Raw genomic sequence first — 253,192 nt, 5'->3', positions numbered from 1 at the left:
TCACCAGGATTCAAGCCCTGGTCTTCTATATCAAAGGCGATGTAATATACTGAGTATTCGTATTGTTCACAATATTTTGTTAAAGAGACTCTGAAGTCTCCCTAAAATGAGGTTTTTATTTTAAAAACCTCATTAACATTATAGTCTCTCTTAAAACGCAGCAGAACCGCGGCTGAAAACTCCCTCAATCACCTCAAACTTTTAGTTTACAAACCTCATTTCAGGGAGACTTCAGAGTCTCTTTAAATGGCTGTACTACAGGAAATCAGCATCAATGGGAATGGGTTCAACATCTGCTGTTAGTTGAGGGTGATAGAAAATTTGTTGAAAGGCAAACAAACCTATAGAACACATGTGCCAAGCTCAAGGCCCTGGGGCTGAATGCGGGCCTCGTTGCCATTTTGTGTGGCCTTCAAGAGCTTCAAATGTGCATCATTGTAAGCAGTAAAAAAGCACAGCACACAGCTCATCCAGAGGAACACACAAGTGACAGAGTTTATGGTTGAAACATTATCAGTTTGAGCCCAGGTACAGCAACACAACACAGGACCCCTCAACAAGGCCCCTTTCTGAGATTCATACCAGCAGTCAACAAATCATAGTATATCTGTATCAGGTACTTTCTGATGTTAAAGTGGTTCTGGACGCTTGCACGGGACAGAAGGAAAACAGAGAGAAAGACACTAAGTATTTAGGGAGTTTAGCCTTTGTAATTAACTCTCATCCATGAATAATCACAACTGTAATTTGATCTCTCAGCTGTGTTAGCTCAGGAATCTCAGCAGCCTTGGCAGAGCAGCTTATTAGTAAACACGGGATGTTAACCCTTTGTCTGCTTCCATGAAAGCAAGACAGACACACTGCAGATGTATTGAAGGATTTGTATCAGCTGTAACAAAGAAATGTTTTGCTTTAAAGGTTATTATGCTGTTGTGTATCTTTAAAGGTAGCCATACACTGGTCGATTTGCCATCAGATTCGACCAACAGATAGATCCCTCTCTGCTCGAATCTGATCAGAGAGGGATCGTATGGCTCCTTTACTGCAAACAGATTGTGAATCGATTTCAGCCTGAAACCGATCACAATCTGTGGTGGTGCTGCAGCTGCCTTCCCCCCGCCTGCTCCGGCCGGCGCAAGTCCCCGCTGTCACAGATGTCTTCTTCTCCGCTGGGTTCCGCGTTCCGGTCCGGCTGCCTTCACTTCTTTCTGTCCGGGGAAGTTTAAACAGTAGAGGGCGCTCTACTGTTTAAACTTCCTGCCAGGACAGGAAGTGAAGGCATCCGGAACAGAACACGGAACCCAGCGGAGAATAAGACATCGTGACAGCGGGGATAGGCGCCGCCTGGAGCAGGTAATGTATTGCCGCCAGGGCTGTGGAGTCGGTCCAAAAATCCACCGACTCCTCAGTTTAGGATTCCACCGACTCCGACTCCACGACTCAGACTCCTCTAATTTGCATATTCCAATTTTGTTGATTAAAAGTATGTAACATGAAATTCGTCTCTTAACTGCCAACGCTTAGGAATTTTACAAGACAACTGAAGTGAGAAGGATATCTAGACTGCTATATTTATTCCCTTTAGACTAAAACTAGTCCTTGGTAAGAGTACTTGTAAAAGGTACAAACCGGAACAAAGAACATCTATCAGGCCCTAGGCAATGTAAGTGTGGGTACATGTAAGAGTGATGTGCAGGTACTCTGCAGGGGAATGAGGAGATTGTAAACAGACAACACCTCTGTGTTCAATGTGCACAGCATTCTCAGTGGATTCCCTGCAGCTCTGTGGGGAGTGCATATGTAGCGTATAGTACTACTGTGTAACAAAGTAAACCTGAGACAGATGAAATTAAAGTTTTATACATACCTGGGGCTTCCTCCAGCCGCCTTCAGGATAATCAGTCCCTCGTTGTCCTCCTCCACCACCTGGATCTTCTGCTATGAGTCCAGGTACTTGAGCCAGTCAGGCGTAGTGCGCATGCACACACTCCGCCGCCAGGATCATACTACACCTGTGCAGCACTATTGCGCAGGTGCAGAATGTTCCTGGCTGTGGGAGCGGCATGCGGCCGGACTGCGCTGACTGACTGAATTACCAGGACTCATAGCAGAAGATCCGGGTGGTGGAGGACAGCAAGAGACTGATTAGCCTGAAGGGGGCTGGAGGAAGCCCCAGGTATGTATAAAACTTTACTTTTCATCCGTCTCAGTTACCCTTTAATTTGTAGTCACCAAACCAAATTTTAACAACATATCAAATTATTTGACTTGATCAGCAAAGGGAGTGCATACATTTGCATAAATCAGCATCAATGCGGAATTATTTCCATCTCGTTGACCATCTCTATTAGTGACACAGCTACACATCAGGCTTTATTCTTACAGCATAGATGTTATTTAGTATATATAAGAGATTCCTGTGTACACATCATATATACAGTCACAATCAGATATGTATATCTGACCTTAAAAATACGGGGACTGCTTTATTGAAGCAGCACAAGTAACTAATTTTGATTGGTTTATTTCATTTTTGTGGACTAAGCACAGCTATTACTGTTTATATACTGTATATATACATTATTTTTAATGACTATTATGTGAGAAATAGAACATTTTATCATATTTTCTATTTTAATTACAGTTAAAAATTCATTAGGAATCGGAGTCGGTGCATTTTTTCCCGACTCCAGGCACCCAAAATTGCCAGACTCCACGACTCCGACTCCACAGCCCTGATTGCCGCTAGCGTTAGTCGGCGGGCATTCGAACACCGCTATCGACACTCCCGACCCGCCGGCAATCGAGAAAAATCTTCCGCACGGACGCATCGACGGGAATAATTGATTTCGGACGGAAGTCGATCGTTCTGTCAGCATTTGCGCAATGATTTCACAGCAGATTCAATCACAGTGATCGAATCTGCTGTATATCAGCAGGAAAATCTTTAGGTGTATGGGCCCCTTTAGAGCAGAGAGGAAGTTCTGAGTTCAGGTTCGCTTTAAATGTTATCAGTTATTGCTTATCTGATAGCAAAATAAGAAACATAACTCAGGCATTCAGTAGCTATAATCTCCTTCTCTGCCTCTAATGAGGTAATGCTGTTTACTCTAGTATTTGTTTTTACCAGGCCTACAATTTTCTCAGCCCAATTCATTCTCTTATCATGAGTGAACTCTCTACGTGGCTGGGATGTTTAACCGGACCTGACTGAGCTGAAGGTGCCAATTCTCTGATCAAAGTCCTCCTACAACATGATATCATCAGCTCGTCCTTGATGAATGGCAAGCAGGAGTCACAGCTTTGGATTACATATCCCTCACTGTAGGATAGAATTAGATGATTTAATAGGTAGCTGCCTTGCACTGAGCTCCCAGCTTCTTACATCTTCTAAAGTTACAGGCAATTCTTGTCACCCAGGAAAATAGAGCCTCTAAAGTTGTTCACACTGATATTTAAAAGAGTCATTCCTATTTATGACAATCATCACATAATTTTCTGATTACCAGAGGTTTACGTTTGCCACAAAGAATAAATTGTTCCTCTCATAAAAATAATCTTTGTGTAATATTTATATGGCTGTGGGCTCAATTTCCTCTGCAGATTCACTAGAAGCAAGTTCACATCAAATTGTAAAGGCTGGTTTGGTAATAAAAGTATTTGAGGATTCCATATAACAAATCCTGATTTTACAGCTCACACACAAGGGACATTGTATTTGTCAGTGTATTCTAGAGCAGTCAAGTGGAAATGCATCTACTTATATTTATATAACCTTTTATAAAAGACATTGGGGTTGATTCACTATAACAAATAGTATGTCTTATCAGAGTTAACGTGCCTTATCAGAGTTAACATGTCTTATCAGAGTAACATAGTGAGTGCTACGAGACTTATGCCTGCTAATTGGCAATGACGAGATCTCCACTTGTCCTGCCCTGAGCCCCTGCAGGTCCAATCACTTTAAGGGACATTATCCCCGCACTTTGATAGGCCCAATAGGCTGCCTGTCAAGTCAAGTGACAGGCAGCCTATTGGGCCAATCAAAGTGCGGTGTGAAAAGCCCCATGGACTGCATAACCCTGCCAGTGCGAAAGGGCCCTGAAGGATCTAGGATGTGTGGAAAGAATTTAAGATTTATAATTAATCTCATGATATATCTTTTATATTCTCAGGTGGCTATAAGAGCCACATTCATGTAATCAGAAGTGTGTTAGAGTGACACTTTAAGAATATGATCATAGTATTGTTTTAGGAATCACACAATGTAACCAAAATTAATGTGTATGAAGAATACAGTTACTGTTTTAAAGCCTCTCTATTCCAGAACGACAGGGAGGTGTCTGTCGTACCAGGCACAGAGAAGGAATTCTTTGCGAAGGGCAGTTTGAGGCCTCTTGCACACTGCAAGCGATTCAGATTCAGATTCCGCTTTTTAATCAGTTTTTACATCCGATTCAGATTCCGATTTGCAGTTTGCTCCCTGCACACTGCAAATCGGAATCTGAATCGGATGTAAAAACTGATTAAAAAGCGGAAACTGAATCGGAATCACTTGCAGTGTGCAAGAGGCCTGAACCAGATTTCCATGGGCGGATTTGTCTTTGCTGATCACTGACTAGAGGTCATAACGAAACTCCACCACAGTTCCATTTCCAGTGAAACGAAAGTCAGCCTGAAAGTGAAAGCTAAAATACAGGAAGTTTCTTGAAAGACACAGGGAAAACCCGCCCAAAGAAGAAGTCCAGTCTCCTTTGGACATTGCTCATTGGACTTATGGGATGACAGACTGTTTGGAGGGAGGAATATATTAGCATGTTAACTGGGGTATAAAGACCAACAGAGGAAGGAAAGCTGCACCCTTTTTGTAACTGGCCAGGCTGCAGCTAGCCTGTTTTTGCTTTAATAAATGCTGGTATATAAAAGGGTCCTCAGCTGAGTAAATAAAGATTTCATTTTCATTGGCAAGAATTGGAGAAGCCTCATTGAGTAAGTTATTTCCTTCAACAGATGCCGGAATTTTAAACAAGAGTGACCCCCAAGCACATTGCTTAGCTCCTTACCCTAGAACCCCTTCCATCATGCACCTGCCATTGCCCATCCTCCTCTCCCAATAGCATCAGAAAGTGACGCTTGCCTGTAGCCTAAGAGCACACTATATGAGATTGAAGACAGAACGGCTGACCTATGGATTGAGCCCTGATGGGAATAGCGTGTGTGCACCCGCCTTAAAAATTACCATATACAGTGGGTTGCAAAAGTATTCGGCCTCCTTGAAGTTTTCCACATTTTGTCACATTACTGCCACAAACATGCATCAATTTTATTGGAATTCCATGTGAAAGACCAATACAAAGTGGTGTACATGTGAGAAGTGGATCGAAAATCATACATCATTCCAAGCATTTTTTACAAATAAATAACTGCAAAGTGAGGTGTGCGTAATTATTCAGCCCCCTGAGTCAATACTTTGTAGAACCACCTTTTGCTGCAATTACAGCTGCCAGTCTTTTAGGGTATGTCTCTACCAGCTTTGCACATCTAGAGACTGAAATCCTTGCCCATTCTTCTTTGCAAAACAGCTCCAGCTCAGTCAGATTAGATGGACAGCGTTTGTGAACAGCAGTTTTCAGATCTTGCCCGAGCATGATGCTGCCACCACCATATTTGACAGTGGGGATGGTGTGTTCAGAGTGATGTGCAGTGTTAGTTTTCTGCCACACATAGCGTTTTGCATTTTGGACAAAAAGTTCCATTTTGGTCTCATCTGACCAGAGCACCTTCTTCCACATGGTTGATGTGTCCCCCACATGGCTTGTGGCAAACTGCAAACAGGACTTCTTATGCTTTCTGTTAACCATGCCTTTCTTCTTGCCACTCTTCCATAAAGGCCAACTTTGTACAGTGCATGACTAATAGTTGTCCTATGGACAGAGTCTCCCACCTGAGCTGTAGATCTCTGCAGCTCGTTCAGAGTCACCATGGGCCTCTTGACTGCATTTCTGATCAGCGCTTTCCTTGTTCGGCCTGTGAGTTTAGATGGATGGCCTTGTCTTGGTAGGTTTACAGTTGTGCCATACTCCTTCCATTTCTGAATGATCGCTTGAACAGTGCTTCTTGGGATGTTCAAGGCTTTGGAAATCTTTTTGTAGCCTAAGCCTGCTTTAAATTTCTCAATAACTTGATCCCTGACCTGTCTTGGACCTGTCTTGTGTGTTCTTTGGACTTCATGGTGTTGTTGCTCCCAATATTCTCTTAGACAACCTCTGAGGCCCTCGCAGAGCAGCTGTATTTGTACTGACATTAGATTACACACAGGTGCACTCTATTTAGTCATTAGCACTCATCAGGCAATGTCTATAGGCAACTGACTGCACTCAAATCAAAGGGGGCCGAATAATTACGCACACCCCACTTTGCAGTTATTTATTTGTAAAAAATGTTTGGAATGATGTATGATTTTCGATCCACCTCTCACATGTACACCACTTTGTATTGGTCTTTCACATGGAATCCTCCCCCCCCCCCCTCCCAAAAAAAAGTCTTTCTTTTGCAGCCCAATGGGGATCCCCATGTTACATCCCTGTATACAGGGAGAGAGCAGGGGTGATTGGTGTAGCCTGGGGCAGATGCAGACGCATCCGCCTGCTCGGGATTATTGCGAACTGCACAGACGTGGGGTCCGCTTAGTGCAACGGATCTCATGATTCAAATGCAGAGTAACAAGTGTGAACTGTTCCTATTTATAAAAATAGGACCTGTTCAATGTCCATTTAGCGATGAGCGGAGAATGGACAATAAGGCCTGGAACCCACTAGGAGCGCTTTTCTGTACTAGTGATAGAGCGTGGCTACGCTCTATCTCTCCCTTGCTCCACCTCTGGATGCCTCTGGAGCAGGGTTCTCTTCCTCCTTGGCCTCCGCTTGTTTACCTCCTGGAGTCGGCGGCCCATCCTGCACCGAAGTCCGCTCCCCTGATCCTCTTCGCCATCGGGCATGCAGCACAGGATTCAGCTGTGACGGGAAGACAGCAGAGCGGCTCCAATTTAATAGGCGCGTATACAGGAAGTACTTACTTCCTGTATAGGCAACATTATCTGTGGAGCCGCTCTTCTGTCTTCGCGTTACTACTGATGCCTGTGCTGCATGCCCGATGGCGAAGAGGATCAGGGGAGCGGACTTCAGTGCAGGATGGGCCGCCGACTCCAGGAGGTAAAGGAGCGGGGGCTGGAAAAGGAGGGGGAGGCTAAGGCTGGCTACCTACTGGGGGCATTTACCTAACCTATACTGGGCACCTACCTAGCTAACCTATACTGGGGGTATTAGCTAACCTATACTGGGGGCATTTACCTAGCTAACATACTGTATACTGGGTCACCAATGCCTGACTAACCTATACTGGGAGGACCTACCTAGCTAACCTATACCTTGCTACCTATACTCGGGGCACCTATACCTGCCTACCTACTTACCTATACTAGGGGTTTTTTTTCCACCGCGGCTATAGCATGCGGTGCAAATTGTCAGGTGCTGTGTGATCATTCTAAATGGGGAGGGGAGGGTTAAATATGACTGTTGGCCCTCGACCTGGTCTAAATTTTTTCAATTTCGGCCCTCCGTCTATTTGAGTTTGACAACCCTGCACTTGAGCGATGTGATTTTATAAAAATCCCTCATAGCGTTGCATTAGCAAGAGCTTTTTCAAATCACTAGCGATTAGAAAATGCTGCTAGTGGGTTTGAGCCCAGAATGTCCATTCTCTGCTCTAGTGGGAACACAGCCTGTGGGCCCATTCACACCTGAATGTGGCAAAACGTCTTAGGTGGGTGATTTGACTGCGATTAGCGCGGTAAAAGCACTGCACACTCTCGCGATTTACAACCATCGCGATCAGCGCTTTCATAAGCACTGTATTGCGATCGCTTCAGAATCACGAAAAAATACTGCAGGCAGCACGTTTTACGATTGCCGTTAATCATGAAATGCCCGTGATTGGCGACAATCGTGGCAGTGAGTACACTGCCACAGGGTTACAATTGCGCTAGCGCTTTAAAAAGTGCTAGTGCTTCGGCGATTAGCAGGAATCACTCGTTAATCGCCCCAGTGTGAATGGGCCCTAAAGGTGCCCATACTTTACATGAATATCCCGCAGATTCGATCATAATGAGTGAATGTGGCAGAGATCGATGCTGATATGCTGCCGTCTGATTGTCATTTCAAAACAAGGAATCTTCTCTTTAAAAATGACATAGGTTTGCAAACAGGCATCTAAACAATCCACAAGGTGCCCGGAACAATGTTCTTCAGACAGATGAGACCAAGGTGGAGATGAACACCTCATAGCAACTGACAAGCAAGGTGGTGGAAGGGTGATGATTTGGGCTGGTTCTGGAGTGAAAGGACCTGGACACCTTGCAGTTTTTGAGTAGAGTGTGAACTACACTGAATACCAAAGTATCTAGAGTCAACTCTCAGGCCATCTGTGTGACAGCTAAAGCTTAGTTGAAACTAGGTCATATAACAGGCCACCATGCACAACGGCAAATCTACAACATAATGGCTGTAAAATAAAAGATGTAAAGCATACATGTGACTTTAAACAGAGAAAAAAAAAAGTTAGATATTTACCTTGCTAGAGGGAGGCCTCTGGATAGTCTAGGGGTGTCCCCCGATCGCCCTGTGATCCACCGTTCTAGCGCAGGGTCCCTCTAAGCGTATTTGACAAAGGCATGTCGTATATGATTTTGAGGCCCTGCACCCTCCTATGTATGAGCGTGACCATATTGTGCTCACTGGTTAGGTACTGGTTTATAGTCAGGATTCAAGCTCAGGTCTTCTATATCAAAAGGTAATGATAACCAGTAGAGTATTCTTATTGTTCTCAACATGTAGTTAAATGGCTGTACTACAGGAGCTCAGCATTAAGAATGGGAATTGGGTTCCAGTCAACATCTGCTCCTTACTGGAGAATAATTGGAGACGTGCAGAAAGGCAATCAACCCTATAGAAAGTATCCTCTGGGGATATTTGGAGAGCTTTTTCTCCAAATTGAATTGTGTTTTACAACTGAAAATATACTACTAACAGTGCCTGCTGCACCTGTTCTGCCATAGCAGCCATAATAAAGAGAAGCAATACAACTTGCAAAGCAAATGAAGCCCCTTAAACCAAGATCCGACAGAGGATTACTGCAGCCAAAGCCAGGAAACCAGAGGGGAGAAGAAAATAGAGTTTGCTTTAGGGTCACTCTGGAAACTGGTATTTCCATGTATCTTGCAGTATTAACTATAGTCATTATAATAGTTTACAGCTTAGGTACGCATACACTAGGGCAGTGATGGTGCCAGTAGCGAAACTGCAACCCAAAACCCACTGAATTTTCGCAAAGTGCACACACAGCAATTTAAACTGAATACTGAAGAAACGCAATAACAGAGCTTTCAATCAAACAACCAACTTTTGAGTTGCACAACATCACTCATGCATAGCTTTTTCCTCTGTGCATGAGTGGCTTTGTGCTACTGCGCAGGTACTGCCTGTACTCGCACATGTGCAACACAGCCTCTCTCGTATGGGAAGGAAGCACAGCCTCAAAGAACAAGAGGATCCCGGGCAGCAGTGGTGGGGTTGAGAATGATCAGTAAGGCCTCTATCCAGAGGCTACCCACTACTTAGGTAAGAGTTAAACCTTCTTTTTTAATGTCACAAATATGCATTAAGGTATTGCGATTGCTTAGTCTAAGTCCAAACCTCTATCTGATCAACATTCTGTGTCAAGACCTTAAAATTGTAGCAATGTTGTAAAGAAGAATTAATAGACGTATAAGCAAAAGTACATTTGCACAAGTAAAATCAACAAAGACAAGTGCCCCATAAACTGTAAAGGTAGCCATACACTGGTCGATTTGCCATCAGATTCGACCAACAGATAGATCCCTCTCTGATCGAATCTGATCAGAGAGGGATCGTATGGCTACCTTTACTGCAAACAGATTGTGAACCGATTTCAGCCTGAAACCGTTCACAATCTGTTGTGGTGGTGGTGCTGCCGCCGCTCCCCCCCCTCGCATACATTACCTGCTCCACCGGCACGACTGTCCCTGGTCACCGCTGCTCTGTCTCCGCTCTGGTCTCCAGGTCCGGCATGCTTTACTTCTTCCTGCCCGGCAGGAAGTTTAAACAGTAGAGCGCCCTCTACTGTTTAAACTTCCTGCCGGGCTAGAAGAAGTGAAGTATGCCGGACCGGAGAACAGACCAGAGCGGAGACGTAGCAGCGGCGACCGGGGACAGTCGTGCCGGCGGAGCAGGTAATGTATGCGGGCTCTATTGCGTCGGTCGTCGGGCACTCGAACGCCGCTAGCGACGCGCTCCCTACCCGCGGGCGATCGGCGGTAATTTTCCGCACGGAGCGATCGACGGGATCGGACGAAATGGATCGAAATTCAGCGTGCAGCGGGAACGATGTGACAGCAGATTCGATCCCAGTGATCGAATCTGCTGTCGATCTGGCGGGAATCGGCCTAGTGTATGGCCAGCTTAAGGACCTCATAAGGTTTGAAATGCGTTAGCCTTTTGTGGGAGGCTCATTTCTCTTTTACTGCATTTCAGTAACAGAGATTTTTGATCTTACTTATCTTGGAGGTGCTTGTATTGTTTTACTAGAAGCCACATAACACTTTTTTGTGGATGCCATTGAAGCAGGTAAACCCCACAAAACGCGTTGCCATTTCTGTGCAATAATAAGTAATTAAAGAAAGAGAATGTCACACCTCCTGTTTATACATAAAGGAAAATTTGCTTTTAATATCGGATATAACATCCTCCAGCTCACTACTCTCCATTCTGCCCCAAGCTGAAGCGTGTCTGATGCACTGTATCTGACAAGGCAAAACAAGAAAAATAACATTTATATTGTGCTTTTCTCATGGTGGACTCAAAATGCTTAAAGGGGTTCTGTGTGGAGGTGCTGCGAGTAAAAACAGACACTTACCTGGGGCTTCTATCAGCCCCCTGAAGCAGTAATGTCCGACGCTGTCCTCCTCAGATCCACCGTTCTCCGCCGCTGGCTCCAGTCTAGCGCAGCATGCTTTCTAACTGCGGCTGCACGGCCATGGCCGCGCGCCTGCTAGCTCTCGCTCACGTTATCGTAAGCATACTGCGCAGGTGCAGTACAAGCAATCCTTCATACTGTGCCTGCGCAGTAAGCTTCTGATGACGCGAACGGGAGCACGCATTGTTCATCTGCGTTAGACGAACAATTGCCCGGTGCCGGCGGCGGGGAATGACAGATCGGAGGAGGACGGCGTGGGACATGACTGCTACAGGGGGCTGATAGAAGCCCGAGGTAAGTTTCTGTTTTTACCCGCAGCACCCCCACACAGAACTCCTTTAAGCTGCAGCCACTAGGGTGCATTCAGTAAGCAGTAGCAGTGTTAGGGAAACTAGCCCAACAACTCCTTACTGAATAGGTGCTAGCTTCTGAATAGGAAGACTCGAACCCTAGTCTCCTGTGTCAGAGGCAGAGCCCTTAACCAGTACACTATCCAGCCACAGTCTGGTATTTTGTACACTGTCCAGCCACGGTATCAGGTATTGCCTGATGATAAAAGAATTCTGGGTTAAGGTAGCCATACACTAGTCGATTTGCCATTACCGACCAGCTGACAGATCCCTATCTGATCGAATCTGATCAGAGAGGGATCGTATGGCTGCCTTTACTGCAAACAGATTGTGAATCGATTTCAGCCTGAAACCGATCACAATCTGTTGAGCTGCTCCTGCCGCCTGTGACACCCCCCCCCCCCCCCCCCCGTATACATTACCTGAAGCTGGCTCCCGGGCGTCTTCTCCGCGCTGCACCGCACCGCTCTGTTCTTGCTCCATCCCGGCGCTTCCTGTGTCACTCCGTGACCAGGAAGTTCAAATAGAGCGCCCTTTATTTGAACTTCTTGGTCACTGCAGTGACACGGGAAGCGCCGGGATGGAGCCGGAACAGAGCGGTGCAGCGTGGAGAAGACGCCCGGGAGCCAGCGTCAGGTAATGTATACCTGATCGGATCGGCCGCCGCTAGCGACGCGCACCCTACCCGCGGGCGTTTGAGGGTAATTTCCCGCACGGCGCGATCGACGGACCGATCCGATTTCGGGAGGAAATCGGATCGGCGGGTGCATTTAGCGCGAACGATTGGCAGCAGATTCGATCCCAGGATCGAATCTGCTGTCGAAACGGCCGCAAATCGGGCCAGTGTATGGCCACCTTTAGAGTGATTGTTATAGCAATGTACTATGTGGAAAGCAGATAATGAGACAAAAGTATTTATGCCTGTTTCATTACTCTGTCCCACAAAACATTGATTATACAAAGCAGCAATCCCCCTATAACATAATCTTGTTCACAGTGAGAAGGGTTATTTTTAGTCAATGGCTCAGATCCAAGCCACCATCCTTCCACTCCCTCAAGGAACTAGAAGTGTAGTTCAAAATGGAACCACTCTACACTTTGCAATCAAAGGAGGAAAGGTCTAGAAAGTTATTCAATGTGCGGAAGAAATGTATCCCTCTGGAGACATAAGACAGAAGAAATTCAATATTTTATGGGAGACTTTGTTCTCACCTCAGAGTACATTTGAAATCAGCGCCGGTAGACTTGGGCACAGGATTCAGCTGGTATATGGCTGATCCTGCTTCTGCACAAGTCCGGGCTGATTTAATTACTATTCCCCCTCCAGGCCGCCATGGATAGTGGGAGAATGAAATAATTCGGCTTCCAGCGATTGCTGGAGGCCGAATTATTATGTTTGTAAGCAACCTCGGCTCCGTCTTCTGACGAAGCCGACGTTACTCACTGAGCGCTTCAATAAGAGTGATTCCTATTGAAGTCTATGGAGGCGCCAGCTGCACCCAAATCTAGCAGTGCTGAAAAGCACTGCTCCGTCACCTCATGTATGGTGGTGAGCAAAAGGCAGGTTTTGCCCTTAGAGATGGGTGAGATGACAGTTTTGGAGTCATCCCAGCACAAAAAGCTTCTTACTGGAGCTGTATGGATCTGCTTTTGCTTATATTACTGGAGAGTGTGGCTATTCTGCCCAGCACCCCCATCTTACTGCTGCTATATTGGAGGGGTTTGACCAGAAGCTTTTGAGATGTGAAGACTATACATAATGTTAAAAAAGGCCAAAACCAAACAAAGATAACACCGTTTTTTGGGACAGAGGATACCTAAACTAAACAGAGGAATATAGATTAGCAGGATATGGTCTAAAACTATTATCTAGTTAGCAGAAAAATGGCTTTAGATAGAAAAAAGCATAATTAGGGTAGAGGTACACTTCAAATACACATATTTTGCACAGCTTGTAGTACAATGAAATCTAAGTAACCACCTACATCAGGGATAGACACATTAAAATGGAATTCAGGAGTCAGTCTCTCAAATCCAGAAGCCAGGACAGGAATTCTTAAGGCACCATCCATACTGAATTAGGTGCAGGCAATACATTTTAATGCCCATCGGGCGCCTGTCTGCTGAGATTTGCAGGCATGTGATTACATGGGAAACTTAGTTCACATATTCCACACTGTGAGTGCATCTGTCCATACCCTTGATTAGTTTAGAACCTTTATGCTGGGAATACACGTTCGTTTTTGAGGTGATTAGTGTAAGGATCCCTCCTGTAGCGTATACTGTCCGTTGCAGTAGTGCAGCAAACGGACAGTTCTGTCTTATCTGCTTGCATTCGGTTGTGCATTTGCAATGGGTCTCATTGTCATTTGTAATTGCTCTGCAGTTCTGGGCAGCTCAGGATGCTGTCATCATTCCACCAATGGCTTACTAAAGCTGAGCTGCGGCCAGATAGCCCTGGATTTCCTGCATGCATGTTGTTACATAATACTGCATGTATTTCTTATGGGAGTCCTTTGCATTCACAGCCAACTAGCAAATGGTAATCAAGCCAGCTCAGGATTGAGTGATTACCATTCAGCTGTGTGGAGATTTGCATACCTGCATCCATTGGCTGATGCCAGCATAAAAGTCTGCCTCCCATTTCATACTTCGCCCGTCATAGTGGTCAGTACGCTGATCTGCTGGGCACCTTGTTACTCTGTATAGTTCCGTTTTTGTAGTTCTATCCAACCTTATTACTTGTGCTTTAGCTAGTTCTTGATAAATATATATGCAGACTTGCTAATATATATTTATCCGTTAGTTGAGCCGTTTGTTATTTTTCTTATTATCGTGTATTGCCTAGTTCCATGCTTGATGGACGTTCGCTGCATTCGCGGTGGATCAGTGAAGTCTATTATCCAGATAGCTTGGATTCTGCCATCACCACGTTGGTGACTGGTAGTATTCCTGCTACTCTAGTTTCTGGGAACGTAACTATAGGCCGCAGTTGCTATTAGTTATGTTCTATCCTGTAGTCTTGCCTGGGTGGATGCTTTCTGGTGACTGTTGTTAGCCAGCTTGCTCTGCTTCTGTGGACGTGACTGTGAGCTGCGGTTTCTACTAGTTACGCTCCAATCTATAGTCCTGTCTTGTACCTGTCTGAATGCTTGCTATCGCTAAGGCAGTACTGTGTGAACTAAGGCAGCGCAACATCGCACTGCGCTGCCATTGTGTTTTATTTGTAGCGATATCGGAAGCCCAGAGCTGCAGTGTGTAACCTCTTCCATTATCCAGCTCTTAGCCTTGTTGTGCTGGGTGGTCAGAAAGTATGACCCCCCAGCATTACAATTAGATGGTTCAATAGATAATTTCCGACATGTCCGATCTCCCTTTCGATCCTTTCATCGCTTGATTTCTGATAGAAGTGAATGGAAAAAGATAAGAAAAACGAGTGGAAGATAAGAGAATCGACTGCAGAATCGAGCGCCAGAAACGAACCGTGTATTCCCAGCATAAGAAGGCTTTTGGACCTTTCTCAGCCTGAGTAACAAGTAACACATCAGATCTCTCCTCAGGATTCTACATACAGCTCTACATACACTTTTTAGGAACGATTCAGATTTTTGCTCATCACCAGCAATAAACAAAGGACTGTAACAATGTATCCCTCTGAGATCATTCTCACTGCAGCATTTACGATTTGTATGAATCACAATCACACCACATGCAGCATTTTGGCCACAATTGCAATGCGATTCTTGTTCCCCTCAATGAGAATCACTCTGCCTGAGACAGGAGACCAGGGCCCATATGCAGTCCACTTTCTTCACCTGGATTTTCTCCTAGGTGAAATTTTCAAACTTGCCAATAAAATGCCTTTTAAATCATCAGCAAGAAAACAAATACTCAAAATAAATTTTTATGGTACTTTTTCACCAACGGTTTGGTACCTTTTGCATTGCAAAGTGCTAAAAAGTTAATATAAATTGAAGATGGAAATGTATCCCCAAGGAGGAAACCCAGGAGAAAAAAGTAATAGGCTTATGGCCCCAGGGCTCAAATCTCAGCTCTTCCTGCTCAGTAAGCCAGCACCTATTCAGTGAGGAGACCTTGGGCAAGACTCCCTAACACTGCTACGGCCTTGTGTCTGGAGCTCTAGTGCTTTTAGTCCATCAGGAGAAGATATAAATGTTCTGTGTCTTGTCTTGACTCTCCAACGTTAACATAACAAAAAGACTATAGAGGAAGTGAAGGCTAGTACTTTGCCTTGGGTCCCATTTCACCTTAACCCTTTTCTGGGTACTCTGCAGGAGGAAGAGCCATGTAAGATATTTATCAAATCTGTCACAAAAGATCACTAAATGTCAAGGAACAGGTTTACTGTTGATTTTTTTTTTGCCTGTGAAAGTGGTAAATAATAATCTCAAACAATGCAAATCTAGCATGTGCACGTAGAATAAGCACATAAATCAATTTGCAGTGTAATTATCAGTCTGCTTTTGGAAGTATTAATGCACTGCAAGTCCTGAGAGATAATTACACATCACAGTTTTGTTAGTAATATGATCTAAATGAAATCATACTTGCAGTGAAATTCCACCTGTGTATACGTGGACCTGAACTCTTGCACAGGACAGAAGGAAAACAGAGAATTCACCCTGTATGTATTTAGAGAGTTTAGCCTGTCCAATTCCCCCTCATCTGTGACTAATCACAAATGCAATTTCATCTCTCAGCTGTGTCAGCTGACTGCCTCAGCAGAGCAGATACAGTGGCTTGCAAAAGTATTCGGCCCCCTTGAAGTTTTACACATTTTGTCACATTACTGCCACAAACATGAATCAATTTGATTGGAATTCCACATGAAAGACCAATACAAAGTGGTGTACACATGAGAAGTGGAACGAAAATCATACATGATTCCAAACATTGTGGGGTGTGCGTAATTATTCGGCCCCCTTTGATCTGAGTGAAGTAAGTTGCCTATAGACATTGCCTGATGACTGCTAATGACTAAATAGATGACTGCTAATGACTAAATAGAGTGCACCTGTGTGTAATCTAATGTCAGTACAAATACAGCAGCTCTGTGAGGGCCTCAGAGGTTGTCTAAGAGAATATTGGGAGCAACAACACCATGAAGTCCAAAGAACACACAAGACAGGTCAGAGATAAAGTTATTGAGAAATTTAAAGCAGGCTTAGGCTACAAAAAGATTTCCAAAGCCTTGAACATCCCACAGAGCACTGTTCAAGCGATCATTCAGAAATGGAGGGAGTATGGCACAACTGTAAACCTACCAAGACAAGGCCGTCCACCTAAACTCACAGGCCGAACAAGGAAAGCGATGATCAGAAATGCAGTCAAGAGGCCCATGGTGACTCTGAACGAACTGCAGAAGTCTACAGCTCAGGTGGGGGAATCTGTCCATAAGACAACTATTAGTCATGCACTGTACAAAGTTGGCCTTTATGGAAGAGTGGCAAGAAGAAAGCCATTGTTAACAGAAAAGCATAAGAAGTCCCATTTGCAGTTTACCACAAGTCATGTGGGGGACACAGCAAACATGTGGAAGAAGGTGCTCTGGTCAGATGAGACCAAAATGGAACTTTTTGGCCAAAATGCAAAACGCTATGTGTGGTGGAAAACTAACACTGCACATCACTCTGAACACACCATCCCCACTGTCAAATATGGTGGTGGCAGCATCATGCTCTGGGGTGCATCTCTTCAGCAGGGACAGGGAAGCTGGTCAGAGTTGATGGGAAGATGGATGGAGCCAAATACAGGGCAAACTTGGAAGAAAACCTCTTGGAGACCTCAAAAGACTTGACTGGGGCAGAGGTTCACCTTCCAGCAGGACAATGACTCTAAACATAAAGCCTGGGCAACAATGGAATGGTTTGAAACAAAACATATCCATGTGTTAGAATGGCCCAGTCATACTCCAGATCTAAATCCAATCGAAAATCTGTGGCAAGATCTGAAAACTGCTGTTCACAAACGCTGTCCATCTAATCTGACTGAGCTGGAGCTGTTTTGAAAAGAAGAATGGGCAAGGATTTCAGTTTCTAGATGTGCAAAGCTGGTAGAGACACACCCTAAAAGACTGGCAGCTGTAATTGCAACAAAAGGTGATTCTCAAAGTGTTGACTCAGGGGGCCGAATAATTACGCACACCCCACTTTGTAGTTTATTTGTAAAAAATGTTTGAAATCATGTACGATTTTTAATCCACTTCTCACGTGTACACCACTTTGTATTGGTCTTTCAGGTGGAATTCCAATACAATTGATTCATGTTTGTGGCAGTAATGTGACAAAATATGGAAAACTTTAAGGGGGCCAAATACTTTTGCAAGCCACTGTATTTGTAAACACAGGATGTTAACCCCATGTCTGCTTCCATGAAAGCAGGAAGTAGATCCACTGCTTTATTGCAGGAGAAAGGCGATTTTGCTGTTGTCTATCTTATAGCGTTATAGAGCAGAGAGGAAGTTCTGAGTTCAGATCTGTTTTAAGAGAAAAATGAATCCACAACAACAACAAAATGCAGCCATTCCATATGGTTCCAAACATAAAATGCTTAATAGGTGTGTCACAGGCTGCTGCAATAACTAGTTTAAATAAATGTGGAAATAGAATATAAAGAGCACCTGTATGGTGAAAATAACTTCAAATGCAGGAAGGCGAGAATTGTGTGAGCTGTCTGTATTGTTGCCATGGATGCAAAGAAGTGCTGTTTGAGCTTACAAACAAACAATTTTGATTTTTGATTTTTTTTTTAAAGTCTTGATGTACGTACAGCCATCCTGTCCCACAAGCTGATGCTGCAACACTGTACTAATATGAAGACCAGCAATCTAGGAGAACCTGAATGTATTGCAGGATGAGTGCGGCTAAGCAGCTGCTACTCTACTAACTTTTTAACAACCCCACTACATTCTGATATAGCCCAACCATCCAAACTTTTACCAAAGTACCAGTTTAAACACCATGTTTTAAAAACAAAATCTAGTCCAAGTTTGCTGTATTTTATATGCTCTCTGGATTTTTTCAGCCTTAGTAAACCAACCCAAGTGACATACATTCCTATATTTTGACACTTTTTAGACTACTGATATTATGCCAGTGTCTTCAGAGCTGCTGTTTTAGCATTTTTAGCCAGTCTCTGATATTATAGAGGTGATGCATAGATTTCATTATTATCATCTATATGCTGCAGAGAGAAGTTTATTGTTCAATGCATAATACATTAAACATAGAAGAAGCACACTAATCAGAGGAAGAATCGTTTTTTCTCATATACTGAATTACCTTCCTGTTTGTCTTACGGAAAGGGGCAGGATTTGGATTTAGAGATCTGGAATGGCTCTATTTGCAGATCAGAGGCCCTTCAATCCTCAGCCTGATAATATCAAGGCTACGTAACCAGAGATTATAAATACACTTGAATGACAGTAAGGATTTGAGAGGAGTGGCCTCCCTTCCTACAGATGATGAGATGCAGTTTAAAAGAAACAACTTGTAAAACAGGTGGAATTGCATTGCACACAATGCAATTTACCAATTATATCACTATGAGCAATTACCTTCAAATGCTATAGATAGCCTGCTCAACTGTGATATGCTGGGCATACAAGGCGAGTTTCTTGTTATCAATCGAGCCGCTGATGGCTCGATTGATAATTTCCGACGTGTCCAATGACCGCGGCGGATCGATTCCGCGCTCGATCCCCCGCGGGCAGACAATGCAAAAAACGAAGCGCTGATAAGGAAGTGCCCGCGGGGACGAGCGGGAATCAATCCGGGCGGCCGCCGGGCTGCGCTGGCTCGATTCTGGCGCATTATCTAACCGTGTATTCCCAGCATTACTTTCTAAAGAGAACAAACACCCCAGCAGCTACGGTATCTACGCATCGTGAGTAGAAAAATTATGCCCTTGACCAGAGTTTATTTCAGATAAATAAAACAAAAAAAAACCAACAACCAACCAAGGCTGTGGAGTTGGAGTTGATGAGTCGGAGCAATTTTGGGTACCTGGAGTCGGAGTTGGAGTCGGTGCTTTTATAAACTGAGGAGTCGGAGTCGGGAGTCAGATGATTTTTATACAAAATCCACAGCCCTGGTAAGTATAAGACTAAGTAGTCGGAGTCGAGGAGTCAGAGCTATTTTGGGTACCTGGAGTCGGAGGTTTCATAAACTGAGGATTCGGAGTCGGTTGATTTTTGTACCGACTCCACAGCCCTGCAAACAAAAAAACAAAACAAAACAAAAAAAAAAGCCCACAGCACTGGGTTAGTGCATATTTTGGTGGTAGCTTTTGCACCACTGCAGAGGCCTTTGGCGACAGAGCTAGAACCAAGTCAGCTGTTTCAATTTCTGGAAGTCCTAGCTCCCATGCATGTCTCACATGTACACAACACCACCTCTTAAAGGACACCTGAAGAAAAAGAAAAGGTCCCAGTTTGGGAACTTATCTTTGGAAAGAAAAGCATTTGGATGCTCCAGAGATTAACCCCTTCGCCCTCCTCCTTGCTGTTCCAGCAATGAGACATTGAGAAGCCCTTCAACAAAGGCTTGTCAAAGGATCCCACCCGGACTGATCAAGCACAGACAGCTCACATCTATGCACTATTATAGAGCAAAAGGTGCTCTGCTTTTTCCGCAAAGTCCAAGCGGTGGCTCTGTGCTCTTGCACAGGCGCAAGCCATCTGCACCTGCGCAGTGTGGGCGAGCTCTGTGGAACTTCGGGGGTTCCACCGCTGAAACGGTTGGGCAGAGAGGGACAGGGGAAGCCTCTGGAGAAGGGGTGACAAACTACTAATAATCATGAAATAACTGAAAAGAGAAGTGTTGACCTGAATTCACTTGAAAATGAGGCCTAGAACCTTTAAGGAATATGAATAAAGAGAATCAATTGGACAGCACAGTCTAATGAGAAGCACACAATTTCTCTGGTTCACACGGACACATGCACGTAGTTTACCTTTGGCTGCGGCGCTTCCACAAAAGCCACATTTTGATCCCTATTTTTCAAGTCTTGTGAGGTGACAGCTTGCTTTCAGGGTTGTTTAGCACCTTAATCCCTTGTTCCCTTACAAGGGAGAAAAATGATAATCGCTGGGAAGCGCTACCGAAAGGCAACAAATGCTTTTCTGCACCCCTGCAGAAAAGCAATTTGGACAAGACAAAACACCAGCCCTTACTGTGGCCTAACTTTCGGCAACAGACCCATAACTCCATTTATAAAAAAAAAAAATCAGGAATAAAAACAGATTTAAAGTGAACCTGTGATAGTATGGCCCTTATTTATACTTACCTGGGGCTTCCTCCAGCCCCGTGAGCTGTAAGGCTACCCTCGCTGTCCTCTTTGGTCCCGCTGCCCTTGTGCTACAATTCCCTGTAATCCGGTCAGTCGCCGGCAGTTGTTGGCTTCTGTGCTTGCACAGCACGGCTGCATGTGCGCCCCTGCTGCGCTCTCGTCCCCTGGAGGGTTCTGCGCGCAGGTGCAGAACGCTCCAGGAGATGGGAGTGTGATGAGTGGTGCGCGGCAGTGCGCATGTGCAGAAGCCCACCACTGACCAGATTATCCGCAGTTATTGCGGGAGAATGGAGGGACTGAAGAGGATGGCGAGGGAGGCCACAGTGCTCATGGGGCTGGAGGAAGTCCCAGGTAAGTATAAATACGGGCAAGTGAGCCACCTCAGGTTCACTTTAAAGGGACTCTGACGAGCACCTCTCATGGGCATGCCTTTCAGACTCCGACCAGAACTGCAAAGTACTTAAAGATGCATACCTTTCTGTAGCTTGTGCTCTCCTCTTTCATTTGATGGTGTTCTACACCAAATAATTTTCATTTGATTTCAATTTAAAAATCGCAGCTGCCATCTTGGCTATGTTATAACTTCCAGGTCACCCCGTCTTCTCTGTTAGAGAAGTGCATCAATGAATGAAGCGGGAAGAGGAGATGACACACTAGGCCATTGCAAGAGGCTCCTCCAGAGGGGTCATAGCACGACTTTGCTGGAAGTCGTCTGACTTTAAGGCATGCCCATGAGAGGTGCTTGGAGTCCCTTTAAGGCCCGGTTCACACTTACAATTAAGTGGCAAACGGATCTGTGAAAACGGATCTGATCACCGGCCATTTTCACTTTGTTGCCGTTCTGCTGCTTCCATTCTGTTTCCCCACATCCTCCCCAGACTCCCACCCCCAAAGTGGGCTTTGCACCTTAGAATGGTCAGTTTCTTCACTAGTGTGAAGAAACGTTCCGTTTTATCAGTTCCCCCAATGCACTGCAGCACTTCAGCTTCTGTTTCTGATCCGCTAGGCTCAGCGGTCCGGAAAAATTACTGCAGAAGGAAAGTTGCGGACCGTGCGGGACAGATCCGTTCGAACGGACGGATGTGAACGATCCATAGGTTAACATTGGATCCATTCGCATCCGTTCCCTTCTGATCCAGGAACAGACCGTTTTTTAGCGCTAACATAAACTGGGTCTAAATGTGGCGAAGTTTGAAATAAAGCTGATCAAATGAGGATATGAGATATATATCCACAGCTAACACTCAGTGAACAGACCCGTATGTGCAGCACGGGTACACAGAGAGAGAGGAAAAAACGAACAAACTAGAAACTGGTAAAAAACAAAATAATATATTAGCATACCTCCCCACTTTTAAAGGAAAGTAGGACAATAAAACATACCATTGCCATACCTTCAGCCATGGCTTAATTTTACATGCAGCACAGAAAAACAAGAAACTTTTCCTTGAAGTAAAAATAAGGCCCCAAATACCTAGCACATATCAAGGTAGATATTTTCCACAGTAACCACTTCTTAGATTATATTTAAGCAGAAATATTCACCACACAATTATGCAGCTTTCCCCCCACCCCAACAACAGCATATCATTCAGCAGCATATGCACCAAACAACTAAATTCTCAGCATATCTTCACATCAATAAGCAGGGGTCCCCCCCCTTAAATCCTCTAACATAACAGCCTCCGGTCGGCAGGCCAGTCTCGTAGTGAACTTTGTGCTGTGCTCCCTAAAGCAATCCATCAAAACCGAAATTCTCAGGATCCTATTGGGGTTTCCCCCGCTACTCAGATTTCCCCCTTCGCTGAGTGTGGCTTCCTTCCAGATCCGGGGCAGCGCTCCTTCCAGTCTTGCAGCATCGCCGCACAGTAGACACACGAGCAAGGCCGCGCATGCGCAATCACAATGTGATCAGCAACACTGCATTGCCAATAATCAGCGGGGGGGGGGGGGGGGGGGGGGTAGGGTCAGTCAGTGATGGGGGACATTAGAATACAGAGGGAAGCCTCAATAGGATCCTGAGGCTGCCCTCTCTTTAGGTAAGTATCTAATTTTGTACTTCGACTAAGGTACACTTTTAAGGGCCCATTCACACAAGAAGTGCTTTTCTGAGCGTTTTGCGATTGATTAGCTTTTTTAAAATCGCTCCCATTCACTTTCATTAAAATCGCTGAAAAAAAAATCGCAGTGATTTTCGTATAAGCGATTGTGAAATTGCAGTGATTTTTCCACGATTTTTTCTGCGATTTTAATAAAAGTGAATGGGAGCAATTTTAAAAAATACTAATCAATCGCAAAACGCTCAGAAAAGCGCTTCAAGTGTGAATGGGCCCTCAAGGACTGAAAAGAAAAAGCAATTTTTACTTACCTGGAGCTTCTTTCAGCTCCAGATGTCTTCTGAGGCTCTCGCCATAGCTCCAGTGCTCCCCACTGTCCTGCTGACCGCCCATAAACGGGTCGGTGCTTCTTCACATGCAGCACTGTCATCGGGTGCGTACTGCACCTGCGCAGTTAGTCTGCACAGACGCAGTGTGCGCCTGATGACATGGGCACGATTGCAAGCCTGCGCACGTGCAGAAGCGGGTGGCCAGCGGGACAGTGGGGAGCACCTGAGCTGCGGCGAGACTCAGAAGACATGTATGGGCTGGAAGAAGCCCCAGGTAAGTAAAGATTGCCTTTTCTTTTCCCCTCGGGAGTCCTTTAAAGTTTTTCCTGGTGTTCTAGCAGTCCCCCCTTCCCAATTATAGTATTCCCTGGTAGTCTAGTGGCAGCTTCATTATAAAGTTTTTCCTGGTAGTCTAGTGGCAGCCCCCTTATAAACTTCTTCCTGGTAGTCTAGTGGTTTTCTCCTACCACTTACAGTAGTCTCTGGTAGTCTACTGATCCCCCTTATCCCCATGTAGTTTTCCCAGGTGATCTAGGGGTTCACTCTCCCTCATATAGTGTAGGGGTCTAGTGGTCTCTCCTGCCCTATACAGTGCTCCCTGGTAGTCTAATGGTCTCCTCCTTCTCTATACAGTTTACCATGGCAGCCTAGTGTCCACCCCCCATGCAGAGATTGGCACAGGGAGCACCTCTCTTTAGTTCGAGTACCGCTCTATCAGCTGCATGCCAAGCTGAATGCAATGAGTCCCAGGTGATATGGCTCAAGTACGGATCATGCTGCATAACCCCAGCCAGTCATTACATCTAGCTTGGCATTTGGCTAGGATCACTACACTGCCACTCTGCACCCAGATCCTTCCGCTTGCCGCTGTGCATGAGATCGCTGGACATTGGAAGGGGCACCACGGACAGTGCCATCCTAGCCAGGACATTCGTATAAAAACCAATACAGCTGGGACGTATGCAACAGTGTGGGCCTGATGTTCACAGATAACTCCAATTTTATTTTTATTTTATTTTTATTTATTTTTTTTACATTTTTAGATACTAACATGGTTACTGCTACTAATCACAGTGGCAGCTGCTAATAAATAACAATAAAAGACAAATAACATTTATACAGTGCTTTTCTCCAGGTAGACTCAAAGCGCTTGAGCTGCAGCCACTAGGGCACACTCAGTAGGCAGTAGCAGTGTTAAGAAGTCTAGCCCAGGGACTCCTTGCTGAATAGGTTACTGAACAGGAAGAGAGGAGATTTGAACCGAGGTCTCCTATGTCCGAGGCAAAACCATTAACCACCGCATTTGCTGCACTATCCAGCAAATGCGGTGGCTGCTAATCAGAAGTGGCTTCTGCTAACACAGTGATGGCTGCTGCTGGCACAGCGATGGCTGCTAATCAGCAGTGGCTGCTGCTGGCACAGCGATGGCTGCTAAACAGCAGTGGCTGCTGCTGGCACAGCGATGGCTGCTAATCAGCAGTGGCTGCTGCTGGCACAGCGATGGCTGCTAATCAGCAGTGGCTGCTGCTGGCACAGCGATGGCTGCTAATCAGCAGTGGCTGCTGCTGGCACAGCGATGGCTGCTAATCAGCAGTGGCTGCTGCTGGCACAGCGATGGCTGCTAATCAGCAGTGGCTGCTGCTGGCACAGCGATGGCTGCTAATCAGCAGTGGCTGCTGCTGGCACAGCGATGGCTGCTAATCAGCAGTGGCTGCTGCTGGCACAGCGATGGCTGCTAATCAGCAGTGGCTGCTGCTGGCACAGCGATGGCTGCTAATCAGCAGTGGCTGCTGCTGGCACAGCGATGGCTGCTAATCAGCAGTGGCTGCTGCTGGCACAGCGATGGCTGCTAATCAGCAGTGGCTGCTGCTGGCACAGCGATGGCTGCTAATCAGCAGTGGCTGCTGCTGGCACAGCGATGGCTGCTAATCAGCAGTGGCTGCTGCTGGCACAGCGATGGCTGCTAATCAGCAGTGGCTACTGCTGGCACAGCGATGGCTGTTAATCAGCAGTGGCTGCTGCTGGCACAGCGATGGCTGTTAATCAGCAGTGGCTGCTGCTGGCACAGCGATGGCTGTTAATCAGCAGTGGCTGCTGCTGGCACAGCGATGGCTGTTAATCAGCAGTGGCTGCTGCTGGCACAGCAGTGGCTGCTGCTGGCACAGCGATGGCTGTTAATCAGCAGTGGCTGCTGCTGGCACAGCGATGGCTGCTAATCAGCAGGGGCTGTTACTAATAGCTACCAGAGACGCGTTCAAAAAAGGTGGAGAGGTGTGATGAGGAGGGGGAGACAGATCAGTGGCAACACATACATTTGTCGTGGCACACATGCTGGGAAACACTGCTCTTGATGGTTTGGTTTCAGTACAAAAAACACCAGAACTCCTACTTCCCCCTTCCTGCTGAATGGCTTGAGTCACTGAGGTGCCCATCTGACATAATGGGGCAAGGTTCCAACTGACTGTTGGGAGCTGGGAGTAAGCAGTCTGCTGACTGTCCCATAAGGACATGTGATTTTTGTGCATAAAGATGAACTTTCAAATTCCAAATTCAACTTCCCATTAATGTTTTGTCTTATGCTGGGCATACACGGTTCGTTTCTCCCATTTGATTCTCCCGTTCGATCGTTTCACCGCTTGATTCTGCAGTCAATTCTCTTATCTTCCGCTCATTTTTCTTATCTTTTTCCATTCACTTCTATCACAAATCGAGCAGCAAAATGATCGATCCGAAATTATCTATCGGGCCATCTGGCTCAAAAAAGAACCATGTATTCCCAGCATTGGGAGGGATAAATTATAGCAAGTACAATACTGACTGGCTGGCTAGCTAGCTAGCTAACTAACTATCTGACATCTTGTTTGACCTGTCAGGCAAATTCATCACTATCTTTCTGAATCTGATTAGCTCTATGCAAAATGTTGGTTTAGCCTTCACTAAATGAGCTAATTGTAGTGTAGGAAAATACTGTAGAGTGAAAGGCAGATTACAATTTAAAGGTGAGACTATATAAAATATCCACACCACAAGGTCGGTCCATTCACAAACAACAAAAGGCTTACATAGAATGTTTTACAACCAGCAAATGTTTTGCACGGCTCTTCAGATCTGACATATGTACAGTGAATGTTCTTATAATATGAATCATAAAAGTCATGAAAACCCCAGTGATTACGAAAACCCCAGTGATTACTCACCAGCCTTTTTAAAGTTGTAGCTGGCTCAGTTAATTATCAGCAAGAGTGGTCATCGTTATCTTTCTAGTTAAATTAAATGAAATCATTTCTTCTTAGCAGAGTGGCTGTTTATTTTCTTCCATGCACTGCAGTTTTCTTTCTGCTTCCTACTTCCTGGTCACCAAATGTCACGTGCTAAGCACCACATGGCCAGTTGCTAGGGAACAGAGCATCTTACACTTGAACAGGAAACTTTATTAATGCAAGCATGACAAACAGCCAAAGGGCTCACATCGAAAAATGCTGCACAAACAAAACTGTTCAGCCTAAAAGTGAACCACGTTGGATTTAGAGAATTATTTAGAAACAGCTAAACTAAATATTTTATTCAACAGTTTCCAAAATAAATGTCCAGCCCTTTAGGGATAATCTTGAAGTGTATGTAATGTACTGATATGCTAGGGTGACCATATTTTGATTTCCAAAAAAGAGGACGATCACAACAGCATGTGAGCGTGGTCATGGGTGGGGCCGAATATACAAGACCTTAGCAGTGTGCTGTCCAACTTCGCGGGCATGGAGGCGGGCCGTTTTTTTTTTCTAGACCACATGATGGTGGAGGGCCGGCCGACCACAAAATGCAATCAGATTTGCAGATTTCCCCACAAAATGCAATGAGAATGGCAACAGATTTCCCCACAAACAGAATCAGATTGGCAGCATATTTCTCTACAAATGCAATGAGATTGGCAGCATATTTCCCCACAAATGGAATCAGATTGGCAGCATATTTCCCCACAAATGCTATGAGATTGGCAGCACATTTCCCTGCAAATGCAATGAGATTGGCAGCAGATTTCCCCACAAATGCAATTAGATTGGCAGCAGATTTCCCCACAAATGCTATGAGATTGGCAGTAGATTTCCCCACAAATGCTATGAGATTGGCAGCACATTTCCCCACAAATGCTATGAGATTGGCAGCACATTTCCCCACAAATGCTATGAGATTGGCAGTAGATTTCCCCACAAATGCAATGAGATTGGCAGCAGATTTCCCCACAAATGCAATGAGATTGGCAGCACATTTCCCCACACATGCTATGAGATTGGCAGCACATTTCCCCACACATGCTATGAGATTGGCAGCACATTTCCCCACAAATGCTATGAGATTGTCAGCACATTTCCCCACAAATGCTATGAGATTGGCAGCAGATTTCCCCACAAATGCAATGAGATTGGCAGCAGATTTCCCCACAAATGCTATGAGATTGGCAGCACATTTCCCCACAAATGCTATGAGATTGGCAGCAGATTTCCCCACAAATGCAATGAGATTGGCAGCAGATTTCCCCACAAATGCTATGAGATTGGCAGCACATTTCCCCACAAATGCTATGAGATTGGCAGCACATTTCCCCACAAATGCTATGAGATTGGCAGCAGATTTCCCCAAAAATGCAATGAGATTGGCAGCAGATTTCCCCACAAATGCAATGAGATTGGCAGCACATTTCCCCACACATGCTATGAGATTGGCAGCAGATTTCCCCACAAATGCTATGAGATTGGCAGCAGATTTCCCCACAAATGCTATGAGATTGGCAGCACATTTCCCCACAAATGCTATGAGATTGGCAGCACATTTCCCCACAAATGCAATCTTATTGGCAGCATATTTCCCCACAAATGCTATGAGATTGGCAGCAGATTTCCCCGCAAATGCTATGAGATTGGCAGCACATTTCCCTACTAGACTGAGATGATATGACAGTTGTGTGAGCGATCGCGGCTCACCGGCAAAATGTAAACATGCGGGGAAGAAATCCCTGCTGTTTACATCATACGGCGCTGCTCTGATTGCCCGGGGATCACCGGAATATGATAGGCTGAAGCCTATCCTGCCGCTCAGAGGGGAAGGGAGAGTGAGGGAGAGGGAGGGAGCGCCGAAAACGCTGCGGAGGGGGGCTTTGAACCCCCCCGCAAAGCGCAGCAAGCCGGCAGCGATCAGACCCCCCCAGCAGGACATCCCCCTAGTGGGGAAAAAAGGGGGTAAGTCTGATCGCCCTGGCATAATCCTGATCTGTGCTGTGGGCTGGAGAGCCCACGCAGCACAGATCAGACAGAAATCCCCTGGTCGTCAAGTGGTTAAACTTCCCCCAAACAGGAAGAAGTGAAGCCTGCCGGACCCGGAGACCAGACCAGAGCAGAGAAGTAGACAGCGGAGGCCTGGAGAGTCGTGCCGGCGGAGCAGGTCATGTATGCATGGGGGGGGGGGGAGCGGCAGCAGCACCACCACCACCACAGATTGTGAACGGTTTCAGGCTGAAATCGATTCACAATCTGTTTGCAGTAAAGGCAGCCATACGATCCCTCTCTGATCAGATTCGATCAGAGAGGGATCTATCTGTTGGTCGAATCTGATGGCAAATTGACCAGTGTATGGCTACCTTTAAAGGACAATTGTAACAAGAGAGATATGGAGGCTGCCTCTAAAGCTGGCCACTAACGGTCCAATTTCTAGCAAAAATCGTTCGAGCGATCAGAAATTCTGATCGGACGAAAAATCGTTCACTACACCATCAACTAACCAATCATTGCTTCCTATCTATCACGACCTTCATTCGGGCGACATTTTTTTCACTCGTTCATAATCGATTGTGTCCACCAATGGAGATTATTTACAACCAATCCGATCAGAATTTCTGATCACTCGAACGATTTTTCGCTAGAAATTGGACTGTTAGTGGCCAGCTTAATGCTTTTAGCCACAGACCCTGACATTATTGTCAGATCTGACAAGGTTAACTGCATGCTTGTTTTTGGTGTTATTCAAATACTACAGCAGCCAAAAAGATAAGCAGGGCTGCCAGGCAACTGGTATTGTTTTAAAGGAAATAAATATGGCAACCTCTATATACCTCTTGTTACAGTTGTCCTTTAAAAGGCATAGATGCAACTGACTCATAGGGAAACATGGACATTTCCTTCATCTGGGCTGCACATCAGTTGTCCATTCAGTTATCACTGACAGCAAATTAACCAGCTTTCCTAAGGCCTCTTTCACACGATGCACTGAAAACCTGTCGAATTTTACCTGTTCAGTTATTCCATAGCAGTGCATTGTTAAAAAGCTTTCAGTTATAACTGACAGCAACTTATTCCCGGGTAGGAACACACTAGGCAGAATCGCATATGTGTTTTCCATAGCACACAGTAGAAAACGCATATGTGATTCTGCCTAGTGTGTTCCTACCCTCAGTGTGAAAGGGTCCTTTTACACTAAGGCCCGGTTCACATCTGCGTTTGGAGCCAAAAGGATCTGGTGAGCGGATCCTGTCTCCGCTTCACCGGATCCGGATGGCTCTGTCCGCGGCCCGGTTCACATAGTGAAAACGGATCTGATCAATGATTGATTGGATCTGTTTTCACTCAGCAAATACATACCTAATCTTCAGTAGCAGCCAGCAGTAGATGTTTCCTCTTCTTCCGATGTGACTACGCAGCGCGTCATGTGACTAGTCACATGATGCGTCATGTGGTCACATGACGCCGAAGAAGACGGAAGCCTCTACTGCCAGCTGCTACAGAAGATTAGGTATGTATAAACCCTCCCTCACCCATCCGCACGGCTGCTGCACACTCCCTTATCCTCCCGTCGCTTAGGTTCGCGTCGGCCCATGTCCCCATTCCCCGAGGAACAGTCTGTTTCTTCACTAGTGTGAAGAATAGTTCCGTTTTCTATTGCCCCCAATGCTGCTGCATTTTTTTGTCCGGATCTGTTCCGCTGAGCAGAACGCTCCGGAAAATTAGGGCCTGCAGCAATTTTTAGATCAGGGGACCCGGATGGGTACGTATCCGTACCAACGGATGCATGTGAATGGATCCATAGGTTAACACTGGATCCTTTCACATCCGTTCCATTTGTACAGTATACGTTCCGGTTACGTTCTGGAAAAAACGCTAATGTGAACCGGGCCTTAATTAGTTCCTGTTAGTTATAACAGACTGGACATGTAAGGTAATTATGTTTCCTAATGGCTCAGTTCACATTATACATGTTTTAAAGGGCACCGAAGTGAAAATAAACTCATTAAATAAACAATTGTATGTATCTTTCTTCTTCTAAAAATGACTTTTTAAGATATTGCACAGTTTTATTTTATGTTTAAATCTAATTTTTAAGTTTTAACTGTTTTATTGTTTTTGCTCAATAAAATCTATGAACTTTTGACCCTTCTTATCTCTTTCCTGCTCTCAGAAGCCATTTTCTGTTAGGAAAGTGTTTTATAGTTGTAATTTCTTATCAGTAAAGGTCACACTGTAGTCACTTCCTGTCTGAGTCAGGACTGAGTCAGCCACTTACATACCTGATATTTAACTCTTTCAGGCAGAGAAAGAAAAAAAGGAACACAGCACAGTTATTTGTGTGCTAGGCACTATACATACCCACGTCTATCTCATCATGTCACATGTAACTTCGGGTATCCTTTAACTGAAAGCATCTTTACAATGCAATGCTATGGAAAGTTAAAACACATCAGTTTTTCAACCTATAGTATAAGGACTCTTTCACATTCTGAAAAACTAATGTGTTTTAACTGATCAGTTCTGATTAGTGCATTGTGAAAAAGCTTTCAGGTAAAATCCATATAATGTGAGGGCGTGGCTTACTCATGGTGTGGGAGAGCTCCTGAGAGCCGGACGCCCTAAGAAATGCATTAGTATTCACAAACTACCTGACCAGGCTTGTGTGTGGGGTAAAAAGAAGGACAAAGTCCTTGGATAGAGCAAGAGCTCGATCCAGCAGACCGCGCAGTCTAACCTTCCCATCCGGATTGGAGTCCTATATAGAGGTCGACCTCCACGAGTATATCCGTACACTGCCCACTAAAGACATTCTTGGGCAGTACGTGAGGCATATCTAAGCGACCTACTGCAGAGGTGAAGCTGGAGATCAAGCAAGTGGGGCATAGGGTGGAGGAGACTGAGAGGAGCCTAGAGTGGCTGGAGCAGGCCCAACAAGCACAGCAATGCACCCTAGACACGCATACTCTGCAGATAGACAATCTCTTCATGAAGTTAGATGACCAAGAGAACTGCTAATGCTATAACTGCAGCATCCTAGAGGCTCAGTGGTGGCCCACGTGATTGCCGGAGTAACGTAGGCACATATGTGACGTTACACACGTGCCCACATGTACGCCGGCATCCACAAAGGGTGCGAGTATGGAGGGAGGGCAGCGCCCAGAGCCAGGGGTGGCCGTGGACAGGTAATGTATGTATAGTGCACTGGGCACTGGGGAAGCACATTCACCATTGGGGGGGGGGCGTCAGCATTGGGGGTTTAGTTGTGTTTGTCGCTCATCCTGATATCGCTCGCCGTTACAGCCGCGCACCCGACTGACCACGACGGCCCAACATCGGAAATTCCAGAAGTGAACTGAAGGCAGGGCCCGGAGCTTCGGTGAGTGGCTGCACTGGCACAGGATGTCTGCGGGGGACCATTAGAACCCCCGGGTAAGTTCAACTCATTTTCCCCCGACCCCCTACAGTAGTCCTTTAACCTTACCGTGGAGTAGACTTTCCTCTTATCGTATCAGTTCTATAGCCACCTTTAGGCCTGAGACACACCGACATTTGAGTTTTGAAAAACTCATTCCCATTACTAACAAGGCAAAGAATCCAGAGAGCACAACACTATATGTATGGAATACTTATTAACCCTCACTGTGTGTATCTAGAGATATGAAGTAATTGCATACCAAAAAGAAAAAGGACCTCACAACACACCAGTGGGTCAAAATACAAATTTATCATCTTTATTACATGCTTATAATGGTGATAAAGAAAATCACAAACAACAATAACAAAGGACACAACAAGGGGAACAAGATACAAATGGGGCAGGCTGCTTAGAATGTAAGGGCGGTTGGAGCCAGCAAAAAATCAGGGGGTAAATATAGTCTATGAATATAAATAAATAAATACAATAATCAAAGCAATTATCTGTAGCAGGTGTATACGGCTTTAAATGCAGGAACATGCTGTGAAAAAACTATGAATACACTTAGGAAGTGACAGTCAATACCAAAATCAATACAAAAAAGTGGTATGTGCAAAATCCACACAATTCATATATGTCAGATCCTCTATAATACATTCCAGGAAATTCATACAAGATATACAGTGTGTGCAACATCCTAGAGAAAATTAGCATAGGCAAGATCAAATGGACACTTTACACACCACCTACGCGTTTTACTTCTTGCCGACCACTCCACACCAGTTGGCGTGAATGAGGCAGCCGCAGGACCACTCAATGCCCATTGGCGTGAAGTCCTGGGGGCGTGGTTTGCAGAAAGCTCTGTTGGTGAGCAGAAAAGGGGGGAGGAGGGAATCACTTGTGTGCTGAGTTGTACGACCCTGCAGCATGCCCTGAAAGCTGCAGTGGCCTAATTTGTAAAAAAAAATTGCCTGGTTACCAGGGGGTAAAACCTGGGATCCTTAAAGGGGCACTATGGCTAAAAATTATAAAATTTAAATTATGTGCAAACATAAACAAATAAGAAGTACGTTTTTTTCCAGAGTAAAATGATCCATAAATTACTTTTCTCCTATTTTTCTGTCACTTACAGTAGGTAGTAGAAATCTGACAGAAGCGACAGGTTGTGGACTAGCCCATCTCTTCATGGGGGATTCTCAGAGATTTATTTATTTTCAAAAGCACTTAGTGAATGGCAGTTGCTCTGTCCAATTGCCAAAACACTGCACAGCGAGCATGGAAGCCGGCCAGCATCATTGTTTAAATCCTTTTAGGGAATATCTTTATGAAAAATAAAAGCTTTGCTGAGAATCCCCTATGAAGAGATGGACTAGTCCAAAACCTGTCACTTCTGTCAGATTTCTACTACCTACTGTCAGTGACAGAAAAACAGGAGAAAAGTAATTTATGGATCATTTTACTCTGGAAAAAACATACTTCTTATTTGTCTATGTTAACACATATTTTAAATTTTACAATTTTTCGCCATAGTGCCCCTTTAACCTCCTTAGCGGTAACCCCGAGTCAGGCTCGGGATGGAAATCCGCAGTTCAGAGCAGTAATACTGAGTTGGTTCCATCGGAGGAGTGGAATGTGCAGGGCTTCCGCAAATCTTTCAAGCGGTATAAATTAGGGTCTTAAAGCTTGTGAAAAAATTGAAATGCTTTTGGGAAAAAAAATTGGAAATAATCATACCGCCAGAGAGGTTAAGTGGGTAATCTATCAGAACCAGTACTGTAGAGATCTGAGCACCGAGTCACAGGAAAAGGGATATGTGCAAAAACGCCATATTACCTACTCCGCCACCTTCTGGGCTGGCTGCGGCGGTTTAGAGCAAGGCGGGGGAGTAGGTAAGTAGGGAGTAGGGTCTGGACCCGCTGGTGATGAGAGCGGGAGGAGTGGAGCCGCATTAGTTATTAGTAGTCACTATCCTACAATCCAGCAGCATAGTGTGCACAGAGTGCCAGCTCCCAGATTAAGCATGCCATGCTGCCGATAGCGCTCGTAGCGTGCAAAGACATTAATTAAGGCATTTAAGTTTTATAGCCCGCATAACAGCTGATAACTCTCACTGTTACGCAGAACTAACTTTAATGAATTAACTCCAATGTGTGCGATAACAGCTGCAGTGAAGCAAACTTTGTATATACTGGACGTTTTACTATGCGTGCAAAGCGACTTTTCCCCTCCGTTGCATCTTTGTTTTTACAGGAAAAGCATTGCAATGCCCCAGTGTAAAAGAAGCCTTAGGGCCCATTCACACTTGATGATCGCAAAACGCTAACAATTTTGTTAGCGTTTTGCTCTGGCGTTTTTTGGCGATTAACGCCCAAAAAAATCACCATTCACACCAGGCGATTTTTTAGCGATCGCGTTTTGCGCTTCTATAGCACTAAAACGCGATCGCCGGGAAATCGCCTGAAAGGGGTGCACGCTACGCTTTTGCATTTAGCGTTTTTGGGCGATTTGCGGCAATTAGCGCAAATTGCCCAAATGAGAACGGGACCATAGACTTTCATTACCCTAGCACTTTGAAAAGCGCTAGCGTTTGAGCGTTTTGCCAAAATTGCCGGCAAAACGATCAAGTGTGAATGGGCCCTGAGTTACAATACTTTTTGTTCAATAAAATTCTGAATAATGTTTTTAGAAATGTACTGTCATGCAAGAAGCTTTGGTTTCACATCCTTATCCTGAACTAAACTACGTGAAGTGTGTGACAGGATATGTATGCCTGGAAATTAGTGCAGAAAGTAGAGGGGAACTGAAATGTCTGTTGTTAGTATGCCCTTATTATAAACTTCCTCTGACCCCTCCATACACTTATTTTTAAGTTCTTGAACAACTAATATGACCCTGACGTGCATATACCTTACTTAAAGGAATACTATCAATTCACATATTTTTCCAATTGACACAGGAATTGTTTGGGAAGTGCTGCTAAGTACTGGTGTATACATTTTAGTAGCAACTTCTTTGTTTACTGTTAGCAAAATACTTTCAAACTTTACTGACGCCAAAACTGATGGCAGACTGAGCCATGAGGAGAGGGGAAATTCCCCTCACACTTGATCAGTTAAAGGAATACTATCGATACCCAAGTGTTCTAAAATGACAATGTGCAAATATTGTCTAAGTAGCTGTGTAAACATTTTCCTACTTTTCATGTTAAATAGAGGCAAAAACTGTAATTTATTAAGGGTAGGATTTAGCTATATTGGGACAAATCAATTGCAGAAGGGGTGTCTGCTTCAATGCACAACCAGAGTTGCATATCAGACTACAGAAAGAAAATATCAAACATATCAAACTTTGAACGCAAAAACAGTATGAAAAGCTGTGACAATTAGTTACATTTCCTCTGCTCTCTTCAGACACTTCAGTCAAGCTGGGCACTAACGGTCCAATTTCTAGCAAAAAATCGTTCGAGCGATCAGAAATTCTGATCGGATTGGTTGTAAATAATCTCCATTGGTGGACACAATCGATTATGAACGAGTAAAAAATGTCGTCCGAATGAATTTTCGTCGAACCAAAATTTGGATTTTCTTGTTGGTTGTGATAGATAGGAAGCAAAGATTGGTTTGTTGATGGTGTAGTGAACGATGTATTACAATATTTCACTTCCGATCAGAATTTCTGATCGCTTGAACAATTTTTCGATAGAAATTGGACAGTTAGTGGCCAGCTATAGAAACACAGGACACAGAAGCTGCAGCTGTTGGGAGCTCTCTCTCTCTGTCACACACAGAGCTGCACATAGGGCCTGATTCACAAAGCGGTGCTAACAGTTAGCACGCTGGTGAAAAGCCCTTTATCATGCCTAAACTCAGTTTAGGCATGATAAGTTTAGGTGTGATAAGTTTAGGTGTGATAAGGTTAGGCATGATAAGTTTAGGTGTGATAAGTTTAGGCGTGATAAGTTTAAGCACCAACTGGGTTAGCACCGCAGTGCACAGCTGATCAAAAGTTTTGCGCTAGCAAAGTCTGGTGCACTTCGCATAGAGTTTAATGGCGCTGCTTTGCGTGCGGGACTTTGCACGCGATCTAAACGTATCTAAACTTATCATGCCTAAACTTATCGTGCCTAAACTTATCACGCCTAAACTGGTTTTTCACCAGCGCGGTGCAATGGTTATCACGCCTAAAGTGTCTAACTGGGTTAGCACCGCTTTGTGAATCGAGCCCATAGAGTTAACTAATCAAGTGTGAGGGGAATTTCCCCTCTCCTCATGGCTCAGTCAGCGGTCAGTTTTGGCGTCAGTAAAGTTTGAAAGTATTTTGCTAACAGTAAACAAAGAGATTGCTACTAAAATGTATACACCAGTACTTAGCAGCACTTCCCAAACAATTCCTGTGTCAATTGAAAAAAATATGTGAATCGATAGTATTCCTTTAAGGAATACAATCGATACCCAAGTGTTCTAAAATGACAGTGTGCAAATAATGTCTAAGTAGCTGTGTAAACATTTTCCTACTTTTCATGTTAAATATCAGAGGCAAAATGTAACGATTGTGGAATCGTCTCCGTGGTCAGCGCACCAGACGTGCGCTGACGCGGCGGATTTCCTCCACAAGCGTATTATTGCGGACACCCAGGCTAGGTGCTATGCACCCGCAGAGGGCAATTCCCACCGGCAGATGGCGCTGTGGAGTGCAGGCGAACACAGCCGCTGCACAGCCACAGATGCCAAATGGGAATTGTACAGATCCAGGACAAGGTACAATCAGGCAGGGCTGGATAGCCCACATGGAACAGAGCAAAGGGACAGAACCAATGTGTGCCCACCAAATTAGTCGCCACCCAGCGACGGCGAACACACAACGGCGGAAACGAAGTAGGAAACGCAATCGCAAGAATGGCGATTTCCTATAGCGACACAAGACTGAGCAGGACAGAGCACAAGGGTAGCAAAGGCACAGCAAATCATACAAAGAGAAAGATAAAGAAAATAACAAACGCTAGCTGAACGCGAACACCGCACTTATTCGCAACAGTGCACGCGTTCGTGCGCGGTCTCCGCGTGTTACGCACAACAGAGACAAGCACGCCTAACTAACCAAAGACAGACAAACACGAAACAGAGAACACGAGCGCTTGCTTAACGGTTACCTCACCGAGCCTACAGCAAGCGTTTCGAAGCAGACAAGACAGACAAACGTGAAACAGGAACTAGGCAGAAAGGATCCACCGCTCTTCCGTCAGAGCAAGTGTGATCCAAGCAGAAACACAGATCAGAACGATCCACAGCCGCTACCGCTAGCGGTTAGTGCGATACAGGAAGACAGATCAGAAGGATCCACAGCACTAGCGAAAAGTGGCTAGCGCGATCCAGGTACAGAGTAGCAGAACAGAAGGATCCCCAGCGCTAGCGAAAAGTGGCTAGCGCGATCCCAGAAGACAGAACAGAAGGATCCCCAGCGCTAGCAAAAAGTAGCTAGTGCGATCCCAGGAGACAGAACAGAAGGATCCCCAGCGCTAGCGAAAAGTGGCTAGCGCGATCCCAGAAGACAGAACAGAAGGATCCACAGCACTAGTGCAAAGAGACTAGTGCGATCCAGAGAAGATAATAACAGAACAGAAGGGCCTACCAGTAGCAACCGCTGCTCTGGTTAGCACCCCACAGACAGACAGAACAGGCAATACAAATAATACAATCCTAACTAGACTAGGGAATCTGCCTAGCGCAGTCCCACGAATAACTCTAAACTAATCTTCAACGAGAAGTAGCATGACTGACACTCACTAGGAGTGTATACTACATAGCAATGGCTGACACTCCAGCAGTGTCCATCAGGAACAGACCATGGAAGGGAAATGTCCAGCCAAGCATTCTGGGAGCAGAATGCTTTTATAGTGCCAGTCATCAAAAGAAGGCAGGTAACGGATTTGCATGACTAATGTATGCAAATCCCTCAGCAACACAAGCTGCACAACTGACAGAAGGTCTCCTTTCCAGAGTCCTGCAGCAAGCAAACCTAAACAATGGTCAAAAGGATGCCTGCCTGCGCAGGCAGCTGAGCGGATTCTCACACAAAAACTGTAATTTATTGAGGGTAGGATTTAGCTATATTGGGACAAATCAATTGCAGAAGGGGTGTCTGCTTCAATGCACAGTCAGAGTTGCATATCAGACTACAGAAAGCAAATATCAAACATATCAAACACTGAAAGCAAAAACAGTATGAAAAGCTGTGACAATTAGTTACATTTCCTCTGCTCTCTTCAGACACTTCAGTCAGAAACACAGGGCACAGGAGCTGCAGCTGTTGGGAGCTCTCTTCTCTGTCACACACAGAGCTACACATAGAGTTAAGGTACGCTCCTTCTCTGTGCGTGGACTTTATATAGAACAATGTCTTCTTGGAGTACTAATGATGGAGGACATAATGATTTATTGGGGTTTTCAGTTAATAGAAAATACATATACAATGTTTCAAATCTTCTAAGGGTTTATAAAACAGGAGCTGACATTACTTCCTACATTATTTTATCAGTTGACATATTGTTTAAATCATTTACCAGCACTAGTTTTGCAATCCAAAGCCACTACTCACAGCATAACATTAATTAAAAAAAACTATGCCCACTATGCAGAAAAGTGAATTTCATCCTTTATGCACCCTTGCATATGGTTGGGATTAATGAAACATACAGTATTATGTCAATTTGCTTACATTTAAAGGACCACTATCACAAAAAATGTAAAATGTAAAATACATACTTATAAAAAGTTAATGTCTTCCAGAAAAATATGCACCGTAAATCTCTTTTCACCTATGTCACTTTCAGATACAGTAGGCAGACAAGCATTTTTGTTCTGCTAACTGGGTCCAAAAGGACATATATAAAGCAGTGATCCCCAACCCTGTCCTCAAGGCCCACCAGCAGTGCATGTTTTGTGGCAATCCACAGAGGTAGTTAATCAGCTCTGCTGCAGCACTAATTATCCCACCTGTGGATGTTTGTGGTTTTCTGCAAAACATGTACTGTTGGTGGGCCTTGAGGACAGGGTTGGGGAACTCTGCCCTATAGAACTGCTAAAAATGATAACTCTATTGAATATCATAAAAGGAAACTCTGGGATCCTTAACATATCAAAAATAGGTTCACGCCATAAAAACTGGCCTGTCTGTATCACTTATGTCAATACGGGGTAATTACAGGGAGGTCATGGTCGACTCTCCACCACCACTGCTCGCACTATACTGGGGTGGGGTGCCGATAGTACCCAATCCCCAGTGACTTGCAGCCACACTGTTTACAGAGGCACTATCAAAGAAACTGTCCTTCTGTAAATACCACATACCTATAGGGCTTTTAGCCAGCAACAATAGAAAGCTTTTCAGAAGTCTCTGATCACAGCCTGTGTGAAAAAAGGTGCTTTGTTTATCAGCTTTTGTCACAGCTTGTGTCAGCGTGGAGGCGAGAGCTGTACCATGTAGGTAGGTTCCAGTTCTCTGTAACCATTCACAGAGGAATGATTTACTATTTGTTTCTGCCCTGCTTAGACACTCTACCTTCTCACAGATCATATGAGAACAGCTGAGGGTTTTTTTTATCTACAGAGAAGGAGCTTAAGAGAAGGACCTGTACTTTATTCCTGTACCTGCATGGTTCCCCCCTCTCCATTCAGAATGAGCTCTCCCTGGCTGTGAACTCGTTTACTTTAGACTACATGAGGCGGAGAGACACAGAAACACACGAAGCTGCAGCTGATGAGTTATTTACACGCTATTTGAAGCTATATTTCTGTTTCTATCATTCTGAAGGGATTCCAGTGACACGATTACAGTCAGTGAAGATTGTTTCTGTATGCTGGAATGTTCTGGACACAGTCCTCCATAGTAATGCCCAAGGTGAAAACTGTTCTCTTTAAATTTTATATTTTCTTCACATAAAAAAAGATGAAAAAAGCCTTTTGTATTGCTATTTGCTAGTAATTGCTGGAAATATACGTGACATTTAGAATTTCAATTAACTCTGGTAGTTGTCCTTCAATGATCTGGAGAGGTACTGGTATGCTGGCATGGGCTATTTTACTTGGGAAACATTATGTTTTGATTTGGTGTAGGTCTTCTTGGTATATGTGTTTTGTTATCACTTCACTGTATTCTATACACTCCCGATGAAGCCCTTCGGAGTGAAAAATGTTGAGTTTGGTGTTAGTGGCACTGTACGTATGAGCACTTAATTACTTTTGTCTGGAGGTCTGGAGATAGGGTCTGCTACTAGCCTACAGCATAGTAGTACCCCTCCAGATCATTATACACTGTGGCTGAGAGTCAATGGGTATTGGGGTCTAGTGACAACCGCCCCTGATAGTGCAAACAGGGGTGGTGGGGGATCGACCATGACCTCCCTGTACTTACTCCTCATTGACAGATATGTGACACAGCCAGACCAATTTTTAGGCTGCCAAGCATTAGCCTTTTGAGTCCCCCAGCCTTCAATGTACATTATTATATGCTCTACCATCGGGCATGTACTGAAGTTTGTAATAAGTGCATGGAAACTATTGCCTAGATTTGCCTTTGTTTTTATTGCGTTTTTTAATAAATCAAATATATTTTTACGTTATGAGAGCGTCTTTTGCTTTTATTCTAAGCTTGGATTCACCATAACCCTAAGGGCCCTTTTACACTTAATCAGTTGGTACGCGTTAGTACGCATTTTTTCCATAGCAGTGCAAAAGATTTCAGTTAAAACGTGTTAAGTGTGATAGGTGCCATAGGAAAACATGGGCATTACTTTGAAAATCTTTCTTCCAGTTATAACTGAGAGCAACTGATTAAGTGGAAATGGGCCCTAAGACGTGGCGTTTAGCTAGCGGGATTTGCCTTAGAGGCTTTGAGGTGGCCAATATCCCAGAAGCAAGCACGGGCCAGGTTCTGGCTGCTATACCTGGTGAGTCTGGATATAAAGGTTGGTGCGCTGCAGGCCACCCATATGCTGTGTTTTGTGTACCATCCAGAGCAACTATTTGGGAACAGGAACCTCTATGGACTGTTTAAGCCAGTTGGTGTGAACTAGTCCATAAATATTGCATGTAGTGCTTTATCCATTCCTAACTGCTTTCATTATATAAGGATGCCGGCTAGCCTACCTACTCACTTGCATGCTATTTTGGCAGTTGAACTAAGCAACTTCTGTTCAGTAAGTACTTTCGAAAATAATGACAAAACAAGGATGAACACCACTCACCACATCACCTGTCCAACCAGGAGCAGGACCAGAGGCTGCCAAACCGAGCAGACATCAGAGGAAGAAGGGAGAGATCTGCTCAACCGGTGTATAAAAAGTCTGATCTTTATTCACAAATATGCACACTGCACACTGCAAAAAGTTAGCTCACGCATATCGGAGCTCCACACTTGCTTAGTCATAGCTATGACTAAGGGGCAAGTGTGAAGCTCCAATATGCATGAGCTAACTTTTTGCTGTGTCCAGTGTGCATATTTTTGAATAAAGATCTGACTTTTTATACACTGGTTAAGCGGATCTCTCCCTTCTTCTTTTGAAAATAAAAAAAAATCTGCATTAAGGAAATGGACTACGGTACTTTTTAGATTTTTACTGCCGACTTTAGGTCTCGGCAACATAGGAAAAAAGTACCATAATTTATAGTGCATTGTATTCTAGAACAAGCTCACATCTTATACATACATTTAAAATTTAGCAATTTTTTTTGCGATGGTGGTCCTTTAACTGAATTCAAAAGCTCAGCTACTTGATATTGATCATAACCTAGTCCGTCAATACTGGGTGTCAAAGATTCCTACCACTCACGTGATTGGTACAGGTGTGGAAAATAGACAGGAAAGGTCATCACTGCTCTCGTCATTGCAATAAAAATTGGATGTGTGTACACACTCTTAAGCTAGGTTTACAGTAATCAGTTGCATAACAAACGCATTATAATGAGGGCTCTTTTCCACTAGCAGTCGCTAGCGTTCACGCTGAACGCTAGCGATTGCTGAATCGCAAAAGTACAAAAATTTGCGGCGATTTCCCGACGTTTGCGGTCGCGATTTTGCTATGCTATGCACTGCATAGCAAAATCGCGGCAATAATCGTTCCGCCGCGCGTTCGCGTTCCTGTAAAAAAACGAATCGCGGTAGTGGAAATGACCTACCGCGATTCCTATGTTAAAAAGCAAACCGTAGCGATTGTAAAATCGCTAGCGGTTTGCGACTTTCCGATTCAGCCAGCGCAAGATCCACCGACTCCGACTGCACAGTTTAGGATTCCAACGACTCCGACTCTTCAGTTTAGGATTCCACCGACTCCGACTCCTCAGTTTAGGATTCCACCGACTCCAACTCCTCAGTTTAGGATTCCACCGACTCCGACTCCTCTGATTTGCATATTACAATCTTGCTAAAACGCCGCTATCCCGCGACTAAACGGGGGTCCCTTCACCCCCAAACCCACCCCCGCAAACCTTGGTCGTAAATCTTCTTTTCCTGGAGGCAGGGCTAACGGCTGCAGCCCTGCCTCTAGTCGTGTCTATCAGACGCGCATCGCCGCCTCTCCCCCACCCCTCTCAGTGAAGGAAGACTGAGAGGGGCGGGGGAGAGGCGGAGATACGCGTCTGACGGACACGCGTGGGGCAGGGCTGCGGCGGTTAGCCCTGCCCCAATGCGGAAGCGCTCCCCCGCTGTACGGAGGGGATTTGGGAGTGAAGGGACCCCCGTTAAGCCGCGGGATAGCGGCGTTTTAGCAGGGGCACACATGCCCCTGCCATCTATGAGGTCTGAAGCGAGATTTAAGGTCCGTACACACGCCGGACTGGAGGCAACGACGGGTCCGTCGTCACCTCCCGCTGGGTGGGCGTTCCAACGACAGTCCGGCGTGTGTACGCGCTGTCGGCGCCTGTTTCTGTCTGAGCGATCCGCCCGCAACAGGCGTATCAGTCCGCCGACAGCGCGTACACACGCCGGACTGTCGTTGGAACGCCCACCCAGCGGGAGGTGACGACGGACCCGTCGTTGCCTCCAGTCCGGCGTGTGTACGGACCTTTATTCTCGCTTCAGACTCTCTTTAAAAATACATTTAGAATAAAAAAATCTTAGCAAAATGTACCACTCAAGCAAAGCCTAATTGGTGGAGGAAAAAACAAGATATAGATCATTTGGTTGTGATAAGTAGTGATAAAGTTATTGGCAAATAAATGGGAGGAGCGCTGAAATGATGCATAAGGTGAAAAACACTGAAGGCTGAAGTAGTTAAATATAAGTTTGATCACAAAAACAAATTTTGTTTTAGTTATTCACACAGGTCTGTACATCAGTTCTGAAAGCACATTTGGAAGGAAGAATGAGGGGCAATTTCTCTGAAGAAGGGACAATTGTGATATGGTTTGACGTGCGGGCAGCACAGGAGGCTGCCTGTCAGCTCCAGACATCAACATGTGGGAAGAGGAAGAGCGCTGCACCATGTGGGAAGAGAGTCAGCGCTGCACACGGGATGCAATTCATCCTGTAGGAATCCTGGCATTCTCTGCAGCCATTCCCAGGTCTCACTGATCTGTCACTGCTCTGCCCTTCCCCTAATAAGCTCCCCTGCGGCTGACCCTCACTCATCATCACTAATGACAGCAGAGCCACCACTGGGGGCACGTATACTGGCAGCGCTTCCTGCTTCCACACAAGCTCCCTTCATGCGAATGGTACCGCCCACCATTCGGGACAAACCAATGCTCTATGAGACGGTAGGGGAGGACGTGGAGGTTGGCCTGTGATTTGCCATCGCTCTTCCTACTGACGCGTCTGCTTCCACCTCAGCGGCCGTGCTGTGGAGGTGCTCGTAGGGTAACGGCCGCGCTGGCCGTGTGTTCGCGTGGTAAGCGCTGGGAAGGGCGGAGTCACCGCTCGTGGGATTTGCTGGACGGCGGCCTCCCAAGCTTTATTCCTGACACAGTACCGGAGATGCCGGGGAGGATGCCGGGAGACGCAGCCGGGGAAAGATGACGAAGCGGCTGATTCTGATAGGCTGCCTCCTCCTCGTCTTCTTATGGTGAGAGCTGGTGCCCTGGCCATGACATGGGGTGATGTGGCTGTGTGCTGGGCTGCTGATGCTTCTTCTGATTAGACCTATAGGATATACTAAACAGGAATAAAGTGGCATTACAACTCTATACTTCTACCCAAGTGTGGTTCAAATATTTTTGGAAGAGTCTGAGCAATAATCCAATGTACTTGTGTTGCTGATTTTAGCTTGGTTATAAAATACAAGCATTTCACTTCTGTTGTTTACATTAACCGGATAACTCCTCACTAGCTCTTTTACTCACTTATATTATTGTTTACTGATGTGCTGATGGTGTGATGAAAAAAGGGCTGAGAGGAGTACGTTAGGACCCCCTTACATTGGTTAGCTGTGTGATTTGGAAGAATTGCACCACAGCCGAAAAGTCGCATCACGTGGTGCGACCAATGAAGGAAAAAAAAAATTAGCAGGTGACTTACGGTGCCCTTCCAGGAGTCGCAGGGTAATGTGCTGCAGCTTGCGCGTTTCTTCTGCGGTGCACGACACTCTTACGGCAGTGTGTTGTCTCATTGTCTTTAATGGCCACGGCGATGAGCTGTGGCGGGGGAGAGTACCGCTATATGGTAAGTGTAGGGCCTAAATGTAAGAAAAGTCAGTACTTCTAGAACAGTGATCAGCCCTCACTATAGTATTGGCATAGAATAGCAGTTTACATTTTGTGTGTAACTGTAATGATATGAGTACCTGCATTTTCAAACTTATTATATTTGTATGGTACTTATATTTAATTGCATGAAAAGTTCAAGATTACTGCTAATGTGTCTACTCCCCATTTGATTTTTTTTTCTTTTGTACCAAAGAAGCAAAATCTAAATGTGTGATATGCCTATGTAAAGGCCATACATAGCACTTTCGTCATGTTCAAGAGTATCCGTTCAGAATAATATATTTGGTTTCCATGGTTATGCTATTATATTTATTGCTACACACTGGCAATATTATCTCAGTACACATTCTTTAACTTGTAAAGCGCTTATGCATTTAGCTGATAGTTGTTTAATTTGTATATGGACGGTACTGTGAATTTTCCATAATTTATGTTGTAGTAGGTTGTTTCCCAAACTTTTACGCATGCCTGAAGTGTGTTGAAACTTTAAAATACAGTGGGGTGCAGGAGCACTTCTTAAGTCTGGTACACACCTTCAATTTTGATTACCCAATTTCACTATCGCCATACAATATGAGGGTCAACCGATTTTTGAATACTATGAACAGATTGCATAGGTAAACTTTCAATTCTACATGGAGCTGGTAAAATTGGTCAGTTGGTCAATCATAATTGAAGGTGTGTACCAGGCTTACCACGCTTCCTGCTGCTTGTCGTCTTTGGGGTCCACCCTCCTTCTCTATTCTCCCTCCTCCCCGAACAAGTGCTTCTTAAATGGCCATGCCCAAGGTCCAAAATGCTCATGTAGTTTGGAACTTGGGCTCATCCTCTTTCTTTCGAACACTAGCATTCCTTTTACGTAGCATGTGTATTTTGTGCAGACAGCGCATGGCAATATTACTGTAATTACTGCCAGCTGGTTACTGCGATTTGGGCTATTCTGGTGACCTGCGGTACTTGATTAATGCGAGCATTGCTATGGTAATAGCATTATTATTGTGCGTTACTGTGGCAACACTCATGGTACTCTAGTACCGCGGGTCAGTAGTTATGTAAATCAACCCCAATGTATGTATTGGCATCTGTTTGCTGTGGCAAAGTAAATCCTGTCATTACCAGTAAATGTAGTAAACAAAACACAGTTCATGTATTAGAAAGATGTCATTATACCTGATGTCATTCTCATCACCTGACAGAATGCCTCACCTGGCCAAGTTCCTTATTTGTTTTTCCTTGCTCTATTATTCTCCAAATAGACAAAAAACAAGTTGTGGAATTTTATCCAAGAGCCTATTTATTTAACTTTTTTTTTTTTCTCTAGTAACGAGCATAAAACTTTTTTTAACTGGTAAAGCTCCAATGAATGCTATTATTAACTTGCCAAACTTTAACCCTGTCCTTTAGTGCCATGTCACATTATGGGCTCTGTAAAACCCTTCAAGGAGTCTGACCTTTGAGCTCTTTTTTTGCTCCACAGAACCTTGCAATTCTAATGAGCCCCATGCAGAGTTCCAGCTCTCAAGGGAATTTATACTCCTTGGGCTCTATTCACAAAACTTCTCATTAATGACTTATCACCTGATTGATAAAAATAACCTTTCAGCACATTTACAAGCAAAATAATCACTCAAAGTAGTTTCTGATTAACCTCATTTCAACATTACTGTATATACTCGAGTATAAGTCTAGAAATTTAGGTCCGATTCACTTAACCCTTTTGGCGGTTCATTTTTTTTCTGCCAATTGGGCAGAAATCCATTTTTAAAAAAAAAAAATTTTTGTTTCATGTAAAGCTACCAGAGTGGTAGCTACATGAAACACCACTAGAGGGCGCATGTGTCCCTCTAGTGCGATCATCGCCGGCATCAATAGCAAACGGGAGCGCGTATATAACACGTTCCCCTGTTTGGCTTCTCCTGTCGCCATGGCGACGATCGGAATGACGTCATGGATGTCAGCCGACGTCCTGACATCAGACGCCTCCGATCCAGCCCATAGCGCTGCCTGGAACTCATTGGTCTGGGCAGCGCAGGGCTCTTGCGGGTGGGGGCCCTATTCCGCCGCTGTGTGCGGGCGATCGCCGCAGAGCGGCGGCGATCAAGCTGTGCGTGCGGCTAGCAAAGTGCTAGATGCGCGTACAGCACTTTGGGGCGAATCGCCCCACCAGAAGCTGAGATAGCCTCTTGCGCGGCATAGCCTGAGCTCAGCTCGGGCTTACCGCTAGGAAGGTTAATAAAGGTATGGGGGTCGACTTATACACAAGTCACAGGGAACAATGAGAACACTGAGTAATGTGTGTACTAATAGTAACATTCCCATTTGCAGCAATTTACCCTGTGGTAAGTGATACTTTGAGGAAGGGAAATGCCAAAAAACACAAGTTTCAAAGTCCTGGCCACAACAATTAACATGGAAAGGGGCAGGGGGGAAATATTGGGCTGCATAAAAGGGAGAAATTGCAGCACTTGGGGGGCCTGGAGGAGGTATTGGCTGCACTTAAAACGGAACTGTAAATTGCTGTAAATCAAACCGTTTCACTTACCTGGGGCTTTCCCTATCCCCCAGCAGCCGTCCTGTTGCGCGCAGTTCCTGCATGTGTTTGCCGTTTAATTACAAGTCAACGGCAACTGCGCTGGAGGGGGGGGGGGGCTACGCATAGCATTGTTTGCATTCCTGCCCACTAAAGCGTCCTGCGCTGTTAGTGCAGGACGCTATTGCGGGCTGGAACACGAAGAAAGCTTCACCAAGCCCGGTAACAAAACTGCAACCCGGTGGGAGAACGGAGGAACGTGCGGACAGGATGGCTGCTGGGGACTTGGGGAAGCCCTAGGTAAGTGAAACTGTTTGATTTACAGTTCTGCTTTAAAGAGACACTAAAGCCAGTTTAAAAACTGCTTTTTACCTTTTATTTATGTGAGGCATGTTTACCCCTGTTAAAACGCCTCTATCCTGTGGCAGAACGAGGGGTCTTTACCCCCCAAATCCCCTGGCGCACACTGCGGGGAGCGCTTCTGTGAGAGGCCGAGCTTTCAGCTGTAGCTCTGCCTCTACACGCGTCTATCAGCGCTGATCGCCACCTCTCCTTGCCCCTCTGTCTTCCTTCACTGGAAGGGGGGGGGGGGGGGTGTTGGAATCCGCAGCTGATTGACGCGCATGGAGGAAGAGCTGCAGCCGAAAGCTCTGCCTCCAGGAGCAGCAAATTCCACGACCAAGAAAGTCATGGATTTTGCACAGGGTATTTGAGGGGTAAAGACCCCTCGTTCTGCCGCAAGATAGCGGCATTTTAACGGGGCAAACATGCCTCACTTAAATAGGTAAAAAGCCTTTATTAAACTGGCTTCAGTGTCTCTTTAAGGGACAGGAGGAGTTAATGGCTGCAATACTGTATGCAATGCAGTCAGTAACCTTTCCTGGTCCCCGATTGCAGTCATTAACTTTGCTGGGTAGACTTATACTTGAGTCAAGAAAAAATTCCAGCTTAAGAGGGTTGAATATTGGAGTTGACTTGTACATGAGGTTGACTTGTATTCAAGTATATAGGGTACTTTTACTTAAATTAATTGTATTATCTTTTTGCTCTTTGGAAGGTTAAAAATGTAACATAAGGTGAAAACAGGTTAAAAAGCTTTGTGAATCATGCCCATTGCAGAGCGAGTGAAACTGCCAAGTTGAAATTAGCATAAAATCATCACTACTTGCAGCTGACTAAGTAGTAAACCATACCAGCGCATAATACCAATTTATGGGCAATCCATCCACATATCAGTATTTTCTTAGCATGTGGGAGGAAATTGGAGCACCCAAAAGAAACTCTTGTTAACAGTGAGAAAAGATTTAACCTCCATGTAGATTGTCTTGGCCAGGAATCCAACTGTCAGTCTTTGCCACTTGTAGTATTAAAATGATCCCTTGTACCTCACGCTTGCACTACCAAACACCTAACTGGAACATTGCCTTCTGTAAAATGTCCAACCATACACCTACAAACTCAAACAGTACTGCCATACTTTTTGTTGTGTTTTCTGCACGTAGCTGCCACTAGGGTTAGCTTATTTAAGTACAAAGTGGTTGTAAGTCCTGCAGTGTCCCAGACACATACCGTATAATAAATATACTGTAAGAAAGATAAAATCATCTATACTTGCAGCTGACTGGAAATCTGTTTATACAGCTATGGGTCGCTGCTAGGGAGACTGTAATCGGAAACTGCACTGATTAGGCCGCAGCTGCATCTAAAAATGTATAGATTACGCCTGTTGTCCATATGTCTTTTGAATTGTAGATGTCGCAATTTTTTTTTTTTATTATTTTTTTTTATGCAACAGGTTAGAAGCATGTGGTTCATGTGCATTACGTGTTTTTTTTTTTCCCCTAGAGTTATGCATTTGTTTGTTCTTGCGTACGTTAAGTATCTGAGAGGCTTAGTTCACTGCCCTATATTTTTGATGGAATAGGTAGCAGGCAAAAAAGGGGCAGATCCTGCAATGATTTTCTGCGGGACGACTTATGCCAATAAGTTTTTGATAAACAGTCTGTATTTTTGTTTTTATGACAGTGGAGGCATTACCATTGATCTGATAAAATGGCATACAACCATTTCACAATGACAAGCAATCTCGCAATGGACGGTGCTGCCCATTGTAATGTGGACTTATCTTAAAGTGAACCTGAACTGAGTAAAATTATTCAAAATAAACACATGATGTACCTGCCAATGAATATTACACACTTACCTCGCCGTCCGTTCCTCTCCGATCTCACCATTTTCTTCTTATGATTCCTTCCATTTCTGACAAGATTTTGTCAGAACTTAAATATCAGTTGCTGTCAGTTAGAACTGAAAGGACAACTGATGTGCAAGGTAATGTCCATGTTTCCCTACGGCTCAAGTGGGCACTATTCCAGTTTAGCAGTGTGCTGACCAGTAAGCTGGTATGGGTTAATGGCCATTTTCAAAATGGAGGATGGAGAATTCTATTGATCACAGTGGATAAACAGTACGCAGGAGAGAAGAAAGATAATGTGTAGACTACACAGGAGGTAAGTATGACGTGTGTTTGTTTTAATCTTACTTTACATTTTCTGTTCAGATTTACTTTAAACATATGTCAGATAATGTTATCAAACCTAGGAATCAGCCTGTCCAGCATTCATATTGAAATGTCCACACTATAAATGCATGCATATACAGTATTTATGCTGTTGTTCAGTTAAGATACCAAGCCTCTGATATTTCTTGAAGTATTCATAAAGGTGACTATTAACAGTACAATATTTTCCTGATATGCAATCATTCATGATATGTTGCAGCGATGTGTAATATGTTGGCGCTTTATAAATACAATAAATACATTTTCTTTGATTCTAAGTGATCGGAAGGCGATTATCGGTTGCTCCCATGAATGGGTTGATTAGGGTGCTTTTTGTCTTTAGATATGGTAGTGAAATGCAATATTCCAGTTGACAAAATTGTGGATTCCAATTGGCCATAGAATAATTTCACTTCAGTTTCCTCCACATACTGCATGGTTTTCTCCTGTATTAAAGATGGCAACTTTTTAAAGTGTACTTGTTAATAAGAACAATGTGTCCAGGGTAGATACTCTCCTTAGTAGAGGAAAGCCTCTGAATAATCCAGAGTCTTCCCCTGTCCTTCTTGTCCTTACTGATCCAACGCTAGCACCGTCCGATCCTATTTGACAATGGCTTGTCAAGTAGGTTCCGTGCGCCCTGGCTTTTGTTCACGTTTGGCCACACTGTGCAAGGCAGCTCATGCTTGCAGAGCTGCTAATGCTTAGTTTTTATCGCTGTGCACGTGCGGCTTTGTGCTATTGTTAGAATGTCCGTACGCTAGCGTAGTGTGGCCACACTTGCACATGGAGGGAGCATGGCCGCAAACTTTGAGGGTCCTGGGTAGTGCTGGAAGTCTGGAGGAGGACATTAGAAGCCTCTGAAGGATCCAGAGACTTCCATCTACCGAGGTAGGTATCTGCCTACACCTACAAATTTCAGATGCCTTAAAATGCCTTCAGGCAGTGATTATATATTTCACATTTTATGCATAGATGTTTGTTATTTTTTTCTTTAGTTATCTTAATTTTCACCTTTTTTAATATTGGGAGTTGGGCAGATTTTAGATTAAACCCGGCAGAAGCAGCCATTAACCCCCTTGCCGGTCCAATTCCTGCAGCAAGGGGGCACCGCAGCACTTTTTAAAAATTATTTATTTATTTTTTTAAATCATGTAGTGAGCCCAGGGCTCGCTACATGATAGCCGCTGAGCAGCGGCATCTCCCCACCCACTCCGATCGCCTCAGGCGATCAGAGTAAGCAGGAAATCCCGTTCAGAACGGGATTTCCTGCTGGGCTTCCCCGGTCGCCATGGCGACGGGGCGGGATTACATCATGGACGTCAGAGGGAATCCCGATCCACCCCTCAGTGCTGCCTGGCACTTATTGGCCAGGCTGCGCAAGGGGTCTGGAGGGGGGGGGGGGGGGCGGCGGGTAGCGGCGAACCGGCGGCGATCGTACTATGCACGCAGCTAGCAAAGTGCTAGCTGCGTGCAATTAAAAAAAAAATATGCAAATTGGCCCAGCGGGGCCTGAAAAATCCTCCTACGCAGGTTACCCCGAGCTGAGCTCAGGATAACCGGCAAGGAGGTTAAAGACTGACTGTCTTGGGCGAGAATCTAGATTAGGGGTGCCCAATAGATAGATCATGAAGGTCTACATGGTAGATCGTGACCGAACTACATTTTCCATTCTGTATATACAATTGTGCTCCTAAAATTGTACATGGGTAGATAACTTTGACTTGCTAATTTTTAAAAGTAGCTCACAGGCCGAAAAAGCGTGGGCACCTCTGATTTAGATTGTGTTTAGCTGTCCGATACGTAGTCGAGATATCCAGTGTGCCAGGTCATTTCACCCAACGATATTGTTCTCTCCTTCGCTTCTCCCCTGTCCCATGCCACACATCTCTCTGCCACGCTTCATAGTTGACAAAAGCATAACTCTAGCGTGTAGGTTATCAACGTGTCTGTACAGCCTTGGCTAAGAACTGGTGCCCAGGGGATTGTGTCACAACCACTGCCGGGTGACATTAGTCTTAGAGAAGCTCCAGTGAAAATAATGTAATAAAGTGCTTAATGTTTACAATTATGCATAAATGATTTAGTCAGTGTTTGCTCATTGTAAAATATTTCCTCTCCCTGATTTACATTCTGACATGGATCATATGGTGAAATTTTTACTGCTGGCAGGTGATGTCACTGGAAGGAGATGCTGCTTGCTTTTTTCGACAATTCTTTCCCACAATGCAACAAGGCTCCCACAGTGTGATGTCAGGACCTAAGAGCTGTGAGGCGCTGTCATCACACTGTGGGAGGGGTTTCACCACAAAATCAGCCATACAGAGCCCCCTGATGATCCGTGTGAGAAAAGAAATAGATTTCTCATGGGAAAGGGGGTATCAGCTACCAGGACTGTGGAGTCGGAGTCGGGGCAATTTTGGGTGCCTGGAGTCGGAGTCGGGAAAAAATGCACCGACTTTGACTCCTAATGAATTTAAACTGTAATTAAAATAGAAAATATTATAAAATGTTCTATTTCTCAGATAATAGTCATCATAAATAATTTATACATACAGTAATAGCTGTGCTTAGTCCACAAAAATGAAATAAACCAATCAAAATGAGTTACTTGTGCTGCTTCAATAAAGCAGTCCCCGTATTTTTAAAGTCAGATATACACATCTGATTGTGACTGTATATATGATGTGTCCACAGGAATCTCTTATATATATATATACACGACATAACATCTATGCTGTAAGTATAAAGCCTGATGTTTAGCCGTGTCACTAATAGAGATGGTCAATGAGGTGGAAATAATTCTGCGTTGATTCTGATTTATGCAAATGTACGCACTCTTTGCTCATGAAATCAAATAATTCGATATGTTGTTAAAAGTTGGTTTGGTGACTACGGATTAAATGGTACCTGAGAAGGATGAAAAGAAAAGTTTTATACATACCTGGGGCTTCTTCCAGCCCCCTTCAGGCTAATCAGTCTCTTGCTCTCCACCTCCACCACCTGGATCTTCTGCTATGAGTCCTGGTAATTCAGCCAGTCAGCGCAGTCCGGCCGCATGCCGCTTCCACAGCCAAGAGCGTTCTGCACCTGCGCAACAGTGCTGCGCAGGTGTAGTACGCTCCCGGCAGCGGAGTGTGTGCATGCGCACTACGCCAGACTGGCTCAAGTACCTGGACTCATAGCAGAAGATCCAGGTGGCGCAGGAGGACAGCGAGGGACTGATTAGCCTGAAGGGGGCTGGCGGAAGCCCCAGGTATGTATAAAACTTTAATTTCATCTGGTTTACTTTGTTACACAGTAGTACTATACTCTACATATGCACTCTCCACAGAGCTGCAAGGAATCCACTGAGAATGTTGTGCACATTGAACACAGAGGTGTTGTCTATTACCCATAAACCCGGATCAGATTGTGCATGAAGAATGTGTAAGAGGAAGAATCTCCTTATTCCGCTGCAGAGTACCTGCACATCAATCTTATATGTACCCACAGTTACATTGCCTAGGGCCTTATAGATGTTCTTTGTTCTGGTCTGTACCTTTTTACAAGTACTCTTACCAAGGACTAGTTTTAGTTTATGACTAAAGGGAATAAATATGGCAGTCTCCATATCCTTCTCACTTCAGTTGTCTTTTAAAATTCCTAAGCGTTGGCAGTTAAGAGACGAATTTCATGTTACATACTTTCAATCAACAAGATTGTAATATGCAAATTAGAGGAATCGGAGGAATCCTAAACTGAGGAGTCAGTCGGTGGATTTTTGTACCGACTCCACAGCCCTGTCAGCTACTGATTGTGATGAAGTTCAATTCTTGGTTACGGTTTCTCTAAGTGTACGCTTGATTATCCAGTATGTGTGTGAAGTGTAAGGTGTAGGCTATTAGAAGAGTTGCATCCTGTATGATAATACAGAATTATTTTAAAGTGACAAATATTTTAGAGTTGTGTATAGTGTAGGCTTTAGCTGTTTTAACAGTACTGTACTTGCTGTATCCACTCCAAGCTGGCTGTCATTTTCTAATTTTGTGTCTTTGAAATCTTATCCAGTGCAACTGCCAATAACTGTGGCACACTAGCAGTAACTTGTCACTGCGGAGAAATGCATTGTGGCCAATAGGAATGCATAATGAGATGCAAATAATTGTGAGTTGATTCAAGTTTATGCTTGAGATGAAATTTGATTTTGCACATTCTTGTTGACCTTGAGTGACCCTCTAAAAGGATATCCGAGCCAAAAGGCTCTGGTAAAAAATGTAAAATGCTGGGCTTAGGGGGTTAAATATATCTATATTCACCATGCCTCTCGTTTCCTGCAGTCAGCCGCCGGTCTTCTCCTATACCTCCCGGTGTCCTGGCCACTTAGCTGACCTTTAACCAGGATAGTCTTCACTTCTTTCCGGCGCAGAAGTACGCACACTCCCCCGCCTCCTAATTTCTAGCGTCTGCGCTCCACTGAAAAGCAAGCGTCAAATGCTAAATCATTAGCATCTGACACTTGCTTTTTAGTGGAGCGCAGACGATAGGACGGAGGAGGCGGGGGAGTGTGTGTACTTCTTGCCGTAATTATGTGCCGGGTAGAAGCGAAGACCATCCGGGTTAAAGGTCAGCCAAGTCGCCAGGACAACGGGAGGTATAAAAGACCTGCAGCTAACTGCGGGGAACGAAAGGCGCGGTAAGTATCGATATTTTTTAACCCCCTAAGCTGTGCATTTTCCTTTTTTTTTTATTATTTTTTTTTATTTTTTACTAGAGCCTTTCAGCGCTGGTATCCTTAAAGCTGGATTTTATTACCTGCTGTATATCCAGCAAAGCTAATGGCTGCTCTTGGGGACCAGGAGAGGTTAATGGCTGAACTGAATACTATTAAAAAAAAGTTTCACTTACCTGGGGCTTCTGCCAACCCCTTGCAGCCTTCCTATCCCGCGCTGGTCCTCTACCATCCTCCGTTCTCCCGCCGCCAGCTATTTTAGTTACCGTCGACTTGTAAGTGGACGGCGCCTGTGAGCCCCGCGTATCTTTCTCATCATTCCTGCCCGCAATATCATTCTGCACTAATAGCGCAGGGTGATATTGCAGAGGGGAATGCAAAGAAAGATGCGTGTGGCTAGGGGTGCGCAGGCGCAGTTGCCGCGTTGACTGTAACGAAACTAGCTGGCAGCGGGAGAATGGAGGACCAGCGCAGAGGAGGTCACCGATATTGGAACACCTGTGTGCATTCATTCGTTTCAGGCTTTGAGAATCTGTGTATGTAGCATAACTTCCCTAGGAATAATTGATTAATTTAGTATGAAAAGTTGCCTGTTGAATCTGAGAGGAGAGTTCTATGCATAAGCTAATGTCTGACAAGCTACATGTAAGTTCCAGAAGAGCATTCAGCTTCCTGTATACTACATGAGTGCAGTTTTTCAGCTTTAATATGAAAGTGGTTATTACATTGAAACTGATGTATAGTGTGTGAGTCAGAGAATGGCAGCCACCATATGACAGGTATCAACTTGGTGAGAGATTCCTGAACATGAATCAGACTGGCAACACAACAAGAACTGACTAATTTGAAGTGCAACAGGTGCCATGTGCTTATGAAAGTACCATTTGCTGTAATAGGCACGTGGTTGTAAATTAAATACTACTAAAAATGATTTGCACATTATCCTTGCATAACTTCCTGTTCTTTATTATATGGCTGTAGTGTAGTATCTCCTCATCCTACATGTGAACCAGTTCTTCGAGATTGTATAGGAATGTGTAATGATCCTAGTCGGAATGGCTTGTGCAGTTTGTCTTTTTGTTACATATGGTACTTTGTGCTGTCCTTTTAAATCCTCTCCCCAACTTCAGATTCTTGCTTCCTGACAATAATGCAGTGCAGCCCTGCCAGAGGAGGAGAAGATGATTGACAGCAGCAGCAAAGGTTTCAAGACTTTTCTGCAGCTTCATAAAATCTATGCATTTTTCTATTTAATACCTTATAGTTATTGCATTATGGTGATAGTTATGACATATAGGGCAAAGCATTTCAGGGTAGAGGAGCTTAAAAAGTGGTGCTGTGTTTAGTAGATTTTGTGCTCTTTTCTATCTGATGGCACACAGTAGGTTTAAAAAATGTGGGCTGCTTTAACAAAGATGTAATCACTATGAAATCTTCCAGGGATGTATTAACACCTGCAAGCCAGCTGATAAATGTGATTGATTTTTGGATAGCTTACCAATTATTGTAAAACTGCAATCAAGTATGGCAATAACTCGGGCTGGTTTTCGAGAATGGCAGAAGCTTATAAATTTGGATGTCTCAAATGCCAAGCCATAGATATCTATGCATACCTCTGACAATGTGAGAGGATGCAGAGATTCCAGAGGAAAAGCTATGGTTAGCTTAGGCAGGCAATGATGGGGAGAGAATCTTGCCTGTGTACAGTTGTTGCTCAAACAATTCCCCCTCGATTGCCCCCCCTCCCCCAGCTCCTCCTTCTCCATGTCACTCTGTCCAGCGCAATGTGTTGCTGCCCTCTCTACCCTCTCCATAGCAACAAATGCGCCGCTAGTCTGCAAGTTAGTGATGCGTATCTACTGCATCAGGCCCTGAACTGTAGCCTGAATGATCAGTGCAATCTATAGTGTGTACTTAGCCAAAGGCATTGTTCTCCACCTACCCTGCCTGCACACGCGCACACACACGCATCTGTACAGTCTTGGCCTCACACTGTTGTCCGCAAGCTTGAGTCTCAATCCCTCTCTGGCAAGTTTATGGGAAGTTGCACAGTGAAAAGGCAAAGAAACTGTCATTGGTACTGTATATACTTGTGTTTTTCTCATCATGCTATATGCCACTTCAAGTACACGTTAAGGACATGCCTGTAATGCTTTGTAATGTACCTGTGCTTTTCATAATTATGAGACTATATTTTGAACGTTCCTTTAGATTTTTCAGTTAATGTGTTTCTAATCTTTGTAAAAGATTCCCAGGTAGGGCAGTGTGGTGCTGTCAGATAATTATGCACCTCTTCATTAGCCGGCAGAGGATGGCCTGACACTTGGCTTCAGACACGTAACATTCCTACAGAGCAGCAGGCTGACAGAAATGTTGCCAGCAAGTAGTTCCAGCTCTATATTCTGCGTCACTGTTTATACAACTACAGTGATGAGCACAAGAGTGGTGTTTTTGTAATCCAGATATCACACCTGGACCCATATGCCATTAAAGGAAAACTGTGGTGAGAAGAATATGGAGTCTGCCATGTTTATTTCCTTTTAAATAATACCAATTGCCTGGCAGCCCTTCTGATCTGTTTGGCTCAGTAGTGTCTGGATAACCCCAGAAACAAGCATGCAGCTAATCTTTTCAGATCGGACAATGTCAGAAAGTATTAAGAGTCAGAAGATAAACAGGACAGCCAGGCAACTGGTATTGTTTTAGGCTGCTTTCACAGTGGGACGTTAAAGTCCCACGTTACAGCAGCCAGTAACGCAGCCTAACTCACAGCACTGTAAAATGAATTGTGCTGTTCACAGTGCCCACATTGCGTTACATAGTAACGCAGCACGTTTTAACAAAGTGCTGCATGCTGTACTGTATACTGGGCTAAGCAGCGTTAGACTGCACATGCTCAGTAATGTTGGAGAAGGAGGTCTCCCCTCCTCCTCTGCGGCCAGCCACATGGCTAATTAATATTCACTGCACGGCAGAGACTCATGGTAGGACTGTAGTGTTGTCCGGATCATGAACGAATCATTCATTTGATCCGGATCTTTTTTGTGAGTCGAATCATCCGGATCATCACAATGAAAGATTCGGTTCACAGTGGATGTCTGTCTGGAAGAAACAGGAACATACAGAATGTACAGTGCAGGGAAAGTCCTGTCCTGCTAGTCATTTCACCCAGTCTGCTTCCCTAGTAAAATGATTCAAATGATTCGGTTCAAAGATCCGGATCTTTTCAATGATCTGATTCAAATGATCCGAATCCTTAAAAAGATCCGGACTTCCTATCACTAACCTGGAGCGGCTGCTTTGAGAGCTGCATAACGCAGCTCAATCTGACGTCCAAATTCAACACCACCATACGTTGCGTTGGGGCACGTTATGCGACCATAAAGTCCTCTAAAACGCAACATCTTGGTGTGTAAGTAGCCTTAAAGGAAATATGGCAGCCCCCATATCCTCTCGCTTCAGTTGTCCTTTACCTTTTTTTTTCTCCTGAGCCTTCTGAAAGTAGATAATTTTTCAACTTTTTTTTAATATACCTATCAACAGTTTGCAATTGAAAAAGTACCAAAAAGAAGTCAAAGTATTTTCTTTCTTGCTAGTGGTTTGAAAGCCATTTTATTGACAAAGGGAGAAAATCACCTAGAAGAAAAAGTGAATTACATATGGGCTCTTGTAGGGAAAATCCTATGGCTTGGAGTTCTACTGTAAATGGAATTTGGTAATTTTATATTGTTCAGCTCTCCTAAAACTCTGCCTACGTTTGTTTAGGTTATGTCTTAAATCCACGCATGAACGAGCACCATAAACCTTTTAAATGTAATATAAACTGTTATTACAAAAATAAGGCATGCCCCCTGCTGACTACTAGGAAAGCCGCTAACAAAGAGACTGTCAGCTCTTGGGTGCGCGTCAGTTACAAAACAAATCGGCTTTATTAAATCACAAAGGACTGAAAAGCTGATTTGTTTTGTATTTGAAGCGCACCCAAGAGCTGACAGTCACTTTATTGTTAGCAGTTATGCTGAATAAAACATTCTTTCACTCTTCAGCAAGTTCTTGGAAGTTTTATGAAATGTAATAGAGACTGTGAGTTGTTTATCCACAGCTGCACTGAATGTTATTTTGTCATCTCCTGATAAAAACTGCTTAGTCAGCAATGTGTCCAGGTAAATCACTCTAGACTTAAAATAATGAAAGCAAGCACAGTGCTTGTAGAGCCTGTGGCCATGTTCAGGTGTATTGTGCATGTCATGACTAGATCTTTATACGCTTTTCCTATCTCTTTAAAGTGTTGTGGTATTCATTACGCCAGGCCAAACAGTTCCTTAACTACTTGAAGACCCAGCCTTTACCCCCCCCCCCCCCCCCCCTTAAGGACCAGCGTGTTTTTTTATGATCTGTGCTGGGTGGGCTCTGCAGCCCCCAGCACAGATCAGGTTGCAGGCAGAGCGATCAGATCACCCCCCTTTTTTCCCCCTATGGGGATGATGTGCAGGGGGGGGGGTCTGATCGCTCCTGCCTGCCCGGGTGTTGCATGGGGGGGGGCACCTCAAAGCCTCCCTCCGTGGCGAAATCCCCCCCCCCCCCCCCTCCCTCCCTCTCCTCCCTCTCCCCCCTGGTGATCGGCGCTGCACAGGACGCTATCCGTCCTGTGACAGGCTGTCCTCTGTCACATGGCGGCGATCCCCGGCGTTTACATTTAGTCTCCTGCGTTTACATTTAGTCTGCGAGCCGCAATCAGCGGCTCGCAAGCTATTCACGGAGGCCCGCTCCGTGATCTAACAGGAAACGGCCGCTCGCGCGAGCGGCCTCTCCTGATTAATTGGGGAGGCACCTGGCGACGCAGATGTGCGTCGCTGGTCCTCCAGCTACCACTTTGCCACCGCACGGTATGAGTGTGCAGTCGGAAAGTGGTTAAAGGGACACTGAAGCGAAAAACCTTAAGAAATAAGTAGCTCTTTTGCATAGATAACTGAAGTTTCTTAACTCTTCCTGTACTGGAAACAACATGACTCATATCTGTGCTACTAATGTTCTATTTCTTAGCTGTACTGCACATACAATTCATTATATAAGTTTATTTTTACTTGATTCTTTTAAGTAACTCTGTAGTGGAACCATGCATATTAATCCACAATTATATCTTGAACCAGATGCATTTAAAGAGGAACTGTAGTGAAAATAACCATTTATTTATTTTTTTGTCACTTTTTTTTTTTATTGATTTTCAATACAACACAAACAGTACAGTTGTATAAAATGTCTTATAAAATAGCAAGATGAAAGTTATTATACGAGGTACAGAAAGGTCTGCAAAAGCAGTAACATTTACACATAAGCAACTTTTTTCCACAATATTCATTTATAAATTACGGTAGTCAGTTTACATTGTGAAATTTATCACAGATGGCCACATCCTTAGTGCTGGCAAGGTGCACCGCTGAGGAATGGTTGTGTGGTGGGGCAACACATCAATATATAGATATACGAAGAGTTTCTGATGCTGAAACCAGGACAATTACAGTAAAAGTGCGTATCCTGCTGAGGGATGCATGCATACGAGCTTGTAGCCAGATCGCGTCCTCTAGGGATCAAGTCCCATGGACAACGCCTTGTTGTCCTATGTCATGGACAAGAAGCTCACCCGGGATCATGGAAGTCATCTCTAATGTGACTTCCCAATATCAAAATTGCTGTGCCACCCACTTGCACATTTTCACTCACAGGGAAAGAATTTATAGTAATAAATGTCATAGATAGTCCCTTTACTGTTTCAAGCTATTCTGTTGAGTGTCATTGGCCCACATCAGTAAGTCAATGGGGAGCTCCGTAGCCAGGTATGCTGTACCTTGCAGGCTTGGTACTGTATGTGACTTCCTGTCATCTCGGCCAGTCATTCTGATCAAAGTAAAAAACTTCTTAGCAAATGAAGCCTTTTTCTTTGTCAATGAAATTTATGTTGGTGAAGGCAGTTTCCTCCACATTTCTCTTTTTGATATAATTTTTAGGAGTGCACATGATTTGCAAATCGCAGTGTTTTAACACAAATCCTTGTGCTCCCTTTACAGTACTGTGTTGGGTGGGATGCAGTTCTTGTGGGATCACAACACTGCCTTATGCATTTTTGGTGTGATTGCCAATCAGTCCAACTGAATGGGGACTTTCAGATGCACGAGACTCGGACCATAGATGGCAGACCAAGTCAGACAGCAAGTCTGTGATGTCCTGCGACTTTCCCTATATGCTGTGTAGATGCTTGCATATAGCAGAAGTGTCAGAACAAATTACTGCTAAATGGCCGCATAGTGTGATTTTTGTACCATACTCAGCCAGCACAACGTGGCTGATATCTGAAAACTCGCATCACAAAATAAATCTGGTGAGCGTCCTATGTTATCACAGTGATTGGAGGATTCATTTTGTTTGCATAAACCTTGTTGAAGTAATTGTGCTGAGCTCATCAGTTCTTCCATTTAATACGGTTACTGAGCTCTAATCTATGGAGGTTTGCCAGAATGACAAATGCTCTGTATATAGTGATGCGGGGGGAACAGACTATGAACTGATTGAATGAACACTGAGAAGGTAATTTTCTGAAATGAAAAGCTGATCCTATCCATGGATATTCTTCTAACAATCCAAATCCAGACATTTTTGCCAAGATAGCTTGGCAGGAGTTAAGCCACGTACAGACTTTTTAATTGTTGCCTAATACTATTGTTGGTTATTTCAGGTGGTAATTTTAAATAAGTAGACCAGCAGTGTATTGTGCTCTATGGAGAGGTGAGGATGAGCAAATGACTCCCTTCTGTGGAAATTACATCGGAGGTTCCTGCAACTACATCAGCAGTCAGGCAAAAGCAATCCACCCATTGGTGAAGGGGGAAAACTGTTATGGAAGGGGTCACCTCTACACACTATAGATTTGCATCCAAAACACTCACAAACAAAAGTTTTGGGACATAAGTATGTGAAGGGAACACTTATCTTGGTAACAAAAGTTTAACCGAACTGCATTGTAGGCCCCAAGGTATCTCAATAGCACATTAAAAATGCATGCTAACAATGTTGCTCATTACTAAAAATCCATTCTACATCTTTTTTACATTTTAAATGTTTTAGATGGTTTTACTGCCCTACTTCCATGACCTGCCTTCCACAAAAAGAGCAGGTAGATAAGGATTGCTGTACTTAGCAGTAGCAATGAGCAGACAAAAGCTTTTTTGCTATTGGTTCTTGGGAGGACAGTCAAAAAGAGCACACTCAGAATGTTTGTATAAGAAATCGGCCGAAGATAGATCTCACCTTTTAGGATCTGCTGGAATTGCCCTTATGGGTATGCCAGGGCTTGGGCTTGCGTCCCTTTTTGCCACGGACCAGGCTTGGCCCCACTCTTTGGCCTTTCTCCCCTGCCTGAATCAGTTACGAGCTGACTACAATCCGTAGCCGCTCAGTGAAGGAGTCTGAGGATGTGGTGATGTGCTCTCCCATGTGTAAGCAGGGGTATGTAGCGATGTGCTATACACTAGTCAGCAGCGAGCGGAGCCTGCACTCTGCAGGTGTTAGCTGGCAATGTCGGGTAGTGGGAGGGAGACTAGCGGTTAGGCAGGGCACTGAGTCTATGTAGGTTTAAATGGGTCATTAGTAACTATGGCAACGCGTTTCAAAGGGGAAAGTATACACCCCTTTCTTAATTTTTTGCCTGATGAAGGGGTGTATACTTCCTCTTCAAAATGCATTGCCATAATTACAATTGCAAATAAACCGTTCAACCCTACAAGGCCTTCGTGTCCTACCTAACTGCTAATCTCCCTCCCCACTACCAGACATTGCTGCTGAATAGTGTACAGCCGTAGCTACCGATGTTTGAAGTGCCTGCGGTTTTAGCTTCGGCCCTGCCCACTGCAATGCATGCTAGGAGATGTAGTCCCATCAATGTGACATCTCCCACTCTGTGGTTTTAATGTTGTGGCTGGTCTGTACTTTGCAGTCACAAAGTCATCTATTGCTGCAAGAAAAAGTTATGAAACATTTTTTTTACAAATGTCTCCTGCATAATTTGCGTTTTGGTAAACCAAGTCACACTATTTGGTTGTATTTCCTTTTCTTCAGTCAACCATTTTCTGTTATCCGCACTGATGCCTATAATTATTCGGTGCGACTGTTGTGCTGACCTTTACTATTCAGCTTTGACTAATGTCTTCAAATGTCACTCCATTTAGATCCTAGTAACCTCAAAAGCTTGTGTGCTATCCTCTGTTTCAGAGGCTCTAAAACTGGTACACATGAGCAAATATCTCCTTGTTAGTGATCCTTATGGTACCCATACACAATACAATAAAAACATTCGATTTTCCCATTTATTCAACCAAAATGATCGAATGGATAAAAGTAAAAAATCTTTTTTTTTCGATCAAGATAATCGAATGATTATCCCGTTTTTATTTGAGAAAAATCTGATCTGACATGTTGAAAGAATGTTTATATTGGATCTAACGGAATAATCGAACGAAATTAATCGCAAAAATTGTACCATGTATGGGCACCTTATGGGTTTTCTTTTCAAAACCACTTACTGAATTGCAGTTGCTAAGTTCAACTGCCAAAATGGTGTGCAAGCGAGTAGACCAGCCAGTCAACACTTCTGTTTAGATCCTATTTAGGGGGGGGGGGGGGGGGGGGGGTAGTGAATAAAAAAAAAAAAAAAGGAAATGCTGAGAATCCCTCCTGAGTTGGACTAGTCCAAGACTTGTCACCTGTAAGACTCTGCTTATACTTGAAGAGGATTATTATTTATTATGGCCTGTTATAGAAGGCTGGCTTAATGCTGCCAGGATCGGGAGAGGTGTCTCTGGGTTCTCACTTGCTTGACCGTAATTAATTTGACAGGGCATGCTCTGCCCACCCACCCACTGTGGAAAAGCTGCCCTAGGGCTTTTTTTCTAGAGTCTGCAGAAGCTCTGGCCACGCCACATTTGTTGCCATGGCTGGGCCCCCAGCTTGGCATCCATAGACTAATTGGGGACAGGCTGTGGCAACGCAGGTGAAGTGGCCATAAAGCAGCAGAAAAATTACTGCAGCTGACTTGCCGCTGGAGGGGGCGGAGCTTCACCTGTCTAATGCATTACATTAGACAAAGCATTACATGACGTGCTCTAGTCATTTACATTGGAAATACTCTTCAGTGTATGAGTAAATGTGATCTTTTCCCCCTCGTTTCTGTCTTGACTAAATTTAGACTAGAAGTTATCAGCATGTGTTATGGTGTTTCACAGCAAGCAGCTGTTGTGCTTTCATGTTTTCGCACACTTCTTGCATATGCTGTGGGGGCTGGTTTCTTTTAAGCTTTTAGGTGCTACACGCTAAAGACTCCTTACTACAGACGTTTCTGAATGTGTTTTTTGCTCTGGAATTCTTGAAACCATCTATTTCTTTACTTATGAACACATTTCCTTTCTTTGGAAAGTATTACGTTATGATGACATAGTCTCTGAAGAATATTGCTTGCTAATGCTGTGAAATTCAGATCACGTATTATCGATAGAAATGCAGTTTCTCTTTACATGGAGATGTGGCTTGCAGACTTCAGATTGTGGGCTTATAGTTGTAGTTTTGCCTGGCATTTATGGAGTTGAGCAGCCATAGACATAGGACGGCCCCTGGCACAGGCTTTCCTGCCAGCAGACTGACACATCAGCACAAACATTCTGCTCATGAAGCCAGCGAGTGGGCAACAGACCTTGCTGTCACCACTTACTGCAGAGCGTTGTTTCTTGGCTGTAAAATAATTTCTCAGTCCCTTGGATGCTGTAGTTTAGGAAGATTAAAAACAGGATTTTTTCACGGCTTACAGCAAAAGTTTTTTCAAATCCAAATTATTTTCTCCCTTTTTATTGAATTCCAAGAGGTTTAGCATGATGATTTCTGTTGGATAGCAGGTCCAGGGATATACTGAATCTGTAAGATTAATATTTCCTAGCCTGCCTTTATGGTATTCATGGCTAGTAATGAGCAGAAAGTGCTCCTAAAATGCAAATTTCTCAACCCTTGGAGGAAATGTTACTAGCAACTGATAGGTCACCTTGTCAGTGGGTTACTGCTTCCTTATGTGGCAGTGAGGGCTCGTTCCCACTATCGCGAATCTGCATGCGTCCAACGCATGCAGATCCGCACATGTAATGCAAGTGGATGGGCCTGTTTCCACTGTAGCGTTGTTGAGGTGGGTTTTTTTCAGCGGTAAAAAAACGCACAAAAGAGCCAACGATTTCGCCTGCGTCGGGAATCCGTGCGAATCGCCGCTAATGTATTTAATAGTAAAAACGCATGCGTTTGTTACATGCGTTTTTACCCGCGATTTCGCGTGCGATTTCGCACCTTTTTCAATTTTATTTAGCCCTGGCAATGTCATGGTTAATTTCGCATGGCACCCTGCCATGCGAAATCGCATGCGAAATCGCGGGTAAAAACGCATGCGGAAACGCATCCGCATGCGTTTTTACAAGCGTCGGAATGCGGCCGAAATCGCGTCGCAACAGTGGGAACGAGCCCTAAGGGTTGGAACCCACTAGGAAATGCTGCAGCACTTATAAACAGTGGAGTCTGTACAAAAATCATCCAACTCTAAGGGCCCGTTTCCACTATCGCGAATCCGCATGCGTTGTCCGCATGCGGATTCGCACAGCCAGTACAAGTGGATGGCCCTATTTCCACTTGTCCGTTTTGCTGTGCGTGTTTCTGTGCAGGATTTTTCTGCACGGCAGAGCCCTCAGAATTCGCCTGCGTGTGGAATGCAGGCGATTCGCACACAATGTATTTAATAGGGAAATCGCATGCGTTTTCCCCATGCGTTTTTGCCGCGAATTCGCATAGGTACCAATGTAAATTCACACAGGCAGTGACATGGGTAAAATCGCATATACACTCACCTATGCGAATTCGCGGCAAAAAACGCATGCGGAATCGCATCCGCATGCAATTTCATCAGCGGTGGAATCCAGGCGATTCCGCACCGCAATAGTGGAAACGAGCCCTAACTCATCAGTTTATGAAACCACCGACTCCAGGTACCCAAAATTGCTCCAACTTCACAGCCCTGCTTATAAAATGTGCAAGTGCTGTGTGCAGTGATTCCTAGTCCGATTGCACTCATCTTATGATCCGTTTTAGAAGCACTTTACAGTAAACTGTACAGCGCTTCCGATTAGCGTTTTGGTTTTTTTTTTAAATAAACTTTATGCCTGCCAGGTGTTCCGATGTCCGGCTTATGTCTGTAGCCCAGCCCCCTAATGGAGGTTATGCTCTTGGACCAATCAGAGAAGCTCTTGTGACCCCCCCCTTCTGCTAGGGCTGGGGCTACGGGTAGAAGCCAGATATTGGGACACTCGGTAAGTATAAATAACGATATTTCAAATTCTAAATGCTCAGCCCCCAAATCTCTGCAATATTGCCGTGATTTGGGGTCGAACAGTGCAGCGATTTTGCAGTGCTTTTATACACCGCATTGAGCGCAAACGCGCTAATTTCTACATGTCTTATAATAATCCGAACATTTATATAGCGCTTTTCTCCTGTCGGACTCAAAGCGCTCAAGAGCTGCAGCCACTGGGACGCGCTCAGGAGGCAACCCTGCAGTGTTAGGGAGTCTTGCCTTGAACTCCTTACTGAATAGGTACTGACCCTAGCCAGGATTCGAACCCTTGTGATTAACCCTACTGCATTAGTTGATACCCGAAGATTATCTACTAGTGGGGCGGGGGAATTGGCGTCGATTGTCGCCGATCCTAAAACATTGCCAAAATCACCCTAGTGGATCCCAGCCCTAAGGCTGTATAGTGTGTCATCTCAGCAGCACAGTCTGCACTCGTAAACCAGGCTCAGTGAGTCCTTAAAGCCCCATCTACACGATACGATTCTTTGTACGATTCAATTACGATTCTATTTACGATCCGATTAAATCCGACATGTCCGATCATGATTCGATTCAATTTGATCTGCCTTTGCAAAACAATGGCAAATCGAATTGAATCGAATCGAATCATGATCGGACATGTCGGATTTAATCGGATCGTAAATAGAATCTTAATTGAATCGTACAAAGAATCGTATCGTGTAGATGGGGCTTTAGAGTTTGCCTGGACTTCTTGGCTTGGAAGCCCTGACATGCTCTCTCCCAACCTTGCTCCTCCGCCCATCCTAAACTGGCAACAGGCCTTCTGCTTCCTGGGTGATGTCATTGCCTGACCTCTGTAGGAACACAGAGGCCAGGCAGATGTCAAGCATGCAGGAAAATAATAGTCATGTTATAGGCGGTAATTGACTTGCTAGTTTTCAGAGTTGGTAAAACTTTGGTTTGTTTGCAGATTAAACCTGGACCAATCAAAATTGACTGCATCTGCATTTTATCTGTCCAGTTTTTTAATCTGCATACAAAATGCAGCCAAAGTTGCATCAGCTTGGATCTCGCTGATGTTCTCTGATTTTTCATCAGTGTGGGGACTTGTAGGGACTCAGTAGATCCCTGTTTTTAAATCTAGTAAATGCTGATAAGATATTGAGGTTGTGTACAATACAGCCTTGGTGCTGAATCGGGTGATTAGTAACCCACTACAGGGTCCCACTACAGGGTCACAGGTGCATAAATATATTGTTACCCATCCAGGACTTTTTTTTTTTGCGTATGTTCACTACAGGGTCTGTTTAATTAGCTGCCAGCTGATAGCAGCAGCTGTTGGCTTTTTTTCTCTTCTTGGTCAATGAGATGCAAATTATGGCTTGCATGTAAATTTAAAGAGGACCTGAACTCAGAACTTCCTCTTTGCTCTAAAAGATACACAACAGCATAATAACCTTTAAAGAAAAACATTTCTTTGTTAGGCCTGGGGCACACCAGAGGAGTTTTTCTGAGCGTTTTGAGTTTTTAAATCTGCTGCTAATGTTATCCTATGTGTCTGTGCACACTGGAACAATGAGGTTTTGTAAAAAACCCCATAGCATTACATTGGGAAGAGCTTTTGAAACCTCTAAAAACTCTTCCCAATGTAATGCTATGGGGTTTTTTACAAAACCTCATTGCTCCAGTGTGCACAGACACATAGGATAACATTAGCAGCAGATTTAAAAACTCAAAACGCTCAGAAAAACTCCTCTGGTGTGCACCAGGCCTTAGAGCTGATGCAAATCTTGCAATAAATCTGCAATGTGTCTACTTCCTGCTTTCATGGAAGCAGACCTATTAACATCCTGAGTTTACCAATTCGCTTCTCTGCCCTGGCAGTCAGCTCACACAGGTGAGAGATTGAATTACAATTTGGGATTAGTAAGAGATGAGGGGGATTAGAAGGCTAAATTCTCTAAGGGCTCCTTCACACCAGAGCCCTTTCCCTGCGTTTCAACGCAAAGTTGATACTTTGTGTTAACCAAGGTAAAATGAGTCCATAGACTTTCATTTTACCTTTCACACCCGACGCTGCGTTTCAGTGCGTTGCAGTTCAGTGCACCCAGGTGCATTGAACCGCCGGGAGTCGGCGTTTTCCCGTCGAGCTAATTGCTACCGCCGCTGTTTGCGTCGCACCACAGGCCATCAAGTGCAGGAGAACGGTTCCTGCATACATTGGCTAATGTGAAAGAGCCCTAAATACACACAGAGTGCATGTCTCTGTTTTGCTTCTGGCCAGTGCAAGAGCTCAGGTCCACTTTAAAGCAAATTGTATGCAGCTTATAATTGGGCCAGTTTGCATTAAATTTGCATAAAAGTTGGAATTATTTGTAGAATGTTGACCATCTCTTGACTTGCTGGAAATGTTCATGTTTTGAGAATTTGCGCCACCAACTGGTCAGGGTTTTTTTTTTTTTCCTTTTTTTTTTTTTTTTTTTTTTTTAAAGAGACTCTGTAACTTTAAAAAGATCCCCTGGGGGGTACTCACCTCGGGTGGGGGAAGCCTCTGGATCCTAATGAGGCTTCCCACGCCGTCCTGCGTCCCACGGGGATCTCGCTGCAGCCCTCTGAACAGCCGGCGACAGGCCCGACTGTAATTTCAATATTTACCTTTGCTGGCTCCAGCGGGGGCGCTGTGGCTGCATTCGGCTCGGAAATAGACGGAAATACCCGATCTCCGTCGGGTCCGCTGTACTGCGCAGGCGCCGGAGACTTGCGCCTGCGCAGTAGAGCGGACCCGACGGCGATCGGGTATTTCCGCCTACTTCGGACCCCATAGCCGTCAGAGCGCCTGCGCAGGAGCCAGGAAGGTAAATATTACGTCACCGCTGCACGGTGGGCTGCAGCGAGACCCCCGAGGGACGCAGGACGGCGTGGGAAACCTCATTAGGATCCGGAGGCTTCCCCCACCCGAGGTGAGTACCCCCCAGGGGACGTTTTGCCGTTACAGTTCCTCTTTAAATGCTGTGGGAAACTGCAGAAATCTTTTCCTAAAAATGGTTTCCTCAATATGATGCATTGGAGTTATGATTTAAGGAAATCTTTCCAATATACAGTGATGTGAAAAACTATTTGCCCCCTTCCTGATTTCTTATTCTTTTGCATGTTTGTCACACTTAAATGTTTCTGCTCATCAAAAACTGTTAACTATTAGTCAAAGATAACATAATTGAACAAAAAATGCAGTTTTAAATGATGGTTTTTATTAAGTGAGAAAAAAACTCAAAACCTACATGGCCCTGTGTGAAAAAGTGATTGCCCCCTGAACCTAATAACTGGTTGGGCCACCCTTAGCAGCAATAACTGCAATCAAGCGTTTGCGATAACTTGCAACGAGTCTTTTACAGCGCCCTGGAGGAATTTTGGCTCACTCATCTTTGCAGAATTGTTGTAATTCAGCTTTATTTGAGGGGTTTCTAGCATGAACTAACCTCATGCCACAACATCTCAATAGGATTCAGGTCAGGACTTTGACTAGGCCACTCCAAAGTCTTCATTTTGTTTTTCTTCAGCCATTCAGAGGTGGATTTGCTGGTGTGTTTTGGGTCATTGTCCTGCTGCAGCACCCAAGATCGCTTCAGCTTGAGTTGACGAACAGATGGCCGGACATTCACCTTCAGGATTTTTTGGTAGACAGTAGAATTCATGGTTCCATCTATTACAGCAAGCCTTCCAGGTCCTGAAGCAGCAAAACAACCCCAGACCATCACACTACCATAACCATATTTTACTGTTGGTATGATGTTCTTTTGCTGAAATGCTGTGTTACTGTTCTACGCCAGATGTAACGGGACACGCACCTTCCAAAAAGTTCAACTTTTGTCTCGTCGGTCCACAAGGTATTTTCCCAAAAGTCTTGGCAATCATTGAGATTTTTTTTTTAGCAAAATTGAGACAAGCCTTAATGTTGTTTTTGCTTAAAAGTGGTTTGCGCATTGGATATCTGCCATGCAGCCCGTTTTTGTCCAGTCTTTCTTATGGTGGAGTCATGAACACTGACCTTAATTGAGGCAAGTGAGGCCTGCAGTTCTTTAGATGTTGTCCTAGGGTCTTTTGTGGCCTCTCAGATGAGTTTTCTCTGCGCTCTTGGGGTAATTTTTGGTCGGCCGGCCACTCCTGGGAAGGTTCATCACTGTTCCATGTTTTTGCCATTTGTGGATAATGGCTCTCACTGTGGTTCGCTGGAGTCCCAAAGCTTTAGAAATGGCTTTATAACCTTTACCAGACTGATAGATCTCAATTACTTTTGTTCTCATTTATTCCTGAATTTCTTTGGATTTTGGCATGATGTCTAGCTTTTGAGGTGCTTTTGGTCTACTTCTCTGTGTCAGCTCCTATTTAAGTGATTACTTGATTGAAACAGGTGTGGCAGTAATCAGGCCTGTGGGTGACTACAGAAATTGAACTCAGGTGTGATAAACCTCAGATAACTTATTTTTTAACAAGGGGGGCAATCACTTTTTCACACAGGGCCATGTAGATTTGGAGTTTTTTTTTCCTCACTAAATAATAAAAACCATCATTTAAAACTGCATTTTTTGTTCAATTATGTTATCTTTGACTAATAGTTAACAGTTTTTGATGAGCAGAAACATTTAAGTGTGACAAACATGCAAAAGAATAAGAAATCAGGAAGGGGGCAAATAGTTTTTCACATCACTGTATGTAAAAGGTGATCAACAAAAGGTATAGTCGGTCCTTGAGGGCTTGTTCACACTAGAGGGTTTTTTTTTGAATTTTTTTTCTTCAAAATTGCCCTGAAAGTGCTTACACCATTATGGTCTATGAGACAGTTCACATCTGAGCGGTTTGTTTCCAATCCGCTCAGAATAGCGGTGCATGGGCCATTTTTGAGGCAATGTTGCCTCATTGGAAGGTATAGGAAAACCGCAAAAGCTCACAAAATCGCTTTGTGCAGCAATTGCGTTGGCATTTTTAATAATAAATACATTGTATTCTTTTCCGGATCAAAGAGTTCACTTCCTGACTGACGTCAAAGAAAACACGCAATTGTTTGGCAAAACCACTTAGAAAAGCGGTTCCCACAAAAAAAAAGTGTGCAGGTAATCGCTGGGAATCGGAAATAAAAATTGTCAAATGCTGAAGGGAAGCAATGTGAACAATGCCTGAGGGTCTCAATGTGAACATGGCCTCTCGAACGCTCACTTTTGCTGCCTGGCAACTGCTCCCTGCTGCTTGGTAACTGCTCCCTGAGCATGCAGTTCAGCCTCCCATGGATGCTGAACTGCACGCTCTCCTTTAAAGCATACCTGAACTCAGAACTCCTTCTCGGCTCTGAAAGATAAGCAAGTAAAGCAACAGCATACTATTTAAAGAAAAATATTTGTTCCAGCCGATGCAAATCCGGCAATATGATACCAATACTAATCTGCAATGTGTCTATTTACTGCTTTCATGGAAGCAGACATAGGGTTAACAATCTGTATTTACTTTTCTGTGTATGAGAGCATCCCTGTTGGTGTTTGTGCATTGGTTCACAACATGGGATGGAAGTCCTCTGCCCAGCTAGACTGGAATCTGTTAATATTGTGCATTGCAAGCTCTTAACAAGCATTCTGAGCAGCTGCTCTGAGGCCTGGTGCACACCGAGCGGTTTTTGCAGCGATCCACAAACCGCTTCTGCCAGGGAAAACGCTTGGCTAATGTATTTCAATGAGATGGTGCAAACCAGCGGTTTGAGGTTTTTTAGCAAGCCGCAAACGTGCCTCCTGCAGCACTTTTGCGCTTTGCAGAAGAGTTTCTGCCTCAATGTAAAGTATTGGAAAACCGCAAATCGCTCTGGAAAACGCTACATCAGAGCGGGTTTCCAGGCGTTTTTGTTACAGAAGCTGTTCAGTAACAGCTTTTGCTGTAACAATATTTGTAATCTGCTACACAAAAATGCTCCCAAAAACGCTAGGCATGTTTAGAAAACGTCTCTAAACATGCCTAGAATTGCTCTGAAATTAGCTCCAAAAACTGCTAGCGTTTTGAGGATCTGCGTGTTTTTTTTTTGTTTTTTTTTGTTTTTGTTTGTTTGTGTACTGGGCCTGAATGTGAGCTAAACCTGGCAGCATCTGGCACAGTAAAGAGGCAGCGAAGCCACCACCTGTTACCAGTCCACGTGTATTTGGCCACAGCCTGAACTTGGCAATCTGCCTTGTTGTCGGTATGCCTCCACTACCTTCCAGTTGGCCCTTGACATCTGAAACTATAAGTGTTGCATCTCTCATGACAGACTTGGCTGTAAAGTAGTGTGTGTGATCCAATATGACGAATCCCTAGTGTCCTGATCTGGAGATGGTGAGTGAGATGCTGATACATTTTGAGTTGATTTTATGCAGATTCTGACTGGACCAATTCGAATTGACTGCTGTTTCATTGGGCTGGTTCCCAGTTGCATATAATTGCATAACGTTAATGTATGCAAAGGATCCAAATGTCCTTTCTGTTTACATTTTTGTAACTTTTGTATGACAGTATGTTTTTATGTATGGTTGCATATTATTGCATTGCACCAGCATCTCCCCTGTATGTGTTCCTTTAAGAGCTACACCACACTTATTTTAGGTGTGCTGAGATAGGCTAGTGTTTCTGGTCAATATATAAAATGTTTGTACAGAAGTTGTCACTAAGGACCCAGGAGGGTCAGAAACGCGTCGGCTTTTGCGCTGCCATGTACAACTGTTGTACCTTTTTAATAGTGAGAATAGAGATATGGATTTTTAATATGATGAATATGATGGCGTGCGGACAACTTTGCTTCATATTGCCAGCTATAGGTGCCTTCAGTATAGGAAGGCAGGTCTAGGTGATCGGCGTAGGTGCCTTGAAGGTAACCTGTTTGTAAGTAGGGGACTGTCTATAATTGGATCAGGTCCACAGGCAGCTTATCCTCTATACCTCCATCTCACAGCTCCGTGAAGCTGGTCCCCCTGCAATCAGCACAAATAAAAATTCCATCATGTTTGGTTAGTGCTATGTTTGTGCTGCAATAATTAAGATTTGTGCTGCTTTCACTTTGAAGATAATAGCAATTCATTTTTCCAAATAGTAACATCACTCAGCACCCAAAAATCACCATTCTATCTTTTATAGGTTTTGAGATATTGAAGTTTCTATAAAGGTTAAAAGTTTAACCCCCCCCCCCCCTTCCTTTCATCATTGCAAAGGCTGAGTGAACTTTTCACCTTTATAAAAACTAAAATATCTCAAAAACTACTACATAATTTTTGCAGCACAGAGCACTACCCAACTATAACAGTTTCATGCCTGGGGGCTGGATGATGGGGCCCTTTCACGGAGCTCCATCCCACCCTTATATTCCAAGATTACCTGAATGTAGAATATTGTATTTTCATTTTTTATTCTAATTTCTTCTTTTAGAGATCCCCACAATAGATAAGCTAGGATCAAATGACAATCCTAGCTTATCTATTGACAGTCTAAATCTGCATACTCACTGTCCGGCGGCTTCTGCTACGTACTCTTGAAGACTGTTGTCAGCTATGCCTCTTCCTGTTAGCGGGTTAAAGCGTGAGGTCACGCGACGTACACGGCGGCGCAAGCGAGACTTCCGCAATCTCGGTACTTTGCACGGTGTCGTCAAGGATCTCAAAGATTTGATCCGCCGTGTTGGTAAGGTGTCATCGGCGCAATGCTAGGCGTCGGTCGCAATCATGCGCCTGTACCCACCTCGCAGCGTTGTTTGAAAGTCATCGGGAAAATCGCAGCTTTAATGTAATTTGAGATTTCGGAAATCTTATTATTTGTAAAATTAGACTTCTCTTTAAAATTTTAGTTCCTCTGAACTCATAAGGCAGTTGCCAACTTTGCCTAATACTGTTTGAAAAGTGTATTTTTTTATTTTATGTACAGAATATTTATGTTTTTGCCTATAGCAGCAAATGATGCTTTTGAGGAACAGTCATTATGAGCATCTCTCAGCATTGGACATCATAGAATAAAGAGTCCCATTATTAGACTGTTGAGTAAAAATAAAATGGTGTGGGTCAGGAAAGTGTGCAATATGCCAGCACAGAAAGCATGACTCCCACTAGAATGTTGCAGTGCAAAGCAGTATTGTCTTATGCTCTGTCCTATTCTCTGTAGTGAATCAGCATTATAGCTCTCATCACTAAAACGTCTTTTATCTACTTTGATTTTATAGGTTACCACCTCGTCATGTGTTCTGCAATGAAGACGCTGCACTTCCTGCAACACAATCTGCACATACAGAGGACCTTCCCATAAAGGAGGATGATCATGAGAAGAAAAAGGTTGGTTAAAACAATTTTGGTTTGTTGAGTAAGGCATGCTTCCCACTTGTTGCAGAAAGGGACTCATTGGGTACGCCATTGCAAGCTCCGTTCAGCGCAGGAAGTGGATCCTATTGTTAAAAAGAGGATCCGCAAAAGTATGCGGCAAGCGGAAGGCAGACTCCGAACTTGCTGCATTTTTTCCAGACGAGTGGATTTGTTGCCCATTGCCACCTATAGCGCAATGCATCTATCCCTAGACTCCAATGTGACAGTAAAATGGAGCGGGCCCAGAACTGTTCTCTCTGCGAAACTGATCCATCATAAATGGGAACCAAGCCTAAAAAGAGTAAAGCAAGTCATTATACAGCCCTGAGATTTTCTTTATAAAATTAATAATGGCAGTATTTGTATAGAGCCTTTCTCTTGTCGGACTCAAAGCTCTTGCGAGGCAGCCTCTAGAGCGCACTCAGTAGGCAGCAGCAGTGTTAAGGAGACTTGCCCAAGAAACTCCTTACTGAATAGGTGCTGGCTTACTAAACAGGCAGAGCCGAGATTTGAACCCAGGTCTCCTTAACCATCCACAATTGAAGTGATTTTAAAGGGTCTTGCAAGTGTCAAATACTGTGTGTTCTAATAATGCTGGCTGCTCACTTAGATTTTACCGCAGTCTTTTAAAATGTCAATCTTAACCCTTTCCACACGTATGTCCCGCATAGCGGGACATTGCAAATTCCGCGTTGCACTCGTATTTCCCGCTGTGCGGGACATCCCGGCGGCGGTTTGCGGCGCATCGGGACTGCCGCAAACCGCCGATCCCTGTGCGCCGGTTTGTGGGCATGTAGTACTACATGCCCACACACATAGTGCCCCCTAGCCCCATACCGGAATTCCGCGATCCCGGCTGGAAGTGACATGGTAATTTAAATGTCAGTACTTTTTTTTTTTTTTTTTTTTTCCCTATTTTTATAAGGGAAAAAAAAATGCTGATTTAAATCAGCAGATTCCTCTCTACAGATTCCAAGCAGATTTCTTGCAGATTGCCTGCAAGGCTGCACATAGAATCAATGGAATCCTATGGAAGGGACTGGGGGAGGGTGTAAATAGTAGCCAGTATTTTATTGCTAATCTGCCCAATCGAAATACCAACGATTGCATTGTGTAGGGACAGTAAGACCCCGGGTGGCGGGCATAAAACAACCTATTATTGCGAAACTTGCTCACGCAGGCCCGGATTACACCCAGGAAACTGTTTTTCAATTTACCATACCTTGGCTTTCTCCTCTGCTACCAGCCAATAGAAGACTCCAAACTGTCCAAATAAGGTATCAAATTAAACGTTATATGTTCTTTAAAATAAGCTATACCATGTTATGGTGTTATGTTCCATGTTAAAATGAGAGAGAGTAAGAGGGAGAGCGCATTTCTTTAAAAAAAAAAAAACTCAGAGTAAAAACTACTTCCTTTAGGAAAGCACTCCCGAGTGGAAAGGGTTAAAGGAGTTATCAGGCTTTTTAAATGAAAATAAGTGCTACTTACCCAGGGCTTCATCAGCCCCAATCTCCCAACATGTCCCTCGCCGCAGCTCCGCCGTCAGCCACCGCTGCCTCCTGGTCCCCGGCGATGACTTCAGACCGACCTCCAGTACGCAGGCCGACCTGCGCAGTACGCTCCGATCCACATAGCAGTGATTGACATCGCCACTCGCGCAGTACAGGCCGACCTGGAGGTCGGCCTGATCAGGTCGGCCTGATGTCATTTACAGGGACCGGGAGGCAGCGGTGGCTGACGGCAGAGCTGCGGCGAGGGACATGCTGGGAGATTGGGGCTGGACGAAGCCCCGGGTAAGTAGCACTTATTTTAATTTAAAAAGCCTGATAACTCCTTTAACGGAATGCGTCAAACTTTTAACAGTTTAAGCTGTTCTATTTCCTTCTGCTGATAATTCATCATTCCCCAATTGCTTTACCTGAATGTCCCTGGTATCTGTGTGTAGTCCAGCATGCATATGTAGGTCTTCATATGTGGCATGTAGCACTGTTTACCGTATTTTTCAGACTATTAGACGCTCCTGACCATAAGACACACCTAGGTTTAGAGGAAAAAAACCAAGGGGAAAAAATATTAACTAAACCGGGTGCATTTATAGTGAGGGGGCATCTTGTGGAATATGCCCCTTTTGTGCCGTATTGCCCCTTTGCACTTCCTGTGTCCTCCCCTGCCCACCTTGTGTCCTCTGTATGTCCCCGTGTCCTCCTCTGCATGGTGGGCACAGTACAGGGTGTCCCCGACATTGCAGTGGGTTGGAGGTTTGTATTGGCAGGCGTTCACAAGTCAGGAACTCCCTGCCTTTGGACTATAAGACACACTCGCACACACTTTTGGGGGAGAAAAAGTGAGTTTTATAGTCCAAAAAATAAAGTATATAAGAGTGGCCATGCCCACTAGTGACCATAACTAGGCACTTGTTGGGCATTTCATTGTCCCGTCTTCTTACCACAAGCGCCATTCAAGTGCAATTAAACTGTAACTGAATGGCAGCATTTGTAACACCACGTGTGTCCGTGCTCAGCATGGGGTGGCGTTACTAGGTGGCAGAGAACCACCGCAAACCAAATCTGAGCATCGCTGTGACCTAGCTCAGATGTAACGCCATGGGTGGGGTGGCTTGCTTTTGGTGTGGGGGGGTCCTCCCGGCCTTCTAGAGGACTTTCTAGTTTATGTCAACAGTAACAAACTCAATTTGACATTTACCATGAGTCATCACAATACACACATCGACTACCTGGACTTGACTTTGACTGGGGATACTTCACTGCATCGAGTTTCCACTAAAACCTATCGTAAGCCCACAGCAGGCAACTCCATACTCCTTGCAAGTTCCTGTCACCCAAGACACACCATTAATGCTATCCCCACAGGGGAATTTACTCGGGCAGCTCGCAACTGCTCTAACCCTGCAGAACTAGAACAGGAATGCCTTTTGGTCGAAGATAGATTAAAACAAAGAGGCTACACAAAAAAAACAGCTAACTTGGGGACGACTTAGAGGTACCAGAAAACCACGAAGTGAACTTTTACATACTAGAGACCGGGATGGGGGCCGAGACGATAGGGTGACATTTGTTACGGAGTACAGCCTCGAGTATAATAAAATCACGAATATTGTGAGAAAATATCTCCCGGTGCTGCACTCCGACTCCAAATTCAAATCTATTCTAAAGAAGGGGTGCCGCTTCTCTGCCAGAAGGGCACGCACCCTTGGGTCCATTCTTTCCCCTAGCTGCTTCCAGTCCACCCTCCCGTCTCGTCCCCCTATCTGGCTTGCAACAGTGGGATCCTATCCCTGTGGGTTCACAACCTGTCACTATTGTCACTGCCACAAAAAGTGATCGTCCATTGTTTCCTTTGCCACTGGTAACAGTCTCCCCATCAAACAGTATGTGAATTGCGATACCAAGTACGTCATTTATGTTATTTCTTGCACCTTGTGCCACCTACAATATGTGGGGTGCACCACCCGCAATTTGAGAGCCCTCATTGCTGAACATTGCGGCACCAGTTGGAACACCTTCAAAAAGTCGGTGGTTTCCAAACATTTTCAAAACGTACACAAAGGTGATCTTTCCTTTTTTGTTTTTCAAGCGGTGGAGCGGGTGGTGAGTCCCATGGGGAGGCGGTGATACTTACAAATTGCTTTTGAGGCGAGAGGCATATTTGATCCACAAGATGGACACTCGTATCCCGAAGGGTCTCAACACATGTTGGGATCTGAGTTTAGTTTATGACTACTAATTTTGCTTCCTCCCCCCTTTTTTCACCCTCCAATGGGACCCAGGTTTTCTCTCCCCTCCGATCTATAGTATGTTGTGAGTTATTTGAGGCACTATGTTCCTTCCAGCGGTGATTTTTTTTTATACAGATAACTTTTTAATCTTAGGATACTTAACATTTTCTTATGTATTTATGTACAATGCATCTTTGTAATGTCTCCTTTAAGGTGAAGGCTGGTTGAGGTATGGGGTGGAGCATGTCCTTCTCCCACCTACATAAAGCCTTCCCCTTGCAGGTTCATTTTTAACTATGACTAAGGGCAGATTGTAACCCTGACACACGTCAGTTGAACCTTGTGATTTTATTGCTATTGCCATGTGGAATTTTTGAAAAAAGAACATCAGCGTTTTTCTACCAGTATTTGGTCTGCGGATCCTTGGGTATATCTGTGGACTGGCTTGGCTTTCCTGATCCTGCACCTACCGGTTGGAATTGAGGGGGTTGAGCGTCTTGAACTTTTCAACTGGCTTATCTAACGCTGGTACAAGAGAGCAGCAGACAGGTGGTGAATTCACCACCATCAGCTGCCTGTTTAAAAGAGCCCTTAGAAATATAACCTGGTGCGCACCTACAATGGAGTACCGTATTTTTCGGACTGTAAGATGCACTTTTTTCTCCCTCAAAAGTAGGGGGAAAAGTTGGTACGCCTTATAGTCCGAATAATACATTTTGTGACTGGCACTTTCCTTCTACTTGTCCCCTCTGGTGTCTGCTGTCCTTTTGCCCATCACATCCTCTGGTGTCTGGTCCCTCTGTCCTTAGCCCCCCTGGTGTCATTGCCCCCCATCCCCAGTGACCCCCCCCCCTGCCCCTTTAACATAGATACGGAGACCGCTGCAGATTACCAGCAAGTATCATATATACATACACCGAGGGAAGCGGCCACACAGTTTTACATATGCCACCTCCGCTCTGGTGTCCTTTGCCCCCGACGGTCACCTCTGCAGGTTAACGGCAAGTGTTTTCATAGCACGGGAAGGAGCCACATAGCTTCAAAACGCAATGCCCAATCAGGCGGGGAGCGCTGCGCGAGACAGCCAATCACAGCCCTCTCTGCTTCCTCCCAATCACCAGCCCCAATGATAGAGCCTTTGTCCTGCCTTCCAGACTATCGGGAAGGCTGTGATTGGCTGTCTCGCGCAGCGCTCCCCGCCTGATTGGGCATTGCGTTTTGAAGCAGTGTGGCTCCTTCCCGTGATATGAAAACACTTGCCGGTGACAGTCGGGGGCAGAGGACACCGGAGTGGAGGTGGGATATGTGAATCTGTGTGGCAGCTTCCCTCGGTGTATGTATATACGATATTTGCTGGTAATCTGCAGTGGTCTCCGTATCTATGTTAAAGGGGCAGAGAGGTCACTGGGGATGGGAGACAGCGATACCAGAGGGGGCAAAGGACAGAGGGGCGGGACACCAGAGGACATAAGGTCCATGTGAATCTTCCTCTGCATGAGTTGCAATGCTGCTGCCCAAGTTTTGATCACAATGCTCGAAGCAACATTTGGACTTTTGTAATGAAAGCAGCATCGCTTCAGCCAGGCACCCTCCTGCTAGCACTCACTGTCTTCCCTCTCCAGATTAGGATGTGATCATCTTAGTGGCCAGTCAGCTGAGAGGCTGATTTCTCTGCAATCTGTTGCTATAGACAGGACTCAGCTGAAGAGCTGCTAAAGAAGCTAGTTAGTGAGTGGTAATAGTTTGCAGTGATTTTATCAGTGAAGCCACTGGAGGAAAAGGTACACATGGACAGAGGGGCAGAGAAGCACACGGGGGACATAAGGGGATACAGGAGGAAATGAGGACACCAGAGATACAAGGAAGGCACAAGGGGGACAATAATTGGGGAGAACATGTATACAGAATGCTCCTGGACTATGGACACACCAGGTTTAGTATAATTTTTTTCCCATGATTTTTATGCTCTAAGCCTGGGTGCGTCTTATAGAAAAATACGGTACATAGTTTATATTTTGTTTTCCATTTTGGCTCCGCTTTGTCTGATTTCATTTTGCATGGATGCAATGGCTCGATCCAGTAAAACTATCTTGGTGGAAATACTGCTTGCATAGCTGCTTTGAGTTCAAACTGTTTTTCACTTTAGTTCACCCTTCACATTGGACTTGTAGTCAGTGAACTTTGAACCTGCAAGTCACTGTGACCTATGTAAGCCTGCCAGAGCTTGCTGACCTGTGTGTAAACACTGACTGATCTGACCTGCAATGTTGTTGCACAGGATTTTGGAAGTCTGTGTGAGCTCCTGAGGCATGGTTCTCCCAGGACTCTCAGTAAATATAATTCCCTCGTGGACTGCCTGAGGGCATTCTCTTGAGTGTAGTTTAGAGGGGAAGAGTCTGTTTGCTTTTGTGTCACCTTCTCTGCAAACTTTCAGCAATGTGTTAATGTTCTGCTGATTGCTCTCTGATGTTAGTGTATGTATGACAACAGTGACATGGCAATTCACAAAGTGTCATAGTGTAAACAGCTTTCTGGATCATTTTGAGACTTGTATATGCTTCACACCAGCCAACTATGTAATCATTCTTCACTTACTTACATAGGTTGGATAAAGATCCCACTGTGTGAAAATGTGGTGGAAACTGGCTGATGTGGAACACTTTTCACTCCCAGTTTTTTGTTTTTATTTTTTTTACTATTGTCGGTGCCTAATCTTTTTGTAATCTTTTTGTACTGTCAGAAAAATATTTGTTTTGTTGCCAAAAAGCATAACATTGTGTGTAAGGCAGTCTGGATTGGATAATGACTCTGTGTATAAAATTATTGGGCCAATCACTGCACTCACTGTGAAGCAGTGATTGGCCCAATGATGGAGCCATGGTCCCACTCTAGAGACCATGGGCTCCAGTATTAACACAAGTTGCCATACTTTTTTTTTTCCTTATTGCTGCTAGGGCTTACTTTCGGGGTAGGGCCTACATTTTGAACAATTACTTTCTGGGCTGTCTTCATTTTTGGGGAAATGGGGTATTTAGATATAAACTTTCTGGGAAAATGTAAACGCACTAATCTCTTATCCCTCTATACAGGAGGAAAAGGAGCAGCTGAAGACTTCAGAAGTGGTAGATTCCTCTTCACATGGGCAAGTGGGAGAAGATGATGCGTTTTTAGAAGACTGCACAAAAGATGGAAAGGTCTCTTTGCCTTGAGTCTTTTTCAGCTGATAAAAATATTATGCATTTGTTATTTCCAGGTTCTAATTCAATGGAAGCACACTCTGTTCAGTTACACTCTTATCGCCATGTCACCTGATCTATTGACTAGCAGCTTGACTAATTGTAAGGCCTGGTGCACACCAGAGGAGTTTTTCTGAGCGTTTTGAGTTTTTAAATCTGCTGATAATGTTATCCTATGTGTCTTTTTGTAAAAAAAAAACATCGCATTACATTGTGAAGAGCTTTTAGAGGTTTCAAAAGCTCTTCCCAATGTAATGCTATGGTTTTTTTTTACAAAACCTCATTGCTCCAGTGTGCACAGACACATAGGATAACATTAGCAGCAGATTTAAAAACTCAAAACGCTCAGAAAAACTCCTCTATTGTGCACCAGGCCTAATGGAGTGCACAGCAATTTTATCTGTACTTACACAGCTGTTTTGGTGCGTAGTTACTACAACCTGTGTTACCTAGGTAACGATGGCGTTGCTAATGTTACACGCATTTATTGTGCAATACATGAGCATCATTGGCGTTAACTAGGTAACGGGCTTTGTGCAATGCATGCTTACATCATTGACGCAAGTACCGGTAAAATAGCAGTGGATTTTTAAAGTGCCCACTAATAATACAATATTGGTTGCTCAACTTTACTATTTTTGCGTTTTTATATGAGCGACTACCTAAAGCATGTATGCAAAGTATATTCACAGTTTACCCTTTTATCCTTCTTCGACCTATATATGGTACACACCATGCAATTTCCCATCAGATTGACGGGCTAAATAAATCATTTCCGACACTTCTGGTCAGATTTACGAATGTTTTTCTGATCGATTTTGTATCGGAAAATCGATCAGTAAATGATTGGAAATCCGATCGGACCTTTGATTTGACCCGTCTGACAGTAAATTGTATGATGTCCCAGGCATGAGATGTGGTAAAATTGTACAATCAAGATTGTATCATTAGTGGGCACCTTTGGACAAACTTTATTGAATATATTTGCTTATTTAATTTTTTTTTTTTTTTTACAATATTTGTTTATAAACGTTTTAGTCAATATTTGCCCATTTTAAAATCTTAAATCACCCTGATTTACATCTTAGGGCCCGTTTCCACTAGAGTGAATCCGCATGCGTTGTCTGCATGCGGATTCGCATAACAAATACAAGTGGATGAGACTGTTTCCACTTGTCAGTTTTTTGGTGCGTTTTTCTGTGCAGGATTTTTCTGCACGGTAGGGCCTGCAGAATTCGCCTGCGTGTGGAATGCAGGCGATTCGCAGGCAATGTATTTAATAGGGGAAATCGCACATGCGTTTTTTGCCGCGATTTCGCGTGCGAATTCGCACTAAAACTAATGTACATTGAGCCAGGCAGTGACATGGTTAAAATCGCTGATAGCCTGCCTATGCGAAATCGCATGCGAAATCGCGGCAAAAATCGCATGCGGAATCGCATCCGCATGCGATTTTGTCAGCGGTGGAATCCCAGCGATTCGCACCGCACTAGTGGAAACGGGCCCTTAGGCAAAACGGGAGACAGAAAACATTATACATGCTTGGGACATCCTCCAGCCCTCTTCAGGCTGATCGCTCCCTCTCCATCCTCCTGTACCGCCTAGCTCCTCCGCTAATTGGCCCATTCATTCTTCTAGTCAGGGCGTACTTTGCATCATGCCTACCTGCATGCGCCTCCATCACGCTTTTGTTGCCAGGAGCATTCTGTGCACAGTGATAGGAGTGCAGCCGGACTGCACATGCTCCAACTGAAGGAATTACTGGCCTGAACAGCGTAGAATCTAGGTGGCGTGGGAGAATAGGGAGGGAGCAATCAAGAGGAAGTCCCTCGTATCATTTCTTTTTTTTTAATTTATTTTTTTATCCCCTGTCTCAGGTACACTTTAAATGCAATTGCTGTGATTTTATTTTTATTTTTTTCTGTTTCAAGCTTGTGAGTGCAAATACTGTCTCTGTTGGGTTTGGACTCTTTATCTGTTAGTCCCATGCCACAGTTGCTAACCACTTAGCTGCCATGCTGCCCATCTATCTTGTCTACTTGCTACACTGCAACCTGGAAATGTGATGTGGATAAGTACAAGGCAGCTTAACTTGCGCTTAAAGTGGACCTGAACTCTTGCACAGGACTGAAGAAATACATAGAGAAATGCACCCTGTGGCCTGGTGCACACCAAAAAAACGCTAGCAGATCCGCAAAATGCTAGCAGATTTTGAAACGCTTTTTCTTATTTTTCTGTAGCGTTTCAGCTAGCATTTTGCGGTTTTGTGAAGCGGTTTTGGTGTAGTAGATTTCATGTTTTGGTACAGTAAAGCTGTTACTGAACAGCTACTGTACCAAAAAACGCCTGGCAAACCGCTCTGAAGTGCCGTTTTTCAGAGCGGTTTGCGTTTTTCCTATACTTAACATTGAGGCAGAAACGCATCCGCAATCCAAAATCTGCAGCAGCCCGGGAGTATGCGTTTCTGCAAAACGCCTCCCGCTCTGGTGTGCACCAGCCCATTGAAATACATTACCCTAGCGGATCCGCACCGGCAAGCGGATCGCAAACCGCAGCCGAACCGCTCTGGTGTGCACTAGGCCTGTGTGTGCTTAGAGAGTTTAGCCTGTTTAACCACTTCTGTACCACGTGTTTTTTTGCTGATCGATGCTGCGTGGGCTCTCCAGCCCGCAGCACCGATCAGATAGCAGCCAGGCCGATCAGACTTCCCCCCCCCCCCCCCCTTTTTTTTCCCCACTAGGGGGATGTCCTGCTGGGGGGGTCTGATCGCCGCCGGCTGCTTGCGCTTGCGGGGGGGGGGGCCTCTTCAAAGCCCCCATCCGCAGCGCTTTCTGGCCTCCGTTCCCCTTCCCTCCCTCTCCCTCCCCCTGTGAGCGGCGCAGGACGGATTTCCGTCCTGCGCCTGATGGGATAATCTTTAGCCTATCAGATGCCGGCGATCCCTGGCCAATCAGAGGCCGGGGATCGCCGATCTCCTCTACGGCGCTGCTGCGCAGCAGTGCCTTATATATGTAAACACCGGGGAAGATCTTCCCCGTGTGTTTACATTTACCCTGCGAGCCGCGATCGAGACACCCTCCGTGAACTGACATGGAACGGCCGCTCATACGAGCGGCCGTTTCCATGGAATCCACTTCAGGATTCAGGGGCGTACTTAAGCGTACGCAGAATCCTGAAGTGGTTAATTATCCCTCATTTGTGTCTAATCACTAGTTGTAATTTGATCCCTCCCCTGTGTCACATGAATGCTTATGGCGGATAAGGCCATTTGAAAGCACAGGAGGTAAACAATACGTCTGCTTCCATGAATCGGGAAGAACCACCAGTGCAGATTTATTTTAGGATTTGTATCAGGTGTAACAGATGTTTATTGTTTAAAGGTTATTATATGCTGTTTCTTATCTTTTAGAGCAGAGAGGACATTCTGAGTTCAGGTTTGTTTTAACCTCCTTGGCGGTAATCCCGAGCTAGGGTCGGGGGCGGAAAACCGCAGCTAAGAGCGGTAATCCTGACCTCTGCTCCGAGTAGCCACCTGAGGCTCTATGCAGAGCAATGCGCGCAGCGGCAGCGTTGCTACATACCTCCCAGGGGTCCCGACGTCGGCTGCCATTCTTCTTCCTCTCCTCCGGGGCTCTTCTTCCTCCTGGTGAGATCGCCCGCTGTCGTCCTGACGACAGCTGGCAATCTCACTTTAGAGTTTCAGCGCCACCCGGAGGATGAAGACATAACTGCAGCGCTGGAGCCAGGGAGGTGAGTGATTGCTGGGGCTGTGCAGATCTCCCTGGCAGCATGATTTGTTTCCAGGTTTTAGGGTCTGAAAGGGTGCAAAAAAATTGCACGGCTCCTAGACCCTAAAATCTGGAAAGAATCATACCGGCAAGGGGGTTAAAGGACAACTGACTTGTGAGGAATATGAAGGCTGACTTATTTATTTGCAAATGCTAATTGCCTGGCTGTCCTGCTAATACTTTAATGCTGGGAATACACCATGAGGTTTTTTTTTGGCAGATGGTTGAATGGATAATTTCCGACCTGTCCGATCTGATTTTTGATCTTTTTTTTTTTTTTTTTTTTTTTTAATCGATATCTCATAGAAGTGAATGGAAATCAGTTGGAAAATCGATCGGACAGTAAATCTGCTGAAAAATGTCATTGTGTATTCCCAGCATAAGCCTCAGAGCATGCAGCTCAGATGTTTGACAGCATTTGCCACATGCATGTTTCAGGACATGAAGGATCAGGACTACCAGGCAACTAGTATTGTTTAAAAGGAAATAAATCTGGCAGCCTCCATATCCCTTTAAGGTCAGATGTCCTTTGATGTTTACACCCTGGGAGCTACAGGGACAGTTTTTATATGAGAAACCAGTGAAGCCTAAGCTCTAAATGTTTGTCTTCTTGCTGTAGTGCAGGAAGATTATTATTCTGTTTCCTTTGAAAAGCAAAAACTATTACGGTACTGGCAGAACTGAAAAATATTCATAACAATAGGATCCTATGTTCTTCATGCACTAGGATTTGAGCCAGGCTGCCTGTATGCCTCCTTCAGTCAGATTTATGGACAGCCGGGAGGAATGGTTACATGATTGTCATATGGTAGAAAGATATTTCAGTAGTCAGTTTCCTAATGTCTAACTGACCTTGACAAACTATGGCAACGGATTATTTTTGGAATTGCTGATTGATGTGCTAGATGTAGTCAGTAAGCATGAGAAGTTCGAGCAGAACTGGAAACAAAAGTGCATTATGTTCAGTGATTGCAAAGGAGGAGCTCACAAAAGAACATACACTAGTATTCATACTTGTATCTGCTCTTTTTTGCCTACAGGGTCAGCCATCCATAGTTAGCAAGCAAATGATTCTATGTATATTTATTCTTTTTGTTTTGCTTTTAACCCTAAGCCAAACTGGCTGTTCAGTTCTGTAAAGCAGATGGGTGGCAAATGTGAAAGAAGGTTTGACCTTAAAATCTAGAATCTTGTGGGGTTTTTTTTGTTTGTTTTACATTGCAGTTTGTGCGAACTCTTGTTCCGTTTGCTGTATGAATGTTTTAGTGTTCAGTTTTGGGTTTACTTGAGTGTGGAGAATGGTGGGCGGAGTCACCTTTTCGGGTGAAAATCGCTGTACCATAGCTTCTGTTTTGGCACACCATGAAGAAGTTATACATATTCCTGCCCACCTGAGTTTTTCCTCAGTCTTAAGGTTTCCCCATATCCCCACTGCATAATAGAAAACCTAAAGGATGTCCCTTGAAACTGTCTTGGCACCAGAATCGCTGAGATGCATGGACTCATTGGACGACATGGTGACCTAATGCTCTTGTATATACCAAAAACTGGGAAAAAAGAAACATTAGTTTTATATGGGCTGATCCATAAACTGGGGAAAAAAACATTAGTTTTATATGGGCTGATCTTTTATAAATGCTTCATATTAACACTTGTGTCCCTGCACAGGACAAAAAAACAGAACCAGTACTAGATGTACCTCCTGACAGCATAGACCCTAAAGATGCTGAGAAAGAAGCTGTGAACCTGGCTACAAGTGTTGAAAACATTTCCAGTTCAACTACCTCAGAGATCCCTCCTGTCCCCCTGTCTGAGTAAGTATGAGGTTCATGTAATGTGAGACATTTTTCAAATTTATGTTTACCGTCTGTCATGTCTTAACTTTATCAAAGCCTTAGGCCACTTAGTTCCTAGTAGTAAAAAATGAAACCTGCAAAAATGGTTTATGTTCTATGCACACAATTTTATACATTCTACACTAGAAACTGAAATTCTGGAAGGGCGCTCCAATTCTGCTATTCTTAGGGGCGTCTGCCCTATATGCACTTAAATGTTAATGTCAACCTGGTTTTATTGTGCGTTTCATGCTGAAGGAAGGTCTCAACATGTCCAAAACGTTTTTGTCTCAGCAAGTAAACAGTAGGATTTCGGGTAATTGCTGGTATAGAAGCTTAGCTTTGGATACTTTGTATGCATACATAATGCGAAAAGGCTGACTTTCATATACAGGTAGTCCCTGGTTAAAGAACGAGATAGGGACTGTAGGTTTGTTCTCAACCTGAATTTGTTCTTAATTCGGAACACTGTGCCATCTCTGCCCCCTGTACCTCTTCTGTGCCCCCCCCTGTGCCTCCATTGTCCCCCTCTGTGTCACATCTGCCCTCTGTACCTGCTTATAGAAGTTTGGAAGCAGCAGCAGCGCTGTACTGGGGACAGCCTTGTGACACTGCGGTCCTCAAGTGGTTAAATGCATACTGTAGGGGGGTTTGGGGAAAATTAGTTGAACTTACCCGGGGCTTCTGATGGTCCCCCGCAGACAGCCACTCGCCGATGCTCCGGCCCCGCCTCCGGTTCACTTCTGGAATTTCAGACTTTAAAGTCTGAAAACCACTGCCCCTGCGTTGCCGTGTCCTCGCTCCCGCTGATGTCACTAGGAGCGTACTGTGCAGGCCCAGTACGGTCTGCGCCTGCAGAGTACGCTCCTGTGAAGTCAGCGAGAGCGAGGACACGGCAACGCAGACGCGGCGGTTTTCAGACTTTAAAGTCTGAAATTCCAGAAGTGAACTGGAGGCGGGGCCGGAGAATCGGTGAGTGGCTGCGCGGGCACAGGATGTCTGCGGGGGACCATTAGAAGCCCCAGGTAAATTCAACTCTTTGTCCCCCGACCAAACCCCCCCCCCCCCTACAGTATTCCTTTAAGGATGAAAAGCCTTATTTTCTGCTTACTTATGGGTACATTGATTTGCTTACAGGAAGCTATACATCCTGGGAGAAAATTATTTACTTATCGGATGGTGAAGTTCTCTCCCAGCACTTATCTGAGTTGGCAGCTTCCTATAGGCATAATCATGTGACCATAGCCTAAAGAAAATTTGAAGTAATGCGTTTGAACCTAAACAAATATTTAGTGTTAGCAGTGTTGTATGCTTTTTTGCTAAACGAGTACAGGACATTTATTTAAGGCTCATTGCATTTGGTGACTGTGGTTCCACTTTCAGGAAATTCTCAGATTAACTCTGCTATAAAGCTGCTTGATCGGCAGCTAGCATCTTTGAAATGCTGCTACATGTTCCATTTCTGTATGAGTGTAGATTATGTATGTATGTATATATATATATATATATATATATATATATATATATATATATATATATATATATATATATATATATATATATATATATATATATATATATATATATATATATATATATATATATATATATATATATATATTTTTTTATTATTATTATTGTGTGTGTAATAATCCCCTCAACACTATACCCTTATAATGTGCATCGGGCTGATAGCTGTAATACATTTTTCTGGGCTAGGGATTCTGGGGACATTTTTGATGTGAAACATAAGCCAGGCAAGTGGCACTTGTGCAAGGAATCGAGCAGTGGCACTTCATAATTCTCCACTTGAAGTTTTCTTTAAGCACAGTAGGAGCTGTCTAAAATGTGTCATGATCCAGAATTTCTCCATCATGACAAACTAGCGAATTAAAACCTCCTGCTTATTAAAGGGAACCAGAGAGGAACGAGGGGTAAAAAAAGGCAAAGCTTTTATACATACCTGGGGCTTCCTCCAGCCCCATAATTTTGGATCGCTCCCACGCCGCCGTCCTCAGCTTCTTGGATCCGCCGGTACCGGGCCCGTCACTTCCGGCGGACGCGGGCAATTGTCCGCATCACAGGGGCTCCCAGCATACATGTACGCATGCAGCTGCGCAGTAGGCAGCCACATGCGTATGTGTATGGAGAGAGCACCCTGTGATGCGGAGAATTGGCCGTGGCCGACTTGCGGCAATGACGGGACCCGGTGGCGGCGGATCCAGGCAGCGGAGGACGGCAGCGTGGGAGCGATCCAGGCGTATGGGGCTGGAGGAAGCCCCAGGTATGTATAGTTCATCCTCTCTGGTTCCCTTTAAGCCCCATACACAGTTTAAAGATTTGTTGTCTGAAACTATCTTTACAGCTCTTATTTTAGCGGCAGCTGTTACCGTACTACTGTATGAAACTGGGAAAGAGGCTGGTGGATGCTTTTGATGGTCCTTCTGGACACCAAGCAATTGGGTGAGAGAGTTCCTTTCTACCGGACCTGTAAAGAGGCCAGTGACGTCTGTACACATTTCAGATTTTCCTTGACTGAAACAATCCTTAACTGGTCACTGTGGCCTAGAAGCCAAAGTGTCTAAGTAGCTTAGTAGGTAGTTTTTCTTTTGTGTTTCTGATTCCATCTTATGAATGACTTAGTAAGTAGGTCCCCGTGAGTAGGAAGACTTTCCACTCCCTTCCCACAGTATATCAGACCCATTGCGCAGTCCTACCTGGTTTTAGTGACTAGATGAGTTGCGTTATGTGCACACACCAAGGTTTCATTGGGTAAGATGATTTCTTGTAATAATGTAAAATAAAAATCTAGAGTGAGTGCAGGTCTCCTTTGATGTCATAGAAACCGATTTGATTGATACCCAACGACCATCACTATTCTGTTCCTGCAACGGAGCACCTCATGCATGATGTCTTCCGACCAGTGGCCCTAACTTCCAACATCATGAAGCTCCTTGAGCGGCTGGTCCTTGCCCACCTGAAGAGGTACACGGACGCTCACCTCGACCAGCTCCAATTTGCTTACAGGGCAAACAGATCCGTTGAGGACGCCATCAACGCCTGCCTGGCATACATCACTGTGCACCTAGAAAACCCTGCCTCCTACGCAAGGATCCTGTTCCTGGATTTTAGCTCAGCGTTCAACACGATCTGCCCAGACATCCTGCTCTCCAATCTGGTGCAGCTCGGAGTAGACCCCACCCTTCGAGCATGGATCAAGGACTTCCTGACAAACAGAACGCAACAGGTGAAGCTCGGCAACTGCTACTCCAGCATTAGAACCACCAATACAGGGGCTCCACAAGGCTGTGTACTGTCACCACTACTGTTCTCCCTCTATACCAACAATTGCATATCTTCCGTGGACTCTGTGAAGGTCATCAAATTTGCAGATGACACCACTATCATCGGCCTAATTGGTAGCAACGGAGAGCAGGAGTACCGCAGCGAAGTCGAGAGAATCTGTAACTGGTGCAGAGACAACAACCTAGTACTCAACGCTGCAAAGACTGTGGAACTAGTTGTAGACTTCAGGAGGAACCCTCCCCCTCCCTCCCACCGGTCCTCATTGGGGGTACCGAAGTCTCGAGGGTGACATCCGTGCGGTTCCTCGGCACGACTCTCACCAACAACCTGAAGTGGGGGCAGAACACCTCCAAAATTCAGAAGAAATCTCAGCAGAGATTGTTCTTCCTGCGTCAACTGAAGAGATTTGGCATGCCCAGGGAACTACTGACCAGCTTCTATACTGACACTATAGAATCCATCCTCTGCTCCTCAGTCATTGTCTGGTACGCGGGCGCAACGGCCAGGGATAAACACAAACTGCAGAGAGTCATAGCTGATGCAGAGAGAATCATCGGGTCTCCTCTTCCACCTCTTGATCTTCTCCACTCCGCTAGGATGATGAAGAGGGCCTCTGTGATATCTCGTGATCCCTCCCACCCAGGCAATCGCTACTTCAAGCTCCTCCCACTGGGCCGACGCTACAAGACTATAGCATGCAAAACCACTAGACGGAAGAACACCTTCTTCCCCCAAGCGGTTCGGCTGCTGAACACCAACCTCCCCCTGCCAGGCCCGCCTACCGGCATGCCCTAGCGGAGGGCCACCACCACCATCATTATTATTATTAACAATTTATTTGGTCTGCTCCTGCACGGCTGACCCAGGACTGTCATGTATACCATTACTGCTGTTCTAAAATTTGTCTGTGTTGTGCGTCTTGTTCTCCTTTACTATGTCTATGCCATGTGTACAACAAATCATTCCGAATACTGTCATTGCTGTACTTGGCGAAATAAATATGATTCTGATTCCTCACTCCAGAAAATAGAAAAAACTGCTTGTTGATCATTCCTAAATAAACTCATAGCATGATCAGGAAAAGTAGATTTCAGGTTACTGTCATTACCTGCATTTGTAGCCCAAAACCAATGCCAACTCCTCATATGTAGACTTGGGAGTCAAATCCAGAAAGCCCTGTCATGGGGGTCACAGTCCAATCAAGCACGCAAAGATCTGCGACTCCAGATGGATTTCATGCAGCAAGCTGCTAATTTACTGTGCAAATACCAGATTTTGCATGCTTATGTAGCTAAAGTCCAATTCCAGAGAAGAAATGTTTTATTGTGGATAATATAGTGAGGGATTTGAACCACTTCTGGGCTTTTATGGCTTTTCTGTGTCCCCATTTGTGAGAATTTCCATCACTTCCTGAAGAAGAGAAATCTAAAAGAGATGGCAATAATTTGGTAGAGTAAGTGAAGTTAGAATCCCTGACTAGTGAAATCGGATGTTGCATATCTTCATTCTTCTTATACCCGTAACTGCCAGCTGGTAGAACCAGTGATGAACCTGTGATGATTCTTAGTGGAAGGGCTTGACTTCTGGATGTGTGTAATGCTGGGGGGTCATACTTTCTGACCACCCAGCGCAACTAGGCTAAGAGCAGGATAATGGAAGAGGCTACACAGGCTGCCCAGAGCAACTGCAGCTCTGGGCTTCCGATAATACGCAATGGCAGCGCAGTGCGATGTTGCGCTACTTTTGCGATAGCAAACATTCAGACAGATACAAGACAGACTGGAGAGAGGTAGCCAATAGCAACCGCAGCAATGGCTACCTCGCAAGGACTGGAATGGAGCAGCCAATCGCGACCGCAGCAATGGCTTACTTCGCAAGGACAGGACTGGGAGGATTCGCCGCTCCTACGCAGGAGATTGGCGCAACCCACAAGGCAGAGTACAAGAGCACAGATAAATCACACAAGAGTATCTCAAAGAATTTATAATTACAGCTATCAATGTGATACAATAATCCGCGAACGCAATATGGAAAATAACAAACGCGCTAGTATGCGTATATATTGGCAATGAACCAACATGACGCAAGACTAGCAAAATAACAAACGCTGACTAGAATATGTATATATTGGCGATAAACCAATATATAACATAAATCAGGAAGACTAGCTAAATCTGGAGCAATACAGCAAACTGAGCTAGGCAATACAACACTACAATACTCTACACTAAAAGGAATACGTATATATGTCCCTGTGGGAAATATATAACGTAACTCCACAAGAAACTGAACTACAAAGTAGCAATACAAGGAACTTTGGCCTCGATTCATCATTGTCTTTGAGATAACTTTTTCCAGTTTGTTAAATTACCGAATTCGAAGTTTATCAATTTCTAGTTGTATTCATCAAGGTTTTTCCGCATTAGGTGTGAATTCGGTAACGTGTCGATATTTCCATTTTACAGCGGTAATTTAACACAAGGCCATAAGATTCCCATGGAATTGTGGGTAAAAGGCAGTCCTTAAAACACTACGTAGCAACATTCTGAATAGGGCTTAACACCTGGACCAGGATTCTGGCTTGGGGCAATCCCACAATTTCGACAGCTGCGGCTTGATAGGAGCCTTTTCTTTCAAATAAATTTTATTCAAGTTTGATAACATATGACAAGACAGAAAACAGAGCATCAATATCTCAATACTGACAGTAATGTGACATGAACATGGGAACTTGCATCTATAAAGGAAATTAGGAGATGACAGATTTCCTCTTGCAGTAACGATCAAGTTAAGGGTGACCCTGCGTAGGCAGTCTTTCAAAGAGAGGCTGAAAGAAATATAGTCCAGAAAACTGAGGTCGGCGGGTCATAGAGAACTGACCCCATGTGAATTACCACGTTTTATGGTATTTGCAACAAAATATGAGATGCACAATATGATCATCTACAAGAGCAGATGCCCAAGGAAAAAAAAAATATGAGGATAGAGAAAGAGGATAGATAAAGGAAAGGGGGATGGGTCCAGGAGAAAAAGGATGGGGGGCGGGGGGGGGGGGGGGGAAGCGCCCTGAAACCTATTGTCTGACATGAGGGTATCTCTTATCTACATAACTTAGAGCCAGGTATCATTGCAGTAGTTCAGTTAAGAGGAAATGAAGGCCCTACCTCTATTAGAGTCCCTGAAATCCACCCATACTGCCCACCTCCTGACAAAGGCCTCAGCGTTATTCTGTACAGGCGTATATAGGTCTTCCATACGCATTGTATTAGTAAGTTCCTTGAACAGCTCTGTCATAGTCGGAATTGTAGTTGATTTCCAATATCTGGCTATTAAAAGTCGGGCTGATATCAGTAATTGAGGAGTTATAGATTTTTTTGATGGCAAAAGATCTACCAGGGAGTAGGTTAAGCAATGCTGTTGAAGCCTGTAGGGGCAGAGGCGTGCAGTATAGAGATTGGTGGATCTCAAAGACCTTTACCCAAAATGCCTGTATCAAGGGACACGCCCACCACATGTGATAGTATGTGCCAACTGTCTGTGAGCATCTCCAGCAGAGGTCGGAGGTATCTTTGTTGAATTTGGCTACCTGTAGTGGAGTCCGATAACCTCGTGTGTAAATTTTAAAATTTCTTTCCTGGAAATTCAGGGAGACTGAGGTTTTATGCGTTAATTCAAATATTTTTTCCCAATCCTCTGCGAGGAGGGGCTGGCCCATGTCCCTGTCCCATGCATCAGTCAGTTTCAGGAGATCTTTTTCACTGTTGGCACATACAAGATGAGTGTATATAAGCGAGACTTTATGGTCCACTGAGGTGAGTGTGGCACAGAGGCCTTTTAAAAGGAGTTAAATTTCTGTGGATGTTGGCTTTAGCTGTCAGGGATTTATAGAACCAGGTGAGTTGAGACCAGAGCAGCCAATCTATTCGTGGAGGGGCAGCTGGGTTACCCATATTCTCTTTAGAGATGAGTCTGCCTCTAGCTATAATGTCTGATTTGGGGCCAGAAGTCCCTATTCCATCCCAATATGTAGCGCTCCCTGACACCAATAGCAAGAAGAGGGTTGTCTAATAGGGACATGAGTGGGCTACAGGCAGTGGACAATTTCAGGCCCTCCCTGAGGTCATTCCATCTTTTAATAACGATTAGAGACCAGTAGGCCAGGCTATCCACGCCCAGGTTTGTATTGCGGGGCGTCCACAACAAGGCTCTAGGGTCAAGATGAGATAATGTCGTTTCGAGGGAAACCCATTGTTTGTTTTCCCTGTCTTGGAACCAGTTTAAAATGTGGGTGAGTATGACCGCATTGTAGTAAGCTTTGATATCTGGCAGGTCCATGCCACCTTCAGATTTAGGTCTGGTAAGAATTTTGAATTTCGTCCTGTGCGTTTTCCGCTGCCAGATAAAGTTTAGCATTAAAGATAGGAGTTTTTTAGGTATATAGCAGGTAGCCTGATGGGTAGGGCCTGTAGGTTGTATAGGATTTTGGGTAGGGTGTCCATTTTAATTATATTATTTCGGCTGGACTAGGTTAGTTTTGAGGTTAGACCAATTATCCAGTTCCTGCTGAAGTTTAGTTAGCAGTTTGGGGTAATTAAGGTGGAAAAGATGTGTTGTGTCGTTAGGCATGAGCACTCCTAGATATTTAATGTGTTGGAGTTGCCAACGGAAAGTAAAGGAGCTCTGGAGATTTTTTACGGTGTGCTCGGGTAAATTAATGTTGAGTACTTCTGTTTTACTAATGTTTATTTTGAAGTTGCTGACGTTCCCAAACTTTTCAAGTTCTTTCAAGACATTGGGGAATGCAATGTGAGGGTTAGAGATATAGATTAAGAGATCGTCGGCGAATAAGGAGAGTTTGTACGGTTGGTTCTTTGTGTGTATACCTTGAATTGAAGGGTTTTGTCTAAGTGCAATAGCTAAATGCTCCATGCAGATAACGTAAAGTAGTGGGGAGAGGGGGCACCCCTGTCTGGTTCCTATGTTGAAGGCATTCGATAGGGTCCCATTTATTTTAATGTGTGCACTGGGGTTCTTATATAAGGACATTATGTTGCTTTTGCAGTTCATGCCCAGTCCCAACTGTTCCAATGAAAGCTCAAGGAAGAGCCAATGAACCCTATCAAATGCCTTCTCAGCATCAACTGACATGACGCACAGGGGGGAGTTTGCTTTTTTTGGCGTAGTGGATTAATGAGACTGTTTTTAGGGTGTGGTCCCTGGCTTCCCTTCCCATGACAAATCCCGATTGGTCTGTGTGGATGACATCTGACAGCAGGGGTTTTAGCCTTTCAGCCAAAAGTTTGGCAAAGAGCTTTAGGTCAATGTTGATCAGCGATATGGGCCTGTAATTAGTGCAGCTGCTAGGGTCCTTACCGGGTTTGGGTATGACTGTGATATGGGCTGTTGATGTTTGTGGTGTGAACCTGTGTGTGTCTATGGAGTTGAAGGTTTTAAGTAAGATTGGGGATAGTAGGGAGCAATATTGTTTGTAGAAGGGGCCCGTAAGGCCGTCTGGGCCGGGGGTTTTCCCTTTTTTTAGGGCCCTGATGCCGGATATTAACTCCTCTTCTGTGAAATCCTCGTCAAGTGCCTGTAGGGTTTCTGTGGATAATGATGGGAGGGGAGTCTTCTTAATGTAATCAGTTATTTTTTTCTTTTAGGCGGGCTGGGTCCATATCATGGTATCTGCCTTTGATATTGTATAAGGAAGAGTAATAGGTGTGGAATTCCCTGGCTATTTCAGAAGTCTTGTGTCTAGTTTGGCCCTTGGAATCTTTGATGGAGAATATGTTTGTGGATGAGGGGTTAGGGTGCAAGTATTTAGCCAAGAGGGTGCCACATTTTCCTCCTTGGTGGAATAAGGTACTGCGGAGTCTCTCTCTAGCAGATAGGGTCTTTTGATCTAGGATAGATAAAAGGGAATTCCTAGTATTGGACAGTAAGAGGTCTCTTTCGGGAGTGTAGTTGTCTTTAAGTTCTTGTTCTAGTGTGTTTATTTCTTGAAGGAGTTGGGAAATCTGGGCAGAACGATCTCTTTTGAGTCTGGAACCGTGGGAGATAAATACTCCTCTGAGGACGCATTTTAAGGTTTCCCATTTAATAGTGTCCGAGGTGTCGTCAGAGGAATGGTCATTGCAGAAATTTTCAATGGATCTTTTGACGTCTGTGGCACACGCAGGATCTTAAATAAATTGTCATTTAATCTCCATTGGTTTTGGAAGCTATTTTGCTTGCCTATGGAGAATGAACAATAGATGGGGGAGTCGTCAGACCAGATTCTGTTGCCTATAGACGCCTGGACATCGTTCTCCAGAAGTCTTTGGGAAATAAAGATATAGTCTATTCGACTGTGAGAATGGTGCACTGAGGAGAAAAATGAATAATCCCTTTCTGTAGGATGAAGGATCCTCCAGGCGTCCACCAGGCAAAGAGAGCTTAGTTTCGTTTTTAAATCTGAGATAGTAGATTTGGGAAGGGAAGAACGTTGTGAGGAGGAATCAATCAGGGGATTGAAACAAAGGTTAAAGTCACCACCTAGTATGATGATGCCTTCGGCAAAGGTGGCCAGCTTAGATAAATATGATGAGTGTGCGTCCTTGATTGGAATTAGGAAGGTAAAGGTTTGCTAGTGTGTATTTGGTTTCATGTATTTGGACTATGAGGAAGAGATATCTTCCCTGTGCGTCGGCGAGATCCTTTAGGATTGTAATATAATAGGATTAGGATTATATAATATAATCCTAATATAATAGTAATAATAATAATATAATAGTAATAGGATTGTGAAATCCTATTGATACCCCTTTAGATTTATTGAGGGGGCTAGTGCTGTGGTGCCACCTATTATAGTATCGTGATTTGATTGGGGGGACCCCTCCTTCTTTAAAGTGTGTTTCTTGTAAGAACAAGATGGAAGCTTTGAGTTTGTGCATGTGGTGTAGGACTTGTGATCTTTTGGTCAGGGAATTGAAACCTTTGACATTATAGGAAGCTACCTGGCATCTAGTGCCCTGTAAGGGCGTGTTGGTGTTGCAATTCAGGGGGGTCTGTAAATTATTCCTCTGAGGGAAGACCCTATTTGGTTGTTAGTGTTTTAAGTTAAGCCCGGGACAGGGACATACCAAGGCTCTGCTTCAGAGCAGAATGGCTACTGTAATTGTAGGAGAGAGTGGGGGTCTTGTCCCTGTCTGAGAATCCCAGGATTGCATGAAGACTGGATAAGAAGTAAGGAAGGGGAGGGAAATGCGTAGTGGTAGTGGCTTATGGGTTAGTAGATAAAGTATCCAAGGGATTTATAGTAATATCCTTCAAGATCCCTCCCCCCAGGCAACCACCAAAGCATATTAAGAGGGCCAGGTCAGCAGCCCGCATAGCAAAATGCCAAGGCGTGCTACGGACCTGAGTTAACATCCCCGCGACCCGAGGAGGTCGTAAGGGATGGTGTTCTATGCAATCAAAGATTAATATAACATTTGGCAGAACAGTAAAATGCACAATAAATGACCGTGCATCAATAAAATGCGGAAGGGTAATTGCTAATTAGCGATTTGTGTTGGATTTTTGGTAGGACTCTCTTCCACCTCTCTCTTTGTGGCATGGCCAGGGTTGTAGTTTGGATTGGCCACTCGTCGAGCTCAATTACTGGTAGATCAAAAGTATCTCTAACTTTTTGTAGGTCCTGGGGAGAACTGAAGGTGATGGATTTGCCATCCTTGGTGATGTGTACTGAAAAGGGGTAGCCCCATCGATACAAGATGTCACGCTCCCTGAGGGCTTCAAGCAGAGGTTTAATGGCTTTACGCATCTGTAAGCTTAGACTTGAGAGACCAGGTAGTGGGTGTATTTTCGCACCGTCAAAGTCTATTTCTCCTTTTGTGCGTGCGGCTTGCATGATTGCGGCTTTTTCTTTGAAAAAATGGACTCTGCAGACAATATCGCGTGGTCTGGTCGGATCAGTGCTTGTAGGCCCTGCCGTCCTGTGAGCTCTGTCTATCTCTATTTTATTCCCGGTCGGCGCATTTAGGAACATGTTAAAGATAGCTTCAGCCGTGGCCATTATGTCGGGAGCTCTGGTAGATTCAGGCACACCTCTAATACGGATGTTGTTCCGTCTTTGACGGTTTTCTAGATCGCCTATTTTCATATACAGGGAAGAGATGTGGCCTGAGTGAGCATTTATCGTGGCTTGCTGGGTTTTCAAGGTGGTGTTTATGACCTCTTGTTGCTTTTCTACGTCTTCTACCCTTTTTGTTACATGGCTGAAATCCTGGCGAAATTCGGCCATCTCCTGTTTATAGTTATCCATAATACGCATTACACAGTTCTCTAGATCTTGTTTGGTCGGCAGGGATCTAATGTATTCGTGAAGGTCAACTTCTATATAGTATTCAGCTTCTTCAGAGGTAGGAGAGAAAGAGGAAGGCAAGGTATGGCTGGTAGCTTGTGGGGAGTTGCGAGGGGTGGAAGCACCAGATGTCGCAATGCTGGGAGAGTTTTGTATGTGTTGTGGGTGGGTAGGGCTCGTACCTTGCTTTTGGGATCCCTCTGCTTTCTGTAGCCGGTTACCTTTTGCATTGCCCGGAGATGGGGTCGGGTTGCGGATGTCCGGACCCGGTCTTTCAGCGACCGGTGTCTGCGCACCTTTTGGAGAGCTCTGCGGGGTGAGTTTCGGCAACCTTCTTTCTCCGCGACCATTTTGGGTGGGTTTTATAGGTCGGGTTATCATGCTGGGAGATGTCTCTGCAGGGCCCGGACTGCTCTGTGATTGATCTCCGTCACCCGGGGAGGGGGAGATGCAGTGAGAGGGTGCCTCGGAGCCGTGGGGAGGTGTGCGGGTTTTTGTACCTGCACTGCCGCTTGGTGTCTCTGTCATGGCGTCGGCCTCTCTTTCTTGTAGTCTCCTCTCGAGCGGGCGTAGGAACCGTCTGATCTGCGAGTGGCACGGTTTGATCTTGGCTTTGCTTCCCTTCTTTTTGCTGCTGCCCATTTGCGGTTTTGGCTTAGTATTGAGCTGTGTCAAGCCGTTATTGAGTCGAGGCTGCGGGAGCTCAAGGAGGAAGCGTCTTCACGCGTCCATTAGCAAGCCTTTTCTAAAAAAAAAAAAAATATATAGTGCAGCTAGCAAATTAGTTAACCCTGACACTGCCTGTGTTCTCTTACAAGATGATTGAAGAGAAATGCAGATGTCCTGTTATAGCAAATAAATCTATTCTCTTGCAAATTAATATGGTTCTAGACCTTATTCTTGCCCTTCTGCGCCTTTGAATCACTCTCAGCTGATACATATTCACTCAAATGGCTCCATCTTCTCTGTCAGCAATGATCTGGCAGGAATAACGACAGAGAAGTGAAGGAGATAACTAATCCTAAATGTATAGCTAAACCACGCCCACTTTCATTTTTATGAATTGCACTTTCTTCCGTTTTAACGCATCACTAACGAATGATTACCGAATTATTACCGAATTCTCGCTAACAGCTGTAGATAATTTTTGATGAATCCTGATATCAACTTAACGAATTCGGTATTTTACCGAACTGTCGTTAACCAATTTGATAAGTCTTGATGAATCGAGGCCTATATTTCACAATGTTCAGAGACCCAGTAACAGCCTAGTGTAAGCTGAAACTATGATGGGCGGAGCGTGCTTGCAGGAAGCAAACCTTTATACTGAAGTCATCCAATGAGAGCAGAGATGCAAATCTCCACACAGGTGAATGGTAATCGGTCACAAGCAGGCTGGCTTGATTACCATTCCCTAGCTGACAGACTATCACAAGCAATGCATGCAGAACTATGCTAGCAACTGCACGCAAAGGAACCAGAACTGCTTGGCTGCAGAGGTACTGCAACCAGCAGTACATGCTGCAGAAGCGATCATGACAATGTGTATCTCCTGTGTTTTTTTTTGTTTTGTTTTTTTTTACCTGTTTAGCGTGCTCACATTCGTAAGCAATATTAATTTACAACCACCTATTTGTGTAATAAACCAGTGTGAGAGTAAAGGCATTTTGTCAGTTGTGTTATTGCCGAATATATATTTTGCTGTAAGCTGATAAGATTTACAGCAGCTTATCTAAACTGTTAAATGTTACATTTAGTGTTGAAATATGGAGCTATGGCATAGTTTGAAGCAGCATTATTTCTCAGGATGAAAATGGTTATACACAACTGATTGCACCATTCATTCTTCATGTACATTAGAAAAGAATGAAGATTACGATTTCTAGTAGGGATCTAATTTTTGAGCTTTTTTTTTTTTTTTTTTTTGGATCAAACAATGCAACATATACACCTTAAAGCAGTAGGATCAGCCATACTATTCCAGGAAAAAAAAAACATATATAAGTAGATAAATACTTGATCTACTTACATAACACATGTATTGTACTGTCCACGTTTTGATTTCAGTAAATGTTATATAGTAAATGACGAGAATTCTGTTCCTGGTGGGGGCCATGTCTTTTGCCCACAGTTAAGGCTAACTCGTGATGTCATTTCTGCCCTTTACTTTTTTTCTTGTCTCCTCCAATCGCTGAGTCACCTCAGCCTTGCTTGTACACACAAGTAGGGGATCAGGTTTCAGATAAGCAGCAGACAGGGAAATAAAGGGAAGAGGAGGAATATATTAGAGATAAAAAGAACCCCCAGCATGCAATTCTTTGGCACCGACTACTAAAGAGCCAGTGCTCCTAAAGTATATGATAACTTCAAATCATAACAGCAGAAAAAGTTTTGAATGCAGGATTAGCATCTTTATCACTTAATACACTCAGACCAGTTGCTGTTGAAATTTGATTTTTATGGTGACGATACCACTTTAAGGCCTGGATCCCACTAGCAGTGATTTTCTAAGCCCTTGTGATTTGAGAAGCTCTTGCTAATGCAATGCTATGGTTGGTTTAAAAAAAAAAAAAAAAAAAAATCACATCCCTCAAGTGGGATCACACATATGGCATTACATTAGCAAGGCCTTTTTAAATCACAAGTGCTGCTAGTGGGTACCAGGCTATAGAAACAATGCCTAAACCATGGAGCTTGTCCAAGAGTGCTGTAGTTCTCAGAATCAGTTTTCTTGCAGCAGTATGGACAAAAGACAGAATGAACTTTTTCGTCTTTTTTTTTTTTTCCTATTCTTCCAGTGAACTTTTCACATCAAAGAGAGTTAGAAAAGCATTATGTATTCAGAACAGAGCTAGTACCCATTTTAAGAATCGATTTGTTTCTTCTTCATGGTACTTAAGGTTGTACAGAGACCTATTTGATGGCCGAAATAGTAATTTGAGATCACTTCAGCCTATAGTCTGGTGTGTGTATTGTGCAAAGACATCCTGTCTTCTGTGACCATCAAAGCACAGGTAACAAGCAATCAGTGGCTGATTGTTTTACCCCTTTGTGGCAGGAAGCTTCTCCACATCCTCCCAACTCCCTAAGGCTCAGTGCACACCAAAACCGCTAGCAGATCCGCAATACGCTAGCGGTTTTGGGAGCTGATTTCAGAGCGATTCTAGGTATGTTTAGAGAGGTTTTCTAAACATACATAGCGGTTTTGCGTGCGTTTTTGTGTAGCAGATTACACATATTGTTACAGTAAAAGCTGTTACTGAACAGCTACTGTAACAAAAATGCCTGGCAAACCGCTCTGAACTAGCGTTTTTCAGAGCGGTTTGCGTTTTTCCTATACTTTACATTGAGGATGAAACGCTTCCGAAAACCGCAAACGCGCAGCAGGAGGCGCGTTTGCGGCTTGGCAAAAACCGCAAACCGCCGGTGTGCACCATCCCATTGCAATACATTAGACAAGCGTTTTTAGAGGCAGATGCGGCCGGCGGATCGCTCCAAAGGCCGCTCGGTGTGCACTGGGCCTTACACAGTATCTGCAGGAATTTACAGTTGGCTTCTCAGGAAGGGATGGTTAGGGGTCAAGAAGAAGACACTTGTTCCAAGGATCAGTTATGCTTAAAGAGATACTGAAGCGAAAAAATTTTGAAATTTTTACCTTATAATTGGCTTCAGTACTCTCATCAGAAGTAAACCACCGCAAAACGTTTGCTTTAGACCCCCCCAAATCCCCGGGGGGGGCAATCCGGCCGGCACTTTTTGGAAGGGGCAAAGCTTTTAGCTCTGCCTCTACTGCTGTCAATCCCAATCTTCCTTCACAGATAGATGCGGCGATTCACGTCAGGAGAGGCAGAGCTGAAGCTGAAAGCTCTGCCTCTCAGCGCAGCGAAATCCACGACCAAGTTTCGTAGTGGATTTTTGCCCGGGGATTAGGGGGGTCTAAACCCCTCGTCTTGCAGTGGGGATGCGGCGGTTTACTTCTGATGAGACTACTGAAGTGAATAACAAGGTAAAAATGGCAAATTTTATTTGCTTCAGAGTCTCTTTAAGGCCGGTTTCAGACTATGGATTTGCAGTGGGGCCCGTACAGCCAAAAACAGGTCTTCGTGTTATAACACATATATATATATATATATATATATATATATATATATATATATATATATATATATATATATATATATATATATATATATATATATATATATATATATATATATATATATATATATATATATATATATATATATATATATCGCCAGCTTAGCTGCACTCGGGTACTGTAGCTGGAGGCATACAATAGTTCAGTGGACATGTACACTTGACTCAGTTGAGCATGTATGTCCATTGCTCTGTACAAGGGGGAGGAGAGCATTCTGATACCAGACTGGTATTAGAATGCTCTCCCCATCCCCCTCTACAGTCTGGTAACAGAATGCTCTCCTTATCCCCTTCTACAGACTGTAGAGTGGGATGAAAAGAGCATTTTTATACCAGACTGTAGAGGGGGGGGGGGGGGGGATGAGGAGAGCATTCTGATACCAGACTGAAGAAGGGGATGAGGAGAGCATTCTGTTACCAGACTATTACTTTTCCCAGGGATTCCCTGAGGTTAGGGACCCACAAGCAGCACTTCTTGATTGCCGGAAAAAAACGATGCACCAATGGAAACTTATGGGTTTGTTCCACAGCAGTAATGTGATTGCAGAAGCATTTCTTGCAGCAATTTTGCGATTGACCCGGAGCAGTGGCTATACAAGGCAATGAGGGCAAAATCTCACTCTCCCAGAATTTAAGAGATTATCACAGTATTTCTGTGATTTGGAAATCTCTAGTGCTTTCTGATTTCTCTGGTAGGCCCTGAGCCTTAGAAATATTAGTTTCCCTTTATGACCAAATATCAATTTGTACAGAACTGTTTTGTTTTTAGTTTTGTATTTGTTTGGTACAGCTTTAGGGATGTTCATGCCAAGCTGAATTAGCATTTTCAAACAGTTTTGTCTGCCAATGTAATGTTACAAACTTTATTCTACACACCAACAGTTCCGTGCCAGAGGTTCCTGTGCAAACATTTTACATGTTTGCTTTTAATATTGACACATGAGCTGAGCAAGTATTTATGTTAATGTGAACCGGTTTCCACGTAGCACTTTAAGCTGCTCTGTCACAGATAGCGCAGGAACGTAAAAGTGCATATAGCTAGGTTTGTGGCAGTGTCTGTGGTTGCCCTGGAAGCCCACAGATCACTGAACAGTGTTTCCTCTTCATGTACAATAGGAATAACAGGTACTACAACACTTTTTGAATTAGGTATACACAACAAAAGCTTGCCTGATTAGGAATGTTCCTGTGAAGGATTAATTATAAAAAAATAACATTAAGGCTGGTTTCACAGGGGGACGTTACAGGCGCATGTTAGAGCAGCCTGTAACGCACCCCACCCCACCGCACAGCAATAAAAAATCAATGGGCTGTTCACAGTGCCCACGTTGCGTTACTTAGTAACGCTGCGCCATAAAACAACGTACTGCATGCAGTACTTTATAAGCGGCAGAGCCGCGTTAGACTGCTTGCACATGCTCAGTAATGTTGGGGAGGAGCAGAGAGCGGCCAGGCACATGGCTAATTAATATTCACTGCACTCAGTGACGTGCAGTGTTTACTTCCTGGAGCGGCCGCTCTGTGCGGCGATTGGCCGGGCGGGACCACGTGATTCTGCATGCGTCCAAGAGTACGCATCTTGGACGCCAGAGTGAGCTGCACAACGCGGCTCACTCTGACGTACACATCAGAGAGCACCAGGCGTTGCGTTAGGGGCACGTTATGCGACCTTAACGTCCCCTAAAACGCAACGTCCTGGTGTGAAACCAGCCTTAATTGGGGTGGGTAAACGGACTAGAGAGAACCTCCCATCTCTTGTCCTTTAAACCAGAGTTCCCCAACCCTTTCCTCAAGACCCACCAACAGTAAATGTTTTGCAGAAAACCACAAACATCCACAGGTTGAGGTAGTTAGTGTCTCAGCAGAGCCAATTAACTGTCTCTCTGGATTTCCACAAAACATGCACTGTTGGTAGGCCTTGTGGACAGGCTTGGGGAACACTGCTTTAAACCAACCCAATTAAACGTTAAAGAAAACCTGTAATGTTACCAAAAAAAAAAAAGTGTTTAACTTACCTGGGGCTTCTACCAGCCCCCTGCAGACTTCTTGTGCCTGCGCCAGAGAAAAAAAAACAACCCTACGATTCCTCACCGCTGCTCATTTTCACTTTGTGAGTCGGCGGGCCACTGCCCCTGCGTGGCCCTGATGTTCGCGTCTTGCACAGTACGAGGTTTTCTAGTACTGCGCCTGCGCAGGACACTCCTGGTAGAGGGAGTGAGGATGCCTGCAGCCAGGGACACGCAGGCGCAGTGGCCATCTACTTGTAAGTCGGCAGCAAAGAAACTGAGCTGTGGCGAGGGACTGGAGGATACTTTGGTAACATCCTGGGCACAGGGCGGCTGCAGGGGGCTAACAGAAGCCCCAGGTAAGTAAAACGCTTTATTTTATGAGTCTTTAGGTCCGCTTTAAGTTTAATAATGTATACTTCATTGGAATATTCCTATGCTTATAACAGGTACTGCAAGCTAAACTAATTGTTGAAACACACATTCTTTGAGAATGCATACTAAAAGGACAAATAAAGTAAGAGGGATATGGAGGCTGCCATATTTATTTCCTTTTGAACAATACCCGTTGCCTGGCAGCCCTGCTGATCCTCTGCCTCTAATACTTTTAAGGTCCGTATACACGCCAGACTGGAGGCAACTACGGGTCCGTCGTCACCTCCCGTTTCTGAAACAGCGGTATCAGTCCGCCGACAGTGCGTACACACGCCGGACTGTCGTTGGAACGCCCACCCAGTGGGAGGTGGCGACGGACCCGTTGTTGCCTCCAGTCCGGCGTGTGTACGGACCTTTAGCCGTAGACCCTGAACAATCATGCAGCAGATCAGGGGTTTCTGACGATGGCCTCAATTCCCTAAGCTTATCTCCTGTCTTTAATAACGTTTCTAGAGTTGTTACCATGGTAATAAGGCATGTAGTATTCAGGAAACATTTTACCTCAGGCAAACCTAAAGTTAACTCTTCTGTCTTTAAGTTAACTCTCCAATCCTTAAAATAACTCCAGAGTTAAAGACAGGCTGTTAGGGCCCTTTTCCACTAGCGGCGTTTGCGATGCTGAATCGCAAAAACGCAAACCGCTAGCGATTTTACAATCGCTACGGTTTGCTTTTTAACATGGGAATCGCGGTAGGTCATTTCCACTACCGCGATTCGTTTTTGCGGGGAACGCGAACGCGCGGCGGAGCGATAATTGCCGCGATTTTGCTATGCAGTGCATAGCATAGCAAAATCGCGGCCGCAAACGTCGGGGGAATCGCCGGTTTTGCGATTCAGCAATCGCTAGCGTTCAGCGTGAACGCTAGCGATTGCAGGTGGAAAAGGGCTCTTAATTAACTGCATGTGAAAATAACTACAGAGGAGGTAACGTAAGGAATGAAGAGATAAAATAACTCTCTCACTGTGTGGAGGCCTTATCTCCAGCATGATCTTAGTGAATTGAGGCCATTGTCCGATCTGACATGATTAGCTGCATGCTTATTTCTGGTGCAATTCAGACACTACTGCAGGCATGCTAGGCAGCTGGTATTGTTTAACTGGAAATATGACTGCCTCCATAAGTCCATATTATTCTCACTTCAGTTGTCCTGAAACATGAACCTTAGTAAAATTTTCCACTATGCCCACTAACTTCCAACTCTGCAGTGCTTGTATACATGTTAAAGTATGAGGCCTCATAGACTGTCACTGGTAGTCTAGCTGCAAAATACTCCTGCCACAGCCATGCTATCCATCACTCTGTATAGGCTAGCTTCATGCTGCTCATATAATCGGAACATTTTCCACAACTGAGACAAGCTGATAACCTATCGTGTTTGATTACCTATGGGATCTATTAAAGGGGTACTATGGCGAAAAATTTTAAAATCTGTGCAAACATATACAAATAAGTACGTTTTCAGAGTAAAATGAGCCATAAATTACTTTTCTCCTATGTTGCTGACACAGTGGGTAGTAGAAATCTGACAGAAGTGACAGGTTTTGGACTAGTCCATCTCTTCATAGGGGATTCCCAGGGATTTATTCAAAAGCATTGAGTGAATGGTAGTTACTCCAGCCAACTGCCAAAAAACTGTGTAGCAAGCAGGGAAGCTGGCCAGCATCATTATTTAAATGTTTTTTAGGGTATATCTTTATTAAGCATAAAAGCCTTGCTGAGAATCCCCTATGACTAGATGGACTAGTCTAAAACCTGTCATTTCTACTACCTACTGTAAGTGGCAGCAACATAGAACATAAAATGCATGCATGTTTCTAATTTATACTAGGGATACCATTTTTTTTCATTGATTTTTCTACATCATCAGCTGCCATTAGTTTGAATTTTACTTTTAACAATGTAACTTGCAAACCTAATCATTGTTAGCAATGAGGACAGCATGGGTGATGCAGCGTGATCTAAACTTGAGCCACATCACCTGAGCTGTAATTACAGCCAACTCGATGTGCAGCTGTGATCCCTCCACTGCCATGCACTATCCTCATCCTTCCACTGCTGCTCGCTCTGCATCTCCGCCAGAAAAGGATTAAGATGAAATTGGGCCCTAGGCAAGCTAACGTTTTTTTTTGTTTGTTTTTTCTCATCATTGGTAGTCACCTGCTTTTTTTTTTTTTTTTTTTTTTTTTTTTTTTAAGATTTAGTGGGGGCTAGCATCCACCAGGCCTCAAGACTCTCTCCAGGCCCTAGGCAGCTGCCTATGTTTGCCTTGTTGATGATCCGGCTCTAAGCTCAGTAGTGGGGCACTTGCCTAAATTAGTTGGATGAAACAACCTGGGGAGAACTCTGTGCTTTTACTCTACTGTGCATTGCTGTGTTCAGCTATTATAAAGCCTAACTCTGGATATCGACCCCGGGACTTGGCTAATATATAGCCAAATGCCAGAGATGGGGTAGGGAAAATTGGGTGACTAGTGTTGGAGGATAGGAAATGGGGAAGGATAGGAAAAATAGAGGAAGATGGTGTTTTGAGGGAGAATTTGCTACATGGGTTAGTGTTGGGTATTTAGAAAAGGATATGGTTAGAATGGGGGTTACTGAGGCATTAAGAAAGGGAATGCTTAGGGTAAGGGAGATTGTGTTAAGAAAGTAGAAAAGGGGGCTAGTGTTCGGATAGTTGTTCGTAAAATCACGGTAATATTGCATTACTGATATTCAAACTATTGGTGTCACTGGCGCTCAAGTCCGCAAGTGCCGAGATCAGATATCCTCAGAGGAACTTGCGGTCAGGCTGACCTTAGGACTACCTTGACCACCTGTCACATTTTTTGCTTTCAAAGAGATAGTAGGTAATACTTTACCTTTGTATTGGTCAGCCTGGTTATGTGATGTGTCCAGCATGTGATCCAAAACAAGTTGGAAAACACCGAGTAGTCAGCGTTGTAAAATAATATTGGCCTCCGTGTTCTCCCCAGGCACTTTTAGCCGGGTGTTCCACCCAGCTAATTTTGGTGAGCACCAGGCTGTTATCGGCTTGCGTCCTCATTCTTCTCCTATGCAATAAGCAGAGTTTCATCAGCCCTGCATTCCCCCATCGTGCGCCATCTGGCTACTTTTTACATGCCAACTGACTGGAAAACAATTCTGGGTGAGAACTCTGGGCCCTTTATTAAATAAGCTTTTGTGATCCATTACAAAGAGTTGTGGTCAATGGATCATGCTCAAAATGGGTGACTGTTAGCATTGGGGTCCCACAGGGGTCTGTACTGGGTCCAGTGCTCTTCAATGTATTTATTAATGACCTAGTAGATGCAGTAGTAAGCAATGTTGCTATTTTTGCAGATGATACAAAATTGTGAAGAATCAACTATCAGGAAGATAGGGACATATTGCAACAGGATCTGGATAGGATGGCTATATGGGCACATAAATGGCAGATGAAATTCAATGTTGAAAAATGTAAAGTCATGCATTTTGGTCGTACCAATGGTCTAGCACCATACAAAATAAATGGGATACAGTTGGGGACATCAAACTTGAAGGACTTAGGGCTCTTTCACATCAGAGCTTGCGTTGGAGAACGCTCAAAGCAAACGTTTTGTTGTATGCGTTTTAATGCGTTTTGATATGCGTTGCACTGCAGTGAGTGTGCGTTTTTAATGCGTTTTCAATGCGTTACAGCACATAGGAAAACGCAGGTAATTTTTTTTTCTTTTAGTTTTCAACTTTCTACATTGTTCCTCTGTTGCATTCTGGGACTGATTGCCTGCGTTAACGGATTAAAAACGCGCATCGTGTGCGTTTTACATTGACTAACATTGTAACGCATAAAGCTAGCGTCGGCCGAAAAACTGCGCCTGGGTGCAGTGCAACGCAATGCACAAAAAGGCTGCGTTATATGTGAAAGCTAAAATGAAAGTCTATGGACTTTCATTTCACCTTGGGTAACGCAAACTTTACCCGTTGCGTTGAAACGCAGAAAATCTGCCCTAATGTGAAAGAGCCCTTAGGAGTACTCATTGTCAACAAGTTAACCACTTTGAATCCCTTGCTACGCTTATCTACTCCCCACAAAAGTTCATCTGAAGCTCAGGGGAGTAGATAGGCGTACTTGTGGTAAACAGTGTGCTGTATGCCCAATAAGCTATCTGATTATGTATATAGGGTATCATTTTAACCGTGACAAGTGAGAGAATAGATTTTGTGTTGTTCGACAACTGAGGGCTAAGTCCTGTGATTTTTATTTTTTTTTACCGGAAAACTGAATGAAAAGCAATAAAACTGTTATTTTCATGTACTCTATACCCCTAAATTAATACTTGTAAAAACAAAACCAAAGTGACAGCATTGAAAAGAGAATACATAGTTACCCTAGGGACTTAGCTTTTAAAATATGTATGCCATGAGAGTGTATTACTGTTAATCATGAAGATAAGGGCTTTTAATTACTGATAGAGTACAATGAGAAAACAAAAAACACAAACCAGAAACGAATATATTATCGCCATACATTGTACTAGGAACATTATTTAAATGTTGAGATAACCAGGACTAATTAGCAAATACAATGTGTGGGTTTTACCTATGGTAACATTGTTTATTTCAAAACTATAGTGGATGGAAATGGAGAAATGGTGTATTTTTTCTTTTTTTTTTCAAATTTTTCCCTTTAAAATGCACAGATAATAACATAATTACTAAAAGCAAATATCACCCTCACAAAGCATAATTTGTGGCAAAAAAAACCACAAGATATAGATCATTAACATTTGATGAGTAGCAATAAAGTTATTGGTGAATGAATGGGAGGAGCGCTGAAATGTAAAAATTGCTCTGGTTTTTAAGCAAAAAACCCTGTGGTGCTTAAGTGGTTAAATACTCGTACTCCATGCCAAGCCGCTGCAGCTAAAGCAAATAACATTTTGGGATGCATTAAAAGGGAAATAAAACTCAAGATGCTAGCATATTGCCCCTGTTTAACTCTCTAGCAAGGCCACATCTGGAATATAGAATTCAGTTCTAGGCACCACATTACAGGAAAGATATTGCAGTTTTAGAGTAGGTGCAGAGACAAGCAACAAAATTGATACGTGGGATGGAAGGTCTCACTTACCAAGAAAGGTTAGATAAACTGGGTTTTAGTCTAGAAAAGATGCCTTAGAGGGGATCTAATTAACATGTATAAATACATCAGAGGGCAATATAAAAACTTGGCGGATGAGCTTTTTGTCCCAGGCCGTCTCAAAGGACTAGAGGACATGATCTATGCATGGAAGAAAAACGTTTTAGCCATTTATTTAGGAAAGGTTTCTTTACAGTAAGTGATTAAGATGTGGAATGCATTGCCACAGGAAGTAGTTATGGCAAATTCTATACCTGCATTTAAAGGGGGCTTGGATGCTTTCCTTGCATTGAAAGACATCCATGGCTACAATTACTAGGTAATGCCCAATGAGGTTGATCCAGGGATTTTATCTGATTGCCATCTGGAGTCGGGAAGGAATTTTTTCCCCTTTCAGGCTAATTGGACCATGCCTTGTAAGGGTTTTTCGCCTTCCTCTGGATCAACAGGGATATGTGAGGGAGCAGGCTGGTGTTGTACTTTGTTCTCTGGTTGAACTCGATGGGACGTATGTCTTTTTTTCAACCCAAATAACTATGTAACTATGTGCAGTGATGCAGGGTGATTTATAAAGTGATGGATGATTATCTCTTTTTAGAAACACAGGTAGTCCCTGACTTACGAACGGCATGAATTCTGTGTTTCAAAGAAAAAATGGCTTTTTAAAGAGACTCTGAAGCGAGAATAAATCTCGCTTCAGAGCTCAAAGGTAGCAGGGGCACGTGTGCCCCTGCTAAACCGCCGCTATCGCGCCGCACAAAGGGGTCCCTTCACCCCCAAACCCACCCCAGCACGACTTGGTCGTGCATTTGGTCGCTCCTGGAGGCAGGGTTAAAGGCTGCAGCCCTGCCTCCAGTCGCGTCTATCAGCGGCGCATCGCCGCCTCTCCCGCGCCCCTCTCAGTGAAGGAAGACTGAGAGGGGCGGGGGAGAGGCGGAGATGCGCGCTGACAGACGCGCGTGGGGCAGGGCTGCGGCGGTTAGCCCTGCCCCAATGCGGAAGCGCTCCCCCGCATTACGGAGGAGATTTGGGGGGACAGGGACCCTCGTGCAGCCGCGGGATAGCGGCGTTTTAGCAGGGGCACACATGCCCCTGCTATTTAGGAGGTCTGAAGCGAGATTTACTCTCGCTTCAGACTCTCTTTAACTTGTATAAGCAGGTACAGAGGGCAGACGTGACACAGAGGGGGACACTGGAGGCATGGGGGGGGGGGGGGGGCACAGAAGAGGTACAGGGGACAGAGATGGCACAGCGTTCCAAGTTAAGAACAGATTCAGGTTAAGAACAAACCTCCAGTCCCGATCTCGTTCGTTATCCGGGGACTACCTGTATACTGTTAGGAGTTGTAACATTGCATAATCAAGTCAATGCTGCTGTGTAGAGGACAAGATGAGTTATTTTATCAATCAACCGAGGCTTGATAGTAAGTCTGCACTGATTGTTTCTTTAGTTACAGCTAATTCACATAGCGATTAAATGGGGCATTCAGCAAGCCGTCCTGTCACTCACCGAGCACTGCCAGCCTCCCAGTGCTGAAGAATTCACTGAGTCAGATGGCTGAGTGCACACTTTGCCAGTGAACAGGTGGAATGGCACAGTTGCCAAACAGATCTTACTACTTTCTGGTTACAGCTGCTGCCCTAAGCTTTGCTATAGCATCTTCCGTCTTATTGCACTGACCTTGGCGAAAAACCATGGATGGCGTCTGCATCGCTTCATCCACTGACTCTTGTTAACGGTTGGATACTTGGCTGCCATAATTTATTACAAGTGTATTTAGTATCATGATTCCCAAATGTAGTGAATGATGTGACCTTCTCCCTCTACCTGGCATATGTGCCGCTATAGCCACATTCCCAGCTCTGCATAGGCCTGCCAGCCCCATTAGAAATCATGTTAAAGAAAGCCCAAGGTGGGTTCAAAATAAAATAAAAAAAAATAAAAAATAAAAGTAGGCTGCTTGATCCGGGCAGCGGAGCGGATGAGGTAGCTGCAAAAACCGCCGCTCCTGTGGGCCGCACTGGCTTGCTTTCGTGACCTTATTGGTTATGACTGAGATTCATTCTCTCATCCAACGTGCAGGGAGGCGTGGGAGCGGCACGGCCAGGGGGAGATAGCTGCCCAATAGCATCTCTGGAAATCTGCAGGAACGCCCGTGGCAGGCGTTTTTAACAGGGAATTACTCTCCCTGTGTTTACCTCAGAGATGGTGATAAATAATGGTGCGGGGGGGGGGGGGGGGGGAGGCAGAGAACCGCAGTGTGGGGACACAGAGGCATGTTATGAGGCAGAGAGCATTTCCCATTTATTTGACCAAAACTATTGAATAGAGAGAATATTGAAAAGAATCCTTTGTTTGTTCTTGATCGCAAAAAAAAAAAAACTCTTCCATTGTTTAAAATCTGATTGGATGTGTTGGAAAAATCAGACAGAAAAATATAAAAAGCTGACATTTGTTTGATAATTTTGTTTTATATTTTCAGAAAAATCAGTCATAAGTGTATGGTATATTGGTTTGATTTTTCTGAGGTGATCAAGCAGAAAATTTTTTTCTATTTCTCTGGTTGAACAAAAAACTAAAATATTGAAACTGGTATGGCCACCTTTTTAAAATGCCCATCAATGATACAATCTTGATTTGTAAAATCTTAGCACTTCTATGTAGCATTAAGGGAATACCTAAGTATCTCTTGTTAATAGTTTTATATAGTATCCATAGACATGCTGTCTGCCAGTCCACGCTATGATTATTGCTGTGCTATGACTTTGTGTCTATCAGTATTTAAAGTTGACATCCATTCTCCTCACATGAAGTGACTTGTAGGAAAAAGCTTTCCTGTCAGGTTTAATGCAGATAGTGCAGTCATGCCAGTGGCGGTTCTTGAAATTTCCCATTAACATGAGTCAACCAGTCAGTGTTACCAACCACAGATATCTGACAGACCGCTAAAAGCTCTGCATCCATTAAACCGTAAGCTTATCATTCCTGCTTCTTGGCAACAGAATCTACTGCATAGCCCTGCCTATTTGTATGGAAAATGTCTAGAATGCATTCTGGTCCCTACACCTTAATGTGTCCATAATAGTTTGTATAGTGCAATTTCTCTCTGAAAATCCTCCAGTAAGTAAAAAGGCTGTTGTTTCTCTTCCCTCAGTGCAATAGAAGCGTCCAGTGCCGCTATCCCTGTAGTCAGCTCTAGTGAACCTGAGCAGTCAGAACCTGACTGTGACATTGGGGGGGCTGTAGAGGTTGAGCCTCAGAGTGAGCCCTCCTTTATCAATCCATCTGCAAGGTGAGTATTGAAGTAGGCTGCACTTGTTAAAACCAAATCATTCCTAAGCAAGAAACCAAATAAAGGTAATTCTTCATCTGCTACTAAGGACATACAGCATTCAACCACTCACCTGCTCTGCTTGCATTTCTCTATGCATCTGCGAATCTACCTACTGTGTATGCATGAAATATAATAAAGCTCAAGTGAAACTGAGAGACTTTGAGGATATTGTCGCAGTAAATACTCCAGATTATCGAATCTTTGCTTTTGAGCTGGCTGTGCAGCATTTATTTTACAAATGGTCATACCAGCCCTTTGTCCCTTTTATGACAGAGCCTATAATGCTGGCTCTGTCTCAATGATTGAGGAGGGGGTTAAATTATTACCTTTCCTGGCATCATACCTCGAGGCAGGTGATCGCTCCGCTGCCCTCTGAGAATTTTTTTTTAAAGTGCCATCAAGACTCTTGCCACCCCATCTGCGTTGCCACAGCTCGCCCCCTATCTCAGCAGTTGCTACCTAATTGGTGGCTGCCGAGCTAAGCGTTCCACGGCAACGCAGGTGGAGGTTTCCAAAGAGCTTCGACAGCCTTCAGAAACATGACTGTAACTGCACTGCTGAGGAGGGGCGGAGTGTCACCTGTGAACTGAAGATGTCAGGACAAGTGAGTATTTAATCCCAGGATCCCCCCTGATAGGTCCTCATTAAGAGAGGGCCTGTCATGACCTTAGGTACACTTAAAAATGTTTCCTTTGGCAACCCCATCTCAAAGACTTATTAAACATGGTTGAAGACTGAATCCTACTGCACTCATTTTGACTGGGCATGCACCGCAGACCTGGCTGTTCTCTGCTCCCATAATGCCGTTCGCTTGGCTTATGCATGATCATTAAAAAAAAAAAAAAAAAAAAAAGCACACCATGTCTGCTATGCTTGGAAGTGAGTCTTTCAGCCTCATTCCTTGCATAATCATCCTCAAAGTGTAATGTCAGTTTGGTCTGTAAGTTCTTTTCATTTTTGCTTTTGCAGCTCCACATATGCTTATTTTTTTTTTTTTTTTAATTACTGATAACCTCACCTGATTTTATGAAAAATGACAAGACTATTTGAAAGCATGTGAAATACTAAAGTCTGATATTTGTATTAGAGGCCAGAATTGAAGAGCTTAGTTTGTGTTCAGGTATATGTTGTGTTGTTACCGTGTCATGTATTTCATTTGTTGTCTGTATGAGAAGTACATAAAGTGCTTGCTTTCAGAAATGTGCATGCTTCACAAATGGCTTCCAGATCTGTTGTGTATAGATATTTTTCCTTTCAACCATTCCCTTCAGTTTTGTGAATGAACATGTTGAGAACATCTCAGTTTCACATAACAAGCGAAAGGTGACGTCGTCAGAATCGGAAGAGAAGGTTTCCTCTACTGAACCAGAAGCTGAAAAGAAAAAAGTACACCTGAATGCATCAGGGGAGTTAGAAAACGAGGTATGTTTATTGACATCTGTCTGGGATTTTAGGTTTATGAATTATTAAAATATGAAAGCCCTAATTAGTCATGTTTTATATTCCTGCTTCCTGTCTTCCATTAAAGCAGAACTAAGCTCAGGCATAACCAATAAATAAAAAAAATTCAGTCTTTCAACTCCTTATTGTCTACATAGTAAGCCTACCTGCCTTTTCAACCAAAATAATGTAGTCTGTGTGAAAATTACTTCCTACCCATCCAGTCACATTCAGCTAGCGTGGAAGCAGCCATCTTGCATAGTAATGTAGTAATCAGTTTATTCTAAAATGGGAATACTACATTAACGGTGGCCGTACACTTATAGATTTGCAGCAGATTCAACCATCAGATTACTGTCAGATGTCTGGCAAGTGAAATATCTGACAGGAAAATGAATCTGATGTGTGCCACACACTAGGAACAGATTTCCAATAGATTTGAGAATGTTGCATTGGATCTATTGGTCCAATAATGCATTTAGATAGATTTCCAATCTATTGGAAATCTATCTAAATGCATTATTGGACCAATAGATCCAATGCAACTCTATAGGCCATGGATCCGCTACCAGCAGCAGATCGACCTAGATCTCCCGTCTGGTCAGATCAAATCCATCCACATCGACCACAAATCCATCTATGGATTTGAAAGAAGCGATTTCTGGTCGATTGATTGATTCTGTACAATCAATCGATTTTGATGGCTGAAATTGACCAGTGTATGGGCCCCTTAAGACTGCATAACTTTCTGCCCTACACAATGAATGCAGGAGATGAAGCTTGAAAGAGCTTCTGGGTTAAAAGGGCAATCTGGCTGCCCACAGAGCTGCTGCAGAGCACTGATTGATGAGGCTGCTGCAAAAATGAAGCTAAATCTGTCCTTAGAATAGTACAGCTAGCCTAGTGGAGTAGAATTTCGACTTTAGTTCTGCTTCAATTTAAATTTTATGCATAGTGCCATGAGTTTCAAGTCTGGCACTAGTACATTTAATCGTACATCTGTGATACCATGTTCCAGTTTTAGCACGACCTAAGCGCGTATACAGCAGTTCCTGTATAACAAGATGATGATTTCCTTGTGCTTGTGTTCTATAAATACCTGTTTTGTGAAACACAGCTGACTGACAAAAAAGACATTACTGGAGGTGACCCATTGGTTCCTGGGAACACAAAGGACCCTGCTGACATTCCAACCTTTGATGAGTGGAAGAAACAAGTCATGGAAGTGGAGAAAGAGAAAAGTAAGTTCTCCCAATACACTTAAATTCATGCAGTAGACTGTTCTAATAAATATATGCAACACTCTCTACTATGAGGGAAACTTGCTGACTGCTGTGGCACAAACAGGCTAGTCAGATGCTCAGCAGAGCAGCCACCGGAGACCTTCAAAGGTAGGGCCTTTATCCTGGAAAGCAGAATCTAATTACCAGTCTCAGAATGGCATACCAGTTTACTGAAGTACAGTTAGGTGGATACTTTAAGCTGCTGACATGTGAAAAATATATATAGTATGCAAATATAATCTGTAGTGCTTAAATTGTATTTCTTAAAGCAGACATGAACTCAGAACTTCCTTTCTGCTCTAAAGCCGCATCTACACGCGTAGATGCGGCCGCGATGATCCTTATCAATCAAGCCGCTGATGCGGCTCGATTGATAAGAGCCGACAGGACGGATCTTGCTTCTGCCGATTCCCTGCTCACTCCCCGCTAGGGGACAATGGCAGGGAATCGAGCGGAAGATAAGCGGCGAGGCGCGGGAATCGAGCGGGTATTGATGCCAGCGCGGCGAGTGGGGACGCGGCGGGCACGCGGAAGAGGCGATCCGGCGGCTAATCGAGCCGCCGGATCGCTGCAATGTCCCATCGTGTAGATGGGGCTTAAGACGAGCAACAGCATAATAAACTTTAAAGAAAAACATTTTTGTTACAGCTGATACAAATTCTGCAATAAATCTGCAGTGTCTACTTCCTTCTTTTCATGAAAGCAGACAAAGGGCTAACATCCTGCCTTTATAAATTAGCTGCTCTCCTGAGGCAGACAGCTGAGAGAAATTACAGGTGTGATTAGTCGCAGATGAGGGGTAATTAGTCAGGCTAAACTCTCTAAATACATGCAGGGTGTATTTCTCTTTTTTTTTTTACTTCTGTCCTGTGCAAGAATTCAGGTCCACTTTAAAGGAAATGACATGTTTACTATAAAGAAACGCTGTATTCATATATAATGTATGAAGACTGTGCAGGCTAATAAAAGTATAAGTTATTCCTGTACAGTTCTGTAAAATGTTATATTTTATTTCCTTAATGTTGCCATTGCAGCTATACCCAATGGTCACAGAAGAGGTGTGAATTCATTCCAAAACATTTACTGTCATGTATTTTTTTTTTTTTATGGCTGAAAAATAAAGAAACCTGCTTTTATCTAATTTTGGACTAGAACAGGGAGCGGTTTAACAAAATGTCATTGTTCCCAATCACAAATGTCGGAAAAAGGTGATGTAATGGTTTATATTCTTCTGCAAAGATTATAAACCATGGCCGGGGACCAGACGCTTTTCTTTAGGCTTGACTTCTTTTATAATAGAGTTGATCCATTTAAGAGATGGAAATGGCTACAGGCTGTCAGCTAGGCTGGTCTGTCTGTCAGGGTCTTTTCTTTGTAGTATAATCCCCATAGAGCTGTCCTGTGGACAGAAGATGAGTGAGTACATGGAGAGAACTTATGCACTGTCAGAAGCTATAATGTACTCAGAATCTCTCATTCTTGCAAATACTTACAGTAACTTGTATCAGTGATGTACCTCCTGAGCCTATGTACAGTGAATAATAATGCAAATTACATTTTATAACCTTGTTATTGTCCTCTACAACTTCTGCTTTCTTTAGTGTGGATTTGCTTAGTGGTATGGCTCAGCTGTATATGTTTACATGCACTCAGAATGTTTTTCATAGACTGACCAGAGTTTGAATCCCCTTTTTAAAAATATATTTCTGAGGATCATCACCTACCCTTTTGACAGTAATGTTTTTAAGAACATGTGAGTTCACATTATAGCTGATGGAAAAAAAATGAATCTTTTTTTACAGGATCTAACAGATCAGTTTGCTACATTGCGTATCAGTTTTTCATCTGGTTTTCCGTTCTGTTTTACCACATGCTGGGTACCTGTTGCCATGTTCATTCATGTCCATGCATACTAGAAACACTGGTATGCTGATCCCAGAGCCCCATCAGATGCATCAGGCTCCTATTGGTTTGCAAAAGACCAATGGGAGTACTCCCTGAGAACCAGGAAGAATTTTCATTGGTTCACTACTCAGTGAACCAATTGGAATCATCCCTGTGGAGCGATGATTCCCATTGGTGTATTGCAAATCAATTGTAGCCTGATGCTTCTGATGGAGTTATGTGATCATTATACCGGCATGTCTAGCATGCAGGGACCCAAATGGACAGCAGCCGCAAAGGACCCGAACGGACAGCGGCAGGTGATTATTTTGTGAACCGTATGCGGTGAGCAGCCTAGTGAGAACGGATGCTGTCTGTTTTCATAGGCTACCATTGATTCCGCCGCCATACACTTTGTCTGGGTCCTGCATGACTCTTCCAGATCTGCCGAAGTTGCATTCCGCTTATCGGAACGGATGGATCTGTTCCAAATTAGACTGATATGAGTGGATCCTATTGCTTTGCATATGATTAATTTGCTTCCATTTGTTTTTGGGGTTTGTTTTTTTTTCCCAGCTGAAACAGACCTATGTCAACCATTCAGAATTTTAGTTCAGTTAGTCATGTTCACACTAGTCCTGAAACGTGCCACTGCTGTCCACTGTTAAAGTAAACCTGAACATATTAACTTTAGATCCACTTGCAATACTAAGGCTAGAGGAGGAATTTTAAACTTGAGTTGAGCTACGTTAAAGTGGATCCGAGATGAACTTTTACTCATCGCAAAGTTGTGTTCCTTTCCTATTGTTTATAGGGCATTCCTCTAGCCAAATACTTTTTTGTTTTAATACTCTAACTCCTTATAAACTAAAGAAGCCACGCCCACAGGTTTTCAGAGAGCCAAGGCACTTTCAGACAGTAGTACATACCAAGGAAATGAGCAGCGCTACTTAAAAACAGACCAGTGCCTACCTGCAAAAGAGTGCAAGCCCCACTTGTGGGGTCGAATACACACCGAGCATACACATGACCTGTCTACCACTAGAGGAGGATGTTGGTTTCCATTAACAGCTTGCATGCAACCTATTAAGTACTCGTCCCTCCCACTGCGAAGAAGTCAATCCTCCATGGGAGGGGCCTAACACTAACTAAATCCTAACCTATGTATATGCATAGCCTGGGTGCGGCTAATCAAATAAAATCAAAAATTGAAAATTGCGCACAAGGTGGATCAGCGCAACACCAGGCCGCCTCCGAATGGCCTCCATCAGAGATGCGCTGAGCCCCCCCAGGAACTACAAACGCACCTTGAACCCAAACAGAAGCTCTGCATATACACCAAAAGCATAGCTGTTAAGTGGGAGCAGCTGACCAAAAACGAATTACATTAGTACATAGCAAGGAAATGAGCAGCGCTACTTAAAAACAGACCAGTGCCTACCTGCAAAAGAGTGCAAGCCCCACTTGTGGGGTCGAATACACACCGAGCATACACATGGGGGGGCTCAGCGCATCTCTGATGGAGGCCATTCGGAGGCGGCCTGGTGTTGCGCTGATCCACCTTTTGCGCAATTTTCACTTGCAGACAGTAGCAAGGGCTCATGGGAGCTCAGTCTGGGCAGAAGGAGGGGGAGGTATTACTAGCCAGAGATTGCAGAGGTGTGGAGGAGGGGGGATTAGTTTGTTTTTTTTTTGCTCAAGATGCAGATAAGCCCGCTTCTGTGTAATGTTTGCAAACACCATGGCTGCTGTCATTGTATCACATTGTATCACAGGAATAATCAATCATATTCGATTAAAGCGGTTTGCAGCTAGATTTGCTGTGTAAACTATCTAAACCTTATATAAGATATATAGACAAGTTACTTGTTATAGTTCGTTTTTCGTCTTGGATCCGCTTTAATATAAACCTAATGTCTTACTACATTCTTTCAACATGGTCCCCGTTGTGAGCTGGGCTTCTGTGCAGAGAAGTATAGCCACACCAAGTCCTAGCTCGCTCTCTCTCTCTCTCTCTCTCTCTCTCTCTCTATCTATCTATCTATCTATCTATCTATCTATCTATCTATCTATCTATCTATCTATCTATCTATCTATATATATATATATATATATATATATATATATATATATATATATAATTTTATTGAAGAAGTAAGAATATTTCCAGCTCTCATATCAATTCCAATACAACATATATATATACTCTTCTCCAATTTTCAAAATTACAAAATAAACAAAACCCATAAAGAACACCCCCCCCCCCTCTCCCCAATCTTCAAACAATCTCGAAAAGAATTCAACATTATTAGAATTTCTTCTTTAAAGTTCCCCTCCACTAATTACCATTTAAAGTACTAAAAAAGTAAAAAAAAAAAAAAAGATAATAATTTTTAATTACAGGAAGCTCCTTCCCCTACATCTCCACCATACCTCCATGCTCCTTAGTGTCTTGAAATTCACTCCGTTTTCCTAATTTAACATTAAATGCTTCCAATCTATCCTGCTGCAAAGCAATCTGATTCTCCATGCTCTTCACCATATTAACCCTCTCAACCCATTCTTTCAGGGTTGAAGAACCCTGGCATCTCCACTTAACTGGGATTAAACTTTTAGCCACAATCAGGAGCTGGGGAACAAACTATCTCTTATACTTACCAGTAGACATAGATGTTCCATGCAGCAATACCTTTACTGGATCTCTATCTCTACAAGCTTCCCATAATTCCTTAATACAAGCCAACACACCCTTTCAAAAATCCAATATTACTGGGCACTCCCACACTAAATGCATTAAAGACCTTTTTGCGCAACACACCCCCTCCAACATCTCCCCTGGAACATTGTAGCCAACCTATCCGGTGTTCTATACCATCTTGTCAATGATTTACAGTTAATTTCCTTTATTCTAGAACTAACTTATGTAGCATGGGCCAAAATGCATATTTTCCTTTTCAACCCATCATCTAAATAGATGCCAGCGTCCTCCTCCCATCTACTCAAATATTTAGGAAATTCTCCCTCAATGTATTCAACTCTTTATATAAAAATGATTCCAGATGCATGGGAGGAGCCTCCTTCACAAATGACTCAAATTCTGATAATTCAGTACAAATGGAAAGATTTCTCCCCTTCTCCGCCAAAAAGTGTTTTAATTGAGTATATCTCCAAAAATCAAATGAAAATTGTCCATATTCCTCACGCAAAGTCCTAGCCTTCTTACCACGACTTGCAGTACAACTGTATCAACACAGATGCCAAGTGGCCACCATTATTGGTGCCGATGGACAATAGAAATAATTGAGTTGTTAAGAACTCTGCTTGCTTGCAGGTTTAACACCAATTACAAGCTGCTTAGAATTGGGCCAGTGTAATATATCCCCTATAAGTTTTGATTGGGCCTTTTCAAGCAGCATACAGTTTAATTTAAATTTGATTGAAAATTTGAACTATTGGCATGTCCAGCTTGGCCTCTGTAAGACTCCTTGTTGATTCCCTCAAAACCTTAAAGGGAACCAGAGATGAAGCACCCTCATGTATTTTTACCATATATATATCAGTGGGAACCGTAGAGAAAACACCTACCCTGCTCTGTTTCATTCTTCACTGCTGAGCCTGCTTGTTACCAGCCCTGATAAAATCCCTGACTGAGTATTCAGTCTGGCTTTGCTCAGGAATGATTGTAGCTGAATCTGTCTTTTCTGGTTTCTTTTCAAGCCCAAGCCTGCCCCTTGTGATTCTGCTCAGGAATCATTATAGCTGAGTCATTATAGCAAAGCCAGACTGAATGCTCCGTTGGGGATTTAATCAGGGCTGATAAGAAGCAAGCTAAACAGTGAAGAAGGAAAAAGAGAGCAGGATAGGTGTTTTCTCTAATGTTCCCACTGATATATATGGTAAAATACATGAGGGTGCTTCGTCTCTGGTTCACTTTAAAACCAGGGCCCCCGTTCTCTGCTTACTTCAGGAGCATTTTGGCAATCTTTCCCCCTCTTCATCCCATCGCCTCTTCCTTCCCTCCAGCTATAGCCACATGACATATTTTCTAAGCTGACTTCCGTGCTCTTTCCCAGGACGCATTCAGCCATTGTTCAGTACAGAAAGGTGTGATATGTCAGCCTGGCCATATTTATCACTATTTACATAGCTTCCCTATTTAGAATCTACTGTCAGAAATGGCTAGTGGCAGTCTGTGCTATTCCCCCCACCCCATTGAGAACAGTGGAAGGATAGATGAGTGGCAGCCTGTGTCACAACCCTGTCCCACTAAAATCAGTAGTATGCAAGATGAGATCTGCCCTTTGGGTGTTGATGGGTCATTGTGATTCTGTAGGTCATGTGGCCCAATCAGGGTCACTTGACCTTTAAATTGTAGAATCTAGTTCTTTTGCCATTGTATGTTGGGGATGTTTATTTTTCCACTTTAATTTAATTCTTCAGCTCCAGTAGACTTCTATTTCCTGCCTTGGCCAGTGCTATTCCGAATGTAGGTTCTGCTAACGAACAGGTCTCCACTTTCTTTAAGGCTTGTGTAGCAGAGCTCTGGTTAGGAGAGGAAAATGAAAATAATTTCATGTAAACTACTGATGTATGAAGTTTGATGGATGACTTTCATTCCTTTGTTTGCTTGGAGTAAAGCTCAAGGTCTACATTTTATTGACATTGTTAGTATTGTTACATTTTTCTCTCTTAATGATGATCCTTTCTGGATTTTTATAACCGTAAATTAATGTTTATAACCCTCTTACATACTATATTATTTTAAAGGTCACCCATAAGTTCCAGAATCTATAAAAAGTAACCTGTTCTTTAGCCTTATAAACGTATAACTTATAGCAGATGGTAAATTAACAGTATATAAAGTAAATGTTATGAATTATACTTGTGCTCTGTATACTGTTAGTTTGACATCGTTCTATCAGTTTGCCTTATAGATCAGTGTAGCAAGTATTTTCATTAATTTGGAGCACTGTGAATGTTCACTGGAAGGGGTTATTGGTAATCCAGTTCAGGTGCTTGCATAACTGACGTAACTGGTACTTATTTAAAAAATAAATGCTAAAAATCGACCTACCATTTACTACTATAGACCTTTCCATTGCTTAGGAAAATGCTTCAGAATGATGAACAAACTGACTTTTTTTTTGGGGGGGGGGGGGGGGGGACCCTGGCATTTTTACTGCCTATAGGCGAACAGGCTCACTGCTGCTTTGCTTAGGACACGGTTTTAAAAAGCTGTGGGGTTTTCTTGTGTGCCTTCTGCAGTGTGTCTTGGGCTCCATCCTGTTCTATCACAACAGTTACTGGTGCATATGGAACAGAACCACTACCTACCTATAGCTCTGAACTGAAAATCTGTGGTTTATAGGGGAGGTTGCTGCAGTTACAACCACCACAAATGTATGTTTGATCCTCTGAGCCTGCAAGCCAGCATCTTTAGTGCTGGCAGGCAAGGAAAAAAAAATGCAGACCAAACTGCCCTTAACTTAAACACACTCACTAACAATGTGATGGGCTAAAAGTTTTTTTGTGTACACAGAGGGGAAGGTACTGCTTGCTTGGCAGCGGTACATTATTTCCCAGAATGCAATGTGTTTAGCAACCATGAAACTGTCATAGCCTTGGCTAAAACATAACACTGGAATTGGCTTCACCTCAATATTTGCCACACAGATGTCCATGGTGAACTATTATACATAAGGTAAAGATTTCTCCTGGGAAAGGGGCCATCCAGTACCAATGGGGGTGAAGTTAACTCCTGGGTAAAATTGCTCTATAATGCACAGTTCTTTATCTGAATAACTTGAAATTAATTGATCAATAAAAAAGCTTTGTAAAGATAATTCTAGTGTTGGCGATATCAAAAGGGAACATATCCTCTTCACCAAGTCATTCAGGTCCGGTCCATAAATATTGGGACATAGACACAAGTATAACTTGGCTCTATTCACAACCACAATTGATTTGAAATGAAAGGAATTCGATGTGCTTTAACTGCAGACTGTCAGCTCTAATTTGAGGATTGGTGAACGGTGTTGCATGTTTGCATATGTGCCTCACACTTGTTAAGGGACCAAAAGTAATGGGACAGAATAATAATCATAAATCGAACTTTCACTTTTTAATACTTGGTTGCAAATCCTTTGCAGTAAATTACAGCCTGAAGCCTGGAACGCATAGACCTCACCAGACGCTGGATTTTTCTCCTGGTGAAGGTCTGCCAGGCCTCTACTGCAACCGTCTTCAGTTCCTGCTTGTCCTTGGGGCATTTTCCCTTCAGTTTTGTCCTCAATGACCCACAGCCCTTTGCTTACTTTCAGATGGTTTTAAAGAAAACCTAAACTGAGAGGGATATAGATGTTTCCTTTTAAACAATACCAGTTGCCTGGCAGTCCTGCTTGGTCTCTTTGGCTGCAGTAGTGGCTGAATCACAGACCTGAAACAAGCATGCAGCTAATCCAGTCTAACTTCAGTCAGAGCACCTGATCTGCATGCTTGTTCAGGGGCTGTGGCTGAAAGTATTAGAGACACAGGATCAGCAGGAGAGTCAGGCAACTGGTATTGTTTGAAAAGGAAAAAATCCATATCCTTCTCAGTTTAGGTTCCCTTTATAGAGATCCTGAGCCAAAGCTCAGGGTACAGAATTAGATAATTAGCTGAAGAGAGGGAAGCCTCAGGATCCTGTTGAAGCTTCCCTCCCTGCTGTAATGTCCCCCGTAGCTGAGCGCGCCCCAATGCATTGTCGCTAATATCGGGGCTGCGCAGCTTCTCTTCCTCCAGCATAGCTGCGCAATAGCCAACCCAACCTGCATACGTAGTAAGCCAGAGGGTGAGCACTCAACAACGGGGGCTTCAAATCGGCGAGGGAAGCCTCAATAGAATCCCAAGGCTTCTATCAAAGTGTGGCTCTGATTTTGACCCCAAGCTTCGACTCAGGATCACTTCAACCACTTTCTGGCTAGCCTAATAGATATGCATGGGGGAATGTGATTGCTTTCAGCTAAAGCCATGCCTCCCTCCTGATACCCTGTCATAGCTGGCAAACTCAATAGAAAGGAGTGGAGTGGCTTTATATTGCCTAGGGGGCAGAAAGGTTTCTGAGGAGGAGATGAGGACCTATGAATTTAGCAGCAGATATTTATTTATGATATTTAAGTGTTTTTTGTAAAAAAAAAAAAAAAAAAAAGTTTATGCATTGTTGACTTAAAAATAAAATTCTATCAACCTCCTTGGCGGTAACCCCGTGTGTGACACTGGGTAAGCTGCCGGAGGGTGCCGCTCAGGCCCTGCTGGGCCGATTTACATATTTATTTTTTTTCAAACACGCAGCTAGCACTTTGCTAGCTGCGTGTTTGGTCTGATCGCCGCCGCTACCCTCCGCGACGGGGGAAGCCCTCAAGGAAATCCCGTTCAGAACGGGATTTCCTTATGGGCAAGCGGTGCCAGCGGCAATCGGTTAGTACGGGGGGATGCCGCAGGGAGGGGGGAAGCATGTAGCTAGCGCTAGGCTAGCTACATGCTAAAAAAAAAAAAGTGAAAAAAAACCTCCCGCGGCCGCGCAGCTGCGGGAATTATACCGCCTGGGAGGTTAAAGGACACCTGTGAGAGGAATGTGGAGGCTGCCATATTTAATTGCTTTTAAACAATGTAAATGGCCTGGTTAGCCTGCTGATCCTCTGCCGCTAGTACTAAGGCCTGCTACACACTTTCAATTACGATTGGCCAATCACTGACCAATTTTACCACCCCACGTATTGTGAGGGTCAACAGATATTGAATACTATGAACAGATTGTGTATGTAAACTCTCTAATTCTACATGGAGTTGGTAAAATTGGACAATGATTGGCCAGTCATTGAAAGTGTGTACCAGGATTTAGTCAGACCCTGAACAAGCCTGCAGATGAGAGGTTTGACTTGATCTGCCACGTTCTTGTGTCAGGTAGGAGATTCAGACACTAGTGATGCATGAAAGATCAGCAGGATGCCAGGAAACTGGTATTGTTTAAGGGAAATAAATATGGCAGCCTCCGTATCCCTCTAACCTCAGGTGTCTTTTAATTGCCTGTAAAAACTCTGCTTAAAATGGCTTTGAGGACTATTGTAATTGCTGCAAAGAAGAGAAATATGGATACAGCCATCTTTATTGTTACATTTTATATCAATAAATTATTGTGCACCACAAATGCATGTAGCCATGGTGTCAGAACACCAGATCAGCATATTTTTTCTGGGTCCGTAATTCAGAAAGCACAAAAGGCAAAGGCTCACCATGACGGCCTGCAAAGTGGCATTCATAAAAGAAATTAAGCAATGGCTCTCTCCATAGGTGTCTCCTTTCAGGTTAACTTTTAGCAGTTTGATAAGCTACACAATTTTGTTTTACACATTGCAAACCACATTCCATTCAGCTAAAAGCATTGCCTTGGCAGGTTTGGAAAATTGGTTGCATTTTTTCCACTATGCTGATGCAACATGTTACTAGGAATTGATTTAGAGTTGCTGTAGTTATTAATAACAAAAGGCATTTCTGGGATTGGATGACAGTCAGATGACCAGACTATATGGCCCCTGCATGGAGTAATGTGTCCTTGAGTAAGGAGAGTGTCATCACTACTTGGAATTTCACATTAGAGGTTATTGTGTATCATATGAACAGGGCAAAGTTTTCCATCCATAGATTTGTGAGGGATTTGCTATGAAGCAACTAGCAAGCTGTCAACATTTCCTAATGTTTTGTTTTCTAGGTCAGTCTATGCATCCCTCAGTCAATGGGGGGCAGCACACCGTAAAGGTTCAAAAGAATAGGAACAATTATGCCTCTGTAGAGTGTGGAGCCAAGATTCTTTCTGCCAATCCTGAGGCAAAGGTAAGATTAATTGCTTAACTAACCTTTGATGACACATATAATCTAGTGTTTGGCCTAATCCATAAGAACTGTGCACATAACTACCCAGTTTGGGTTGGTGTGTATTTTTAAACTAACTAGGTTGGAATTTGTGCGATTGTTTCTTCTCCAGCAACACATTGTGACCTGTTCTAAGTTTTGGGGTTTAGATGAGATGTAAAAGTATTTTAGGCTCTCAAATTGTCCGTGTGGCAGCATGGTGGTGTAGTGAATAGCACTCTCACCTCACAGTTTATATGTTCTTCCTGTGTCTTTGTGGGTTTCCTTTGGACACTCCACCTTTACTCCCACGTGCCAAAAACCTACAGATAATTTAATTGTTTTTTTTCCCCTAAAATTGGCTCCAAGCTATGATGGACATATGACTATAGTAGGGTTTAGATTATGAGGCGCAGTTAGGCCCTATTTACAGTGGGATGACTTTGCAGAGGCTTTCTAATGCAGAAAGTCGCAGTGCAACAACATTTAAAAAAAAAAGGTGAGAGGTGCATTCTTGTGAGATAATGTATGCTGTTACATGCACACAATTTTCATTTCTGATGTGGTCTTCCAGAAAAATTCCCTCTGAAAAAGTCAGTCACATGACCCAGACATCTGAGCGCAAAGTGTAGAGCCTAAAGCAGAGTTTGAGTTTCTTCACAGCGTAAAGCCACAATATGACCCTGCCCACAGTCGGGTTCGGGTCTGTAGGAAAAGACTGGCTGATGCACTTCCCCAACTCCTCTCTGACTACTTCATGTGTAAGTTATGATGGGATAGAGGGTGGAGTTTGGACAGGGTACAGACTTCAGTTCAGTTAACCACTTCCTGCAAAAGGGAAGCTTATAAACATCATATTCGTGCACCTTTGGCAGAATGGACGTTCATATAAAAATCCTATTTGCACTTAAAGAGGAAGTCCAGTGAAAATAATGTAATAAAAAAGTGCTTCAGTGTTTGCCCATTGTAAAATATTTTAAATCCCTGATTTACATTCTGGCATTTATCACATGGTGACATTTTTACTTCTGACAGGTGATGTAGCTGCTGCTTGCTTTTTTTGGCAGTTGGAAACAGCTGTAAATAGCTATTTCCCACAATGCAACGAGGTTCACAGACCGTAAACTTCCAGGAAAATGGTCCTCACAGTCTCTTGTGGGAGGGGCTTCACCACAATATCAGCCATACAGAGCCCCCTGATGATCAGTTTGTGAAAAGGAATAGATCTCTCATGTAAAAGGGGGTATAAGCTACTGATTGGGATGCAGTTCAATTCTTGGTCAAGGTTTCTCTTTAAGTGCACGCGTTCTGCTGGAGTGCATGTGTGCATACATTTATACCCTTCAGCCTTGCGCCTGACATAAGCACGGGAAGTCAGCCCTACACCCTGGTGATAAAAATGATTGTAAAAATGGTTTATGCACAGGGCAATATATTCACACAGTATTCATTAACCCAAAACCTGACCCTGGACTAGGATTTTGTACATTTTGCAGTTTTTATCTAAAATGGTATTTTTCTTTTAGAGCACATCGGCCATACTTATAGAGAACATGGATCTGTATATGTTAAATCCCTGTAGCACAAAAATTTGGTAAGTGATCATATTTTATGAATTCATTTGCATATTTTATGAATTCATTGGCTGCATGGTAAATGTCTAATAATTGGTCATTGGCTCAATCTACTCTTACGTGTGTGTCCTCCTAAACAGAGTAATATATTTTGCATGTTGTAGACATAGGTGTCCTGTAAGAGCTATTCTTGCTTATTTCAGCTCAATGATTTAACATGACAATAAATATTGAAGAACTGAGGTTTATATTTAATCACTGTTTTGTTTGCAAAAGGTTTAATATATGAATACTCATAGATGGTTTTTATTTACCACTTTTCTTAATTATTTTCCAGGTTTGTTATAGAGCTGTGTGAGCCAATACAAGTAAAGCAGCTGGACATTGCCAACTATGAGCTGTTCTCCTCCACTCCAAGAGATTTCCTGGTTTCCATTAGTGACAGGTAGTATTATTGTATATATCAGTATGGGAAATTGGGGAAAGGAGAAGAAAGTTTTAGTCTCTGTATTTACCGGCTTTTCATTTGGAAGCTTGTTTTTCTTTTTTGCTGCTAAAGCTTCTCTGCCATTAAATGTCACTAGTTTAAAGAGAATCTGTATTGTTAAAATCGCACAAAAGTAAACATATCATAGCGTTAGGGGACATCTCCAATTCCCCTCTGTCACAATTTTGCCGCTCCCCGCCGCATTAAAAGTGGTCAAAAACTGTTTTTAAAAGTTTGTTTATAAACAAACAAAATGCCCACCAAAACAGGAAGTAGGTTGATGTACAGTATGTCCACACATAGAAAATACATCCAAACACAAGCAGGCTGTATACAGCCTTCCTTTTGAATCTCGAGATCATTTGTGTGTTTCTTCCCCCATGCAGCTCTCTTCCACTGAAGAGTGACAGGCTGTGAGTCTTATTGTTTCTTTCTGCAGACAGCTCTGCCCTTGTCTGTAATTCCTCAGTATGTGAAAGCCCAGCCAACTTAGAGGAGGATTTATCCAGCTTGTAAAAGATAACAGAGCTGAGAAGCTGCCACAATCTAAATAACACATACTGGAGTGTGCATAGATGGGGCCTGGAGGGGGGCGTGCATCACAGAACCACAACACTGAAGAACTTGGCAGCCTTCCAGACACAGGGCGATAAGCCGACAGGGGAAAGATAAGCTGATTTATTACAGAGATGGTGATAGTAGAAAGTACTGCAGTAAGCCAGACCACATTAGAATAGGTTTAGGAAATTGTAGGATGGTAGAAAACATAATTACATTTTTGTTACAGAGTCTCTTTAAGGTACTTGGGTAGTTAAAGGGAACCCGAAGTGAGAGACCTATGGAGGATCACCTATTTCTTTTCTTTCCAACAATGCACATTGCCTGACTGTCCTGCCGGATCCACTGCCTCTAATAATTTTAGTCATAGACCCTGAACAAGCATGCAATTTTTTTTCTAACAATAATTTACATGCTTGTTTCAGGTGTGTGATACTACTGGCCAGAAAGATCAGCAGGACTGCCAGGCAATTGGTACTCAATTTAACCATATGTCCATATGTCTGGTTTAATTTAACCTAGAGATAAAGTTTAAATAGAGCGAGAGTAATAGCTGTGATAGACATCGTTCACTGCAGTCTGTGCAGTGAATGAAGTATTTGAGAGCACTTCAGTTCTGTCTGTGATTACTCAACACAAAAATTGATTTGCAAGGAGACTTTGTAAGAGGCACATAACTAAAGTGCTGTTCAGTTTCATTTCCTGCATCAGTTGCAGTGAGAGTTGTCTATACCAGACACTCTTCTCGCTATATTTGACTGTCACTAGGTTAAAGCATTTCTATTACAATTTGGATTTGAGCATCACAAGACTGATCATCATGCATGTTTTTCATAGGGAGTGCTAAGCAAAAGCTAAAAGCAGTGTGGCAGGCCGGAGTGGAGACCGTGATGGGGAATGTAGATCTTGGTTATGGTTATCCTCAGCCACCTCCTTATTTTGTATAATTCTTGTCTGTATGTCACGTAAACTTTAACAACTAAGTAAACACATTTGTAGTGTGTTGCCCTTTGTTTCTTTGACACTGTGTCAAACTTTTATTTCATCCTAATTAAGTGGTGCTTATGTTAATGGGATGAGTTAGAACATCTTTCAGGTTTTTGATTTCTGTATCTCTGCTGGGAAGATAAATTCTTATTTCCTGTTCTACTTACATTCAAAGCACCCGCATCACTTGATTAGCAAGTAAGTGGCAATTAGGACCATACAGATGTTCTAACGTATACAAGTCAAATTGGGAAGTTCAGTTTTAAAGTAAACCTTTTCCAAAACTGATTAATCAGATTAAGAAACCCAGATGAATATAATTTAAATATATTATTTGTGCTTGGGTACAGCTTTACAATGGACCAGGAGTATAACATATGGTAAAAATGTCTTTTATACAATACTAAATAATCAATACTTTCACGGTTATAAACTGAATACACAGTAGTACAAAGTATATCTCCTGTATTGTCAAATGAAGTCCTTATTATGTACAGTCACCTGTCATACTCCTGGGAGCTGCAAACTTGTCACTGCTGCCTAGCTCCAGGCTGACCTAGCTGTCATAAACTTACACTGTCAGCTCCATGAAGCTGCCCCCCCCCCCCCCCCTTTTTTTTTTTTTTTTTTTTTTTTACAATCGGCACAATTGAAAAGTCTATCATGTTTGATTAGTGCCAAGTTTCTGCCCATTTGTGCTGCAAAAAATATTTGTGCTGCTTTTGTAGATAATAGCAATTATTTTTGACCCGACATTAACCCCACTCAGCCCCTGTACAACAGCCTACTGATCCAGTGGGATGCAAAAGTTTGGGCAACCTTCTTAATTTTCATGATTTTCCTGTATAAATCGTTGGTTGTTACGATAAAAAATGTCATTTAAATATATTGTATAGGAGACGCACACAGTGATATTTGAGAAGTGAAGTGAAGTTTATTGGCTTTACAGAATGTGTGCAATAATTCTTTAAACAAAATTAGGCAGGTGCATAAATTTGAGCACCACAAAAAAGAAATTAAATCAATATTTAATAGATCCTCCTTTTGCAGAAATTACAGCCTCTAAACGCTTACTGTAGATTCCAATGAGAGCCTGGATTCTGGTTGAAGGTATTTTAGACCACTCCTCTTTACAAAACCTCTCTAGTTCATTCAGGTTTGATGGCTTCCGAGCATGGACAGTTCTCTTTAACTTACACCACAGATTTTCAATTATATTCAGGTCTGGGGACTGAGATGGCCATTCCGGGTACCTGAAATTTCACATACTTGGTCATTGAGTGACTTTGTGTCAAGGTTACAAAAACTGGGTTAACTGCAGCCCTTCTTCACTGTTAATGGCAGGGTACTGGGTGACTGGGATTAATATTCAGAAAAGTGGGTAGAACCTAAAAAAGACAATCAAAATTCACCTGTTGATTTTCAAGGGGAATATTAAAATTGCTGCCATTCTTGCACTGTTAATGGCACAAGCCTCAAACCTGGTGCAGTTGGTCATTGGGTCACTGGGCTTCAAATTCAGAAAAGGGCTTGGAGCCACAAACAGCTAATCATAGTGACTGTGTGTCCAGGTTACAAAAAGTGGACAGAGCCAAAATCAAATTTCACTGGGAAAATATAAACTGCAGGCCTTCTTACTCTGTTCATGGATGGGTTCTCAAACTTTGCCCAGATGGTCATTGGGTGACTAAGATTCATTTTCAGGGAAGTGGTTGGAGCCTATAATATAAAAATCCACCTGTTGATTTTTAAGGGGAATATTTAAATTGCTGCCATTTTTACACTGCTAATAGCAGATGCTTCAAACCGGCTACAGTTGGTCATTGGGTGACTGGGGTTCAAATGCTGGAGAGGGGCGGAGTCACAAACTGCCAATCTGATTTATTTAATTTCTATGGGAATAGCCAGTTCAGCCTATCTGGACGAGTTTTCTCGTCCAGATAGGCACTGCTACTTTCCCTGCGTGGTGCGCGCGATCGGCGCGCACCCGCCGCCCGCCGCTAGCCCCCCGATCAGTGAATGAGAATATAATTCCCATTCACCGATCTAACTTCCCCGCAGAAATACCGACGCTTTCTCTCCAGAGAGCGCTGTATTTCTGCCCCCAGGAAACTTTTCCCCAGCATTTTAGTTCCTGGATGCGAGATCGTTCGCATCCAGGACTTTTTTCACTGTGGCCATCTTGTGGCCAAATAGTAAACTGCACCCACATACATTTTTGATTAAAAAAAAAATAATAATTTTACATTTAAAATTAGCAGTTTCCCTCCCACACCAAAAATTACCCACATACACTTTTTTTTATTTAAAAAAAAAAAATACAATAAAAAAACAAAAACAACATAAATAGTTACCCAAGGGTCTGAACTTTTTAATTATGCATGTCAAGAGAATATGTTATTATAATATTTAAAATTATAAGCTTATAAATAGGGATGGACGCAAATTGAAAAAATGCACCTTTATTTCTAAATGAAATATCGGCACCATAAATTGTGATAGGGACATCGTTTAAACGGTGTAAGAACCGGGGACAGATGGGCAAATAAAATACATGCGTTTTAATTACGGTAGCGTATATTAATTTCAAACTATAATGGCCAAAAACTGAGAAATAATGAATTTTTTCCGTTTTCTTCTTCTTCTTCCTGTTAAAATGCATTTACGGTAAAGTGGCTCTTAGCAAAATGTATCCCCCAAAGAAAGCCTAATTGGTGGCGGACAAAACAAGATATAGATCAATTCATTGTGATAAGTAGCAATAAAGTTATAGGCGAATGAATGGGAGGTGAACGTTGCTCGGATGCATGAGATTTTCGGCACTGCGGCGCTGAACCGGATATACAAGTTATTGATGCCAAAGCTCACAAACTTGGTCATTGAGTGTTTGTGTGTTAGGTTTAGAAACAGTGGGTGGAGCCGACACCAGCAAAATACATACCCGGGCAGCGCCGGGTCATCAGCTAGTATGATATAATTAACTGACTTTTTTATCGTAACAATCAAAGTTTTATACAGGAAAATCATGGAAATTAACAAGGTTGCCCAAACTTTTACATCCCACTGTATGAAACTGGAATGGTTGGATAGTGCTGTTTGTGCTCATTTGTGCTGCAAAAATCATGATCTTTGTTGATAGTTTTTAAGATATTCAGATTTTTATAAAGGTGAAAAGTTCTCAGCCTTTGCAGTGTTGTGGGGGCTGAGTGAAGCGCTATCCAAACACGATGGAATTTTTATTTATATGTGTAGGGTGCATTCACCACCTAACATAGATCTGTGGAAGATAGGACTGTCCAGAACTAGGAAGAAGCCACATTGTCATTGCTCTCAGCAGCATGATGCTTGTCGGGGAATGGAGTTTCAGCACACTCTACTATATTACTGAAGAGGTGGTGGGGCAGTGAGATGAGTAGCACTAAGCCCCATTGTGGTTTGTTTATTTAAAGGGGTTTTACGTATCAGTTCACATTCAGTGATAGCCCTGACATTGGCCTCAATTCACTAAGCTTTATCAAACACTTTATCAAACGTTTGATAATTTACCTCATGAGTAAAATCTAATTTTGAATTCACTAAGGTGTTATAGATTTATAAAACATTAGATGAATATGGAACACCTTAGGGAATTCAAAATTAGATTTCACTCATGAGGTAAATTATCAAACGTTTGATAAAGCTTAGTGAATTGAGGCCGTTGTGTTGTCCAAGAATTTGGTAAAATGAGAGAATTTGTTTTCCCTTTTATAGATATCCCACAAACAAGTGGGTAAAGCTGGGCACATTCCATGCAAGAGATGAAAGGACTGTGCAGAGTTTTCCCCTGGATGAGCAGATGTATGCTAAATATGTAAAGGTAACCCTACTTTCTCTGAATACATTGTTGCATTGTTGTCCTAGACATCACATTTTTAATTTTATTTTTATTTTTTTACTATTCGTTATAACGTGCTCAAGTGCTGTGCTTTTTATTAGTGGGCACATTACTTATACTTTTATCAACACATTAATCATTAGCGCGTGTTTTTTTTTTTTTATTTATTGAAGAAATAAATAAACTTCCCTTAAGCTTAAAGTGAGCTGGTCATGTTAAAATATAAATCCTTTTGCCCATGTCAGGATAAAGCTAAATTCCGGCCATGTCATTTTGTTCCTTCTTGATTGATAAGGTATGGAGAAATCTAGGAGAGGGCTATTTACACTTCAGAAAATACTCCAGCATTCGGAATGCTGCATTAAATTGGGTATCTCAGCACCCTTGATTGATTTTGCATTCTAATCTGACAGAATGTAGTGATATATACAGTAATGTCTCATTATAGTAAACCTCTGGTTATAGTAAATAAACACAGTCCCAAGTCCTGACCGAATGTGCAGGTAGTCCTCAGTTTGCAAATAAGATAGGGACTGTAGATTTGTTCCTAACCTGAATCCATTCGTCGCAACACTGTGCCATCTCTGTCCCCGGTACCTCCTCTATGTCCGCTATGTTCTTCCTCTGCAACTCTCGCTTCCCCCCCTCCCCCTTCCCTGTGTCACCTTTGTCGTCATCTGTGCCTCCACTGTTCTTCTGCTCCACTTCTGCCACCTTTTGCGCCTCCTCCTGTCCTAGTGATGATCGTTAAGTGCTAATTTCTCAGGACTCTAAACTTTCTATATTGTAACATAGCTAAATGTAATTTTACCAAAAGACCATTTTTTTTTGGCAAGGCGTTTGTAAGTTGGGAACTACCTGAACAATGTATAAGGAATCCTGATATAGTAAACTATTTGGCCAGGTCCCTTGAAATGCACAATAAAGAGATGTGACTGACACAAAGCCTTTTATTACCAAGTACCTCCTTCCCTGAGCTGTTATTACCACTACTTCAACGAGCGATATTATATGTACATAACCATGTATTCCGATTCAGAGTTTGCAAGGAAGGTCTAAATTCCTGCAGCACAGGTGTTGATCACTCAGTCCTATTAATATGTGTATTTGAGTTGTGTTCCACCACCCGGCATAGGTTTAATGTGTGCACTATATTAAATATATAGTTATATAGTTATTTTGGTTGAAAAAAGAGATACGTCCATTGAGTTCAACCAGAGAACAAGGTACAACACCAGCCTGCTCCCTGAAATATCCCTGTTGATCCAGAGGAAGGCGAAAAAACCCTTACAAGCTGACATCTACAGCTTGAAGGGACAGAGCAAGAAATTAGGGCAATGACCAACTGTATTCCTCCCCTAACCCCCCCCCCCCCCCTCTTTCATGGGCCTCCTAGCAGGAGCAGAGGTGTTGCAAGACGTGTCGTGTTGTAGGATGTCCTGACTGTTGAATTTGCTCTGACCAGCTCACATTTAAGAAAGCATCCTTTTAGTTGTTCCTTAAGATAAAACTGTGAGAGGCTGAATCCTAGGTAAAAGGACACTCCTTTCCAAGGCATTGTAAAGCTGGGTCTACATGGCACGATGTGTCTTATCAATCGAGCCGCTGATGCGGCTCGATTGATAAGATCCAACAGGTCCGATCTCGCCACGGCTGATTCCCCGCGAGCGGACAACAGCGGGGAATCGAGCAGAAGATGAGCAGCGCCGGCGTGGACTAGGGGGTATCGATTCTGACGCACGAGCCGGGACGCGGCGGGTTCGCGCGGGGATGCGGAAGAGTCGATCCGGCGGCTAATCGAGCCGCCGGATCGCTCCGTGTAGACCAAGCTTTACACCAGTTTGTGTGATCTCTGGGATGTCCCAGCAAGATTGCTACCACTGATTTGGAACCTTTTCCTTTAATCTAGGTGATTGTATTGTGACTTTAACGTAGGTGCAGAAGTGATGTTTGACTTGGTATGGATGGGTATAAAATCTGATCAAATCTTCCAGAAATCTATAGTACAGCGTTCTGTACCAAATGTAATCTCAGCAAAAAAATCTAAATTACGATTGGACTGGACCGGAGAGAAAATTTGATTTATACACATCATGGTAGAGGTGGAAGACCAATTGCAGTTCAGTGGATTTTCATTATATTTCATGGTAAAATCTATTGAAAAATCTGTGTGCAGTGATGGCTGGATTTGATTTTTCTCTGATTAGACTGAGATCCGAGAGAGATTGATCTGTTTGCCACATGCAGTGGCAAATCTAAGCATGTATGCCCGCATTAAGGCTGCATAACATCCTGTCTTCAACAATGTTTTATTATTATGGAACAACTGCATTTTCCTTTAAAATATTTGAATAGAAGATTTTGTTTAATTTGACAGTAAGTAGCTTTGACACAAGTGCCCTTATGAAGAGAATAAGTAAACGAATGTAATCTCTGTAATATAAACTGTATGAAATGTTTTATAATTGGCATTCATTTGTGTAAATTCTCTTGGATTTTCTGTGCTTCTGTAGCTCTTGCTGGCTCTCCAGGGAATTGCTGAAAGGGCTGCTTATACCTTCCTGCCCTGTGCTAGGGAATTAGCCTGCGTTGCTGCAGCCAGATCACTCTCTATAATTAGTCTGTTATAAACACCTTAAATATGCTTGTTGGCAGCTTATCCTGTTTTCAGGCTGTACACACCTGAGCTCTCCATGCTGTACAGCTAGCATGTCTAACTACAGCTGCATTATTATTAGTTCAGCATGAAATGCTTTCACTGCTAGCATTGTATGCCTATTCCATGCTCACATGGTATTTTACTCCTTAGGCATTTTATTCCTTACTTAAATAGCAGAGCAGCTGCTTAACTCAGCATGTTGCTCGGAGGGTAAAAAAAGAAAAAAAATCTTCAAATAAAATTCCTTTCAAAGCTGTTTACAAGATGTATATTATGAATCCTTGATGTTTCCATTAGCTATTTTAATATGCACGTTAAACTGCACATGAAGCTCTTTCAGATGTGTGGCTGCCTTAGTTCTAAACCTATTGGCTGCACCTCCGTTCTAGGAATTGCACATTCTTGGCTATTTCTGGACTGACAACCAAGGCTAATTCCCTACCTGAACATCTGTACTGTTGCATAGACTTGCTTTCTCCAAAACTGGTAGATTTCTTTCTAATTATTAGAATCTTGGTCTGTAAAAGCAGCCTGGTAAAGTTGTAGTATTTGGTATTGATATTACGATTAGGGGGGTGTGTGTGTGTGTTTGTGTGTGTGTGTCCGTCCATCCCTGGGGGGGAGGGGGGGGATACTGCGCTACATTTCTACAGCTGCTTGTCCATGTTAATTGCAATATATTAACAAATGGTAAACTTTAATTTAACTAATCACACAGTTAATATTTTTAGTTATTTGAAAGCATAATAAAATATTTGGAAAGGGTTTATGCATGATTGATTTTTCTCTGCTAGTATATATGAGTGGAGGTATACTTAATCAAGCAAGCTCTGGTGTGGGTCAATATCTAAATACAAACTTCTTTACAGTGGTACATACTTTAAAGAAGTTGAGAATTTTCTACAGGGAATAGCTTCCTCAGCATTTTATATGCGTGGTGCTTTCTAGGGCTATGGAGTCGGTAAAAAAATACTCCAGACTCCTCACTTTATGAAACCTCTAACTCCAGGTACCTTAAATTGCTCTGACTCCACAGCCCTGATACTTTCAGCCTGTAAGTCTACCTGGATGCTTTTTTTAAATAAAAGGTATTTGTATTGCATTTCCTCTGATGCATGACTTGCTTCATGCATTGATTTTGTCTTGGTGAAGTCAGATTTTCGTACTTCCCGAGAGCAGTAAAAACTTGCTTACTGTTCTTCAGCCTCATAAACACGCAAGAGGGTTCTCAGCTGAGATGGACCTGTTTCTGTAAAGAACTTAGCAAGCATATCACGATCCTGATCTTCCCAGGTGCATTACCTAGAGATTATGCATTGATTAGAAAGAATACTCAAATCCCTCTAATTATTAAAAAAAAAAAATCAGTTTTACAGTGGGTTGCAAAAGTATTCGGCCCCCTTGAAGTTTTCCACATTTTGTCACATTACTGCCACAAACATGTATCAATTTTATTGGAATTCCACGTGAAAGACCAATGCAAAGTGGTGTACATGTGAGAAGTGGATCGAAAATTATACATCATTCCAAACATTTTTTACAAATAACTGCAAAGTGGGGTGTGCGTAATTATTCAGCCCCCTGAGTCAATACTTTGTAGAACCACCTTTTGCTGCAATTACAGCTGCCAGTCTTTTAGGGTATGTCTCTACCAGCTTTGCACATCTAGAGACTGAAATCCTTGCCCATTCTTCTTTGCAAAACAGCTCCAGCTCAGTCATTTTGTTAACAGCAGTTTTCAGATCTTGCCACAAATTCTCGATTGGATTTAGAACTGGACTTTGACTGGGCCATTCTAGCACATAGATATGTTTTGTTTTAAACCATTCCATTGTTGCCCTGGCTTTATGTTTAGGGTCATTGTCCTGTTGGAAGGTGAACCTCCACTCCAGTCAAGGTTTTTGCAGTCTCCAAGAGGTTTTCTTCCAAGTTTGCCCTGTATTTGGCTCCATCCATCTTCCCATCAACTCTGACCAGCTTTCCTGTCCCTGCTGAAGAGATGCACCCCCTGAGCATGATGCTGCCACCACCATATTTGACAGTGGGGATGGCGTGTTCAGAGTGATGTGCAGTGTTAGTTTTCCGCTACACATAGCATTTTGCATTTTGGCCAAAAAGAGCACCTTCTTCCACATGGTTGCTGTGTCCCCCACATGGCTTGTGGCAAACTGCAAACGGGACTTCTTATGCTTTCTGTTAACAATGCCTTTCTTCTTGCCACTCTTCCATAAAGGCCAACTTTGTACAGTGCATGACTAATAGTTGTCCTATGGACAGATTCCCCCACCTGAGCTGTAGATCTCTGCAGCTCGTCCAGAGTCACCATGGGCCTCTTGACTGCATTTCTGATCAGCGCCCTTCTTGTTCGGCCTGTGAGTTTAGGTGGATGGCCTTGTCTTGGTAGGTTTACAGTTGTGCCATACTCCTTCCATTTCTGAATGATTGCTTGAACAGTGCTCCGTGGAATGTTCAAGGCTTTGGAAATCTTTTTGTAGCCTAAGCCTGCTTTAAATTTCTCTATAACTTGATCCCTGACCTGTCTTGTGTGTTCTTTGGACTTCACGGTGTTGTTGCTCCCAATATTCTCTTAGACAACCTCTGAGGCCTTCACAGAGCAGCTGTATTTGTACTGACATTAGATTACACACAGGTGCACTCTATTTAGTCATTAGCACTCATCAGGCAATGTCTATAGGCAACTGACTGCACTCAGATCAAAGGGGGCCGAATAATTATGCACACCCCACTTTGCAGTTATTTATTTGTAAAAAATGTTTGGAATCTTGTATGATTTTCGTTCCACTTCTCATGTGTACACCACTTTGTGTTGGTCTTTCACGTGGAATTCCAAAAAAATTGATTCATGTTTGTGGCAGTAATATGACAAAATGGGGAAACCTTCAAGGGGGCTGAATACTTTTGCAACCCACTGTATTTACCTGGGGCTTCTACCAGCCCCCTGCAGCTGTCCCCAGCCCTCGCAGTCACTTGCGGATCCTCCAGTCCCCCGCCACCAGCTAGTTTTGTTTCGCCGACAGGCCTAGCCACATGTAGCTTTCTTTGTGTTCCCGTCCACAATAGCGTCCTGCGCAGGACGCTATACCGGACGGAGACGCGTGGCCAGGCCTGTGCAGGCCCAGTAAACCTGTTGGCGAAAACGAAACTAGCTACTAAGTAAAACTGATGTTTTTACGTAGGCTTAAGGAGAACCCGAGGTGGGGTTCTGACAATGCTATCCACATACAGAGGCTGGGTCTGCTTATATTGCCCAGCCTCTGTTGCTATTCAGATCCCCCCCAAGTTCCTCCTGCGTTCTGCTATCCCCCATAAATCACAGCCGCGCTGCCGACACGGTGTCACAGCGGGCTGTGTTTACATCTGTACTGTCAGTCTGTGTGCTCCCCCGCCTCCTGCATAGCTCCGGTCCCCGCCCGCGTCCCTTCCCGCTGATTGGAGGGAAGGGATGCAGGCTGGGACCAGAGCTATGCAGGAGGCGAGGGAGCACGCAGACTGACAGTACAGATGTAAACATAGCCCGCACAGTGCGGCTGTGATTTATGGGGGACAGCAGAGCGCAGGGGGAACTTAAGGGGGATCTGGATAGCAACAGAGGCTGGGCAATATAAGCAGACCCAGCCTCTTTATGTGGATAGCATTGTCAGAACCTCGCCTCGGGTTCTCTTTAAAGGGGAACTGAAGAGAGCGGTATATGGAGGCTGTCAGGTTTATTTCCTTTTAGACAATACCAGTTGCCTGGCAGCCCTGCTGATCCTCTGCCTCTAATACTATTAGCCATAGCCCCTGAACAAGCATGCAGCAGATCAGGTGTTTAAGTGGTTCAGACTTATAAGTCTGATCTGACAAGACTAGCTGCATGCTTGTTTCTGGTTTTAATCAGATACTACTGCAGAGAAATAGACCAGCAGGGCTGCCAGGCAACTGGTATTGATTAAAAGGAAATAAACATGACAGCCTCCATATACCTCTCTCTTCAGTTCCCCTTTAAGTATCCCTTTAAATCTTTTATCTAGTCAATCATCCATTTAAAAACCTGTATATATTTCCAAAATTGTGTCAATCACTAACACACATGCATTCCCCCGTAAGTGCTGTAGTTAAAAAAGCAATTAAAAAAAAAAAATTGCCTCCATACATCCACTCAATAAATATTCTGAGTTCAGCCGGCTCGATCTTCAATTCAGATTGTAAGGGTTAATGCGGCGCATTGCTCTGCTATCACTCATCTCATTCAATAGAAGCTTGCAATGTGGAGATTCTCCACAACATGCCATCCAAAATTGGTCCCACGTTATGAGTACATGAAGTTTGAAAAACTTCTTAGACTGCACTTTATAGTACCACTATTGCAAAACATTTTTAAAATTCATGTACGGCATATGCATATGTATGTAATGGACATGTGTTCCAGAGTACAATTCACTATAAATGTATTTTTTCCTACATTGCTGTTGTACAATCAAACAGATCTCAAATGCACTTGTTGAGTGGCAGTCACTCATTCCAAACAGCCAGAATCATGTGCAAGTGCATTTCTATACAGATCCTTACTATATACTTTTAGAAAGAATAAAAGCTGAAAATACCCCATGAGGAGATAACTAGTCCAAGTCCAAAGTCATATGTTTACCCACTGTAAGCAACAGCAACCGAGGACAAAAGTAATTTAAGTTATAGTGCATTTTACTGTGGGAGAGATGTACTTAGAAATGTGTACACTTGTATTTTAAGTTTTATAGTTTTTGGTGATAGAAGATACCTGATAAGTGACCACTATCACAGTCCAAACCTCATTTGTTCTGCTCCTATATGATTGCAAATGCTGGATATACTTGAACACAGACCCAAGCACAATCCAGAACAATGTTAAATATGCTCCAGTCCTTGGTATGCAACGGCAAGCAGTCAGACACAAACTCCACTATGTGAGCATGCGCAGTACAATGCAGAGTGGGAGACGTTGTCTCGCTCATAACACTCTTGTGGCTACAGTCGCATGCTTTTCAGCCAGTGGTGATGGGGCAAACTGTTATTGAACACTGTGGCACATAAAGATTTTTGCATAATGGTATCACCTGTGAGGATGGACCATGCTGCAGTCCGTCACCAACTGTGCTTTAATGGGATGCTGTTTAAAAGGGACACGGGGCTTCGGTAATAAAAATGTTTTGTGTACTATGATCTACTCCTCTATAATCACGAAGACTGTTCTCTAAGGGGTTCCAGCAAAAATGTAAAAAAATGTATACTTTGATAGTTGTCCTTTAATATGGGCAACCAGCAATAGGCCAGGCTAGTTATTTTTGACCGTTTGGTTTGATCTTGGGGAGTCTCCGGTCTCTCCTCCACCACGCTTTCTATGCCCATACGTGCTGCTCAGCAAAGCCAAATGTGCATAAACTGTAATTGCCTTCTAGCAGAAAACCAACTGAAAGGTTCATAAATCATTGGTTTGGCCGGGAGAAGAGGAGTGTAAAGAATAAGTCTGGGCAAGTAAGAAGCATCCTTATATACAGTACTTAGGCAAGTTCCTAACCCAGTATACCACAGTTCAGTCGTAATAAAGCAGCTACATACTGATCAATTACAGATCTACTGGTCCAAATACCACAGTTTTCTTAATTCAAATGATGTCCTCTAGCTGGGGCTGCCAGTGCACCAGATAGTTTTATGGCCCATACTCACGGGCTGCAAAAGTGGCCTGTCGCCAGCACACGTGAGCGTATGGGCGACTGGCCGGCGACAGCTCCTCGCCAGGTCCCTCCGCGTACACACGCGGAAGAGGGACCAGCGGTGCGACGGAAGCTCTCGCCGACGTTCCATTGAAACTTTCAATCGCCTGGCAACATCAGCGACGGCCGACAGTTCGGGGTGCGCGCCCGTGCGACGGCGCATACTCACGGGGCGTGTTGCGGCGACAATTGTAGCCCGTGTATATCTGCTAGGTCAGCTGACAACACGCACCCACACACAGACTAGCAACCTTTGTGGATAAAGTCAGGACCCACTAATGGATCAAAGTCTATATGGATAATTGGTGTACGCGCCACAAAAATGAATCCATAATACTTCACAGTTCACTGACAAGAGGCTGCAACAAAAATCTTAGGCTGCATGGTTATGCCAGAAAACCAGCTTCTGTTCTTAGTGTGAGTTCACACTACCGCTTTGGTGCACCACAACTTGAAATTATCCATCCAGGGATAAACCAATGCACAGACGTATGCAACACAGTGCAGGATTACCGCTGCTTCAGCTACTGATTCATGCGCAAAGCCTAGCGCTGATGGCACAGAATAAACTGTACACAGTTCCAGGTAACCAGCACACATAGACAGCATAGTATGTACAGCTTCGCTATGCACATCTTAAGGGATGTCATACATTGCCCGGATGGGCTCTCGCCACCGCTGGGCTCCGCTTGTCAAAAGACAGTCCTTATCACCTCTTATGTAGGTATTGCGGTAGTGCGCACTTCATGCTCTCCTGGATGCCACAACTTGTGTGGTAAGAGCTCAGCAAGCGGCACGTTGGGGCAGACAACTCCAGATTAGCGTGGAAGTATCAGCGGGGAAGCGTCAGCTGACCGGCATTTACATGACACGGCTATGCCGGTCACCTGACGCTTCCACACTGATGCATCCAAGCTGTGCATAGCGAAGCTGTACATACTCTGCTGTCTATTTGTGCTGGTTACCTGGAACTGTGCCATCAGCGCTAGGCTTTGCGCATGAATCAGTGGCTGAAGCAGCGGTAATCCCGCACTGTGTTGCATAAGTCTGTGCATTGGTTTATCCCTGGATGGAGAACATTCAAGTTGTGGCGCACTAAACTGAACTCACACTGAGAACAGAAGCTGGTTTTATGGCATACCCATGCAGCCTCTTTTCAGTGAACTGTGAAGTATTATGGATTCATTTTTTGTGGTGCATCCACCAATTATCCATATAGACTTTGATCCATTATTGGGTCCTGACTTTATCCACAAAGGTAATTGTCAAAAGCCTTTGAAACGTATGATGTGCTTATAATTATATTTCAGTACATCACATAAACCACTGAAACAAAGATCTATAAGCAGTTTAGCAGCAAACTTTGTGAAAACTATTATTTTTGACAGTCTCAAAACTTTTGGCCAGGACTGTACATATGTGTTTGGAAACGAGTGTTTATCAGCAGGACGATAGGACACTTGTATATTAATTATTGTGTGTGTGTGTCTGTGTTTTTTAAATGGCAGTGTGCTGTGTAACTTAATGGCTTAAGAAAGTTCTTTGGACCGAAACAGCGGGGCTGTTGCTGTTAAAGCAAGACATCATGCTGTTTTTACTTCAATAAAGATATATTACTTGACGGTGCTGACTCAACTGCAATTGAGCTCTCTAAAGTCCGTTTTTGTTTTTCATCGCCCTCCGTAACTGTGGCGATTGGACTTACTTGGACTTCTGTGAGACTCTAGCAGCAGAAAGCTGCCTTGGTAATTGCCTGCAGGGGGCAAAGTGCAAGGGTCTTTTGGTGTGTGTGAGACAGAAGAAACGGCACAAGTGGTCCCAGTGATTTATAGGACGGAGGCTGAGAGGGGGAAAAGCCTGTTTAGGTATTTCCAAGAGTCCCATCAGCTCAGCATCTCTGCACTGAGCCAGTATACAGGGCTCACATGGATGTTAAAAAAACACAATTAAAAAGAAATAGTGTTTTTCCAATATGTGTTAAATAACTACTAAGGTGCTACTTAAAAACAAAACGTTTTGCGATAGTGGTCCTTTAATGCATATTTAAACCGTACTGTACTTTTTCTCTCATTCTAATTTCCTGTGATTCACAGCATGCAGTAAGTACATCATCAAACATAGTGCCACACTTCATGTAATTCACATTTCTGTGATCAGATCACTATTGTAGGGAAATTTAAATGCCTGAATAGTGTTTGTAAATAGGCCTTACAGAGAAAGTGACAAATCCCAAACATGAATACAAACAGCAATTTAAAAAAATGAAGTAATTTACCCACTTTTCATAACCTCTATAAGAAAAATGTTTCACAGGACTGCAGAGGCGGCTTGTGCTGTTTGAAGTGTTAGGTGGAGAAAATAATTCAGCAGTCTGAGAAGTCCAACATTATGAGTCATATATTTAATACCTAACCAGGTATTTGCTGATGACACAGGACTTGCTATTTAGGAGTAAAGTACAAGCCCTTTGAGATATATATATATATATATATATATATATATATATTTATTATTGTGAATTCTAAATAGCATTTCCTGTATATGTTTATTTTTGGAATCCCTTTGTTATTTTCCTGAGAAATTCAAAGATAAGTTGTTCCACTGAATTATTATTTTGAACATTTATTTTATGTGCTTGGAGTAAAATGATATCCCATTTCAAACGCCAAAAAATGACTGTAGGCGTCACTCTACTTTTGAAGTTGCCAGTTGGGAAAAAAAAAATTCATACGTATCTCAATTTGGAAAACCAAGACCTTGCCTCCTCCAGATCTTGATAGACTCCACTCAGATCTCCGCTGTAAATCTGATCAGAATGTGATGTGTATGGCAATGGATCCAATGTCATCCCCTGATCAGGGTAATGCTTGTGAAAATTAGAATTGCAGACTCTGTCAAGGCTCACACCTGATCTCTGCTACTGCTGGTCAAGTATAAGAAGATACCTGCAAGCTGTGGCGCTGCTAGAGCTAAAGATTAACTGCGTATGCCCAGATTCTTCCGCAACAAGTTAACAAAATCTACAGGCCATAAAAATGGAATTGGAGGAAGAAACTCATAATTATTCCTAGTATCATACATGCAATTAACTTATCAAAGATACAGGTTTGCTTTAAAGAAAATCTGAACTGAAAATTGAAAGTCAAAATAAGCATACACAAGTCATACTTACCTTCCATGTAGTCTACTCCTCAGTGTCTTTCTCCTCTCCTGCGTCCTATTTGTTCACTATGATCAAGGGAATTTTCCGTCCTCCATTTTGAAAATGGCCATTACCCCACAACAGCTTTCTGGTCAGCACACAGTTAAACTGTAACATCGCCCACTTGAGCCATAGGGAAACATTGACATAACCTGGTACATCAGTTTTCCTCTCAGCTATAACTGACAGCAACTGATATTTTACTGACAGCAACTGATATATTTCAGATCTGACAAAATATTGTCAGAACTGGAAGGGATCATTGTCAGAAGAAAATGGTGAGCTTCTGAGAGGAACTGATGGCAAGGTAACTATGTAATGTTTATTTGAACTTACCTCATGTGTTTTATTTTAAATATTTTTACTCAGTACAGGTTCTCTTTAAAGAGGAGCTGTCAGCCATACTGTCTCAGAAAAAAACCACACATAAGTAGTTAAATACTTGCTCTACTCACTTAACATATGTATTGCACTATCCATGTTTTGATTTTAGTGATTTTTCTACAGTTAAAATAAATAAATAAATAAATAAAAATATCCCATTTTAACTGTCTATTTTGAAGCCAATCCTGATGTACTTTTCCTCCCTTACTCTCCTCTGCCTGATTTGCCACCCTTAACCATAGAAAGTGCATTGTCTCAGCATGAGAAATATTGGCTAATCAGAGAGGAACAGAGGCAGGGTTGCCAAGCGTCCGTCAAAAGACGGACTGTCCGTACAAAATCACTTGAAATACAGCTGTCCGTACTGCCCGTATTTCGTGGGCAGTTGTCCGTCCAAATATGCATTAATTCTGCAAATGTATTCTGTGCATGCGTCTTGCGCTATGCACGCTCTATTTTCTCCCTTCGTCAATTCCCCTCAGCCTCCCCTCTCCTCCCCGGGTGTCCCTTCCAATCAGAGACCGTCTTTTTTGCACCGGCGCCACTCGCTGCCCAATAAGAGATGCAGGCAGCCAGCCCTGAGCCCAGCGAGTCACGAGGAGGAGGACAGCGAGTGTCACGGGCTGGTCGGAGCTGAGGTCGCAGCGCCAGTGCGACACAGGCAGCAGCCGAGCCAGCAAGCAGCCTGAGCCTTGGCTAAGTCTACAGACAGATCGGAGCCCAGCAGCAGCCACCGCCTGCCAGGAGCGACCAGGGCAGGAAGACAAAAAGCCGACCCAGCACACCCACTGTGAGTCTCTGTGAGAGAGAGAGAGGCACGAGTGGGGGAGACTTGGAGGAGAGGAGCTGTGCTGTCTGTCACTGGAGGGGGAGGAGGGCAGAGCACGAGAGCAGCAGAGGAGCCGTGTATACACTCAGTGACCGACAGCCTGCATGACATTACTACAGCGTGAGACGAGTGAGTCTGGCTGCAATGCAGAAGGTGGGGGGCTGGGGCTTCTGGCAGCAGGGAGACCTCCTTAGATTGAGCACACAGGCAGGGAAGAGAGCCTCCGGATCTGCAGATATTCCGGTGACCTGGGGTCAGGGTAATGATCATCAATCAGCTTTATTTCCTGCCAGTTGTCTTTCTTGACCTTTTAGAGGCAAATACTTATTAATGGGAACCTGTGATGGTGTTAATCTGTATATTTATACTTACCTGGGGTTTTGTCCAGCCTCATAAGGTGTGTGCTCCCTCACTGGCCACTCAGTTTGTTTGCTACAGCTCTCGGTAATGTGACATGCTCCTGTACCCAGGAGTGTGCTGCACCTTTGCAGTACTACTGCGCAGGCACAAAATGCTTACAGTTGCGGTAGCGTGACAAGAGGTGCATGCATGGCAGAGCTGCGCATGCACAGAACAGCGTGGCCAGCCAGATTACTGGGAGCTATAGCGAACAGAGCTGCCAGAGAGGATGATGAGGGAGCCCATACACCTCATGAGGCTGGAGGAAGCCCCAGTTAAGTATAATTACAAAGATTTAACACCATCTCGGGTTCCCTTTAAGCCTCTGGAAACATGGGCCAGAAAGTCCTCTTAGAGCATGCTGAGACTTACAGCACCCAAGAGTATAGTTAATTATAACCTTATGAGCTGCAACTCCTCAGCATGATCTGGCAGGGCATACTGAGCATTATGGTTCAACAGACTGTAAATACAGGAATCAGTATTACATTTAAAAAAAAAAAAAAAAGGAATAAATAAGCATACCAATAAGTCTCCCCTACTGAATCATAAGCATGTTGGCTGTGGGATAGTGACATTACTCTGTAAAGTACTGTGTGGAAGATGTCAGGGCTATATACTGTATACTATAATACATAATTATAATATGGTAGGACATTAGACTATGACTATGGCGGGATTAGATTGTGATCTCCTCTGAGGACAGTCAGTGACATGACTATGTACTCCGTACAGCGCTGCAGAAGATGTCAATGCTATATACAGGGCTGTAGAGTTAGTACAAAAATCATCCAGCTCCGACTGCCTTAGTTTATGAAACTACCAACCTCCAAGTACCCAAAAATTGCTCTAACTCCGACTCCACAGCCCTGGCTATATAAATACTAAAAATAATAATGCCCAGAGCTTAGCACCACCCACATCTCTACTAAAAAAAGTCCGCTTTTGACTCCGCCCCTAACTCCTCCCCTTGTCCGTCCAACATTTTAGGTGTCCTGCTTTTTTGGGCCTCTTGTCCGTAAAAAATTTGAAATTAGGTTGGCAACCCTGAACAGAGGTGTGGGAGGGGAAAACAGTAGGAAAAGAGGCTTCAGCCAATCAGGCTGCATTAATTAAGTCTGAGGGAAAGTAGAGAAGTAGAAAAGGGCAACCCAGCATGCCCTGCAACTTCCTTTTCGTGTACCAAATGTGGGTACCAAATTGTCTGGTAAACTGGGGAATGATCATTTATCAACAAGAAAAGTAATAGTGATTTTAACTTTTGGATTGCCTGGTTAGCATCCTTATTACTTGTTTACCAGATAAAAAATGTTTTCTTATTTTATGCCCGACAGTTACACTTTAAGGTTTTGCTTTGAGCTTGTATGTTCATGCATCCAGCAAACCAATGGGGGAAGCCCCTTTACCAGTAGCTGGCAAACTGCTTCTGACCAAACGAACGGCGGTAAGAGCATCAAGAGGCTAGAATACATCAAACCTGGGTCGGCCCTCATTTGTGGATACAGGAAGTACACATACAACAGTAAAACAAAGTACATTATCCAGATTAAATAAAAAAAAATCTTGTGTGCATCACTTGTCCACCAATCAACTGTATTTATTTGATGGTTGCAAACTTTTTTGTCTCACTCATATGACTGGACTGTAGCAGCTGTAGTGTGGTCTTCTTAAATGTACCTGTGACAATCCAGCCCCGCTATCCCGTCTAATCTGCTCCCCTTAGCATAGGCAGGAAGTACAGTGAGCAGACTGATAACAAAGACCGGTTGCTGGATCGTCTGGAGAAGGTAGTTAATGCGACAGCGCGTGCCAATCCCGTCTAATCTGCTCCCATTAGCATACACAGGAAGTACGGTGAGCAGACTGACAAAGCTTGATCGCGCAGCTGCCGACAATATGTAATGTGACAATCGCTCACCAATCCCGTATTACTAGGCCACTGTTGCCATGCAGGTCTCATGTACTAGAGACTCCTGGAGGCAAATTCACTGTGTGCGTAGTAAACTGTTTAGATAGGTTGGAGGTGCCCATACATGTACAATCACGATTGTACGTACAATCAGTAAAATAAAAATATCGATTTCATGCTGGAAATCAGGTAATTTCACTGCCACCACTCTTCGATTTGCCAGGGCGAAGAGACCCCAACGCTATCATAATACGGTAGCCAGCCCAATCACGTTCGATATGCTCCAGTCACCGTTCGGGGAATAGTCACTTCCGAAGGCTTAAAGACTGTGAGCAATGTGACGTGTAAAGAAAGGTTACTGGGTCCATTTATGATGCAATCTCTATTGTATGTCCAATCGATAAATTAAAGTTTTAGATTTCGCACAGGAAATCGGGTACTAGCTAAACCTGGAAGGGAGAAACGGTTATTTACAAACTAGCTAGCTAATCAACAACTTATAAGCAAATAATAAAACTGAGGTAGTATGACTCTGACTCTTCAAAGGGCGGATTCGTTGTAGCAGCAATCAGATGACCAGAACAGGCACAAGACTGAACCATAAAATCGTTCGATTTTATTCTAAAACTACATACACACAGCCTAATTTAGCCCACAGATAAATATACCTGTCCGGCAGAACAGATTGGTTTGAGAGAGAAAGAATAGAGATGAAGAGAAACATAATGTCTTAATGCACAGTTCAAATACCGTTATTAGTAGTCCATGTGGCAATCGCAAGTCTTTGGAGGAAGTCCAAGATGACCGATTGCCATAGCGGCAAAGAGGCCCTTTGTGAGAAATAATTCAAGTGAGTTGCCAGTGTCCAGCTGGCTGTCCGATGTTATAGACAAAGATTTCAGATGATGGACACTGGACCTTTGTGTCATTGGAGTTTTTATCCTCACTGTAGTTGGGCGGGGTCATGACACGTAAAAGTCCAGCCTTGTCCAATTTGAAGGCAGTGCCCCTTTAGCTGGCAAACTGCTTATGACCGAACGGCGGTAAGAGCATCAAGAGGCTAGAATACATCAAACCTGGGTAGGCCCTCATTTGTGGATACAAGAAATACACATACAACAGTAAAAAAAAGTACATTATCCAGATTGTCCACCAATCAATTGTATTTATTTGATGGTTGCAAACCTTTTTGTCTCACTCATATGACTGGACTGTAGCAGCTGTAGTGGGGTCTTCTTAAATGTACCTGTGACAATCCAGTCAGGAGAAGGTAGTTAATGCGACAGCGCGTGCCAATCCCATCTAATCTGGCCCAATTCATGTTTTGCCCACTTTCTCCGTGCCTGTAGGTCACATCAAGAAACAGAATGCATATTCGCACCCAGCATAATTGTACAATTCATTTGATACCACATATGAGGACAATGGGAGACAAATAACAAAGTTCGTTACTTCCACCCTTTGTAGCATTGGTTCTGGAAGATCCAGATGCTTGAAAATCTCTCAGAACCAGTGTCCCGTGAAGTCCAACACACTCTGTGAATTTGAAGGACCTGGTATCTTTGTAACACCAGAAATATTACCAATATAGTAGTTTATGGATTATTAATGGTTACAGTAGGGTCTGCTAGCTGGGAGAGGACCTCCTTTGATCTTCCAGCTGAGGTAACCCTGAGAGACCCCCTGCGGTTGGCTCTTTTCAAGTAAGGAACTGAGGAGCCTCATAGTCTGGAGGAGAGCAGGGTAGGTGTGAGATTTCTCTCTCTCTGCCTGGTGGGTGTCCTGGACCTAAGCAATATCTCAAGATTCTTGCTTTGGGAAAGGAAGCCATTTGATGCACCTAGTGATTACAGGAGTATCTGACTTGCCCAAGGGTCATTAGCATGAAGTTGCTACATTTGACCAGGGAGAGGAACTGTTAACCCCTGGCTTCCCTGATCTTTTTTTTATAAACCAAGCCTTTTCCTATCTGCTGTCACTTTTTAATAGTGGCTACAGGGAATATTTTATAAGGCTCTAACTACTTAGGATGAATAAACCTTTATTTGTCACAGAACCGATATGTGTTTTTTATGTGTGTTGACTGATTTGAATTTGAGGGTTTATATCCACTTCCGGATACCGGGTGGTTTTGCTGATCGGTGCTGCGTGGGCTCTCCAGCTCGCAGCACCGATCAGCTAGCAGCCAGGCCGATCAGACTTCCCCCCTTTTTTCCCCACTAGGGGGATGTCCTGCTGGGGGGGTCTGATCGCCGCCGGCTGCTTGCGCTTGCGGGGGGGGGGGGGCTCTCTTCAAAGCCCCCCTCCGCAGCGCTTCCTGGCCGCCTTCCCCTTCCCTCCCTCTACCTCCCCCTGTGAGCGGCGCAGGACGGAATTCCGTCCTGCGCCGGATAGGATAGGCTTCAGCCTATCAGGTGCCGGCGGTCCCCGGCCAATCAGAGGCCGGGGATCGCCGATCTCCACCACGGCGCTGCTGCGCAGCAGCGCCGTATACATGTAAACACCGGGGAAGATCTTCCCTCGTGTGTTTACATTTACCCTGCGAGCCACGATCGGAGGCTCGCAGGGTGTTCACGGAGACACCCTCCCTGAACTGACATGGAACGGCCGCTCATACGAGCGGCCGTTTCCATGCAATCCACTTCAGGGTTCAGGGGCGTAGTTAAGCGTACGCCGAATCCTGAAGTGGTTATACAAAGAGAGGTTCTGTCTTGGCTGTTGGCATATCAGTATTTTATGTGGAGGTAGCACCATCATGAATTTGTGTTGAAGAGGTTTGTTGTACAGTTAAGGTCCCGAAAGCTGGGCTCTAGTTATTCTCCTACATTTGTATTAACTTGTATGTTTATAGCTGCCTTCAGTTATTTCCAATAAAATAGGACATATCCTATTACATCTGTTTATTTTATCCTCCCAATGAGTAGAATAAATCTCCTTTTTCTCAGATGTATGTATGAATGGAGGTTGATGTAGCCTAGCAGTACACATGTTTTGCTGTGGTTTGTCTGGGTAGTAAGAGCTTAACCTTTTGGCTGGTCAGGCGAAAGATATAAAAATGAAATTATGGCAGCCAAATACTACAGCTTTACACATTCTCTCTGCTTAATGTTTAATAACTCTTTATTTTGTTATGGCTTGTGGCATGTTCTGGTTTCTGTACTGACCCTTGTTTTCTTTCTCTTTCCTTGTTGCTTTTAGATGTTCATCAAATACATAAAGGTTAGCAACCTTCTCTGAATGTTTTATATACAGCTGATTAATGCATGGCAAGAATGTCTTTCAGATCTTATCTTTAGAGCAAATCTATACTTGCTTTTACTTGCTTGTAGGTGCTCTTAATTGAGTCTTAATACTTCTCTACCCACAGAAGTAGATTCCAGTTTGATTAGGTTTTCTGTGCCCTCTAGGTGGAGCTGATATCACATTTTGGATCTGAACATTTTTGTCCGTTGAGCCTTATAAGGTAAGGTGTAAAACTGTGCCGTGCAATTCAGTATACTGCTATGATCTGACTTGGGAAGCTTATTAACCAGTTAAGAGCCCTGCAGCATTATTTTGAGAGAGCGAATGTGTGCCAGGGCGTTAAAAGGCATATTTTGCTGCACAATGCAGCTATGCAGAGCGGCGCAGGGAGTTTTTTAAAATATTTACTTGTTCTTGGCGGCTGGATCAGCTTCTCCTCTTCATCCACTAGTGGTGCTGCACTCCCGGCATCCTCTTCTGAGTTCTGATCACATGATATGGCATGTGATTCTTCCATCACTCCCTCTTCCACCACCTAGTGGCACTTCAACGCTGACACCATTCCCTGGGTTACGATCTCATGTCCTATCATGTGATCAGAACTCAGAAGAGAATGTCTGCATTGTAGTGCTGCGGGTGAAGGACAGGAGAAACTGACCCAGCCCCCAGGAACTGGTAAAAATGACAGTATTATTGAGAAAATTCATATTAAAACATTGCAAGAGATTTATGTAAATGTATATGTACAGTTCGCTGCTTACTGCACCACAACCCTTCCACACCTTTCTTAAAGGGATTTTGAACTCTTGCACAGGACAGAAGGAAAGTATAGAGACATGCACATTGTATGTATTTAGAGAGTTCAGCCTCTCTAATTCCCCCTCATCTGTGACTAATCAAAGTTGATTTTATCTCAGCTGAGTCAGCTGGCTGCCACAGCAGAGCAGCTAATTGGTAAACACAGGAAGTTAACCATATGTCTACTTCCATGAAAGCAAGTAGACACACTGGCCTCAATTCATAAAAGGCTTTGCGGTAAAAAAAAAATCTGGGAGGGAAAATACCGCACTCAGTATTTTAGACCTTTGTGTGCAAATTCATAAAGATTTTCACTGCTGCCTTTGAAGTTCGGTAAATTGCTGCATCCCATTGAGCGGTACAGCAGAAGTGTGGCGATATCTCTTTTGTTAGAAGCTGTAATTACGGTTCCCTGCACAAACTTAGAGACTTCGGCTCCCTGCACAGATGACTCACACAGACTTCGGCTCCCTGCACAGATGACTCACACAGCCTTCGGCTCCCTGCACAGATGACTCACACAGACTTCGGTTCCCTACACAGATGACTCACACAGCCTTCGGCTCCCTGCACAGATGACTCACACAGACTTCAGCTCCCTGCACAGATGACTCACACAGCCTTCGGCTCCCTGCACAGATGACTCACACAGACTTCAGCTCCCTGCACAGATGACTCACACAGCCTTCGGCTCCCTGCACAGATGACTCACACAGCCTTCGGCTCCCTGCACAGATGACTCACACAGCCTTCGGTTCCCTGCACAGATGACTCACGCAGACTTCGGCTCCCTGCACAGATGACTCACACAGACTTCGGCTCCCTGCGCAGATGACTCACACAGCCTTCGGTTCCCTGCACAGACTCGCAGAGACTTCTGCTCCCTGCACAGACTTTCGACTCCCTGCACTTTGCATTGTTAAGACCTCACCAGAGGTGTCGGTAATTATCTTCTGGCTTACCGCTTGTTGAAGGCTTTATGAATTGACATTTGCTGATAATTTACTGACGTGTTGGAGGTAACTATAGCCAAGTCGGTAATTTTCCTCACTGCTCAGTAATTTCAGTTTTTCATGTGGTAACAGCTTTTATGAATTGACACTTTGCTAAGTGCTCGGGAAAGTCTGCCGTTTTCAGCATTACTGCATGCGATAATGCTTTATGAATTAAGGCCACTGCAGATTTATTGCAGAATTTGTATGAGCTGTAACAAAGAAATGTTTTTCTTTAAAAGGTCAGTATGTTGCTTATGTTTTAGAGTAGAGAGGAAGTTCTGAGTTCAGGTCCGCTTAAAGTCAGCCTATTTATTGCTACTGAGTGAGTGCAGGTCTTTTTTGTTTTGTTTTTATTAATCAATAATAAGCAGGCTTCAAACTTGTGGCACTCTTTAAAAAAAAAAAAAAAAAAAAAAAAAAGTTATTCCTCCAGAATGAGTTTTTCTTTTCCTTATGAGGTCCGTTACTAATTATTCTCAATGCTGTTTTTTATGGTAGAGTTTTTGGTACCAGCATGGTGGAGGAATATGAAGAAATAGTGGACTCCCAGTATCAGTCAGAACGAACAGAAATCTACGATGAGGATGAAGGTAATAAACTTTAACCACTTCAGCCTGCAGGTGTTTTCACCTTAAAGGAGTTCTGTGTAAGTAAAACAAGCTAACCCTTACCTGGGGCTTCTATCAGCCCCCTCTAGCGTAATGTCCCGAGCCGTCCTCTCCAAGTGCGCTGTTCCCCGTTGCCGGTCCCCGTGTAATCATGCGAGTGATTACACTGCGGCTGCACGGACGAGCTCTCTCTTCCGCACGCGTCTGAGCTTACTGCGCAGGCGCTGTACAAGAAAAATTCGTACTGCACCTGCGCAGTAAGCTCCTGATGGCGTGACCGGGAGCACGCATTATTTGGCTATGCCAGACAAATAATGCACGGTGACGGCGGCGGGGAACGGGTGATTAGAGGAAGACGGTGTGGGACATCACCGCTGCAGGGGGCTGATAGAAGCCCCAGGTAAGTGTCAGCTAGTTTTACTTTTTGACTACCACAGAACCCCTTTAAGGACGGAAGCAATCTTTCCCGTTAGCGCTCCTCCCACTCATTTGCCAATAATTTTATCACTACTTCTAACACCTAAATGATCTATATCTTGTTTTTTTTTCGCCACTAATTAGGCTTTTTTTGGGGGGGTAGTACATTATGCTAAGAATGTATTATTTATTTTAAGGGGAATAATAAGAAAAAAGTAATTATTTTAGTTTCAAAATTGTTCTACAGTGCATAAAATCCACACACACTTTTTGCCCATGTGTCCCGGTTATTGCAAAATTTAAAATATTTCCCTAGTACAATGTATGGCGGCAATATTTTATTTGGAAATAAAGGTGAATTCTTTTCATTTTTGCGTCCATCACTAATTACAAGCCCATATCCTCACAACATGCATATTAAAAAGTTCAGTCCCTAAGGTAACCATTTACGTATTTTTTTTTTTAAACTGTCTTTTTTTTGGGGGGGGGAGGGGTGTATTTGTTTTGCAGCTAGGTGGGAAGAGGTGGGAAGTTCAATAGGGTTTTAATAGTAAATGTATTTATATTTATCATTTTAACTTTATTACTTGTTTGGCCAGTAGATAAAGCTGTACACTCTCCTGGAAATTTGGAAATTACCAAAAAGTGTATGATATATATATATATATATATATATATATATATATATATATATATATATATATATATATATTTTATATTATATCCGTCCAGTTATTTTAAATGTGTAAACTGAAAAATTGAAGAATATTTATACTTCTAACTTCAGCTAGGTTAGCCTTAACCTATGTCTGTGGTAGGGAAATAGATTGTAAGCTCCTGTTATAGACAGACTATATACTCTGTAATATGCTGGAGTAGGCATGTACGGTAAGCTGTCCTGATGCCCTCCGTTCCACCCGTTCTCCTCTGTTCCTCTCCTTTTGGGAGCTAAATGCCCCCCAACAGCCTCTTCCGGGTCGCCAGAGCCAGGCATCACTGCACAGGCACTGGCTCGGCTGCACGCATCCTACAGTGTGCAACCGCGTCCAAGAGCACTATGCGCATGACGTCAAGATAACATTATGCGCAGAGTACTCACAGCTGCGGCCACGTGCTGTACGACCCATTCAGCCGAGCCAGCGCCTGTGCACTGATGCCCGACTCCGCCGACCCAGAAGAGGGGGGGGGGGGTCATTTAGCTGGAAAAGGAGTAGAACTGGGAGAGCAGTGGGCATCAGGACAGCTCTCTGTACATGCCTGCTCCCTCGTTTATCCAAATCTTTTCGGCTATGGTATCCTTTAAGAAAGCTGTGCAACTGTAATACCCAAATCATTTAAAGGACCACTACTGTGAAAAATCTAAAATGCATGTGTATGCATCCCGGGTTCTGTGTCCGTGTTAGCGGACTGCTCAGGTTGCAAGCATGTGCGGGTTTTGAGGTACTGCCTATCTTGCGCCCGTTAATGTGCTAAATTACTAGTATGTATGTATGTATGTATGTGCATAATGTGCTGTCACTTACAGTAGGCATTAAAATTTTGACAGATTCGAAGAGTTTTGAATTGGTCTATCTCTTTATGGGGGAATTCTCAGCATTTTCATTACTTTAAAAAAAAAACTGCTCAAATAGCATGTAAGCAAGTAGGGAGGCTGGCAAGCATCCTTGTGTACATCCTTTCGATAGACTGCTTTTGTAAAGAATAAAGGAAATTCTGATAATGCCCCGTGAGGAGATGGGAGTAGTCCAAAACCTGATAGTTTTACTGCCTCTTGTGTCAGCAACATAGGGAAAGTGATTTACAGTTCATTTTACGCTGGGAGAAATGTACTACTTAGAAATATGTATTTAAAGCAGAGCTGAAAAGTGTTAAAAAATAACGCTCACTTACCTGGGGCTTCTGCCATCTCCCTACAAGCCGACCTGTGCCCACGATGGGACATACCAATCCTCCGTTCCCCCGCCATGGCTCACTTTTTTTTTCTCGTATTGGAAGCCGACTAAGTCGACCTCCACTGCGCCCAGGCCACGTGTATCCTTGTATACGCTCCCGTGACCAGGAGCGTACTGCGCAGGTGCAGTATGAGAACATCTCTATTGCGCCGGAAGTGTGAACGGGGGTGCGCGTGGCCAGGGCCACACATGCACAGTTGACACACACTGCGCAAAGTGAAAGTGAGTCGCAGCGTGGGAATGGAAGATCCGTATGTCGGGCACAGATCGGCTGCAGGTGGCTGGCAGAAGCAAGTGAAACTTGTTTTTTTTTTTTCACCTTCAGTTCCGCTTTAAAATGTTAGATTTTCATGATAGTGGCCTTTTCATTTACTAATAGTTTAATCCACTTGTTTGAATCGCATGCGTTTTTGAATGCGTAAAAAAATGCATGTGTTTTTTTTGTTTTTTTTTAAGTGCGTTTTTCTGCGAGTTTTAAAAATGCTCAGCATGTTCATTTTTTCAGCACGCGTTTTGAGGTCAAATGTCTGTGCTGATGTATTTACACCTCCTGCGTGCTTCCTATATAAATGCTAGTGTGTTTCACTTCCTTTTGATGGAGGAATAATTGACGTTGAAAAATGAAGAACAAGTTAAAGAGAGCCCGAGGTGGGCTCATCATTTTTTTTTAAAAGGTAGGCTACTTGATCCGGGGGGCTGAGTGGATCAATTGGCCTCAAAAACCGCCGCATCTGTGTGCTGCAATGGCCCACTTTCACTCTAGCGACATCTGGGTCACGACGCTGAAGAGATTCATTCTCTCACCAGCACGCAGCGAGGTGGGAGAGAGCAGCAGGAGGCGCAGTGAGATCTGGTATCCCTGCAGGAACGCCCCTGGTGGGCGTTTTGAACAGGGAATCCCTCCCCCCTGTATTTACCTGCAAGATGGCGACAAATAATGTTTCCAATCTCGGGGGGCTATAGTGCGGTGGGGGGGCACAGAGGCATGTCATGAGGCAGGGAACATGCCTCTGTGTCTCATCTGCCCCCCATTTAACCGCCTCGGGTTCTCTTTAAAGAGGATCTGTAACATAAAAAGATCCCCTGGGGGGTACTCACCTCGGGTGGGGGAAGCCTCCGGATCCTAATGAGGCTTCCCACGCCGTCCTCCATCCGTCAGGGGTCTCGCTGCAGCCCTCCGTGGAGTCCGGGCAGCGGTGACGTCATTATTTACCTTCCTGGCTCCAGCGCAGGCGCTCTGACGGCTGTCGGCTCCGAACTACACGGAAATACCCGATCGCCGTCGGGTCTGCTCTACTGCGCAGGCGCAAGTTTCCGGCGCCTGCGCAGTAGAGCGGACCCGACTGAGATCGGGTATTTCCGTGTAGTTCGGAACGGAAAGCCTCCACAGCGCCCCCCGCTGGAGCCAGCAAAGGTAAATATTAAACTAACAGTCGGCACAGTCGCCGGCTGTTCGGAGGGCTGCGGAGAGACCCCCGTGGGACAGAGGACGGCGTGGGAAGCCTCATTAGGATCCGGAGGCTTCCCCCACCCGAGGTGAGTACCCCCCAGGGGATCTTTTTAATGTTACAGAGTCTCTTTAAAGTGCAGTTTGAAAAGTTCTCTTTTCTCCCAGGAAGTGCTTATAAAGGCCCCTGGATGTGTAATTTAAATGCAAAAGCATAAAAACGCACCTGAACACCTGCTTTTCTGCGTGGACAAGTGTGACCTTAACTTAAAGCGGAATATAACCCTGCATGTCAACATTTACAGCATATTATATGCAACCAGCATTTTTTTTTTTTTACTAGGCCAGCAATGGAAGGGTTACACACAAAGGTTTAAAGTTCCGTGGAGAGATATGCAGAGGCATCCGAAGTTCAGATAGATACATTTAACTAAATAGAATGTAACAAGTGAGAAATGTTACACACTCTTTGGCTGTCCTCCAGCTCCTGCACAGTCAGAGTGAGTCACATTCCACACTTAGACACATTCGGTTTACTTAAATGTATCTATGTAAGCTTTGGATGCGTCTGCATTTCTCTCCAGGAACTTTAAAGCTCTGTGTGTAACCCTTTCAATGCTGGTCTAGTAAAAATAAAATGCTGGTTGCATATAATATACTGTAAATAATGTTTTAGAGCAAAGTTGAAATGCAGGGTAATATTCCGCTTTAAAGGGAACCAGAGAGGAACGTAAGAAAAAAGAAAAAGCTTTTATACATACCTGGGGCTTCTTCCAGCCCCATAAGCCTGGATCGCTCCCACGCCGCCATCCTCCGCTTCCTGGATCGGCGGTACCGGGTCCCGTCACTTCCAGCGGACGCGGCCAATTGTCCGCATCACAGGGGCTCCCTCCATACCCGTACGCATGCGGCTGCGCAGTAAGCAGCCTCACGCATACGTATATGGAGGGAGCCCCGTGTGATGCGGACAATTGGCCGCGTCTGCCGACCGACTGGCGGCCATGACGGGACTCGGTACCGGCGGATCCAGGCAGCAAAGGACGGCGGCGTGGGAGCGATCCATGCGTATGGGGCTGGAGGAAGCCCCAGGTATGTATAGAATCTTTTTCCTGGGGCCTCTGGTTCCCTTTAAGAGAAACATTTTATTCTCATCACAGTAAGAAATATTCTGAGGCAAAATTCATGCAACATTTTTGTGATAAATGTGCGATAGTCTGTAGTTATTCGTCTATTTTTTCCGTTTGTAATTTTAGATCTATTTGTCCCCTGAATGTACCTGGAGATATCTGTTTTTTTGCACAGCTGCTGCAGCTCACTCTGCAGCTAGTTTACTAGCAGCACACAGTAACCGCTTATACTGTACATATTTCAGGCACCAGACAGCAGCTCATTTACAATATTAAGCATTTTAAGCAATATTAAGCATTTACAATATTAAGTGGATGGTTGAAACGAAGGAGGAATTTGAATACATTTTTCATTGGGAGGGAGTGCGAAAATTTATCCAAATACCTCCTCCGTTTCACCCATCCACTTAATATTGTAAATGCTTAATATTGCTTAATATGCAGTGGTGAATTGCAAAGAAAATGTTAAAATACCGCATGAGGTAAAATACCGATCTTTTATCACTTACTGGCTCTCCTCTGGTGAATTGAGGCCACTGTGTGAACTAGCCCATTGATTAATATCAGTTCTCAGTTTTTCTGTGCAGAAACAGTGTGCGAAAACAGTCTGCCTGAGTCATGTAAGGTTGGAATATACTTTTGTCGTATCCTTATCTAGATCACATGGGAGAGGTCCTCCCATTAGTTGTTAGGGAAATTGAAGTCAGTCACTAGCCTCAATTCACTGAGCTTTATCAAACACTTTATCAAACGTTTGATAATTTTACCTCATGGGTAAAATCTAATTTTGAATTCACTAAGGTGTTATAGATTTGTCGAATGTTTTATCGATAAAACATTCGATAAATCTATAACACCTTAGTGAATTCAAAATTAGATTTTACCCATGAGGTAAATTATCAAACGTTTGATAAAGTGTTTGATAAAGCTCCGTGAATTGAGGCCACTTAGTGTGTCTATCGGATTACGATTCTAGAGTACTTTACCGTCTACAGAACTGTTTGAGAGGATTGGAGAAAATAAGTGAGGGGTTACTTTTGTTCCTCCCCCTCCCCATCCCCTTATTTAAGTGCTGCTACAGCTATTCAGTGAATAACTTCTTGTTAAGAAAGTTGTAATGTCTACAAAAAAATAGGCAGACTTACCCTCAGGAAATCCTAATCTAGGCTCTCAAATTCTCCCTCACTATCCACAGAAAAATGAATACAGTAGGTTCTTTCACACAGTAAATGAAGCATTCTTCTAAATATTGCAGGAATCTGAACTAGGGAGACAGTGCTAGGCCAAGGCTGTACAGGGCTATGCAGGGGAGGGCCGATAAAACTGCACACAAGGCATATCAGAGTGGGAGGGGTGAGTGGGGAGAACCATGCTCTCAGCTGCCAGGTGGATCACTCAACAGTGTGCGGAAAAGGAACGGAGGGTGGAGGGTACTATACACACTAGATTCTTGGCAGAGGTGGTGGTCATTGCCCGCTTTATCTAGCGGGTGTAAGTAGCTTTTCTGAAAAGGTTTCCTTTTACAACTGATCTAAGGCCTGGTTCACATTAGCGTTCGCTGTCCGGATTCACCTGATCGGATACTGTACAAACGGAACGCACGTTCCGCATAGCAGTGCAAAGTCTATGCGGACGTTCACATGCGTCCCTTCCGTACAGAACGGAGCCGGATCGGATCCGGACTCCGGACACTTTTCCAACATGCGCTATTTTTCGGGTCCGGATCATCCGGCCCACGCACCCAGCCCGGATCCTGACCCGAACATGCGGCCATGCTGTGCAACGAGAAACGGATGTTTCTCATCACACTGGCAATAGGACCGGATGCTTCCAGCACCGGTCCTATGCCACTTGGGGGGCCCGGACTACACGCCGGTATCCCCCATGCTTGCGGTGCCTTTCTGGCACTGCAATGTATCTAGTTCCGGCTACTTTTTTGTAGCCGGAACTGATGCATTCCGGACCGGCAACTTGTGTCCACCGCAGAGACCCGTACGGTCTCTTTGCGGCCCCCGGACGCCCGGACACTTGCGGACTCGAACCGCAAGTGTGAACGGGGCCTAACCATGTCACAAGGGATCCTGATCCATAACATGTGATGGGAGACCTAACTGTTACTCTGATGCCATCTAGTGGTTATGTTCGCACTGGATGCAGTGAAATTCAGAGGATGTTTGGGGGTTTTCTTTTTCCCACCGTTTACTTTACTCTGTACTAAAGTTAAAAATGTCAACCCTTATAAATGAAGATATAAAACGAGATATTAATTCTATTTCAACTAGAATGTTTTTTTTTACTTTTAAATTAGAAATTCATTTTGTATTTTTTTTTTTTTTTTATTTGTGGCAATTCTTTCTTTAACTTGTGCTTCTTTATGTATGCTGGTTGCCCCCTCACCTTTTATAGTGTGAAATTTAACACTAGAATAGAAAGTGAAGTAAATATTACAGTTTCATTTGCCAACCATTATAATTGGGCGTAGCTCTCCAAGGGAGACAGTAGTTCTCAGAGGAGGTTTCCTGATTTTCTTTTTTTTTACTTTGGGATAGCAAGTAATAACTCTTTCTATTGGGGGCACACATGCTGGTAGCCTCCCTGGCGGTATGGACGAGCTGAGTTCGTCCAGCAAAAACTTGCAAAAAGTGGTAATGACGAGCTGAGCTCGTCCATGCCGACAGGGAGATTTCCTGTTTCTCTGCCCCTCCGGCTGCATTTTTTTTTCATCAGAGGGATTCCCCAGGATGGCTGGATGCCTGACTGCACGCTGTGGGTAGCGATCTGTGCTACCCACAGCGTGCAGAACAAGCATCCAGCCACCCTAGGGAATCCCTGGGCAGCCAGCGGGGCAGAGAATGTGCGGGGGTTCCCCCTTGTATGCGGAGGCTATGTGGAGGGGGATCCCCCTCTGTGCAGGTGGGGGGATCCCCTTCAATGATGGCAATGTGGGCGGGGATCCCCCTCTGTGCGGGTGGGGGGATCCCCTTCAATGATGGCAATGTGGGCGGGGGATCCCCCTCTGTGCGGGTGGGGGGATCCCCTTCAATGATGGCTATGTGTGGGGGGGGGGATCCCCCTCTGTGCGGGTGGGGGGATCCCCCTTCAATGGTGGCTATTTGGGTGGCCTATCCCCCTCCAAACCCCCTCTCTCCCGATCCCCCCCCCCCCTCCTGTCTCAGCCCATCGAGTAAATGGATGTACTCACCCGAGGGCTTTCTCCAGCGACGGCTGCAGCGCCCTTCCTCCTCCATCTCCGAAGTCTCGTTTGCCGTACAGTTACATTATGAGACTTGGTGACGTCACCATCTTGCAGAAAACACTTTTTTTTTTAAATTAAATTAAATTCAATACAATAACCTGTATTGAATTCAATTTCCCCCCAAAAAAATTAATTGCAAAAAAAAAAAGGTTGAAAATTATTGGAAATTAATTGAAACACTTTTTGCACAGAAATCCTGGGGAAATTGAACGCCAGGGTGGTTAATAAAACAGACTGTATTTCTCACCCCTTCCAACACTCTCCAAAATAAACCAAAAACCGTTCCACTTTCATAAACAGTCGAATTGTAATTGTTGTTGATCTGTATCTTCCTCTTACTATGTTCTACAATAAACTGCTAAGCTTTGCCTAGGAGCTGTGGCTGGCTGTAGGCATCTCATACATTAGCCTGAGTATGTTATATTCATGTGTGTGTATTCTCTGCTCTCCTCAGATTATCCTATGGATTACAGCACGAGAGATGATAAATCTTCTAAAAACCTGCTTGGTTCTGCTACAAGTGAGTGGGCTTAATTATTTTGGCAAGTCGGTCTGAATGAAAGATGCATCTACTTACAAATTGGATAGCTATAGACTCATTTACTAACTTGTTTGTGATCTATACATGGGGCCTTTTGATCATGACTGTAATTCTTTCCCTTAGGCCACGTTCACAGTGGCCGTTACTTTGCGTTCCCCGTGACAGCGGGAACATTGCGGCGATGCGTGTTGCATTGGGTACAGTGAAGCATATATGGTCAATGAAAAGTAGCCTTCACTTTTACTGTGTTTAGAGGTGACATACTGTGTAAGAGCCTGTTTTCACTACATGCAGATTGGATGCAGAAAAACTGACTCCAATGAATGCCTATGGGAAAATCTGTATCAGAAAAATCGCGTTTAGTGGAAACAGGCCCATAGGCATTCATTGGAGTCCGTTTTTCTGCATCCAATCTGCGTGTAGTGGAAACAGGCCCTTAATATACCTCAACCCACCTTCCGCACTGTGAACGTTGAATTGGGGGTGCATTGTAGTGCGATAAGCTGCATTACAAAGCTGCCATTACACCGCAAAGCACCACTGTGAATGTGTAGTGAACCAGGGGTGATTGACAATAAGGGCCTGTTGGCTTTCAGTTATAGGTTTTAAAGTATAACTTTAGACAAAACTTTTAATTTTAGATACTGTAGGAAAAGTTTAAAACCCTTGACTGTCACTCCAGTGGTCACTCCCATTTTGATATATTGGTCCTGTTCATATTTCATATTTTAAAGGAGGCAGTGGGGAGCCTTATCTTCACTTATCAGGGTGGGAGAGGGAAGGTGATGCAGTAGTGCAGATGACTGCTACTGCTTCTGTACGATTCAGTCTTCAGACATTACCCTACCATTGAAGGGCTTTCAGAGGACTGCCAAGTAGTAAAATCTTACGGTTTTTGTGCCAGTTTGTACAAAAAGTAACTATTACAGGAACAAAAAGAGGAAAACAGTAGCTTTTCAACTTTTAATTCTTTATGCCTCATTGGCCATACCTACAAATGGTGGGGATTACATACACATTTCATTCACCTGACTGGATTCCAGCTTTGATCCAAAATGCTGCTGTAGCTTTTACAAAGCACGTTGGATTTTGTAATGGCATCTGGTACGAGCTTTCCTCCTTATTACTCAAGAAAACAGGACGGAATCTTCTTTTTTTGATGGTGTGTTTGACACTACAAGTCCTTTAGGTGTTATCTGTCAATTTGGATGACTGATGACCTGGAAATCTTCAGGCACGGTAGGTACTGCTATAGGCTTTTCTTGTGTACTTTCCAAAGGAAATGAATAAGTATATTTTAAAAAATATACCTAAACCTACTTATCCATACATCAGTTCCAAGGAGCAGCTTCAGAGATGCAGCCATCACACCTCTTACTTTGCATGTATCTATAATTTGTTGGCCTGTGCAGGGACGTTTGTCCTGTACGTCCGGCAATTGCGGTGACAGCTGTAGATCTCTGGCTGTTTTCTAGCATATTTTGTTTAAAGCTTTTTTTAGTAGTGTATATTGCATTGCTGCTGTCTTGTTTGCTGTGATTTGGGCTTTTTTTTTAGTGCTGCTAAACGTTTTAACTGCAGAATGCCATCTGATTAGTGGTTTAGAATTTACTGTACTGAAATATCCCATGCACACCAGCAATTCCCTCACCAAGGTTATAACTCAGCTCCAAGTGCGGACAGGGGCTCCACAATAAGCATGTATTAGGAGCATCAAGATCAGGCACAACATGTTTCGGGTGGAGCCATCACTCATTCAACCTAATATATGCTTTATCCCTGAGCTTTTTGTGTGCAGAGTCCATTTCCCATGTATAGTATGCGTTTTATAGAATGCCATACTGGCTACAATTACCAGACAACCATCAAAGCTAATGTTGCAGCCAGAATAGTAGTAATACAATGCAGCAGCATAGGAAATATAGTTGTTTTTTTTCTCCCTCTGTACCCTAGTGTACCATCTAAACAGATCCATAGATGTGGAGTCGGCGTCAAGGAGTAGTAGAATCCATGTGTCCGAAGGGACACCATTATATGGAAAAGTTTCTGGGGCGCATAGTAAAAAAAAAAAAAGTTCCCCTCTTGCTTATGTGAAAGCCGTGCACATGAGTGGCAACAGGGATGTGTGGGAGGAGCGAGGGACAAACTCTCTTAATACCTCTGTACAACATAACATTCTGCATAAGTGCAGCGCGTGCTTCTCAGCCTGCAATTGGCTGTCTGCCGTTGTTTAGCAACAGCAAACCGCATCCTGTATCGCAGCCGGAGGAAGTGTTGGGTGGGCAGATGAAGTTTGTAGGAAGTGCGCATGCACTTATACTTAATGTTATGCTGTACAGAGGTAGTGAGAGAGGTTGTCTCTTGCTCCTCTCACACACCCCTGCTGCCACACCCGTGCACGGCTTTCACACAGCGGCGAGAGGGGAGCACATTTTTTTTTTAATTATGCACTGCAGAAACTTTTCTATATATCCACGTCCCCTCAGTCATATAGATTCTCCTGCTCCTCAATGTCAACTTCACATATATGGGACCCGTTTAGATGGTACAGTAGGGCAGAGAGGGAAAGAAAAAAAAAACGTTCTCGCCTGTGCCGCTGCATTGTATTACTACTCTATTCTTGCTGCAAAATTTGTTTAGATTGTGGTCTTTAACCACTTCCTGCAAAAATGGACTTCTATAAACGTCCTATTTGTGCACCATTAGTGCCAAACCTCTATTATTCCGAAGTGCACACGCACCACGGGAGTGCACCTGTGCATGGGCATTTAAGCCCTTCAGCCTGTGGCATGAAGTGATTAAAGCCCAACTCCAGTCAAATCTCTTACTAAACACATTAGTTACTAGTCAGCAACTTCCCATATGTTCATTTTTGTCAAATAAAGCTTCTGCAGCTAAACTACAGTTTTAAAAAAATGTGGCCATGTGTTCCCAGCAGCTTGAGATACTTCTGAGATTAGAAAACATTTTGTCTGGAGTTGGCTTTAACTACCTAAATAATTTGATAAAGTAAACTCTGCAGGGAAGTCATAAAAATCTTCTCAACGCAAAACTTTGAATGCAAATCCAACGTAAGTATTGTTAACTAGGACTTAACATTTAAGCGCAGCTGATATTTTTATCTATTGTACAGATTTATCACATTCATCCTCCTTTCCTCAGTAAAAGCATTGCTAGAACTGCAGTCCAGTAACATTTGCTTGTGTTCCCTGCATTCTCTTCAGATGCCATTCTTAGCATGGTGAATAATCTTGCTGCTAACATGCTGGGTGCCAATACTGAGGAAGCAAACACTGAAGGGAAAGGTAGCTGCTTTTTTATTTGTATTTTAAGTTACAACAGTGGTCCGATATTGTGAGTGTACGTGGATAGATTACTTACAATCCTCCTATTTAGAGAGGTCATAGTACAGTAAGTGTTATTGTATTTACAGGTGTTAGCCAATCATAAGTGTAAGATTACATTTTATTCGAGTGATAGGTAGAGGTTGATGCCTTGCTTAGGGCCTGAGCACACTGCTGCGCTGGTCTAGAACACAGGTGCTTATACGTTTTACAAAAACGCACCTGCCTTAGTTATTTGTAACAGCAGGAAAGTCTTGCACCTGATGTCAGTAACATCCTTTATGGATGGGTGCTGGTTATGTTATAGGTAGCCCTAGAGAAATGCCGCTACGGGTGGTTGTAAGCAGATCATGGTCAGGACATGCTCCTCACAAAGGGAAATTGCTGAAAACAAGCGTAGTTTGCACACACAAGTTATTAGATTTTCCAGGTTGTCACTCCACACACAGCACCACAGACTTTTTTTTTTTTTTTTTCAATGTCATCACATATGAATGGACTTTACAATATCTGTTGTTGAAGTTTAAAATATCATTCATCGGGTTGGTGCACCCACATTTTTCTCTATTGTACCCTATTCAGTTAGACTGATTGGGACATGGCTGTGTTGTGCACAGAAATGCATGCAGCAGTGTATTGCCAAAATGTGCCATTGCACTGCACATACCTATAGATAGTGCTGTCAATGCACTGTTGTCCTTGCATATAACACACTGATACATGTAGGCTGAAATGCAATGCTAAAGAGTGCTCAGACCCTAACTAGATGTCTGACAACCCCTGTAATCCAGGTAACATGGGGTAGAGCAGGTGTTGGGGGCCTTTGCAGTGGAATGACTTGCAAGCTTGTGTTCTGCATTGCTGAAAGTGTTCTTGTCTGCCTTTAGCGTGTGTACCATGTGCATTATATGTGCAAATAAATTGAAAAACATTCTTTGCTGTGGTAATGATCACTCGGCCAAGTTACAAAGTATGGTAATACAGTGGTGAGATGCATGAACACCCTCTCTGGGCAGGAGTTGCTTTTCAGGTAAGTATAATTGCCCCCTGGGATATTCATTCAGTATTGCATTGCCGTATTTTGCACAAGGGTAATGTGAGGTTCCTTTCAGCTCAGAAACGAGACACATGGTGACTGGCTATTTTTAGAGAGGCAGTCATGACATGATATCTTCTGAATGGATATCTGTGCTGCAAGAGGTTCCCTGGGATCCAGTCTTTCAGCATGAATGGTAATGGAGAAGACAGAGAAGTTCTCTAATAGTACTATACTATTAGAGAGAGTCATGTACTAAGCTATTATACTGTGCCTATTCTGATAGTAAACTAGTAACCATTTGTGCTGATCTCAGAACAGTTAAAAAAGGTGCATATTGTGTCCCCCGGGGAGGGGGGGAGGGGGTTAAGTGCCCACCTAGGGGGGTGGAATTAGAGGAAACCTGAAGTTGGAGGGATTTGGAGGATGCCATATATATTTAATGCTAAACAATAGTAGTTGCCTGGCTGTCCTGCTGACCCTCAGCCACTAATGCTTTTAGCCATACACCCTGAACAACGATGCAGATCTTTAGCCGCATGCTTTTTTCAGGTGTGAGTCGGTCACCACTGATGCCAGAATGGTCAGCAGGACTGCCAGGCAACTGGTATTGTTCAAAAGGAAATAAATATGGCAGCTTCCATATCCCTCTAACTTCAGGTTTCTTTTAGGGCAGGTATGTCAAACCGTTCCTACGAGGGCCGAGATCCTCACACATTTTTTATACAGCTCAAATGAATGAATGGGGCTGAATCAGGAAAGGTGTGGTCCATCAGGTAGAACACATTCCTCTTTCTCAGTCCATCCTAAACACTGGCATGGATCTGGCCCTCCAGGCCTGGAGTTCGACACGTGTTTTAGGGTTAGGCACCACCAAGGGTGGTGGGGGTGTTTTAGGTTTGGCACTACCAGGGGTGGTGAGAGTAAGGTGAGGTTAGGTTATGTTAAATTTACTGATCTTCTACTACTTCATTCATATAGTAAATTTTAGTGATATTCTACTTCTGGCTATTTCCTGCACCCTTTTCAACGGGTGCCTTTATCAAATATGGGCGCTGAACTCTATTTTGAATAATGTGCTTGGGTGCTATGCACTCTGCCACCAGAGTTATACTGACCCTCTAAACTCATTAGTGTATCAGTAAAATGCTGAGATCAGCTGAACACTGAGTAGGTTTAATGTGTTCTCTCTAAAAGTTCAAGCATAAACCTGCCCAATACCTCATCAAGAGCGCAACTGGGTTTTGCAGTTGGATGGACAAAAACAAATGATTGCTTTCTGTGATGTGGGAGTCTTGCCTAGATTCCAATTAGGCTTAAATGGTAATACTCTGTGATTCTGTGGAGTGCTATGCAGATTGGCAGCGAGACACTTAGTATGCCCATTAGTAGGCCCATTAATGAACATCATCTTTTGTCAAGCTACTGCTTAGTTGTATTTGTCTCAGTGCAGTCTACTTTAGAAAAGTAGTGCATGGGGGAAAACTTTTATTTTGATGTTAATGTCATTTATATACACCTTCTCTGTTTTAAAGCTTTGAATGAAAGCAGCCCTAAAAATGTGACTGCAGAGAGTAAGGAAAACCGTACAGCAAAGACCACAGAACAAACTCCAACGGAACAACCTGTGTAAGTATCTACTGTTAGAGCTGTTTATCTGGCCATTTTTGTCCTTGCATAAAGTTTTAGAAGGCAATGAGGAACAGGACAGGTGGCACTGAGCTAGGTGCACCTGCTAGTGTAAAAAGGAAATGCATGTATACAGTGTGTGTCCTCTCAAGTTTTCTCAAGCGGAAACATTGATAAGGAATTCTAATTGTATTATTAAACGTGGAGCAGTTTGAGAGAATTTAGTATATTTAGATCATAGCGAATGTATCCTCTTAATATATTTGTATTTGTTTTCATCTAAAAGGCACAGTGCGCCCATACATTCCTCGAGTCTGCATTCCGATCGACCTTCCGATTTGCTAATGTTGAATTGGAGTATATTCAGTGCAACAATATGGCTACCAAATCAGATTGATCTTTAGATCAGTTTCCACCATGGCAGAAAATCTGTCGCAATGTGTGCGGCAGGAACTGCGCTCAAATTGTTGATAAAGTCAACTCTGCTTTCACTGGACTCTTGGTCATTGTCTCCCCTCCACATGCACGTGGTGAGTGGTGAAGGCTCACCTGCCGCATCTCCTGTCCTCTTCCTGTGTCCGGCATCACCACGAGCACCTGTAATAATTCTTTTTTGTATAGTGCTTTTCTTTGGTCGTACTCAAAGCACTTGCAAGGCAGCCACTAGAGCGCACTCAGTAGGCAGTAGCAGTGTTGGGGAGTCTCGCCCAGAGAACTCCTTACTGAATAGGTACTGGCTTACTGAAGAGCTGAGATTTGAACCCAGGTCTTCTACATCAGAGGCAGAGCCCTTAACCATTACACTATCCAGCCACTATCCACTGTACCGCTGCATGTGCACTATGACTTGGTACAGGCTCTCTTGGTGACATAGTAGGAAGCCAGGAGTCATGTCAGCAGGCAGGTGAGCCTTCTAGCGATCTGACATACCAGATCTTTAAGCAACATCATGGGATACCTGTATATCTATTAATGGCAGACTTAAACAAGAGTCTTTCTATCCTGTATAGACTCGTTTAAGTCTGCCCTTTAAATGAATGCCTAGGCAGAGATTGTCGCCTTAATTCTCTTAACTTTTAAACCTCTCCCAAGCAAAAACCTTATCAAAGTTCTTGTGCTCTACTAATGGCATTGTAATATTAGATTACAATGTTGAAAATAATAATAAAAAGCCTTCGCTTGTAATCAGATGTACACATCAGCCATAACCTCCTCTCTGTATTTCTGCCACGACAGACAGGCTCCCCAGCCTGCTGTACCACTTGCTTCTGGAATAGCAGTTTGGTCATGCCATCCTCACATCCTGATTGAGAGGAGTAGTGAGAAGCAGTTGGGTGGCTATCCCCAGAAAACCACATGTACAAGTGGTGGTCACATGACTGCTGTAGTTTATGTACTTGTTTACAGGTATTCATTGCTTTTTATAAAAATGAATCTACAATTACAAGGCTAGTGGGAGAGACTAACTTTAGAATAACTTGAATATCTGTGAAGTAAACTGACATGCAAGTCATTAATAACCAAGACCAAAAATGTCTTACTCTGAAATGAAGAGATTCCCAGGCTGGTGACTTCAAAATTGTATGTTTTGACCAGGGAAGGCACACTTTCCCATAATGCTACCAGCTATGTTCAACAGAACTTGCTTAACCACTTTATCCACTACTACAGTATATCTACAGTGGAGGAAATAATTATTTGACCCCTCACTGATTTTGTAAGTTTGTCCAATGACAAAGAAATGAAAAGTCTCAGAACAGTATCATTTCAATGGTAGGTTTATTTTAACAGTGGCAGATAGCACATCAAAAGGAAAATTGAAAAAATAACCTTAAATAAAAGATAGCAACTGATTTGCATTTCATTGAGTGAAATAAGTTTTTGAACCCCTACCAACCATTTAGAGTTCTGGCTCCCACAGAGTGGTTAGACACTTCTACTCAATTAGTCACCCTCATTAAGGACACCTGTCTTAACTAGTCACCTGTATAAAAGACACCTGTCCACAGAATCAATCAATCAAGCAGACTCCAAACTCTCCAACATGGGAAAGACCAAAGAGCTGTCCAAGGATGTCAGAGACAAAATTGTAGACCTGCACAAGGCTGGAATGGGCTACAAAACCATTAGCAAGAAGCTGGGAGAGAAAGTGACAACTGTTGGTGCGATTGTTCGAAAATGGAAGGAGCACAAAATGACCATCAATCGACCTCGCTCTGGGGCTCCACGCAAGATCTCACCTCCTGGGGTGTCAATGGTTCTGAGAAAGGTGAAAAAGCATCCTAGAACTACACGGGAGGAGTTAGTGAATGACGTCAAATTAGCAGGGACCACAGTCACCAAGAAAACCATTGGAAACACATTACACCGCAATGGATTAAAATCCTGCAGGGCTCGCAAGGTCCCCCTGCTCAAGAAGGCACATGTGCAGGCCCGTCTGAAGTTTGCCAATGAACACCTGAATTATTCTGTGAGTGACTGGGAGAAGGTGCTGTGGTCTGATGAGACCAAAATAGAGCTCTTTGGCATTAACTCAACTCGCTGTGTTTGGAGGAAGAAAAATGCTGCCTATGACCCCCCAAAACACCGTCCCCACCGTCAAGCATGGGGGTGGAAACATTTTGCTTTGGGGGTGTTTTTCTACTAAGGGCACAGGACAACTTAATTGCATTAACGGGAAAATGGACGGAGCCATGTATCGTGAAATCCTGAACGACAACCTCCTTCCCTCTGCCGGGAAACTGAGAATGGGTCGTGGATGGGGGTTCCAGCACGACAATGACCCAAAACATACAGCAAAGGCAACAAAGGAGTGGCTCAAGAAGAAGCACATTAAGGTCATGGAGTGGCCTAGTCAGTCTCCGGACCTTAATCCAATAGAAAACCTATGGAGGGAGCTCAAGCTCAGAGTTGCACAGAGACAGCCTCGAAACCTTAGGGATTTAGAGATGATCTGCAAAGAGGAGTGGACCAACATTCCTCCTAAAATGTGTGCAAACTTGGTCATCAATTACAAGAAACGTTTGACCTCTGTGCTTGCAAACAAGGGTTTTTCCACTAAGTATTAAGTCTTTTATTGTTAGAGGGTTCAAAAACTTATTTCACTCAATGAAATGCAAATCAGTTGCTATCTTTTATTTAAGGTTATTTTTTCGATTTTCCTTTTGATGTGCTATCTGCCACTGTTAAAATAAACCTACCATTGAAATGATACTGTTTTGAGACTTTTCATTTCTTTGTCATTGGACAAACTTACAAAATCAGTGAGGGGTCAAATAATTATTTCCTCCACTGTATGTCCTCTGTGACTTCATCTAAGCCATGAGGACTTAGAGATACGTCTTGTAGCTGAAGCAGTTCTGTGCAGGACTGGGCTTGTTCCTGTGCACACCTCCGGCACTATCTGATGCTGCACTAATTGGTGAAAGGCAATATATGTTCCCTGAACCAATAAGATTGATTTTTACCATTCAAAATACTTGTCCATAGTGAAAAATACACACTGTAGCATTATTTCAGAATCAAATATCTTCACCATACGTTGTAACAGGAACATAATCTAAGTTTTGTAATAAACTGTAGAAATAGCCGAACAAAATGTGTGCTCATCTACAGTAGTGCTTTTTATTTTTAAGCTGGAATTGGTAAAACTGAGAACTTTGCAGAGAAAACAGAATTGTTTGAAGGAAAAAGTACCATACGATGGAAGCCTAGTTTGTTGTGATACAATATTTGTATAATTTAGGTGTCATAATTGGGGATAACGTTATTGCTTATTAAGTAGGGACAAGGCTAAAATGTAAATACTGCTCTGGTCCATAAGGGGCAAACAAGGTCTGGATGCAAAGTAGTTAATAAATGTGTCTTGACACTATTGGGGTTCCTGGCCATATCAATGGAATGCATTGTCACTGACGAACCTTCTTTCACATGTATGCTAAATAGCAATTAAAGCAGGCTTTAAATGTGTTGGACAGGAAGCAGAACCTGTCTGCAGTTGAAGATGTGGTACTAGTCTATTAACAGAGCTTGGTGCTTTGCAAGCACGCATATTGACTAAGCTTTGAATAAGTTAAGAGATACTGTACTTGTAAAGAGGACTCTTGTTTCTCCCAAGATTCATAAAAGCATATTTGAAGGTTAACTTTGCAAATTCCATAAAGGCCTGTAAACTAGTAGTGTTACATTTCTACTGTGGTTTCATAAGTGATGTTGTTGTAGCTTTAATTTAAACACGTTGAAAAATATTCAGATAAACAGATTTTGTTATTTTTATAGTCCTTTTCAACTTGGAAAGGTTAATTTGATGTGTTTTTCTAGATTGGAAACCGAAAGCCTGACACCCCCTACGATATCTGTACCTGAACCAGAACCAGACACTCCTAAAGAAGATCCTATCGTCCAGTTGGTACAAGAGGAAGAAGAGGAACCGCCTCTGCAGTCTACTGTGACTCTTTTAGGAAGTGAGGATCAGGAGGAAGAGAAAGTGTCATGGTTTGAGTTTGAGACACAGATGTACTGTAGTGAGCTTGCGACTGTCTGCTGTATTTCCACATTTTCTGAATATATGCATAAGTGGTGTTCAGCAATTGTGGCCATTCAGAGGCAGCGTAGCAAGGTTAATGAATACAAGCGCAGGAAAGAAGACTCCTCTCAGTCTACTCAGCAAACTTTAGCTAGTCCAACTTCTACTCAGGCTTCCTCTGAACCATCTGAGAGCAAAACGTCTGAAGAGGCGACCACAGACTTTATCTTGGTGAATCCAGGAGATACTTCACAGACTGACAAATTAAATAAGGTCATCCTGGAACCAAGTCACGAGCAAGCTATTACCCAGCCAGATGCTGCGCATATAAGTACAGAAGAGAAACTCCCATCTACTGAGTCTGTTTCAGAGGCCACAAAAATGGAACTTAGCCCCAGCCTCAATTCACCGGAGGATGTACCGGAGGAAACAAAGGAGGTCAAAAGCAGCGAGACTTTGATTTATGCAGAGAAGCCGACTGTGAGCTCAGAGTCCAGCCTTTTACCAGACGGCCAAGAGAGTTTTGTCAAAGAGCAGGCTAATTATTCAGATATTATTAAACCAACTGAGAGTCTACCAACTCAGGAAGCCACTGTCTCTGTGGAAGAGGAGTTGGAATCAAAAGAAACACTAAAGCCTGCAGCCACGCAAACCATAGAGAGCCCACCTACATTAGACAAAAAAGAGGAAGAACCTGTGTCTGAGGATATCAGCAGCAGTCTACACAGAATGAACACTGATTTCTATGCTGAATTACAGAACTCAACTGAACTGGGCTATACTAATGGCAATCAAGTGCATGGTTCCAATCAGAAGGAGTCTGTCTTTATGCGCCTCAATAATCGCATTAAAGCTCTTGAAGTTAACATGTCTTTAAGTAGCCGCTATCTTGAAGAGCTTAGTCAAAGGTAAGTCACGTCTGACTTAAAGTAAACACTTTTTTTTTTTTTCATTACACGTTTTATTACCATATTTATGAGGAATCTTAAAGAGACTCTGTAACAAAATTTTCAGCCTCATTTCTTCTATCCTAAAAGTTCCTATACCTGTTCTAATGTGGTCTGTCTTACTGCAGCCTTTCCTAGTTGCACAGTGGCTGTATTATCTCTGTTATATAATCTAATCTTTTTTCCTTTGTTGGCTTAGGCAGGAATGTGCTGCTCTGCTGTGATAGGTAGAAGTTATACACACCCTCTCCAGGCTCTGTATGAGTCACAGACTGAGCTTCTCTCCGCCTATCACATGCTGGTTAGCAGCAATGTTTTTGGTTTGTAAACACTGCCTAAAACTGGCAATTACAAGCCAGCATTGCAGCAGGGAGTGGCAGAAAAAGCAAAGAGGTTTTTTTTTTCTTGATTTATCTTTCCCTAGTGTGTCAGTGTGTTATCTTGTGCCTGTCATGATTGAAGTGTCATTCCACCCAAAACTTGACTTCTTTTAGTTGGTAATGTATGTTAAGGTGGCTATACATGTTTAGATTGCAACCCTATGTGGCAAACAGTTTAATCTCTCTCTGATCAGAGAAAGATCAAACCCCTGAGCGCAGTCGCTCACAATGTGAACCAGCATCTGTTCTTGGGCTTTTTATGTTCAGCCTGATGCAACTGTTGGGACCAGAAGTGTGTGTGCAGAAAAACAATGTACTTCTCAATGTACTGCGGGTGATGCTAAACTTGACCGCTTTCAACACTGTACCAGAATTGTGGGAGTGACTTTCCCTTTGCACTTTTTAATAAAGTTTAGTTACGGAATTTGCTTGTAGATTTGGTACATTGTGCAAATAATGTAAAAGCACAAAGTTCATTTATTTTGTGCTGACCGTAAAATGTCTCAGAATGTGAAGCATGACCTTTTATAATACTGTGTCTTAGATCACTTGTAAAGTCATTGTTTTGCCTTTATTATTAATTTATTCTTTAGGTACCGCAAACAAATGGAGGAAATGCAGAGAGCTTTTAACAAGACTATTCTAAAGCTGCAAAATACTTCAAGAATAGCAGAAGAACAGGTATTGTGGCTAAAATATTAGAAACTGGCTTCTTAGTGCTGCATTCCAGTCACAGATGTTGGAGGTATTCTGGCCTTTTATAAATGCCTGCTTTTGAAAGGCTGCCTTCGTTTCATAATGTAAAATAAATGGTCTGTGTGGAAACACGTGTCTGAGCTGAGCAGCTTTGGTGTAGAGTGGGTGGGTGATTACTATACTAGAGTTGTTTTCTACAAATGTGCCTATTCAAAATGTGCGTAATATAAACAATTACTATGGGAAGCAATGGTACAATTATAACTGTTCCACATTATACATTTTAGACATGAATGCTGGGTCCTGCTGGCACAAGTTCAACCGTATCTACCCACGCAGGTCAAATTGCAAGTCTGTTTGTACCGAGCCATGTAGCGCGCCACCAGCAGAGCTGTTAACTAATAGTCACATCTCTTTAGAGTGCCAAACCTCAGCAACTTGGGTACTGATTCTCTACATAGTACCAATCCCAAGTGACTTGCTCTGCAAAGTACCAATCTGCAAAGTACCAATCCATGTATTAAAAAAGAAAAAATTACATTGTAAAAACCCCAACATCCCAAGATTGTATACATCTGTAAAAAGGATGTGTTAGTACAGTCTACAGGCAATCAGAGCAGTTTATACAAACAATGCACAGCTGTATTAAGATTACATCAAAACAACAAGGCATATGTGCTCTCCATAACCTTTTTTCAAAAAGAATTCCTGTATTGAACCAATACGCTGAATATTGAGCGAAGCAGGTAAAAAGGTTGGCGGAAATGCCCTGTAAAAAATGGTGCCACCATAGTTGTGGCTGGATAGTGTACTGGTTAAGGGCACATGGGAGACCAGGGTTCGAATCCTGGCTAGGTCAGTTCCTATTCAGTAAGGAGTTCAAGGCAAGACTCTCTAACACTGCTGGGTGACCCCTTGAGCATGTCCCAGTGGCTGCAGCTCTTGAGTGCTTTGAGTCTGACAGGAGAAAAGCGCTATACAAATGTTCGGATTATGATTATATTATAGGCGGCAATGGTAAAAGCCAGGAGTAACGGCTATAAATGGAAATTTTAAACGGAGGTTTATAGCTGCTGTTCATTGTTATGTCCACTTATAGCCACTATTTACTGTTTATAACTGCTAATCAAGGTTTTTGACATTGCGACTTTCGGGGTGAAAATACTGGTAATTAGGAATACAAGGTGGGGGTCTTTAGCGTTAGGTGTGTTTGTGTCCCTAGGGGTTACGTTTAGGTGGGGGGTTTAGGTTGTGCACCTAGGGTTAGGCATTGGTAGAGGGGAGGGTTCTGTGTTAGAGTAGGGTTAGGTCATAATTAAGGTTGTAATCTGTAATCTTTACTAAATAGTAGAATATTCGTCACTTTACTGATATTCTACTAGTGACCATCTCCAGCGCCCTTTTCCCCCCATGCGCCTTTTTTACATGTACACAAATGGAGGTTTCAGTAGGACCCTTTGCCACTAGCAATTGCTAGCGTTTACGTTAAACGCTAGCGATTTGCGATTCGGCAAAGTCCAAATTTTCCTGGCGATTTCCTGGCGTTTGCACTGCATAGCAAAATCGCGGCAATAATCGATCTGCGAAGCAATCGTGATTAAGTAAAAAATGAATCGCGATAGTGGAAATTACCTACCGCGATTCCTATGTTTAGCAAACTGTATCGATTTTAAAATCTCTAGCGATTTTGCGATTCAGCAAACGCTCTAGTGGAAATGGGCCCTTACTGACCATTCCTAGCTAAAAGTGTATTAAAAATTATGAAACCTGCTAATAGCTGTTAGATATGTATCTCCTACACACAGGCGTGCTCACAGCCAGAAGAGATTGATAATTTATATTATAAAAATGATGACCACTGGAAAATGTTTGAGACGAACCTTAGTAAAGGCTAAATGCCAATATTTGTGACAAGCATATGTCTGGGTGAAAGGTGGCCGCCTGCGATGCCATCTGTGTGGTATACCAAACTTTACAGACTTACTTTGCAAGCCTCAGAAGCTATTTATAAATATGCTGCCCTGGGCCTGAACCATTTACCGCTTTTTATATAGAAATCCCCAAAGTGGCGTTTTTTGACGATATTATTCTGCGCCCTCCCGCTATGCAGCAATAACAGTCACTCCCGCTTGGCAGGTCTCGCTCTCGGCGGCGGCTCACTTCCTCCTTTCTTCCGCCTAGTGTAGGCATGGGCAAATTTGGCACTCCAGCTGTTAAGGAACTAAAAGTCCCGCAATGCATTGCAGGAGTCTGACAGCCACAGTCATAACTCATAAAGGCAAATGCATTGTGGGACTTGTAGTTCCGTAACAGCTGGAGAGATGAGTTTGCCCATGCCTGGCCTAGAGCCTCCTCCTCCTAAGTCATCGGCTGGCAAACTCCGCCCGCAGTCTCTCCCTTTTTCCCTCTCGCTCACCTAGCGTGTCATTGGCTGGGCGGGTGACAGACTCCGCCCACAGGCTCTCACTCTTTTTCCCTCTCCCGCCACCTAGCGCATCAACAGCTGGGCAGGCGGCAGACTCAGCCCGCCGGCCTGTGAGTCGAGAAGGAATTATCACAGCTCCGCCCCCATCTTTGCACAGAGGAGGTTGGAATGAGGCACACAGTGGCCTCAATTCACTAAGCTTTATCAAACACTTAATCAAACGTTTGATAATTTACCTCATGGGTGGAAACTAATTTTGAATTCACTAAGGTGTTATAGATTTATTGAACATTTTATCAATAAAACATTCAATAAACCTATAACGCCTTAGTGAATGACAAATTTGATTTTGCCCATGAGGTAAATTATCAAACGTTTGATAAAGTGTTTGATAAAGCTTAATGAATTGAGGCCAGTGTGGTGATCTGACCTGCATTCTGTGCAAAGCTGTTGTGCATGCATGGTGATCTGCATTCTATGCAAAGCTGTTGTGTGCTGGCCTGCTAGGCACTGCATTTATTGCAAAGGAGCTGAGCTGACTGTGACTGACAGGCTTGATAACTGACCGAAGCCTACCCTGCGGACTCTGAGAGCTAAGGGAAGGAAGTTGCTGACTTGCTGCTGCTCACACAAACTGATCCTTGTGGCCAGGACTCTGTACAGCTGGAGAAGGACTGTCACTGTATTGTTACTGGCTGCACACAGCAGGAAAGCGCTGCGATATCTTCAAAACTGCCCGCGTTGACGATCACGTGACAGGACCATCTTTTTCCGAATTCGCAAGCTGTTACTGCAGTGCACAGCGGACTTCAGAAGAAGGGCTGGACTGACCTGCAAACTGCTCTCGCCTCACTAACACATTGTTTTGATTGATTCATATAATGCAGTAACCGTTACAAACATGACAGAAATGCCATCATACTATCAATTTGATAGTATGTCATTTTCTGTCAGTGCTGGTTTGTAAATGTTAATGTGTACATTGTGAATTTAGTGCTAAAGCTTGATTTGAAGAATATCGTGAATCGAATCGAAATCCAAATTTTTGACAGAAATCGTGCAATTCAATCTTTACCTAAAATCGTTCAGGCCTAGGCTGCACTTGGGAGTGAGAGATGTATCCATGAGGTGGCCTTCACAAGGGGATGTGCGGTACTTGGTTTGGCTACCATTCATAAAAGTGTTGTCGGTAAAGTAAATCTATGCGGGAAAACACAGCTGGCGGTATTTTAGACTTTTGGCTGCTTATTCATAAAAATGTATACAGTTGCGATAGCAGTGTGGAGATTTCCCGAACTAGGCTGGCGATAGGCAGGCGGTAGGCTTGCGGAAACGCATGAAGCAGCCGAGTTGATACATTTCTCCGTGTTCCGCTCTACTGCAGCTGTCTGGGAGGTCTGTGTCTCCATTAACTTAACATTATCGCCACATCCAAGAGAGTACTTCCCGACCTCACACCGCTTGCGGTAATCTTTATGAATTAACATTTTGTTACATTTTGTTACGATAATCACCGCACAAGGCGATGATTTATCGCTCTGCTCGGTAAGGTCAGCTTTTCATGCGGAAAGAGCCTTTATGAATGCAGAATTTGCTAAGTGTTCGGTAAAGTCAGCTGTTTTAAGCATTTCTGCATGCGGAAATGCTTTATGAATGATAGCCATTGTGTTGCTTAAAGTAGTTTGTTCACAGCTAGCAAAATGTGCTCTGCATGAATGCTAATAAGGGATGTTCTGATGCTTCTCCCTGCATTCATTTTTATAACGTAGACAATTGGTGTAGAGGAATTTGATACGTGTGTTGGGCTTGCTGCCCTGAGGTTGTGTAAAGTAATCTCATTTAGTTTGGAAATGACAAGCTTGGATAAATAACAAATACATTGATCAGTTCCACAGAATAAAGCAGGGCTGTGGAGTCGGAGTCGTGGAGTCGGAGTCGTGGAGTCGGGCAATTTTGGGTGCCTGGAGTCGGAGTCGGGGAAAAAATGCACCGACTCCGACTCCTAATGAATTTGTAACTGTAATTAAAATAGAAAATATGATAAAATGTTCTATTTCTCAGATAATAGTCATTAAAAATAATGTATATATACAGTAATAGCTGTGCTTAGTCCACAAAAATGAAATAAACCAATCAAAATTAGTTACTTGTGCTGCTTCAATAAAGCAGTCCCCGTATTTTTAAGGTCAGTTATACATATCTGATTGTGACTGTATATATGATGCGTACACAGGAATCTCTTATATATACTAAATAACATCTATGCTGTAAGAATAAAGCCTGATGTGTAGCTGTGTCACTAATAGAGATGGTCAATGAGATGGAAATAATTCTGCACTGATGCTGATTTATGCAAATGTATGCACTCCCTTTGCTGATGAAATCAAATAATTTGATATGTTATTAAAATTTGGTTTGGTGACTACAAATTAAAGGGTACCTGAGACGGATGAAAAGTAAAGTTTTATACATACCTGGGGCTTCCTCCAGCCCCCTTCAGGCTAATCAGTCCCTCACTGTCCTCCACCACCCGGATCTTCTGCTATGAGTCCTGGTAATTCAGCCAGTCAGCGCAGTCCGGCCGCATGCCACTCCCACAGCCAGGAACATTCTGCACCTGCGCAATAGTGCTGCACAGGTGTAGTATGCTCCTAGCGGTGGAGTGTGTTCATGCGCACTACGCCAGACTGGCTCAAGTACCTGGACTCATAGCAGAAGATCCAGGTGGTGGAGGAGGACAACGAGGGACTGATTATCCTGAAGGCGGCTGGAGGAAGCCCCAGGTATGTATAAAACTTTAATTTCATCTGTCTCAGGTTTACTTTGTTACACAGTAGTACTATACTCTACATATGCACTCCTCACAGAGCTGCAGGGAATCCACTGAGAATGCTCTGCACATTGAACACAGAGGTGTTGTCTGTTTACAATCTCCTCATTCCCCTGCAGAGTACCTGCACATCATTCTTACATGTACCCACACTTACATTGCCTAGGGCCTGATAGATGTTCTTTGTTCCGGTTTGTACCTTTTACAAGTACTATTACTAAGGACTAGTTTTAGTCTAAAGGGAATAAATATGGTAGTCTACATATCCTTCTCACTTCAGTTGTCTTGTAAAATTCCTAAGCGTTGGCAGTTATGAGACGAATTTCATGTTACATACTTTTAATCAACAAAATTGTAATATGCAAATTAGAGGAGTCGTGGAGTCGGAGTCGGTGGAATCCTAAACTGAGGAGTCGGAGTCGGTGGATTTTTGGACCGACTCCACAGCCCTGGAATAAAGGCTAATACCAGGCTACGTGGTATATTGGTAGCTGCCTTCTTTTGGACTGTGCATGCACTTATATGGCTTTGACTAGCAATTACATCTTTTCGCCTAATGTTTATTTACTGCTGTATTGAATTTTGTTTTCAGGATCTTTTCCTGATTTGAAGTTCTTAAGTTTCTTTTTTTTTATTATTTATTATACGCCTGCTTATTTTTCATCTGACAGGTTTACTTTCTCACAGATTATTTTGGCACATGTTGTGATCTTGAAATTATGCCTAACAAATGTGGACTGTTTTGTTGGCTGGCACATGTTTAAAGAACCTCTGTATGCTACATTTACACTTGCTGCCAATGCTAATATTTTGCCAAAAAACACAGCGTATGTTACTGACTGCAAAACACTGGTGCTCACTGAGGTTACGTTATCACGATTAACCTTTTCTTATGTCTGTTGCATCAGGATCAGAGGCAGACGGAATCTATACAGCTTCTACAAGCCCAGCTCCACAATATGTCCGTTTTAGTGACTACTCTGTCAGATACAGTGACTGAACTGAAACAGGAGGTATGTCATTTACATGTTGTATCTGTTCATAATGCCTTTTGTTTGCCCATATTGTGATTTGTTTTGATATTTCTGAACTTCCCTTCTGTGTTTTGCATTTTTTTTCACTCAAAAACAAAACCTATACTACTACTCTGCTGCTGTAGTGTTTTCTGAGTTTAGTTTAGTCTTTTACATGTTTTAGTCAGTGGCTATGCAAAAGGTAAACCCATACATTGGATGGATGAATGTATTTCTTGAATTTTTCTGTTACTTTTACACTTACTAGAGCAGAAGCAGTATCTGCTCAGAATTCACATAAAGGAAATTTCATGAGATGGTGGTTGGATATCTGATTGTACAGGTAGTGCCCAACTTACGAACGACCCGCCGATACAAACGGCATGGATTCTGTGTTTCTATGGGAACAAGCCAAAAACATATTTTTTTTTCAAATTCGACTTGTAGTTTTTGAGAAAATAGTTTAAAAATTCAAAGAAAAATGGCTTTTAAACTTGTATAAGCAGGTACAGAGGGCAGATGGGACACAGAGGGGGACACTGGATGCACAGATGAGGTACAGGGGACCGAGATGGCACAGTGTTCCGACTTAAGAACAGATTCAGGTTAAGAACAAACCTACAGTCCCTATCTCGTTCGTTAACCAGGGACTACCTGTAGTAGAACGCTTGAAATGCTTTCAGCGGACAGATGTGAATACACTCACATTTGTTCTCTAGATAGACACTCATGAAGGCAGTGTAAATGCCTTGTATACATGCAATATTATTGTCGCCTTTAACCTCCTTGGCGGTAACCCCGTGTGTGACACTGGGTAAGCCGCCGGAGGGTGCCGCTCAGGCCCTGCTGGGCCGATTTGCATAATTTTTTTTTTCAAACACGCAGCTAGCACTTTGCTAGCTGCGTGTTTGGTCTGATCGCCACCGCCGATGTGCCGCTACCCGCCGCGGATACAGCCCCCCCTTCCCCCCGCATACCCCTTGCGCAGCCTGGCCAATCGCCGCCAGGCTGCGCTATGGGGTGGATCGGGACTCCCTGTGACGTCACTCTGTTCGTTGCCATGGCGACGGGGGAAGCCCTCAAGGAAATCCCGTTCAGAACGGGATTTCCTTATGGCAAGCGGCGCCGGCGGCGATCGGAGGGGACGGGCGGACGCCGCGGGGAGGGGGAAAGCATGTAGCTAGCGCTAGGCTAGCTACATGCTTAAAAAAAAAAAGTGAAAAAAACCCTCCCGTGGCTGCGCAGCCACGGGAATTATACCGCCAGGGGGGTTAATGATCATTACTGCATTGTTGGTGTGTTGTTGCATGGAATGAGTGCTGTTCAGAGCATGTATTGTTAATGGATAGGGTAAGAGGGATAGCAGGGTGGTGCATGAGCGAGCGGTGTCTGGTAGTGTTGGGCGAACACCTGGATGTTAGGGTTCGCCGAACATGGCCGCGATGTTCGGGTGTTCGCGCCGAACTCCGAACATAATGGAAGTCAATGGGGACCCGAACTTTCGTGCTTTGTAAAGCTTCCTTACATGCTACAGACCCCAAATTTGCAGGGTATGTGCACCTTGGGAGTGGGTACAAGAGGAAAAAAAATATTTGAAAAAGAGCTTATAGTTTTTGAGAAAATTGATTGTAAAGTTTCAAAGGAAAAACCTGTCTTTTCAATGCGGAAAATGTCATGTTTCTTTGCACAGGTAACATGCTTTTTGTCGCCATGCAGTCATAAATGTAATACAGAGAAGAGGTTCCAGGAAAAGGGAACGGTAATGCTAACCCAGCAGCAGCACACGTGATGGAACAGGAGGAGGGCGGCGCAGGAGGAGAAGGCCACGCTTTGAGACACAACCCAGGCCTTGCATGAGGACAAGAAGCGTGCGGATAGCAATGCTTTTTGCCGCCATGCAGTCATAAATGTAATAAAGATAAGAGGTTCCATAAACAGTGACCGGAAACGCAAACCCAGCAGCGGCAGCACACGTGATGGAACAGGAGGAGGCGCAGGAGGAGAAGGCCACGCTTTTTGAGACACAACAACCCAGGCCTTGCATGAGGACAAAAAGCGTGCGGATATAGCAATGCTTTTTGCCGCCATGCAGTCATAAATGTAATACAGATGAGAGGTTCCGTAACAAGGGACCGGCAACACTAACCCATCACAGATGTTCATTGTTCATGTTACTTGGTTGGGGTCCTGGAGTGTTGCGTAGTCGTTTCCAATCCAGGATTGATTCATTTTAATTTGAGTCAGACGGTCTGCATTTTCTGTGGAGAAGCGGATACGCCGATCTGTGACGATGCCTCCGGCAGCACTGAAACAGCGTTCCGACATAACGCTGGCTGCCGGGCAAGCCAGCACCTCTATTGCGTACATTGCCAGTTTGTGCCAGGTGTCTAGCTTCGATACCCAATAGTTGAAGGGTGCAGATGGATTGTTCAACACAGCTACGCCATCTGACATGTAGTCCTTGACCATCTTCTCCAGGCGATCGGTGTTGGAGGCGGATGTGCACGCTTGCTGTTCTGTGGGCTGCTGCATGGCTGTCAGAAAATTTTCCCACTCCAAGGACACTGCCGATACCATTCCCTTTTGTGCACTAGCTGCGGCTTGTGTGGTTTGCTGCCCTCCTGGTCGTCCTGGGTTTGCGGAAGTCAGTCTGTTGGCGTACAACTGGCTAGAGGAGGGGGAGGATGTCAATCTCCTCTCTAAAGTCTCCACAAGGGCCTGCTGGTATTCTTCCATTTTGACCTGTCTGACTCTTTCTTCAAGCAGTTTTGGAACATTATACAATACAATAATACAATAACATTTCTATAGCGCTTTTCTCCCATAGGACTCAAAGCGCTTAGGCTCTCTCAGATTCAGTAATTAGTAGGATGAAGTATTCACACAACAAAAGTTATATTTCTGCAAATGCCAGACTGAACAGGTGGGTTTTCAGTCTGGATTTAAACACGTCCAGGGATGGGGCTGTCCTGATCTGTTGAGGTAAGGAGTTCCAAAACGTAGGGGCAGCATGACAGAAGGCTCTGGGACCAAAAGTTTCTAAGTGGACTCTGGGTATGACTAGATTATTAGAACCTGTGGATCTGAGAATGCGGGGATTGCTTCGCAGCTGTAACATATCTTTCATGTATCCAGGGCCTAGATTATTCAGGGATTTAAATGTTAGTAGGCCGATCTTGAATAGGACCCTCCATTCTATAGGTAGCCAGTGAAGGGAATGCAGGACTGGCGTTATGTGGCAGTGACGGGGTTGGTTGGTTAGCAGTCTGGCAGCAGTATTCTGTATCAGCTGTAGGCGGTACAAGGCCTTTTTTGGAAGGCCAGTGTAGAGAGCATTGCAGTAGTCCAGTCGGGATGTGATGAAGGCGTGGACTAAGGTTGGCAGATCTTCTGGGGGTATGAGGTGCTTGATTTTTGCAATGTTCTTCAGGTGAAAATAGGATGATTTCACCACAGCAGAGATTTGAGTTCTGAAGTTTAAATCCCCATCAATTAGAACTCCCAGGCTACGCACATGATCAGAGCTGCGTAGATCCGTGCCTCCTATTCCCAGTGGTGAAGACTGCAAGTTAAGTTGTTTTGTTATCATGCTCTGCCCTCCAATCAGAAGGACTTCAGTTTTGTCTGCATTTAGTTTCAGCCAGTTGTCATTCATCCATTGCTGTAGTTCACGTAAGCAGGCGTTTATAGTTAGAGTTGGGTCTGTCACACCAGGCTTGAAGGAAAGATATAGTTGGGTGTCGTCTGCATAGCAGTGGTATGTCAGGCCATGTTTTTGGATTAGTTTTCCCAACGGTAGCATGTAAATCGTGAAAAGCAGGGGAGAGAGGATTGAGCCCTGGGGCACCCCATACTTAAGTGTTACAGGGGTGGACAGGAAGGGCCCCATAGACACTTTGTGGGTTCTGCCACTCAAGAAGGATTGGAACCACTGAAGTACTATGCCATCAATGCCGCAGTATTCCTGTAGCCTGTTTATCAAGATGTCATGGTCAACTGTGTCAAAGGCTGCAGAAAGGTCTAGCAGTATGAGGATCGAGCACTCTCCTCGGTCTCTTGCCATGAGCAGGTGGTTGCATATTTGGATGAGGGCAGTTTCAGTGCTGTGGTGTTTCCTGAAGCCAGACTGGAACGGGTCATAACTGTTATTTTGTAGGATTCTGGCTTCTAGCTGGAGGTATACAGCTTTTTCAATTAGCTTTCCCAGAAAGGGGAGGTTAGAGACAGGTCTGTAGCTGGTCATTGCATCTGGGTCCAGGGAGGGTTTTTTGAGGAGAGGCCTGATGATTGCTTCCTTCAGTAAAGCAGGAAATATCCCTGATTGTAAGGAACAGTTAACAATTTTGAGGAATACCGGTACGAACAGGTCGGGGCAGTTCAACATGAACTGTGTTGGGCCAGGATCCAGGTCACAGGTAGTTAGGCGGACGTGAAGGAGGATGCTTGATGTGACTTCTTCATCAATTTCTTTGAAGTTTGACCAAGGTGTTACGTTGTCTCTGCTAATGGTCTTCGGCGCTATATTAGGCTCAGATGCTGTAAGTTGGATGGCGGACCTTATAGCGGAGACTTTGTCTGTGAAGAAATGGGCAAATTGGTCACAGAGGTCCTTTGAAGACTCGATATTAAGTTTTTGACATGCTGGGTTGCAGAGTTTTTCCACTGTGCGGAACAGTTGGGCTGGTTTGTTAACTGCATTTGCAATCTCTTGTGATAGAAAGGATGATTTTTTTCCCGTGATTACCTTTTGGTAGCTCTTCAAGTGGAAGATTAAGGCATGTTTGTCTTCTGGGGACTGAGATTTGCGCCACAGCCTCTCAAGTTTTCGGCCTTGTCTTTTCAGCTCTTTTATAGCATTATCAAACCACTGTGCATGATGGTGTGGAGTAAGATATTTGGTGCGCAGAGGAGCAATGGTCTCAAAGGTGGAGGACACACATTTGTTGTATTTAAACACCAGAGTATCAGGGTCCAAGCTGGAGTCAGTCAATTCATCAAAGCTAAGGTTATCTCGGATATGTTGAGGTGTTAGCCCTTTTAAGCGGCGATATTTTATTTGATTCTTGACCTGGTGTTTGACGGCTGGTATTGAGAGGGAGAAGTGGATAGTGTGATGGTCTGACCAGGCAACAGGATTAATTTCCACATTGGCTATTGACAGCCCAGTATGGAATATAAGGTCCAGAGTGTGACCTTTCCTGTGAGTAGCAGAGCTGATTGATTGGAGGAAGCCCAGTTGATGTAAGGCACGAGGTAGCTCTTTTCCAAATTGTGAGGAGGAGTCGTCCACCCATGTATTGAAATCTCCAAGAACAATCCATCTGGGGTGTTCCAGTGTTAGGTTGCATAGGAGGTCTACAACATTGTGTTTGTACCGTGGATCCAGAAGGATATAAACCCAGTAATTAGTGTTGTCCTGAATGCGCACAATGCGTGGGTCACGTTCAATGCAGTCTAGCATGAATTGAGCCATGTGTGCCAGAGTCCTGCCAGAACCATCATCATCCTCTTGTGGACGTTGTGATTGTTGTGATGCATCAGTCGTCACCTTCTTCCTGGTCTGCTTCTGCTGACCATTCGCGCTGAATTGTGTCCAACGTGCACCGCTCTGGCCCTTGTCAGTGGTGGCATGAAATTCCTGCTCCAACTCCAGCTGTTCCTCCTCCTCTTCTTCGTCATAGCTGCTGGGGCCAGCGTTTCCTGAGGCAGATGGCCTGATGTTGGTACCATCACGCTGATCGTTTTCTCCTTCTGATTGCCCCTGTTGCATCATGACAGCTGTTTCCTTGATTTTCAACATTGACCTCTTCAGGAAACACAGCAGTGGTATGGTAAAGAGTTGTCACTGCTCACAAGCAACGTGGATTGCTCAAAATTTTGGAGGACTTGGCAGAGGTCCAACATGTTGGCCCAATCGGATCCACAGAAGCTTGGCAGCTGTCCGGATGCGCCTCGGTACTGCGCCGTCATGTACTGGACCACTGCACTCTTCTGCTCGCAAAAGCGGGCTAGCATGTGCAGCGTAGAATTCCAGCGCGTAGGGACATCACACAGCAAGCGATGGTGGGGAAGATTGAAGCGCTCCTGCATCTTGGCGAGTGCCCCCGAAGCAGTACTGGAATTTCTACAATGCTTGGCCACTCGTCGCACCTTCAACAGAAGATCGGCCACGCCTGGGTATGTCCTCAGGAACCGCTGAACAACTAGGTTCATCACGTGCGCCAGGCAAGGGATGTTTGTCAGCTTAGCCAACCTTAAAGTGCGAATGAGATTACTCCCATTATCACACACAACCATGCCCGGTTTCAGGTCCAGCGGTGCCAGCCACAAATCCGTCTGTTCCTTTATTCCCCTCCAAATTTCCTCCCCTGTGTGCTGCTTATCCCCAAGGCAGGTCAGCTTCAGCAACGCTTGCTGACGCATGCCAACAGCTGTGCTGCACTGCTTCCACGATCCTACTGCTGCTGGGTTAGCGTTTCCGGATAAGGTACAGCTTTGAGATGCGTTGGAGGAGAAGGAGTCAGAGAGGTAGGTGCTGCTGTTGTTATCCAGTGGGAGGGACGGCGGTGCAGCTGTTTGCGGCGTGGGCAACACCCGCGCCGTAGCAGGTGAGGAATCGCTGCCAGGCTCCACAAGGTTCACCCAGTGCGCGGTAAGGGAGATGTATCGACCCTGGCCGAACGCACTCGTCCAGGTGTCAGTGGTGAGGTGAACCTTGCAGGCAACGGCATTCTTCAAGCTTTGGGTTATTTTGCTGACCACGTGCTCATGCAACTCAGACACTGCAGAGCGCGCAAAGTGGTAGTGGCTGGAAACCACGTAACGTGGGATGGCCACTGACATCATGCCCTTGAAGCTGTTTGTCTCCACCACTCGATATGGCAGCATTTCGCAGTCCAGAAGCTTGGCTATGCTGGCTGTTACTGCCACGGCCCGGGGGTCATTTGCTGGCAATTTCCTCTTGCGCTCAAACATCTCCGAGACAGACAACTGAACCGTAGGGCTGCACACTGAAGGGCTGTTGGTTGTTGTGTTTGATGAACACTGGGAGACCTCAAGAGCACTACTCCGGAAAGTGACAGTGTCAGCGTCGTCTGATGTTTGTGAATGTTGTGAACCACGCAATGGCTGGGCTACTGCTGCTGCTGAGGCGGGTCTGGTGGTGAGTCTGGTGACCCCAAGGGAGGCAGTGTTGCTGGTACCCTGTCCTGCCGCGTTTGCCCACAGAGTGGGATGTTTGGATAGCATGTGGCGGCTCATGCTGGTGGTGGAGAGGTTAATACTTTTCCCCCTGCTCAGGCGGGTCTTGCACACCTTGCAAATCGCCATGGTACCATCCTCAGTGCAGTCTTCAAAGAAAGCCTAGACTTTGGAGCACCTGCCTTGCTGGCGATTTCTGTTTGCGCCTCTTTTGCGTCTCAAAGGAACTTCCACGCTTGTGGTGCCTGAAATTTCGCGCCGCCTACCTTGTGGCACAAGGCGAACTCGTGCAGCAGTGGGTTCTTCAACAGACTCATCTGTGCTGCTACGACGGCGATGTTCTCGTTCACATACAAAATCTGGGTCTATGTCCACATTGTCCATACCCGCCTCTTCCATCTCCTCAAACTCGTCATATGTCATTGTGGGGGGCCGCCGCCGTGGAGTAGAGCTTCCCAGAACAACCTCTGCGCAGCTCACTCCGTCGTCTTCCAGATCTTTTCGGCCGACCTCCTGCAATTGCAACCCCTCCTGCCCAACTTGCTCTGGGATTTGGGTTTCAAAGTCCCCGGACTCGCCTTGTATTTCAGTGCGCGGTGCATTTCCCACAGTTAATGGTTGTGAATCTGGGCACAACATTTCTGGCTATTCCTCCATTGACCTTTCAAAGGTGGAAGTTTGTTAGGCTGGGAATAGCTCCTGCGAATACCCCATTGTGTCCTGAGGTAATTCTTCGGCCTGGTTATCTGGCAGTTGTGTGCATGGTGTCGCTGCCGGTTGTGTCAGCTTTGTGCCCACTGGCTCCTTGTAACTGGCTGAGGACTCGGACCTCGTGCGTGATGTGCTGGTGCTGCTTAACCCACTGCTGGACGCTTGAGAGGTCATCCAAGTAATTATCTGGTCCTGTTCTTTTGGATTTGTGAGGGTTGTTGTCCTGGACAACATGGGCGGTGTCACAGGAGCCCTCGTGGCTGACCGCACTTCGCCTTCTAAACGGTGCCAGCGCACAGATCGTGCGAACTCTGGTCGCAGTCAATGCGCAGAAACCGTTAAGAATTAGCCGCAGACAACTCAGAAGGAAGCCTGTGAGACACGGGTGATTACAACGTCACCCACTGGTTCAGAGTAAACTGCCACCACCGCGGTTACTATGGGACCGTGGGGCCCACTAACTGACTGACTAATCCTGCGAATAAAACGGTTAAACACACGATATCCTGTCTAGCCAACAACAAACAAACAGTAGCGTATCTTCAGAGACCCGGGATCATTTCTGTGTGTGCTGATAAGCAGGGTAGCGGAAAGTGAATGACTTGGAGAAGTCGTTTATTCACGCAATATAAATAATTAATATATACAGACAATTATGAAAAATCAACAATTATGAAAACAGTAATAGCCAGTATGAAAAATAAAAGAAGGGAGAAAAATACTTAGTTCCTGGAAAGATGTCCTTATTGTGGGAAGAATCATAAAGTCCTTGGTTTCAAAGTCCAGAGTTCAGAGTTCAGACCAGGTGGATGCCAGCATATCCTCAAGCTGGCATCTGATGAGTGCAAGATGTTTCAGTGTGGAGGACAAAAGCCCGCCTGCTGGCTCTGTGCTTTTGATGAAGCTGGTTTGGGGGTGTGGCAATGCCGGCCCCCTCTGAACTACCAGCAAATGACAGTTCATTCCCTCTCAGAGATTTTAGAGCTAAACTTATGAATTGCTGTAACTCCTGAACCATACACGTTACATTTAGGGGGGTAACAGCTTCATACTTGGAGGAAAATACAGATTAATATGATACCTGACATGGCTAGTGCATCAGATCAGGGTCCTGAGTAGATTCATACCTGGGTGGTAGGGGCCCCGGGCCCCTCTCGACTGGTATCAAGAGATCCAGCATGACCCTACGGATCCAATGATACCGCTCTCATAACCACCCTATTTATTGTATTCTGTAAATGGGCAAAAGATTATATTGTACATTCATTTCTTCCTGCTAAGGCTGGAGTCAGCCTGACTGGAGTCCAGCTGTGTCTGCTTCTTGTCTATGAAGGCCCTGTTGGCTCCTTCAATTAACATCTGAATGTGAAATCTGCTTAGACAACTCTGAGTTTACACCTCTGGCTTGATCAGCAGTCACAGGGCCAGTCTTCCTGCCAGCTGCTTGTCACCTTATACCTGATGGATGGGCCATCAGCACAGCTTGAAGCCAGGGACTCTCTGGGCCCAGGCTCATTAGCATATCAAAAGGGCCAACCAGCATTTGGAATGGTGCTCTCTTTGCTAAGAAAAGGACTGCAGACCTCCTACACAATAAATCCAGATTGTACCGATTTGAAGCGCAATCGACGCAGGAATCGAGTGCGATCGTTCTTTTCTTCACGGGCGGTTCCAGGACGCGCCTGCGTCCCCGCAATCGTCCGTGACAGGCGGTATTGAGTGGGTTTTCTTGGGTGCTCCCCTGTGGCCTGTACGTGAACCGTCAGGGGAAACACCTCTTCCCTTGCCCCTCCCTCTTTCACCGGATTTCTTCCTCATTTCACTTATCCTTAAAGTACACGCTGACTGGCAGCAGTACAGTGGCAGTACAGAAATGCTATACAGTGGTGGGTGAGCGGTGTACCACTATTGCCAGCAGCGACACAGAGCACAATGCTATACAGTGGCGGGTGAGCGGTGTACCACTATTGCCAGCAGCGACACAGAGCACAATGCTATACAGTGGCGGGTGAGCGGTGTACTACTGTTCCCAGCAGACAGAGTGGCAGTAAACACAATGCTATATATAGTGCTGGGTGAGCGGTGTACACCGAGTGGCAGTAAACACAATGCTATATAGTGTGGCTGAGCGAGCGGTGTACTACTGTTCCCAGCAGCGAGTCAGAGCACAATGCTATACAGTGCTGGGTGAGCGGTGTACCACTATTGCCAGCAGCGACACAGAGCACAATGCTATGCAGTGGCGGGTGAGCGGTGTACTACTGTTCCCAGCAGACACAGAGTGGCAGTAAACACAATGCTTTATATAGTGCTGGGTGAGTGGTGTACACAGAGTGGCAGTAAACACAATGCTATATAGTGTGGCTGAGCGAGCGGTGTACTACTGTTCCCAGCAGACACGAATGGCAGTAAACACAATGCTATATAGTGTGGCTGAGCGAGCGGTGTACTACTGTTCCCAGCAGACACGAATGGCAGTAAACACAATGCTATATAGTGTGGCTGAGCGAGCGGTGTACTACTGTTCCCAGCAGCGACACAGAGCACAATGCTATACAGTGGTTTTGAGCGGTGTACACAGAGTGGCAGTAAACACAATGCTATATAGTGTGGCTGAGCGGTGTACTACTGTTCCCAGCAGCGACACAATGACTGGGGGGGACCCTGGCTAGTCCGGCTGGAGAGAGAACTACCCTGCCTGCCTGCCTACCCAAAGCTAAACCCACAGACAAATGGCGGAGAAATGACGTGGTTCGGATATTTATTTACCCGAACCACGTGACACGTTCGGCCAATCAGAGCGCGTTCGGGTCCGAACCACGTGACCCGTTCGGCCAATCACAGCGCTAGCCGAACGTTCGGCCATGCGCTCTTAGTTCGGCCATATGGCCGAACAGTTTGGCCGAACACCATCAGGTGTTCGGCCGAACTCGAACATCACTCGAACAGGGTGATGTTCTGCAGAACCCGAACAGTGGCGAACACTGTTCGCCCAACACTAGTGTCTGGTGGGGTAGGTAAGACAAAATGGGCTCACTTGTCGTTGTTTGATCCACCATGGTTGATTGCTAAAGAGCGAGTAACATTACAGGTTGTCTGTGAACATATTAGATCGATGTTGTCAATGGTCGACTCGCGTGAGTTTCCTCTAGTGTGTATACTATGCTTAAAGGACCACCATCTACAAAAAATGTCAAATACTTGTGAATGCGTATGTATGAAATGTACATTTGTTCTAGTATAAAATGCATGGTAAATGTATTTTTCCTATGTTGCATCCCTTCGTAGGGTATTTTTTTATGATTTTCTTTATTTTCAAAAGCGCTTAGAATGGCATTTGCTCAGTCCAGGTGCCAGAATGGTGCAAACAAGTAGGGAGGAGAAGAATAATGGAGATACTGAAAAGAGGTGAACTTGTCCAAAACCTGTCAGATTTTTACGGCCTACTATAAGAAACAGCAACATAGGAGAAAAGTAATTTATTGTACATTTTAATCTGGAAGAAATGTACACTAACACCCTCAACCGCTCCCCTTTTTTCCTTAATTTTTTGTGATAGTAGTCTTTTTTTACATGTGCTTAAAAGATGAAGGACCCAGGTAGTAAATTCTCTTCCCTAACCTTAGATTTACAGCTGGTTTCCACTAGGAGCTGTTTCTGAGTTGGTCTCTGCTCCTGTTCTGCAGAGTAGCCGAGCCCGAATCGCTAAGCCATGCCATGCACGGCAGTAGGGATTCGGCTCCATGCTACATACAGTATATCATCTGCACGCCTTCCAAATTTGCACCGCAGTGCGATCTGAACGTCAAGCAACTTGATGGGTAGCATTTCCCCTCCCCTCTTGTATGTGGGAAAGCACTGCAGAATTGGCCCAGATTCGGGCATAGTGGGGGGAGGCCCTCAGTGGGCCATTCTTGTGTGACATGAAAACCTAGTGACAGGACTGAATACAATAAAAGTATCAGCTGCAAAAATTTTCCCACTCAATTGAAGCACAAACTAAGCATTAAATAATATTAAGAGCTATAGTTATGTACCTCTGCTTACTCAGCACACATTATTCTAGTGATCTAAGTGGAGAGGTAGCACAGACACGTGCAGTGCCTCAGTCCGTTTACGTTGCAGGAGAATGGTTGACTGTTGCATTCCATTTTTTCAATGTATATCTGTGTGTTTTTCATGGGTCAACTGTTTCCAAACGTGTATTCGTAGGGCTATTTAAGATTGTTTCAAGCTGCATCTATCCAGACTGTGTAAATGCACATTTTAAATAGAATCGTTTGCTTTTGGTTTACCTTACAGGTGTCTGATCGGCAGAGCTATTTAGTTATCTCCCTAGCAATGTGCATTATCCTGATGCTATTATTGCTTTGTTTACAACGATGTCGAAAATCAGAGTTCAGCGATGACTACCTATCAAAAATACCTAAAAGCAATAACTATCCAAGTCCCAAACGGTAAGTGCAGTGTTTTTCCTGTCTGGAACTCTTCAATAATGGTGTTTAGCTTGTTAACATGAGCTATGTGTCAGATAAGGAATGTAGTAGGGGTGATAAAGGGAAACTCTATCTTGCAAAAGACAGTGGGTGCCCCAGTGCTTTGGTATGTTAGTACGGGCTAGGATATAACTACTTTGAAACTTGTACTCAAAAATAAGGTTGCTATTCTGGGCAACAAACCGATATGGCAGGTGGAGAAAACTGTCTCCACTTGGGTAACCAGGTCTCTGTATGTGCGGCTGCTCCCTTGACCGCCACAGAATGTGCTGACGGGATTACAGTCCTCCAAAGGACATATAAGATTCTATTGGGAAAAGAAACCTCTAGGCCTGATAAAATATATTAAAGGCCATGAAAGTTCAAAAAGGAGGTGTCTTCAGAGACGACACAATTATCAAGTGTATAAGCAGGAGCGTTGAATAATCCAAAGTATCGTGTTTTGGCCAGTGTCCGGCTGGCTTGTCAAAAGATGTAATTCGTTCAATGATGAACAAAGGACCCAGAGATCTGATGGGAGTGGCTGACATAAGAGCTGATGCCCTCCTTGCCAGAGGGGACACTCTAGCCCCTTTCAAAAAGGACGAAATCTGGCACAAAACTATTTCTCGGTGCATAGAAGTCCTTTCAATAAATGGACTGCATATCTGCTTTCAGTAAGGCGTTACAAACTCACCCATATGAAATATGAGTATCAAACTGTAAATGACTGAGGACTTAATTCAGCAGCAACTCAGCAGCCAGGTGCGCAATTTGTGTGAAAATCTGTTTGTCAGACTGGCCTTAACTTCTGTTAAGATGGGTCAGCTACTATCTTTCTAGTGGCTAGAAAACCAATGAAATATGAATAAATCTAAATTTAGGTTTTGACTGGTATATCGGCTCACTGGCCAAGTAGTTTACTATATCAGAATTGGTCATACATATCTCTATTTATTTGCACAGGCGCATGGCTGGGACCGGACACTAATTTTACTATAGCAAGAGGATTACTATATCAAAATTTGATATGATATTCTTCTCCAGAGAATGTTAAACTAGATTTCCCAATATTAATCAAGGATTTTTTTTTATGTTAAAGCAGACCCAAACCAAACATTTTTTTTTTAATTAAAAATATTTAGTTGCACCACTCTAACACATACAAAGATAAATAAACACTCCTTCAAACCTATGAGCATTTCAGTGCATGCTTTTCACCCTTCTCTTTTCATAACTAGGGTTATACTGGGGGCAGCCATTAGCAATTTCTCCATTGCCGGACACCACCTACTCCACCAGTTTGCCGGATTTTGTCCCTGCAATTTGAAAGGAAGGGAGGGGTTCCTCCAATAAATGTAAAATATTTTAAATTTGTCATCATGCAGCTGAAAAAAATCTGATCTTTATTATTATAATTTAGAAAATAGATTTTATATCTGAAATCTTGAAGTTTTAATTTGGGTCCACTTTAATGAGTGATTAGGTTTAGTACTGCTAGAGTACAGGTAGTCCCCGACTTACAAACACCCAACTTAAAGGGATACTGTAGGGGGGTCGGGGGAAAATGAGCTGAACTTACCCGGAGCTTCTAATGGTCCCCCGCAGACATCCTATGTTGGCGCAGCCACTCACCGATGCTCCGGCCCCGCCTCCAGTTCACTTCTGGAATTTCTGACTTTAAAGTCAGAAAACCACTGCGCCTGTGTTGCCGTGTCCTCGCTCCCGCTGATGTCACCAGGAGTGTACTGCGCAGACACAGACCATACTGGGCCTGCGCTGTGCGCTCTTGATGACATCAGCAGGATCGAGGACACGGCAACGCAGGCAAAGTGGTTTTCTGACTTTAAAGTCAGAAATTCCAGAAGTGAACTGGAGGCGGGGCCGGAGCATCGGTGAGTGGCTGCGTGGGCACAGGATGTCTGCGGGGGACCATTAGAAGCCCCGGGTAAGTTCAACTAATTTTCCCCTGACCCCCCTACAGTATCCCTTTAAGAATGACCCCTCGATACGAGTGGCAGGAAAAATGTAAAATTGGATTCTGTGGAAACTAGTAAACATTTTCAGAAAGAACGTGTAGTTTTTGAGAAGATGACCATATTTTTCGGCATATAAGACACTCCGGCATATAAGACGCACCTTGGTTTAGAGTGCAAAAATAAGGGAAAAATAAACTAAACCTAGGCACTTCTACACTGCAGTGGCATCTTATGGACCTTTTACCCCCTAAAACTGCCTCTAAGCTACTCTATCTACACTACACTAATCCCTGCTGCCCTAACAACTAAGCTACACAGTAAGGCCTAGTGCACACCGGAGCGTTTCCGCTGCGGTTTGCGATCTGCTTGCGGGTGCGGATCTGCTAGGGTAATGTATTTCAATGGGCTGGTGCACACCAGAGCAGGAGGCGTTTTGCAGAAACGCATACTCCCGGGCTGCAGCAGATTTTGGATTGCAGATGCGTTTCTGCCTCAATGTTAAGTATAGGAAAAACGCAAACCGCTCTGAAAAACGGCACTTCAGAGCGGTTTGCCAGGCGTTTTTTGTTACAGTAGCTGTTCAGTAACAGCTTTACTGTAACAATACAGGAAATCTACTACACCAAAACCGCTACACAAAACCGCAAAACGCTAGCTGAAACGCTACAGAAAAATAACAAAAAGCGTTTCAAAATCTGCTAGCATTTTGCGGATCTGCTAGCGGTTTTTGGTGTGCACCAGGCCTAATACACTACACTACCACAACACATTAATACACTTCACTACACTGCACTGACACAACACACCACTTTAATACAATACAATACACTACAATGCACTGACACAACACACTTCTCTACACTACACTGTACTACTGTATGCTAACACTAAACTGCACTACAATGACACATCAATACTACACCTGTTCCTGCCACCACGCTCCTTTTCCCCTCACTTCAGCCGCAATCCTCTTCAACTCCTCAGGTGCAGTTCTCCATGCCACCTCCGCCACTAGGTTCTCCGCTCCTGTGAAAGAGAAAAAAAAAGCTTTAGTGGCATTGTCCTCCTCTCCTGCCGCGATCCTCTCATGCGATGCCACTCACGGAAAGCTGCCGCCCTCTCTGCTGCTATACGCCGGGTGTTCCATCCTCCTGCCCTCTAACTTCCTGTTTACAGCACATGCAACCGCGTCATGCGTGACCCCAGCCGCGTTGCGCAGGGTACACGCATGACGCGTCTGCACATGACGCAATGCGGTCCTTAACATGTGTATGTAGCTTAAGCTTTTGATCCAGTAATAGGTCTTTTAAAAAAGCTGATTGCTGATATACTGACTAAAATGTTACAAAGCACAACTTCTAAACATTAGAGCATCAGAAGGATGTTTGCAAAATAGCAGAGATTGTCTTTGCATTGACATACCGCAAGCCGTGATTTGATGTGGCAATCTGTGGAAATTTGAGCGCTTGCTATGTAAAGTCACAATTTGCATAGGGAGAAGCCTCGCCGCCCGCTTTTTTTATCAAGCGCCTCATGGTGCCTAACTTTCCACACATTGTTGCATATAGCGGCTTGCATAATGGGTGCCTATAGCCGCACCCTTTTCCAGCTGTTAAAGAGGAGCTGTCAGCTATATCATCTAAAAATAAAACCCTGATAAAAGTAGATAAATACTTGCTCTACGCACATAACCTATGTATTGCACTGTCCACGTTTTGATTTCAGTGAATTCTATGTAGTAAATAAAGAGAATTCTGTTTCAGGCATTTACCATCTTAAAGGGACACTTAAAGAGAGTCTGAAGCGAGAATAAATCTCGCTTCAGACCTCATAAATAGCAGGGGCATGTGTGCCCCTGCTAAACCGCCGCGGCTTAACGGGGGTCCCTGATCCCACAAATCCCCTCGGTACAGCCGGGGAGCGCTTCCTGGTTGGGGCAGGGCTAACCGCCGCAGCCCTGCCCCACGCACGTCTGTCAGCGCGTATCTCCGCCTCTCCCCCGCCCCTCTCAGTCTTCCTTCACTGAGAGGGGCGGGGAGAGGCGGCGAAGCGCCGCTGATAGACGCGACTGGAGGCAGGGCTTCGGCGGTTAGCCCTGCCTCCAGGAGCGACCAAATGTACGACCAAGTCGTGCGGGGGGGGATTTGGGTGTGAAGGGACCCCCGTTTAGCGGCGCGATAGCGGCGGTTTAGCAGGGGCACACATGCCCCTGCTAACTTTGAGCTCTGAAGCGAGATTTATTCTCGCTTCAGAGTCTCTTTAAGTCTCTGTAAAAAAAAAATGAATTTTACTCACCTGGAGCTTCCAGCAGCCCCCTGCAGCTGTATTGTGCCCACGCAGACTCCATCAGATGCTCCTATCCCCCCGGCGGCAGCCACTTCCGGTTTTGGCGACAAGAGCCAACAGGCCGGGAACGCAAGTGATTCTTCGCGTTCCCCCGGCCTGTCGGCTCCTGGCGCCGAAACCGGAAGTGGCTGTCTGTGGGGCCAGGAGCATCTGATGGAGTCTGCGTGCGCACGATACAGCTGCAGGGGGCTGCTGGAAGCCCCAGGTGAGTAAAACTATTTTTTATTTTTTTTTTTTACGGAGACTTAAGTGTCCCTTTAATACCCTTTGACTGAAGCCAATACTGATGTAAAATCCTCCCTTACTCTGGGAGGGGGCAGCCAATGCAAACAGTCTTCAGACACTCCCACCCAGCTCTACAATAGAAAGTGCATTGTCATTTTGTGACTGTAGTTTGAGAAGCATGAGAAATATCAAGCTGCATTAGTTAAGTCTGAGGGGATACTAAAGAAGCAAAAAGACAACCCAGCATGCCCTGCAATTTCCTTTGTGTGGCAGATGTACCAAATAAGAGCCAGGGAAACTGGGAAAAGATGTTTTATGTAGAAGAAAAATAAGAGTGATTTGTAACTTTTGGATTGCCTGATAAGTATCCTTTTACTTGTTTACCAGATAAAAATACCGTAATTATTTTTTTATTGTATGCCCAACAGTTATCCTTTAACAGGAAATGCTTATATTGAAGTTACATTGTGGTATGTTATCTGATTATGCTTGTTAGGTGTTTTTCGTCATATGATGATATGAATCTTAAGAGGAGGACAACATTGCCGTTGATTCGTTCCCAGTCATTTCAGATGTCAAGTAAAGAAGGTTAGTTCTGTTTCATATGTTTGCTTGAAGGGAAGGTAAACCCTAAAATCCAAATTACTTAATGGGCACAAGCCATCAATAACGGTTTTTAGATCCTATTACTCAAAGGCTCGTTGGAGCTACTGCAGACTTACTGATTGTTAGACATTTCAGCAACATCTACACAGGAGCTAATAAGGTTTATATAGCGATTTTATGGTAAAGCTATATGAATGTGTAAACAGAAGTTTGAGCGCTTGTCCCAAAGAAATGTAACATTTGAAAATAATTCCTGCATTTTAGATAAGATTTAATTATTAAACCCAGGTTAATTTCTACAACAGAAAGCAGTGCCCCATAGTTAAATGCATTTTCTATTTGTTGTGGTTTGAACTAATTTCTATGCAGGTGTCCAGTTCCATAAGGTTATACAATGCTCACCAGACCTTACATTATAAAGATACAGTATATTTGCCTCCAATATAGCACACACAGCTGTTAAAGGGGAACTGAAGAGAGAGCTATATGGAGGCTGTCATGTTTATTTCCTTTTAATCAATACCAGTTGCCTGGCAGCCCTGTTGGTCTATTTTTCTGCAGTAGTATCTGAATAAAACCAGAAACAAGCATGCAGCTAGTCTTGTCAGATCTGACTTTAAAGTCTGAAACACCTGATCTCCTGAATGCTTGTTCAGGGGTTATGGTTAATAGTATTAGAGGCAGAGGATCAGCAGGGCTGCCAGGCAACTGGTATTGCTTAAAAGGAAATAAACAGGACAGCCTCCATATACCTCTCTCTTCAGTTCCCCTTTAAGTATTAGCATTGTGTGATGTCACTTCTCCCTGCACTACACATAACATCCATGGTGCCCCCGATGAAGGCCCATTGGACGTAGAGCGGGGTGAGGTGACAAACATGCTGTGAAGTGGTGGAGTTTGCCGTGACTTTATCACCAACTGAGTTGCGATTTTATCTTCTATGTTGAGTAGTTTTTTTTTTATTTTTTTCTTCTTACGGTTTCTTTCTTACTGAACTAAACTTTACATCCTTTATACAACACTGTGAAAAGCTATGTTATCTTTATTTTGAATTAAAATTTGGGCTAGAACAATTCTGTTAGGGCCCATTTCCACTAGCAATCGCAATCACAGACGCCAGCGATTGCGATTTTTCATTAATGCTGTTATGCGATTGCGATTTTCATTTGCATTGCATTATCATTGTAAAAATCGCTCCAGAAAATGATTGCGATTTCCAAATCGAATTTGCGATTCAGCAATCGCTCTGGTGGAAAAGGGCCCACAGTGCTGTCTCTTCCATTCAAATGTTTGTGTGCATGATTATAATACTTTTCTCTCTCCCCTTATTCTGTAGTATGCCATAATTTCTTAGTGATTAAAAATACATTTTTGTGTTGTAAGTGGTGGTCACATGACTACACACATGTAGGTCTCACAATCCAGCCTTGTGGGGAAATGTGGGCAGACGTTCACTAACCACCTCTTTCTTTTGTCCATGCATATGCCTAAACTGAATTTTTTTTTCTTGTAATCCTTTATACATTGTTCTTTTTCTTCATTTAGTGGATCCTGAAGATTTCTATATTGTGGAACCATTGAAATTTTCGCCAGAGAAAAAGGTATGTTTGTCTTCTCAATTTGCCGGTATGCAGTAGTTCTTGTCAATTTTTTGTTTTTGAATTCTCATCTATATTTCACTTCTCATTGTCAGTCTAGAGTCTAGACTCTAGACTATGCCTTGCCAACATAGTGTCTAAGTACAAAAAAACACTAGAAAAACACTGGAGAACTTTTTTTAATCCAGCTCATTGTTCGTTTACTGCTTATTTTACAAATTATTGTCCCTCCCACAACAAACATCGCCTAGAATAACAGGCTTAAATTACTGTGTAAACTTTTCTAAGGGAGCCCCACTCCCTTTAAAATGTATCTTTGTGGTGTGTGCTGGTCATAGTGTTCTGATCTTAACTGAAATGAGAATTTCCTGTTATCTGCATTTTAAGATGAGCTTGTTCCTGTAGCTTGGAAAAAAAACAAAACACACAATCCTTTTGGCACTGCACAATTCAGCACAGGCACACAGACCAGGTAAAAAAAAAATAGATATAGAGACTTATTTCCAAAAACAAGTGGTTTACATATGTTTGGGAACAAACTATTTTTAGGCATTTTTTTTATTTTTGAATGTTATAACCACCTTTAACCATTTGACCACCAGAGCAATTTTCACCTTTCAGCGCTCCTTCCATTCATTCGTCTATAACTTTATCATTACTTATCGCAATGAACTGATCTATATCTCGTTTTCTTTGGGTGGTACATTTTGCTAAGAGCTACTTAACTGTAAATGCATTTTAACAGGAAGAATAAGAAAGAAACGGAAACAATTATTATTTCTCAGTTTTCGGCCATTATAGTTTTAAAATAATACATGCCTCCATAATTAAAGCCCACATATTGTATTTGCTCATTTGTCCCGGTTATTATACCGTTTAAATTATGTCCCTATCACAATGTTTGGCGCCAATATTTTATTTGGAATAAAAGGTGCCTTTTTTTCAGTTTTGCGTCCATCCCGAATTACAAGCCCATAGTTTATAAAGTAACAGTGTTATACCCTATTGACATAAATACTAAGAGTTCATTCCCTAAGGTAACTACCGCTATTTTTTTATTATTTTTTAAAAAAAAAAAATTTATTACAAAAAAAAAATGGGGGCGTGTGGGAGGTAATGAGTTAATTTGGCATGTAAGAAAAATGTTTTTGGATGTAGTTTTACTATTTGGCCACAAGATGGCCACAGTTATTTTTGTTCATGCGACCTGTAAGCGTCCAGAAGTACGCTTACAGGAAGCACAATGAGGCTGGGAAAATCAGTGATCGTGCTGATTCTCATAGAAGCAGCCAAACATTGCTGGGGGGCTGAGATCAACAAACGGGAATGGTTTTTCCCATTCATTGATCTCCGGGCGGCGGCGTGCGCAGGAGCGCGGACAGGGGCGGTACCTGTTTCTACGCCCCTGGTGGTAAAGTGGTTAAAGGACAACTGATGTGAGATGTATATGTAGCCTGGGCTGTCCTGTTGATCCTCTGCCTCTTATATTTTTTTAGCCATAGACTCTGAACAAGCATGCATCAGATCAGGTGTTTTTAAACATTTTTGTCAAATCTGACAAGATTAGCTGCATGTTTGTTTCTGGTGTGATTCAGACACTACTGCAGCTAGATAGACCAGTAGGGCTGCCAGGCAACTGGTATTGCTTAAAAGGAAATAAATATGTCAGCCTCCATATACCTTTCACTTCAGTTGTCCTTTAAAGAGAACCCGAGGTGTGATTTTATAATGTTGTTAGGGCACAAAGGCTGGTTGTGCACACTATCACCAGCCTCTGTTGCCATATAGTGTGTCCCCAGGCCCCCACCCCTGCGCTCTGCTGTCCCCTGTAATAAAAACCGCCGTGCTGGTGACATGCACCTTGTCGCCAGCATGCGGTTTACCTATCTGGTGCCTGTCGCCGATGCTCCCCCGCCTCCTCTATATCGACGCTCTCTTCCACCCCCCCCCCCCCCCCCTGTGTCCCTTCCTACCCGCAGATTGGCGGGAAGGGACGGGGGGGCGGTGATATAGAGGAGGCGGGGGAGCGGCGGTGACAGGCACCAGATAGGTAAACGGCATGCTGGCGACAAGGTGCATGTCACTAGCTTGGCAGTTTTTTATTACAGGGGACAGCAGAGCACAGGGGGGTGGTCCTGGGGGCACACGATACGGCAACAATAGGCTGGTTATAGTGTGCGCAACCAGCCTCTGTGCCCTACTAACATTATTAAATTCCACTTCGGGTTTTCTTTAAGGCTAATTGGCCACGCCTTGTCACTTTCCTCTGGATCAACTGGGATATGTGAGGGTGAAGGACAGTGTTGTAATTATTAATAATTATGTTCATTTTCTTGTTTCCTCGTTAAACTTAATGAATGGATGTCTTTGTTTGGTTGGAAAAAAAACTGAATGGTGGATTCCTATTACATTTACTCAGGAATATAGAATGCTTAATTTTAGTGGTTTAAATTCAGTCGCTTCACATTGAAATTTCATTTTCCCTTGCATTTTAACTGATATACTTTTCCATTTTACTTTCAGAAAAAGCGCTGCAAATACAAAAGTGAAAAAATAGAGACATTAAAGCCAATGGATCCATTAAAAGCACTTCCCAATGGGGATCTAAAAACAAAGAAACAATTCACAAATCAGAGAGACTTCTCAAACATGGGTGAGGTATATCACTCTTCACATAAAGGGCCACCTTCTGAAGGCAGCTCAGAGACTTCTTCCCAGTCAGAAGAGTCCTACTTTTGTGGCATCACAGCCTGCTCTGCCCTTTGTAATGGACAACAGCAAAAGGCTAAAACTGAGAAAAGAGCCATCAAGCGCAGGCGCTCAAAACTTCAGGACCAAGGAAAGTTTATTAAAACTTTAATAGATGCGAAATCTGGGTCCATGCCTAGTCTGCATGACATCATCAAGCCCAACAAAGACTTGACTGTGGGAACATTTGGTGTTACGGCGGTTTCTGGTAATCTATAGTCCTCACAGGGTTTATTTGTTTTTTTTTTTTGTTTTTTTTAAGTTTGACTTTGGTACCACAGAGAAGAATTTCCGATTTTGGAATATGTGCACAACACAGCAAGATCAAGCTGGTTCTTAACACAGCATATCCCCAACTCCCAGACAATTTGCTGCAAGGAAATGGGGTCATTGATTTTTATTTTTCTTCTCCTGGACATCAACCAGGATTAGAGTTTCTGAAGTTGAATTGCTAGGGGAAAGAATGCTGAAACCCAGTTTTGATGGGTCGACCATAAGCTCCGTTTCTTAACCCCCTTCCTCAACTTCGTTCCCATACTTGCACCTTTCCATATTTATGTGCCTTCTGTCTATTTATAAATGCCACTGGAGGGAAAAGCAACAAGTGTGAATGCAAGAGTACTTATGTTTTTTTTTTTTTTTTTTTTAATCTTGCTGTCTCAGAGTTTAGCACTACAACATGTAAAGCAGTTTTATAGAAGAAAACTATTCAGTGTGAGGGTCTGAATGTGTCTGTTCTACATACTCTGTGTGACTGTTCTAAATGAGTTAACCTTATTCATTTTCTTTTGCTGAATAATACCATAGCGATGTGCTGACAGCAATTGTTGGACATGACATCACAGCTCAGTGGTTTGACTTGTGTCCGTGTGTAAGCTAATTTTGTTAGACCACATATGCAGAAAGATTGGCGTCAATGTCGTCAAGGATGCTTCAGAACTGATTCTTTAGACTTGATCATCTTGAAGGAGTCATAACTGAATAGGAAGTCCTGACCAGTGTTAAAGGCAAAAGACAGTGCCATGATTTCAGCATTCATTTACAGTTCCCGATTGCAGGTCTTAATGTGTTGGCTTCATGCTGTCTTATTAAAATTGCAATTGCAATGAAAGGACACCTTTATTCAGTGTAACATTGCCAAACTGGACAACTGTGGGTAGTAAATGCAGGAACTGTTACTCACATTTGAAATTAATCATGAGTAGTATGTCTTGCAGGATCTAGAAGCCAAATAAAGGCCCAAGTTTTATGTGATGATGTGAGATGTACCGTATTTTTCGGACCATAAGACGCACATTTTCTGCCCCCAAAGTGGGGTGAAAAAGTCACTGCGTCTTATGGTCCGAATACTACATTTGGACCTGCGCCAGTGTCCCCTTACTAGTCCCCGTCGGCAACCGCAATCATTGAATCCTTCCCCTCTCATGCAGCGAGAAGGGAGGACACTTACTGCAGCCCAGCACGTCTTGCTCCCGGCACTCTGTGGACACAGGATTACGATAAGCAGCGCTGACACTAGGACACCGCTCCGGGAGGACACTTCACTCACGCTCCCGATCCTCCAGAGAGACATCGCTAATCTCCAGTGTGGGTCTTGATGTGATTAAAGCACTTCCGCATATGTTATCAGTTAAGCGGGCAGATCAAACCCCGGAGAACGCGGCACCTCGGACCGTCTGAAGACTGCACGTGCTGGAAGCACTTCCGCATATGTAATTAGCTACGGTAAGCGGGCTGGTCAAACTCACGTACAGCGGGAGAGAGCGAGAACACGGACCTATTACAGACAGTATGTCTGTAATAGGTCCGTGTTGTCACTCTCTCCCGCTGTACGTGAGTTTGACCAGCCCGCTTACCGTAGCTAATTACATATGCGGAAGTGCTTCCAGCACGTGCAGTCTTCAGACGGTCCGAGGTGCCGCGTTCTCCGGGGTTTGATCTGCCCGTTTAACTGATAACATATGCGTTAGTGCTTTAATCACATCAAGACCCACACTGGAGATTAGCGATGTCTCTCTGGAGGATCGGGAGCGTGAGTGAAGTTTCCTCCCGGAGCGGTGTCCTAGTGTCAGCGCTGCTTATCGTAATCCTGTGTTCACAGAGTGCCGGGAGCCAGGCGTGCTGGGGCCTCAGGTAGAGACACATGCCACACTCTGCAGGCATGCCTCACTTCGGAACAGCCATTATTCAGGTGAGGACTAATTTGTACAATAGAAAGAGCCCTGGGAGGGGGGCACTTCCCACTGATTGGGGGGCAGTGGGATTAGTGCAAGTGAGGGGTATTGCTGCTTGGGGGGCAGTGGGATTAGTGTAGGTGGGGTTATTGTTGCTTGGGGGGCAGTGGGATTAGTGTAGGTGGGGTTATTGCAGCTTGGGGGGCAGTGGAATTAGTGTAAGTGGGGGGTATTGCAGTTTAGGGGGAAGTGGGATTAGTGTAAGTGAGGGGTATTGCTGCTTGGGGGGCAGTGGGATTAGTGTAGGTGGGATTATTGCTGCTTGGGGGGCAGTGGGATCAGTGTAGGTGGTGGTTACTTTAATTTAGACAGAGCTAGCTTGGGTGGGAGAAGATTCACAAGACGCCCCTGCACCATAGATGCCCTATGTTTAGTATTTTTTTTTTTACCCAGTTTTTGTCCTCTAAACCTGGGTGCGTCTTATGGTCCGGAGCGTCTTATGGTCCGAAAAATACGGTAGATCTCTGATGGCATCACTAGTGTGTGTCAGTACTGACTCAGCAACAATCTGCTGTGATCACAGGGTCAGTACTTTTTAGCTACATTCAGAAAAAAGCATTTGGTTGGCAGCCAGGAAAGCCCATGTGCAGCCTAGAATATGTGCTGTGCCTCATAGCACTGGTTATTGCTTTATTTCCAGTCTATTACAAGGGACTGCCTTGACTAGCAGCTGGATTAACAGTATTACTTAAAGGATATTTGAGACAAAACCAATGTTGAATGCAAACCCTGCTTGTGTTTGTAATGTCCTTCTTTTCTCAGGCTGTGCTCTCCATTTGTCCCTGTTCACTGCCATTCCACTGCTATATGCTCTCTGTTTTCAGGCCTCGGCTAATATTAGTCATGACCTTTGATCAGGAAGTAATTGCCCCCAGGCATGTGCAGTAGTGTCCTTTCATATGCTCACAGATGGTGCTTTCCTCACTCTCCACAGCTGTCTTAATACCTGGGGCTCACTCACAGCACTCTGAGCAGTGCATGTGAAGCCACGCTCCCCCGGACCATCAGACAGCTGTGTGAGGAGAGCAGCCACTGCGCCATCTGCCTGTCTAGAAGGATGCTACTGTGCATGCTTGGAGGCAATTAGTTCCAGATCAAAGGTCATGATTGATAGTCAAGGCCTGAAAACAGGAAGCATAGCAGCAGAACGGGGGCAAACGGAGGGCACAGCCTGAGAAACTAGGATGTTGCTTAACACTACAGGTACTGCATTTCACTTTGTGTTTTTTTAGTCGTAAAAGTCCTTTACTAACTCTTTTTATATGCTTAGGGTCTTCATGACCCTGCCAAAAATGAAAGGCTAGCTAGGAACGTGTCGCCTATACACAGCTTCTAAACAATGCTGCCTGTGATTTTTGGTCTGGTCTTAAAACCCTTTGCATTGCTATGTTTAACATTCTTGCTTTACCTGATTATTTTCTTATGTTTCTGTAGCAGGTTGCTCTAATATTTGTTGAGTTTTAAGCATGTTTTTATGGTGTCATTTTTTTTGAATTGTTTAGTAATTCAAATTATTATTTTTACTGAATTTCTTTCTATAGGAAGCAGAAATGATGGAAGCTTGGCTGGAACTTTGCACAGGGCTAATCAGTTTACCAAGAGCCTCACGATTTAATCAAGCTGATAGTTAAAATCAGGAACTACCAATTCATTAATTAGCCCCATATAAAGTTCCAGTTCATCCTATGCTAATTCTCCTTCCTGTAGAGCGAAAAAAAGTTAAAGTGCTTCAGCATGGGTTTACTAATGGAGAAATGGAGTCAAATTACCCAATAGGAGGAAGGGTGAGAACGTCTAACAGCTTATTACTGCAGGTTGTGTCTCTGACGGTGGCACCATTCTTTGCATTCTGATGAGACCATAGGGTTACTTGAAAAGGATTAAAGGAAATATCCTAACCTAAGTCTACTTATCCGGGGTGGCATCAGCAGGCGGTGCATTTACTCCCATGTATCAGCCTGCAGCCTTCTAGTGCTCTGCTTGGGCAGTGGAGAGGCATTTGTCTTATGGAGGAACTTCCACACTGACATATGACATGAGGTGGTTCCAAGCCGCAAATGTCTGTAGCTGTCTGTCCCAAGTCCTCATGGTCATGTGAATGGAGTTGATCCGGAGTCTTCTGTATGTCATGCCTTGATGGCATAAACTCCTGTCTCGTTGCTGCTTTTTGTTTTTTTTTTAATAGTCTTTTTATGTTGTTCTTCTTAAATCTTTAATAAGATCCCCCTTCACCTATACCCATTCAGTCATTTTCCTAGCACGGTAGCATTCCAGCAGCTTTGGCCATCCCCATGTTTTACTTTACATTCCTGATGCAAAACTTACAAAAATGTTGTTTTCCTAAAGCCCCAAATGTAAATTGTTAGTGTGCTTGATCTCTTTTAGAGGGTCGGGGGGTTGTCACTAAATATCCTGCCATTGTGGCCACACCTTATTCTACTTAAAGATGTAGACAGATTTACCATTAAACATGTATTTTTCTGATTCGATACTGACAGGCGAAGCAATTGCTAACACATAGCAATCCAGGAATTAATTGAAAATATTTCTGTACGCGAGTTACCAACTCTATTCACCTTGAGTTTTCAGCTCACTTCCTCCCCTTATGCCTTTAGAAGACCCAGTTTTAAGTTTTGTTAAGAGCAAAGGATAATTGCAGAGCTAACCTGTTTTTTTAAAAACCTAGCATTAGCCTCAAAACAAACATTTGAATTGGTATGTTTTTTTTGTTTTGTTTGTTTTTTGACATTCTAATTTTAAAGCGGATCTGAGATGAAAAACTATAACAAGTAACTTGTCTATATATCTTATCTAACGTTTAGATAGTTTACACAGCATATCTAGCTGCAAAAGTTTCATAAGATTATGATTATTTATTACTGTGATACAATGAGGGCAGCCATGTTCCGTTTGTCACAGGGTACGGGCTGGAGATTCTATCAGCTTGCCTGTGTCTAAATTCAGTCCCCTCTCCTCCTCACCTCTGCCTCTGAAATCAATGGCTAGTAAGACCTCCCCCTCCTGCCCAGACTGAGCTCCTGTAAGCCCTTTGCTACTGTCTGAAAATGCCAAGGCACTCTGAGAAGCTGTGGGCGTGGCTTGTTTAGTTTATAGGGAATTAGAGTATTAAAACAAAAACAAAAAAGTATTTGGCTTGAGGAATGTCCTAAAACTACATGAAAGGAACACAATTATGCAATGAGTAAAAGTTTATCTTTGATCCACTTTAAAGTTGTTGTAGTGGTATCTCTAGTGATTGTCAGTTTTCTTAATTATTAGTTCTTGCTCTCTCCAACCACTGGAGGTCACTGTTAAAAGTCAAGAGACAGATTTCTTTTTAAAATAAGGTAATACATTTCTCAACAGCACTCTCTAGTGGCTAAAGTTGGCAGAAGCAGGCCACTAAGGCACAGCACATTGCATTGCGATACTGTAGGAAGAAGTGGTTTTGTGGCAGAATCTAAGCTTCTTTTTGCAGTCTGAGCACCCTGAATTCAAAGATTTTTGGTGCACGCTTGTAAATGTGTCAACTACATGTTGCTGTTGACCAAATGGTCCAGCTTTACTTGAATACTTCTGAATGGCAGATTAGTTTAAATTGTAGCCGAAGACCGCAAGGATGGATGGTTCCTCCACTACACAAAATGGTCCCTTTATTCTGTTTTAATATTGAGGTATTGGGTGAGTTCAGAATGCAAACTATAAAAGGAATGGAAATTAATTTTCTAAAATATATTATTTGTCATAAATTAGTCCATGTCATGTCAATATATCAACAAAATGCTTTCAAGATTTCTCTATTTAAACTTCTTAAAGTGGTCTGAAACTCTGACATAACATTCAATAAAATGTGTCTTCCTACTTTCTATTACTCATACAGTTATCATATTTGCTTTTGTGCACAAGTAATATTGTCTGTTTACAAATTACAAGTTTCCAAAGTGTAGTTTATCTTGCCCTGAAACCTGCCATTGCATTTTATTCAAACAGCTTTTTATTATATATTAACATCTTAAATTAGCTGTTCTGAGCTGTTAGTTTGCTTGAAGCACAGAGAGCTTCACGGAGAGCTCCTTTTCACTTGTTACACTGTGTTTACACTCATGTATCAACATTGGATTGCAAACAAAGATGCAGTTATCTCCAGTTTGGATGTGGATTTTAAGCTGAATAGCAGGACAAAGTGCTTTGTTTAACCATTTCTGCTAAAGAGCAAAGTAGAAATGCTGACTTTCAGACCACTTTATTAAGTCATTACTCTGCTCTAACTATGCAATGCTGCTTAAAGGGAAGGTTCAGGGAGGGGAGTGAAAAAAATAAAAATCAATTTCCACTTACCTGGGGCTTCCTCCAGCCCGTGGCAGGCAGGAGGTGCCATCGGCGCCGCTCCGCAGGCTCCCGGTGGCCGACCCGACCTGGCCACCGGAGACCACCGGGAGCCTGCGGAGTGGCGCCTAGGGCACCTCCTGCCTGCCATGGGCTGGAGGAAGCCCCATGTAAGTGGAAATTGATTTTTATGTTTTCACTCCCCTCCCTGAACCTTCCCTTTAAGCTTGGCAACAACTCTTTGGAATTCAGAAACTGTTTATGCATTTTGTTGCATATGACATGAAAAGTTTGTTTTTGCTTTTGTGTTTATTGGTAGATACTTATGAATAGAGCCTTGTGCTAGATTTAGGTACTATGAAGGCAAAACCACCTGCAGAAAGTGGGGAGGTTTTGCAAGGTAATACATGTTTAGATATCCAGAAATCAGCACCTTACTTTATTCAGTTGAGTTAAATGTGACTGGAGTAGCAACCAGTTTATTACTCAGGATGAGTAGATTGCTCTAGCACAGGCTCATTATGTCTAGATTGTCTATCCATCCTAAATGTGGGGTTTTGTGGAGTGCATCACAGTCCAAGGAAACTTGGAGAAAACAGCAGGGTAAGTCTAACTAGTTTAGCTCTGCTGTTTTCAGGTGGTCGGGGGATATGCTACTTTCTTCCTTTTTAGAGACCCTTTGTCCATCTTCTGGAAAGGAGCATGCAATGCTGTCTGCTTCAACTGGTCCTGCTTTCTATTTACTAGTGCTAGGTGGCACATGTGCATGTGTACATCATCCAGCGTTACCCAGAAGTAAGCTAGGACCTCTAGAACTCACAGGCAGTGCGGCTGGGGTCACTGCCCACAGACTAGTGGCGGATGGTGAGAAGGGCTGCTCATGTCACAATCTGTGGTAAACAATAGCAGGAGTAGCAAGTGGGGATGGTCATTGAAATGCAAGTAATTCCAAGCTGATGCAGGATTATGCAGAGATGTAAATTTGTGCAGCTGGAAAATGGACCAATTGAAATTCTACCTTGGCAGGATTTGATTGGGCAGTTTGTAAGCTGTATACACTAAGAGCGATTTGCATTTCATTGACCATCACTGGGAGAAATAGATACGCAGAGCAGTGCTGAATAGTTAGCTATAGCTGCCCGATTTATTTTGTAGGGGAGAAAAATGACTACATTTTACCAGATCCACTTAAAGGTTGAGAATAGTGTAATCAAAGCCCTGGTTTTATATAGAGGTTTACAGATTTGTTTCATCTTGTGACACCTGGGGAGTCATCTTACCACCGTAACTTCAGCTCTTTTGTTTCTACTTAGTTTCAGCCTTCTGTAAAATGAAACCATAATCACCACATAAAAGCTTCTGTTTGATTCTAGTCCATCGCTCCCTTTTTTTTTTTTGTGACCTTTTACAAAGTAGTAGAAAACATTTGACAGCTGATAAAATGGATTTCAGAAATATCTATAGTGCTCCCCATCATGTAGTCATTGGGAGTTAGGCTGTGCTTCCACGTCTGTCCTTTTCACCGCAAGTGAATCGCATCCATATTAAAATAAATATGCTGCTTGCAATTTGTGTGCAAAAAAAAAAAAAAACCCGGTCGGCAGCATTTATTCGCATCACACATGCGAATCTCCATAGCCATGCAGTGCACAGCTAGAGGGATTCTGGTGCATTCTGGCATTACAAGAAGTACTGGCAATGCGTCTCGCAGATGCTCGACGGCTCTAGTGGAAATGGATTTAACAGATCCTACCACAAGGTCCAGACTGTGACAGTTGCCAATTCACTGTCTGCTGCTTAGTATTCCTCATGTGTAGTGCAGTCAGGATTCTTGCCAGATTGGTGTGAATAGATCCTCCCCCAGCAATTACACTTTTGTGTTCTCGACCAGTGGAAATACCAAGCATGATCAGATGGTGAAGAAACGTGAAGCAAATATGCTTATAACCTTCACCAAATATCTTCGGGCATAGTATGCTAACTTGCCACTTAGCCTGCACCTCTTAAAGGTGTGTGTGCTTGCCTCTAGCTATAGGTATTAAAGTCTGACTAGCCTCTGCATTGGAACAGAGGTTAGCTTATAGGCAGGTGATGATAGGATTATATTGGCATAGCAACGCCTCTCTCCTACCTACACCATAAAGGGTGTGGCTAGAGGATAGTAGGGCTGCAGAGTGCCCAGGTTCAACTGTTATGCCTGGTACACACCATGCAATGTCCCATCAGATAGACTGGTCAAATCGATTTCTGATGGGTCAGGTCTGATTTCCGATTGTTTGTTTTTTTTTATTGGAAAATTGAGAATATAGAAGTGATCAGAAAAATGATTAGAAATCAGATAAAACCTATTGTAAATAATTGATTCGATCAAACCTATTGTGAATGATTGATCAGTTGAACGTTTAAGTTGGCTCTGTGGGAATATTAGCAAACCTTGAAACCCACTAGTTTCAGTATTTGTAAAGGGTAACTGAAACTGTTAAAGTGGCCATCTACATCAGAATCCGTAAGCAAATGTTAGTTGTTACCTTGAAGAAAATCTGAACTGAAAATTAAGTCAAAATAAACATACACAGATCATACTTGCCTCCTGCATAGTCTACTCATCAATCTTTCACCTCTCCCTTGTCTTGTTTGTCATCTGTGATCCATGGAATTCTTCATCCTCCATTTTGAAAATGGCCATTACCCCATAACGGCTTCCTGGTCAGCACACTGTTAAACTGTAACATCGCCCACTTGAGCCATAGGAAAACATGAACATTACCTGGCACATCAGGTGATATATTTAAATTCTGACAAAATGTCAAAAGAAAACTGTGTGCTTCTGAGAGGAACTGATGGCAAGGTAACTATGTAATGTTCATTTGAAGTTACCTCATGTGCTTATTTTAAAGAATTTTACTCAGTTTAGGTTCCCTTGAAGGTGATAATTTAAATGCTACCATTATTAAAGCCCTGTTTCATGCACTTTATTTTATAATTCTGTTTGATAGAATTAAAATTTAAGTGTATTTAAAATTGCATTGCAGAAATGCTTAAGTTTTCTTTTGCAGAATAAAAATCTAAGAAATCAGGATACGAGCTGTCATTGGTGGCAACATCCGCACTGCCAACAACCTGCTTCTTCAGTCTAGCCTTTTCCTATCCTATTTATCCTTAATTGTTGTGGGAGGCTGGGCCTACTGCAGTCTCTGTTGAAACCACGCCTTCCTGGTGTCTGACAACCAATGACTAGGCTGTCAGTTACTATCAAGGGGAAACTCTGGGGACCAAGGTTTACCCAGCACCCATGACATTACAAACCTCACTTCCTTACTGGCAGGGAGGAGGAGAAGTCTGCAGCTGCTTAGGCAGCAGTCCTGGCGACCACTGACATATTGCAGCCAAAACAATCCTATTTTTATACGGCAGATGCTTAATTTTTTTTTTTATGCACATCTGCATTTCTATGAAATGCACTTGATAAAAAGTGTGTGAATAAGTTGGCTTTGGTTGATGGTGTACTGGCTGGAAGAAGAAATCCTTATTTGGCTCAAGCACAGCGCCCTACTTCCCTACACAAACGTTGTCTTTCTGCTTCTAGAAAATGCACAAGTTGGTTTTTCCTCCGTTTCTTTTGTAGTGGTACCACCCCAGCAACCAGTCATATATTCTTTAGAACCAGATGAGATAGAAACTTCTTGTTGCTATGGAACCGCTGCTATTTATTTTTGCACTAGTTTTATAGAGCATTGTTATATTTGACATACTAATATTGGATGCGATGTATCTCCTTACAAAACAAAAATCTTAACATTTTCTGTGGTCAACAAGTGATTTTTTTGTGAATGATTGTTTGTCTTCTGTAGATGTATGTTTTTAATAGTGCTATGTTGTTGTGTAATATATTCACTGTGTGCTGAAAAAAGATGGATGAGGTGATAAAATACAACTCCACACAAAATTTGTTCCATGTGGGGTAGAATGGGCTGGTTTGTGCCAGCCAACAAATTCCTTTGCTGCCGACCACCCGCATTTAAAGTTACACGCGTAACTAAGGAAGGCACACTTCTTATATAGAGATGTGCGCTGCTATGTAAGCCGTGTATAGTGGCCAGTCCTTCTTTTTAACAAGCAGCGCAGCTTAATGAATCAAGCCCCATATGACAAATCCTAATGGACAAAAGAACACTTGTGCTCTAGGACTCAGCAGAACAGTGGTAGTGGATCAAGCCCTGCCTCTGTCTCCCCCAGCACATGCTTTGGTGTAGTTTTGTTGAAATGATATAGAATGTTCTGTTCATTACTGATTTCAGTGCTATTTTAAAATACTGCCATATGACTTACGCTAAGATGACTCTTCACCAGTCATGTACTCTATTGTGCTGCGCAAGGATGTTAGAGATGAGTTCTTAAAGTGTATCTGAAGCTACAGGAGACAACCTATAAACCTATATTGTAAGTCCTACTAAGACATTATCTGAAGTCCCTTTCTGTTTTCCAGTTGAGCAAGAGTTAAAAAATAAAAACCTTGATTTATCTATGCAAAAAAGCTTGTCAAACAGCTTGTCAAATTCAGTACGCTTTCCTGAAAAGTAAATAGACTCTAGCTGGTTATGTCATAAAGAAGACAGATAGGGTTTTAGTGCAGGAAGGTTAAAAGGGACATTACTTTGCTTATTTTTCAGATTCTAAATTGCAGCTGTGACAGTCTTCTAGCTTTATTTTTAAGAGATTGCATCAAATAGAGACTCTTTTTCTACACTAGGTACTACACATGCGGTTCATTGTCCATTATTCAATTCACTTTTTCTCCTAGGAGATCATTTTTTCATTTTCTCTTAAACCTAACTTTACATCGCTTTGCAATTGAAATTGTACCAAAAAATAGGTGAAACGTACGATCAAAATTATTTCAAGTATTTTCTTGCTGGTTTTTTAAAAGGAATTTTATTGACAATTTGTGAAAATATCACCTAGGAGATAACTCAGGAGAAAAACATAATTGCAAAGGGGCCATTTTCTCTTAGGTATATTTCCACTTCAGGTTCACTTTAAGTAGAGTTGTTGAATTCCTACTTTCCACTCATATTTCCAGTGACTTGAAACTTTGCCAATCACCTGCTGTTGCTGCTGGTAAATTAGTTGTCAGCTGGTCAACCAGATGATTGGCTTGGTTTTATGTCAGCGGAAATTTGCATGAAAAGTCAGAATGCAGTCTAATCTGTATTCCATTTTGGAGACCTACTACAGCAAGAGAGGAAGAAACTTGTTAGAAAACAATGACGGTACAGGTACCGTAGTCCCCGGTTAACGAGCGAAATAGGGACTGTAGGTTCGTTCTTAACCTGAATCTGTTCTTAAGTTGGAACATTGGGCCATCTCCTTCCCCTGTACCTCTTCTGATCACCCCTGTGCCTCCAGTGTCCCCCCCCCCCCCCCCCTCTCTGTCACCTCTGCCCTCTTAACTGCTTTTACAAGTTTAAAAGCCATTTTTTCTTTGAATTTGTTAAAATCGATTTTCACAAAAACTACAAGTCCAATTTGAATTTTTTTTTGACTTGTTCCGATGGAAACACAGAATCCATGCCGTTCGTATCGGCGGGTTGTTCGTTACTCGGGGACTACCTGTATTTAATCTGAGATCAACAGCCACTGCAGCTAGTTTACAATCAGTAAAAGCTTATACACACTGAAAATGACATGACAGCATTGTAAAATGGAGCTAGAACCAGTAAAGCAAGGCTTTTTGGTGTTCACAGGACTTCATTAGTGGGCTCCAAACACTTAAATACGTTCCTATTGATATGGAGTGGTAAAACACAATTAGTATGCAAAAAAGTACATTTCCTCTTGTTAGACAGTTTACATGTGTGTAGTGTCTTTTGAATTGAAATGATGTAGGTGGCAGAGAGCGAGTGTAACCTATCAGTGTGGCAGCATTTTGTAGTGAGCACTTGTGATGGATGCAGGACTATTTGTTTATCTCTTTATTTTATAATGTATGTCTTTTTTAGGGGCCATTTTCCTCACAAGATATGATGAACTTGTAGCAGTTCTGAAACTGATCACATTGCATAGGCTTTGTATAGAATTTTATTTATTGTTTGAATGCAGCATCCTCTTTAGCCTTTGCTACTTTTGGATGTTCTGCTTGTCTGTTATTTGTCATGTCATTATTCAGTCTTGTTTTTGCTAAGTGTAGCGTTTGTTCTACATCATCTTTCTGCACGCCCTCCTCACTCATTACTGTACTCGCTGCTTACATGTAGTTTTCCAGACACCGTTTTGTTCTTTCATTGTGAGCATGTTTTTATTGGTGGTGCGAAACCTGCAGACAGTTTGAGCACCCTGACCTTAATTTTTAGACAGGTCATGACTATGAGCAGGAAAAAGAAATATCATTTTTTTTATTGCTTAAACTATATGGTGAATAAAAGTGTAACTCCGGAGCCTTAGTGCAATTTAGAAACTGTGAATTTCCAAATAAATATGAACACTTGTGTTTACTATGTTGTTTTGGTTTGTTTCTTGTTTAAAATGCCACATATGTATTTGAGCCCACGTTCATCTGTCATTGCCTGGTGTCTGTAAGTAATATTGGCATCAATCTTTTATAGATGATCGCTTCCAAGGTTTCATTGATATTTATGTGCGCTGTAAACAGTCTAACTCCAGTGTCGTGTAAAAGCAGATTCATTGTTTAAAGTGGAACTTAACCTGATGATCGTAGTTGGGGGTGGGGGGGGGGGGGGCAAGAAGGTGAATCAAGACGTTACAAAGTGAGAAGTTCAAAAATAGAAGCTAGATTAAGAAATGATTTATACTCTGTGTTTATCGTTTGTTTGAACCACCGTGAGTCTACAGGTCAGCGTCCTTACTTCTGGCATGCATAAAGAAAACCAGACCGCGAAAACTGCCCTTATCTATAAACACACTCGCACACTAACAATGTGATAGGCTTATGTGCACAGAGGGAGATGCTGCTTGCTTGTCAGTTGGCAACAGCCATCATCTCCCACAATACATGAGGTTTGCAGATGGGAAACTGCCATGGCACTGACATCGCATGCTGCACAGAGCTATTGCTAGTCTACAGGCAAGTGACTCGGTGTGTTACTGTGGAGGGAGGATAAGTGACGCACAGTGCAGCGGGAGGAGTGAGTAGGGAGAACAGTGGTGTCTGGCAGCACCTGGCTGAAATGATCCAGCATGCCGGTACTCTGACCAATGCATCATTGTGGGCCAGGGGCTGCAGTGTACACAAGATTTTGGGCAGTGACAGCCTTATAGTTCATTCTAGTGTAAGTACGAACCTTAAAGCGGTATCGTCACCATAAAAATCAAATTTCAACAACTGGTCTGATTGTATTAAGTGATAAAGATGCTAAGCCTGCATTCAAAACTTTTTCTGCTGTTATGTTTTGGAGTTATCACATACTTAAGGAAACACTGGCCCTTTAGTAGTCGTGCCAAAGAATTGCATGCTGGGGGTTCTTTTTATCTATAATACATTCCTCCTCTTCCCTTTATTTCCCTGCCAGCTTCTTATCTGAAACCTGATCCCCTTACTCACTTGTGTTTACAAGCAAGGCTGGGGCGACTCAGCGATTGGAGGAGGCAAGAAAAAAAGTAAAGGGCAGAAATGACATCACGAGTTAGCCTGAACTGTGGGCAAAAGACATGGCCCCCACCAGGAACAGAATTATCGTCATTTACTATATAACATTCACTGAAATCAAAACGTGGACAGTATAATACATATGTTATGTAAGTAGATCAAGTATTTATCTACTTATATATGTGTTGTTTTTTTCCCTGGCATAGTATGGCTGATCCTACTGCTTTAAAGTAAACCAGAGCTAAACGAATAGTAAAAATCGATACTTACCCAGGGCTTCCTCCAGCTCCATAAGCACGTCCCTCTCCGTTCAGCCGCGATCAGCTCCGGTAACATGCTCAGTCACATCAGTCAAGGTCTTCTGCGCATGAGCCTGTTACTGGGGCTGAGTGGCAGACCGCGGGAGGGCAGCGGCCTTTGTACACTGACATTAATATATGTAACACCTTTTCTTTAGATAACTGTAAATGCACAACCAATGTTTAAAATAGGAATCCTTGATTAACAAAAACTTTACCTTGGATTAGCATTTTTCATATTAAAGCAGGCCTGAACACAGAACTTCCTCTTTGCTGTAAAAGATAAGCAGCAGCATGATACCCTTTAAAGAAACATTTTTGTTACAGCTGATTTAAATCCTACAATAAATCTGCAGTGTCTACTTCCTGCTTTCATGGAACTAGACATGGGGTTAATATCCTATGTTTTCAGATGAGTTTGTCTGCCAAGGCAGTCAGCTGACGCAGCTGAGGGAGCACATTACTACTTACGATTAGGCACAGAAGAGGTGAAATCAGATAGGCTAAATGCTCTAAATACATACTGGGTGCATTCCTCTGTTTTCCTTCTATGCTGTGCAAGAATCCAGGTCCACTTTAATAGCATAGAGCTTCCAGAGGCAGAAAGTGAGAGGAAATCTTACCGGTGGGGACATTAAAAGTCAAAGGTGCTCAGTGCACGTTAAAGTGTAACTGTCGGGCATAAAATCAAAAATCAATTCTTTAGTTTTATCTGGTAAACAAGTAATATGGATGCTAACCAGGCAATCCAAAAGTTAAAATCTCTATTACTTTGCTTGTTTATCAATGATCATTCCCTAGTTTACCTGACTCTTATTTGGTACGTTGCCGCACAAAGGAAGTTGCAGGGCATGCTGGGTTGTCTGTTTTTTGCTCCTTTAGTTCCCCTCAGACTTAACTAATGTACAGAAGCAAAAAATGACAACCCAGCATGCCCTGCAACTTCCTTTTTGTGTACCAAATAAGTCAGGTAAACTAGGGAATGAACATTTATAAACAAGAAAAGTGATAGAGATTTTAACTTTTGGCTTGCATGATTAGCATCCTTATTACTACCAGATAAAAATAAAGAATTGATTTTATGCCCGACAGTTACACTTTAACCACTTCTATACCATGAAATTTTGTCCTGATCTGTGCTGCGTGGGCTCTCCAGCCCACAGCTCAGATCAGGTTGCAGCCAGGCCGATCAGACTTCCCCCCCCCCCCTTTTTTCCCCACTAGGGGGATGTCCTGCTGGGGGGGTCTGATCGCCGCCGGCTGCTTGCGGGGGGGCTCTCTTCAAAGCCCCCTTCCGCAGCGCTTCCTGGCCTCCTTCCCTCCCTCTCCCTCCCCCTGTGAGCGGCGCAGGACGGAAAGCCTGATGGGATAGGCTTTAGCCTATCAGATGCCGGCGATCCCCGGCCAATCAGAGGCCGGGGATCACCGATCTCTACGGCGCTGCTGCGCAGCAGCGCCGTATACATGTAAACACCGGGGAAGATCTTCCCCGTGTGTTTACATTTACCCTGCGAGCCGCAGATCGGCTCGCAGGGTGTTCACGGAGACACCCTCCGTGAACTGACATGGAACGGCTCCATGGAATACACTTCAGGATTCAGGGGCGTACATATACGCACCGAGAATCCGGAAGTGGTTAAGGGAAGCTCATAACACCAGCCCATTTTTGGGGGCAGAAAGGGTGAGCAACCCCCTGTGGTACTGTGAGGGAGGGGGGCGTAATGGAGGGGGGTATCGGCACAATGACACTCATCCACAGGATCTGGGGGGTGACGCCTCCCTCTCTCTCCTTGGGTCCACCTCCATGTTCCCCCTCCTCTAGCAAAGAAGTGTCCAGGCAGAGGGGAGTTTGCAATTACTGACCTTCCAGGCTCCAGGCGATGTTCACTCGCGTCCTGCCGGGCTGCATCGAGGCATGGTCGCTGTGTATAAGGAGTCAAATCAAACTATAGGGCGGTGGGGTAAAATGGATGGATAAAACCTAATCCTGCAACCCTCCTCCTGTAACACACAACTCCGTCTGATTCATTGATGTTAGGCTGGGCACAAGAAGGTGGTAACGCCCCCTCACCATGGAAGGAACACCCATGACTGGAGTAGACATGGAGGCGTTAAGAGGGTGTTATTCTTGTGTCGGCACTCCACACGTAAGAGGTGTGTGAGAAAATGCATACAATTATCTCAAGCTATTAAATCAGCTCACAATCTACTATGGCTACAAACTTGTAAAACCCAACAGAGCCAGGGGTGGTAGGACGTCCAGATCGCTCAATCCAGTAACCAGGAGAGAATGCACTTTACTGCTTCTATGCGGAAAAACATGCTCATTTTTCAAAAAAAAAAAGCTAATTTAATCGATACAGAAAATGCATGCAGTGCTGCATTGCTGTCAGGTTTTATTTCTGTATGTGAAAAATGCATTCAAGGGATTAACTTTGGTTGACAGTTTAAATGCAGTATCCAATTGTGAAAGTGCATACAAAAACAAGGATGAATGCTTCCTTAGTGTGCAGCTCTTTCCTTATTCTATGATATAGGGGGACTCTGGAAGTCAGGGGCGTCAAAGCCTCTCCCAAGTGCCAACACTGCTCTAATATTAATTGGAGTTGCTCTATCGATGCCTGCAGGAGTACTGGGGGCTGAAGGCAAAAAGGGTACAAGATAAAGATTCTCGTAGCTTTGTAATGCATCAGGCAGCACAAAATGAGTGTCTGTGGCAGGGCAGGGGGATCAATATTAGACAAGATTTCTGCTGAAGAGATGAGAGATCGACTCATTTTTCTGTTCGAGAAGGAGAGGTGGGAATAAAAGCAGTTATTCACCTTATTACGGTCGTTCACAGCACTTGTGATAAATTTAGAAATGTAAAACGGGTGAGGTAAGATTTTACAAAGGACAAACACTCAATAAATCATTTTAAAATGGATATTGTAACAAATAAGCAATTTTTTAAATTATTTACAGCAAAATGTCCGTTTAATGGAAGTGCAGCCCATGTAAATAAAATGTATAATTACACCTTATAAACATCTAAATTAGTCCTGCGTTTTTCAGAAACACATTTACAGTACATTCCTAGGAAGCCAAATCTTCCTGCATCAGTTTTGTGAATAAAGCAGTCTAGTGAAGTCCATCTCTGGTCAGCAGAAGTTGAAGTGGAGAGAATCTTTGTTGGTGCCCACTAACATTACAGATTTGATTGTACAATCTTGCCACTTCTATGTAATATGAAGGAATACCAAAAGTATCCATTGCAAGTCTATTCATTCAGTTTACCCTTTTGCTGCATAGAATTGGCAACATTGTACAATCAAAATGTCACAATTGGTGGGAACCTTTAGGTGAAATTGCCTACATAAAGTATCACTAGTGTGTTAACTCATTTTACTCTTTTACTACTTAGATTTGGAAAATAGTACAATCAAGATTGTATCATTAGTGGGCATCTTAAAGAGGAACTGTAGTGCAAATACATAATGAAGACAATTGCTTATTTAAAATAATAATTTATATATTATCTAGTCAGTGTTTGCCCACTGTAAAATCTTTCTGATTTACATTTTAAAATGTATTGCTGGTGGTGACATATTTAGTTCTGTCAAGTAATCTGTGTGGAATGTTCCTTTACTAAGAGTTCTATGCGTAGAGCGAGATACTGGTTGCTTGGCAGTTGGAAAAAGCATTTCTTTCCCACAATGCAATGAGGTTCACAGACGCAAACTGTCTGGACCGTGGTCATGACATAACACTGTGGGAGGGGTTTAACCACAATATCAGCCATACAGCCCCCTGAATTTTTTTGTGTGTATTTTTAAGCACTGGCAATTTTTAAAAGCGCTTGTGTAATATTGCTCTATGTGAGTGTTCTCACATGAGCAATGAGCTTTCTTTCCAATCGCAAACGTGGCTCCAACACCATTTTCTGAGCATTTGTGCTTCAATGCAAAGTATAGGAAAATCGCTAAGTGCTCTAAAAAGCTTTGAAAAGCGATTTTGTCAGCGCTTTTGCTCACAATGTATATTAGATACATTCAGTTCCTGGTCAGAGTTCACTTCCTGATTGTCTTCAGGAAGAAAATCTCAAATCGCCGGACAAAAGCGCTTAGAAAAGCACTTAACAAAGCGCAAAATTCTCTGAAAGCGCAGGGAAACGTGCTCACAAAAGGGCTTGCAATTGTGCTGGTGATTTGTAATGTGAACAAGGCCTTAAAGTTACTATTTTAATACCATCTCTGCACCGCTGGAAAGATTTTAGTTCAAAAACTGAGATATAGTTTGGCTGGAGTTTAACTTTCCATTATGTGATTATAAGAAACTTCATATTTTCAACCCAAATATATTAACCATACTGTAAAAAAATAAGAGGACACTTAAATCCACTTTTCGATCACTAGGCCAGGAAAGTATCTCCCATGAAGAAGTTAGATGCAGATACATCGAGTGTGTTCCACTGTGGAAAATGCATAGCGCTTGGTGTATAAGCTTATGTGGTAACGCTTTGTAATGAGTCTTTTATCTCTGGAAACACTGATCATCAAAGCTTGTAAACCACAACAGAAATATGAGAAGAAGAAAAAAAAGCTAGACTGCTTCTTCCTCACTAGATCTACAGTACATAAAGTCAATACATGATCAGAAAGATTGGGTGTAATCAGTTGCTGGGAATCTGAAGCAGTTAATAAATGCTGTACTGACTCATGGCGCCACAGTACTTCTCTCCGAAGGGGTGCTGGAACTGCCACAAAGCTCTGCCCCTAAATTTCCATGAAGCTCCACTGACAAATCCCCATGCGGCTCCACTCCCTCAGCCATGTGGCTGTGTGCAACTGGCTGTGGATCATGGAAAGGTGAGCTACTGACCCTTAATGCACATTCTGCATGTAACCGGGGGGGGGGGTCTTTCTAACTACATATACTGGGGTATGGCCTACCTAATACTGGGATACCATCCATCTATTACCACCTATACTTGCTGGATATTTAAACTGGGGGGGGGGGGGGGTCCTCTCTATCTATGCCCTATCTTGATACCTGATACTGGGGGTTCCTCTGGCTATCTATACTGAGTGGGACACATGTACGAGGGACTACCTCTGGCTACTAACTGCAAGGGGGTTACTAACTACTAGGGAGTACCTCTGGGTGCTGAATCACAACAATGTGGCTGAGTCCGTGGGGGGGAAGGGGAACGTGGCAAGTGCCACATGCTCCTGGCACACGTTACACCTGCTGCTGCATTGTTCTGCTCCTGCTGCCTGTGCTGCTCCCACCGCCAGGGTGCCACAGGCCACTGATAGCACCTATATTTAACCCAAAACACAATTGTTGCATCATTTTTGGGAGGTGTCCGGCCTGAAAACTGTCATGTCCCAGTTGTGCGGTTTGACTTTGGACACAATGTGGGCCGCACGACCGCTGTCTGGAGCCTAGTCCTGATGTTAATTTACAGCCATTTTTTTTTGGGGGGGGGGGGGGGGTGTTAAGTCCTAATTTAGCCTAAAAAACGTTTTAGAAGCAATTTAAAGGCCACTTCCGATTTTGTATTCGGATATCCGAATCCGCCCGATATCCCGGATAATGCGTTCTGATATCCGCATGTACACGGATATCAGAAAGTTCGGATCCGGATATCTGGGTATCCGGATCCGCATCAATTCGGATTTTGAAAAGGGGTATCCAAGCAGCCCTATTGTGGACCTATACCTCACTTGCTCAGCCCATTTGGGCGCCACCAGAGACCTCAGTGTAATTTGCAGCTATGGTGGCTCCCACTGTATATTTTGGGTGCCAGAGTTCAGCTATTGTATATTGGAGGTCAGTAAGTGTATGGCGTATCGAGTTGGGCTACTATGTAGCAGAATTCCTTATAGCAACAGCGGTGTATGGAATTCAGCGATTATGTAGCCAATTAGTGGCTATGGTCTGTAAGCGGCACCAGGAGTTCAGATATCGTGGTCGAACTCCGTATATCGGCAGAGGCTCAGCTATTATGCAGCCAAGTCCCACATCAACTGTCATATAGTGTTAGGCATAGGTAGGGGGAGGTTAGTGTTAAGGTGGCCACACACGATACAATAAAATGATCCGATTTTACGGCAATTCGATAAAAACGATCGGATCTACCGAAAAATTCGAAGGCCTTTATTTCATTCGACTGAAAATTTCGATCGGATTTCCTGTTTTTTTTTTTTTTTTTTATCTGGAATGCCAGATATTTTTCTTCAATTTCTCTAAATATTGTATGGTGTGTTAGATTGTCAATTTATTAATATACACACCCAAGCAATTTTCTCAGTTTCCAATCATTTTTATCATATTTGGGGAAAAATTTAACGTAGGTGTGTGGTACATTGGTCATATTTTTGAAATGTTACAATCAGTCAGAAAAATTGATTGCAATTCTTAAATTGAACAGATATTTTAATAAAATTGTATGGTGTGTGGCCACCTTTAGGAGTAGGTGGGGAGGATGCAAAGTCTTGTGTAGGTAGGGGAGAGTTAACGTGAGAGATAGGTTAGGGAAGGCGATAGTAGAATATCAGTTACATTAGTGATATTCTACTATCAGGAAGATCCAGTGCCCAAACTGCCAGACTCCCTTTTTAAATGTACATGTTCTGAAGCTATTAATCCTCCTTGATTTAAAGTAATCTTGTAATAAAAAATAAATAAATAAAAAAACTGCCCCTGGGGGGTACTTACCTCAGGAGGAAGCCTCTGGATTCTAAAGAGGCTTTCCCCGTCCTGCTCAGCCATCTGGATCTAGTGCTTCCTGGACACTGAGTGGCAATAATATTTACAATTGCCACTGCACATATGCGCTGTAGCGGCTCTCTGTTTGGGCTCCGGCAGAAATAGCCGAGCTGGATCAGGTCCACTCTACGGCGCAGGTGGATACAGCTCGCACCTGTGCAGTATAGAGGACTCAATAGGGCACAGCTATTTCTGCTGGAGCTCAAGCGGAGAGCCGTTTCTGCACATGTGAGCACACCGACAAATGGCCAGCAAGGAGATCCTAGGGTGGGTGGGGAGTCCCATCGCTGGATGCCATCTACTGAGGAGGAAGAGGGAAGCCTCTTTAGGATCCAGAGGCTTCCCCCTCCCGAGGAAAGTACCCACCAGTGGCTTTTTTTTTTGTTACAGATTCTCTTTAACATGCATTAAGAATGGGTTGAAAACTCCAGGCAAAATGGGTTTAAATGCATAATTATTTGCATCCTAAAAGCAGCAAAAAGTATGTTACAAAATGGCACTTTCAGTCTCAGAAACCAGATAATTTTCTCACTGGGGTCTGGTCTGCAAAGCGATCAACTAATAATGAGAATGACCTGTTTGTAGGTGCATTTTCATAGGAAGAAGTGGGTGATTCTAAGAATTAGCACTGTCCTTTTACATACAGCTCTGTAACATCAGCTCAGGCAGACCACCACAGCAGAAACCGGATTTGAGGCACATACAGATCTGCAGAGATATGACCTGCTTTGCACTTACTGAATCTATTCTTGTTAGTACCTAGCCCTCAGAAGCATCTGGTGATTTTGTGGTGTTCCAACTTTTCAACAATATACACCACTTTGTAAGACTTGCAAACTGTTACGTTTTGCAATTAATAAAAACATCCAAAACATTTTGCTTAGATTTTCAGTAGACCTGTTTGCAAGATGTTTAAAAGTTGTAAAAAGCTGTTGAAATCTAACCGCATTGTTTTTGCAAAGCTGCAGCATACTAGACTGTTGTGTGTTCACCAGTTCTGCAGATGTTTCGGGGTAATAATCAAGCTAGCAGTACAGTAATTAACCACTTAAGGACCAGGCTCTTTCTCAGATATGTGCTGCGTGGGCTCTCCAGCCCACAGCACAGATCAGGAATGAGGCAGGGCAATCAGACTTCCCCCCCCCCCTCTTTTTCCCACTAGGAGGATGACCTGCTGGGGGGGTCTGATCGCTGCCGCTCTGTGTGGCCGAGCGGGGGGGCTCCTCAAAGCCCCTCTCCGCAGCTATTTTCCGCCTTCCTCTCCTTCCCTCCCCTCCTCACTATGGGTGGCACAGGATGGCAATCCGTCCTGCGCCGCCTCTGATAGGCTTCAGCCTATCAGATGCCGGCGATCCCCGGCCAATCAGAGGCCGGGGATCGCCGATCTCCTTTACGGCGCTGCTGCGCAGCAGCCCCGTGCGACGTAAACACCGGGGATTTCTTCCCCGCGTGTTTACATTTAGCCTGCGAGCCGCGATCTGAGGCTCGCAGGCTGTTCGCAGAGACACCCTCCGTGAACTGACATGGAAAAGGTGCTCAAACCATGGAAACACTACTGCGACCTGCCGACGCCTGTCGGCATTAGGCGGTCGATAAGTGGTTAAATGCTGGGTACCTTATTAACCTCCTGAGCGTTACGCCACTCAGGAGGTTTTGCATTATCAGTCCCCCCCCCCCCGCTAATTTATCCTATACAATAAAACCTAACTGTCCCTGCGTCATCTACTTTCCCTGTCTATCCGAGCAAAGCTTTTTGGTTCTGCGCATGTGCGCAGTACAGACAGCCGTTGGAACGGGAGATCTAGCCAGGGAGCAGGATGGCCGGGTGTGCGCGCGGCGGGCGGGTGCGACGCTAATTTCACTACCTAGAGCCCATTTTTAAATGGGCTTAGGTAGCCTAGTTAGTTTATATGTGTCAATTACATACTAGCTAGCACTAGGCTAGCTAGTATTGTCTGCCGACACCACCGGAATCCCCCGGATTGCCTGCTGGATACATTAACCTGCCTGGATCCTGCGATAGGTGTGGCCTCCCCGCTCAGCTCCAGTCTTCACTATGGGGAGGATCAAACGTGACATCTTGACGTCATGCACAGTCCCGATTCTCCCCATAGTGAGGACCGGAGCTAAGCGGGAGGCTGCTAGATCGCTGGATCCCAGCGTGGTAATGTATCTAGCCGGCAATCGGGGGGGGGGGGGGGGGGGCGGCAGACAATACTAGCATCTAATGGATGCAATTAAATACATAGATTCATTCCAGCGATTCCCGATCCTCAGCAAAACCTCTGCAGCGGCATGCCCGACACGCTAAGGAGGTTAACCACTCATAACGCGCGTCGGCAAAGTGTCAGCTGCAGGACCAGCGACGCAGATCTGCGTCGCCGGTTGCAGGCTAATTAATCAGGAAGCAGCCGCTCGCGCGAGCGGCTGCTTCCTGTCAATTCACGGCGGGGGGGCTCCGTGAATAGCCTGCGGGCCGCCGATCGCGGCTCGCAGGCTAAATGTAAACACAAGCGGAAATAATCCGCTTTGTTTACATTTGTACAATGCTGCTAACAGTAGCAGAGTTGTAACAGATCAGCGATCCCCGCCCAATCAGCGGCCGGGGATCGCTGTCACATGACAGATCCGTTCCTGTGCAGCCTCCGATCTCCGGGGAAGGGAGGGAGAGGGGGAATCCTGCGGTGGAGGGGGTTTTGAGGTGCCCCCGCCAGCCACACACATGCAGGAGCGATCAGACCCCCCCAGCACCTCATCCCCCTAGTGGGGAAAAAAGGGGGCGATCTGGTCGCTCTGCCTGGTGTTTGATCTGTGCTGGGGGCTGTAGAGCCCATCCAGCACAGATCAGCGAAAACAGCACTGATCCTTAAGGGGGGGGGGGGGGGGTAAAGGCTGGGTCATCAAATGGTTAAAGTGGTATGACACTCAGCTTTTTTCTTTGCTCAACAAATATTTACAGCATAAAGCCTACCACCAGAAAAAATAGGTAGCAAAACAGCACTTCGACAGTTAACCACAGCATTTTCTTCTTCAGTGGGAAGCTTATATCCAAAGCCAAGACAAGCTGAGGAAGTGATTCCGTTATCTTGTTTGTTTCCTTACCAGCCACATAAACATTCCCGACAGTGCTTCAGTTCAGCTCCATGGTAGAAGGTGAAACAGGAGACAAATTCTCACAATAATATAAATACAGCAGCTATGCAATCACATGCAATGGCAGCTTTCTGAGCAGATAAACAATACTTTTAAGACTTGTAAACAGGCAAATTGCTTGTGTACAAAAGCAAATATGATAATTGGTCATAAAAAGTAGGAAAACATTTTTATTTATTAATATGTCAGAGTTGAGTCCCTCTTTCAGAAGATCTGTACACTTGTTGGTGAATATTACCATGCAGATAGAAGTGAGGGGTTTAAGTACATTTTTACATCAAATGCAATAATGGAGAAAGGTATGATATCAGTGATTTGACTGCAGAGCTTTGTGATTTTTGGTGCTTGAAAGATCTGATGTGAGCATCCTTGTAACTTCTTATCTCTTGGGATTCTCATGTACAACCGTCTCTGGAGTTTACCCAGAATGGTCCAAAGAACATCTTGTGAACAAAAGTTCTCCTAATCAAAACCCTCTGTTAATGAAAGAGATTAGTGAATAATGGCCAGACTAGTTTGAGCTCGCATGCTGCAGTAAGGCTTCTTTTTCCATGGATGTCTGAACTGCTCGTTTGTTGAGCAGTTCAGCATCCTATCTGCTGCCTACAACTGCCATTCGGGTGCAATTTAAATGCAGCTAAATGGCAGCAGTTGTAACACCACGCTTGTCAAGCGCTGACACGTGGCAGCGTTACCATTTGGTATAAAACTATCTCTTGTCATGTCTGAGCATGGCAACCGCCATGCTCAGATGGGTATGCCCCCTATTCACTGCCCGTTCCAAGCGCTAGCAAGTGTCCGACCGGTGGATGTTAACAGCTGACAGGCAGTGAATTCACCGCCTGTCAGATGCTTGTGGAAAAGAGGCCTCGCTACCACTTTTCACAACTGTGGCGAACAGAAAAAGCACACAAGAATCAAATCCTGTGTGGTTCCACTCCTGTCACTCAAGAACAGAAAGCTGAGGCTGCAGTGGTGTCAGGCTCTCTAGAAGTGGACAGCTAAAAACTGTAGCTTGGTCTTGATTTCTGCTGAGGCACACAGATGGGAGAATCAGAATTTGGTGGCAATGGCATGAATCCATGGACCCAATCTGCCTGGTGTCAATGGTCCGTGTTAGTGGTAGTTTGCATAGGGCTAACTAGAAACCCCTGGCCCCCCCTGCATAACCTTGGATGGGGCCCTCCTTGCTCCACCCCACCCACTCCAACAGTCTACTAGTCAGGTGACGACCCTAAACCAATGTCTGGTGTATGCTCATGGAGGAGCAGTGACATCAATTCAATACCTCCTTTGGAGTTGAATCTCCACGGAGTAGACGTTTTGTCTCAAAGTTGGCTAGGCTGTTTGTTTTGCGGCACATGCAGCCTGGGATGGTTGAGGCTAGGGTGCACACATAGCAGAAACGGTAGTATTGTGGAAAATGCGGTGTTCTTGCCGCTAATGGAAGTGTATGGGCCGCTGGAAGAAAACCGCATATGTTTTGTGATGTATTTCCGCTTCCTGTTGTCTTCCTAGTGATTTGCAGAAATGGAAATATAAAAACGCATGAAAAACATATACAAAACGCACATGCTTTTTTTTATATGCAAACCGCATACGCATTAAAACGCAGGCAAAACACTCGAAAAACGCATCTGCGGTAAAAAAAAATGCAAACGCACCAGAAACGCAGCAAGAACGCAGCAAAAACGCACACAACATAAAATGAAAACATGCCATAAAATGCGCTCTTTGTTATGTTATATGTGCACCCAGCTTTCCTCTGAGACCTGCTGGCCATGCACTCAGCCCCTTGTTCTACTGTTCTATTTTTTTCTAAGTGTCCTGGAATCCATACAACCCCCCAACCCAATATTTCAGTATAACATAACACCCCATCTCAGCAATAGCTTAGCAATGATACCCTCTATACTCCTCCATCCTCATCCACTCTGCTGCTCAATGTGGTGGTCTCCTCATCAGTCTGGTGCACCATGCAAGCAGCCAGGCTGAGCAGCTTGCGAGCCCCCGGAGTGTGCTGGGCGCTGAATAGCAGCTGTCTTTTTTTCTGCAATGCGCGGTCTCCTGTGGGAAGGTTCCAGGTGGGGTACCAGCCAGAGTCTGAAGTGTGCTCCGCTGCCAGCTACCAGGCCAATTTAAACTTTGCAATTGCAATGCTTAAGGGGGATAGAAGGGAGGATGAGAGGAGCTGGAAGGAACATTCTGTGTTTACCCCCGCACGCAATGGCACAATCTGAAGTGCAGGACACTGGTATGAGCTGCTGACAGCCCTGAGATGTGAGCGTTGGCAGTAGGGCACTGCAGATTTTTCCCACAGCAACAGTTTTAAGAGGAGGTGACATGGGGGAAAATTCTGCCCCCAAGGACAGTCAACTCCACTGGCTCCTGTACACTCCTGCCTCCTCCCCCCCCCCCCTTCTGCAGGGGCGTAAGTTAATCCACAAATAGTTTGGGTTGTGGTAGAATGAGAAAATTGTAGTATGAATGCGCACCTAACTAATCTACAGTAACTACATAATACAGCAATCTGAACATGGACCAGAATCTTGCCAACATATTTTGAAAATTGGAATCCATGCATTGAAGAACTGATGGCGCCAGTCTACTTAAGGGGACCCAGCAGAAAACCGCTTAGGGGACAGCTCTCTAATCACAGCACGTTCTGCAGCACAAAGCATCCTGATTGGGCGAATAGTTTGGAGAAGTTTACTACAATCTATCTGAAACCTAGCAGTTTGACTGGGTGCTGTCTCCACCCAATCACACTAGCAGAATTTCCCTATGAGAATTCCTACTGGGTCTCCTAAAGTAGACTAGTGCCGAACTGATGTTGTCTGACAGCAAAGGGAGACTGTACCTGGTATTTTCATAATGTTTGTAATAAACGTTTAAGAGGGGACGTAAATGCTAAATGTTTATTTAGTAATGTTATACAGTCTATTGTTTTACAAGATATCAGCTAGAGTTTGGGAAAAGGTAGCTGAAGCACTTACAAAATTGATTGTTTTGGTTAAGTAGACATTTTGTCTGAGCCCAAAGGTGTTCTAATTGACCAGTGACTGGAGGAGGCAGAGGTACATTCTCTCTGCATCTGCACCCTCACTCTGTCAGTTATACACTGAGGTGCCATCTGCCAGACCCTGCAGAATATACAGTACATGACTGTTTACATAAAAAAAATGGTAGTGAACTACCATGTAAAAGGATCTAATTGCATCCATGAACTTTGCATTTGTTAAAGCAGTTCAGCAATGGTGCAGGCTGAATGTACCAGCTCATTGCTTAGTGAGTGAAATTAGAGATTTGTAAACATCTTTTTTTTTATTTTTTTTGTTTCAATTTGGTCACATGACCTGAAGCAGCATGAATAATTAGAGATTAGACCCCAAGTTGTTATCTTTATCTGTTATCTCTTTAGGGAGATCTCCTTTCTGCCTCTGACAGCATTTGTCATCTCTAGGTGAGGTCATGACATACTGTATAGCAGCCTTCTGCACCAGTGTGCTCTCTGAGACCAGGTATTGTTCCTGCTCACTTCAGAATATACAACAAAAAAACATTCCACAATGATGCACTTTGCCAACAGCAAAAATGTCACCACCTGTGACAAATCTGAGAATGTACATCAGAGAGAGGAAAGATTTTACAATGGGCAAATACTGACTAAATCATTTATAAATGAACATTGTAAAATATGGGTGTGGTGGAAAAAATGTCTCAAAAAATAGGGACAACAGCCAAATGGGAAACACTAAGACCACTGATAATAGAAAATAAAAATATATTTTCATGCACAACAACAACAACAACAAATAACATTTGTAAAGCGCTTTTCTCCCATAGGACTCAAAGCGCATAAGCATGGCTCAGACCATCGTGGTACAGAGAAAGAATTTTATAAGTCTGGAAATGCCAGGCTCAACAGGTGGCTTTTCAGTCTGGATTTGAATAGCTCCAGGGATGGTGCTGTCTGTACTGGGTGTGGCAGGGAGTTCCAAAGAGTAGGGGCAGCATGACAGAAGGCTCTATCTCTAGATTTTTTGAGGTGCACTCTGGGAGTGACCAAGTTGCTGATCTGAGGTTGTGAGAGGTGTGGTGCAGCTTCAGCAAGTCCTTCATGTATCCAGGGCCCAGATTGTACAGGGATTTGAATGTCAGCAGTCCAAACTTGAAGAGTATTCTCCATTCTACTGGTAGCCGGCAACAATGCCAACATATAATATTGAAAAACTAAGAATAAGGATTGGCTCTTTGGTGCATGAAAAAAGTAACAACATTTTATTTATTAATTAGCATACAACTAGAAACCATGAATAATTTAATATATAGAAAAAAAAACCCATATAAAACATAGCATGATATCAAGAAACTCTATCTGGGCACCAGATAAAGATAATGGAGGGGCTGCAGTCCCCACTTTTTATATAGAGGTGGACTCTCTTTTTGAATTGTGGCATATAGGGCAACAAAAATGGCAGTTCAAAAAGCCCCCAATCGCAGGGCTAGCCGAGATCAGATCAAGCCTCCGGGATAAGCTTAGCAGGTGTTAAAGAGAAGCGTTGTATTCATCATATTGGTTCATAAGCATCCAGTTAAACATGTGTTAGTATCAAGCATTAGTAGGAAGAATTCACAATGCAAGTTCATAAGCATCTAGCAAGGCAATGGCACTTAGTGGTACATACATGAATTAATCTGTATCCCCAATCGCAGGAGTAGGTGTGTAAAAATTCATAAATTTGCAGCTCTTGTAGAAGCAGATGCACAACATGAATCAGGGAATAGCCCCCAGCATAGCAGCATATGTGAACTTCACAGGCTTGATAAGCTTGGCACATACAGTTCATAAAGAAGGCGGTGTAAAAATCACCATCCTATATGTATGCCACATAAGGATGAGGGGGAAAATAAGCCATGTGAAAATAGAGTGGCTCCAGATGAAAGATGCCCAGAGGAGATATGCTGTCAGATGTGGCCTGACGTTTCAAAGGCAAGACAGTGTGTAATCACTACAAATGGACGTCTTTATCCTACAACGCATGCGTCTTTATCCAATCCACGCACAGGAGACAGCCTGTAGTGAGGACGCGGCGGGAGGAGCCCTAGAGCTGCGCAGCTGCACTTACATCTATGCGGACTGTGCAACCGCGACAAGCTCCGGTGGCCATTTTACATGTGGAATGAGAGCCCGGGCGGTGGGGTCGGGAGCAGACCGGGGGTCTCGAGCAGAGCGGGGGACCCGGCGGCAGTAAACGGAGGGTGCGGATGGCGTCCTCCGTGGATACAGAATAAAAACAGGTACTTAACTTTTTTTTACACATTAAACCTCGTAAGTCCTTTAAGTCTTTCAGTGCAATAGATTGCTCATTGTGACACATAATGTAATTTCTGCATCATGATTCATATCCAGGATGTCAAAATCTTTCTCTGTATGATGACGTTTTGGTGATGCATGGAGGAACATACCTGCCCATGTATTATTGGCCATAAAGGTGGAAGACAAGTGAGGGAAGGCCTCAAAGTAAGTGAGAAAATCTTTCTCATGAAAGAGAGCCCATGTGATGTCAGCTATGATCAAAGTAGGTCAAGCAAGACAAGAAAAAAAAGTTTTCTGGTAATAGTAAACCCAGTGCGGAAAAAACTTTAAAGGGTCTTCCCTATTTATGTCACTAGAGAAGTCTGTACGGTCATCTTTCAGTCTGTTCCAATATTCCACCTCATTTATTATCATGCCACAAAAGATTATGGTGCTATATAAATCAATAATAATATGGTACCAGATCCTTTATTTTGCCTTTGTTGTTAGTATAGCATCTTCATGTGTCTGCCACGTTTAGGAATTCCAGGGATATTATGTATAAATAAGATGATTTTAGCACTGCCAGTGGTGGTAATACGCTTGTAAAAAAAAAAATGTCTGTTTCAACTTGGATCATTGGTAACTCTCGGGATATGGGTGGTTGTTCTCAATAAGAAAAAAAAATGTGATGAATAGATGCTAACAAATAGCTACTATTATGCACAGACCCCCACAGGGGCAAGGGACATCCCCTGTGAATGACCTTGCTGAATGGCACTGTGTAAGAGAGTACCTCTCATTTTTATTTTAACAATTAGAAGTTTATATTTTTACCCTTGGGTGCCCCCATCCTTACATGTATCCAGATAAACCTCCTTTGGATGTTACTTTTTCCCCCCAAAATGTACAATGCCAGGAGAGCAACCATCCAGCTTCCATCAGGACCTGGATACCCGAGTGGGGATGGGTAATTTCCCACTGGTTTATACAGTGGTTGCAGGGATCTGAAACCCACTCTTGTGAGTATGGCTGTATATACTTACAACTTCCCATTTGTTAATGATACTACACCATTGGGCTCCTAGTCTCTCTGTTAACCTAAGTATTCTTGAGTACAAGGTCACTACAAGGATCACTAAAACCCTCCTATAAATTTTACAGATGGGTCATGTATCATGGTGTGGCTGGATTCAGCATTACATCTAAAGGGATGGGACATACACGTATCTCAGTGCATAAACGTATCTGGACCACATAGGTGCCTTTTCAGCTTGTTTCAGATTCCTTGCCTCAAAGAAGTAACTGCTTTTGTAGTGTAACCTGATTTATCCGTTAGCACTCGGCCCCAGCTAAGAGGAATCCAACAGACACTAACTCAGATGCGATTATCAAGGATTTATTTGTGACCTAACAGTGGTCACTGGTAACTTCTCTCAACCAGTACCACTTCAACAACAAAATACACTTTCCTTGCACATGATAGGTAAAATAATACAATCTTCTCATTTTCACAGCCGGTGCACCGGTAAACACTGCAGAATAAAAAGGTTAAGTTACACAGAAACTTTTATATGAAATTTGAGCTACAAAAGGTCTTCTTGTACAATCAACCAATTTACAATACAACACCTTTAAATCACAGTACCACCACTGAGGTATAGGGGCTTGGGCAGGGACAGGTCTACTGAGCAATTCATTTCCTATACAGTCTCAGTCCCTTGTAGCCAATTCCAAGCTATATTGCTCAGCAAAATCCTAGGGAACTCAGGACTCCCCCCAACACGGCACCGAACAGTCTCCACAGTTTGCCGGCCGGCAACACGGCATCCAAATGAATGTCCACCTCAGAAGACACCCCAGACTCCCACTCTCCACACTGCATTCCCCAACCCACTTCACTCCCGAGCACCACCCGTCCGGACAGGGCCCCCCAAAACAAACAAAAAAAGAATCAAACAATCAAAAAGGGGCTAGAGAAACAAAAACAAACAAACTAAAAGCACAGAATTGACCAATGCACCCAGCCACACCATATACATCACCCTCCTTCAACACAACTATCCTCCTATGCCACTTGAACTCTATGCTGAACAAGCTCCAATCCTGCCACACTGCAAAACCTGCAAATCCAACCCCGTTGACTCCCCATCTCTGTCAGATGCCACCCTACCTCTTACTGCAGCCCACCCCAGCAACACAAGATGCAGCGAAACTCCTCCCTCCGCACGCCGACAGGCCAACAGACCCTGCCATCTCTCACCGACAGGCTCTTTTTATCTCCACGGCTGTTATTATCTTTCTCTCTTTCAGGCCGTGCACTTAGGTAACTCATAAACCACACTTTGGTTCACTTCTCATATCAGGCTTTCAGTAAACACTGTAGAACACATCAACTGATGAACAAATGAACTCTGAACTGATGACTTGAAGCAGGTTGATAGGAACAATGTATTTGAATCAGGATTACTGCGAACGGCTAACTGTGTCAGTTCTGAGGGAGCTTAATGGAGGCTGATAACTTTTCTGATGACAGAAAGGCTCACACACTTAATGTACTCGGTTGCAGATTCTATTCCTTTGGTTGGGCCGCACTATCTTGCATCAATAAACTGTTTGTCATCACAATGTAACTTCTCGACAGACAAATGTCTCTTTAAAGGATACCACAACCGAACGGTTGTGGTAAAATTGATTGCAGCACTGTGTAGGGTATAAGGAGTACATACCTTCCATGCCTCCAGCCCCTCTCCGTCTGCCGCTGTTCTTAGTTTATAAATGCCGGTGTCCGGCGACTTTCCTGACCCTTACCCCGGACATACTGCGCCCTGTGTGCGCAGTATGTGCTTCCCCCTTGCTTCTGGCCAACGCATAGTGCGAGGCTCAGAAGCACGCTGTCCCCTTTCTGCTGCGTGTGCGCTCCATTACACCGAGCGTCACATGATTAGCATCACATGAAAACACTGTACTTAGCCTCCGGTCACTGTCTGGGTTTCTTGCTGCTGCCCTCCTCTCTCTGCTGGTGGTCTCTGGGTTGCCGCCGGGGACCCTCCTTACTTCATGGGGTGACTGCTGCGGACGTTCTCTCCCCAGCCTCCTCTCCCGCTCACCGTCGCCTCCTGACTCCCCAAATGCTCTGAGGGAAACTGGTTAAAACCAGTTCCCTCTGGCTGTGTCTCGCGCACTCAGCCCCTCTGTGCCTGCGATGTACTCTCTGACTGGCCGCACGTAGCTTCCAGAAGGTTCCACTGCTTTGTATACATCTATGCGACCATCTCAGCGCTTAAGCTTCTCTCTCCATGCGCCGTTTCAGTTCCACCATGCTAACTTCTAAGGGGAATTTCCACCTTAGATACTAAGTTTACTTTACACATAGAAACACATTAGTACAACATGTTACCCTCTTTTAGAGGGTTACAGTAGCTTGCCCCCTCTTCCCATGAGACCACATGCCCTTTGTTTGCACTGCATCACAGGGCTAGGTGGAAGTGCCTGGTAACCTGGTAGTCCGATCTTCATACATACAGTATTCTGTGACATCATGATGTGCCTGCATAGGTGCATGCTACCTTGTCACCATCAATAACAGTAAAATTGCTTTGTGGTTCCTACGCATGGAAACTTTACTGTGCATTTGTACATATACCCCATAGTCTACACATCAATCTCTGGGCCCAGTCAAATCGCCCTCAGTTGTACAAGCACCCAGCAAACTTTCCTCTAACGTTTGCAACACCAAACGTATTCCACATGAATCCCACATTATTTCCAGGGACCACTCCCTTAAAGGGCCCCTGAGATGAGAGGGATATGGAGGCTGCCATATTTATATCCTTTTAAATATTTAAAGTTGCCTGGCTGTCCCCCTGATTTTCTAATACTTTTAGACCATAGACCCTGAACAAGCATGCAGATCAGGTGCTCTGACTAAAGTTTGACTGAATTAGCCATGTTTGGTTCAGGATTGTGACACCACTAATGCCAGAAGATCAACAGGACTGCCAGGCAACTAGTATTGTTTAAAAGCAAATAAATATGGCAGCCTCCATATCATTTTCACCTTGGGTACACTTTTTAACGCACATCCTTATAGCATCCTCAGACAAGTTCTTGCATGGCAGAAAAGACCTCTGACCAGAACTACAACAATAGTCATGGCAGCTACTATGGAGCAGAGGGTGCTCAGATAATCTTTAATATATTTATTATCATTTTATGTGTTCTGTGTTCCAAAGCCCTGGAAATTTACATCACTGTCTTCAGGTATTGGAATATCCATGGAATGGAACAGGGGGGTGTCATTGCTCAAGTGAGCCTATGTCTGCTGATCCCATAAAAATTATGCTATGGAGCATAATGCTTTCCAGTTAGCGACTGCCTGCAAGTGCACTCACCCTTCCCAACCACAAATTAGATCCTGGACACTTATGTCCTTGACTCATTTTTTCCTCTGTAACTTGGTCCAGATACAGATATGGGTGGTGGAACGAAACAAACACAGGGACAACAGAGGCCCAATGGTGCAGTAAATCACAACAGGAGTAGGGAAGTATAAAACAAAGTTTGTACTCACAAAGGTAGGTTGCAGAAGGGCAACCAACCACTGCAGGCAGGTGGAGATGTATCAACCCGACTCCACTAGGGTACCCAGGCAAGCTGGGTGTGGTCGCATTTTTTATGCAAAAATCAGCCAGAAGGTCTTAGAGGTGGCTAAGCCACATAGGGCCAAAACGGTACACCCCTCCAGAGGTCCTCTTGATGGCTAATACCTTGATTTGAAAGTGGACTGTTAGCTTTGTGTTAGAGACGAGATGCTACAATCAGTCAGTGCAATGTCAACCATTAACCTTATCCTCATTATTTTAGACTGGGACTAGAACTACCAATGACACTGGGTAGACATAGATAGACATGGACCTGTCAGCAGCTGTTGTGTTGTACACAGCTGGGTCAGATACATAATCACTGGTAACTGGTAGCTTCAAGCATAAAGCCAGTAAGTTGATGGCATTAGGTGGTTAATATTATAGGTGGTTCTAATTCTCTCTTAATTTCTTTTTTTTCTCAATTAAAGCTTTATTGAAATAATATTAATTGACAACAATATAAACTTCAGAAGCATTAGAGTACATTATGAACATGCATCTTACATTGTATGTGTTATACTTCAATTTTATACAGTATTTGTATGTAGAAGCATGAGATGTACACATAGAATATAAAGTATTCCAGTTAGTCAAGATATTAGTAGAGTACAATTCTAAACAGCATTTTAAATCATGAGAAATAACTTCGGATGCATCCATGCGACACAGAAGAAGAATATAAGAGAAAAGAAAAGAAAAGGATAAGGATGATGAGTGAGTGTAAAGAGGAGAGTTTACTCCCATATCAGGGTGCCACTATATTTTTGTACATATCAGAACATTGAAAATCAAACCACAATAGCCAAGTCATAGAGTGTTTTTCAGATTGATCATTTGCGATATGAATCAAATTCTCCATAGCTTCAGTTGCCTCTATTTTCTTAAACCAATCTTTTATTGTGGGGGGTACGGTGGATTTCCATTTGATAGGAATCATAGCTCTGGCCGCGTTAATCATATGTAGGACCAAAGATCTTTTATATAATTTAATGGGTTCCATCGTATTATGTAGCAAATAAGAGCCTGGGGAGAATTCAATTTTCTCGCATGATACCTTTTCTACAATTTGATGGACCTGTGACCAAAATGAGTTCAGTACTGGACATGACCAAAAAATATGAATAACATTTCCCCTTGCAGAACCGCATCTCCAACACACCTCTGGCGTGGACGGGTATATTTTATGCAGGATGGCAGGTGTTTTATACCATCGGGAGAGGATTTTATATCCCAGTTCTTGCATATTAACATTTAGTGTACCTTTGTGGTTAATGGTGAGTATCTTACCCCATTGATCTTCATCCAGTGAGAATCCCAAATCTTCCTCCCACTGCCTCTGATATTTTGGTTTATCATTTTTGGGGGCCAGTAATAGCATTTTATACAGTAGTGAGATCAAATGCCTAGGAGTATCTACAACAAGAACTAGATCTTCGAATTGAGTAAGTGGTTTCTTCCAGTCAAACTTGTGTTTCAAAGAGTTTAAGAAATGCCTAATCTGGAAGAATTGCCAAAAGTTAAGCGGGACGTCTTCCCTTAAGGAATTTATGTCAGAGAAGGTTTTTACTGAGCCATTTGTAATGAAATCTTTTACTCTTGGAATTTGATTGTTCGGCCAGTTTTGGAGAAAAGGGATATCAGAGGAGGGGGTGAAGGAGGGATTCCCACATAGCGGAGTCAATTTACCTGGAAAAGAGGACAATCCCAAAGAAGGAAGAGTACGTCTCATTGTTTTGAATGTTGCTATTAAGAGGGGATTAGTCCAAGATTTCTGTTCCGCACCTGACACTTCTGTCCACCCCAAAATTTGTGATTTTCTGCCAGCCGTTTCCTGTTCAATTAATACCCATTTTTTGGGATTTTTGCTGTTTGCCCATTCTACAACTTTGCATAATTGCGAAGCTACGTGATAAGTATATAAATCTGGCAAAGCTGTACCACCATTTTCTTTAGGTAGTGAGAGTAGGGATCTTTTAATCCTAGGGGGTTTGTTTCCCCATATGAATTTATTTATACATTGTTGGAGATTGCGTGTATATGATGAGGGTAGAGTAATTGGAAGGCATTGGCTAATGTATAAAAACCTTGGTAGCAAGTTCATTTTGACAGCGGCCATTCGGCCAAACCAGGATAGGCTTTTCATTTGACCCCATTGGAGTAGGTCGGCCCTCAACGCAGTACTCACCGCCCCAAAATTCTTTTTGAGCAAGTCGTTTAGGTTTTGTGTTATATTTATCCCCAAATAACGTAACTGTTCAGATGTCCATGTGAAGGCAAATCTCATTTTGCATATTTTCACAATGGAGGGATCTAGAGATAGATTAAGCGCTTGCGATTTGTGGAAATTTATCTTTAGGTTGGAGATATACCCAAATTCATCAAATCTTCTGATTAAGGTTGGGAGTGACGTTATGGGGTCCTGCAGATAAAATAAGAGATCGTCCGCGAAGGCTGCGGCAACGTGGTACGAAGAACCTATCTGAATTCCCCTAATTGCTCTGTCTTTCCTTATTGCATTCAGGAAAGGTTCCAGCGTAAGGATATAAATGATTGGAGACAGGGGGCAGCCCTGTCTCGTACCATTCATGATATGCAAGGATTTGGAGAGACAGCCATTGGCTCTCACCTGCGCAGAAGGATTCGAATAGAGCAATTCAATTTGTTGTCTCATGAAGGGTCCTAGACCGAGATTTAACAGAGTGGCGCGTATATAATCCCACGCCACCCTGTCAAAAGCTTTTTCTGCATCTGTGGATACGATAAAAGCTTTGATATTTTGTTTTTTAGTATAGGCCATTACCCCGATCGTTCTCATTACATTATCTTTCGCCTCTCTTCCTGGAACAAATCCAGCCTGATCATTGTCAATAAGATCTGGAATGAAGGGGAGTATTCTGTTTGCTAAAATCTTCGCCAATATTTTAGCGTCTAAGTTCAGCAATGAAATTGGGCGGTAGTTAGAGCATTGTTGTGGGTCTTTCCCTGGTTTGGGGATTACTGCTATGTGAGCAGCTAGAAATTGTTGGGATACCGTGGAGGTAGGAGAGACTGCGTTGAAGGCCGAGATAAAGGGGGTTGCTAAAATTTGTTTGAAAGTTTTATAATATTGGGCAGTGAACCCATCAGGGCCAGGAGCTTTGCCAGGTTTTAATGCTTTTATTGCTAGGTGGAACTCATCTTCAGTGAAAGGGGTTTCCATGTCTTCTTTTTCAGACTGTGTCATTGGGAGAGGTTTCCCATGTTTTTGGAGGAATTCAGTTATTCTAATTTGTCTACTCCCTTTATCCAAGGGAAGTGAGGAGGGAGGTGGCGTAGGTGTTAAGTTGTACAATGTACTATAGTAGTTTCTAAATTCCTCCACGATTTCCTCCGACAAAACCAGTTTTCTTTGGCTACTGTCAACAATGGAGGAGATTTGTGAGCCTAGTACTTGTTTCTTGAGAGCCTTGGCCAGATATTTCCCACTTTTGTTGCCCATCTCGTAGAAGATTTTTTTCCCTGACATAATTTTCCGTTTAGCGTCTGTGAATAATAGAGATTGCAATTTTGCTCTGCTTGAAGACAACTCCTCCAGTGTCTGGGTAGCCAAAGATTGTTTATGCAGGTTTTCAAGTTTAATAATTTCAGCAGTTAGATTGCAGATACCTTCCTCTCTCTCTCTTTTAAGCTTTGCACCCATCTGAATGAGCTGCCCTCTAATTACTGCCTTGTGGGCCTCCCATGTTGTCAGACCCGTCACATCAGATGTAGTGTTCACATCAAAATAAGTTTGAAGTGACTGTGTAATTTTCTGAGTTCTAAGTTTGTCAGCCAGCAAATTAGGGTTCAGTCTCCAACACCATGTTTTGGTATGTCTATCTGGAAAGTGAAGGGTTAGAGATATGGGAGCATGATCAGAAATCGAAATGTTCCCTATCTTGGATTCCCAGATCAACGACAGATCTCTCTGTGCCACAAAAAAATAATCTATGCGTGAATACTTGTTGTGAAGGGAGGAGAAATAAGTGTAATCTTTATCTCTGGGGTGTGTTATGCGCCAGGGATCCATTAATGTTAGATTTTGTAGACTAGTTTTGATATTCCTCAGTGCTCTATATGTTAAAGCCGAGGAACCATTGGAGCAATCTAATAGAGGATGGATGGGGACATTAAAGTCTCCTCCCACAATCAGGATTCCCTGAGAGAAACTCAGGAGTTTCTGCATAGTAGAGGCGATGAATGTGACTTGATGTTTGTTTGGTGCGTATATCGTGGCCATCGTGATCTGTCGCCCACCTAGTCTTCCTTTGACAAACAGGAAACGACCGTTGGGATCTTTTTCAGTGTCCTCTAGCATAAAGGAGAGGTTTTTGTGAATAAATATGGACACCCCTTTTGTCTTAGATGTATCTGATGTGGCGTGGAAGGCCAATGGAAATCTAGAGTCAAATCTGGAAGGCATGTGTACTGATCTCAAATGTGTTTCTTGTAAAAAGGCAATTTGAGAGCGTTCTTTACATAAGAGGTCAAAAACTGTGGACCTTTTTTCAGGCACATTTAGGCCATTTACATTGAGCGATACAATCTTTAAAGATAATGGGCCTGTCACGGTATGTATGTTCCCTTCGTTCAGGGCTGTTTTATTAGATGGCTGGGTTGCCATCATATGGTATTCACTGTAGAAGTATTTAGACAGACTTCTAGCTGGAAGAATATAGTATGGGGTACAGGAAAGAGGAGGGAGGGGAGAAGAAAAGAATGTTAGTATATAAGGAAAGATTAGAAAGAGTGGATTAGAGGTGTGTCGCATGGATACCACCGTACACTTCCGAAATATCCTGTGAGTCTAACCGTCACACAAAGAGCGCTCCCACGTAGACACAATGTGGCTTTTTGTGCCTACCCACAATGTGGGATATGGGGTCAGTGTATATACTAATACACTGAGTGAGGAACGTAGGGCGCTGGTAACAGAATTGAGTATATATAGCTATACCTAATACACAAATAAGAGTAACAGTAAGGTGCGAGATAGCCACTTTGTCCGCCCTTATTTAAAACCTTTTATCTATTTCTCTAACCACACATCCTAATGGACTTGCATTAAGAACTATTAAGGATGTTTGTTCCCCCCAGGGTTTTGCAAGTTATGAGTCAGGAGCTCATGGAACAGTGTAAAACTAAATGAAGCTTAACTAAATAATATGTTATAATAAGAAAAGAGAAAAAATAAACCTCCAGGATCTCACTTGCTTTACTATGGTTTTTTCCTCTTAACCGAATAGATAAAGAATAAACAATTTATTTCTACAGTTACCGTTGGAAACAAGCAATCCAAATTACCTCTTCTCCCTATATCTAAAGTTCCCAATAATCACATGCTTAGTTTTTAACCCCCCTAATGGTAAGACTAGTACTCCCTGTTCTATATTTGCTCATAACTGGTCAGAAATATCTTGGTAGCTTCCTAGTAAGTCTGCATAACATCAGAGTATTGAGATTTTTCATTTTGTGGTTAAGACAAATATATCTGATCGTTATTTCCAAGGATGGTGAGTTTTTGCAGTGTACGGTTAAGCAAAATGAAAAGAAAAAGAAAGGGGGCTTACTTTCATTAGGGATGTCTGGAAGAGTCAAAAATCGTTCTTGTTACACTACCTTAAAGCAGTCACTTCTGGTTATAGATTGCTCGAATCCGGGCCGTAAAAACTAATTTGCAGACTATTATTTAACAGCAGGTCTGTTAGAACTATAGCGAATTGCAAATATGCAGGAACACCAATAACCAAGTTCCTGAGTTGTTAACCTATTCAATCTTCATCAGAAGAATCTTGTGCAGAACTCCTTGCCTGTGGGTCCTTTCTGCTTCCAAACACCGCGCCTGCATCTTCACTTTCAGCTCCTTCTTCCACTCCTGGCTGGGCACGAGCTTTGGTGTTTGTATTCCAAGTTGCGTTAAGATTACTTAAATCATCATCCCAGTCTGGCAGGTTAATCGCTGATATGCCCAGGTCCCGACAAAACTCTGTCAAGCCCGATCTAGAGCGCAAAGTTACCAATTTCCCTCCTGAATGGACCGTTAAGGCAAATGGGAATCGCCATCTATATTGATAACCTTTGTCTATCAGAGCTGATAGGAGAGGCTTCATCACTCTTCTTTTAGCGAGGGTGATCGGGGACAGGTCCTGAAAAATCTGTATAGGAACCTCATTGAAAAGGATTGCATCTTGGCTCCTGGCTGCTTTTGTTATTTCCTCTTTCAAGGTAAATGATTCCAAGCAACATATTACGTCTCTTGCTTTTTCTCCATCATTAGCCCTGGGTCTTAGGGCCCTATGTGCTCTTACAAACCCAATGTGTGAATCATGAGGACGTTCTAAAAGATCATTAAAGATGGCGGATAGGGCCTTTATCAGTCCCTCCTGCGTCACTGACTCTGGTAATCCTTTCACCCGTAGATTACATCTTCTACCCCGGTTATCAAGATCTTCTAGCTTTCTCGCATGTTCATCTAGTCTCCCCTTATGCTTCACAGATGTATGCTGTAATGTTTTTAAGTGCGTGTCTCTTCTCTCTCCCGCTGCTTCTATGGCATGCATTTTGAGGCCTATGTTTGCTACATCCTGTCTTACCTCAGCTATAGCGTTGTGGAAGGAGGCTTTAATGTCTTCGGTCATAGCATACATATCAGCCAGTGTTGGTGCCTTTAGTTGCTTGTCAGAAGCTTTCACGGGTGGGGAGGATTCCGGAGAAGATCGGGTGGATGCGGTGTCCTTTGCGGGCGCCATCTTGGGTGTTTGGGAGCGGAGCGTGTGAGATCGGAATAGCTCAGGAACGGATCTTCCTGTCGCAGCTTGAGTGGTCTTGGTGTCTGCCCGTGCCGATTTTTGACGTCGGGAGGTTTGTTTGTCCATGGATGGGTGGCGAGAGGAGGCTGGAGAGCAGCTTCGGACGGACTGTGCAGCGGGAGCTCAGAGTTAAGCGGCCATCACGTTGCAGCGCCAAGCCACGCCCCCCTAATTCTCTCTTAATTTCAATCTTTCCAATTAAATTGATCTCAGATAAGAGACTTCTGATTCTGACCATTGCTGGTTTTGTGCAAATTGTGTACATGTTATGGTATTGTAGCTTAAAAAAACTCAAATATGTAAGTGTCAGGTCTTCAAACTTGAAATAACAGTGACAGATGGCTAACACATGTATGATGCTTTATCCATGACCATATATTGTGAGCCCCTCTGAGGGACAGTTAGTGACAAGACAATATACTCTGAACAGCGCTGCGTAATATGTCGGCGCTATATAATTACATAAATAAATAAATAAAATAAATATATGTTTTTATCATAACAGCTCCAAGCTTCCAGAATTAGAAACAGCTCCCAGGGATATCTGGGATAAATATATTGACGCTAGTATAGTTTAGGGGATACAGCAGGACACCTCATAGGGAAAATCTGCTAACATGATTGGATGGACAGCACCCTCTTGAACTGCTAGATTTCAGACAGGTTGTAGTAAACTATACCCACATTATTTGGCCAATCCCAACGCTTTGTGCTGTAGAGGCTGCTGTGATCGGAGAACTTTTCCTTACGAGGTTTCCTACTGGGTCCCCTAAACTAGACTAGTACAAATAAACCTAGGCTAAATTGCTAATCCTCATGTTGTTCTCTTAATTCCTGCCCCATTGCCCCAGTGATGTTAGGTCTAGCACAGAGAGCCATGCCCCAGCTCATCCATGCCCTGCATTTTAGTCACTTGAAAATGTGATTCCCCCCCACAAAAGTGGTATGCATCTTTGTATCTTTTGTGTTTAGCAGCATGGTCTTTTCATAGATGTGCAATAGGATTCCTCTCTGAATGAGAGGGCGATAGGAGGAAACATCACAACAAGCCTGTCTCTTCCTTTCTATGTGGTTCCTGCAGGGACATACCTCTGTGCTTATCTTAGGTAGCTTTGCCTCCAGTCAGGTATACTTTAATATCTTTATGTATAATTGTATTTCTGTTCTCTTTAGGCAACTCTTTCCTGTACCTGAATAAGTGACTACACAATTGGAACATAGACAGAAGATTGTCCGCACAATGTCCTATAAATCAGGTTCCTTTATTATGGACGTATCCAAACAAGCTCACACATCATATAGCTGACATGTTTCGAACCAACAGGTTCTTACTCATAGAGCTATTGGGATACGTCCATAATAAAGGAACCTGATTTATAGGACATTGTGCGGACACTCTTCTGTCTATGTTCCATTGGATTGGCCTGTCCTGGTCCTGCACTGTCCTGGGGTGGTGTGAGCGGTTTCTCCTGTGGCTTCTATAGAATTGGAGATATATGTGATACCAATTAAAGAAAAGAGCTAGTTTAAAAAAAAGCACTGTAATCCAATTATTTATAATCTTTTCTGGGGTACCAATACATGTGTTCAGGGCATTTCAGAATATCAAGTAAAATGTAATCTCTTTTTTTCACTTAAAGGGATACTGAGCAGGGTTTAAAAAAGGCAATTTGGACTTACCTCGGGCTTCCTCCAGCGCAACCAACCACCGTAGCCCGCGAGGTCCCCCAGCATCCTCCTGGCTCCTCTCTCAGTCCCGCAGGCAGCTCCGTTAATCTGTGACTTCTGCATGAAGTCGCCAGTATAAGTCCCTGCCACTCACATTACACATCATCACGCCGGCTACTACGCCTCATCACTCCAGCTGGCGTGAGAGTACTGCGCATTGGCGGTTCTTTAACTTTGAACCGCACACGCGCAGGACTCTCACGCCGGCCGATGTGATGACACGTAACGTGCAAGCCGGGGACTCATACTGGTGGCTTCATGCGAAAGTCGCCAACTAATGGAGCCACCGGCGGGATCAGGAGGACCCGGGGGGACCTTGCGGGCTACAGTGGGCTGGAGGAAGCCCGAGGTAAGTCCAAATTGTGTTTTGAAACCCTGCTCAGTATCCCTTTAAGGCCCATACACAAGCAAGATAAAACTCAGTTGATAACGACAGCCTCTGCCAAAATTCCAGTGTGTGTACAGCAGCCATTGGACATAAATTGGACATAAATTTGATGTACTTAATGTATTTGGAACAGTTATGTAACCAGTGTAGTTTGAAACTCCTAACCTGTTTGATTGTTTAGATAATTGACTCGCTAAGTAGTACTAGTGAAGCTGTAGGATGAACATAACCACAACAGAAGAGGTGACCCCAAGCAAGTCAATCACAGCTTCTACACTGATGTTATCACAACTTTTTTTTGTCATGATGTTTAAGATTTTATTTTGGAAACCAACTGACTCTGTTTTAGAGCCGGTTCACACTGCACAGATCAAAAACTGATCCATCAAACGGACCAGTTTTTAATATGGCATCAGTGTTTCATTCGTCACTCCCATTCCATTAGTGATCGGTCAATGCGACGCATTCGTCAGTCCAAAATTATCGCAGACTCCCTATATTTGCGCTCATTTTGGCCAAACGGATCCGCTTTAAAGGGACTGATGTGAATGGATCCTAGTGAAACATACCAACATAGGATGTGTTTGCATCCATTGGAATCCATTGTTTTTTGTTCCACTAAACGGAATGTATGTTTAGCACAGTGTGAACCGATCCTATACTTATACGCACTGTCAAAGCTCAAGATGGTTTAGTCCACTTCTACAGGGCAGAGCTTCCCAGCGTACTGAACGGATAGACGTACCATCTAGCATAATTAACATATGGTACCTAATATAACATGATATGTTATCTATAAAAAGGGAAGAACCCTTTATTGGTATAAAAGGAAACTTGGGATAGCTAGAGGAAGTTCATGCCCCTGTCAGCCATCACATGTAATGTAGTCGGATCAGCTTTTGATGCCCTCCTATCTTCAAAGAAAGATGCATACTGGGAGTCTCCGGCATGCAGGCAGAAACTTAAATTGCAAGGTTCAAAAACAACGCAGAAATAGAACTAGGAAAGTGTTATCAGCCATTTCCTAATGAGTTAGGATCCCTTGTTGCTGGGTTGAACATTCAAGTGCTGTTCATTGCTATCTAACCATTGCATGGCCTCCTCTGGGTCCTGGAAGAAGTGAGATTCATTGTTCCCAATGAGTCTGAGCTTTGCTGAGTAGAGCATAGCATATTTTATATTTAGTTTCTGGACCTTTTTTTAGTCTCAATGAACTCTGCTCGCTGCTTCTGCACTTCTGCAGAGAAATCAGGATACGATGAAATCCTCTGACCATTAAACGTGATAGTTTCTAGCTTATGAGCTTTCCGCAGGATCAACTCTCTATCTCGATAGTGTAAGATTCTAGCAATTATAGGATGTGCTGGGGCCCCTGGTTTTGGCGGCCAAGAAGGTATACGATGAGCTCTTTCCACTGCAAATAATTTTGTTAGGTAGTCAGATTCGAATGTCTCTGCAAGCCATTTTTCAATAAAAGCTGTAGGGTCCGGTAACTTACATTTCTCCTGAAAACCTATGAGTCTGACATTGTTTCTTCTCAGCCTATTCTCTAAGTCAAATTCTTCTCAGAATTTGCTATGGCGTGAGCAATTACTCTTTTCAAATCCCGAACAGCAGGAGCCATCTTGTCCTCCACAGAACTCGCTCTGCCTTCCAATTCTGTAGAACTGGCTGGACACTGCAGCAGCCTAGGAGGCATATTGCTGTAATTTTGCTGCTGCAACGTCTCCTGCTTTCTGTGCAGCCTTGCTTAGTTTGGGGCCGGGAGTGCAGCCAGCACCATCTTGGACCTTACCCAGCTCAGCGACCTCTGCCTCTTCGCGGCCTTTCCGCGGCATGTTGCGGCATGAGATGTGCCTCTGTGCAGCTCCCGGTGATCTCAGCTCCAGCCAGCCAGGGACTGTCTCGCCGCCAAAGTGTCCTGGTGGGTCCCACGAGTCTTGCTGCTGCTGACAGGGTGAAAAATGGAGGGCACCCGGATCAATTAGGGCTGGCTGGAGCTGAAATCACCGGGAGCTGCACAGAGGCACCTTTCTCTCCATTGCCAGCTGACCACGCCCCCAGTATTTCAGCAATTAGACCCAATAATTTTGTTTTAAGATGAAAAAGGTAAAGCAATTCAAGAATTGAGTACTACTGCTGCTGGCAGGGGTAGTGTTCATGCTACAGTATAAAGTATATAAAATGATGAAAACTTTCTTTACTTCTATACTATGTCACTTTTCTCCTCAGCTGTGACTTGTTTCTTAAGAGCTTCTGCCTGTCACACCCTTCTTCCTAATGAAGTGTGGGACCTGTTCCCACCCGTGCACCCACCCCACCACCATTGCGTTGGTACAGAATGTGAGGGCAGGTGGATGTACTGGAGCGCGTACGAATGAAATATCCGCCAGGAGACTTGGGTGCAGGATACAGCCGATATACGGCTTACCCTGTTCCTGCACAAGCCCAGGAGGCGTTAATTACTATTTCCTCTCCAGGTCGACGTGGATGGTAGGGAATTATGTAATTTGTAATATACACACAAATTTGGAGAGGATAAAGTTCCACAGGTGCTATCAGTGATATATAAAATAAAGATATATCAAAAATCTATAAAAATACAAATTTTATTGAAATTCTATCTGAAGATCATGTAATAATTAAAAAACTATGAGATGGCCATCTCCTCACATACAAAACAAAAAGTGGTTTAGCGCTCAGAACAAAAGTCTCTATTGTAAAGTCCACATAAATTCAATAAAAGCTGGCATCAATACAGGAACACACTCCCCTCCCCCAATTTGTAGAGACTCACCGGACTTTGCGGCCTGAATGGGCCCGACAGCGCCTCAGGGGTATTGGCCACCCCTCAGCCTCTCTGGCAACCTCCGGAATGCTGCACTCCTCACTTCCAGCTTACTTGGTCAATTGATGTAAGTGCCACCTCCATAAAAAACAGAAGCCGCACATAGCGTAAAAGTGCTAAAGGGAATGATCCCGCTTTTATTTAAAAAGTTAAAAACAACAGGCACAGCCTGAACGGATAGCTCTGGCGGCTACGCAAGAGTGGGGGGCAGCAGCAGCTAATCCCAATGGCTTGGTCGGCCCGGCGTATCCCCACCACGTAACCTGTGGACCCCGCTGTGTACAACAAACTCGGCGTGTCAGACCAGTCACTGCGTCCAGTGACGTCAGACGTTACGCTGCTCCGTAGCTCCGCCCTACGCGTTTTGTCGCTAGGCAACTCCTCAGCCCCTGCATTTTAAAAAGCTATTCCTTCACTAATAGCCAGGTAGCGCTCCACCATATACAGACTGGTGTTTACAAAATCCTCAAGAACTTTCATTCTCCATTTATTTAACTTTCTGTTTCCACTCCTTGTGAGCGCTTAAAGGGAACCTTAACCGGCGGAGAAAAAAAAAATCACTTACCTGGGGGCTTTCCCAAGCCTCCTGCAGCCGTCCGGTGCCCGCGCCGGTCCTTCGGTGCCCTCCGGTCTCCCTCCGCCGCTAAGTTTCGTTTTCGGACGACTGCCAGTCGTCCTCGGGCCACTTCCGCATTCCTAGTCGTAAACTGCAGTAAAGCGCGTCCGCATGACGCGTTTGGCGTCATGCACATGACACGTTTGGCGTCATGCGGACGCGCTTTACTGCAGTTTACGACGAGGAATGCGGAAGAGGCCCGAGGACGACTGGCAGTCGTCCGAAAACGAAACTTAGCGGCGGAGGGAGACCGGAGGGCACCAAAGGACCGGCGCGGGCACCGGACGGCTGCAGGAGGCTTGGGAAAGCCCCCAGGTAAGTGATTTTTTTTTCCCCGCCGGTTAAGGTTCCCTTTAAGTACATTTTTTGCATTCATCTCCTCACATAGACCCCATGCACACCTCTAACACACATCACTGGCCAGGTAATGGTATGAGCTCATATAGGTATAATGGAGTGATTCAGCACTAGATCACCATATGAGGGACAGTCCAGAACGAACACTGCAACATAGAGCACTTTGTAATCCAAAGCAAGGACAAAAGCAAGCTGGCAAAGATGTAGACAAGCAGAAAGCATAGCTTCAGGCCATGTAACACACTGCAACAATAGTGTTCACCATATGGGTATTGCCTGTATCTCACCCTCCTGTGATCCACGTGTGTCCAGAAGTGCCGGCTGCTTGTCTGTCAGAACAGTAGGTCAGCTGGTTACCAAGCTGGTGTCCGTGGAGCCAGCGTTGTCAAAGCTGGTGATGTTCACTGATGTAGTGATGTGCCCAAGAAATGCATGCACACGTGCTGCGGTGCCAGTCCTGGTGTGCTGGAGGCGCTCAGAGCGCTGGTCGATGGCTGTCCCCCAAGATGGTGCAGTGGAGCTGGGTGAGCTGGGGGTCCGCGGGAGGAGACGGCATCTCATACAGGCAAGGCCCTTACATGTTTCGCCGTTCTCACGGCGTCATCAGAAGGCGTGCCTGTACGTCAGCAATGCGGAAATAAATCCGCTTACAGAGCCAATGGGAGCTAAGCGGAAGTGCCCGTCCGGACCGGAAGTGATGCGTGCGGGTCACCGGAGCGAGCAGATGGACAGCAAGCTCTTGCCCTCGCATCACATGGGTCCGTGTTGTGGCACCTCCGAGCTACCATGGATCTAATCAACCAAACTGGTGTCATTCATCCCATTCACACATTGTTCAGGTGAGACAGCGGGATACTACCTCACCTATAGACCCAGGAAATCATGTATATATACATAAACACAAGAGAAAAATAATGAAAACAAAATTAAATTGAGATAAAGGGACATCTGTAAACATAGCCCAAAGGCGTCTAAATGCAAAAAGGCGCCAGCGAGCGGTGCACAGTATGGACAAAGCAAAACTGCGCGCACCTAAACTGTAACAAAAGGAGTCCCTACAGGTTCAGACATTGTGTCCGAGGGGAGGCAACCATGAGCTAAGGGGTCGACAGACAGAGGGGGGTGGGAAAACGGGGGGGGGGGAGGGGGAAGGGGGAAAGGAACAAGGGAAAGAAGGGAGGAGGGGGAGGGGAAAAAAGGGGGGGGGAAAGGGGGGGGAAGGGGAGAGGGGAAAGGAAAGGGCGAAGCAGGACTCGCAGTAGAGGTGATGAAACTAACATCGTTCCTCAATTACTTTTAGAGAGGTAGGAATGAGGCGTAACTGAAGGCCTCATTCAAGCCTGGAGGCTGACATGCCTGCAACTCGAAAATCCACCTTGTTTCTCTTTGAAGGAGAAGGCGGTCAAAGTTGCCTCCTCGTATAGTACCGTGGATTCTATCTAGTCCTACAAAACGTAATTTCCTACCCGTGCACGTGAGACACTGTCTCACGTGCTGGGAAATAGGAGTTAAGGATTCATCATTTCCGACGTTTTGCATGTGCTCGGAAATGCGTCTCCATAGAAGTCTCTTGGTCTTGCCTATATAAAAAGAGCCGCAT

At 43.8% G+C, this 253,192-nt stretch overlaps 2 protein-coding genes across 4 annotated transcripts in view; one reads left to right on the top strand and one right to left on the bottom strand.

Annotated features, from left to right (window-relative positions):
- Nucleotides 1-26,468, bottom strand: part of PIGC (phosphatidylinositol glycan anchor biosynthesis class C) — an 81,953-nt gene extending 55,485 nt beyond the window's left edge. The window contains exon 1 of the mRNA XM_068239896.1: nt 26,292-26,468. The gene's annotated coding sequence lies outside the window, so the exon portion shown is untranslated. The remainder of the gene's footprint in view (nt 1-26,291) is intronic.
- Nucleotides 26,469-43,466: 16,998 nt separating this feature from the next.
- On the top strand, nt 43,467-205,996 carry SUCO (SUN domain containing ossification factor). Of its 3 annotated transcripts, XM_068239883.1 has the most exons (24): nt 43,467-43,834; nt 73,877-73,985; nt 80,841-80,945; nt 86,444-86,589; nt 113,134-113,271; nt 114,585-114,735; nt 115,871-115,994; nt 126,667-126,788; nt 128,333-128,400; nt 128,718-128,825; nt 134,163-134,268; nt 152,617-152,637; nt 152,826-152,881; nt 154,953-155,044; nt 163,716-163,781; nt 167,027-167,107; nt 169,718-169,811; nt 174,132-175,244; nt 176,257-176,344; nt 182,523-182,627; nt 194,841-194,995; nt 200,060-200,151; nt 201,715-201,770; nt 204,291-205,996. In XM_068239883.1, the coding sequence occupies exons 1-24, from the start codon at nt 43,785-43,787 to the stop codon at nt 204,732-204,734; spliced, it is 3,690 nt and encodes a 1,229-aa protein (XP_068095984.1). In that variant the 5' UTR covers nt 43,467-43,784; the 3' UTR covers nt 204,735-205,996. The 3 variants fall into 3 exon arrangements, with proteins under 3 accessions (XP_068095984.1, XP_068095986.1, XP_068095985.1); XM_068239885.1 differs by lacking the exon at nt 113,134-113,271; XM_068239884.1 differs by lacking the exon at nt 152,617-152,637.
- The last annotated feature ends 47,196 nt before the right edge of the window (nt 205,997-253,192 follow it).

This window comes from Hyperolius riggenbachi, chromosome 6 (assembly GCF_040937935.1).
Source record: "Hyperolius riggenbachi isolate aHypRig1 chromosome 6, aHypRig1.pri, whole genome shotgun sequence".
NCBI classification, from domain to species: Eukaryota; Metazoa; Chordata; class Amphibia; order Anura; family Hyperoliidae; genus Hyperolius; species Hyperolius riggenbachi.
The sequence above is the reverse complement of the archived record's forward strand: the minus strand, read 5'-3'. Positions and strand labels throughout refer to the sequence as shown.

What these genes read in the sequence shown, in the direction of transcription:
- SUCO (XM_068239883.1), top strand. Translation starts at nt 43,785, where the DNA reads ATGACGAAGCGGCTGATTCTGATAGGCTGCCTCCTCCTCGTCTTCTTA. An exon ending in TGTTCATCAAATACATAAAG is followed by an intron (nt 152,638 to 152,825) that starts GTTAGCAACCTT and finishes TGTGCCCTCTAG; the next exon opens with GTGGAGCTGATATCACATTT. An exon ending in TGTCCGTTGAGCCTTATAAG is followed by an intron (nt 152,882 to 154,952) that starts GTAAGGTGTAAA and finishes TTTTTATGGTAG; the next exon opens with AGTTTTTGGTACCAGCATGG.